This window comes from Pristiophorus japonicus, chromosome 4 (genome assembly GCF_044704955.1).
Source record: "Pristiophorus japonicus isolate sPriJap1 chromosome 4, sPriJap1.hap1, whole genome shotgun sequence".
NCBI lineage: Eukaryota > Metazoa > Chordata > Chondrichthyes > Pristiophoridae > Pristiophorus > Pristiophorus japonicus.
In genome coordinates this window covers 100738612-101026969 of record NC_091980.1, presented here as the reverse complement: position 1 = coordinate 101026969, position 288358 = coordinate 100738612, and the positions used below count along the sequence as shown (strand labels likewise).

The 288358-nt window shown below is 45.3% G+C and overlaps 1 long non-coding RNA gene across 1 annotated transcript; it reads left to right on the top strand.

Annotated features, from left to right (window-relative positions):
- Positions 1–71043: 71043 nt before the first annotated feature.
- On the top strand, positions 71044–231844 carry LOC139262128 (uncharacterized). The gene is made up of 4 exons (XR_011592908.1): positions 71044–71128; positions 82215–82349; positions 90372–90446; positions 231700–231844. It is a non-coding gene; the product is annotated as an uncharacterized lncRNA (long non-coding RNA).
- Positions 231845–288358: the final 56514 nt, after the last annotated feature.

Genomic DNA, 288358 nt, shown 5'->3' with positions numbered 1-288358 from the left:
ATTTAACCCTTCCAGCATCCCTTGGGAGCACGGTATATAAGCAGGCCACCCACGAGGTACCTGCACTCTGGAGTCTTATTAAAGGATCTAAGGTCACACTTGCTCATTGTACACAGTACTCAGTTTCATACTTTATTATGAGCTTATCAATTGGCGACAAGGTAACGAACAACCGCGCGAAAATGCAAAGAACAGTTGGTATCCTGGAGAAGTTCTCAGAAGGGGACGATTGGAAGGCCTTCATGGAGAGACTCGACCAATACTTTGTGGCCAACGAGCTGGAAGGGGAGGAGAACGCTGCCAAACGAAGGGTGATCCTCCGAACTATCTGTGGGGCAACAACCTATGGCCTCATGAAGAATCTCCTAGCTCCGGCGAAACCAACAGTTAAATCCTATGAAGAATTGTGTACACTGGTCCAGTCGCACCTAAATCCTCAGGAAAGCATTTTGATGGTGAGATATCGGTTCTACACGTGTCAAAGGTTGGAGGGCCAGGAAGTGGCGAGCTATGTCGCCGAAATAAGGTGCCTCGCAGTACATTGCGAATTTGAGGGATTCCTAGAACAAATGCTCAGAGACTTTTTTGTACTGGGCATTGGCCATGAGGCAATCCTTCACAAACTGTTAACAGTTGAAACTCCGAATCTAGGTAAAGCCATAACGATAGCCCGGGCATTTATGTCCACCAGCGACAACACCAAACAGATTTCACAGAGTAAAGAAGTTTTGGCCAGTACTGTGCACAAAGTAATGTTATTTTCGAGCAGAAATATACATGGCAGAAATTACACGCCAGCTGCTACTGCCCGACCTCAGATGACCCAGAGTCCGCCATTAATCATTGTATGAGGCAGTTAACACCTTGTTGGCGCTGTGGAGGTGATCATCAGCCCCATTAATGCCGCTTCAAGCACTATGCATTCAACGGTTGCAGAACAATGGGACACCTCCAGCGAGTGTGCAGGCGAGCTGCAAAACCTGCAAACCCTGCAAACCACCACATTGCAGAGGAAGATCGATCCACTGTGGATCAGACTGAATTGGAGAATCGAACCGAGGAGGCAGAAGTGTACGGGGTACACACATTCACCACGAAATGTCCACCAATAATGTTGAAAGTTGAACTGAACGGAATTGCAGTATTGATGGAACTGGACATGGGGGCAAGTCAGTCCATAATGAGTAAAAAGGCTTTCGTCAGACTGTGGTGCAACAAGGCATACAGGCCCAAGCTCAGCCCCATTCACACCAAACTAAGGACTTACACCAAGGAACTAATCCCCGTAATTGCCAGTGCAGAATTCAACGTCTCCTATGACAGAGCAGTACACGAACTCCCGCTGTGAATTGTGCCAGGGGATGGCCCTACATTGTTTGGCAGAAGCTGGCTGGGAAAAATCCACTGGAACTGGGACGACATCTGAGCGCTTTCGTCTGTCGACAATGCCTCATGTGCCCAGGTTCTGAGCAATTTTCCATCATTGTTCGAGCCAGGCATTGGAAGCTTCTCGGGGGCGAAAGTGCAGATCCATTTGGTTCCCGGTATGTGACCCATCCACCACAAGGCACGGGTGGTACCGTATATGATGCATGAGAAAGTGGAAATTGAGCTGGACAGGCTGCAGTGAGAAGGCATCATTGTGCCGGTGAAATTCAATGAGTGGGCCAATCCAAATGCCCGTGTACTTAAAGAGGTCGGCATGGTCAGAATTTGTGGGGACTATAAAGTAACGATTAACCGTTTTTCGTTACAGGACCAGCACCCGCTACCTAAGGCAGATGACCTATTTGCAACCCTGGCTGGAGGGAAGACATTCACCAAGCTGGACCGGACCTCAGCCTACATGACACAAGAGCTGGAGGAGTCTTAGAAAGGCCTCACCTGCATCAACACGCACGAAGGTCTGTTCATCTATAACAGATGCCCGTTCGGGATTCGGTTGGCCGTGGCAATCTTCCAACGGAACATGGAGAGCTTGCTAAAGTCGGTTCCTCGCACCATGTTTTCCAGGACGACATACTGGTTACAGGTCGGGTCACCATCGACACTTGCAGAACCTGGAACAGGTTCTTAGTCGGTTGGATCACGTGGGGTCAGGTTGAAACACTCGAAGTGTGTTTTCCTAGTGCAAGAGGTCGAGTTCTTGGGAAGAAGAATCGCAGCAGGCGGCATCAGATCCACCGACGCCAAGACGGCGGCCATCGAGAACGCGCCGAGACCACAGAAAGTGATGGAGCTGTGGTCGTTCCTGGGACTCCTTAATTATTTCGGTAATTTCCTACCTGGGTTAAGCACCCTGCTAGAACCCCTACATGCGCTACTGTGCAAGTGAGATGACTGATCATGGGGGAATTCACAAGAGGCTGCCTTTAAGAAAGCTAGAAATCTGTTGTGTTCAAACAAACTGCTTGAACTGTATAACCCTTGTAAAAAATTAATGCTAGTTTGCGATGCATCGTCATACGGGGTCGGGTGTGTGTTACAACAAGCTAACGAATCGGGGATTTTGCAACCGGTCGCTTATGCATCCAGGAGTTTGTCCAAGGCTGAAAGGGCCTACAGCATGATTGAAAAAGAGGCTCTGGTGTGTGTTTATGGGCTAGAAAAAATGCACCAGTACTTATTTGGCCTCACATTTGAGATTGAAAATTACCATAAGCCGCTCATATCGCTATTCTCGGAGAGCAAAGGGATTAACACCAATGCCTCTGCCCGCATCCACAGATGGGCGCTCACGCTGTGTAATCCACCACAGACCGGGCACAGAGAACTGCGCAGATGCTCTCAGTTGGCTGCCATTGCCCACCACCGGGGTGGAAATGGCACAGCCAGTGGACTTGCTCATGGTAATGGAGGCATTCAAGAACAAAAATTGCCCCGTCACGGCCCGCCAGATCAGGACCTGGACCAGCCAGGATCCTTTACTGTCCTTGGTAAAAAAACTGTGTCCTCCATGGGAGCTGGTCCAGCATCCCAGCGGAGATGCAGGAGGCGACCAAGCCGTTCCACAGGCGCAAAGATGAAATGTCACTGCAGGCAGACAGTGTTGTGAGGCAATCGCGTGGTCTTGCCCAAGAAAGGCAGAGATACGGTCATTTGTGAACTGCACAGCACTCACCCAGGCATTGTAATGATGAAAGCCATAGCCAGATCCCATGTGTGGTGGGCCAGCATCGACTCAGATTTAGAGTCATGCGTGCGCCAGTGCAACACTTGCTCTCAGCTGAGCAATGCACCCAGAGAGGCACCGCTAAGTTTGTGGTCATGGCCCTCCAAACCGTGGTCGAGGATCCACGTGGACTATGTGGGCTCATTTCTAGGCAAAATGTTTTTGGTTGTCGTGGACGCTTACTCAAAATGGATTGACTGTGCAATAATGTCTGTAAGCACGCCCACATCCACTATTGAAAGCCTATGAGCCATGTTTGCCATGCACAGTCTGCCTGATGTCTTGGTCAGCGACAATGGGCCGTGTTTCACCAGTGCTGAATTCAAGGAATTCATGACCCGCAATGGGATCAATCATGTCACGTCTTCCCCGTTCAAGCTCGTATCCAACGGCCAGGCAGAACGGGCAGTTCAGACCATCAAGCAAAGCTTGAAACATATGTCGGAAGGCTCCCTGCAGACCCGGCTGCTCAGCTACTGTACTAGACCCCACTCACTCACCGGAGTTTCCCCAGCAGAGCTGCTCATGAAAAGGGCACTCAAAACAAGGCTCTCTCTTGTCCACCCTGATCTCCATGATCACGTGGAAGGCAGGCGGCATCAACAAAGTGTGTACCATGACCACCCAAATTTGTCATGTGATATTGAGATCAATGATCCTGTGTTCGTGCTCAATTATGGAAATGGTCCCAAATGGCTCGCTGGCACGGTCACAGCCAAAGAGGGGAGTAGAGTGTTTCAGGTCAAATTAGTCAATGGACTAACGTACAGAAAACATTTGGACCAAATCAAATTGCGGTTCACCAACAGCTACGAACAACCCGAAGAAGACACCACCAACTTTGACCCTCCAACACATGCACAAGTGGCAACTGACATCATGGTTGACCACGAAGCAGAACTCACCATCCCCAGCAGCCCGGCAAGGCTGACTGCCCACCAGCCCAGTGAAGAAATAATCAACTCACCCACACCTGCATTTGTACCGAGATGATCGACAAGGGAGAAAAAAACCCCAGATCATCTTACCTTGTAAATAAGTGTACTATTGACTTCACGGGGGAGTGATGTTATGTATTTAACCCCTTGTAACCTGTATTACACTACCAATAGGGCTTACCTATTGGAGTCCCAAGGGATCCCAGCATCCCTTGGGAGCACAGTGTATAAGCAGGCCACCCACGAGGTACCTGCACTCTAGAGTCTTATTAAAGGAGCTAAGATCACACTTGCTCATTGCACAGTACTCAGTTTCATCCTTTGTTATGAGATTATCAGTTTTCTTTGCTCAGGTACTGTCCCCCTTCCTTTCAAAAAAGTCGTCATCAATCACCTCCTCAAAAAGCCACCCTTGACCACTGTGACCTTGCAAACTACTGCCTCATCTCCAAACTCCTTTTCCTCTTCAAAGGCCTTGAACATGTTGTTAGCTCCCAAATCTGTGGCCATCTTAGGAAAAAAGGACATAGGAACATAGAAACAGGAATGGGTCATTGAGCCTCTTGAGCCTGTTCCGCCATTCAATGAGACAATGGCCCGTATACCCACCTTTTCCCCATATCCTTTTATACCTTAAATGTTTAACGGAACTCTGTTGTATATGCAGATTATGGATATACTCTCTTGTGTAGTCACTGTGTGGTTGCATAAGATGGAGACTTGTTTAACTGATGTACTATCAATAAGGTTTACACTGTGTATATACATGCTGGCACCACTAGAGGGTGCAACTGGTGGAGACCGGGGGTTTCCTGTCCTGGTGGCAGGGTCCAGTTTAAAAGGCTGCACACCATGCTTGTGCCTCACTTTGGAGTTATGAATAAAGAACCAAGGTCACTACAGTTTGAGTACAACACATTGCCTTGTAGAGTCATTCATAAGTACATCAGAGACATAATAAAATCTATCAATCTCAGGTTTAAAATGTAATTGATATTAAGACGTTCAGCAGAATGTCCAGTCACGTGGCTTTGGACATACTAGTGTCACATGCCATGGTTTATGAATGTGTCAGCTGTAGATTCTAGCTCCATATCTGAATAAAAACTGCAGCAAACAAATAAGTTAATGCTTAATGGCATTTCTAGGCACAAAGTAGAGCTGCTGTAAACCCTGGGATGTCAGTACTTTGAGCAGTATGCATATAAGCTTCCAACAAGCAGCACACTTTCAGAGAATAATAAACTTAAAAGGCAAGAAGGTAGAAATAAAAACAGGAAATGCTGGAAATACTCAGCAGGTCAGGCGATATCTGTGGAGAGAGAAACAGAGTTAATGTTGCAGGTCAATTACCTTTGATCAGAACTGGAAAAAGTTAGCAATGTAACAGGTTTTAAACAAGTACTGAGGCAGGAAAGGGGGGAAGTGAAGCAAAGAATAAAAGGGAAGGTCTGTGATAGGGTGGAAGGCAGGAGAGATTAAATGATAAAAGGGATGATGGTGCAAGGTGAAAGGGAATGGTAACGGTACAAGTAAAGAAACAAAAGATATGTCTAGAGGAGGTGTAAATGGCAACAGCAGAATTACTACCAACAGCCGGTGTCTGCAAAAATAGGAGCAGTGGTTATGATCTGAAATTGTTGAACTCAATGTTGAATCTGGAAGGCTGTAAAGTGCCTAATCGAAAGATGAGGTGCTGTTCCTCAAGCCTACATTAAGCTTCATTAGAACAGAAGTCAGTGAGAGTGGGGCGGAACATTAAAATGACAAGCGACCGGAAGCTCAGGGTCACACTTGTGGACTGAATTGAGGTGTTCCGCAAAGCAATCGCCCAGTTTGAGTTTGGTCTCCCCAATGTAGAGGAGATTGCATCGTGTGCAGCGAATACAGTATAATAAATTGAAAGAAATACAAGTAAATCACTGTTTCACCTGGAAAGAATGTTTGGGGCCCTGGACAGTGGGAAGGGAGGAGGTAAAAGGACAGGTGTTGCATCTCCTGCACTTGCACAGGAAGGTGCCATGGGAAGGGGAGGTGATTGAAGTGTGGTCCAAGGAGTCACGGAGGAAATGGTGCCTTCAGAATGCTGAAAGTGGAGGGGAGTGGAAGATATGATTGATGGTAGCATCTCACTGGAGATGGTGAAAATTGCGAAGGATGATCCGTTGAATGTGGAGGCTAGTCGGGTGGAAGGTTTGAACAAGGAGAACCCTATCATGGTTTTGGGAGGGGGAGGAAGGGGTGAGAGCAGAAGTGCGGGAAATGGGACAGACACAAACGAGGACCCTGTCAACCACGGTGATGGGGAATCCTTGGTTGAGGAAAAAAGGAAGACATATCGGAAGTGCTGATTTGGAAGGTGGCATTGTTAGAACAGAGGCGACGGAAATGGAGAAACTGGGAGAATTAAATAGAGTCCTAACTGGAAGTGGAGTGGGAGGAAGTGTAATCAGGGTAGCTGTGGGAGTCAGTGGGCTTATAGTAGATATTGGTCAACAGCTCAACTATGGAAATGGAGATGGGGAAGTCAAGTAAGGGAAGGGAAGAGTTGGCGATGGACCATGTGAGGGAAAGATGGAAATTAAAAACAAAGTTGACATTTTCCAGTTCGGAGTGAGGGCAGGAACCTGCACCGATACATTCATCAATGTATCGGAAAAAGAGATGACAGAGAGTACCTGAGTAGGACTGGAACAAAGAATGTTCCACATGTCCCATGAAAATGCAGGCTTAGCTAGGACCCATGCAGGTTCCAATAGCAACACCCTTTATTTGGAAGAAGTGAGAGAAGTCAATGGAGAAGTTGTTCAATATAAGAACAAGTTCAGCCAGGCAAAGGAGGATGGTGGTGGATGGGGACTGGTTGGGCCTCTATTTAAGGAAGAAGCGGAGGGCCTTCTGTCTGTCCTGGTTGGGGATGGAGGTGTAGAGGGATTAAAAAAATATAAAAAGATATTTAAGACAGAACATTTCAAAGGTTATGAAGCAACATTGTAGTTTTTACCAGTAGACAGTGATCTTGCCTATATAGTTCAAGTTCGGATATCCTCTCCTTCATGGTGTTAATATGTGTAATGGAAAAATAAACACATTTAATCACTAAATAATACAATGTACTTGTATTTATTTAATCCAATAATCAAACTGTGGAAACTGCAGGTCAATCCTCTCACTCCTTAACTATGAGGCAAATCAGTGTCCTTGCTCTTAGATGTTTATCTGTTTCGATCTTATGGTTGGGAATAAGAGCACAAAAGGTATTCTGGAATCTGAGACAGAATGCTGGGCAAGTTAGGAGAATTTAAGGTTACAGGTTTTGATAGCGAAAAGAAAGTTCTAAAAGACCTTTTGATTGGGTTATCAAAAAGAGAGATAATGGTGATGGAATATACAATCTCTGTTAATCATCGAGGATCGGTTTAACAGCCGATGTTTTATGATGATGTTTCATTGTTCAGTTTGTTGTGTTTTGAATAAACATTACGCTAAATAAATTCCACATAATAAAGATCTTGCACATTTTGTAACTGTACAAATCTTACGGAATTGTTTTCATGGTAAAATCGTTCAGTTGAATTAGTACTTGATTGCAGAACCCAGCAGTCGCACATGCTAATTAGCATAAATACTCTTTTTTTAATAAGGCAATTCACACCTTGTTGGCGTTGTGGAGGCTTCCATTCAGCCTATTCATGCCGCTTCAAAGAGCATGTTTGCAAGAGTTGTGGAACAATGGGGCACCTCCAACGAGATTGCAGACGAGCTGCAAGCTCTGCAAAACCTGCTAACCACCACGTGGCAGAGGAAGATCGGTCCATGGTGGATCAAAACAATTTCGAGCCTCAGAGCGAGGAGGCAGATGCTGAAGTACATGGGGTACACACATTTCCAACGAAATGTCCACTTATAATGCTAAAAGTAAAATTGAATGGCTTACCTGTAGCCGTGGAACTAGACACTGGCACTAGCCAAACCACCACGAGTAAAAAGATGTTTCAGAGACTATGGTGCTACAAAGCATTCAGACTAGCCCTGAGCCCCATCCACACAAAACTGAGAACAGACACCAAAGAGCTTATCACTGTCCTGGGTAGCGCCATGGTCAAGGTCACCTACGAGGGCACGGTGCATGAACTGCCACTCTGGATTGTCCCGGGTGATGGCCCCACACTGCTTGGAAGGAGCTGGCTGGGCAACATCTGCTGGAACTGGGATGACATCCGAGCGCTATCACATGTCGATGAGGCCTCATGTACCCAGGTTCTTAACAAATTTCCTTCCCTTTTTGAGCCAGGCATTGGAAACTTTTCCGGGGCAAAGGTGCGGATCCACTTGGTCGCAGAGGCACGACCCATTCACCACAAGGCGCGAGCGGTACCTCACATGATGAGGGAGAGAGTGGAAATTGAGCTGGACAGGCTGCAACGCGAGGGCATCATCTCCCCAGTGGAATTCAGCGAGTGGGCCAGCCCGATTGTTCCAGTACTCAAAAGTGATGGCACGGTCAGGATTTGCGGCGATTATAAAGTAACTATTAATCGTTTCTCGCTACAGGACCAATACCCGCTACCTAAGGCAGACGGCCTATTTGCGACGCTGGCAGGAGGCAAGACGTTCACCAAGCTCAACCTGACTTTGGCCTACATGACACAGGAGCTGAAGGAGTCTTCGAAGGGCCTCACCTGCATCAACACGCACAAGAGACTGTTCATCTACAACAGATGCCCGTTTGGAATTCGGTCGGCTGCAGCGATCTTCCAGAGAAACATGGAGAGCCTACTCAAGTCGGTACCATGCACGGTGGTTTTTCAGGACGATATATTAGTCATGGGTCGGGATACCATCGGGCACCTACAAAACCTGGAGGAGGTCCTCCAGCGACTGGATCGCGTAGGGCTGCAGTTGAAGATGTTGAAATTCATCTTTATGGCAGCAGAAGTGGAGTTTTTGGGGAGAAAGATTGCGGCGGATGGCATTCGGCCCACAGACGCCAAGATGAGGCTATCAGGAACACGCCCAGGCCACAGACGTCATGGAGCTGCGGTCGTTCCTGGGACTCCTCAACTATTTTGGTAACTTCCTACCGGGGTTAAGCACCCTCTTAGAGCCCCTACATGTGTTATTGCGTAAAGGTGAGAACTAGGTATGGGGAAAAAAAACAAGTAATTGCTTTTGAGAAAGCCAGAAACATTTTATGCTCCAACAAGCTGCTTGTATTCTATAACCCTTGTAAAAGACTTGTGCTTGCATGTGATGCATCGTCATGCGGAGTCGGGTGTGTATTACAACAAGCTAACATTGTGGGGAAGTTGCAACCTGTCGCCTATGCCTCCAGGACTTTGTCTAAGGCTGAGAGGGCCTACAGCATGATTGAGAAAGAGGCATTAGCGCGTGTGTTCAGGGTAAAGTAAATGCATCAGTACCTGTTTGGCCTCAAATTTGAGCTGGAAACCGATCACAAGCCCCTCACATCACTGTTCGCTGAAAACAAGGGGATAAATACTAATTCCTCAGCCTGCATACAAAGGTGGGCACTCGCGCTATCAGCGTATAACTATACCATCCGCCACAAACCAGGCACCAAGAACTGCGCGGCTGCTCTCAGTCGGCTACCATTGTCCGCCACGGAGTGGAAATGGCACAGCCAGCAAACTTGTTGATGGTGGCGCAGCCCGCAGACTTGTTGATGGTCATGGAAACGTTTGAAAATGATAAATCACCTGTCACAGCCCGCCAGATTAGAACTTGGACCAGCCAAGATCCTCTGCTGTCCTAGTAGAGTAAAAAACTGTGTACTGCATGGGAGCTGGACCAGCAGCCCCGTTGAAATGCAAGAGCTAATTAAGCCGTTCCAGCGGCGAAAGGATGAGCTATCCATTCAGGCAGACTGCCTGTTATGGGATAACCGCGTAGTGCTACCCAAAAAGGGTGGGAGACGTTCATCACACACCCGGGTATAGTAATGATGAAAGCGATAGCCAGATCCCACGTGTGGTGACCCGGTATCGACTCTGACTTAGAGTCCTGTGTACGGCAATGCCATTGTGTGCTCAGTTAAGCAACGCGCCCAGAGAGGCAGCACTAAGTTTGTGGTCCTGGCCCTCCAGACCATGGTCGAGGATCCATGTCGACTATGCGGGCCCATTTCTCGGTAAAATGTTCCTGGTGGTGGTGGATGCTTTTTCAAAATGGATTGAATGTGAAATAATGTCGGGAAGCACCACCATTGAAAGCCGGAGGGCCATGTTTGCCACCTACGGCCTGCCTGACATGCTGGTCAGTGACAATGAGCCATGTTTCACCGGTGCCGAATTTAAAGAATTCATAACCCACAATGGGATCAAACATGTCACCTCGGCCCCATTTAAACCAGCCTCCAATGGACAGGCAGAGCGGGCAGTACAAACAATCAGAGCCTTAAATGAGTCACAGAAAGCTCACTCCAAACCGGCTTGTCCCGAGTACTGCTCAGCTACCGCATGAGACCCCACTCGCTCACAGGGGTGCCCCCGGCTGAGCTACTCATGAAAAGGACACTAAAAACCAGACTCTCGCTGATCCACTCCAACCTGCATGATCAGGTAGAGAGCAGGCGGCAGCAACAAAATGTCAACGATGGTCGCGCCACTGTGTCACAGGAAATTGATCTGAATGACCCTGTGCATGTGCTAAACTATGGACATGGTCCCAAGTGGAGCGAGGGCACGGTGATAGCTAAAGAAGGGAATAGGGTATTTGTAGTCAAACTAGACAATGGACAAGTTTGCAGAAAGCACCTGGACCAAACGAGGCTGCGGTTCACAGACTGCCCTGAACAATCCACAGCAGACACCACCTTTCTCGAGCCCGCAACACACACCCAAAGGATCAACGACACCACCCCGGACCATGAAATCGAATCCATCACGCCCAACAGCCCAGCAAGGCCAGGCTCACCAAGCAGCCCTGCAGGGCCAACAACACGCCAGCCCAGCGAGGGTACAGCCAACACACCAGAACAGACATTTGTACCGAGGTGGTCCACCAAGGAAAGAAAGGCTCCCGACTGCCTCACCTTGTAAATAGTTTTCACTTTGACTTTGCGGGGGGAGTGATGTTGTGTATCTGTAAAGCATGCACTCCCATGTTCCGCCACCAGGGAGCTTATCCTCTGAAGTCCCAAGGGATCCCAGCATCCCTTGGGAGCACAGTATATAAGCCGGCCCCTAAGGCCTGTTCCTCACTCTGGAGTGTCTTGATAAAGACTGAGGTCACTGTTACTTTAACCTCCCTGTGTACAGTTTCATCTGTGTTAGGAACACAATAGCTAGTACACCACTGAGTGAAGTAATTGGGTTCTATGTTTTATATGTTATTCTGTAGCTCTGTATATTTCTTGAATTAAAGCCCTCTTAACAATAAGCAATCTGAGGGATCCATGCTAACTAGTCAGTGTTGGAATGAAATTTATTAAATATCTCTGCCATTCCATCTCTCTCCAATACAGGCTTGTCTGTACCATCTCTTAGCAGCCCGACCATTACCTTTACGATCCTCTTACTATTAATGTGCCTATTGAAAACCTTTTTATTGCCCTTTATATTGTTTTGCTAGTTTTGCTCTCATATTCCCTTTTAACCTTTACTAATCTTCCTTTGTATATCTTTCCTATATCCTTTATGTCCTGGCTTCCATTTTTTATTATCTGCCTTGTAAGCACTAATTTTGATTTAATCTTCCTATTCACCCATGAGACCTTAGCTCTCGTTACACCCTATTTTCTCCTTAATGGAATATACTTGATTTATATCCTCTCCTGTTTAAACATTTTTCATTGCTTATCTGTGGTTCTATTTGCCAATTTTTCTCCTTCCATTTAATCTAGGCAAGGTTCCTTTTATCTCACTTTAATTTGCTGTTTTATTTTCCAGACAAGTACCTTTTTTTCTTTTTTCTATTCATGCGCTGAATCAAATGTTATTTTGATCAATTTATCCCAAATGTTCCCCAACTTTTAGGTCACCTACTTGCTCTACTTCACTACCCAGAAACAAGCCAAATACTGTTTCCATTCATGTTGGAATAAAAGAGAAAAATTTGAACACCTCTTTTTCATCATAATTTTCTTATCTTTAGGAAATTGTAGCTTTTCCTCTAGATTCTAATGGTAGCTAAGACCGGGAGGGGCTTTTGGACCCCTTTCAATCACTTTAGGGAGGGTCAATGAAAGTGAAGTCATGTTACGGGAGACATGAAGACATCTTTCCTACATTCAGGCACCAGAGCAGTGTGCAACTCTGCTGGGTTTGAACATAAAAGCATAAGAATTGGGAGCAGGAGTAGGCTATGCGACCCCTCGACCCTGCTTTGCCATTCAATAAGATCATGGCTGATCATCATCCTCAACTCCACTTTCCTGCGTGATCTGCATATCCCTTGATTTCCCTAGAGTCTAAAAATCTATTTATCTCTGTCCTGAATATACTCAAAGACTCAACATCCATAGCCCTCTGGGGCAGAGAATTCCAAAGATTCACAATCCTTTGAGTGAAGAAATTCCTCCTTATCTCGGTCTTAAAAGACCTACCCCTTACCTGAGACTATGGGCTAGACTTTCCAAAAGTGTTGCAATGCTACCGCCCACTTAACATCCATTTTAACGCTGAGATGAGGTATACCGCACAGATATCGCCCATTTAGCAACAAAATGGAAACTGACGCCCATTTATCGTTCACTTATCACCCAGTGTTACTTTCGGCATTTACTTAATGCCGAGAATGAATAATACTGCCCGCCTATTTTTGCCGTAAAGATCACAATAGCCGAAATTAACGGCCATAATATCGCCGAGCGTTACTTTCAGCACCTCGTCCACATATCGCCGAAAATATCGCTTGCCGAAAAAAACACTGAGAAAAGTTGCTCTCACCTGAACTAAACCCAGCGGTATGGACGCCATTTTGTAAATCGTAGGTCGTTTCATATAAAAGGCTGCTTCAACTTCTGGAGAGTTTTGATGTACTCTGGAGTTACTTTAAGGTGATTTGAAAATCTGAATAAACATCTTACTCTGTGTACGATTTGAATTTATTTTAAATGTTTTAGTAGGGAAACGTATTGTTTGTGAACAATAGGTATAATACTGATTGTTATTGAATGGGGCCTGTAATTTCTCAGCCTGTCTTGAAAACTACGCACATGCTGCAGACTAGAGATGGCAGAAGGTATATTGAAGAGCATTATGTGCCCAAAAAGAGATGGCAGACTTCTGAGGAGGAGGAGACCTTACACCCCACGCACCTACAGGGAGAAGCGGTCTTACCTGAACTTGTCTGATAACACGTGCCTTAAGAAACTGCGCTTCTGGAAAGAGGTTATTAATGAGATATGCTAGCTTATTAGGGTAGATCTGCAGCCTGCCAGCACCATCAGGACTGTACTGTCCGTTGAGGTCAAGGCAACTGCGGCACTTTCCTTCTATGCATTGCATTCCTTTCAGGCCTCAGCTGCTGACATATCTCAGCATGCCACACATAGCTGCATTCAATAGGTGACTGAAGCCCTTTACGCATGCAGGATGGACTTTTTCAGCTTCCCTCTGAGCACGGAGGCCCAGACTGAGAGGGCTCTAGGATTTTCCAGAATAGCAAACTTCCCCAAGGTACAGGGAGCAATACATTGTATACACATCGCCATGTGGGCACCTTTTCAGGATGCAGAGATTTTTCAGAACCGAAAGGGATTTCACTTCCTGAATGTGCAACTTGTAGTCAACCACAAGGAAATTCTAATGGCAGTAAATGCAAAATTTCCAGGCAGCATCCATGATGCTCACATCCTGCGTGAGAGCGCTGTTTACCAGTCAGCCACAAGGTCAATGCTGGTGCTTGATGACAAAGGATATGGCCTCGCCACCTGGCTGATGACCACCCCTGCGTAACACTCAGACAGAAGCCGAGAAGCAATACAACGAGAGCCACATAGCCACACGCAATATCGTCGAGAAGACCATTGGAGTGCTTAAGCAGTGCTTTAGAGGCCTGGACCACTCAGGAAGCAAGTTACAATACTACCCTCAGCAGGTAACTCAATTTGTGGTGGTGTGCTACATGCTGCACAACTTGGCTATCAGGAGGGGACAAGAATTGCCAGAAGGAACTGCAGGTGCACCTCAGGAGAGAGAGGAAGAGGAGGATGAGGAGGTGGATAATGAGCTCGGGGTAGACAACCAGGCTGATGATGAAACCATGTCCCCGCCCCTCTGGACCGGCTGAAAGGGCCCATGGTGGCTACATAGCTGCAAGACTCTTATGTCATCAGCTCATAAATGAGCGCTTTGCTTGAAATAATGTTGGTGGTATTTACAAAGCTGCAAGATTGCTGTGTCTGTAGCTCATACATGAATGGTGTGCATTACCTTGGTGACAGTTAATGTTTAAGTTGATTCAATTTACGTTGAATTATTCCTTTCATGTTAAGGAATCACCAGTGTGTAACGGTACAGCTATCTGAGAAAATGCACAACAATGTTATGTGAAATAAAAAATATTTAATGAGAACCTTTGTATAAAATCAAAATGATAACTCTAAAAAACACCCCACCCCCCCAAAAAATGTATAACATTTATATAATTTATTACATTTTAACATTTCCAATAAGACTACTAACACAAATAACACAAATGCAAAAAAACAAGGTATCCCCCTCCCCCTCCCCCCTTCCCCCAAACCTCCCAACATTTCTTCAATAGCAACAACAACAACATTAATAATCTCACAACTACAACTCCTGCGGCCATGCACCTCACTTTCCTTTCCCCCCCCCCGCACTTCTCCCCACCTCTAGCCTTCCCCTCCCGGACTCCAAGCCGCCTTGCAGCACTGCTCCTGAGGCGCTGCTTCATTGGGGGAATTGTTGGCAGATCCGCTGGTTGGCCAGATGCTGGAGAGGACAGTCCCAAGGAGGGAACGTCCTCCGAGCCAGAATCAAGAGCTTACTCCTGGCTCACATGTGTCGTTGACAATGGGGTTGTGGTACCTTGGGATGCAATGCCGCATTCCGGGAAAACTGATAGGTAGCCCTGTGGCACCAGTGTTCCCAGCTATCACCTCCAGAGCCACTGCCATCTGCGGCACGAACTCTGTCATGGTCGCGGATATGGTGGCCAGCTGTTGGGATATGCCCCCCATTGTTTGGAGGATCTGCTGACCTATGTCAACACTCCTCCTGGACAAATGAACTATGTCCCCGCTTAGATCTGCTGCTCGTGGAGCAGTCCTGCTGCTTTGAACCAACCTCCGCGGGGTCGGCGCCAGCATGGAGACACTTGGGGTGCCCTGCGGCAAAGTGCTTGGACCCGTTACCTCCACTGTGGAGGAGGACATAAGAACATAAGAAATAGGAACAGGAGTAGGCCACACTCCGTCATTCAATAGATCATGGACTCAGCTCCACTTCCCCGCCTACTCTCCATAACCCCTTATCTCCTTATCGTTTAAGAAACTGTCTATTTCTCTCTTAAATTTCTGTCTTTAAATTAAAGTTGAAATAGCCTTTTAAATGAAGCGACCTGAGATTTACAAAATGGCGTCCACACCGCTGTGATTAGTTGAGAAGAGTTCAACTTTTTCAGAGCAGTGTTTTCGGCGAGCAATATTGTGGGCGAGATGTGTGCGAGATGCTGAAAGTGACGTTGGACGATATACTGGGCACTAGTTTCGACAAATGTGATCTTTACAACAAAAATAGTGGGCGGTCGGTATTATTGAATCCCGGCATTAATTACGTGCCCAAAGTAACGCTGGCCGATATTATGGGTGTTGGGATCGCCCATTCTGATGATTCTGCCCAAAAAATGTGGGCGGGTGGTATTATGTTTTCCCAGCATTATGTACATGTCAAAAGTAACGCTCAGCGATAAATGTCTGAGAAATGGGCCAGTTTCCATTTTGTAGCTAAATGGGCGTTTTCTGGGCATTACACCTCATTTCAGCGTTAAAATGGACGTTAAGTGGGCGTTATGCATGCAAAAACTAATGGAAAATCTAGACTATAATGTTGTGAAGACTAGTAGTAAGCCTGAGGATTGGGAGAGTTTCAGAAACCAGCAAAGGATACCTAAAAATTGATAAAAAGGGAAAAACTAGAATATGAGAGAAAACTAGAAAGAAATATTAAAACAGATTATAAGAGCTTCTATGCGTATGTAAAAAGAAAGAGAGTAGTAAATTGAGTGTATAAGGGATGGTTTTCTGGACCAATATGTTGAGGAACCAACTAGAGGGCTCGCCATCCTAGACTGGGTGATGTGTAATGAGAAAAGATTAATTAGCAATCTTATTGTGTGAGGCCCCTTGCGAGTGACCATAATATGGTAGAATTTCTTATTAAGATGGAGAGTGACACAGTTAATTCAGAGACTAGGGTCCTGAACTTAAGGAAAGGTAACTTCGATGATATGAGACGTGAATAAGCTAGAATAGACTGGCAAATGATACTTAGTGGGTTGACGGTGGATAGGCAATGTCAAACATTTAAAGATCACATGGATGAACTTCAACAATTGTAATCCCTGTCTGGAGTAAAAATAAAACAGGGAAGGTGGCTCAACAGTGGCTAACAAGGGAAATTAAGGATAGTGTTAAATCCAAGGAAGAGGCATATAAATTGGCCAGGAAAAGCAGCAAACCTGAGGACTGGGAGAAATTTAGAATTCAGCAGAGAAGGACAAAGGGTTGAATTAGGAGGGAGAAAATAAAGTATAAGAGGAAACTTGCCGGGAACATAAAAACTGACTGCAAAAGCTTCTATAGATATGTGAAGTGAAAAAGATTAGTGCAGTTAGATTCAGTGAATTTATAATGAGGAACAAAAACATGCAGACCAGTTGAACAAATACTTTGGTTCTGTCTTCACAAAGGAAGACACAAATAACCTTCCGGAAGTACTAGGGGACCGAGGGTCTAGTGAGAAGGAGGAACTGAAGGATATCCTTATTAGGCGGGAAATTGTGTTCGGGAAATTGATGGGATTGAAGGCCAATAAATCCCCAGGGTGTGATAGTCTGCATCCCAGAGTACTTAAGGAAGTGGCCCTAGAAATAGTGGATGCATTGGTGATCATTGTCCAACACTCTATCGACATTGGATCAGTTCCTATGGACTGGAGGATAGCTAATGTAACACCACTTTTTAAAAAAGGAGGGAGAGAGAAAATGGGTAATTATAGACCAGTTAGCCTGACATCAATAGTGGGGAAAATATTGGAATCAATTATTAAAGATGAAATAACAACGCATTTGGAAAGCAGTGACAGGATCGGTCCAAGTCAACATGGATTTATGAAAGGGAAATCATGCTTGACAAATCGTCTGGAATTTTTTGAAGATGTAACTAGTAGAGTGGACAAGGGAGAACCAGTGGATGTGGTGTATTTGGACTTTCAAAAGGCTTTTGACAAGGTCCCACACAAGAAATTGGTGCACAAAATTAAAGCACATGGTATTGGGGGTAATGTACTGACGTGGATAAAGAATTGGTTGGCAGACAGGAAGCAGAGAGTCGGGATAAACGTGTCCTTTTAAGAATGGCAGACAGTGACTAGTGGGGTGCCGCAGGGCTCAGTGCTGAGGCCCCAGCTATTTACCATATACATTAATGATTTAGATTAAGGAATTGAGTGGAATATCTCCAAGTTTGCAGATGACACTAAACTGGGTGGCGTTGTGAGCTGTGAGGAGGACACTAAGAGGCTGCAGGGTGATTTGGATAGGTTAGGTGAGTGGGCAAATGCATGGCAGGTGCAGTATAATGTGGATAAATGTGAGGTTATCCACTTTGGGGGAAAAAACATGAAGGCAGAATATTATCTGAATGGCGGCAGATTAGGAAAAGTGAAGGTGCAATGAGACCTGGGTGTCATGGTACATCGTCATTGAAAGTTGGCATGCAGGTACAGCAGGCGGTGAAGAAGGCAAATGGTATGTTGGCCTTCATAGCTAGGGGTTTTGAGTATAGGAGCAGGGAGGTCTTACTGCAGTTGTACAGGGCCTTGGTGAGGCCTCACCTGAAATATTGTGTTCAGTTTTGTTCTCCTAATCTGAGGAAGGACATTCTTGCTATTGAAGGAGTGCAGCGAAGGTTCGCCAGATTGATTCCCGGGATGGCTGGTCTGACATATGAGGAGAGACTGGATCAACTGGGCCTTTATTCACTGGAGTTTGGAAGGATGAGAGAGGATCTCATAGAAACATAAAATTCTGACGGGACTGCACAGGTTAGATGCAGGAAGAATGTTCCCGATGCTGGGGAAGTCCAGAACCAGGGGACATAGTCTAAGGATAAGGGGTAGGCCATTTAGGACTGAGATGAGGAGAAACTTCTTCACTCAGAGAGTTGTTAACCTGTGGAATTCCTACCGCAGAGAGTTGTTGATGCCAATTCGTTGGATATATTCAAGAGGAAGTTAGATGTGGCCCTTATGGCTAAAGGGATCAAGGGGTATGGAGCGAAAGCAGGAAAGTGGTACTGAGGTGAAAGATCCACCATGATCTTATTGAATGGTGGTGTTGGCTCGAAGGGCCGAATGGCCTTCTCCTGCATCTGTTTTCTATGTTTCTATGGTTCTAAAAGTAAATGTTGGTCCCTTAGAGGCTGAAACAAGAGAAATTATTATCGGGAATAAGGAAATGGAAGAAACGTTAAACAAATATTTTGTATCTGTCTTCACAGTAGAAAACACAAAAAGCAGGTACATAAAAAGGAAAAGAGTGGCTAAAGTAACTGTTGTTCCCCTAGAGGATGAGATTGGGGAATTAATAATGGAGAACGAGGAAAGGGCAGAGACGTTGAACAAATATTTTGTAAGGACTATACCGTAGAAGACACTAAAAACATCCCAATAGTGAATAATCATGGGGCTATAGGGAGGGAAGAACTTAATCCAGTCACTATCACTAATGAAGTAATCCTCGGTAAAATAATGGTGGACAAGTCCCCTGGACCAGATGGCTTACATCCTAGGGTCTTAAAAGAAGTGGCTGCAGAGATAATGGATGATTTGGTTGTAATCTACCAAAATTCCCTGGATTCTGGGGCAGTCCCAGCAGATTGGAAAACTGCAAATGTAATACCCCTGTTTAAAAAAGGAGGCAGACAAAAAGTAGGAAACTATAGACCAGTTAGCCTAACATCTATCGTTGGGAAATTGCTGGAGTACATTATCAAGGAAGCAGTAGCGGGACATTTGGAAAAGCATAATTCAATCAAGCAGAGTCAGCAAGGTTTTATAAAAGGGAAATCATGTTTGACAAATTTGCTGGAGTTCTTTGAGGATGTAACGAGCAGGGTGGATATGGGGGAACCAGTGGATGTGGTGTATTTGGATTTCCAGAAGGCATTCGATAAGGGCCACATAAAAGGTTACTGCACAAGATAGAAGTTCACAGGGTTGGGGGTAATATATTAGCATGGATAGAGGATTGGCTAACTAACAGAAAACAGAGAGTCGGGATAAGTGGATTATTTTCTGGTTGGCAAACAGTAACTAGTGGGGTGTCGCAGGGATCGGTGCTGGGTCCTCAACTATTTACAACCTATATTAATGACTTGGAGGAAGGAACCAAGTGTAATGTAACCAAGTTTTCTGATGATACGAAGGTGGGTAGGAAAGCAAATTTTCAGGAGGACTCAAAAAATCTGCAAAGTGATATAGACAGGCTAAGTGAGTGACAAAAAATTGATAGATGGAGTATAATGTGGGAAAATGTGAAGTTATCCACTTTGGCAGAAAAAATAGAAAAGCAAATTAAAACTTAAATGGAGAAAAATTGCGAAGTGCTGCAGTACAGAGCGACCTGGGGGTTCTTGTGCATGAAACAAAAAAGTTAGCATGCAAGTACAGCAAGTAATCAGGAAGGCAAATGGAATATTGGCCTTTATTGCAAGGGGGATAGAGTATAAAAACAGAGAAGTCCTGCGACAACTTTAGGGTATTGGTGAGGCCACATCTAGAGTACTGCGTACAGTTTTGGTCTCCATATTTACGCTGTTCAGAGAAGGTTCACTAGGTTGATTCCTGAGATGAGGGGGTTGACTTATGAAGATAGGTTGAGTAGGTTGGACCTATACACATTGGAGTTCAGAAGATTGAGAGCTGATCTTATCGAAACATATAAGATAATGAGGGGGCTCGATAAGGTAGATGCAGGGAGGATATTTCCACATAGAGGAAACTAAAACCAGGGAACATAGTCTAAGAATAAGGGCCGTCCATTTAAAACTGAGAGGTGGAGGAATTTCTTCTCTCAGATGTTGTAAATCTATGGATTTCTCTGCCCCAGAGAGCTGTGGCAGCTGGGTCATTGAATATATTTAAGGCGGAGATAGACAGATTTTTGAGCAATAAGGGAATAAAGGGTTATGGGGAGCAGGCAGAGGAGGGGAGCTGAGTCCATGATCAGATCAGTCATGATCTTACTAAATGGCAGAGCAGGCTGAAGGGCCTGGTGGCTTACAGCTGCTCCTAAGTCTTATGTTCTTATGTTCTTATACCAAAAATGAAGAGAAACCAAGGGTCTAATGAGGGTGAGGAATTTAACGTAATTAATATAAGTAGAGAAAAAGTACTAGAGAATCTAATGGGACTAAAAGCTGACAAATCCCCTGGACCTGAGGGCCTACATGCTAGGGTTCTAAAAGAGATGGCTGCAGAGATAGTGAATGCATTGGTTTTGAGCTTCCAAAATTCTCCAGATTCTAGAACGGTCCCAGCAGATTGGAAGGTAGCAAATGTAACACTGCTATTCAAAAAGGGAGGGAGAGAGAAAGCAGGGAACTACAGGCTAGTTAATCTGACATCAGTCATTGGGAAAATGCTGGAATCCATTGTTAAGCAAGTGGTATCAGGGTGCTTAGAAAATCATAACATGTTTAGGCAGAGTCAACATGGTTTTATGAAAGGGAAATCGCGTTTGACAAATTTATTAGAGTTTTTTGAGGATGTAACTGGCAGGGTAGATAAAGGGGAACCAGTGGCTGTAAAAGGCATTTGATAAGGTGCCACATAAAAGATTAGTACACAAGATATGGGCTAATGAGATTGGAGGTAATGTATAAGCATGGACAGAAAGCAGAGAGTCGGGATAAATGGGTCATTTTCAGGTTGGCAGGGTGCAACTAGTGGCAGGGTGCAGCAAGGATCCGTGCTGGGCCTCAGCTATTTACAATCTATATTAGTGACCTAGATGACAGAACTAAGTGTATTGTACCCATATTTGCCGATGATACAAAGCTAGGTGGGACAGTCTTCTTCTTCTTCTGAGGGAGTCCCCCGGAGTTGAGGATGACTTGCTTCAGATCAGCCATGATCTTATTGAACGGCAGAGCAGGCTCGAGGGGTCAAATGGCCTACTCTTGCTCCTATTTCTTATGTTATGTTCCACACTAAAATGAGTTCTAAGTTGACTGATGAGGCCAATGCGGGATCTACAGTCTCTGTCTCAGGTTGGACAGACGGTGGTTGGAGGGACAGGTGGATGGGGTGCGTGATTTGTCGTACGCTCCTTCCGCTTTTTGTCCTTGTCTTCCGCATGTCCCCGGCGAAGAGACTCGAAGTGCTCGCTGCCTTCTCGGATGCTCCTCCTCCAATTTGAGTAGTCATGGGCCAAGGATTCTCAAGAGTCGGTGGGGATGTTTCATTTTTTTCAAAGAAGTTTTGAGGCCGTTTTCACTGCCCTCCTGGGGCTTGCCTGCGTGACGTAGCTCGGATCAGAGTGCTTGTTTCGGGAGTCTAGCATCGGGCATGCAGACAATGTGGCCCGCCCACCGGAGCTGGTCAAGCGCGATCAAGGCTGATTTGTCCTTACTATACAGTATAAATGCACACGAGGCCCATGCTTGAGAGAAGGTCAGTCTGTGACCTGTCCTTTATTCCTTAGCACTCAAGTGATGAAAGTGGGTGGAGCTTCCACTTTTATACCTGAAGGTCCAGCTTAGGAGTGTTTCCCACAAGTTCACCACCTAGTGGTCATTGTTCTCACAGTGTACAACTTAGGTCAGATTATACATGGGTTACAATGCTGGTTGAATACATGACATCACCTCCCCCCCAAAGTCTTATTGGGATCACAGGTTGAGTCTCTCTGGTGGTTTACGCTCTCTTGTAGAGCGCCTGAGTTGGGGCTCCGGTTGTTGGGCACTGGCCTGAGTGTCTGCTATTTGCGGTGCCTCAGGCCTATCCGGACTCCCCTCAGTGACTGGGCTCTCCTCCCTTTGGTTCCGGTGTTCGGTCACCTGTGGTGGAGTAAACTCTACGTCATGTTCTTCCTCTGCTTCTTCTATGGGGTTGCTGAACCTCCTTTTTGTTTGATCCACGTGTTTGCGGCAGATTTGTCCATTGGTAAGTTTAACTACCAGAATCCTATTTCCCTCTTTGGCAATCACAGTGCCTGCGAACCATTTGGGCCCTGCAGCGTAGTTGAGGACATAAACAGGGTCATTTACATCAATACATCGCGCCCTCGCATTCCTGTCATGGTTGTCATATTGTGACTGGCGTCTGCTCTCGACAATTTCTTTCATGGTGGGGTGTATAAGGGATAACCGGGTTTTGAGCGTCCTTTTCATTTGCAGCTCTGCGAGTGGAACCCCTGTGAGCGAGTGTGGTCGGGATCTGTAGGCCAACAGGAAGCGTGATAAGCGGTTTTGTAGGGAACCTCCGTGGATTCTGAGCATCCCCTGTTTGATTATCTGCACTGCTTGTTCTGCCTGGTCATTTGAGGCCGGCTTGAACGGTGCCATTCTGACATGGTTAATTCCATTGCCTGCCACGAAGTCCTGGAATTCAGTGCTTGTGAAGCACGGGCCATTGTCGCTGACCAAGATGTCCGGTAGACCGTGGGCGACGAACATTGCCCGTAGACTTTCTACCATGGCAGAGGATGTGCTTGAATTTAAAATGTCACACTCGATCCATTTGGAGTCGGTGTCTACTACAACCAAAAACATTTTTCCCATGAAAGGACCTGCGTAGTCCACATGGATGCATGACCAAGGCTTGGCGGGCCATGGCCAGGGGCTAAGGGGGAGGCTTCCCTGGGCACATTGCCCAGCTGGGCACACGTGTTGCACGTGCGAACACAAAGTTCCAGATCTGCGTCTATCCCTGGCCACCAAACGAGTGACCTGGCAATTGCCTTCATCATGACAATGCCCGGGTGCCCATTGTGGAGTTCTTTGATGAACATCTCTCTGCCCATCTGGGGAATGACTACGCGGTTTCCCCACAGTAGGCAATCGGCCTGAATCAAGAGTTCATCCCTGCGCCTGTAAAATGGTTTAAATTCCTCAGGGCATGCCCCGCACGTGGCTGCCCAGTCCCCATTCAGGACACATTTCTTGACTCGAGCCAATAGCGGGTCTCTATTTGTCCAGACTTTAATCTGACGGGCTGTCACGGGTGAGTCTTCGCTTCTGAAAGCTTCAACAGCCATGACCATCTCAGCAGCATGCTCGGTAGCCCCCTCAGTGGTGGCTAGTGGGAGCCTGCTGAGTGCATCGACGCAGTTTTCGGTGCCCAGTCTGTGCCGAATTGTATAGTCATAGGCGGCTAACGTGAATGCCCACCTCTGTATGCGGGCCGATGCGTTTGCATTGATGGCCTTGTTGTCGGCCAAAAGGGAAGTTAGGGGTTTGTGATCTGTCTCCAGCTCAAATTTCCTGCCAAACAGGTACTGGTGCATTTTCTTTACCGCATCTACACATGCGAGCACCTCCTTTTCTACCATCCCGTAGCCCCTTTCTGCCTGGGACAGACTTCTGGAGGCATAAGCTACCGGCTGTAACTGACCCTTGGCATTGACTTGCTGCAACACATACCCGACACCATAGGACGACGCATCGCACGTTAAGACAAGTTTCTTACATGGGTCATATAACGTTAACAGATTGTTGGAACATAACAAATTGCGTGCTCTATTAAAAGCCCTTTCCTGGCTGTCCCCCCAGACCCATTCGCGACCTTTGCATAGGAGCACTTGTAGCGGCTCTAGCAGCGTGCTGAATTTGTGAAGAAAGTTACCAAAATAGTTCAGGAGCCCCAGGAACGAACGCAGCTCCGTCGTGTTACGGGGTCTCGGTGCTCTCTGGATCGCTTCCGTCTTGGACGCAGTAGGGCTGATCCCGTCTGCTGCTACCCTCATCCCCAGGAATTCTACCTCTGGAGCTAGGAAGACGCACTTCGCCTTTTTCAGTCGCAGCCCTACCCTGTCTAGTCTGCATAGCAGCTCCTCCAGGTTGTGGAGGTGTTCTTCAGTATCGTAACCCGTGATGAGGATGTCGTCCTGAAAAACCACCGTCCCTGGAATCGACTTGAGGAGGCTTTCCATATTTCGTTGGAAGATCGCGGCGGCCGAGCAAATCCCGAATGGACATCTGTTGTACTCAAACAACCCCTTGTGTGTCATAATGGTGGTCAGCTTCTTCGACTCACTCGCCAGCTCCTGGGTCATGTAAGCTGAGGTCAGGTCCAATTTTGAAAAAAGTTTGCCACCGGATAGTGCCGCAAAGAGGTCCTCCGCTCTCGGTAGTGGGTACTGGTCTTGGAGTGACACTCGATTGATGGTGGCCTTGTAATCACCACATATCCTGACCGATCCATCCGCCTTGAGCACTGGCATAATCGGGCATGCCCAGTCACTGAATTCGACTGGCGAGATGATGCCTTCCCTCAGCAGGCGGTTCAATTCGCCTTCTATCTTTTCTCGCGTCACATACGTCACCGCTCTGGCCTTGTAGTGTACTGGCCTGGCGTCCGGGTTTATGTGAATCACTACCTTGGCCCCCATGAAAGTGCCAATGCCGGGTTGAAATAATGAGTCAAATTTGTCCAGGTTCTGTGAGCATGATACCCGCTCCACAGAGGAAATTGCATTGACATCGCCCCATTTCCAGTTCATGACAGCAAGCCAACTCCTCCCCAGTAGTGCGGGACCGTCCCCCGGGACAACCCAAAGAAGCAGCTTGTTCTCCGAATCTTTGTGGGTCATGACTACCGTGGCGCTGCCTAGCACCGGAATGATTTCCTTTGTGTATGTCCGTAGCTGTGCGTCAATCGCCGATAATTTTGGCCTCCTGGCCTTGGACGTCCACAACTTTTCGAACTGCTTGATACCCATCAGGGATTGGCTGGCCCCCGTGTCTAGCTCCATTGATACTGAGATGGCATTGAGGAGCACTTTCATCATTATCGGTGACGTCCTGGTGTATGAACTGTATACGTGCTCCACATGAACTCGCTGAACTTCAGCTTCCAGCGATTTCCCCCAGCGTTCATTTCTGCAATTTCTGCAGGTATTTTGCTCATCTCTGCAAACTCCGGCTGAGTGTGTGCCTCCACGCCTCCAACATGAGCTGTTGTTGGAAACAAAAGATCCCTTGCCAGTCGATCGTCCCTGACTGCCCCTGTGACTGCCCTTGAGTGCGCCATTAACAGGTGTTGGTGGCCCCATTACTGGCCGCATTGTCCCTTTCAATGGTGTGAATCGCCATTCAGCTTGCCATTGTCTCTGTCGAACTCCCCTCTGGGTTCGACTACATGTTGGGGCATGCCCGATTGCCCTTGTCTGCCTGGAGAACTGTGTGCTGCTTTAACAATGTTGAATCTCTGTCCCAACCATTCCTTAACACAGTACCTCTCGTCTGTTCTGCTAGTGGCATGTTCGCATGGTTTAAATCTCAGTTTCTCGTTGCCATTGATACGTCCTTACTATATAGTATAAATGTACACGAGGACCATGCTTAAGAGAAGCTCAGTCTGTGACCTGTCCTTTATTCCTTAGCACTCAATTGATGAAAGTGGGTGGAGCTTTCCCTTTTATACCTCAAGGTCCAGGTTCGGAGTGTCTCCCACAAGTTCACCACCTAGTGGTCATTGTGCTCACAGTGTACAACTTAGGTCAGATTATACATGGGTTACAATGCTGGTTGAATACATGACAAATGCCATGATGCTGGGGATGTTGGCCTGAGAGAGAACGCTGACGTTGGTGTACCTATCCTGCCAATGAATTTTCAGGATTTTGCGGTGGCAGCGTTGGTGGTGTTTCTCCAGTGCTTTGAGGTGCCTACTGTACATGGTCCATGTCTCTAAAGCATATAGGGACAGTAAGCTGTGAGGAGAACACAAAGAGTCTGCAAAGGGATATCGATAGACTAAATGAGTAGGCAGTAAAGTGGCAGATGAAGTATAACATGGGGAAATGTGAGGTTATTCACTTTGGTAGGAAGAAAAACAACCAGAATATTTTTAAATGGTGAGAAACTTTTAAATGTTGGTTTTGAGAGAGACTTGGGTGTCCCCGTGAAAGAAACAGAGAAATCTAGCATGCAGGTACAGCAAGCAATAAGGAAGGCAAATGGCATATTGGCCTTTATTGCACAGGGGTTGGGGTATAAGAGTAAGGAAGTCTTGCTATAATTGTACAGGGCCTTGGTGAGACCACACCTGGAGTATTGTGCACAGTTTTGGTCTCCTTATCTAAGGAAGGATATACTTGCCTTGGAGGCAGTGCAACGAAGGTTCACTAGATAGATTCCTGGGATGAGAAGGCAGTCCTATGATGAAAGATTGCGTAGAATGGACATATACTCTCTGGAGTGTAGAATAATGAGAGATTATCTCATTGAAACATACAAGAGTCAGAAGGGGATTGACAGGGTAGATGCTGAGAGGTTGTTTCCGCTAGATGGAGTGTCTCGAACTAGGGGACATTGGGCTAGAGTTTCCATTATTGTGCAGATCGCCCAAAAATGGGTGGTTATTTCCAGCGTTGGCATTTATTATGGGTTTTGAGATCACCAGATTATCACCCATTTTTAAAACTCCTAATTTCCATTTTATAAAATGGATATTATCGGGAGCGATGTGAAATGGGCGTTAGCGGTAATTTTTTTTTTCTTCTGCCGTAACATGTCGGCATCCTTAACAACGCCATAGCAATGGTCTTTTCCCGTATTTTAAGAGGTTAGGGGTCATCAATACATGCGCAGAAGAGGAGAGAGAGAGAGAGAGAGAGAGAGCAGAAGGCATGCGTGGGTTTCTTGTCTGGTTCTTTGTTGTTTGTTTGGCTGTTCTGGGAGGTAGTAAAGATTTTTGTGAGGAGTGAGAAAAAATTAGAGCACTATTTAGTTTGGTGACACGGAAATATTGGCAAAAAAATATATAATAATATGGAAGGCATGGAGGAGGCGATACAGCACGATGTAGATGGGGAGGAGGCTGGTGACAGCAGTGAGGTTGGAGAGGATTTGGAGTTGGGAGGTCAAAGATGAGCGAGGAGATTCTCCAACGAGGCAAATGCTGCCCTCCTACAGCAGGAGGAGTCACGTTGGGGTCAATTGATCCGGGGTGGATGTGGGAAGCCCAGCCCAAAGGTTAGTATGCAGGTACAGCAAGTGATCAGGAAGGCCAATGATAGCTTGGCCTTTATTGCAAAGGGGATGGAGTATAAAAGCAGGGAGTCTTGCTACAACTATACAGGGTATTGGTGAGGCCACACCTGGAATACTGCGTGCAGTTTTGGTTTCCATATTTACAAAAGGATATACTTGCTTTGGAGGCAGTTCAGAGAAGGTTCACTAGGTTGATTCCGGGGATGAGGGGGTTGACTTATGAGGAAAGGTTAAGTAGGTTGGACCTCTACTCATTGGAATTCAGAAGAATGAGAGGTGATCTTATCAAAACGTATAAGATTATGAGGAGGCTTGACAAGGTGGATGCAGAAAAGATGTTTCCATTGATGGGGGAGTCTAGAACTAGAGAGCATGATCTTAGAATATGGGGTCGCCCATTTAAAACAGAGATGAGGAGAAATGTCTTCTCTCAGAGGGTTGTGAATCTGTGGAATTCGCTGCCTCAGAGAGCTGTGGAAGCTGGGACATTGAATAAATTTAAGACATAAATAGACAGTTTCTTAAACGATATGGGGATAAGGGGTTATGGGGAGCAGGTGGGGAAGTGGAGCTGAGTCCATGATCAGATCAGCCATGATCTTATTGAATGGCGGAACAGGCTCGAGGGGCTGTATGACCTACTCCTGTTCCTATTTCTTATGTTCTTATGTTTACCAGAAAATTTGGACCGAGGTAGCTGAGGTGGTCTCGTCGGTGATGCACGAGGTGCGTGAGGGCAACTAGTGCCGCAAACGCTGAAACAACGTCGACGGCTCCGGCAGAGTACGTATTACATTTATTTACATTTATTTATATATTTATATAATTTGAATTGTAAGTGTGATGAATGAATAAATTCAGATCTGATGTATTGCAGTTCGACCGGGAATGTTTTTCCTCAAAGCCTAAATTTACGTTGTACGTCTTTAGGTTAATAATGATAATATTAATAATAATAATAACATCTGTCGGTTATGTGTTGTATCAATATCTGTGACAGTCCCTAGCAATGATCTTACGCAATGATCTTATGCCATATCGTGCTGTTATTACCTTTTGCAACAGAAGCTTTTGAGGAATAGGGCCGAGCAGCGACGCACAGGTGGTGGCCCACTAGTCATGTGTGAGCTGAAAGACCTTGAGGAGCGGGCGCTGGCACTCGTGGGGATCTACCCCCGGTTGGCCATGCATGCAGGAACAGAACCAGTTGTGATGCCACGTAATAAAATATACACCATTGCCTGATGTAAAGTCAATAGATGCCACACCCACTCATATCCGAACAATATATGATAGAAGATTGATGAAAGTGTTATCTAATTTATGATTGGCTCATGAAAATCATTGTAATGCAGAATTTGGTTATGTTCATTAAATGTGATGTCTGTGATTATTTTTATAGTGGTAGTGCTGTTCTCGTGCATATGCTGTGTGTAGTGTTTGAATCACCCTGTCACCCTAGCACCCTCTTCTCCTCTAATAATCTAATTTATGTTTTGTAGCTCAGCCAACAGCGCAGTCACAGGCAACACCACTGAGGCAAGGTGCGGATCCGGCTTTGGGATCGGCAGGGGATCATCATTCTGGTGGTGAGGAGCCCCAGATCTCGCCCGTGGAGCTGCAGGGTGCCCTCTCCACTGACGACAGTGCGGAGTTTGAGGTGCCTGCTGCAACAAACTCCATCATGTCAACTACACCCATGACATTTAGTACTCCTGTGGATTACTCCCAGTGCCACGTGCTAGTGAGTACAGAAATAGGAGGATAGAGCAGATGAATACGTGGCTGGAGAGATGGTGCAGGCGGGAGGGCTTTAGTTTCCTGAGGCATTGGGACCGCTTCTGGGGGAGGCGGGACCTGTACACGCCGGACGGGTTGCACCTCAACAGCGCCAGGACCAATATTCTTGTGGGGGGGGGGGGGCAGGTTTGCTAGTGCTGTTGGGGAAGGTTTAAACTAGCTTGGCAGGGGGTTGGGAACCTGAAAATAGATTCAGTAGGGAGGAGAGTAAAGCGGGAATTAGAAAACAAAAATAAAGAAAGTGAGTTTAAAGGAGAGAGGAAACAAGCAGGAAAAAAGGGTAAAAAAACAAACTTAAAGGCACTGTGTCTAAATGCACATAGCATTTGTAACAAAATAGATGAATTGCCGGCACAAATTGAAACAAATGGGTATGATCTGATAGTCATTACAGAGACATGGTTGCAAGGTGACCCGGACTGGGAATTAAAAATTCTGGGGTAATCCAAATCAAATAACGCTCAGGTAAGCGAGTCAGTTGTTCCCTGTGCACTGCTAGACAACTGCTCCTCAGGGAGCAGCAGCGATCTGGGGTGCAAGGAGAGGACAGGGAGGTCACAGGCATCTGTGAACCTGCCTGATTCTAGGAGCAACAGCAAAAGCCCTGAGAGCAGGCAACTTGAGCCAACCGGGTTCCCACTGCCAGCACTGGGCAGCGTGCTACTACCAGACTACTTGGACACCATCCAGCAGTTCTGGCACTAGTTCGTGCTCACTCACCAGTGCTGACCCCAGCACTGACTCCAAGTATACTCCAAGTATGTACCTCACCATTCAAATGTACCTGCCTCACTACGGTACCACGAATGTAATACTATAAATGCAATTTTTTTTTGGACTTGAATGTATATGAATGTAATGAGCCAATGGCACAATTTGTATGTGGCGGGGGTGGGGGGGTGGGTGGGCGGAGAGAATGGAGTGGTCGTGGACGCACAAAGAGAAAACACCACCTACTCACCCAAGATGGAAACGACCCTCCAAGGGTCAACCAGATAGAGCTAAGCCCAGAGCACAGTCAATGCAAAGGCGATTTGCACTAAAGACTTGGGGGAGAGTGATGTCATGTATCCTACATGATTACTGCTTGTACTATTATAAGGTGTGCCACCAGAGGGCACTGCAATGGGAGACTTGTAGGTTACCGGTACAGGTGTGCCAGGCCTAGTATAAAAGGCAGGCCACCATGTGTGATTTTCACTCTGGAGTTAGGTCCTAAGTCACTACAGTTCAAGTACAACACATTGTCTCGTGGAGTCATTATCAGAGCATCTGAAGACATAACACTCACATCTGATGATTGTCACTCATGACTCTTACAAATCAAATTATATAAATACGTAAATACATGTAAGTAAATGTAATACTTACTCTCGCAGATCCGACAAGGTCGTTCCATTGCTTGCGGCATTGGTTGCCCTCGCGCACCTCGTTGGTCGCTGATGAGACCACCTCTGCTATCTCGGTCCATATCCTCTGGTAGGCCGTTGGGGTGGGCTTCCCACGCCCCCCCTGTGTCAAATCATCCCAACGTGACGCGACCTCTTGCATGAGGCAGGCTTCCGTCTGAGAACCTCCTGGCTCTTTTGCATCCTCCAATGTGCTCCTCTCCCAGCTGACTGCTGTCACCAGTGTCAGTCTCCACAGTGTGCTGTGTCGCCTCCTCCACTCCCTCCATTATAGGCACCAAATTTGGGAAAATATCTGGCTGGTAACAGCGAAGTTTTTTGTCACAATTTGCTATAAAGCTCGAAACTCTCCCTCCTTTCTCCTAAAACAGCCACACCACACCCACACACGCCTTCACTCTCTCTCAGCTCCCTCTCTCTCTGTCTCCTCTTATGCGCATGTAATGATGACCCTTGACCTCCTGAATTGCAGGAATCGAGTGTTGCCATGCCGTTGCTAAGGACGGCGACACTTTACGGCAGAAGGTCAGCAAAATTTAATGTTAACATCCATTTCAGATCGCTCGCGGGTAATGCCCAATTTTTAAAATGGAGACTAGAGGCTTTGAAAATGGGCAGTGATCTGAAAACCCATTTTTACCGCCCACATTGGAAATAACACCCATGTTTGGGCGATCTGCACAAAAGTGTAAAATCTAGCCCAACAAGCTTCTTCTTTCAATCTAATGCTATTCTTAATTTCTTTAGTTAGCCATGGATGGATCACTTTTCCCGTCAAATTTTTGTTTCTCAATGGAATATATTTTGGTTGAAAATTATGAAATACTTCTTTAAATGCTGGTCACTGCTTATCTTCCGCCATACCTTTTAGTCTATTTTTTCAATTTACCTTAGCAAATTCGTCCCTCATACCTATGTAATTGGCTTTATTTTAGTTTAAGATTCTAGTTTCAGACTTAGGCAAGTCACTCTCAAACTTAATTTGAAATTCCATCATATTATGATCACTCTGCCCCAGAGGAGCCTTTACTATTTTGGTTGCTAATTAGCCTGTCTCATTACGCAATATAAGATCTAAAATAAAATTGCTCACTGAAGCGCTCGGAAACTTTTAAAATATCCAAAAGTCTGTTTTTTTTCAGAAGCAGAATTTGAAGAAAACCCATATTCTACACAATTACCTTAGAGATGGGTTGCTAGGTTAGTAATAGCTAAGTTTGGGAAGATCAGCGCTTTCCCTCCAACTTGGCGAGCTGCAGCACTTTCTGGGTTACTTGCCAGATCAGATGAATTTGGAGAGGCATTTATTTAGGTTCTTGAAATGTTGCACTGTTACGAGAGGGAACCTAATGGAAATGGAAGAGGGTCAAAACTATAATCATCTTTACTGTGCTTACTAGTCAGAGCAGAAAAAAATGGACTGTTATTTATGTGTAAATCAGACAGAAAATTCTGGCGACCACACATATGCAGTAAAATGCAGAAATTAAGAAGTTGTTCTCCAAGTTGCCCTGCTCCTCCAAAAGCTTCACTACACTGGCATCTCGCCCAGAGACTCGCCATTCAAATACATGGAATGGTGAGAATTTGCTGTACTTACCAGAAAAAGTCTGGGCTTGTCCATGGCATGATAAGTCTTAATTACTACCAAACAACCTCTCTGGCATTGAAAATTTACTTTTGCCTGTGTGGAGTCCCATTCCTTCAGATTGTAATTATTGTTAGAGATTTTAAAAGAGTTAAAAAAGTAAATAAAACTTTTTCTTTATTTTTCTATCTGTCTCGTTTATCTCTCTTAATGCAATCTGTTTTTCCCTCTTTTATTTTACTTTCTGTACCTGATTTGGCATTGAATTAAATAGTCGAACTACACTTCCTGGTTCAGTCGCTCATTAACGATTCTTCAATCTGATTGGTTAAGGAGATACACTGTGGTTTGTCCCGTTCACACAGGTCCCAGAATCCCTGTAGAGGGCGCCACGCCGAAATGGATTTTCGGTGCAAAGTCCCATAGAAAGTATGTGGGCTGGCACCATTGGTTCACCACTGAGAGCGATATCCGGCCCATTGTTATCAAACAGGACATGAAACAAAAGTAAACTGATACATTGAAGCACTTAAATTAAAAGGAATTATGTAACAAAATTTATTTAAAATTAATTCAGCTTAATTGAATATAGTTTGCCTGCAGCTAATCAATTTAATTTAAGTAGTCTACATTCTATTAGATTTCAATGGCTTTAAAATGCATTTTATATATGTACATTCTGTTATTTGTATAATCCCTGTTGCAATCCTAATTTAAGCCATTTCTCTGATTGAAGGATAATTAATTGCGGTGATTATATATCTGTCAGCTTGGCTCAGTAGTAGTACTCTTGCCTCTGAGTCAGAAGATTGTAGGTTTAAGCGCCCTCCCCACCCCCGAGTATTGTAAATGAGGTAGTTCTGCGTTATTGGAGATGCCTTCCTGGTGGATGTAACAGATCCCATGACACTATCGGGTCTAGCTAACATTCACCCTTCAACCAGCCCCACCCAAATAGGTGATCTCATTGCTGTTTGTGGGATGCTGCTGTGCACAACTTGGCTGCTATGTTTTCCTACATAACAACACACTTGAATATAATCACTTTAGATCTACTTACTTAAAGTAACTTACTTAAAGCACAAAAAAAAATCAAGGCTGACACTTCAGTGCAGTGCTGAGGGAGTGCTGCACTGTCAGAGGTGCCGTCTTTTGGATGAGATATTAAACCGAAGCCCCACCTGCTCTCTCAGCTGGATGTAAAAGATCCCATGGTGCTATTTCGAAGAAGAGCAGGGGAGTTATCCCCGGTGTCTTGGCCAATATTTATCCCTCCATGAACATAACATAAAATAGATTATCTGGTCATTATCACATTGCTGTTTGTGGGAGCTTACTTGTGCGTAAGTAAGAGGCGAGGGTTCAGGGCCCAGAAGAGGCGAGGGCCCAGGGGCAGCACGGACCAGCCTATACTGCGATCTATGGACAGTAGGGGCATGTGAGCGTACTAGATCCGTGCAGCAGAGCTTAGTCTCCAGTCGTCTTGGTTAACCCTTGCCACTGGATCAAGACCTAGCTCTGTCAAACCCGTGTCGTGGCCGGTGTGCAACGGCCACCCCACGTTAAAAGAATCCACGCACATACATCTTCCACCCTTCAGTATGTAGTTCGGGACCTAGATTGTCAGGTCCCTTTTTGAAACACCTGTGAACTCATCTATTTTTGGTGTGGAAGCAGGTCATCCTCGATACGAGGGACTGCCTAATACTACTAATACTTGTGCGCAAATTAACTACCGCGTTCCCACATTACAACAGTAACTACACTTTTTTTAAAGTAATTCATTGGCTGTAAAGTGCTTTGAGATGTCCGGTGGTCATGAAAGGCACTATATAAATCTAAGTCTTTCTTTTTCCATATGCCTTTGCATTTATTATCAGTAAAAAGCACTTTCAAGCTGCGGCTGGTTAAATTTTCTTTCTGTTGCACTTTATTTAATTGTATATTTCTTACTGTGTACCAATAGCCTCAAAATTATCCTGTGCAGCATAAACATAGAAACACTTAACACATTCATATCAACCTCCTCTGCTCACTACTTTAACAGAGATGCTGTTTTATTTTAAATGTGTTAATTTAAAATTGAAATAGCTGAGAAAAGTATTTCACACAAACATGTTAAGCATTTGTATGAGAATATAAGCCTGGAAATTATACTGTCAAAAATAATTCTACAATTACTAAAGACCATGATAGAAACATTTGAATACAACTACACATTGTTTAAACCTCCATGGTGCAGAGTATACTATTGAGATCCTGCAAAAGCCTCTCAGCTTACGTTAGCAATGCATGAAATTCTTTTTTTCTTTCATCTTTTCCCAACGAAAAAGCTTCAACCACTAGAAATATCACAGCCCTGTCTCCACAGCTCATGCTTCTGTTTGAATGTAATCAATTATAAATGGGCTACAAGTACTCCATGTTAGCATAACATGTAGAGGAAAATGTCTGGAACATTTTTTTACTACATTTTGTAGTACTTGTCTGATTAGTTTGTCTTTTCTATAATCACCAAATGTGGCTAATATGTCACTGCCTTAAATTTTAATTGAAGAACAATGACTGTTGAGCAAAAGATCAACTGGGTTGTCTCGAATTGACTCGTTCATGGGGACTTTAAACGGTGTTCAAATTTATGCAGACAAGACTGTGTAATGCATGAATTCCATCAATTTCCACTTTTTGAGCAGATTTCCTACAGCAGTGGAAGAACATGAGTTTGTGAGATAGACAAGTCTATGCGATCTTACAAAACTGAAAATCCTTCCCCTCAAATATTAACTCCATATTTTGATCTTCAAATGGGAACAAATATCAGTGTCATTACACATGTTGGGTAAAATAGCTGCTGTCAAACATAGAACCGTATCTAATTCCCTCTTGAATATATCCAATGAACTGGCATCAACAACTCTCTGCAGTAGGGAATTCCACAGGTTAACAACTCATGAGTGAAGAAGTTCCTCCTCATCTCAGTCCTAAATGGCTTACCCCTTATCCTTAGACTGTGTCCCCTGGTTCTGGACTTCCCCAACATCAGGAACATTCTTCCAGCATCTAACCTGTTCAGTCCCATCAGAATTTTATATGTTTCTATGAGATCCCCTCTCATCCTTCTAAACTCCAGTGAATAAAGGCCCAGTCAATCCAATCTCTCCTCATATGTCCGTCCAGCCATCCCAGGAATCAGTCTGGTGAATCTTCGCTGCACTCCCTCAATAGCAATAACGTCCTTCCTCAGATTAGGAGACCAAAACTGAACACAATATTCCAGGTGAGGCCTCACCAAGGCCCTATACAACTGCAGTAAGACCTCCCTGCTCCTATACTCAAATCCCCTAGCTATGAAGGTCAATATACCATTTGTCTTCTTCACCGCCTGCTGTACCTGCATGCCAACTTTCAATGACTGATGTACCATGACACCCAGGTCTCGTTGCACCTCCCCTTTTCCTAATCTGCCGCTATTCAGATAATATTCTGCCTTCGTGTTTTTGCCATCAAAGTGAATAACCTCACATTTATCCACATCATACTGCATCTGCCATGCATTTGCCCACTCACCTAACCTGTCCAAGTCAACCTGCAGCCTCTTAACGTCCTCCTCACAGCTCACACCGCCACTCAGTTTAGTGTCATCTGCAAACCTGGAGATATTACACTCAATTCCTTCATGTAAATCATTAATGTATATTGTAAATAGCTGGGGTCCCAGCACTGAGCCCTGCGGCACCCCACTAGTCACTGCCCGCCATTCTGAACATTCCTCACCAAAGGACCAGATTCTGAGGGGTGACCCAACACAGTAAACAGGCAGGATAAACCTTCAGCCCCACATCAGGTATATAAAGTTGGAGGAAATGGGAAGACTATCAATATGAATGCCGAAGGTGTGGCACAGCATGGATACTACCACTGATTTTGGTACTTGTAGGATGCTAAACACACAATTGGAATTATGCAGCATGAACATTTCCATTACAGATGTTCCATTAATTCTTTGTTTAAAATTAGATGAATAATTATCGAAAAATTATTGAGGTGCTGAATAAGAAATTCCACTTTATTCTTAAACGCTTATGCTCTAATTTACTCATTCTAAACACCGTCATACAATATGAAACTGTTTGCATTAAAATTATTTAGTTGCCAACTGAAACAGTGTTTAAAATAAAAGTACAAATAAAAGGTAAAATAAAATTGCTTAACTTTAATTAATTGATTTGATTTTTATTCGTACTAAGTTCCCACTTTGCTGTATTATTTACATTGCTTAATTTGAATTATTGGATAATAACAATAAATTCAACAACAATTTGTATTTATATAGCACCGTTAATGTAGTATAAAGTATTCCAAGGTGCTCCATAGGTGTATTATGAGACAAAAAAATTTGATACAGAGCCATGTAAAGAGATATTATGGCAGGTGACCAAAAGCTTGGTCAAAGAGGTAGGTTTTAAGGAGCGTCCTGAAGGAGGAAAGAGAGGTAAAGAGGAGGAGAGGTTGAGGCAGGGAATTCCAGAGCTTAAGGCCTAGGCAACAAAAGGCACGGCCACACATGGTTGAGCGATTATAATCAGGGATGCTCAAAGGGGCAGAATTAGAAGAGCGCAGATATCTCGGTGGGGTGGGTGGTTGTGGGGATGAAGGAGATTACAGGGATAGGGAGGGGTGAGGCCATGGAGGGATTTGAAAACAAGGATGAGAAATTTGAAATTGAGGCATTGCTTAACCGGGAGCTAATGTAGGTCAGCGAGCACAGAGGTGATGGGTGACCACCGGACGTCTCAAAGTGCTTTATAGCCAATGAATTGGTATGAGTTACGACATGGGCAGCTGAGTTTTACATCACCTATTGTTTACATAGGGTAGAATGTGGGAGGCCAGCCAGGAGTGCTTTGGAATAGTCAAGTCTAGAGGCAACAAAGGCAAGCATGAGGGTTTCAACAGCGGATGAGCTGAGGCAAGGGCGGAGATGGGCGATGTTACGGAGGTGGAAACAAGCGGTCTTAGTTATGCTGTGGATATGTGGTCGAAAGCTCATTTTAGGGTCAAATATAACACTGAGGTTGCAAACAATGTGGTTCAGCCTCAGACAGAAGTTGGGTGAGGAATGGTGTCAGTGGCTAGGGAACAGAATTTGTGGATTTGACCAAAAACAATGGCTTCAATCTTTCCAATATTGGAGAAAATGTCTGACAACTTAGAGATCGTTGGGGGGTCGAGAGAAGTTGTAGTGAGGTAGAGCTGGGTGTCATCAGCGTACATATGCAAATTGATGTGTTTTTGGATGATGTCGCCAAGGGGCAACATGTTGATGAGAAATAGGAGGGGGCCAAAGATAGATCCTTGGGGGACACCAGACATAACGATGCGGGAGCAGGAAGAGAAGCCATTGCAGGTGATTCCCTGGTTATAAGTAGATAGATAAGATGGAACCAGGCGAGTGCAGTCCCACCCAGCTGGATGCTGGTGGAGAGGCGTTGAAGAAGGATAGAGTGGACAACAGTGTCAAAGGCTGCAGACAATCAAGAAGGGAGGATAGTTTACCTTTGTCACAGTCACAAAGGATGTCATTTGTAATTTTGATGAGAGCTGTTTTGGTACTGTGGCAGGCACGGAAACTGGATCGGAGGGATTCAAACATAGAATTGCGGGAAAGATGGACAATAATTTGGGAGGCGACAACCCATTCAAGGACTTTGGAGAGGAAAGGGAGGTTGGAGATGGGGCGGTAGTTTGCAAGGACGAAGGGGTCAAGGGTTTTTTTAAGGCGAGGGGAAATGACGGCAGATTTGAGGGAGAGGGGGACAGTACCTGAGGATTCAGTACCTGAGAATAATTCAATTTTTGTAGTGCAAAGCTAACTTTGAATCATCAGAAGTAGACTGTATATAACCCTACAATAGCTGAACAATTATACCTTGTCAAGAACTCTAAAATATAACAATTTGGGATTATTTGATACCTATTTCTCTCTATCAACTATGGTAATTGCCCCAACTATGACTGACTATGACTATGTTTGAAATATTACACAGTTTTAGAAACCATGCATTTTCATATAATGTTTCATCTCTTATATAAATCATCTCAATGTATAGGGCAAACATTTCAAAAAAATCCACCAGCGCCCAATTGCCACCTAGAATACCGTTAAGATTCTCACATTATCGCTGGCAAAAAATTCCATTAAAAAAAGAAAAAATTCCGCCCGGTGAAAAAAAATGGAACTTACACCCCGATTCTCAGCGGAAAATGGAATCTTGAGCGATTGGGCGGTTCTTAAAAAAAATGGGCGATAGTGACTAACATTTACACCGAGGCAGGGCCTCGGAGAAGAAAAACACACAAAATATATTTTCAAAGAACGTAAAATAAAAAATCAGAACAACATTCTCAGGACCCTTTTCACCTTAATCACTGTAAGAGAATTTAAAAATAATTAGTAAAAATCCATTAACTTACCTTTTTTTGCAGGGCTACCACGTACCGCCCAGCTCCTCTACTTCTCGTGGGCGTTTTTCTTTCAACTTGACGCTGAGTCAAAAATCGGACGATGGCGGTCTATGAATGGGGCACGCTGGTGGTCCACTCCCCAGCGGTACTTCAAAACCACCAGCGGAACTCAGTTGTGGAAATTTTCGCTGACCCGGTTCTCGCCCAAAACGACCAATACCGTCGAGAAACCGGGCGGTGATGGAATGGAAATTCCAGCCCATAGAATCTCATCTCAATTATGTTGCAATTTTATAATTTAAAAAAAATATACTTGAATAAAGTTTATGCTTTTTCCCAGCAAATTCATTAAACTAGTTGAATAGCATAAAATGTCCATGTTTGTCATATTGGTTAATCTTTTAAATAAACCACGTACAATAAAACAATGTGATAGTTTTAACGATTGTGTAAAATCCTAAACCTTCTCTGATATTATATCCAAGTAAATTATGAATACCAAAAATTCTCTGATTCATAATAATTTCTTGTGTATCATTATATATGTAAAGTTGATTTGTAATCTCTCTTGCAGAGTTGTTAAATCCTACTTCAAGTATGAAATGTGTGCCTGGTTATTTTAATTTAATCTACTTCGTCTTTTAATGATTAATGTTTTAATCTTTGTACAGTAAGTAACAGAACCTGTGATTATTTAACAATGGAAAATGGAAGTTTGCATTAATTAGATCAAAAATAGGTCAATGGCAAAATAAGTATTCCAACAGATATTTTAAACAGGTGCTCTTATGTAAGAATGATTCCACCCTATATTGTTTCAGCATATAATGGGGAGAGCAATTAGTGGAAGGAACTCTGTTCCTGACAAGTGATAAAATACATTTGCTGTACTCTCTTGTGGGAAAAGGAAATAGTAAAATTAAGCTTGTAATCAATTTTCATTTTCATAATAATAAACTGAATGGTCTGGGCTAAAGTTAAAATCACATCCTAGAGGTGAAATAATGGTGTAAAAGATATTGGGGGAAAATTTTTACTCCCAAGAACAGGTGGGTTTAGGGTGGGTGTGGGGCTAAAATAAATGAATTCTCAATCGTGACTGCAACCTGACTCCAATTTGCCCACTTCCAGGTTTAATGGCGGCACGTTTGGAGTCTGGCGAGTAACCTATGTGCTAAAGTTTGAGATTTAACTATTGCAGGTGGGCGGGCAGTTATTGGTGCAATTAACATCCTTAGGAGAGGTTCATGAGGTCTTTGTAAATAAATGTTAACTCTGAATTTAACATGTGCTGCACAGGTTTCCCGGGGCTCGGGAAAGTGACCAGTGAAATGGAGGCGAGCTCGGGATGCAGTTCAGTTGGGTATTTAAGTTTGTCATTGCTCCATCTGAATAATAGCTCGCCTCATACAGCTGGTGTCTCAGTTCTCATTAGCAAAAATTTGGCGAGAGTTCTTGTGTAGATACAGCCTTTTTTCAACCTCAGAGGCTTTCAAATTGCCAACATCAGGATGGGAGGCGCATTGAATGTGTTTGACAGCACATCATAAGAGGAAGGCCATCACTCTCCATGGCAGCAACATGGTGGGATCAGCATGTGTACAGGAAAGAGGTGCACATGAGAGGGGCTGAGGTCACAGATGGCATTACCCACATCACAGGGTTTACAGACAGAAGCTCAGCTTCCTTGATCTTTCAGAAGAGCAATGCTTCTCAGGCTGAGGTTGTCACGTCAGCTGGTGGCAACATCTGCAGCCTCCTAGAGGAAGACTTGCTCCCTGCTGGACCTGATGGCCACACATTACCACTGGTTGTGAAAGTGGCCACTGCCTTCAACGTTTTTGCCTTCGGATCCTTCGAGGGCACCACCGGAGAAACTTCCAGGATCTCCCAGTTGGCTGTACATAAATGCATAAGGCAGGTCACTGATGGATTGTTTGCCAGGGCAGACAATTATGTAAATTTTCCCTGTGATTATAATAGCCAGAATGAGCGGGCACTCAGATTCACCTCTCTGGCTGGATTCCCACAGGTACAGGATGCCATCGACTGCACACACATGGCAATCGGAGCAGCACCACAGCAACCAGGAGTTTTTATAAACTGCAAAGGATAGTCATTCATCAACAGGAAGCTCTGCATAAGAAGAGCTTCATGCAGAGGAGAGCCAGATTCCCTGGGAGCTGTCATGATGCATCCATACGGCGGTAGTCCAATATTTCAGATCTGTTTGTTCCAGGAAGCAGACTTAAGGGCTGGCTCACTTGTCTGATGACACCTTCGAGGAACCCCCGCAGTGAAAACCACAGAACCACATGACCCCAAGATGTGTTCTAGAGCAAGCCTTCATAATATTGAAGATGAGCTTCAGGTGCCTAGATAGGTCTGCAGGCGCCATTTCATACTTGCCAGTGAGTGTCTCCAGAATAATAATGGTGTGCTGTGCCCTGCACAACATGGTGTAGTAGAGAGGACTGCAGATGGAGGAGGACGAAGGGGCTCATCAGGCATCTTTGGATGGGGAGTACATGGAAGAGGAAGAATATGAAGATGGGGAACCTATCACCATACTAGCCACTTATATTGCTGCCTGAGTTGCCAGGGATACCGTAATATCAGGAAGGTTCACATAGTGTAAAACATCAGAAATTAAATCCATCAGTCCACTCCTACTATCCCCCACATTTCCACTAAACAATCCTTCAACCACTCATCCACCCATTGCACAGATGTCCAATGGGTCTCCTCATGTATTGACATTCATCATGAACCAAATGAAAAGGCGAGTTGACACTCGGGACGCAATAGTGGGCGAGACATGGAAATGATTGTAATCAATAAATTTTATGTGGCGTTATCAAAAAAGGAAACTTAACAACACAACATTTTGTCAACATTTTGTGCATATCTTTGGAGAATTACAAATTGTTGAACTTATGCTTCCTACCACTTCTACGTGGAACATCCATGTGGCTTCAGCAGAGATAGAGGCAGGCTGCTCAGATCCATGCCCTGACTGCTGAGATGCTTTTGGCCAATTGGTTTTTGGAGTTCTTGAAGGCACTACCAAAGACTGCTTCACCTGCACCTGTGCAGGGGCAGACACGGCCATCGGGGGATAAGGCAACATGTCAGGGTAATGGCTGAGTGGGGAACGGGTGAGAAGTTAGAGCACTTTGAGTGGAGTTCCCACTTCCATGCCCCCTTTCGCCATCATCCCTCTCCTGGGCCAGCACTACATCACAACTCTCTGCTGAAGACCAGATTGGTGATGATCAATGACGCGTTGTAAGCCCACGGTTACGAACAATGAACAATGACGGAAAGGTAAAGACCATCTGGTCCATCGAGCCTGTCCCACACAATTGCGATACCATGTGTATCACAACATATACACGCCACCCCACCAGAAACCATGTGATCTCCTGGGAGAGGCAAAAAAATGATTTAAAAGACCCAGGCCAATTTGGGAAAAAAAATCTGGGAAATTCCTCTCCGACCCATCTAGGCAATCAAAACTAGTCCAGGAGCTCACTCTGGCAATTAAATTCCCTGTAGTACCTACCTTCTATAAGAGGCCAGAAACAAATCCAGCTTTTGCTTGAAGGAGTTCAGCGAGTCTGCATCCACCACATGAAAGGGCAGCTTGTTCCAGTTATGGTATCTGTCATCCTATTTAAGGCAACAAACAAATTGGCGTCCAAAGACTGCACGGCTGTAGTCGTGGCCTGGATGGACTCAGTTGAGAGCCATGCTTGAAGCTCAATGGAGGTGGCCACTCTCTCTGCGGAAGTCATTTTCACAATTCCCTGCGCCACCAGTCCACGAGCGATCAAGATGGACCTTTCCGCTATTAGAAACATAGAAACATAGAAAATAGGTGCAGGAGTAGGCCATTCGGCCCTTCTAGCCTGCACCACCATTCAATGAGTTCATGGCTGAACATGTAACTTCAGTACCCCATTCCTGCTTTCTCACCATACCCCTTGATCCCCTTAGTAGTAACGACTACATCTAACTCTTTTTTGACTATATTTAGTGAATTGGCCGCAACAACTTTCTGTGGTAGAGAATTCCACAGGTTCACCACTCTCTGGGTGAAGAAGTTCCTCCTCATCTCGGTCCTAAATGGCTTACGCCTTATCCTTAGACTGTGACCCCTGGTTCTGGACTTCCCCAACATTGGGAACATTCTTCCTGCATCTAACCTGTCTAAACCGGTCAGAATTTTAAACGTTTCTATGAGGTCCTCTCTCATTCTTCTGAACTCCAGTGAATATAAGCCCAGTTGATCCAGTCTTTCTTGATAGGTCAGTCCCGCCATCCGGGGAATCAGTCTGGTGAACCTTCGCTGCACTCCCTCAATAGCAAGAATGTCCTTCCTCAGGTTAGGAGACCAAAACTGTACACAATACTCCAGGTGTGGCCTCACCAAGGCCCTGTACAACTGTAGCACCATCTCCCTGCCCCTATACTCAAATCCCCTTGCTATGAAGGCCAACATGCCATTTGCTTTCTTAACCGCCTGCTGTACCTGCATGCCAACCTTCAATGACTGATGTACCATGACACCCAGGTCTCGTTGCACCTCCCCTTTTCCTAATCTGTCACCATTCAGATAATAGTCTGTCTCTCTGTTTTTACCACCAAAGTGGATAACCTCACATTTATCCACATTATACTTCATCTGCCATGCATTTGCCCACTCACCTAACCTATCCAAGTCGCTCTGCAGCCTCATAGCATCCTCCTCGCAGCTCACACTGCCACCTAACTTAGTGTCATCTGCAAATTTGGAGATACTACATTTAATCCCCTCGTCTAAATCATTAATATACAGTGTAAACAGCTGGGGCCCCAGCACAGAACCTTGCGGTACCCCACTAGTCACCGCCTGCCATTCTGAAAAGTCCCCATTTACTCCTACTCTTTGCTTCCTGTCTGACAACCAGTTCTCAATCCATGTCAGCACACTACCCCCAATCCCATGTGCTTTAACTTTGCACATTAATCTCTTGTGTGGGACCTTGTCGAAAGCCTTCTGAAAGTCCAAATATACCACATCAACTGGTTCTCCCTTGTCCACTCTACTGGAAACATCGTCAAAAAATTCTAGAAGATTTGTCAAGCATGATTTCCCTTTCACAAATCCATGTTGACTTGGACCTATCATGTCACCTCTTTCCAAATGCGCTGCTATGACATCCTTAATAATTGATTCTATCATCTTACCCACTACCGATGTCAGGCTTACCGGTCTATAATTCCCTGTTTTCTCTCTCCCTCCTTTTTTTGAAAAGTGGGGTTACATTGGCTACCCTCCACTCGATAGGAACTGATCCAGAGTCAATGGAATGTTGGAAAATGACTGTCAATGCATCCGCTATTTCCAAGGCCACCTCCTTAAGTACTCTGGGATGCAGTCCATCAGGCCCTGAGGATTTATCGGCCTTCAATCCCATTAATTTCCCCAATACAATTTCCCGATTAATAAGGATTTCCCTCAGTTCCTCCTTCTTACTAGACCCTCTGACCTGCGGTAAGACCAACTCGGTACACGTGCTACTCACATCATTCTCAGCATCGTGGATGCTCCAGAGTGAATCCACCCTCAGCTCCAACTCCGCAACGCGGTCCGTCAGGAGCTGGAGGCGGATACACTTCCCGCACACGTAGTCGTCAGGAACACTGGAGTCGTCCCTGAGTTCCCACATGGTACAGGAGGAGCATAACACACGACCGAGCTGTCCTGTCATGACTTAACCCTTAGATAGGCAACAACAATGCTAAAGTTTACTCACTGTTATAGAAAAGAAGAAAGAAAAACTACTCACCAATCACCAGCCAATCACTTACCCTCTTGGCTGTGACATCACCTTTCTGTTTCTTTCTACTTCTTTTTTGCCTTCTCCCTGTAGCTGCACAAGTACGCCTCTCGCTGCCACTGGGCCTTTTATAGGCCTCCGACCCCGGACTCGCGCCTCACCAACTGCCGCCCCCTCTCGCTGCCGCTGGGCCTTTTATAGGCCTCCGACCCCGGACTCGCGCCTCACCAACTGCCGCCGCCTCTCGCTGCTGCTGGGCCTTTTATAGGCCTCCGACCCCGGACTCGCGCCTCACCAACTGCCGAGTATGGCGAGTGTGCGTGACACAGCTGTCAGTATCTGGCTAAGTTGCTGATGCACCTCTAGAATTCTCAATCTCAATGATGGCCTGCGGAATTCAATGTCAGTGTCCAGATGAGCAGAGCTTGGAGAAGATTGTGCCCCTTGACATGGACTCTCAGCAGCTGTCCCTGCCACCAGTGTCAGTTTGTGCTCTCTTGTGAAGTTGAATCACAAGGTGAAAACCCAACTAACTGTCTAAGTGGACCCACCAATCTGCAACTATTTGTGCTGGTGCTTGGCTGTACTTCCTGTGATGGTGCACCCTCAGAAGGAATGAGGCTCTGTGAGGAATCGCCCTCATGGATGTCCTGTGACACTTGCTGTACGCATGTAGACCCTGGAAGACAAAAGAAAGGGATATGATTTAATCATGGCAAAGTCACAATCTTGGTAATAGCCATACTCAGTCTTCTCATAGTTCAGTCATTGATGAAATAGAAGTCAGAATATGTGTAAGAGCTTCCCGTCTCTTCATCTCTGACTGAGAGTGAACCAGATGTGTCACTTACATCCAGGAACTCCTTTTGCATCTGTGAGTTGGATTATTTGTAGCAGCCCACCTAAAGTCCTCCCCCTCTCACTTGCATTTTGCTCCCTCTACTACATGGGGTGAAAAAACAGACCTGTGAGTGAGTGAAGGTCGGGTATTCACCCGACGGATGCAGTGCATTCGGTGAGGGTGATTATGGGACAGATTCATCACATTACACAAGGATTGGCAACAGGGGGTGGATAAATGGGGAAGGTGTAGAAGTGCATAGAAAGTGAAGTCTCAGTGCTGTGGGTGTGAGGAGTGAACAAGACAAAGTGAAAGGGGGCAAGGGCTTAAACCACAGGATGTACTTGCGTCAGCAAATGCACTCACTTTTCCTGACCGGGTTAGCTCATTTCCGATTTGAGCACAACACTCCTGCTGCTCACCTCCTCAGCCACCTCTAACCATGCCTTCTTAGTGAGAGCTGCAGGTTTCTTCCTCCCATTGCTGGGGAAATCTATATACACCCAGAAGTAATTCCAGTGCATTCCCTTCCCTTTTTGACTTCTCTATCTCCATTTCTGGGGAAAGGCTATCAACTACTATTAGCCATGGACTTCCACAGCCACCTTAACTACACATGCTCCCAACCCACTTCCTTTAAGGACTCTATTTCATTGTCCAGTTTCTCAGTCTCCATTGCATCTGTTCTGACGATGCCACCTTTTATAGCAATGCTTCCAATATGTCTTCCTTTTTCTTCAAGTGTGAGGTCATGCACTTTGGCAGAAAAAAGTCAAAGTGCAAGTTATTATTTAAATGGAGAAAGATTGCAAAATGCCGCAGTACAGTGGGACCTGGGGGTATTTGTGCATGAAACACAAAAGGATAGTATGCAGGTACAGCAAGTGATCAGGAAGGCCAATGGTATCTTGGCATTTATTGCAAAGGGGATGGAGTATAAAAGCAGGGAAATCTTGCTACAGCTATATAAGGTATTGGTGAGGCCACACCTGGAATACTGCGTGCAGTTTTGGTTTCCATATTTACGAAATGATATACTTGCTTTGAAGGCAGTTCAGAGAAGGTTCACTAAGTTGATTCCGGGGATGAGGGGGTTGACTTATGAGGAAAGGTTGAGTAGGTTGGACCTCTACTCATTGGAATTCAGAAGAATGAGAGGTGATCATCGAAACGTATAAGATTATGAGGGGGCTTGACAAGGTGGATGCAGAGCGGATATTTCCACTGATAGGGGAGACTAGAACTAGAGGGCATGATCTTAGAATATGGGGCCGCCCATTTAAAACAGAGATGAGGAGAAATTTCTTCTCTCAGCGGGTTGTACATCTGTGGAATTTGCTGCCTCAGAGAGCTGTGGAAGCTGGGACATTGAATACATTTAAGTGAGAAATAGACAGTTTCTTAAACGATATGGGGATAAGGAGTTATGGGGAGCGGGCGGGGAAGTGGAGCTGAGTCCATGATCAGATCAGCCATGATCTTATTGAATGGCGGAGCAGGCTCAAGGAGCCGTATGGCCTACTCCTGCTCCTATTTCTTATGTTCTTATGTTCTTATGTTCAACCAAAGATTCTGCTCCACTATGGTGCATCCCATTTCTTGCATCTCTTCTCTCACCCGTTCCTGTCCTTCCCCTTGTAATCACCTTCCAATCCTATAGCATCCATATTCAACAGATTATCGTCCGCCACTACCACCTCCTCCAGTGTGATCCCACCAGCAAATACACCTTCCCCTCCCCTCCCCTTTCAGCATCCCGAAAAAGAGCGTTCCCTCACAACACCCTGGTCAACTCTTGAAACATCCCCAACAACCGCTCCCTTTCCCACAGCATCTTCCCATGCAAGTGTAGAAGATTTGCACCTGCCCTTTTCCCTCCTCTCTTCCCATCATCTAGGGCCCCAAACACTCCTTCCAGGTGAAACAGCGATCTACTTCTACTTCTTTCCATTTAGTTTATTGTGTTCGCTGCTCATGATGCTGCCTCTCTACATTGGGGAAATTGGGTGATCGCTTTGCAGAACACTTCCGTTCAGTCCGCAAGCATGACCCTGAGCTTCCGATTGCCTGTCATTTTAATCCTCCATGCCACTCTCACTCTGACCTCTCTGTCCTTGACCTCCTACACTGTTCTAATGAAGCTCAATGTAAGCTCAAGGATTAGCACCTCATGTTTCGATTAGGCACTTTACAACCTACCAGACTCAACATCGAATTCAATCATTTTCGATCATAACCACTGCCCGCATTTCTTCGGGCAGCTGCTGGTAATGATTCTGCTGTTGCCATTTACACCTCCTCTAGACATATCTTTTGTTTCCTTACTTGTCCCATTACCTTCCGCTTTTTCCTCGCACCGTCCCTTTTGTCATTTCATCACTCCTGCCTTCTCTCTTTTGTTCTTTCCTCATGACCCTCTTTCCCTGCCACTGTACTTGCTTAAAATCCATTATATCTCCAACTTTTTAGAGTTTTGATGAAAGGTCATCGACCAGAAACGTTAACTTTGTTTCTCTCTCCACAGATGTTGCTTAACCTGTTGATTATTTCCAGCATTTTCTCATTTTATTTCAGATTCCACCATCCGCAGTATATTGCTTTTGGGCCAGTTAATCTTTTTTGGTGGTGATTATTGAGGGATAACTGTTAGCCAAGACACTAGGAGAACTTCCCTGCTGTTCCCCACATAGTGCTGTGGGATCTTTTACATGGGACATTGTTTTAACATCTATCTCGTCTGAATGATGCTCCTCCGTCTCCAACAGCACTTCCTCAGTATTGCAGTGAATTATCAGCATAGATTATGTGCATAAGTCCTGTTTGCTACTAATGTGTTTGCTAACATTGGGCCTAAAAGGCGGTCAAAGGCTTCCTGCGAGTGGATGTCTCCGACCTGCAAAAGATCTACGCACTTACCTATTGGTCCCGAAGGTTTAGACATTTGCGCTGTCGGGCGTCTTCGGGTACACGCAAGCACCCCTCGGATCATGTGGGCCGGCCCAACTCATGAAAGAAGGTGCAACCCCATTCATACTTATGGTGATTCCATGTGTACGGAATCACCATTAGTCTGAATGGGACTACCACCAAAAATGCACGTACACTTAAAATACATTTTAAAAAACCATCACATATTTAAAATTAACCAAAATGGCATTTAATCAAATATTTAAAATAAAAATTTAACATTTGAAAAATAAATTTACATATTTTAAAGGGTCTGAAAATAAACTTACCTTATTTTACAGGTTTTTAAATATAGAAATTATTGAAAAGTATTATTCTGATAAAAGCAGGCCTTATGCTTGCTTTTAACAGGCGTAAGAATTTCACGGGCATTCGCTGGGCAAAAGTTGGGTAAATAGCCCGACACTCCACCCGCAGAGGCCCTTTTCCCAGGAATGCATGCGATCTGTCAAGAAGGTTCTTGACAGATCCCAAGTTCCGGGTTTTAGCGCATGCACTTTACATACCTAAAGCCGGAACTTGCGTGGCCCCTACAGGCGCATGCGCACCTCATACGCAAATTAAGGCCCATTGTGTATCATGGCAAAAACAGGTGGCAATTTTAATACTCCTCCAAAATCATTACTCCCGCTTTTAAAAAACCCAGCATGGACCCTTTGTAAATTACCACCCTCTCTCTAACTTCATTTTCCCCTCCAAAGTTCTTGAATATGATGCTATCTCCCAAATCTGTATCCACCTTTCCTGCAATTCTATGGCCGCGATTTCTCCACACGTGGTGGGATCGATATGACCAGGGTTGGTGGCGTGTGGAAATCTCGCTCCCGAATCGAGCCCGCGATCTCTCCTGAATCCTCCGACGATTGGGCTTGGTCCTGGCCAATTAAGAGGAAGCCGGTCTGATGACATCATTTGCTGATGTGTCATCAGCCGGTTTCCTTAAAGAGACCATGGCCACAATGGTTTTGACAGTTCTTCTGTCACTGTTCTGCAGCATTGAGGTTCTGCAAACACTGAAAAGCACTGCAGAGATGCACAGCTGCACTCAAACTCTCCCATGATTCCCTCTAGATGCTTATGGAGGGAGTCACAGCACATAGGGCGGTCCTCTTCCCTTCCCATGGGTGGAAGGGACCTCCTCAGAACACCAACGCAGCCTGGTTGCACATTGCACAGGAGGGCATAAGCAGGAATGTCGTCAGTAGGAGCAGGCTGCAGTGGCACAAACCTTTCAATGATCTCAGTAGATCACGAAACGTTACTGCAAAGACACACTCAACTTCATCCTGCTGTGCCACTCATCGCATCCCCATCACTCTGCCTTCTCTACCCTACCCCTGCACATCCTTACTCACACCAACTTACCTTGCACCTCCAACCATCCCTCTCTCCCTCTATCTACATTATCAGTTCCCCATCTCACTAGCCACCCCTCACACTCACCCTCATCCCAGTCCAATCATACCAACTAACAACACACAAGGATAGGCACTTGGGTCCTTTAGCCAATGTTCATGTATAGTTAATGTTGATGTATTGTCAAACATTGAAATCTTTATTTTCAGCACTTTGCATTTTTGGACAGATTTTTGGGCATCTTTGGAAGTGGCTCAGTGAGTTGTAGTGAATGGTGCGACATAAGGCTACCCCCACAATGGTGATGAATGTGAAAGGAATGGGTTGGTCATTGTAGGGATGCTTTATGGAGCTGGTGTGGGGTGGTGCCAAACTGGCGCATCATGTGGCAGTCAGGGGGCACAGCATGAAGTGACGTAAATGTGGCCATGGTGAGGCCAGCCGTGACCTCCCGGGCAGCAATGTGGTTGGGTGCTGATGCATTGTGTCCTGTGCAGCCTCAGGTGATTGTAGAGAAGGTTTATGTTGCTGTTGGTGATGCTGGTGTGTTTAGTGATGTTGGTGTTGGGGCTGATCGTAGTGGGATTCTAAGGACCAAGGTGAGATTTTTTAAGGGCACCGATGCTGCTGGAATAGATGGCAGATGAGGTTGAGATGACCGAAGCGCTCTGTCACTGGTGAGAGAGGTTGCTCCAAGGAGGTGATAGTGAATAGAGAGTTCACTGCAAACACTTCCAACCTGCATACAGCTCAAAAGTCTCTTCCAAATCCTGAAGGCTTCAGCTTCTGACATTGGCTAAAGTGAACAGCAGTGAAATGGTAGCTTTTATACCACTTCTGCAGCTGTCAATTAGCAAAAGTGATGGAGAGTCACTGAGAACCTGACTCCACTTACCTGGCATGAAACCCGAGGCATGGTAAACCCGTCAAAATTGTAATTGCCTGTGCAAATTGGCTGCCGCGTTGCCTACATTACATCAGTGACTACACTCCACTTAATTGGCTGTAAAACGCTTTGAGACGTCCAGTGGTCATGAAAGTCGCACTATAAATCCAAGTCTTTCTTTATTTTAACCATCTTAACTACCATTTAAGTAGCTCCTAATTATGTAAATTACATGTCCCGCCGCTTGCTGTCGGGTTTGCGATCGAACACAGATATGACAGATCAGAAACTCACAGAGAGGCGGGTTTAGAGCGGGATCCCAACCCGCTGTCAATCAGGGCCGTTTTTACAGCGTGCCTGGCTCCAAATCCTCACTCGCAGGGCTGGGAAGATTACGATCTATGTGTGAATCTCTCCAATCAGCTATCTGTCCCTTCCACAGCACTGAATTGGCTCCAATCAAAGTCACAAATGAGAGTAAATGCAACTGTGACCTTGGTGCATTGTCCTTCTTCATCCTTCTTCACTTCTCTGCAGCCTTGGACACAGTCAACCACACCATCCTCATCCAGTGCCTCTCCTCCATTGTCCAGCTCAGTGGGACTACCCTCGCCTTTTCCACTCTTACTTACCCAACTGTAGCCAGACCATCTCCATCAATGACTTGTCTTCCAGCACATGCACTATTATCTCAGGAGTCCCCAAGGATCTAACCTTAGCCCCCTCTTCCTTATCTACATGCTGCCCCTTGGTGGTGTGGATATCTGAACAGAATATATGGAATTAAGGACAGTAAGGTAAACGGGATATATGAAAATGTATAAGCCATGGAAGAATAGCTGGGAGAATGTCAGACTGCAAATAGTGCAACATCAGCATAGCTAACAGTCTTTCTCAAGGTTTCAAGTCACTAATCCTGCCAATAATATATAATTGTAACATGAAATACATCTGCAGAATTGCAAGGTCTCAGTTAATAGTCACACCATTAGATTGAAACATTTAGAGGCAATGCTTGAGCTTTCAAGAAGAACATCTCATATAGATTGACTAATGAGTGGCTGAGTTAGACTGTCAATCCATTTGTATTTTGTTATCTGATTTCAAAACTGTATAACTGTTAACGCTTTACGATGTAACTTCACCTATCCGTAGGGAGTGTGTACGCTCTATCCAGAGAGTATATCTTCTGTCTGATAGGTCTTACTGGCCGGTAATAAAGACTGCTTTGTTCAAAGCACAAGAGGTATTCGACTCAGTAATTTTACTGAACCAAATTGAAGTAAAAGAATCCGGGAATTTACATTTGGTGTCAGAAGTGGGATCTCAACGGACAACTGCCGAAAACCTGCGAACTAAGAGCCAGACTAGCCTTGGACGAGACAGGGGGAAAGTGGCCACTGGAGTGAGTATGATTTCAATACTGTTCCAGTTTCCCCCAGTTTCATAAGTCTGAGAAAAGTTTAGCCACTCGCTGGTTCTCGGGTAGTGTCTGAACGAGATTCATAACAATTTGGCGAATACCTTCTAAAATTAGAAATAGGTGTTCATCTGATTGAATTAGAAATAGGTGTTCATCTGATTGAATTTAAACTGCGCAGTAACGTGAAAGGATAGGGAAATTTGGAAACTGAAAGAAATTAATTGAGGCTCATAAGAAATCAAAATTAGAAAATTAGGCTCACAGGGAATAAAATGGGGATTTAAATAGAGGATAGGTGTTCAACTCAGGTACGACGTCGACCTTGTATATCACTTGGCCCGTCTAGGCTCTGATTGAATTTAAAAAAAAACCCCCGCAGCAACTCGGAAGGTAGGGCCGACGCGAACGCGCAGCGGCGCAGATGCACAAACAACGCGAGACACGCAGCGGTGCGAGCGTGCGGCTGAGAGGAGAAGGGCCGAAGCGAACGCGCAGGGAAGCGAATGCGCAGTGAAGCGAACGCGCAGTGACATAAACGCGCAATGACGTAGACGCGCAGTGATGTAAACGCGCAGTGACGCCGACGCGTAGTGACGCAGAGGCGCAGCAACGCGAATCGCGAAAGTCAGTGCTAATGGCAGTAAGTCTTTGTAAGTCTTAAGTGTTTAGAGTTTTAAGTAAAGTTTTAAGTATTGAAATCGCGCGGCGATGCGAACCGCGCGGCGACGCGGGTAAGTGTTAGAAGTCTTTGTCTATTTTGTATTGAAATCGCGCGGCGACGCAAACCGCGCGGCGACGCAGGTAAGTGTTAGAAGTCCTTGTTTATCTTTTAAAGTTTAAGTATCTTAACTCGCGCGGTGACGCGAGTCACGGGTCGACGCGGATTGCGCGGCGACGTGAACTGCGAGGCAACGCGGATTGTGCGGTGACGTGAACTGCGAGGCGACGTGGTAGTTTAGTATTGAAATCGCGCGGCGACGTGAACCGCGCGGCGACGCGGGTAAGTGTTAGCATTAGTAAAGTTTGGTTATTTGGAGTTAGTTAAAGTCAGTGTTAGTTTCTGTAAAGTCTGTGTCTATTTTTAAGTTTGTTTAAATTGCATGACGACATGAACGCGTAGCGACACAGTAATACGAGGGGCAGTGTGAAAATGGGTAATCAGTTAGATAAAACCACGGATGCGGATAGTCCGCTAGAAAAGCTATGTGAGGAATTCCCTGAAAGAGCTGAAGACTTTAGAAAATTATCAGGAGCCCTGAATAAATTATTAGGGGATGACCAGTGGCCTCTAGGTGGCACTAGAAGTGTAGAGGTAGCAAAAAAAGCACAGGGATTAATTTGGAGAAGGGGACGAGGAAAAGGGGATAAAAATTTAATTGCAACCTGGCGACATTATTGTCAGAAATTAAAAGATGCATCACTTCTGTCAAGTTGGCAAACAAATGCTATTAAATTAAGACTTTCATTGACAGATGGAACACATGTTAAAACTGTAGACGTCTTAAAGAAAGAATGTGCGCACGAGAAACTTGCTAAGAGATCCTCTGGGACCTCTGAGAAAGGTATTGATCAACTACGAGTTAAAATGGCTGGCATTGTGTTAGCCGAGGCTGATGATGAAATTGATGAGTGGCCACTGACTCAGCGCCCAACGGCGCCTCCCGCACCCCCTGGCCTCTTGCTCCAGTCCTCTTCCCAACATCCTCCACCTAACACTCCGAAAAAAAGAGGAGTTAAAAATAACCCCATACCACCAAAGCAAGAAACCCGAACTGACTCCTCATCCTCCCATAGCGATTCGGATCCCCAGTTTACAAGCAATATAGCCGAAAGGACCAGATCTCACACTCGAAAGGGCAGAACTGAATCTCAACATTACAAACAGTCCCGTAAATCTTCTAGTCAATCTACTAGTCCAAGTTGTGAAAGACATAGTAAACCCCCCCGCCGATTAAGACGCAAAACTGTCAAGCAGTCAGACAGCTCTGAAACATCCTCCGACCTAGAAATTTCCAAGATTCCAAAGTCCCGGCACCAATTCCCTGTCAGACCGATGCCAAACCCTGATGCACAACAAGCTGCAGATCACCCCACTATAGATGTCTATGTGCCTTGGAAACCGAATGAAATTATGGCCCTTATGGCCAACATACCTGATCGAAAAAAAGAACCTATGAAGTTTATAGATTACCTTCGAACAACTATTTCAGTTTATAATGCAGAATCAAGGGACCTGTGGTCTTTAGTAAAGCAAACCTTGAGCCCAACTGAACACACCCGATTTCTAACTCACCTAGGACGTGCTACTCATGATGCATTATTGATTGCTCACCCTAACGATGTCCAGGATCGCCTAAACGATATCTTTAATGCTCTCACCACAACCCTTCAGAAGCCCATCAGTATGGCCACAGTATTAGAAACTAAACCCAAGCGTGAAGAAACTCCCGATGAATTTATGGAAAGATTCATTGAAATATACGGGAGTCAATCCGGAGATAATGCCTTCAGGGCAGGAGAGGATTCTCCTCAATTCTGCGCCATCCTACTTCAGTGCTTGCCCTATTCGATTGCTCATGCTATTCGGACAAATAATATGAATTGGGCAGATAACAGTAAAGCCCAGATGGAGAGGGCAGTTAGATATTATTGGCAGGAAAAGAAAGGGGAGGGGGGAGGTGCGCCCCCAACCCGAGTCAAGACTGAATACGTGACTAGAAGGGAAGAGCCGCCTCAGGAGGAAGGACCAAAACCCGACCCAAGGGGATACCAGATGGAACCGCAGTATTGCGTGCCTGGTTGGGTGAATAAACAGGGATACAGTTATATCGAACACCCAAATGGCCCGGGCCCTGCTAATTACGGACCACCCTACTGTCCCCGGCCTGGTATGGGAAAAGGTCGGGGCTGGGAAAGGAGAAATGGATGTTTTAACTGTGGGCAGGAAGGACACTGGATTAAAAATTGCCCCTACTATCAGCGTGGAAGAGGAAGAGGAGGGAAAGGGGGGGGGCAAGGGGGGAGAGGAGGATTTTACACTAACTTCTCCCAGAACAACCCCTTTGGTCACTTGTCCCCCAATTGACTACACAGCTTGATTGTACAGGGATCCTCCCCGGACGACGAACCAATGATATCGTTAAAAATTCTGAATGAATGGCAACCCTTTTTGATAGATACGGGAGCCTTCATGTCTTCTGTACAATCAAAGCTTAAACTCCCTGCCTCCACTGAAACACAGGAACTTTCGGGATTCTTGGGACAAATCTCGACATTCCCGGTGTCAGAACTAGTTAAAGTGGGTTACCAAGAAGAATTGGTAGAACATCGATTTGTCATCACTACCAATCTGGACTGTAACTTGATGGCTAGAGACCTCCTCTGCAAATTCCAGTTGCATTTGGAGTGTGGAGATGATGGGATTATTGTAAAACAGGAAACCCTTAAGCGGCAGTATTATACCACTAGAACCCCTCAGTGGTGGTCTCTGGACCTGCCGCAGGCACCCTATCACGTGACCCTAGCATATGATCCTAGTGGAAAGAATCGGGACCTATAGAACTTTTATCAGGATCACGAAGGGGAAGTGAAGGAAATTCTATTAAGGGCTAGAGTGACTGGACCGGAAGGAGAGGCAGATTTTGTGGAAGTGGATAAGAATCTGTGGAAACAGCCCCTAACAGTGGCACCGCATATTGCTCGTGAAGTATTAGCCCCTCACCATGCTAAAGATTTGGGAGTTATGGTACGCAAGGCCATAGATGAGGCTGACCCTACCAGCCAGGATGTGCAAATCGTAAAATATGGCCGAACCGTCCAATTTCATGGGGACCCCGAGAAAGAATTAACAACTCTACGGCATCATACTGGCTCGGACATACCTGATTATGTGGATCCTCATGTGTGGGCAGAGGACCCCTCCCAAGTGGGTTATACTCCCATTGATCCGATTGAAATTCCAGTGAAGGGCAATGTGGACTGGCCCTCTATCCGACAGTACCCACTGAAATCACAGGCAATACCAAGTATCCACCGATTGATTAAGGGACTAATGAAACAGGGGATTTTGGTCCGATGTCAGTCCCCATGTAATACTCCTATACTGGCAATGCCTAAGCCAGGCAGACCAAACGAATACCGTTTGGTCCAAGACCTCCGAGCTATCAATACTATCGTCCAGCCCCTGCATGCTCTAGTTCCTAACCCAGCACAGATACTGTCTTTAATCCCAGCAGACGCCAAGATCTTCACAATAATAGACCTCCAACATGCCTTCTTCGCTTTACCGCTAGCCCAGGCGAGTCAGTACCTATTTGCCTTCACTTACCAGGGACAGCAATATACCTGGACAAGACTTCCCCAAGGGTTCATCCACTCCCCAACCTTATTCTCAAGGTGCCTGCAGAAACAGTTACAGTCTCTCACGCTGAATAAGGGATCTACTTTAATTCAGTATATGGACGATTTACTGGTATCCAGTGTAGATGAACCAAGTAATAGAGAGGATGCTAATCAGTTATTGAATCACTTGTCCTCCCTGGGATACATAGTATCCCCGTCGAAGGTCAAAATTGGCCAGTCACAAGTAAAATTTCTTGGGATCATTTTAACAGGCACCCACCGAGCCTTGGAGGCATGTCGAATCAAACCTATCTGCCAGTTTTCAGTCCCTGGCACGGCTAGACAAATGCGGCAGTGGTTGGGGATGATAAATTACTGTAGATCCTGGATTCCTAATGCTGCCCTGATGACCAAACAGCTCACACCGTACACTACGAAGGAAGGCAACTTTAAATTAGAATCTACAGACATCCAAGCCTTTAAGGAACTAAAAACAGCCCTGCTGCAAGCTTCGGCTTTGGGACGGCCCCTCTACGACCGTCCCTTTCAATTGTATTGCACAATCATGGAAGATTGTGCTACTGCTGTTTTAACTCAGAAACACGGGGATAAACACAGGCCTGTTGCTTACTACTCTTCTAAGATAGATCCCGTTGCCTTGGGACACCCCGTATGTACTCAAATATTAACTGCTATCTACAATAGCCTACAATCTGCCGCCAACCTTACCCTTCAGCAAGATATTGTTGTATATACTTCTCACTCCGTAGCTGCCCTTTTGGGCCAACTGCAAACTCAACATCTTACCATGGCTAGGCAAAGTAGATATGAGATCTACCTACTAAATAATCCAAGGCTGACCTTTCGGTACTGTACTGCTATCAATCCGGCTTGTTTTCTTATCGAGCCACCCCAAGATGAGGAAGAACCCAGTCATGATTGTTTATCCTTAATTCAGGAGACCACATCGGTCAGGGAGGATTTAGTTGATGTACCAATGAAGGATCCAGACTGTATTATGTATGTAGATGGAAGTTCCTCCATTGACCCAGAAGGTAGACGAAATTCTGGATACGCCATAGTAAACCAGGAGAATCAGATCGTGGAATCTGCCGCCTTTGAGACCGCTTATTCTGCCCAACAAGCTGAACTATTTGCCCTTACCAGAGCCTGTATCCTGGCTAAAGACCTCAAGGTTAATATCTATACCGACTCTGGGTATGCCTTTGGGGTAGCCCATGATTTCGGACAATTATGGAAAAATAGAGGATTCCTAACCTCACAGGGGAGTGGGATATCTCATAAACAGTTAGTATCTGATTTGTTGCAAGCCCTCATGTTCCCCAAACGCATTGCCATTGTCAAATGTACTGCCCACACTACCGGAAAATCTCTGGTTGATAAAGGGAATCGTTGTGCTGACCAAGAGGCCAAACAGGCCTCTTGGGAACAACGGATGGTAGTGCCCAGAATGATGAGTCAGACTAAAAACCTGATAAGGATAAGTTAGCCTCGGAAAAACCAATGCCAACCATCCAAGATGTTATACAAGCACAGGAGGACGCTCCTGAAAAAGATAAACTGTTGTGGAAAGATTATGGATGTACCTATGACCATGTCTCTAAACTCTGGACCACTCCCGCGGAACAGACTTGCATGTCTGACGAGTTGGCCTCATGGGTTATAGAATGTTTGCATTTTGCTACTCATTGTGGAGCAAGGGCAACAAGTGATACGCTTTTGGCTACTTGGTGGCACCCAAGACTTCAGGCGTTGGCCCAGAAAACTAGTAGTCGTTGCCTTGTTTGCCAACAGCATAATCCAGGGAAGGGAGTCCCCTGTGATTGGGGTAAGACGCCCCTACCAGAAGGTCCCTTTGAGACCTTGCAGTTGGACTACATTGAGTTGCAAAGGGTGCAGTATTATAAATATGTGTTAGTAATAGTGGATGTATTCAGCAAATGGATTGAAGCTTATCCTACCCTAGACAATAAAGCTCAAACTGTTGTTAAAGTGTTAATGAGGGAAATTGTTCCTAGATATGGTATCCCTGCGCGACTGAGTTCCGATAATGGCCCTCACTTTATTGGCCAAGTTAACAAAGAATTCTGCTCCCAGATGCACATCAACCAGCAACTACATTGCGCCTACCGACCCCAAGCTGCAGGACTGGTTGAGCGTGCTAATCAAACTCTGAAAAACAAACTTGCAAAACTAGTAGCATCAACTGGACTAAACTGGCTTAAACTCCTTCCCATAGCCCTATTCCAGATACGCACTAACCCAACTGGTAAAACTAAACTCACCCCCGCTGAAGTCATTTATGGTAAGCCCTTAAGGACCCCTTGGAAGCAAAATGTCCCCTCCACTGTCCAATTCCACCACATGACTGAGGAGATGACCACATACATTCTTTCCTTAACTCAGGCTCTGCGAGAAGCCCACAACCAGGTTCGAGGGGCTCACCTTGACCTCCCAGTTTTACCTGAATCATCCCTTGTGGTTCCAGGAAAGTATGTTCTGATTAAGAAATGGGTTCGAAAAGGATTGGAGCCGAGATGGGAGGGCCCTTTTCAGGTGTTACTCACTACCCCTACTGCAGCTAAGGTAGAAGGGAAAAGTGCCTGGGTTCACCTGCACCACTGCAAGCTCATCACCATTTAAACAAATTTTGCTGGTTAGTCTAATTCTTGTTTCTGTTCCAGATCTCCTCCTCCCTATAGCTGAACAAGGCAGTTGAAGGAGGATCAGTTTGAACTCTTACCTGTCAGACAGCCAAATACACTGACGGAGACCTGAAGGGAAACGTGAAAACAGAACTCTTTTTATCAGCTAAATAATTGGACTATTTATAAGATGAGACTGTGTCTGTATGCTACTGTCTGCATAATAGTGTTGATATATGACAGTTTTAGTGCACGGGAAGGAAGACAAAGGCGAGAGCTCCATGTAAACACCTTTTTGTATATGTCTTACGTTTATGCGGAAAAAGGGCACTTCTCTAAATGCTGGGTGTGTTCACATATCCCTATACATTCCAAAGGGGGAATTCCTTTACACACCATTCCACTGACCCTAACTGAGACTGTTAGATGGATTCAAAGCTAAACCATAATAAAAGGAGGGGGACCAATACTAGTACGAATGATGAAAGGCGGGTCAAAAGAGGGATCACGGAGACCAGGAGGGGTAACATACCGTTACCACCTGAACGAACACGGTGAGGTCACCAAGTGGGAGAGTATTGGAGATCCCAGTAGTCAGACATTCCAGGGATGGTACCAACCAACCTACAACCGGGAAAAGGAACCCCCATTCATAGCTCTGATCAACATCTCAGGGATTGGGAGGCCAACAGGGGGCATATGTCTAATTCGAAATGATACCAGTACAAGGGGACATGTCGTAGGGTATAGCAATTGCCCACAAAGTCTCAACCTCACCACAGGTACACGGGTTACCCTTCACTCTTATGATCCAAATAGCACAGACGGGAGGGTATGGGCCCAGTCCTGGGATCCAGAAGCAATATACCAGAAAGCAGCCTTTAACGGCACGTATTTCGTGTGCGGTCATAAGGCATATCCTTGGTTGCCCAGGCGATGGACAGGGTCCTGCTATATGGCATATGTGGTGCCATTTATGCGACAAGTACGTACCTTGGCGGAAGTACATGCCTCCGTACGAGTTAAGCGAGCCATCACCCCCGCCGACAAGTTCTTTGGGGTCCTGGTATTCCCAGTGGGGATAAAACGTCTCATGGATGAAGTACAGAACTTAGAAACGATATTGGAACAGGTAGCTAACCGCACTGCTGAGGCTCTGGAGGGCATCACAGCTGAAATGGTAGCGATAAGGACCGTAGCATTACAAAATCGAATGGCCCTCGATTACCTGTTAGCTGAGAAAGGGGGAACGTGTGCCCTGATAGGATCTGAATGTTGCACTTACATTCCTGATAGTTCAGAAAACATAACCCACCTTGCCGATCACATAAGGAGGGAGGTGAAGAAGTTATCCACACCAACAAAAGAACTTAGCAGGTTTGATTGGTTTCTGGGTGGATCTTGGAGATCCTATCTAATACATGGGGCAATTATTCTCATCGTAGTAATAATTACCTGCTGTTTGATTGTTGGTTGCCTTAACCTCTGCTGTAAAGTAATGATGACAAGGTTAGCAGACCCTCTTGTGGTCAAGGCTTCCCGGGTTATGATCCAACAAACTAGAGAACTACTCAACAATAATATGATTCTGGAAAGTGAGTGCGAACGGATGAATGCAATACTCATAGAATGATCCTAAATGTTATCATAGAATGATAAAAGGGGGGATGTGGATATCTGAACGGAATATATGGAATTAAGGACAGTAAGATAAATGGGATATATGAAAATGTATAAGCCATGGAAGAATAGCTGGGAGAATGTCAGATTGCAAATAGTGCAACATCAGTATAGCTAACAGTCTTTCTCAAGGTTTCAAGTCACTAATCCTGCTAATAATATATAATTGTAACATGAAATACATCTGCAGAATTGCAAGGTCTCAGTTAATAGTCACACCATTAGATTGAAACATTTAGAGGCAATGCTTGAGCTTTCAAGAAGAACATCTCATATAGATTGACTAATGAGTGGCTGAGTTAGACTGTCAATCCATTTGTATTTTGTTATCTGATTTCAAAACTGTATAACTGTTAACGCTTTACGATGTAACTTCACCTATCCGTAGGGAGTGTGTACGCTCTATCCAGAGAGTACATCTTCTGTCTGATAGGTCTTACTGGCCGGTAATAAAGACTGCTTTGTTCAAAGCACAAGAGGTATTCGACTCAGTAATTTTACTGAACCAAATTGAAGTAAAAGAATCCGGGAATTTACATTGGCATCATCTGAAGAGGTCAGGTTCCACATGTATAAGTGTAGAATAGTGACAGTGAGTTTGAAATCTGTAATTTATTTAGAAGATTCAAGTGAACTCAGTAGGACTTGTGGGACATGGATAAAAGGATATTAAGTTGATTGTGATGTTATGCCGTAATGTTTGAGGCACTCTTGTATTATGACTTTTTCAGAATCAAATTTCCAGTTAATTAGCTGCTCAGTATGTATTCTAAATAAATATGAGCTTTTTTAATATTAATTTTCACTTCTAATTTAAAGTGCATGAAGAAGATGAAAGTGAAGCATCGGATGTGTTTAGCTAATCATTTAAATTTGAATGAACTTAAAGTTCAAGTACCCTTCCTTCATATCCTTTTAAAATGTCATTTACTTTCGTTTAACCAATCCATATATGGTGTTATTATTCAACTGTAATACAGGTTTCTCCAATGAATGCTACCAGCTAACTTGTGTAGCTTAAAGGTATGCATGTATTTATCAGTGAAACTCTTCAGTACTGGAAACACAGCAAAAACACTCAAAAGTCTTGTCCTTTTTCATTAAAATATTAATCATTTGCAAATTATTAAAATAATTCTGGGCCTTTGCTGTGTTTGATAATTTTTTTTCACTGGATAAAGTACTTAAACTTAGTATATAAAAGTGAAACATGCATTGTAATCTGTTGCCTAAAACAAAAAAAAGAGAGAGAAAATTGATTAGTAAAGCAACATATATCATCCAATAGGGTTCAAATAAAGTTGCCTGCTGATGTATGTGGGTAAGGCTGGGCAGGAAGAACAGACTAGTAAAACCAAGAGAATAGCATGTTCCTGCAGAAATCAGTGAACTCTTAGGGATGTGACATTCATTGTGGTGTAGAAATGACTGGACTGGCTTATTTCCCTCTTTATAAGAACATAAGAACATAAGAAATAGGAGCAGGAGTAGGCCATATGGCCTCTCGAGCCTGCTCTGCCATTCATGGACTCAGGTCCACTTCACTGTCTGCTCCCCACAACCTCTTATCCTCTTATCGGTTAAGAAACTGTCTATCTCTGTCTTAAATTTCTTCAATGACCTAGCTTCCACAGCTCTCTGAGGCAGCGAATTTCACAGATTCACAAACCTCTGAGAGATGAAATTCCTCCTCATGTCAGTTTTAAATGGGCGGCCCCTTATTCTAAGATCATGCCCCCGAGTTCAGTCTCCCCCTATCAGTTGAAACATCCTCTCTGCATCCACCTTGTCAAGCCCCCTCATAATCTTAGACGTTTCGATAAGATCACCTCTCATTCTTCTGAATTCCAATGAGTAGAGGCCCAACCTACTCAACCTTTTCTTATAAGTTAACCCCCTCACCTCTTGAATCAACCTCATGAACCATCTCTGAACTGCCTCCAAAGCAAGTATATCCTTTCTTAAAGATGGAAAACAAAACTGCACGCAGTATTCTAGGTGTGGCCTCACCAATACCCTGTATAACTGTAGCAAGACTTCTCTGCTTTTATACTCCATCACCTTTGCAATAAAGGCCAAGATACCATTGGCCTTCCTGTTCACTTGCTGTACCTGCATACTATCCTTTTGTGTTTCGTGCACCAGGACCCCCAGGTCCCGCTGTACTCCAGCACTTTGCAATTGTTCTCCATTTAAATAATAACTTGCTCTTCGATGTTTTGCTGCCAAAGTGCATGACCTCACACTTTTCAACATTATACACCATCTGCCAAATTTTACCCACTCACTTAGCTTGTCTATGTCCTTTTGCGGGTTTTTTGTGTCCTCCTCACACATTGCTTTTCCTCCCATCTTTGTATTGTCAGCAAACTTGGCTACATTACACTCAGTCCCTTCATCCAAGTCGTTAATATAGATTGTAAATAGTTGGGGTCCCAGCACTGATCCCTGTGGCACTCCATTAGTTACTGATTGCCAAACCCAAGAATGAACCATTTATCCCAACTCTCTGTTTTCTATTAGTTAGCCAATCCTCTATCCATGCTAATATATAACGCCCAACCTCGTGAACTTTTATCTTGTGCAGTCACCTTTTATGTGGCACCTTGTCAATTGCCTTCTGGAAGTTCAAATACACCACATCCACTGGTTCCCCTTTATCCACCCTGTTTGTTACATCCTCAAAGACTTCCAGCAAATTTGTCAAACATGACTTCCCCTTCATAAATCCATGCTGACTCTGCCTGACTGAATTATGCTTTTTCAAATGCACTGCTACTGCTTCTTTAATAATGGACTCAAAAATTTTCCCAACCACAGACGTCAGGCTAACTGGTCTATAGTTTCCTGCTTTTTGTCTGCCTCCTTTTTTAAATAGAGGCATTACATTTGCAGTTTTCCAATCTGCTGGGACCTCCCCAGAATCCAGGGAATTTTGGTAAATTACAACCAATACATCCACAATCCCTGCAGCTACTTCTCTTAAGACCCTAGAATGCAAGCCATCAGGTCCAGGGGATTTATCAGCCTTTAGTCCCATTATCTTACTGAGTATCACCTCCTTAGTGATTGTGATTGTGTTAAGTTCCTCCCCCGCCCCCCCCATAGCCCCTTGACTATCCACTGTTGGGATATTGTTCGTGTCCTCTCCCGTAAAGACTGATACAAAATATTTGTTCAGAGTTACTGCCATCTCCATGTTCCCCATTACTAACTCCCCGGTCTCGTCCTCTAAGGGACCAACATTTACTTTAGCTATTCTTTTCCTTTTTATATACCTATAGAAACTCTTGCTATCTGTTTTTATATTTCGGCTAGTTTATTTTCATAGTCTATCTTCCCTTTCTTAATCATTGTTTTAGTCATTCTTTGCTGGCTTTTAAAAGCTTCCCAATCTTCTGTCCTCCCCCTAGTTTTGGCCATTTTGTATGCCCTTGTTTTTAATTGAATACCATTCTTTGTTTCTTTAGTTAGCCACGGATGGCTATCTTTTCTTTTACACCCTTTCCTCCTCACTGGTATGTATTTTTCTTGAGCGTTATGAAATATCTCCTTAAATGTACACCACTGTTCATCAACTGTCCTACACTTTTATCTATTTTCCCAGTCCACTTTAACCAACTCTGCCCTCTTACCTTTGTAGTCTCCTTTATTTACACTTACGACCCTGGTTTGAGATCCAACTTTCTCACCCTCCATCTGAATTTGAAATTCAATCATGCTATGATCACTCATTCCAAGGGGATCCATTACTAGGAGATTGTTTATTAATCCTGTCTCATTACACAGGACCAGATCTAAGATAGCCTGCCCCCTGGTTGATTCCGTTACATACTGCTCAAGGAACCCATCCCTTATGCAATCTATGAACTCTTCCTCAAGGCTACCCTGACCACTTTGATTTGTCCAATCAATATGGAGATTAAAATCACCAATGATTATTGCTGTTCCCTTTTTACAAGCCCTCACTATTTCTTGGCTTATACTCTGACCAACAGAGTTGCTACTGTTAGGGGGCCGAAAGACTATGCCCACCAATGACTTTTTCCTCTTATTATTCCTTGTCTCCACCCAAACTGTTTCAACATCCTGATCATTTGAGCCAATATCGTTTCTCACTATTGCAGTGAAGTCTATCCTTTATCAACAGAGCTACCCCACCTCCTTTTCCTTTCTGTCTGTCCTTCCGAATTGTCAAGTACCCTTGAATGTTTAGTTCCAATCTTATTCACCTTGCAAACAGGTCTCTGTTATGGCTACCAGATCATACCCATTTGTTCGAGCAGCGTGAGTCTGGGGTGCATGGAGAGGCCGATAAAAGGCCCAACATCGGAGGAGGAGTGGCAGTTCGAGCAGCACAAGTCCGGGTGCGTGGAGAGGCCAATAAAAGGCCCAACATTGGAGGAGGAGCGGCAGTTCGAGCAGCGCGAGTCCAGGGTGCGTGGAGAGACCTATAAAAGGCATGCTTGTGCAGCTGCAGCAGGGACAAAAGGCAAAAAAGAAGTAGAAAGAAATCGAAAGGTGATGGCACAGCCAAAGGGGTAAGAGATTGGCTGGTGATTGGTATGTAGCTTTTCTTTTTCTTTTCTATTTCAGTAAGTAACCTTTAGCATTGTGGTTGCCAAATTAAGTTAATCTAGGGGTTAAGTCATGGCAGGAGAACTCGGACATGTGTTATGCTCCTCCTGTACTATGTGGGAAATCAGGGACTACGAGTGCGGGAAATGTATCTACCTCCAGCTCCTGATGAACTGCGTTGTGGAACTGGAGCTGCAAATGGATGAACTCTGGAGCATGCACAATGCAGAGAATGATGTGAACAGCACATTTAGTGAGTTGGTCTTACCGCAGGTAAAGGGTACACAGCCAGATAGGGAATGGAAGACCAACAAGAAGAGCAGTGCAAGGAAGGTAGTGCAGGGGCCCCCTGCGGTCATTCCCCTGCAAAACAGATACACCGCTTTGGGGACTGTTGAGGGGGATGACTCATCAGGGGAGAGCAGCAGCATCCAGGTTCATGGCACCATGGCAGGCTATGCTGCACAGGAGGGCAGGAAAAAGAGTGAGAGAGCAATAGTGATAGGGGATTCGATTGTAAGGGGAGTAGATAGGCGTTTCTGTGGCCGCAACCGAGACTCCAGGATGGTATGTTGCCTCCCTGGTGCAAGGGTCAAGGATGTCACGGAGCAGGTGCAGGACATTCTGAAAAGGGAGGGTGAACAGTCAGTTGTCGTGGTGCATATAGGTAACAACGACATAGGTAAAAAATGGGATGAGGTCCTACAAGACGAATTTAGGGAGCAAGGAGTTAAATTAAAAAGTAGGACCTCAAAAGTAGCAATCTCAGGATTGCTACCAGTGCCACGTGCTAGTCAGAGTAGAAATCGCAGGATAGCTCAGATGAATACGTGGCTTGAGCAGTGGTGCAGCAGGGAGGGATTCAAATTCCTGGGGCATTGAAATTGGTTCTGGGGGAGGTGGGACCAGTACAAACCGGACGGTCTGCACCTGGGCAGGACCGGAACCAATGTCCTATGGGGAGTGTTTGCTTGTGCTGTTGGGGAGGAGTTAAAATAATATGGCAGGGGGATGGGAACCAATGCAGGGAGACAGAGGGAAACAAAATGGAGACAGAAGAAAAAGACTAAAAGGAGAAGAGTAAAAGTGGAGGGCAGAGAAACCCAAGGCAAAAAACAAAAAGGGCCACTTTACAGCAAAATTCTAAAGGTTCAAAGTGTGTTAAAAAGGCAAGCCTGAAGGCTCTGTGCCTCAATGTGAGGAGTATTCGGAATAAGGTGGACGAATTAACTGTGCAGATAGCAGTTAACGGATACGATACGGTTGGCATCACGGAGATATGGCTCCAGGGTGACCAAGACTGGGAACTCAACATCCAAGGGTATTCAACATTTAGGAAGGATAGACAGAAAGGAAAAGGAGGCGGGGTATCGTTGCTGGTTAAAGAGGATATTAATGCAATTGTAAGGAAAGACATTAGCTTGGATGATGTGGAATCGGTATGGGTGGAGCTACGGAATACCAAAGGGCAGAAAACGCTAGTGGGAGTTGTGTACAGACCTCCAAACAGTAGTAATGATGTTGGGGAGGGCATCAAACTGGAAATTAGGGGTGCATGCAATAAAGGTGCAGCAGTTATCATGGGTGACTTTAATATGCATATAGATTGGGCTAACCAAACTGGAAACAATACGGTGGAGGAGGATTTCCTGGAGTGCATAAGGGATGGTTTTCTAGACCAATATGTCGAGGAACCAACTAGGGGGGAGGCCATCTTAGACTGGGTGTTGTATAATGAGAGAGGATTAATTAACAATCTCGTTGTGCGAGGCCCCTTGGGGAAGAGTGACCATAATATGGTGGAATTCTACATTAGGATGGAGAATGAAACAATTAATTCAGAGACCATGGTCCAGAACTTAAAGAAGGGTAACTTTGAAGGTATGAGGCGTGAATTGGCTGGGATAGATTGGCGAATGATACTTAAGAGGTTGACTGTGGATGGGCAATGGCAGACATTTAGAGACCGCATGGATGAACTACAAGAATTGTACATTCCTGTCTGGTATAAAAATAAAAAAGGGAAGGTGGATCAACTGTGGTTATTAAGGGAAATTAGGGATAGTATTAAAGCCAAGGAAGTGGCATACAAATTGGCCAGAAATAGCAGCGAACCTGGTGACTGGGAGAAATTTAGAACTCAGCAGAGGAGGACAAAGGGTTTGATTAGGGCAGGGAAAATAGAGTATGAGAGGAAGCTTGCAGGGTACATTAAAATGGACTGCAAAAGCTTCGATAGATATGTAAAGAGAAAAAGGTTAGTAAAGACAAACGTAGGTCCCCTGCAGTCAGAATCAGGGGAAGTCATAACGGGGAACAAAGAAATGGCAGACCAATTGAACAAGTACTTTGGTTTGGTATTCACTAAGGAGGACACAGACAACCTTCCGGATATAAAATGGGTCAGAGGGTCTAGTAAGAAGGAGGAACTGAGGGAAATCCTTATTAGTTGGGCAATTGTGTTGGGGAAATTGATGGGATTGAAGGCCGATAAATCCCCAGGGCCTGATGGTATGCATCCCAGAGTACTTAAGGAGGTGGCCTTGGAAATAGCGGATGCATTGACAGTCATTTTCCAACATTCCATAAACTCTGGATCAGTTCGTATGGATTGGAGGGTAGCCAATGTAACACCACTTTTTAAAAAAGGAGAGAGCGAGAAAACAGGGAATTATAGACCGGTAAGCCTGACATCGGGAGTGGGTAAAATGATGGAATCAATTATTAAGGATGTTATAGCAGCGCATTTGGAAAGAGGTGACATGATAGGTCCAAGTCAACATGGATTTGTGAAAGGGAAATCATACTTGACAAATCTTCTGGAATTTTTTGAGGATGTTTCCAGTAGAGTGGACAAGGGGGAACCAGTTGATGTGGTGTATTTCGACTTTCAGAAGGCTTTCGACAAGGTCCCACACAAGAGAGTAATGTGCAAAGTTAAAGCACATGGGATTGGGGGTAGTGTGCTGATGTGGATTGAGAACTGGTTGGCAGACAGGAAGAAAAGAGTAGGAGTAAATGGGTACTTTTCAGAATGGCAGGCAGTGACTAATGGTGTACCGCAAGGTTCTGTGCTGGGGCCCCAGCTGTTTACATTGTACATTAATGATTTAGACGAGGGGATTAAATGCAGTATCTCCAAATTTGCGGATGACACTAAATTGGGTGGCAGTGTGAGGAGGATGCTATGAGGCTGCAGAGTGACTTGGATAGGTTAGGTGAATGGGCAAATGCATGGCAGATGAAGTATAATATGGATAAATGTGAGGTTATCCACTTTGGTGGTAAAAACAGAGAGACAGACTATTATCTGAATGGTGACAGATTAGGAAAAGGGGAGGTGCAACGAGACCTGGGTGTCATGGTACATCAGTCATTGAAGGTTGGCATGCAGGTACAGCAGGTGGTTAAGAAAGCAAATGGCATGTTGGCCATCATAGCGAGGGGATTTGAGTACATGGGCAGGGAGGTGTTACTACAGTTGTACAGGGCCTTGGTGAGGCCACACCTGGAATATTGTGTACAGTTTTGATCTCCTAACTTGAGGAAGGACATTCTTGCTATTGAGGGAGTGCAGCGAAGGTTCACCAGACTGATTCCCGGGATGGCGGGACTGACATATCAAAAAAGACTGAATCAACTGGGCTTGTATTCACTGGAGTTCAGAAGAATGAGAGGGGATCTCATAGAAACGTTTAAAATTCTGACCGGTTTAGACAGGTTAGATGCAGGAAGAATGTTCCCAATGTTGGGGAAGTCCAGAACCAGTGGTCACATTCTAAGGATAAGGGGTAAGCCATTTAGGACCGAGATGAGGAGAAACTTCTTCACCCAGAGAGTGGTGAACCTGTGGAATTCCCTATCACAGAAAGTTGTTGAGGCCAATTCACTAAATATATTCAAAAAGGAGTTAGATGTAGTCCTTACTACTAGGGGGATCAAGGGGTATGGCGAGAAAGCAGGAATGGTGTACTGAAGTTGCATGTTCAGCCATGAACTCATTGAATGACGGTGCAGGCTCGAAGGGCCGAATGGCCTAATCCTGCACCTATTTTCTATGTTTCCATGTTTCCATGTAACTATTTGTGCCGACAGCTCATCTAATGTTGTACAAATGCTGCGTGCATTTAAATAAAGAACTTTGAAATGTGTTTTCTCACCATTTTCTCTTGCTATGGCTCCAGTTTCTGATACACTCTTATATTCATAGATTCTGTCCCTTCCTGTCACGCTCTGGTTTTCATTTCCCCCAATGCTGCTCTGCTCTATTGCCTTCACCTTGTTATCAAAGAGATGCATAGTGTAATTGGGGAAGCAACATATCCTTAAATTTAGGACATAATTGAAGTTTAATGAGTGTAGACTCTGAAGACAATATTTCTGGTGCTGAAGAGATCGTAAGAAACAGTTAGGAGGAGTGTCAGGGCTTCACTGAGGAATTCCTCCCCCTGCATCCTTGACGAGCCTCAGCAGAACTCAAGCAAGTGGATGCCTGACATAAGTTCCTTTGAGACTTCCGTAGTAAAGAAAGGGATACACACTTGCAGACATTCGCAGCCGCCCGGCTATGCAAATGACCCAACCCCGGAATGACGGATAGGGTCATTGACCTTGTGTGAGTGCGAGCAAGAATTCCACTCCATCAAATTTTCCCGTGGGAGGAATGCCCCAGGAATGTCCAGGCCTCTGTGTTTAAGTATAGCTATATTATCCACATCATCTTCAAATGCCAGAGCACTGTGAAAATCGGAGCAAGATCCAGAAGAGAGAATGAGTGAATAAGTATGCAAATTTAAACAAAATGCAAATTAAGGTAATAACTTTAATAAGAAAAAAATATTACGATGTGCTTAGGCCTACACATGTGGTTTTGTGAGAAATGTCTTTAGGTACTGATACAAAGGAATTGCAGAAATTTGCATAAGGCATTTTAGTTACTAAGGTGGTACGTCCAGTATATTTTTCCCACGAATAAACTAATTTTGGTACCATGTGGTTGATAAATTTGCACTGAGTGTCGTAACAACAATCATTCAAGCTGATTAATTACTTTTAAAAAAGTATTTTCCTTCTTTTGGGCATCAACAAAAAGCTTGCATTTTTTAAAGAAATATAAATATACTTTAATTGATAACGCTGTCGCAGCTGGTTTTCAGGGCACGATGCACATGCGCCGAAAACCGGCTTTTCCGATCTGTCAAGATTTCTCTAGACAGATCCTCTGCATCCCCAGGAGAAGGACATCCACGCAGGAGAGATTGGGCTATTTGCCCAACCCATGCCCAACAAATGTCCTTCAAACTTTTAAGCCTGGTAAAATCAGGCGCTTTGCTTACTTTTGCCAGAGTAACACTTTTAAAACATATAAAAATTAAATTTAAACACTAATTTTTATATTAAAAACCCTGTCCATTAATGTAAGTTTATTTTTAACCTTATTAAAACATATTTAAAAACATTCCAAAAAGTATTTCTTTTTTCTAAAACATTTAATTATTTTTAATTTCAAATAATTTTAAATATATGAGGGTGTTTTATTTATTTATTATGCTGTGTTTTGGTGTTTTAGGAGACTATTCTCATTGATGGTAATGGGAACTCGTATAAACGGAGTTCCTATTTTTATCAATGAGAATACTGCATGGTGATTGGTGGTCCAGGCCCACGTGACTCCAGCATGTACGTACCTGAAAGACATCTTCCCATGCGCTGCGCAGTGAATCTAGGCCTCCGACCGGGATCCTACATTCCTCCGGGACCACCAGGTACTTTCGTAGATTTTTTTCGGGTCAGAGGCTTTCAAATGAAGGTCGCCTCTGACTGCAATTTTCCCCCCAATATCAACAGGTTTCTGATAACGCATTATGGTTCAGCAATGAAAATCAGCTGCACAGAAATGTTGCACACTTCCCTTTTTATCTGGTTATTTATTAACCATGCAGTGTTCATTTTATGATACAGCCACAATTCCTAAGAGCTGGATAGCATGCATCACTCACATAGGTTTTAATGCAAGCAATCATTTAATTATTGTTCTTTAATCAATTGAAATTAAAGTTGTCTCAGAGCACACAGGGAATAAGATGATTAATAAAGCATGTGATACACAAATAGAAGTATTATGAATGATTGCGTGCATTTTTTTGTACAATTGTCACCAAGATGTTGTGGAGCGAATTGTGAAACATATATACTGGATTAATAACTGATAAATGATGCATCACTCAGAGCCTTTCGCAAAGGATTTGCTTTACATCTAATTGAATCGTGGGCTGAATTATCATGTAATGAGCTTCTGAGTACTGGACCCTCCCACACACCTGGTCATGGTGCATAAAAGTAACATTTCTAATTTCTCACACAGCTGCAAACCCAGTTGTGAGCACACAGAAAAGAAGTAGATTGTTTTTGTTTATTTTTTAAATAAGATCTCCAGTGTAGCTTTTATAATCATATTCTATTCCTTATATTCCATTAGCAGGGCAGCAGCAATGGTGAACATGTGATAAGATGAGAGCTCTTTCCAAAAATATACAATATGATTTGAATACGGATTTCTAAAAAGAAATATCAATCCTGTTAAAGATGTTTAACTTTGACCTTTATCATCAGCAATTCTTTCATGTCAGTACCTAGTTACGAATGCGGGATAACTATTTGTAAGTCTCCCTTCTGCTCATGTGCAGAAGCAAGGGTTAGGACAAATATCACCGACTCTGCCCCCCCACCAGCGCAATTCTCACTAACCCTTTTCTGCGCAATCCTCCGATCCATCCAGAAGCAGCCCGAGGCCTGAGCAGTCGAACACATCCACCAAGCCTCCGAGCCACCCACAGCGCCGAGCTCTGAGCCTCCGACCGGGCCCTGAGCTACCCACAGCGCTACAAGCCCCGAGCAGGCCGCGGGCCCTGAGCCACCTAGGGGAGAGAGAGCCTGGGGGGGTGGGGAGGGGGGTACGGTCATGCACTTTGTGCCTTGCGCTTGGGTAAGGGTCTTTAGCTGGGGGAGGGATGCACTTGCGCTGGGATAAGGGACTACGGCTGGAGCTTGGCTGAGGGAGTCTGCACATGTGCTGGGGTAAGGGACTTTAGCTGGCGGAGGCACTTTGGCTGAGGGGAGGGATGCACTTGTGCTGGGGTAAGGGACATTGGCTGGAACTTGGTGGCTTTTAGGGGGATCTATCCTCTCTGGCTTCTGAAGTCAAAATGGATCGAATTACAAATTGGAAAGTCAGCCAGAACTTGGGCTGGGCAGTTCCAGTTACACATTCCAGAGGAACTTCAGGCTTATCCTCCAAGGGGACCAATTGGCAATAGAGCATGTGATAATGGAGAGCCAATCAGAGAAATGGCTGCTTTTCAGTTAGTACAAATAAGCACATCTTTACTAATGTCCCTACTTCTAAATCGACTCTAGTTGTATAGAATGCACGTATTCCACTTCTCAGATTAGGGAGACAACTGATGCTTACCCTCCCAAAAGCTTTGTGGGGGAGGGGGGAACTCCTACAATTTCTGCCATGCTGTTATCTGTCCTCACTCTTAACAGTATTTTGACCTTCAATAGTTTCATTTAAAAAAATAGATTTTGTCCACTATAAACCTAAAGAATAAAATGTCCTACCTTTTTACTGTCAATTTGTTTCTATTTTTAAATTTTCATCCTGGATCATTCTTCTAGCATCCCTCTTTCTATCGCTCTTTCTCTCTTTCTTCATTTGACCATCTATTAATTCTATATTAATTGGCTATTTCTTTATGAAGTAAAGTCTATTTGCCCCCTCTGCAAAATCTGTTCTTCAGTAGATTCAGTTTTTGTTTAGTACTCTCTTTTCCAGTATTAGTTGCACATTTCCCTCCCATGTGGATCTTTGTGGCTTTTGTACCATTACTGTTGAAGCCTGGTAATTTGTTTTATTACCCTGTGTTTTAATACCACAGTGTCTGTGCCTCAATATCAAAGATAATAACATTATAATTACAGGCAGTTAAATGTTTCCTCGCTTCCAAATTTTCTACAGATTCAACCTCACTGTTAAATATTGGATCTTGAACTCCCATTTCTTCTTTTGACATGCTGTCTCAAGAAGTAGCTTTGCATGAGTTCCAGTAAGTTAGATAGTTCCCCACTGTCATCCTCTTTAATGCATACTTCTACTATCCCAGATGCATATCATGCCCAATCAAATAATTCAGCTTCCATTTTCTTCTGTCTTACTTATAGCAATTCAAATTATCACCTGATAATTAAGTTACAATCCTCCCCTTGTACTGCGTATGATAAAAGATGCGTCTATTTGTACTAACTGAAATGCAGCCGTTTCTCTGATTGGCTCTCCAGACCTATTGCTGATTGGTCCCCTTGGAGGATAAGCCACACCCTGAAGTTCCTCTGGAATGTGTAACTGGAACCGCCCAACCCAAGTTCTGAGTGAATTTCCAATTTTTAATTCGATCCATTTTGCCTTCAGAAGCCACAGAGGATAGATCTCCCCAAAAGCCACCAAGTTCCAACCGAAGTCCATTACCCCAGTATAAGTCCATCCCTCCCTCAGCTGAAGTCCATTACCACAGCAATCCCTCCGCCAGCTGAAGACCCTTACCCAAGAGCAAGACATTACCTCCCCCCTCCCACCTTCCCCCCCCTCTCCACCACCATAGATGGAGCATTATGTGTGGATTGATAACATGTTTATTGGGTATGAAGTGAATAGTGAGTGTCGTGACTTCTGGATTTTATCAACACAAACGATGCTTGCATGCACCAGGGGATAGGAAGAACATGATCTATCTTCTCCGAGTTCCCTCTCTCGCCTCCGATCCCCCTCCACCTGTGTCTCTCTCTTCTCTTCCCCCCCCCCAACCCCCTCGCGTCAAGGCTCTCTCTCTCTTCCCTCCCCCACAAAAGCTCTCTCCCCCCCCAAGCTCTCTTCCCTCCTCCCCCAAGCTCTCTTTCTCCCCCCCCAAAATTCTCTCTCCCCCCCCACAAGTTCTCTCTCTCCCCTCCCCCCAGCTCTCTCTCTCCCCTCCCCGCCCCAACTCTCTCCCCCAAAAGTTCTCTCTCCCTCAAGCTCTCTCCCCCACAAGTTCTCTCTCCCCTCAAGCTCTCTCCCCCACAAGTTCTCTCTCCCCTCAAGCTCTCTCCCCCACAAGTTCTCTCTCCCCTCAAGCTCTCTCCCCCATCCCCTCCACCGCCCCGCCCCCCAAAGCTCACGCTCTCCCCGCCCGCTGTCCTCGGGGCTGTGGGAGGCTCGAGGCCCGCTCGGTGCTTCGGGGGATGCGTTTGGCCACTCAGTGTGGTGTTGGACACATGCGCAGAAAAGGGTTAGTGGGAATTTCGCTGGGTGGGCGGAGTCGGTGATATTTGTCCTAACTCTCGCTTCTGCGCCTGCGGGAGGCGTAGTACAAATAGTTACTCGGTATAATAAATGTGCACGAACAAATTGCCAACTAAAATCATCCCAAAGATTTTGAACATAACAGTGCATTAACACTGTGCTATTAAATTGCAATGGTGTTAAATGTTGAAAGTTTTAATCCATGGATGGTACATTTGTGCACTGTAATAGATATCAGCAGGCAGCCTGAGATAAAGCTGTGTTTTGGTCTGTCAATTCAAATGATACCTGAATAAGGACTGCTAAATATATCTCAAGTGCTTTATGTGTCATTGCTTGCTTCCTGTTTCTTATTCACATCAGCTGAACAGTGAAACTTATGCAGTCAGCATTAATTCAGTGCTGTTTACAATATTCATCAATGATTTAGATGAAGGAATTGAGTGTAATATCTCCAAGTTTGCAGATGACACTAAGCTGGGTGGCGGATTTGAGTATAGAAGCAGGGAGGTCTTACTGCAGTTGTACAGGGCCTTGATCAGGCCTCACCTGGAATATTGTGTTCAATTTTGGTCTCCTAATCTGAGCAAGGATGTTCTTGCTATTGAGGGAGTGCAGCGAAGGTTCACCAGACTGATTCCCGGGATGGCTGAACTGACATATGAGAAGAGACTGGATCGACTGAGCCTGTATTCACTGGAGTTTAGAAGGATGAGAGGGGATCTCATAGAAACATATAAAATTCTGACAGGCCTGGACAGGTTAGATGCAGGAAGAATGTTCCCGATGTTGGGGATGTCCAGAACCAGGGAACATAGTCTTAAGATAAGGGATAGGCCATTTAGGACTGAAATGAGGAGGAACTTCTTCACTCAGAGAGTTGTTAACCTGTGGAATTCTCGACTGCAGAGAGTTGTTGATGCCAGTTCGTTGGATATATTCAAGAGGGGGTTAAATATGGTCCTTACAGCTAAAGGGATCAAGGGGTATGGAGAGAAAGCAGGAAAGTGGTACTGAGGTGATGATCAGGCATGATCTTATTGAATGGTGGTGCAGGCTCGAAGGGCCGAATGGCCTACTCCTGCACCTATTTTCTATGTTTCTATGTTTAGAAACAAGAATGCTTCTGCCTCTTTACTTTAGATGTTATTTACTGTAATGTAATTGCATAGTGTATTTCCTGTACATAGAAAGCAAGCACTGTACCAAAAACATATTAGTTTTTCTCATCTACATGTTGCTCATTGACGACGTCATTCGGAAACACAGTATTAGTTTCCACATGTATGCTGATGACACTCAGCTCTACCTCACTACCCACTTAGCTCGACGCCTCTACAGTCTCTAAATTGCCAAACTGCGTGTCCGACATCCAGTTCTGGATGAGCAGAAATTTTCTCCAATTGAATGTCGGGAAAACCGAAGCCAACGGAGCTGATCGAGCGTGGTCAATGCTTTGATGCTGGGGAGGTTGGCCTTCTATTGTGATGACTGCAGATGGCCTTGGAGTGCTGCAGATTGCACCATCGCAGTGTGGGCTGGCTGGCTGACAGGTAACATCAAGGGCACTATGGTGTGGCAGGGGTGAAACATAGAAACATAGAAATTTACAGTGCAGAAGGAGATAATTTTGGCCCATCGTGTCCATGCCGGTCGACAAAGAGCCGCACGGCTCTTGGTCAGCAGCCCCAAAGGTTACATATAAACCTATGAACAATGACGGAAAGGCAAAGAGCACCCAGCCCAACTAGTCCGCCTCACACAACTGCGACAACCCTTAAACTGAAACATTCTACACTCGACCCCAACCGCAGCCATGTGATCTCTTGGGAGGGGCAAAAACCAGATAAAAACCCAGGCAATTTTAGGGAGAAAAAATCTGGAAAAATTCCTCTCTGCCCCATCCAAGCGATCGAAACTAGTCCAGGAGATCACCCGGGCCGTATTCTATTCCCTGCAGTGTTTACCATTATATCTGCGCCCTTCCAGCTTAATCCCAATTACCAGCTCTAGGTCTGTAACTGTGCAGGTTACTCTTAAAAGTGGTGAGGGTTTCTGCATCCACCACTCTTCCATTCAGCGAGTTCCAGATCCTCACAACCCTCTGTGTAAAGAAGCCCCCCTCAAATCCCCTCCAAACCTTCCACCAACCACCTTAAAGCTATGCCCCCTCGTAATAGACCCTTCCACCAATGGAAATAGACCCTTACAATCCACTATGTCCAGGCCCCTCAATATTTTGTACACCTCAATGGGGTCTCCTCTCAACCTCCTCTGTTCCAATGAGAACAAACCCACCCGATCCAATCTGTCCTGATAACTAAGATTTTCCATTCCAGGCAGCATCCTAGTAAATCTCCTCTGCACCCTCTCTAGTGCAATCACGTCCTTCCTATAATACAGCAACCAGAACTGCACGCAGTACTCCAGCTGTGACCTAACCAAAGTATTATACAATTTAAGCATAACCTCCCTGTTGTTATATTCTATGCCTCGGCCAATAAAGGCAAGCATTCCGTATGCCTTCTTAACCACTTTATCACCCTGGCCTGCTACTTTCAGGGATCTGTGGACAAGCACTCCCTTTGTTCATCTATGCTACACCCTTTCCTTATTAGCCTTCCCAAAGTGCATCACATCACACTTCTCTGAATTAAATTCCATTTGCCACTGCTCTGCTCACCTGACCAGTAGATTGATATCCTCCTGCAGCCCATGACTTTCCTCTTCATTGTCAACCACACAGCCAATTTTAGTGTCGTCTGCAAACTTCTTAATCATACTCCCTATATTCAAATCTAAATCGTTGATATATACCACAAAAAGCAAGGGACCCAGTACTGAGCCCTGCGGAACCCCACTGGAAACATCCTAACATCCTTTCAGTCACAAAAACATCCATCAATCATTACCCTTTGCTTCCTACCTCCAAGCCAATTTTGGATCCAACTTGCCACTTTGCCCTGTATCCCATGGGCTTTAACCTTCAAGACCAATCTACCATGTGGGACCTTATCTAAAGCCTTGATCAAGTCCATATATACTACATCGTATGCACTACCCTCATTGACCCTCTTGGTTACCATCTCAAAAAATTCAATCAGGTTAGTCAAACACGATCTTCCCTTAACAAATCCGTGCTAACTGTCCCTAATTAATCCTTGCCTTTCCAAATGTAGATTTATCCTGTCTTTCAGGATTTTTTCTAATAATTTTCCCATCACTGAGGTTAGGCTGACAGGCTTGTAATTACTCAGCCTATCTCTTTCTCCCTTCTTAAACAAGGATACTACATTAGCAGTCCTCCAATCCTCCGGCACCATGCCCAGATCCAAAGAGTACTGGAAAATGATGGTCAAGGCCTCTGCTATTTCCTCTTTTACTTTTCTCATCCGGGAATGGGGACTTATCTACTTTCAAAGCTGCTAAACCCCTTAATACTTCCTCTCTCACTATATTTATTTCATCCAGAATATCACACTCCTCCTCAATAGCAGTATCTGCATTGTCCCTTTCCTTTGTGAAAACAGATGCAAAGTATTCGTTAAGAACCCTACCAACATCTTCCGCCTCCACACAAAGATTATCCTCATGGTCTCTAACAGGCCCTACCCTTTCTTTAGTTACCCTCTTACTCTTAATATATTTATAGAACATCTTTGGATTTCCCTTAATTTTACTAGCCAAGAATTTTTTATGCTCTCTCATAGCATTCCTAATATCCTTTTTAATTTTGTCTCTTAACTTTCTATATTCCTCTAAAGATTCTATAGTATTTAGCCGTTGGTATATGACATAAGCGTCCCTTATTTCTTTATCCTTCCCGTAAGTCCCTAGACATCCAGGGGGCTCTAGAATTATTATTCCTAACCTTTTTCTTTAAGGGCACATGTTTGGCCGGAGCCTTCCGGATCTCCTCCTTGAATGCCTCCCACTGTTCCGACACTGATTTACCCACAAGTAGCTGCTTCCAGTCCACTGTGGCCAAATCACTCCTTAACTTAGCAAAATTAGCTTTTCCCCAATTCAGAAGTTTTATTCCAGGCCTATCCTTGTCCTTATCCATAACCAACTTGAATCTGACTGAATTATGGTCACTGGCACCCAAGTGTTCTCCCACTAATACCCCTTCAACCTGCCCAGTTTCATTACCCAAAACTAAATCCAAGACCGCCCCCTCTCGTGTTGCTCCCAGTCCTGCGGGCTCTAGTCGCAGTCCCCCTCAGAATAAGGGGCCGCACATTTAAAACTGAGATGAGGAGGAATTTCTTCTCTCAGAGGGTTGTAAATCTGTGGAATTCTCTGCACCAGAGAGCTGTGGAGGCTGGGTCATTGAATATAATTAAGGCAGAGAGAGATAGATTTTTGAGCGATAAGGTAATAAAGGGTTATGGGGAGCGGGCAGGGAAGCGGAGCTGAGTCCATGATCAGATCAGCCATGATCTTATTAAATGACGGAGCAGGCTCGAGGGACCAAATGGCCTACTCCTGCTCCTATTTCTTATGTTCTTATGTTCTTAACATCACATGGGCATGAAGCAGAGGCAGCTAAGGGGACAAGTTTCTCACAGAGGGAGGAGGAAGCAGAAGAGAAAAAAACAGAAGAGGAGGAAGTGGGTGGAAGGAAGCTTTCTGGCCGGGATATCCAGAATCGAATAATTCGCCTGCGGTACCTGTACAATCCCAATTCCCCTTTCATCATTTGTTCCACACCTTACCTTCCCTCTGTTACTGACCATCACAACGTCCTATTGGCCACAATACTGAAATAAAATGCACCACAAAGAAAACTTTCCAATACAATGTTATCTATATATGCATCCAATATTATATCAACATGGTCTTGCAGGATCACCTTGAGGAGTTGATGGGCTGGGAGTAAGAAATCAAGTGATGGTGTTTCTTTTACTTCTTCACTCTCCTCTCCCTTTTCATGGTCAGCCACTGGTTGGGCCAGCTGGATTTCTTGGGTGTTTGAATTGAGGAAGGCACAAGAGTAGGTTTGGGTGAGGGAAAGAGCTAAAGCAAGAGCTGCATGCTTACACTATGTGCAGCTTGTAAATCAGAAGATTTTGTGGGGTGAAGGGGAAGGGGGATGTGAGAAACATAGAAACATAGAAAATAGGTGCAGGAGTAGGCCATTCAGCCCTTCTAGCCTGCACCGCCATTCAATGAGTTCATGGCTGAACATGAAACTTCAGTACCCCCTTCCTGCTTTCTCGCCATAACCCTTGATCCCCCGAGTAGTAAGGACTTCATCTAACTCCCTTTTGAATATATTTAGTGAATTGGCCTCAACTACTTTCTGTGGTAGAGAATTCCACAGGTTCACCACTCTCTGGGTGAAGAAGTTTCTCCTCATCTCGGTCCTAAATGGCTTACCCCTTATCCTCAGACTGTGACCCCTGGTTCTGGACTTCCCCAACATTGGGAACATTCTTTCTGCATCTAACCTGTCTAAACCCGTCAGAATTTTAAACGTTTCTATGAGATCCCCTCTCATTCTTCTGAACTCCAGTGAATACAAGCCCAGTTGATCCAATCTTTCTTGATAGGTCAGTCCCGCCATCCCGGGAATCAGTCTGGTGAACCTTCGCTGCACTCCCTCAATAGCAAGAATGTCCTTCCTCAAGTTAGGAGACCAAAACTGTACACAATACTCCAGGTGTGGCCTCACCAAGGCCCTGTACAACTGTAGCAACACCTCCCTGCCCCTGTATTCAAATCCCCTCGCTATGAAGGCCAACATGCCATTTGCTTTCTTAACCGCCTGCTGTACCTGCATGCCAACCTTCAATGACTGATGTACCGTGACACCCAGGTCTCGTTGCACCTTCCCTTTTCCTAATCTGTCACCATTCAGATAATAGTCTGTCTCTCTGTTTTTACCACCAAAGTGGATAACCTCACATTTATCCACATTATACTTCATCTGCCATGCATTTGCCCACTCACCTAACCTATCCAAGTCACTCTGCAGCCTAATAGCATCCTCCTCGCAGCTCACACTGCCACCCAACTTAGTATCATCTGCAAATTTGGAGATACTGCATTTAATCCCCTCGTCTAAGTCATTAATGTACAATGTAAACAGCTGGGGCCCCAGCACAGAACCTTGCGGCACTCCACTAGTCACTGCCTGCCATTCTGAAAAGTACCCGTTTACTCCTACTCTTTGCTTCCTGTCTGACAACCAGTTCTCAATCCACATCAGCACACTACCCCCAATCCCATGTGCTTTAACTTTGCACATTAATCTCTTGTGTGGGACCTTGTCGAAAGCCTTCTGAAAGTCCAAATATACCACATCAACTGGTTCTCCTTTGTCCACTTTACTGGAAACATCCTCAAAAAATTCCAGAAGATTTGTCAAGCATGATTTCCCTTTCACAAATCCATGCTGACTTGGACCTATCATGTCACCATTTTCCAGATGCACTGCTATGACATCCTTAATAATTGATTCCATCATTTTACCCACTACTGAGGTCAGGCTGACCAGTCTATAATTCCCTGTTTTCTCTCTCCCTCCTTTTTTAAAAAGTGGGGTTACATTGGCTACCCTCCACTCCATAGGAACTGATCCAGAGTCAATGGAATGTTGGAAAATGACTGTCAATGCATCCGCTATTTCCAAGGCCACCTCCTTAAGTACTCTAGGATGCAATCCATCAGGCCCTGGGGATTTATCGGCCTTCAATCCCATCAATTTCCCCAAAACAATTTCCCGACTAATAAAGATTTCCCTCAGTTCCCCCTCCTTACTAGACCCTCTGACCCCTTTTATATCCGGAAGGAGGATAAGATATGAGGGTACCAGTATCTTGTATTCTTTCAGCCCCGCCGCTGGCCAAGGGCTCAGCCATGCCTCTGCCAACAATGGTCAGTGCTGTCTCCTCCAAGGGGGTGAGGTGAAGCTAGGAATGTGAGGTGTGCCTCATATTTGGTAGAGATTATTGGTAGGTGAGTGATGTGGGGCGGAGGGGTTGGGGGGAGATTGAGCAGTGTATGAGGCTAGTGGTGCAGTTGGTAGGAGATGGCTTTTGAAGATGCATTCACTGACCTTGACCAGTCGTCTGAGGTCATGAAACTTCCTTGGGCACTAGAGCCAGGTCCTCGGGGCGACATTGCTGGCAGCGACAGCCTTGGCGATCTGGGCATACATCCTTTTTTCTGGAGTGCCTCCTGGCCCCCTATGGGTAGAAGACCTCCTTCATAAAGCTGGAGTGTTGCATGCGAGACCTTGGGTGTGCTTTCCCTAGACTGTTGCGCCATTTGTGTTCGTGCTGAAGCACTTTTAGTATTTTTTATGTATAGACTGCTTAGCCGTGAAATTCAGAGGTGTAGCATCAGTCGTTAAGGCCAATTTTGCTGAAAAAATGCCGGTTGCCTTGCTTCTACCAGCTTCCGGGGCAGAAAGCGGCGGTCGCCATTTTATCATTGCCGTGCTCGCCGCCCACATTAAAATGATGCAGATAGGGACATTAATCAGTGTGCAATATCTGAATTAACAGATGATCTGTGATTTTGGACATCGCCGCTCTTGATACCACTGTCTCCAAACCACACACGGAAGAACGTGTGGGTGTGGGCAGCAGTACAACAGAGACACTGCCAGCACTTCTTAAAGGGACACACACATCTTTCCGGTAAGTTTAGATTTTTGCTTTGAACATTTTTTTACATTTTATTGGAGTAATGGCTTGATGCAATACATTTAAACAGTTGTTAAAGTGTGCAGGGACTGCTGCTGGACTGCTGCAAAGCCTCTGAGAACACCACTTAGAAATATAGAAACATAGAAATTTACAGCGCAGAAGGAGACCATTTCGGCCCATCGTGTCCACGCTGGCTGACAAAGAGCCGTACGGCCCTCAGTCAGCAGCCCTGGTTAAATATAAAACTATGAACAATGACGGAAAGGCAAAGAGCACCCAGCCCAACCAGTCCACCTCACACAACTGCGACACCCCTTAAACTGAAACATTCTACACTCCACCCCAACCGGAGCCATGTGATCTCCTGGGAGGGGCAAAAACCAGATAAAAACCCGGGCTAATTTAGGGAGAAAAAAATCTGGGAAAATTCCTATCCGACCCATCCAGGCGATCGAAACTAGTCCAGGAGATCAACCTGGCCAAATTCGATTCCCTGCAGTACTTACCATTATATCTGCACCGGCCAACAAATGGTCATCTAGTCTATTCCCAATTACCAGCTCTCGGTCTGTAACCCTGCAGGTTACGACAATTTAAGTGCCCGCAACCATCTCTTAAAAGTGATGAGGGTTTCTGCATCCACCACTCTTCCAGGCAGCGAGTTCCAGATCCCCACAATGCTCTGCGTAAACAAACCACCCCTCAAATCCCCTCTAAACATTCCACCAACCAGTTTAAAACCATGCCTCCTCATAATAGACCCCTCCACCAATGGAAAAAGGCTCTTACTATCCACTAAGTCCAGGCCTCTCAATATTTTGTACACCTCAATGAGATCTCCTCTTAATCTCTTCTGTTCCAATGAGAACAAACCCAGCCTATCCAATCTGTCCTCATAACTAAGATTCTCTATTCAAGGCAGCATCCTAGTAAATCTCCTCTGCACCCACTCTAGTGCAATCACGTCCTTCCTATAATACAGCGACCAGAACTGCACGCAGTGCTCCAGCTGTGGCCTAACCAAAGTATTATACAATTTAAGCATAACCTCCCTGCTCTTATATTCTATGCCTCGGCCAAGGCAAGCATTCCGTATGCCTTCTTAACCACCTTATCAACCTGGCCTGCTACTTTCAGGGATCTGTGGACAAGCACTCCAAGGTTCCTTTGTTCATCTATACTATTAAGTGGCCTACCACTTAATACACCCTTTCCTTTTTAGCCCTCCCAAAGTGCATCACCTCACACTTCTCTGAATTAAATTTCACTTGCCACTGCTCTGCCCACCTCACCGGTAGATTGATATCCTCCTGCAGCCCATGACTTTCCTCTTCATTATCAACCACACAGCCAATTCTACTGTCATCTGCAAACTTCTTAATCATACTCCCTATATTCAAATCTAAATCGTTGATATATACCACAAAAAGCAAGGGACCCAGTACTGAGCCCTGCGGAACCCCACTGGAAACATCTTTCCAGTCACAAAAACATCCATCAATCATTACCCTTTGCTTCCTACCTCCAAGCCAATTTTGGATCCAACTTGCCACTTTGCCTTGGATCCCGTGGGCTTTAACCTTCGTGACCGTGACGATGTGGAACCTTATCAAAAGCTTTGCTAAAGTCTATATACACTACATCATACGCACTACCCTCATCGACCCTCTTGGTTACCACCTCAAAAAATTCAATCAGTTTAGTCAAACACAACCTTCCCTTAACAAATCCGTGCTGACTGTCCCTAGTTAATCCTTGCCTTTCCAAATGTAGATTTATCCTGTCTTTCAGGATTTTTTCCAATAATTTTCCCACTACTGAGGTTAGGCTGACAGGCCTGTAATTACTTGGCTTATCCCTTTCTCCCTTCTAAAACAAGGATTATACATGAGCAATCCTCCAATCCTCTGGCACCATGCCCAAATCCAAAGAGGACTGGAAAATGATGGTCAAGGCCTCTGCTTTTTCCTCTGTTACGTCGCTCAACAGCCTGGGATGCATTTCATCCGGGAATGGGAAGTTATCTACTTTCAAAACTGCTAACCCCCTTAATACTTCTTCTCTCACTATATTTATTTCATCCAGAATATCACACTCCTCCTCAATAGCAGTATCTGCATTGCCCCTTTCCTTTGTGAAAACAGATGCAAAGTATTCATTAAGAACCCTACCAACATCTTCCGCCTCCACACAAAGATTACCCTCATGGTCTCTAATAGGCCCTACCCTTTCTTTAGTTACCCTCTTACTCTTAATATATTTATAGAACATCTTTGGGTTTTCCTTAATTTTACTGGCCAAGAATTTCTCGTGCTCTCTCTTAGAATTTCTAATATCCTTTTTAATTTTGTCTCTTAACTTTCTATATTTCTCTAAAGATTCTATATATTTAGCCGTTGGTATATGGCATAAGCGTCCCTTTTTTTCTTTATCCTTCCCTGTGAGTCCCTAGACATCCAAGGGGCCCTAGAATTATTTTCCCAGCCTTTTTCTTTATGGGCAAATGTTTGGCCGGAGCCTTCCGGATATCCTCTTTGAATGCCTCCCACTGTTCCGACACTGATTTACCCACAAGTAGCTGTTTCCAGTCCACCAAGGCCAAATCACTCCTTAACTTAGCAAAATTAGCTTTTCCCCAATTTGGAAGTTTTATTCCAGGCCTATTCTTGTCCTTATCCATAACCAACTTGAATCTGACTGAATTATGGTCACTGACACCCAAGTGCTCTCCCACTAATACCCCTTCAACCTGCCATTCCCCAAAATTAAATCCAAGACCGCTCCCTCTCATGTTGGGCTTGCTACATACTGACTAAAAAAGTTCTCTTGAATGCATATCAAGAATTCCGCACCCTCTATACCTTCACACTAAATTTGTCCCAATCAATATTTGGATAGTTAAAATCCCCTACTATTACTACCCTATGGTTTTTGGACTTCACAGCAATTTGCCTACATATTTGCTCCTCTATCTCCCTCCCACTGTTTGGGGGTCTATAATACACGCCCAGAAGTGTGATTGCCCCTTTTTTATTTTTCAATTCGACCCGTATCGCCTCATTTGATGATCCCTCTAATATATCATCCTTCCTCACTGCTGTAATAGTTTCTTTAATCAGTAACCGTGATACCCCCCCCCCCTTTTACCCCCTCTCTATCTTGTCTAAAAATCCTTCAGCCAGGAATATTGATCTGCCAAACCTGCCCCTCTTTCAGCCATGTTTCTGTAATGGCTATATTGTCAAACTCCCAAGTTTCTATCTGTGCACTTTGCTCATCCGCCTTATTCTCTATGCTCCTTGCATTAAATTATGTACCATTCAGCACAGGAAGAGCTCCTTGCTTACTACATACTAAGCCCTGTTTCCTCTGCCTTACATGAAAGCATGAATTCTTTCATCTTGAGAGGATAGCAGATTTGTACTCCATGGAGCCGCAGCCACTCTCCCAAGGCAGTGCCTCAGCAATCCTAGTAATCTGTTGAAGAACAGATTGTTGGAGTGCTGTGTCGCACTAGAAGCCCCTTTGAAGACTGGTAGCCAGAGTCATGATGGCAGCAGTCTGAGCTTGCATGGCAGTAGACTGAGCTTGCATGGCAGTAGTCTGAGCTTGCATGGCAGTAGTCTGAGCTTGCATGGCAGTAGACTGAGCTTGCATGGCAGTAGTCTGAGCTTGCATGGCAGCATTCTGAGCTTGCATGGCAGTAGTCTGAGCTTGCATGGCAGCAGTCTGAGCTTGCATGGCAGTAGACTGAGCTTGCATGGCAGTAGTCTGAGCTTGCATGGCAGCATTCTAAGCTTGCATGGCAGCATTCTGAGCTTGCATGACAACTGTTTGTGATTGTCTGAGCTTCCACTGCAGCACTCAGACTTTAGACGGAAGCTACTTATGCTGCAATGCAAACTGAGACATTGGCCATCAAATGTTGCATCATGGTGGGTTCCATAATTGTGCTGATGGAGGTGACCACCTGTTCTGCTGGAAAGGATGAGCTCCAAGCTCTGCGCAAAGCGCTGTGCCATGTTGTTGCTGGACTTCTCCATGCAGCTTGACATTGAGCACAAGCTTTCTGACAGGGTTTCCAGTGCACCAAGCATTTGGATGTGTACACCCATCAGCCTTCTTCTGTAGCCTGGCCCATTGATGTCCTCATCTGCGTCCTCTGCTGCAGAGCTAGTGTGCGACCACGCCCTCCAGCGAGTTGGCACCCACGTTATCCTTTCCACCCGACCTGGCTCCTGCACAGTTCTACCTAGTATCTCAGCACGTGCAGATCCCTCCTTTATCCTACCTTGTAAAATAATCGCAGGGTCAGTAGCTGAGCTGACGGCTGCGATTGGGAGATTGAGTGTCGGTATCTCTTCATCTTCACTTTCTCCTTCCTCTTCCTCCACTGCCTGGGCAGGTTCCAGTTCTTGAGTATCAGAAATGAAAACGGGGCAGGGGTTGGGTTGTGGTGATAGGGAAGGAGAAAGTAAAATAATACACACCTACACCACCTGCAGCTTCTCAGTTCGAAGAGATTGAAGGATGAGGGAGAAGTGAGATGAGAGAAGGAGGATTAGGTATGTGAATACCCTCATCATCAAACACTTGAGCCCATCGTGACCACGGTCTCAGTGATGCCCCATCCTGTGATGGCCAGCACTTACTCCTCCATGGGGTTAAAACATGCAGGAGCGCTTATCCTCCTTCAGTTCATTCTTGCTGCCTCCTGTTATGAGTCACTTTCTCCTGCAAAAAAGAGGGAAGTTTGTCAGTGAGTGTTATGCAATATGTGGTGATGTGGCTGTCATGGTTGAATAACTGCCAGGGTGTGCAAGCTGTAAGTGTGAGGCTTGCAACATTGCTAAGTGTGTGAGGGTCAGGTAAAGCATATGAATGGTAGGGTTGAGTCCTGATTGATAGAGATTGTTGGTAGATGGGTGATGGGGTGTAGAGAATTGAGCAGTGGATAAGGCTAGTGGTGCAGTTGGTAGGATGTGGCATTGGAAGATAAACTTACTGAGCTTGACAACTCGTGTGAGATCAGTAAACAAATTCCTGTACTGCAACCAGGATCTTGCAGCTATACTCCTGCATTGACCTCCGCCTCTATCTCTTCCCACTGCCTCCTGAGAATATGTCTGGAATGCCTCCTGCCCCCCCTGAGGATACAGGAGACCTTTCCTCCATTCCACCTCTTCCATCAAGAGCTCCAATGCAGTGTTTGAACATACACTCACCACCTCGGCATATCGAGCACCCTGCCGATGCATGAAGCCAATGAAGTGCGCAGGGAGTGCTGGCTGCATACAGCAATCATGAAAATCCAACAGGCAGCACCAAGTCGACGTGCTGCCTGCATTGCAATTAACCAGCGCAGGTTAATCACGCATCGCGATCCCTGTGCCTATTTTTCAAGCCTTATCCAATTTATCCCCCATAGACTTCAAAAAGATTTGATTGAGGTTGTTAAAATAATGAAAGGATTAGATTCAGTCCATATGGATAGTCGATTTGAGTTAGATAGGTTAGGGGGGAACCAAGGGATATAAGTCTAAGTTGTGTAAGCATGAAACTAGATGAGGTGTGAGGGGTTACTTCTTTTGACAGAGACTTATTGATTTATGGAACAAGCTTGTGCAGTGAGAGCAGATTCATTGCAAACATTAAAACAGAGCTGGACAAATTTCTGAGTGTGGATATCTTACCTATATGTAGAAGGTTGGTGGGTATTAAGAGATGTGACTCCCAGATCCTGTGGTCAATTAGAACCTTTGGGGATCAGAGAGGAATTTCACAGAGGCTTTTCTTTTCCTAAATTGGCCTAAGATTTTTTTTGCCTCTCCCAGGAGGATGCGAGGCCAAAATCGCCCCCTTTTTTAATTAAGTTAATTGTCTAGTTTTACTAATAAAAAATAAGTTCATAAAACTGAATTCATTCATTTCAGACGTTGTACAGCAAATGTTCATATCTCATGAAAAGTAAAAGCTAATTCTAATATTGCTAGTTGTTGAGTTAAAGTTAAATATTTGACCTCACAGTTCAATACAATCCATTATGTCTACCTAACTGCCATTGCATAGCTATTATAATTGCCTTTAATGTTTGTGGAAAATTAAACCCTATTCTGATAATACTGCATTTATAATAACTAATATAAGATAAGAGCTGTGTGAGAAATTATCTACCTTAATTCTTTCACTTTTAACCAAACATTAATTGTTTATCTTGATAAAGAGTCAATAACACTGAACTGAAGCAAAGAGCATTAAAAGCACTATCTGTAAGAATAATAAACAGGGAAATAACTCTTTTTGTTTCTTCGATAGTCTAAAATAAAGTGTATGGTGTAATCGAGGTGAATTTTTACTTTGGCAGGGTGCAAATTGGCCGGGTTACATTTATCCTACTTTTTATAAATTAGATGTACATGGACAATTTGCCACATTATCAGTAGATGCGAGTGTCATAGCTGCCTTGAAATAGCTTAGCTAGAGGTACGGCTAATTCAGATGCACAGGTCTTCCGCACTCCAGCCTCTTCATATCAACCCAATGGGCTTCATGAACTGTAAGTGTTTCCAGTCACTCGCTGTGTAGGTGGTGTCTGACCACATTAATGTCATTATGCATGTTCAGGAAGTAGTTATGTTGGGTTCATTGACCACGTTATTTAAAAAAGAATAAACACTGGATTAATGGTTCAAAGGAGAAGAAGGCTATCTTTTGCATCTGTGGTTGCTGAACCCACTGAGAAATCCCCTAACTAGAGAAGCATCTTGACCTGAACACCTCAGTATCTGTTTGCTGTTCATTAGCTGTACCTCTACTTTGAAGAAAAGTGTACCATGTAACTTAGGCACAACGAAAGATTGACTACGAAATGCACAACTATTGTGCATTTAAAGTGGTACAGAGGCAGTTCCCAACTTAGTTTATGCCACTTCTTGCACCTCTGCTCTCACCCCTCCCCCTCTGAGAACCACGATAGGGTTCCCCTTGTCCTCACCTTTCACCCCATCAGCTTCCACATTCAACAGATCATCCTCCGCCATTTCTGCCACCTCCACTGTGATCCCACCTCCAAACACATCTTCTGCTCCCCTCCCCTTTCAGCATTCTGAAGGGACCGCTCCCTCCGTGAACCCTAGTCCATTTCTCAATCACTCCCAACAGCCATTCCCCTCCCCATGGCACCTTCCCATGCAAGCAACACCTGCCCTTTTACCTCCTCCCTTCCCACTATCCAGGGCCCCAAACACTCCTTCCAAGTGAACCAGCGATTTACTTGTACTTCTTGCAATTTAGTATACTGCATTCGCTGCTCACGATGTAGTCTCCTCTACATTGGGAGACCAAACACAGATTGGGTGACCACTTTGCGGAGCACCTCCATTCAGTCCGTAATGGTGACCCCGAGCTTACGATTGCCTGTCACTTTAATTCTCCGCTCCACTCCCACTCTGATCTCTCCATCCTCGGCCTCACACACTGTTCCAACGAAGCTCAACGTAAGCTCTAGGTACAGCACCTCATCTTTCGATTAGGCACTTTATAATCTTCTGGACTCAACATCGACTTCAACAATTTCAGACCATAACTTCTGTCCCTATTTTTTCAGGCGGCAACTGTTTTATGATTCTGCCATCCCCATTTGCAACATTTAATCACTCCTACCTTCCACCCTATCACAGACCATCCCTCTTGTTCTTTCCTCCCCTTCCCCCTTTCCCTGCCTCTGCACCTGCTTAAAATCTGGTACACCTCTAACTTGTCCAGTTCCGACGAAGGGACTCAGACCTGAAACGATAACTGTTTCTTCTCTCCATGAATGCTGCCTGGCCTGCTCAGTGTTTCCAGCATTTTCTGTTTTATTTGTGTTAGTTTATGCCATGTTTGAAGGGTCACACAATAAAATATGTGCAGAATAAGAACCACAATTACCTTTACCTTGCTCCTGATAGCAGCAAATTTATTCTAAGGAAAGGTCATCGACCCGAAACGTTAAATCTATTTCTCTTTCCACAGATGCTGCCTGACCTGCTGAGTGTTTCCAGCATTTTCTGTTTTTATATCAGCAAGTGTATTCCTCATTGCAGTCAGGTATGAGAACACAGGGTCAATGCATTGATTTGGTCAGTGGCCTCCCTTGCTGCAGCATGCACCTGCAGTTTTACGGAGTTTGGCTTCCAGCTCCAAAAGGAACTATGGTTCTTTGACTCAGCTTTTGCAGCAGAACCTCCAGATCTTAAACATCAAAGGGTGCAATAGTGCCCATCATATGTCTCTGTTCTGCCATTGTAAACAATTAGTCCATTATCACTGCCATAACTTCCCCTTTTACAGTGAACTACAGTCTTTAAGGTTTCGCTGGATTTTGTAGTCTCCAGCCAAGTATGCTAGAGGACCAGCTCTTTGGCTAAGCTTTTAATGTGCTTGCAACCTATTCAAATTAGGAGAGAGCCAGTCCATCCCCTGAACTTCTGGTACAGACAAACCTCTGCCATGGGCCACCACAATTTTGGACTTGCTTGCAAAATCAGGGGTCAGATGTACACTACTGTCATTGGTAACATGAATTAATCTATGTAGAATATCCACCTTCAAGCTCAACATTTATGTAATAGGTTTGTAAAAGAGCTGGAGCGGCGGGCCTGGGACATCGTGGCCCCCCGACCTGTAAGAGAACAGCTCCGCAGGTCAGGCTATAAAAGAGCCGGAGCAGCATACCACCTCAACCTCCAGCGCGAGCTGCTCCAAGGATTTTGAGATGGTCGACTGGTGACGTCATCAAAACCCCGGTCGCCGTTTTGGAGCATGGGCAGGAACATCAGCAGGGCTGAGGTACAGAGGAGTGGGAAGGTCGGGGCAGAGGAGTGGCGAGTGTTTGTGGCGGAAGTGCGACAGATGAGGGTATGGGGCCCAGAAGAACCGAGGGCCAGGGGCAGCACGGGCCAGCCCACACTGCGATATGTGTGCGCGCTAGGTCCGTGTAGCTGAGCAGGTCTCCAGTCGTCTTGGTTAACACTTGCTTCTGGACCAAGACCTAGCTCTGTCAAGCCCGTGTGGTGGCTGGTATGCAACGGTCACCACACGCTAAAAAAATCCACGCACAGGCATCTTCCACCCCCTCAATTGGAGTTCAGGACTGGAACATCGAGTCCTTCATCGAAGCATCTGTAAACTCGTGGAAGCAAGTCATCCTCGTTCGAGGGACCGCCTATGATGATGATGAATAGGTTTGTTATTTTGATTTTAATGCGTGCATGGCTAATATATTACAATCACAAAATATAAAATTTGATCCAAATCATGACATGTCAATATCACTTGAATCTTTGAAATTAGAATAAGTTAGATACATGGCTGATTGTGTAATGTGAAGAGAGATTATGTTATGTGTCTAGAGACCCCATGTGATTAATTTAAATACCTTATTGCCTTTTTCTGATGGTAAGCAGAGAATTTCTATTGGAATCAGCAGCAAGAAATTTTGATTCTAAATTCTAAACCTGCGTGCATCACCCAATCTTACATCCATCCAGATTCTGAGTTTAGTTTACTGCATACCCCTATTTTCCATCAGTCAACTGTTATGTACCCCATAAAACTGCTTCAGTAATAATGTGAGAAATGCAGTGACTAGCCTAGATTTTCCGATATGGGTGTAGTTAAACATACAAACATAGAAACATAGAAAATAGGTGCAGGAGTAGGCTATTCGGCCTTTCGAGCCTGCACCACCATTCAATATGATCATGGTTGATCATGCAACTTCAGTACCCCATTCCTGCTTTCTCTCCATACCCCTTGATCCCTTTAGCCGGAAGGGCCACATCTAACTCCGTCTTGAATATATCCAATGAACTGGCATCAACAACTTTCTGTGGTAGAGAATTCCACAGGTTCACAATTCTTTGAGTGAAGAGGTTTCTCCTCATCTTGGTCCTAAATGGCTTACCCCTTATCCTTACACTGTGACCCCTGGTTCTGGACTTCCCCAACATCGGGAACATTCTTCCTGCATCTAACCTGTCCAATCCCTTCAGAATTTTATATGTTTCTATGAGATCCCCTCCCATTCTTCTAAATTCCAGTGAATATAAGCCTAGTCGTTCCAGTCTTTCTTCATATGTCAGTCCTGCCATCCCAGGAATCAGTCTGGTGAACCTTCGCTGCACTCCCTCAATAGCAAGAATGTCCTTCCTCAGATTAGGAGACCAGAACTGTACACAATATTCCAGGTGTGGCCTCACCAAGGCTCTGTACAACTACAGTAAGACCTCCCTGCTCCTAGACTCAAGTCCTCTCGCTATGAAGGCCAACATGCCATTTGCCTTCTTCACCGCCTGCTCTACCTGCATGCCAACTTTCAATGACTGATGTACCTTGACACCCAGGTCTCGTTGCACCTCCCCTTTTCCTAATCTGTCACCATTCAGATAATATTCTGCCTTCATGTTTTTGCCACCAAAGTGGATAACCTCACATTTATCTATCTTATACTGCACCTACCATGCATTTGCCCACTCACCTAACCTGTCCAAGTCATCCTGCAGCCTCTTGGCATCCTCCTCACAGCTCACACTGCCACCCAGCTTAGTGTCATCTGCAAACTTGGAGATATTACATTCAATTCCTTCATCTAAATCATTAATGTACATTGTAAATATCTGGGATCCCAGTACTGAACCGGGTCCCAGCTGTACCCCACTAGTCACTGCCTGCCATTCTGAAAAGGACTCGTTTATTCCTACTCTTTGCTTCCTGTCTGCCAACCAATTCTCTATCCACGTCAATACATTACCCCCAATACCATGTGCTTCAATTTTGCACACTTGTGTGGATCTCTTGTGTGGGACCTTGTCAAAAGCCTTTTGAAAGTCCAAATACACCACATCCACTGGTTCTCCCTTGTCCACTCTACTAGTTACATCCTCAAAAAATTCTAGAAGATTTGTCAAGCATGATTTCCCTTTCATAAATCATTGCTGCCTTGGACCGATCCTGTCACTGCTTTCCAAATGCGCTGCTATTAGATCTTTAATAATTGATTCCAACATTTTCCCCACTACCGATGTCAGGCTAACCGGTCTATAATTCCATTTTCTCTCTCCCTCCTTTTTTAAAAAGTGGTGTTACATTAGCTACCCTCCAGTCCATAGGAACTGATCCAGAGTTGATAGAATGATTAACAGGAAGGGACCAAGAAGCAACAAGCAAATAAAAGGAAAGGAAACCAAGGTGCAGTCAGGAGTCTATAGTAAAGTGACTGAGCAAAGCACCACCCAATCCCATGTTTGATCCTGCCAAAACAGAGATGGTGCTACATGAGGTAGTTGCAATGAGGTTGACCTTCTGTGATACTTCCCGTTTCAGTATGTCTTGTAAGACTTATCTTTTATAAGAATAGGTTTTAGCCTGTAAGATTTGTTTATTTCTTTCCACTAAACAGAGTCAAGACTTATCTTAATAAAACAGGTTTTATTCTGTAAGTTCTTGTCTTAACATAGAAACATAGAAAATAGGTGCAGGATTAGGCCATTCGGCCCTTCTAGCCTGCACCGCCATTCAATGAGTTCATGGCTAAACATTCAACTTCAGTACCCCATTCCTGCTTTCTCGCCATACCCCTTGATCCCCCTAGTAGTAAGGACCTCATCTAACTCCTTTTTGAATATATTTAGTGAATTGGCCTCAACAACTTTCTGTGGTAGAGAATTCCACAGGTTCACCACTCTCTGGGTGAAGAAGTTCCTCCGCATCTCGGTCCTAAATGGCTTACCCCTTATCCTTAGACTGTGACCTCTGGTTCTGGACTTCCCCAACATTGGGAACATTCTTCCTGCATCTAACCTGGCCAACCCCGTCAGAATTTTAAATGTTTCTATGAGGTCCCCTCTCATTCTTCTGAACTCCAGTGAATACAAGCCCAGTTGATCCAGTCTTTCTTGATAGGTCAGTCCCGCCATCCCGGGAATCAGTCTAGTGAACCTTCGCTGCACTCCCTCAATAGCAAGAATGTCCTTCCTCAGGTTAGGAGACCAAAACTGTACACAATACTCCAGGTGTGGCCTCACCAATGCCCTGTACAACTGTAGCAACACCTCCCTGCCCCTGTACTCAAATCCCCTTGCTATGAAGGCCAACATGCCATTTGCTTTTTTAACCGCCTGCCGTACCTGCATGCCAACCTTCAATGACTGATGTACCATGACACCCAGGTCTCTTTGCACCTCCCCTTTTCCTAATCTGTCACCATTCAGATAATAGTCTGTCTCTCTGTTTTTACCACCAAAGTGGATAATCTCACATTTATCCACATTATACTTCATCTGCCATGCATTTGCCCACTCACCTAACCTATCCAAGTCGCTCTGCAGCTTCACAGCATCCTCCTCGCAGCTCACACTGCCACCCAACTTAGTGTCATCCGCAAATTTGGAGATACTACATTTAATCCCCTCATCTAAATCATTAATGTACAGTGTAAACAGCTGGGGCCCCAGCACAGAACCTTGCGGTACCCCACTAGTCACTGCCTGCCATTCTGAAAAGTACCCATTTACTCCTACTCTTTGCTTCCTGTCTGACAACCAGTTCTCAATCCATGTCAGTACACTACCCCCAATCCCATGTGCTCTAACTTTGCACATTAATCTCTTGTGTGGGACCTTGTCGAACGCCTTCTGAAAGTCCAAATATACCACATCAACTGGTTCTCCCTTGTCCACTCTACTGGAAACATCCTCAAAAAATTCCAGAAGATTTGTCAAGCATGATTTCCCTTTCACAAATCCATGCTGACTTGGACCTATCATGTCACCTCTTTCCAAATGCACTGCTATGACATCCTTAATAATTGATTCCATCATTTTACCCAGTACCGATGTCAGGCTGACCGGTCTATAATTCCCTGTTTTCTCTCTCCCTCCTTTTTTAAAAAGTGGGGTTACATTGGCTACCCTCCACTCCATACTAACTGATCCAGAGTCTATGGAATGTTGGAAAATGACTGTCAATGCATCCACTATTTCCAAGGCCACCTCCTTAAGTACTCTGGGATGCAGTCCATCAGGCCCTGGGGATTTATCGGCCTTCAATCCCATCAATTTCCCCAACACAATTTCCCGGCTAATAAGGATTTCCCTCAGTTCCTCCTCCTTACTAGACCCCCCGACCCCTTTTATAACCGGAAGGTTGTTTGTGTCCTCCTTCGTGAATACCGAACCAAAGTACTTGTTCAATTGGTCAGCCATTTCTTTGCTCCCCGTTATGACTTCCCCTGATTCTGACTGCAGGGGACCTACGTTTGTCTTTACTAACCTTTTTCTCTTTACATATCTATAGAAACTTTTGCAATCCGTCTTAATGTTCCCTGCAAGCTTCTTCTCATACTCCATTTTCCCTGCCCTAATCAAACCCTTTGTCCTCCTCTGCTGAGTTCTAAATTTCTTCCAGTCCCCAGGTTCGCTGCTATTTCTGGCCAATTTGTATGCCACTTCCTTGGCTTTAATACTATCCCTGATTTCCCTTGATAGCCACGGTTGAGCCACCTTCCCTTTTTTATTTTTATGCCAGACAGGAATGTACAATTGTTGTAGTTCATCCATGCGGTCTCTAAATGTCTGCCATTGCCCATCCACAGTCAACCCCTTAAGTATCATTCGCCAATCCATCCCAGCCAATTCACGCCTCATACCTTCAAAGTTAGCCTTCTTTAAGTTCTGGACCATGGTCTCTGAATTAAATGTTTCATTCTCCATCCCAATGCAGAATTCCACCATATTATGGTCACTCTTCCCCAAGGGGCCTCGCACAACGAGATTGCTAATTAATCCTTTCTCATTACATAACACCCAGTCTAAGATGGCCTCCCCCCTAGTTGGTTCCTCGACATATTGGTCTAGAAAACCATCCCTTATGCACTCCAGGAAATCCTCCTCCACAGTATTGCTTCCAGTTTGGTTAGCCCAATCTATGTGCATATTAAAGTCACCCATTATAACTGCCGCACCTTTATTGCACGCACCCCTAATTTCCTGTTTGATGCCCTCCCCAACATCAGTACTACTGTTTGGAGGTCTGTACACAACTCCCACTAACGTTTTTTGCCCTTTGGTGTTCTGCAGCTCTACACATATAGATTCCACATCATCCAAGCTAATGTCCTTCCTAACTATTGCCTTAATCTCCTCCTTAACCAGCAATGCTACCCCACCTCCTTTTCCTTTTATTCTATCCTTCCTGAATGTTGAATACCCCTGGATGTTGAGTTCCCAGCCCTGATCATCCTGGAGCCACGTCTCCGTAATCCCAATCACATCATATTTGTCTTGACCCTACACTGAGCAGGGTTTGAACTTGTGAGACAGAACAACACAGACACAGGCTGCTTCTTTACCACCCCAATCCAAGCATTTTCTTTACTTAGAATAATCCAAAAAAATACAAGCAATTTATGATAGCATTAAGTGCATAATCAACCGCACCAACCTATCCCATTAAGGTACCTTATAACAGTTAAAAATGCTTATTACCTATGTGATTAATACAAAGCAAAGACTCTCACATAGGGTTAATTCCAACAGTGGTTAGCGATTGGAAATTAACTCCCTGATTCCCTTAATAACTGACCAGGTTACCAATCTCTTGACTGCAGCAGCGGACGAGAGACTTCGCACTGTAATTATAGTTAGAAAATTGGCTATTGGCCTACTGCGTGCATGTTCCAAACTATCCAGACTATCAAAAAGGTCTGCAGTTTGTTATTCTTTAATGTTATGTTCCAATCCAATGTAACTTCTGTGAGCTCGGTTGATTTTCCTATCAATCCGTGGGACAGTTACTTAGGCAGGGATTGTTCTCTTACAGTCTTATCAATCTGTGGGACAGTTACTTCACCTGTCTGCTTTTCTTAAAGTTCAACAGAACAGTCTCTTGTCCTGCAAGGTATACTTGGTTGTAAGGATTTAGTCAATATGTAGGTTAGGCCTTCTTAAAAGCAGAAAATTGTGTATTCTTACAGCCTGCAGGAAAGTGGATCCAAATTTCACTGTTTTCAGCCTTCTGCTGCATGATCACTGTAAATGTCAATTCCCCAAATGATACAGTTCTGCATCTAGCTTTTTGACAATTATCTCCTTAAAGACCATTCTCCATGGTTGTCACCAGGTAAATGTATGAAGAGCCTGAAGTAGCTAATCCCAATGTCTGTTTATTACCTTGGCATGGTTTCTTTCACGGTATTACTGAGACCGTGGCATCATGTGAGGAAGCGTCAGTATTATGTCAATCAGGTATTCACACAGTGGTGCCTTCGAAAATAGGCACCTCCCAAGACTTTTTCCAAAGTAGGTTGGGACAGCCGTCACACTGATCATCTACCAAACAAAGATATATTTACCTTTTTTATAAAGATGTAGGTATTCAGGCACCAGTGGATGGGCACACAGCTCCTTTCAGGCAACCTGAACTGCCAGGCATTCCTCCATTGGCCGTCTTCTTCTTCCTAACAGCTCAGGTAGAGGGATTCTCATTCATAAGCCCATTCGCATTGTACTGGGGCAAAAATATTACTACTATCAGCATAAAGAACAAAATTGTTAATGTAAAAAAGCAGGTAAAATTATTCAGGCTGGAGATCAGCGAATGTTTACACTTTTGAATATATCTCTTTGTAGCTTGTGATTCAATCTTAAAAACATTGAGCCACAATTTCCTATAAATATAACGGTGAGACTAGCGGTGTCACCATTATTTATGCGCAAATTGGACAGCAACCTCCGGTGAGCGCAGATGGTCAGTTAAACGTGAAAATCCGGAAGTTGCTGTCCGAGATGCACCCTCCACCGTTAGCTAAAATGAATACACTTACATTTGCAATGGGTGAGACTAGGGGCAAAAGAACAGCAAAACTACATGCTTAAAATACATACAACAGGTTGCTTTAGAAAACAACGCTGTATGTAATGAGACAATATGAACTGTGGGAGTTTATTTTCGGAGACTCTGGAAACAATTATTTTTGAGCAAACTTTTTAATTAGATAACATACAGGTAGGAGAGAAATACAAAATACTTAAATAAAATGGTTATATTGGAAGAAAGATTGTCTCTGGGTTAATGGCCCACCCTGCAGACTTTGACACTGACTGCAGTCAAGTCTCAAATCATTGTCCTCTTTACTAATTTAATTAGAGGAATTAATGTAACTGTGTCCGATAAAAGCTATGAAATTAAATGTAGTTTTTAAAAATTCATTCCTGGGATGTGGGTGTCACTGGCAAGGCCAGTAATTATTGCCCATCCCTAATTGCCCTTGAGAAGGTGGTGGTGAGCTGCCTTCTTGAACTGCTGGTGAAGATACTCCTATAGTACTGTTAGGGAGGGAGTTCAAATATGTTGACCCAGCGACGATGAAGGAACAGCGATATATTTCCAAGTCAGTGTGCTGTGTGACTTGAAGGGAAACTTACAGTTAATAATGTTCCCATGCACCTGCTGCCCTTCTCCTTCTAGGTGGTAGAGATTGCAGGTTTTGGAGGTGCTGTCGAAGAAGCCTAGGCGAGTTTCTGCAGTGCATCTTGTAGATGGTACACACTGCAGCCACAGTACGCCAGTGGTGGAGGGAGTGAATGTTTAAGGTGGTGGATGGGGTGCCGATCAAGCAGGCTACTTTGTCCTGAATGGTGTCGAGCTTCTTGAGTGTTGTTGGAGTTGCACTCATCCAGGCAAGTGGAGAGTATTCTATCACACTCCTGACATGTCTTGTAGATAGTGGAAAGACTTTGGGAGTAGAGTGTTGATGTTGATTGTACGGATTTTGCGATGCCATTGAATGTCAAGGGGCAATTGTTAGACTCTTTTGTTGGAGATAGTCATTGCCTGGCACTTGTGTGGTGTAAATGTTACTTGCCACTTATCAACTCCAGTCTGAATGTTGTCCAGGTCTTTCTGCATGCGGGCATGGACTGCTTCATTATCTGGGGAGTTGTGAATGGAACTGAACACTGCAATCATCAGCAAACATCCTTACAGTATGATGGAGGAAAGATCATTAATGAAACAACTGAAGCTGGTTGGGCCGAGGACACTGTCATGAGGCACTTCTACAGCGATTCCTGGGGCTGAAATGATTGACCTCCAACAACCACAACCAATAGGAAGAAGAGTTAGGAATAGGTAAAGACCAAGATCTCAAACCTGGCACCAAGCTCATGGTCTACAGAGCAGTAGTGATTCATGCTCTCCTTTATGCTTCAGAGACATGGACAACATACAGTAGGCACCTCAAAGCAGTGGAGAAGTATCACCATCGTTGCCTCCACAAAATCCTGCAAATTCATTGGCAGGATAGGCGTACCAACATCAGCATTCTCTCTCTGGCCAACATTCCCAGTATCGAAGTATTGACCACGCTCAATCAGCTCCGATGGGCGGGCCACGTCGTCTGCATTCTTGATACAAGACTCCCAAAAAAGGCACTTTACTCTGAGCTCCATCACGGCAAGTGAGTCGCAGGAGGGCAGAGAAAACGCTTCAAGGACATCCTCAAAGCCTCCTTGAAAAATTGTAAGATCCCCACCGACTCTTGCGAATCCCTGGCCCATGACCGCTCAAAGTGGAGAAGAAGCATGCGGGAAGGCGCTGAACACTTTGCGTCTCTTCATTTGGAACATGCGGAAGTCAAGTAAAAACAGCGGAAGGAGCGTACGTCACACCAAGCACCCCACCCACCCATCCCTTTAACCACCACCTGCCCCAACTGTGACAGAGACTGTAGATCCCGCATTGGACTCATCAGATATCTATATACAGTATTACTAAAATAGTGAAGCAATACAGCACCGATTGCAGTTTCTGGGAGTCTGCACCATTAGTTTTCTATACTGTGGAAAAAAAATACCCTTCAAGTTAATTATCTACCAATGTCCTTGTTACAGTTCATTTTTTTGCCCACAGTAAACAACTTGATGACAGTTTCAGAAATTGTCCCCTACAAACTGAAACTTGAGTCTTTATTCTTTACTGCACTGATTTGCAGTGATCCTGGTGTAACTATTAACCCCAGTCATGGCTGATTGTTCACTGAAGATCAAAGTGCCCACTGTGTATTTAGGACAATGGAAACTATTCCATTATCAGACCACTTTGTACAGACCAAAGCACTGTCCAGATTTATGATTTGCCGAAGCAAAAAAGGCAAGATTCTACACAGCACAATCAGTAATATACAACTGCAATTATTTTTTTTTAAATAACTTTAATTTATAATGTCCCTTATTATTTTCTCACAGACAATGAATTACTTCTGAAGTTCAGTCACTATAGGCAATTTTTGATAAGCAAGATCTCACAAAAAGCAAATAAGAAACCAGTTCATCTGTTTTGGTGGTGTTGGTTGGGGAAGGGATCTTAGCCAGGAAACCTGGATAGCTCCCTGATCATCCTTGAAAAATGTCATGGGGCTTGAAAGTCTATAAGGCCTGAAAATGGGCGCAGGTGCCACGGTGTGAGATATGCCGCCACCCGTTTCGAAACCGCAGGCAGCACGTCAGTTTGTTGCTGCTAATGATCATGATTGTAGCGCACAACGCAGTGATTAATGTGCTGCTGACAGGATGCGTTCAGCAGGGGGCCAAACCGTGCATCGCTGGAGTAAGACCAGCTTTACTTAAACCTAGCCTGCTCCTTTTCAAGGCAGTCTTTAGCTCTTAAAGCTGAACTGCCTTCTGCAAAAAAAAATTAATTCCTTCAGCACTAGGCAGTCTACAGCTCTGAAAGCTGAACTGCCTTCTGCAAAAAAAATCCTTCAGAACGAAGCAGTCTATACATAAAAAATACTAAAAGTGCTTCAGCACGAACACAAATGGCGCAACAGGCTAGGGAAAGCGCACCCAAGGTCTCGCATGCAACACTCCAGCTTTATGAAGGAGGTCTTCTACCCATCGGGGGCCAGGAGGCACTCCAGAAAAAAGGATGTATGCCCAGATCGCCAAGGCTGTCGCTGCCAGCAATGTCGCCCCGAGGACCTGGCTCTAGTGCCCAAGGAAGTTTCATGACCTCAGACGACTGGTCAAGGTCAGTGAATGCATCTTCAAAAGCCGTCTCCTACCAACTGCACCAATAGCCTCATACATTGCTCAATCTCCCCCCGGCCCCTCCGCCCCACATCACTCACCTACCAATAATCTCTACCAAATATGAGGCACACCTCACATTCCTAGCTTCACCACACCCCCTTGGAGGAGACAGCACTGACCATTCTTGGCAGAGGCATGGCTGAGCCCTTGGCCAGCGGCGGGGCTGAAAGAATACAAGATACTGGTACCCTCATATCTTATCCTCCTTCTCACATCCCCCTTCCCCTTCACCCCACAAAATCTTCTGATTTACAAGCTGCACATAGTGTAAGCATGCAGCTCTTGCTTTAGCTCTTTCCCTCACCCAAACCTACTCTTGTGCCTTCCTCAATTCAAACACCCAAGAAATCCAGCTGGCCCAACCAGTGGCTGACCATGAAAAGGGAGAGGAGAGTGAAGAAGTAAAAGAAACACCATCACTTGATTTCTTACTCCCAGCCCAACAACTCCTCGAGGTCATCCTGCAAGACCATGTTGATATAATATTGGTTGCATATATGGATAATGTTGTATTGGAAAATTTTCTTTGTGGTGCATTTTATTTCAGTATTGTGGCCAATAGGACATTGTGATGGTCAGTAACAGAGGGAAGGTAAGGTGTGGAACAAATGTTGAAAGGGGAATTGGAATTGTACAGGTACCGCAGGCGAATTATTCGATTCTGGATATCCCGGCCAGAAAGCTTCCTTCCACCCACTTCCTCCTCTTCTGTTTTTTTCTCTTCTGCTTCCTCCTTCCTCTGCGAGAAACTTGTCCCCTTAGCTGCCTCTGCTTCATCTCCATGTGATGTTAAGGACATAAGAACATAAGAAATAGGAGCAGGAGTAGGCCATTTGGTCCCTCGAGCCTGCTCCGTCATTTAATAAGATCATGGCTGATCTGATCATGGACTCAGCTCCGCTTCCCTGCCCGCTCCTCATAACCCTTTATTACCTTATCGCTCAAAAATCTATCTCTCTCTGCCTTAATTATATTCAATGACCCAGCCTCCACAGCTCTCTGGTGCAGAGAATTCCACAGATTTACAACCCTCTGAGAGAAGAAATTCCTCCTCATCTCAGTTTTAAATGTGCGGCCCCTTATTCTGAGGGGGACTGCGACTAAAGCCCGCAGGACTGGGAGCAACACGAGAGGGGGCGGTCTTGGATTTAGTTTTGGGTAATGAAACTGGGCAGGTTGAAGGGGTATTAGTGGGAAAACACTTGGGTGCCAGTGACCATAATTCAGTCAGATTCAAGTTGGTTATGGATAAGGACAAGGATAGGCCTGGAATAAAACTTCCGAATTGGGGAAAAGCTAATTTTGCTAAGTTAAGGAGTGATTTGGCCACAGTGGACTGGAAGCAGCTACTTGTGGGTAAATCAGTGTCGGAACAGTGGGAGGCATTCAAGGAGGAGATCTGGAAGGCTCCGGCCAAACATGTGCCCTTAAAGAAAAAGGTTAGGAATAATAATTCTAGAGCCCCCTGGATGTCTAGGGACTTACGGGAAGGATAAAGAAAAAAAGGGACGCTTATGTCATATACCAACGGCTAAATACTATAGAATCTTTAGAAGAATATAGAAAGTTAAGTGCCATTGAATTTCTAGGACTATGAGCTCACAGGCCTTAACAGATGATCTTGTACCATTTGGCATTTTGGAATGGTGTATTAATAGGAATCTAAAGAAAGGAGGGAAAGCAACTAACTCACAAAATACCAATCCGGCTTTGTATATTCAACAGAAGCACCTGGCCAGCTGCATTCAGGAAAATACGGTCTACATACAGCCTAACCAGCAGTCCTTAAAAGGACCGTGGAAACCACCACCAAAAAGATATGTTTCTTTTAAAATCCTTTGCAGATATGGAGCTGAGAGGTGCAAGAGTGCTCCTCCCAGCTCCAGTGGCTAAGACCATTGCCGGCCCCCACTCAGCGTCTTCCTGATCGTCCTTCTCCATCTCCCAGTCACCCTCCCTCCCTCTCTACCCATTTCCCCACTGCCCTCTGCCAGAACCGAGATAATAGCCACTGCTGAAAACGCAATAATAAAAAATTGAAATCCTTTGTTTTATTAGGGAAATGTGTGCTTTTATTATTTGATTCTTGTGGTAAAAATGTCATTTTTACAGAACTCACCAGTGTTATAGCCAAACACTTCATTGGTTTTTGCTCACTAATGTTCTATGCACAGTAACACAGCCTCATGTTTAAAATTACTACTTATTATTGAGCATCATTCTTCATGATTTTCTTTCATCTTTATCTGAAGTTTTGCTATGCACAAAGATGATTTGCAGGAGTATACTTTTGTTACCATGGCAACTTTATGATATTCCCAGGTTGAACACAATTTTAGTAAAGTAACCATAACAACAGCTTTTGTCAAAGGATGAAGCACATCTTTCAGTGATTGATAGTCTGATCTAAACAGATTTGTAATCCACTGAATAATGGCTCAGACAAAATGCAAGTCCAAAAAAAATCCAAGTGGTTTCTCCTGGTCTTTTCTGTTGGAAAATGCATTAGCAGTTCTCTACTCAAGTTCAAATGTGCCTGCACAGAGTTCTGCTTTTATTTTTATCTTTCCTCCTTTTCTGAAGTGATCTTATGTTGAGGTAGGGTGCCAAAGGTACTAGCAGCTCGCCAAAGTGGCCATTTGTCACATGTGGTCACAGTGAGTGTCAGCAGGCTATTTGACTGGAAAAATAAATTGAAGCTGAACCCTAACATTGTATTCACCCAACATCAACACAAAAGCACTTTGCAGCAAGGGTTGCTGGATAGCAATCATGAGTGTGAATCATAGCTGACCTTTCTACTCCCTCGCCCAGGAACATGGATACCAATTATGAAGCCCTATTACTATACCGGCTGTGATCATCTAGTTCGATACAGGAATTGAAACTGGTACCTTCTAAGCTACATAGCTCAATATTAGAAAAAAGTTGCAATTTGTCATTGAACTATCAAATGTGCTACTGTGTTCATTGTAACAGATTTTAGAGTCTTTGAACTTCATTGGTATTCAAATCAGCACTTGGCATTATACGTGATAGATAAAGGACGAAGCGAATGAGAATGTTTCATATCTATTCTTGTTATACGCATCAAATAGTTTAATCTCACAAACTTTATCTTGGGGTTTATTTAAATAGTTTTCAGCAATGGCATGTACTCAGATCCAGGAATTTTAATACATTTCATTAATTCCATCTAGATATAACAATTGTTACTGCCATTTCAAGACATTGTAGCAGAACCCTTAAAACAAAGAAATACTGGAGAAAAATATGATGAATAAATTGAATATTTTAGCAATATAGATAAATAAGATACCCAGAATTATTTAATAATTATAGATAAATTGTTTCAATTTTAATTGCAAGAGAGGATGGGGTTAAAATTGGACTTCGGCGACAGTGGGAAACGAGCGATAATGAATTGCCAGGCTGTTTGACACCAGCCTGAATTTCGTTACCATTATGGAAAAGAAAATCGGGTAGATTGTAGAATGAGCTGTCAATTCACTATCGCCTGTTTTGCACTGCCATTACAGGTCAATGTCATCCTCATTTAATTTAAAAAATGGCCTAAGCAAGAATCAGTTAGTCGTGCATAACTTTATAAATGCAACTACAATCAAATCCTCTAGGAATGAGTGACCATAACATGGTTGAATTTCAAATTCAGTTGGAGGGTGAGAAAGTTGGATCTCAAACCAGGGTACTAAGCTTAAATAAAGGAGACTACAAAGGTATGAGGGCAGAGTTGGCTAAAGTAGACCGAGAAAACAGACTGAGTCGGCGAGAGGTGCGTGGAGAGGCGTCGGGAGTTCGTTGGTGAGGCCTATAAAAGGCATACTTGTGCAGCTAGAGGGAGAAGGCAAAAAAGAAGTAGAAAGAAACAGAAAGGTGATGTCACAGCCAAGGGGGTAAGTGATTGGCTGGATTGGTGAGTAGTTTTTCTTTTTTCTCTTCTATAACAGTGAGTAAACTTTAGCATTGTTGTTGCCTATCTAAGGGTTAAGTCATGGCAGGACAGCTCGGTCACGTGTTATGCTCCTCCTGTACCATGTGGGAACTCAGGGATGACTCCAGTGTCCCTGACGATGACATGTGCGGGAAGTGTATCCGCCTCCAGCTCCTGACAGACCGCGTTGCGGAGTTGGAGCTGAGGGTGGATTCAGTCTGGAGCATCCACGATGCTGAGAATGACGTGAGTAGCACGTGTAGCGAGTTGGTCTTATCGCAGGTGAATGGTCCATAGCCAGATAGGGAATGGAAGACCAGCAGGAAGAGTAGTGAAAGGAAGGTAGTGCAGGGGTCCCCTGTGGTCATCACCCTGCAAAACAGATACACTGCTTTGAGTACTGTTGAGGGGGATGACTCATCAGGGGAGGGCAGCAGCAGCGAAGTTCATGGCACCGTGGCTGGCTCTGTTGCACAGGTGGGCAGGAAAAAGAGTGGGAGAGCAATAGTGATAGGGGATTCGATTGTAAGGGGAATAGATAGGCGTTTCTGTGGCTGCAACCGAGACTCCAGGATGGTATGTTGCCTCCCTGGTGCAAGGGTCAAGGATATCTCGGAGCGGGTGCAGGACATTCTAAAAAGGGAGGGAGAATAGCCAGTTGTCGTGGTGCACATTGGTACCAACGACACAGGTAAAAAAAGGGATGAGGTCCTACGAAACGAATTTAAGGAGCTAGGAGCTAAATTAAAAAGTAGGACCTCAAAAGTAGTAATCTCGGGATTGCTACCAGTGCCACGTGCTAGTCAGAGTAGGAATCGCAGGATAGCGCAAATGAATACGTGGCTTGAGCAGTGGTGCAGCAGGGAGGGATTCAAATTCCTGGGGCATTGGAACCGGTTCTGGGGGAGGTGGGACCAGTACAAACCAGATGGTCTGCACCTGGGCAGGACTGGAACTAATGTTTGCTAGTGCTGTTGGGGAGCAGTTAAACTAATATGGCAGGGGAACGGGAACCAATGCAGGGAGACAGAGGGAAACAAAAAGGAGACAAAAGCAAAAGGCAGAAAGGAGATGAGGAAAAGTGGAGGGCAGAGAAACCCAAGGCAAAGAACAAAAAGGGCCACTGTACAGCAAAATTCTAAAAGGACAAAGGGTGTTAAAAAAACAAGCCTGAAGGCTTTGTGTCTTAATGCAAGGAGTATCTGTAATAAGGTGGATGAATTAACTGTGCAAATAGATGTTAACAAATATGATGTGATTGGGATTACGGAGACGTGGCTCCAGGATGATCAGAGCTGGGAACTCAACATCCAGGGGTATTCAACATTCAGGAAGGATAGAATAAAAGGAAAAGGAGGTGGGGTAGCATTGCTGGTTAAAGAGGAGATTAATGCAATAGTTAGGAAGGACATTAGCTTGGATGATGTGGAATCTATATGGGTAGAGCTGCAGAACACCAAAGGGCAAAAAACGTTAGTGGGAGTTGTGTACAGACCTCCAAACAGTAGTAGTGATGTTGGGGAGGGCATCAAACAGGAAATTAGGGGTGCATGCAATAAAGGTGCAGCAGTTATAATGGGTGGCTTTAATATGCACATAGATTGGGCTAACCAAACTGGAAACAATACGGTGGAGGAGGATTTCCTGGAGTGCATAAGGGATGGTTTTTTAGACCAATATGTCGAGGAACCAACTAGGGGGGAGGCCATCTTAGACTGGGTGTTGTGTAATGAGAGAGGATTAATTAGCAATCTCATTGTGCGAGGCCCCTTGGGGAAGAGTGACCATAATATGGTGGAATTCTGCATTGGGATGGAGAATGAAACAGTTAATTCAGAGACCATGGTCCAGAACTTAAAGAAGGGTAACTTTGAAGGTATGAGGCGTGAATTGGCTAGGATAGATTGGCGAATGATACTTAAGGGATTGACTGTGGATGGGCAATGGCAGACATTTAGAGACCGCATGGATGAACTACAACAATTGTACATCCCTGTCTGGCGTAAAAATAAAAAAGGGAAGGTGGCTCAACCGTGGCTATCAAGGGAAATCAGGGATAGTATTAAAGCCAAGGAAGTGGCATACAAATTGGCCAGAAATAGCAGCGAACCTGGAGACTGGGAGAAATTTAGAACTCAGCAGAGGAGGACAAAGGGTTTGATTAGGGCAGGGAAAATGGAGTATGAGAAGAAGCTTGCAGGGAACATTAAGACGGATTGCAAAAGTTTCTATAGATATGTAAAGAGAAAAAGGTTAGTAAAGACAAACATAGGTCCCCTGCAGTCAGAATCAGGGGAAGTCATAATGGGGAACAAAGAAATGGCGGACCAATTGAACAAGTACTTTGGTTCGGTATTCACTAAGGAGGACACTAACAACCTTCCGGATATAAAAGGGGTCAGAGGGTCTAGTAAGGAGGAGGAACTGAGGGAAATCCTTATTAGTCGGGAAATTGTGTTGGGGAAATTGATGGGATTGAAGGCCAATAAATCCCCAGAGCCTGATGGACTGCATCCCAGAGTACTTAAGGAGGTGGCCTTGGAAATAGCGGATGCATTGACAGTCATTTTCCAACATTCCATTGACTCTGGATCAGTTCCGATTGAGTGGAGGGTAGCCAATGTAACACCACTTTTTAAAAAAGGAGGGAGAGAGAAAACAGGGAATTATAGACCGGTCAGCCTGACCTCAGTAGTGGGTAAAATGATGGAATCAATTATTAAGGATGTCATAGCAGTGCATCTGGAAAACGGTGACATGATAGGTCCAAGTCAGCATGGATTTGTGAAAGGGAAATCATGCTTGACAAATCTTCTGGAATTTTTTGAGGATGTTTCCAGTAGAGTGGACAAGGGAGAACCAGTTGATGTGGTATATTTGGACTTTCAGAAGGCTTTCGACAAGGTCCCACACAAGAGATTAATGTGCAAAGTTATTGGCTAAATTAAATGTTAGTCCCCCAGAGGATGAGACTGAAGAACAGGGAAATGGCAGAGATGTTGAACAAATATTTTGTATCGACCTTCACGGTAGAAGACACTAAAAACATCCCAATAGTGGATAATCAAGCGGCTATAGGGAGGGAGGAACTAAATACAATCACTATCGCTAATGAAGCAGTACTCGGTAAAATAATGGGACTAAAGGCGGACAAGTCCCCTGGATCTGATGGCTTACATCCTCGGGTCTGAAAAGAAGTAGCTGCAGAGATAGTGGATGCATTGGTTGTAATCTACCAAAATTCCCTGGATTCTGGGGTGGTCCCAGCAGATTGGAAAACTGCAAATGTAACGGCCCTATTTAAAAAAGGAGGCAGACAGAAAACACGAAATTATAGACCAGTTAGCCTAACATCTGTCGTTGGGAAAATGCTGGTGTCCATTATTAAGGAAGCAGTAGTGGGACATTTGGAAAAGCAGAGTCAGCATAGTTTTATGAAAGGGAAATCATGTTTGAGAAATTTGCTGGAGTTCTTTGAGGATGTAATGAGCAAAGTGGATAAGGGGGAACCAGTGAATGTGGTATATTTGGATTTCCAGAAGGCATTCGATAAGGTGCCACATAAGAGGTTACTGCACAAGATAAAAGTTCCCAGGGTTGGGGATAATATATTAGCATGGATAGAGGATTGGCTAACTAACAGAAAACAGAGCGTCGGGATAAATGGATCATTTTCCAGTTGGAAAACAGTGACTAGTGGGGTGCTGCAGTCCTCAACTATTTACAATCTATATTAATGACTTGGATGAAGGGACCGAGTGTAATGTAGCCAAATTTGCTAATGATACAAAGATGAGTGGGAAAGCAAATTGTGAGGACGACACAAAAAATCTGCAAAGGGATTTGGGGCTAGATTTTCCATTAATTTTGCATGCATAATGCCCACTTAACGTCCACTTTAATGCTGAAATGACCTGTAACGCCCAGATATCGCCCATTTAGCCACAAAATGGAAACTAGCGCCCATTTCTCGGCCACTTATCGCCGAGCGTCACTTTCCGCATGTGTGTAACGGCGGGAAAAAATAATACCGCCCGCCCACTTTTTTGGGGCGGAATCATTAGAATGGGCGAACCCAACACCCATAATATCGCCCAGCGTTACTTCTGGCATGTAATTAACGCCGAGATTTAATAATACTGCCCGGCCACTATTTTTTGTAACAAAGATCACATTTGTCAAAACTAACGTCCAGTATATCACCCATCCTTCCTTTCGGCACCTCGCACACATCTCGCCCACAATATCGCTCGTTGAAAAAAATGCCGGGAAAAAGTGGAACGAACTGGAACTACTCACAGTGGTATGGAGGCCATGTTCTAAATCACATGTCGCATCATTTAAAAGGCTGCTCTGCTTCAACCTCGGGGGAGTTCGGATGTATTCTGGAGGTCTTTGGAGGTGATTGAACATCTGAACAAACATCTTATCATACTGTGGACGATTGGAATTTACTAGGTGTCTTAGTGGGGACATTCATTCTTTGTGACCAATCAGTGGAAAACAGATAGCTATTGGAATGGGGCCTGTCCTTTCTCACCCTCTCTTGATGACCACTTCCATGCTGCAGACTCGAGATGGCAGAAGGTATGCTCCACAGCATCTTGTGCCCAATGTAAGACGTGACAGAATGATGAGGAGGACCAGATGTTACACCCGCCCCCCGCCCCAGCAAGAACAGGGAGAAGCAGTCTTATCTCAACTTGCCACCTGCCTTCGGAGACTGCGCTTCCACAAAGAGGTTATCAGTGTGATATGCCAGCTCATCAGGGAAGATCTGCAGCCTGCCAGCACCATCAGGACCGCACTGTCCATCGAGGTCAAAGTCACCGCGGCACTGTTGTTCTACGCGTCGGGTTCTTTTCAGGCCTCAGCTGGCAACATTTGCGGTAGGTCACAGCATACCACATATTGCTGCATTAGACAGGTCACTGAAGCCCTGTGCGCATGCAGGATGGCAGCATGGATTCATGAAGGGGAAATCATGTTTAACTAATTTACTGGAATTCTTTGAGGATATAACAAGCATGGTGGATAGAGGTGTACCGATGGATGTGGTGTATTTAGATTTTCAAAAGGCATTCGATAAGGTGCCACACAAAAGGTTACTGCAGAAGATAAGGGTACGCGGAGTCAGTGGAAATGTATTAGCATGGATAGAGAATTGGCTGGCGAACAGAAAGCAGAGAGTCGGGATAAATGGGTCCTTTTCGGGTAGGAAATCGGTGGTTAGTGGTGTGCCACAGGGATCGGTGCTGGGACCACAACTGTTTACAATATACATAGATGACCTGGAAGAGGGGACAGAGTGTAGTGTAACAAAATTTGCAGATGACACAAAGATTACTGGGAAAGCGGGTTGTGTAGAGGACACAGAAAGACTGCAAAGAGATTTAGGCGAATGGGCTAAGGTTTGGCAGATGGAATACAATGTCGGAAAGTGTGAGGTCATCCACCTTGGGAAAAAAAACAGTAAAAGGGAATATTATTTGAAAGGGGAGAAATTACAACATGCTGCAGTGCAGAGGGACCTGGGGGTCCTTGTGCATGAATCCCAAAAAGTTAGTTTGCAGGTGCAGCAGGTAATCAGGAAGGCGAATGGAATGTTGGCCTTCATTGCGAGAGGGATGGAGTACAAAAGCAGGGAGGTCCTGCTGCAACTGTATAGGGTATTGGTGAGGCCGCACCTGGAGTACTGCGTGCAGTTTTGGTCACCTTACTTAAGGAAGGATATACTAGCTTTGGAGGGGGTTCAGAGACGATTCACTCGGCTGATTCCGGAGATGAGGGGGTTACCTTATGATGATAGATTGAGTAGACTGGGTCTTTACTCGTTGGAGTTCAGAAAGATGAGGGGTGATCTTATAGAAACATTTAAAATAATGAAAGGGATAGACAAGATAGAGGCAGAGAGGTTGTTTCCACTGGTCGGGGAGACTAGAACTAGGGGCACAACCTCAAAATACGGGGGAGCCAATTTAAAACGGAGTTGAGAAGGAATTTCTTCTCCCAGAGGATTGTGAATCTGTGGAATTCTCTGCCCAAGGAAGCAGTTGAGGCTAGCTCATTGAATGTATTCAAGTCACAGATAGATAGATTTTTAACCAATGAGGGAATTAAGGGTTACGGGGAGCGGGCGGGTAAGTGGAGCTGAGTCCACGGCCAGATCAGCCATGATCTTGTTGAATGGCGGAGCAGGCTCGAGGGGCTAGATGGCCTACTCCTGTTCCTAATTCTTATGTTCTTATGTTCTTATCAGCTTCCCTATGATCAGAGAGGCTCAGACTGAGAGGGCTTTAGAATTCTACCAAATTGCTAACCAACCCAAGGTGCAGGGAGCAATAAACTGTATGTACATCGCAATGTGGGCACCTTTTCAGGATGCAGAGATTTTCAGGAACCGCAAGGGATTCCACTCTCTGAATGTGCAACTCATTGTCAACGACCAGCAAATTATTATTGCAGTGAATGCTAAATTACCGGGCAGCATCCATGATGCTCACATCCAGCGTCAGAGTACTGTATCTGACGTGTTTAACAATCAACCACAAGGTCAATGCTGGATGCTTGGTGACAAAGGACATGGCTTCGCCACCTGGCTGATGACCCCCCCTGCGTGACGCCCACACCGAAGCCGAGAAGCGATACAATGAGAGCCACAGAGCCACTCGCAATATCGTGGAGAAAACCATTTGAGTGCTTAATGTAAGCGGTTTTGATCCTAGCCCAATTGCTAGACGGACAGTTTGAATCGCCCCCGCCTTATGAAAGTTCTAGACCCGGGAATTATTATTCAGAGTGTAAATGAAAAGAGTCATGGACAGGAATGCTTTGGTGAAAACTCATACTTATATTTATTTGGTCTAACATACGCTGGCTAAAACATGCACTGCTAAACGAAATCACTGTCTCGGTGGAGAATTAAATCCAGGTTACAAACAACATACATACAGTACAGAAATGAGACCTAGTAACATGCAGTAATTCCCTGGTGGATTCTAACTCCACCCCTACCAACAAATTACCCAGTCGAAGCTTCCTCCCCAGAATAGCCCTGAAAAGCTTTACTTCTGAGAAAACTGAGCCATTTTCACCCCACACAGCTCGCCTGGCTCCCTGGTTACCGACTTGGGACACTCATGATCATGTTTACCACGATACCCACAGTTGGTTTTCTTGTTCAGCTCAGCTGTGGGAAATCACTGCCACTGCCCACTGGTTTTCAGTCTCGGTGGCTTCGTCGGTGGAACTGCTGCTTCTTCCTCTGGTACATCGATTTGGTGGAGCGAGAGCGAGAGGGAGAGAGAGCTTTCTCTCGATACAAACTGCAACCTCCAAGCTTCACTACAAGCTAAAAATAAAGTGGAAAGAGCCTGTCTTAATGGGAGTCTTGCTACCCCTACCTTTCCCACCAATCTTTAAAATCTTTTTTGTTTCTAAGCACGGGTACTTAGTCAGTGATGGGCCATTCAACCAATGTGTTTTTGGCTGATGGCCCTTAATCTGGACATCTCTCTCAGTCTTTGTGTTGGGAAAGACCTGGCTCCTCTTTGGCTGGCCAGGCTAGTGGGTTCATTGTTCTGCTTTCCTTCTGAGATGGAGGTGAGAAGTGCTTTTGCATATTAGAGTGGCTTTGTCAGTGGCCCCCCTTCCTGGCCGACAGCTCTTTTGTCAATATTCATGGCCCCCTTCCTTTAGCTGGGACTGGTGGGCAAACCCGTTCTGGATGACTGACAGTTCTTTTGTCACAGCTAACTGCCATGCGGTCTCTGGAGTTTTAACAAAAACCAGCACAGGGAAAATACCGTCAGAAAAATAAAATCTACGAAATATTCTCGACTGAGTCCATTCTTTAAAACCAAAACTTTGTGATCTCTTCAATCCCCCGTTTGATACCTTTTCTTTCCATAAAGCATCACTCGACGAGAGAGCAAAGGCCAAAGTCTCTCACAAGTGAAGCTGTTCTCCTGATTTTACGTTTTAAAACCCCAGAACTGTACCCTTTACTGCATGTCACAGTTCCCTTCTGCAGAGTCAAGATATCAGTGAAAACAGCTTCTTAACACATGATTGGGTTCCACTCCACGAGACATTACAAAAAAAAAACGCGCACATCGCAGCATTCCGCATTGACAGGTGGCAACACATTACAAAAATAACAACAGCGAACATCGCACAATACAGAGTGTGAACCTCTATCCAGAATATACAATACACTTGCTTACAGAGCTTTGCTACATTACAAACTTTAGCAGAGAGAAACCATCATCAACATACATCAATTACACCTCTCCGAGTCGATCTAACACACCTTGCCATTGTGCTCAGAGCACCTGGCTCCGTCGCCTGCAGCTGGTGTAAAACAAATAGCCTACAAGCAACAATTGTATGATAACAAATGCATGGGCACAGACACAGATCCAGGGAGGTATCTCTACACTCAGACCGATGTCCCACCACGGTGGCGAGGCAATCCCCTTGATCTCCTCTCCCAATTCTACTGTCTTTTGCTCTAAAGTGCAAAAATGTTTCTGGGAGAGCTCGGCGGCCTTTAGTAACTCAATGAGGTGTTCCGGCAGAAAAGGGATCGATTTCCCGAAATGCTCCACATAGTCCTGGAGATGAGTGAAGGTGTGGGTTACAGTGAGGTGAATGGTTGAGGGTTCAGGGATGGGAGTAATTCGCTCTTGTGCCACTTGAACCTCAGCCTTGGGCTTGAAACAAAAATTGCTGTCGCTCACCGGACACCACATGTCCTGGCTGTACCGGTAGCGGAGCACACTTATGGTGACACAGTACGTCCCACTCCCCACGTATGCTATCTGTGGAGGTACGTGACCTGGTGCCATCACTTCCATGGTGCAATTGATAGGTTCCGAGCCTGCAGAAGCAAACCCACATTCTGATCGAGCAAAAGCATGCAAGTGCTGGGGACACAGTATTACGTGTGCAGCCCGGTTCTGACATCCGGAGAGGTCAGTGCCTGTCATAGCATGCTCCCACTTTATGACATACGGCGGGACCGCTTTAAAACAAATATGCATTCCTCCACGAATGACCCTGATATTCTCAACCCGGTGTACTGGTGCTGGCTGGGGTGACCCACCCATTACCGCACCCTCATTACAATTCCCATCATTGTTTGGTTGGACTGTCCACAATCTACAGTGACAGGGTAGGCTTCAGAGGCTAAACGAAGCTGGCACGGGTTCAACGAATTGCTATGCAGATGCAGTGCAGCACGATGCTTGTTGCTTATCCATGAAGGGACGCGATCTTGCCTCAGGTCCTCCAGGCACTTGTCCAGCAACTATGCTCCATACAACACACACACACCTCATTCCTTGCAGGCTGCTCCGAGGCGTTCCTGTCCTCCCGTATCAAATCATTAACAGTTTTAGCATACCTCTCCAGCTCCACAATGACCTCCTTTAAATGAACGGTCATTGCCTGGTGCTCATGAAGCTCTGAACCCACCACTGTGTTCTCTTCCCCTAGAATCTTACGCAGTTGGTTCTTTAACCCAGTGATCTGAATCTGGAGTTGTACATCATCCATACTATTAACAATACCTGGTCCTGTACTGAATGCTGTGGCTACATCGTTCCAAGTCCCTCTTCTCTGCCTCCTGGATCCCAGACTATTCCCAACATTCAGATCATAAAGCTGTTCTTTATCTACATTTCCATAGTCCAGTTCATAAAATTCCTGAAACATCACTTTTAACAGAGCTTCATAAAGCTTCTCCATCTTCTTCGGGCACCACACAGGCAGGTGGACTTCAGTCAGGTTCAGGATCACGGATGCCACGGAGTAGTGAACATTCTGAAACAAAACTTTGTCAGTGGGATTAACACCAACCCATTCCCTGGACCCCTGGTGGTGGTGTGACACCTATCTACAGTCGTCTGTACCATCGGGGCTCTGGGCGGGAGCTTCCTGGTGTATGAGATGAGCTCTGTGGCGTTGATGGTGTTCGGGGGATTTGGGATCACACAGACATTGGACCTCAAACCCACACAGATGCTGGGCCTCAAACCCATGCAGACAAGACATGACATGGATCCCTTGTTTCTCCTTCCACCACTTTTCCGAACACAATCTCGTATCTTTGGCTCGATTTGCTCCTATTCAGACAAAAAATGAAAGAAAAAATATTTTGCTCTGTTGGGGCTGCCCCTCACAGGTCCTTTTCCAGTTATTCACATTTTTTTCATCTTTAAATCAATTTAGCTTGTCAAATGTGCAGCTTTTGTGATCGAAATTATTGGAGTTCACACAGCACTGTCCCATACAGGTTCAAGTTCAGCTACACCTTGAGGTCATAGAAACATAGAAAAATAGAAACATAGAAAATAGGTGCAGGAGTAGGCCATTCAGCCTGCACTGCCATTCAATGAGTTCATGGCTGAACATGCACTTCAGTACCCACTTCCTGCTTTCTCGCCATACCCCTTGATCCCCCGAGTAGTAAGGACTTCATCTAACTCCCTTTTGAATATATTTAGTGAATTGGCCTCAACTACTTTCTGTGGTAGAGAATTCCACAGGTTCACAACTCTCTGGGTGAAGAAGCTTCTCCTCATCTCGGTCCTAAATGGCTTACCCCTTATCCTTAGACTGTGACCCCTGGTTCTGGACTTCCCGAACATTGGGAACATTCTTCCTGCATCTAACCTGTCTAAACCCGTCAGAATTTTAAACATTTCTATGAGGTCCCCTCTCATTCTTCTGAACTCCAGTGAATACAAGCCCAGTTGATCCAGTCTTTCTTGATAGGTCAGTCCCACCATCCCGGGAATCAGTCTGGTGAATCTTCGCTGCACTCCCTCAATAGCAAGAATGTCCTTCCTCAAGTTAGGAGACCAAAACTGTACACAATACTCCAGGTGTGGCCTCACCAAGGCCCTGTACAACTGTAGCAACACCTCCCTGCCCCTGTACTCAAATCCCCTCGCTATGAAGGCCAACATGCCATTTGCTTTCTTAAACGCCTGCTGTACCTGCATGCCAACCTTCAATGACTGATGTACCATTGCACCCAGGTCTCGTTGCATCTCCCCTTTTCCTAATCTGTCACCATTCAGATAATAGTCTGTCTCTCTGTTTTTACCACCAAAGTGGATAACCTCACATTTATCCACATTATAATTCATCTGCCATGCATTTGCCCACTCACCTAACCTATCCAAGTCACTCTGCAGCCTCATAGCATCCTCCTCGCAGCTCACACTGCTACCCAACTTAGTGTCATCCGCAAATTTGGAGATACTACATTTAATCCCCTCGTCCAAATCATTAATGTACAATGTAAACAGCTGGGGCCCCAGCACAGAACCTTGCGGTACCCCACTAGTCACTGCCTGCCATTCTGAAAAGTACCCATTTACTCCTACTCTTTGCTTCCTGTCTGACAACCAGTTCTCAATCCACGTCAGCACACTACCCCCAATCCCATGTGCTTTAACTTTGCACATTAATCTCTTGTGTGGGACCTTGTCGAAAGCCTTCTGAAAGTCCAAATATACCACATCAACTGATTCTCCATTGTCCACTTTACTGGAAACATCCTCAAAAAATTCCAGAAGGTTTGTCAAGCATGATTTCCCTTTCACAAATCCATGCTGACTTGGACCTGTCATGTTACCATTTTCCAAATGCACTGCTATGATATCCTTAATAATTGATTCCATCATTTTACCCACTACTGAGGTCAGGCTGACCGGTCTATAATTCCCTGTTTTCTCTCTCCCTCCTTTTTTAAAAAGTGGGGTTTCATTGGCTACCCTCCACTCGATAGGAACTGATCCAGAGTCAATGGAATGTTGGAAAATGACTGTCAATGCATCCATTATTTCCAAGGCCACCTCCTTAAGTACTCTGGGATGCACTCCATCAGGCCCTGGGGATTTATTGGCCTTCAATCCCATCAATTTCCCCAACACAATTTCCCGACTAATAAAGATTTCCCTCAGTTCCTCCTCCTTACTAGACCCTCTGACCCCTTTTATATCCGGAAGGTTGTTTGTGTCCTCCTTAGTGAATACCGAACCAAAGTATTTGTTCAATTGGTCTGCCATTTCTTTGTTCCCAGTTATGACTTCCCCTGATTCTGGCTGCAGGGGACCTACATTTGTCTTTACTAACCTTTTTCTCTTTCCATACGTATAGAAACTTTTGCAATCCGCCTTAATGTTCCCTGCAAGCTTCTTCTCGTACTCCATTTTCCCTGCCCTAATCAAACCCTTTGTCCTCCTCTGCTGAGTTCTAAATTTCTCCCAGTCCCCGGGTTCACTGCTATTTCTGGCCAATTTGTATGCCACTTCCTTGGCTTTAATACTATCCCTAATTTCCCTTGATAGCCACGGTTGAGCCACCTTCCCTTTTTTATTTTTACGCCAGACAGGAATGTACAATTGTTGTCGTTCATCCATGCGGTCTCTAAATGTCTGCCATTGCCCATCCACAATCAACCCCTTAAGTATCATTCGCCAATCTATCCTAGCCAATTCACGTCTCATACCTTCAAAGTTACCCTTCTTTAAGTTTTGGACCATGGTCTCTGAATTAACTGTTTCATTCTCCATCCTAATGCAGAATTCCAACCATATTATGGTCACTCTTCCCAAAAGGGCCTCGCACAATGAGATTGCTAATTAATCCTCTCTCATTACACAAAACCCAGTCTAAGATGGCCTCCCCCCTAGTTGGTTCCTCGACATATTGGTCTAAAAAACCATCCCTTATGCACTCCAGGAAATCCTCCTCCACCGTATTGCTTCCAGTTTGGCTCGCCCAATCTATGTGCATATTAAAGCCACCCATTATAACTGCTGCACCTTTATTGCATGCACCCCTAATTTCCTGTTTGATACCCTCCCCAACATCACTACTACTGTTTGGAGGTCTGTACACAACTCCCACTAACGTTTTTTGCCCTTTGGTGTTCTGCAGCTCTACCCATATAGATTCCACATCATCCAAGCTAATGTCCTTCCTAACTATTGCATTAATCTCCTCTTTAACCAGCAATGCTACCCCACCTCATTTTCCTTTTATTTTATCCTTCCTGAATGTTGAATACCCTTGGATGTTGAGTTCCCAACCCTGATCATCCTGGAGCCACGTCTCCGTAATCCCAATCACATCATATTTGTTAACATCTATTTGCACAGTTAATTCATCCACCTTATTGCGGATACTCCTTGCATTAAGACACAAAGCCTTCAGGCTTGTTTTTTTAACACCCTTTGTCCTTTTAGAATTTTGCTGTACAGTGGCCCTTTTTGTTCTTTGCCTTGGGTTTCTCTGCCCTCCACTTTTCCTCATCTCCTTTCTGTCTCTTGCTTTTGCCTCCTTTTTGTCTCCCTCTGTCTCCCTGCATTGGTTCCCATCCCCCTGCCATATTAGTTTAACTCCTCCCAACAGCACTAGCAAACACTCCCCCTCGGACATTGGTTCCGGTCCTGCCCAGGTGCAGACCGTCCGGTTTGTACTGGTCCCATCTCCCCCAGAACCGGTTCCAATGCCCCAGGAATTTGAATCCCTCCCTGCTGCACCACTGCTCAAGCCACGTATTCATCTGCGCTATCCTGCGATTCCTACTCTGACTGGCAAATGGCACTGGTAGCAATCCTGAGATTGCTACTTTTGAGGTCCTACGTTTTAATTTAGCTCCTAGCTCCTTAAATTCGTTTCGTAGGACCTCATCCTTTTTTTTCCCTGTGTCGTTGGTACCAATGTGCACCACGACAACTGGCTGTTCTCCCTCCCTTTTCAGAATGTCCTGCACCCGCTCCGAGATATCCTTGACCCTTGCACCAGGGAGGCAACATACCATCCTGGAGACTCGGTTGCGGCCGCAGAAACACCTATCTATTCCCCTCACCATTGAATCCCCTATCACTATTGCTCTCCCACTCTTTTTCCTGCCCTTCTGTGCAACAGAGCCAGCCACGGTGCCATGAACTTGGCAGCTGCTGCCCTCCCCTGATGAGTCATCCCCCCCAACAGTACTCAAAGCGGTGTATCTGTTTTGCAGGGGGATGACCACAGGGGACCCCTGCACTACCTTCCTTGCACTACTCTTTCTGCTGGTCTTCCATTCCCTATCTGGCTGTGGACCCTTCTCCTGCGGTAAGACCAACTCGCTACACGTGCTACTCACATCATTCTCAGCATCGTGGATGCTCCAGAGTGAATCCACCCTCAGCTCCAACTCCGCAACGCGGACCGTCAGGAGCTCGAGGCGGGTACACTTCCCGCACACGTAGTCGTCAGGGACACCGGAAGTGTCCCTGAGTTCCCACATGGTACAGGAGGAGCATAACACCCGACCGAGCTCTCCTGCCATGACTTAACCCTTAGATACACTTAAATTGGCAACAACAATGTTAAAAGTTACTGACTAATATAAAAAGAAAAAGAAAAACTACTCACCAATCACCAGCCAATAACTTACCCCCTAGGCTGTGACGTCACCTTTCTGTTTCTTTCTACTTCTTTTTTGCCTTCTCCCTGTAGCTGCACAAGTACACCTCACCAACGAACTCCCGACGCCTCTCGCGGCCTTTTATAGGCCTCCGACCCCGGACTCACGCCTCACCAATGAACTCCCGACGCCTCTCGCGGCCTTTTATAGGCCTCCGACCCCGGACTCACGCCTCACCAACGAACTCCCGACGCCTCTCGCGGCCTTTTATAGGCCTCCGACCCCGGACTCACGCCTCACCAACGAACTCCCGATGCCTCTCGCGGCCTTTTATAGGCCTCCGACCCCGGACTCACGCCTCACCAACGAACTCCCGACGCCTCTCGCGGCCTTTTATAGGCCTCCGACCCCGGACTCACGCCTCACCAACGAACTCCTGACGCCTCTCGCGGCCTTTTATAGGCCCTTCCGACCCCGGACTCACGCCTCACCAACGAACACCTGACGCCTCTCGCGGCCTTTTATAGGCCCTTCCGACCCCGGACTCACGCCTCACCAACGAACTCCTGACGCCTCTCGCGGCCTTTTATAGGCCTCCGACCCCGGACTCACGCCTCACCAACGAACTCCCGACGCCTCTCGCGGCCTTTTATAGGCCTCCAACCCCGGACTCACGCCTCACCAACGAACTCCCAACGCCTCTCGCGGCCTTTTCCATATCAATCAATTACACCTCTCCGATAATTGTCTGCTTGAAAGAAAAAGAAAAGAACATCCATTGTGGCCTTTCTGTCTGCCCAATGGGTTAATTCATCAAGCTGATTTTCCCTTACTATTACTGAGGGAAAACATCCACTCAAACATAACTTAAAATATAACTTCAACATTTTACAATAGCTCGGAATAATTATTTCACCCTTGACAAGGTGTTGCTTTCTGCTTGTACAGAATGTCACCTTTTTTTTTAAAGTTCAACAAACACCCACACTAATGCTTGGTACCACGCATACCAATAGCTTACACATTGCAATGGTTCTCTCTTTCATACATAATAGCAGCACACAGCCTTTTCTCCACTGGTCACATTCATGAATTGGTCGGAAAATTTTTATTTTAAAATACCAAATATATGTGATTGCCTCATGTCCGGAACTAGAGGTTTTTTCACTCAATTTAAACCAACCAAAATCGCACTATGGCCATAATGAAAGTTTGGTTTTCCCAGGTTAATTAACCTCAATAATTCCAAATTAATGCAAACCAATTTCAATCTAACCAACGCCAGTTGAAAAAACTATACAGACACACACACACTTAAAGACAAATTACAAACCATCCACATGCTTTTAACTTTACCATTCACACCGAAACATCAGAGGTTTTTAGTCCAGCATTCCTCCACCTGTGCCCATAACTTGCTGTAATGCGGCCACTAAAATTTGTACTGGGTCATCGGCTGCCTTCCTGTGGCTCTGTTTTGCCTCAGCACCCTCGTAACCTGGCTTCTCTCCTGTCGGGAGCCTAAAATTCCTGCTCCAGTGTCCCAAATTCCCACAGTTATAACACTCTTGGGATTGACCCGTATTACCTTCCTCTTGTCTCCATTACTTCTTTTGCCTAATGTGGAAATGTATTTTTAAAGTTGCATTACACTGTTTTTTGTCCCCTTTTTGCAATAAAACAAAATGGAGTCCCGGTCCTGCCAGAAGTTTCTGCAGCAAACAGTCTGTTTGCATAAACATGCTAACCTTGACTGAAACTGCTGATAGCTGATTAATAGCCACCAGACAACATTAAGACTGTCCTGCTGAGATAAGTACCACCCATTGTGCTCCCCTGTATTATCAATAGTTTGTCGCTATGCCAGACATTAGAAGGGCTAGATAAAGGTTGTAAAGATGCAGCACCAATTGACCCCCTAAGAGATAATCAAATTATCAGCCATTATCTCTTGTACAGAACTCATCCATAATATGCAAGAAGCCAATTACCCAATCAACTACTATGGAAATCATGGGCCCAAATAGATGGCCAGGATCCTAAAGCAATGCAAAACCGGTGACAGCACATTATCACACCTTCATCGAGTTACTGCTGTCTCGCCCACCAAAAACACTGACAAAGGAGACATATGAAAAAATGTAAAGACAAGAATGTTCTAATCATTAACTGATTGGAGAACTCTTTATCTGTTTTCGCTGACTGCAAAGGCGGAACCAATACACAGGATGGAACCATAACTTGTTTGTTCTACTGTATAAAGACATTGTGAATCTGTACCATATTGGGAATCCCTGCTTAGCCTTTGACTGAGTGAGACTCTTTCTTGCTGCAAGTAAAACTTTTTAAAGGAACATCTACCGGAGCTGATTGAGTCTTATATTGAGAGTTGAGATTTCGACAGTTACTTCTTGGAGATTCCACCGAGATCGCTTACTCTCTACTCTGTGAGTGAACAGATGCCGGCATAGTGCCTCTTCAGTGAAGGACTTAACTGGCCAGAATAAGGTGAGCCTTTTGCTCACAAGAGGTCTCTTTGCTGTTGAATCGCATATGTAATCTGTTGTCCACAGTGGAGGTACTGCGATCTACGAGACTCGAAATTTAAGAGCTAAGGTTATTTTTGTAATCATTTCCTTCTCAGCTTGTAGGCAGAAGGAATCTGATCCTGAAAATATCCGATCTTGAAACAGCCCGGGGAGATTTTCATTAGTAAAAGGTAAGAAGAGCGCTATCGATCGATGATCCTTGTGTAATAGGATCAGGGTCCTTGTGTGATAGAACCATAAAGGGAATTATCCTTGTTTGATAGGATAATACAAATCCCTAAAGGAAAGTTCCTTGTATGATAGGACTGCCTTAGAACGGACAGGGTCCTTGTGTGATAGGATCCGGGCCCTTGTGTGATAGGACCATAAATTTTATTAAGATAAGCTAAGGACTCGGTCTGTAGTGCCATACAACGCAGACTGAGAATTAGCTATTTGTTTAGTTGGAGTTTAAGGCTATGATTTGGATACCCGCGAGAATGTTGATTGTCCTAGTTGTCCTTGTTGTACTGTTGTGTTCAATACTTTTGTGTGACATTGCAATTAGAGAAACGGGAAGAGTCACTAGGGAAAATTGTGATTTGGAAAAACAAGGATTGATTGAGAAAAGAAACAGTAACTGATTGATCAACTACTGTTGGTTCGTGTCAACATATCTCACACATCCAGACTGAGCCCGAATTAAGAGCCTTTTGAGGCCACGTGACAGCCAGGAGAAGTGGGAATAGAGAACTCGGTTGACTGAAAGGATTGTGAGATCAGAAACTGTGAAAAATCTTAATCATCCAGAATGGGTTCCGGAGCAAGTAAAACACCATCATAGGGCACACCAGCCTATTTTATGCTCCAGATTTGAGGTCAGTCTTCAATTGACCACCTAAAAAAATGGATAAAATGGACTAAGGGTGAAAACAGGCCATTTCCACCCGATGGGTCATTTAATTTAGAAAAAATAACATGTCTAGAGGAGTGCCTTATAGACAGAGACCCAGGTAGAAGAGGTAAAAAGAAAGTAAATTGGTCGGCATTTGGAGATTGGAAAAGGGAAGCTGAGGAATGATATGAAAAGAGCCTAAGGATTAGCAAGCAGTGTACTAGAGGGAGAAAGCAGGTGGATGAACGAATAGAGCAGGTGAATCGCCCCAGACATGGTAAAAATCCATCTGTTATGGTTGCTAAATAAACAAAAGCACACCCGCCAAATGCCCTAAGGGTTGGGAAAAAGATGAGGATGAGGATTGGGACGAGGATTGGACTACCTATGGCCATCGACCAACGCCATATATTCCAGGCCAACAGGGAAGAGGCGATCCTTGGGCTGGAGCACAGGGAGACGGGGTAACACCCGTTCCCAACAATGCAGGTGTGGCTACAGGAGGAGTAGATCTGTCACAAGGAAATCAATACCGTGATGGTATTACGCAGGTAGTACGCGAAGTCATATTCATGGACAAGGGTCCAGTGCCCGAGAGTCATCCGCATCCCCATTAAGACTTTTCCCCAATCCAACTCCTGATGGAGCTCTGATTCCTATTTATCGACCATGGTCACCAAATGAGTTAAGAACAATTGTGGAAGGATTGGTGGACCCTAAAACCATATTGAAAAGGCCATAGACCAATTAAAAGTGATCATCTTGTGCCACAAACCCAGTATATTAGATGGTCAAATTTTGCTAAAAGCATGATTAAAGGATACTAAATTTGCCGAATTCGAGACAAAATTCACAGATTTTAAAACCCATCGAGAGGCTCCCAATGCAGATCCTGGCACGAAGCCAGGAGAGGGGTTCTGGGGAAGATGTTGGGAGGCCTTACATCAAGTGTTCCCAAGGAAAACGAATTGGTCCAAAATTATGGAAACTACACAAAGAAAGGATAAGGATGTTGAGGATTACATTGGTTCATAATTTTTCGCACTCTTTCAATGTTCAGGCATGAAAATAGAGGATGTAAAATCTCCCATGATTAGCGCCGTTGTAAATGGACTACGACCCGAATTTAGAGATCCCTTTAAATTAGTTTGTCTTGGATGGCGACAGGAATCGCTATCCAAGGTTGCATCTATGTTAAAAAACATACAAGAGCGAAATAGAGAATATAAAGCAAGGTCACCATGTTTATGGAACAAGCAGCTCCAACAACACCTGCCCCAGCAACACCTTCCTACTGCCCTCCACAGGGTAGAGGAAGAGGACGAGGCAGAGGAAGAAATTTTAGGGGAAGAGGAGGAGGAGATGTAGGGCAAAGACAATATAGCACCTGTTACAATTGTGGTCAGACTGGACACTGGGCTAGAAATTGCCCGTCAAAACAGCAACAACCAAATTATGATTGGACTCAACAGGCTGGTAATAGACTACCTCCTCCACCTCCAGAACCCAACCCGTATGCGACCCAAGTCCAGGTACATGCTAGACCTCAGACTAATTTCTCTATTCAAAATCCATTTGGACCACAGAATCAAATCAATTCGGCCAACGATCAAATTATCCATATAATGACCAATGACGCCCAATCCCAGATCCAAGTCCTACGAGCAAACAGCTACCCATTGTTTCGTTAAATGCCATAGGAGAACCTGAAGTAAATATACGAATACAAGGAAGGGATATTCCATTCCTAGTGGATACTGGCGCCACCTATTCGGTCCTTTCGAGAGAAGATACAAAGGGAATTCCCACTTCCACTAATCAAACCTCAGTGATTGGACTCTCTGGACACGCTCATCAAATGTTTTTCTCCAACCCTATCAATGTACAATTAGAAGATTATAAAGATAGTCATTCATTCCTACTTTCTAATGAAGTTCCAGTAAATCTGTGAGGATGTGACCTATTATTTAAAGTGAATGCCACTATCCTCTGTTCTCCAACCGGTATGGGAAGTTCGAGTCCCCATGGATAAATGTGGTGCATACCCACCACTTCAACGCACAACACCCATATTGTATGCCTGGAAAAGTTTGGACCCGACACTAAGCAAAACCCTATCCTATTTGGTTGGTTCATATTGGTGTGTGACAAGGTTAATCACAGACTACCTCAAATCTCAAAACTTGGGAAATTGGCACGAAACGTTACACTGTACAGCGTATTATGACAAAACTGGATCAGACGCTACAGCACAAATCTTTTATCAACCATTCCTGCACCGTAAACATCGATTGATGATTGAACAAATTTTTATCGGACCTGAAGGAATAGCGGCAGGGGTTGAATTATCCTCCCACAATCAGACCTTGTTTAGGGTTAAAGGTAGCATTCCACACTGCACCCTTGCGGTTGCAGACACATATAAACCCCAGGATGAATGCTGAAGAGAATGCAAGGATCTCCAGTACTTAATGGAACTCTGGGGCAACATGAGGGAGGGGAAGACTATTCTGTCAAGTTGAATGGGAAAATATATTTCGATACTTTCGGTCACTAGCTTTCCATTGCAACAAGGAACAGTAGAACTTCTTGCTTAGGTCGCAGAGCAACTTTGGTCTACACACTCTAATGAAGTAGGAACGATGCTTACCGCACAACCAGATAAGGTAGCAATCAATTCGACCGTATCACTTCCTAAGAAACCCCAATATCCCTTGTCTCCAGCTGCAGAATAAGGTATCGAGCCAGTCATTACATCTCTGCTGGCACAGGGAATAATAGTTCCAACTAGAAGTCCGTGTAACACACCAATTTTTCCGGTTCAGAGCCCAATAGTGACAAATGGAGGTTTGTCCAAGACCTACGAGCCGTGAATGAATCTGTATTCCCAACTTATCCGGTGGTGCCCAATCCTGTGACTATACTTACCAGTGTTCCAGCAAACTCAACATATTATATGGTGATTGATCTATGTTCGGCATTTTTCTCAATACCCATTCACCCAGAGTCCCAATTCCTGTTTGCTTTCACTTATAAAGGACGCCAATATACGTGGACAAGACTCCCGCAGGGATTTACCGAAAGCCCTACCATATTTTCACAATGCTTAAAGAAGGATCTGGAAGATGTAATTTTACCAGCAGGTTCTACAATTGTGCAGTATGTTGATGCCATATTGCTCACCTCACCCTCCAAATTAGCCTGCGAAGCAGATTCTCTTCTGTTATTAAAAGTCTTGGCCTCGAAAGGACACAAAGTCAAAGGCGAAGTTACAATTTGTCTCAGAAAGAGTTTGGTATCTAGGACACGAATTGGTCAGAGATACGAGACAATTGACACAAGACCGAGTAAAAGCAATCTGCTCTGCTCCATTACCAATAACCAAGAGAGAAATGAAACATTTCCTCGGCATGTCAGGATATTGCAGGCAATGGATTATGAATTATTCCGAGATCGTTAGACCATTGTTAGACATGTCCATGCCCTCACTACCAAAACAGTTGATTTGGAATGAAGTATCCCGGAATGCTTTCCAGAATCTTAAGCAGTCCCTCACTTCAGCACCAGCCTTGGGATTACCAGTTGACACTAAGCCATTCAACTTATTTGTTCATCACAAGTCAGGTTTTGCACGATCTGTTTTGACTCAGTTACATGGAGACAGGCAGCGACCGATAGCGTGCCCAACTAGATCCAGTGGCACGCAGACTACCAGGATGTCTTCCTTCTTTGGCAGCAGATTATTATGCTGCTCAGACAATAACTCTAAATCATCAAACCGTTTTATATGTCTCACACTCTGTCGAGATTTTACTTACTAAATGTGCCACTCAACACCTAACTTCTGCAAGAACCACTAAATATGAAGTTGAACTTTTATCAAATCCGAACCTTATCATTAAAAGATGTACTACCTTAAATCCAGCCACTCTACTGCCCACGGAAGAAGACGGCAAACCCCATTCATGTGAAATGGTAACCGAATTAGTGACTAAACCACGTATCAATTTGACAGATGTACCAATGTGTAACCCTGATCTAGTGTACTATGTTGACGGATCAGCCTTACGAAATGATAGGGGCCAACCTAAAGCGGCTTATGCAATTGTAATCCAGTTTAATGTTGTCAAAACAGCCTCTCTCCCAGATTCCTTTTCAGCCCAACAAGCCGAATTATTTGCATTAACTCGAGCCTGTATTCTGGCTGAAGGACAAACAGTTAATATCTACACTGACTCCAGGTATGCTTTTGGAGTACCGCATGACTATGGACAAATTTGGAAAATTCGCGGGTACCTGACTTCTTCAGGAACCACTATCAAGAATACAGAACAAGTGGAAAATCTTCTACGAGCCATTCAATGCCCCTTAAAACTTGCCATTATCAAATGCCAAGCACAAACAGGCCAGTTGAATGAGGTAGCACTTGGAAACGCCAGAGCTGATAATGCAGCTAAGTCAGCAGCTCTGACAAAAGGGGAATGCAGTTGTCATTGTTTCCACTAAGGAAAAATAATTGCTCAGATCCGCCACCCATTATTAATGATACGCTGGCCTTCCAAACACAGGCCGGAATGGAGCAGGTGTTGACCTGGATGAAGGATTAATGTTATAAAAATCCAGAAGGAATATGGGTTCACCATGACGGCCATGTGGTGGCACCCAAATCCTTATTTCCATGGATTGCCCGATGTGTTTATACATTCACACATGCGGGCAAAGGGGGGATGGCAGATTATATTTTGGCAACTTGGTATGCACCAGGTATTTCGCCAATTGCAAAACAAATCTGTGAAAATTGTGTTACCTGTCAGATAATGAATCCAGGTAAGACGGAAAAAGTAGAATCTGCCTCCCATCCAAATCCAATGGGGCCTTTTGTAGATTTACAAATGGATTTTATTGAATTACCTATGTGTATGGGATTCAAGTATGTATTAGTTATTGTAGATGTGTTCTCGAGATGGATTGAAGTCTTTCCATGTAAAAAGGCCGATGCCACTACTGTTGCTAAATTTTTGTTAAAAGAAATCATACCGCACTTCGGAATCCCTGCTAAGCTTTCTAGTGATAATGGGTCACATTTCACGGGAACTGTTATAAAAGAAATGTGTAAAGCTTTACAGATTAACCAACGTTTTCATTGCAGTTATCATCCACAATCAGCTGAACTTGTTGAAAGATATAATAGAATGCTTAAAAATAAGTTGGCAAAATTATGTAATGACACTGGACTAAAATGTGTAGAACTGCTGCCCTTAGCCTTGATGGTAATGCGATCTGCAATCAACAGAACAACAGGCCTGTCGCCACATGAGATAGTTATGGGACATCCCCAACGACTACCTTTTACAGCACCGTTTACTGCAAAACAAATGGACATCCACAAAATGGAAGAAAATATGTTGAATTATTGTATTGCACTAACCAAATGTATGTCCAGCTTTCATTCTCAGGTAAAAGAAGCTCAAATCAAGCCAGCGGAAGGGAAGTTTCATAATCTGGAGCCCAGAGAATTCGTTTACATCAAAATCTTTAAAAGAAAAAGCAGTCTACAACCAAGATTTGAGGGACCATACCAGGTCTTGCTGGCGACTAATACTGCAATCAAGATAAAGGAAAGACTGACATGGATCCATGCATCCCATTGCAAAAGGACACCCAACGAGGAGGAAGGGTAGAAGGAACCAGAGGAACAGAAAAAGGAATACCGAATAAGGAACTGTACGGACTATGGGGACTGATAGTGCTATGCTTAACAGGTTTGTGCTTTGCGTTGTTGATAATACCAGGGCGACAGTTATTGATAATACCAGGGGTACAGAAACGCGAACAAAGGGAACTGCAGGTAAATGTATTTATGGCGCTGAGTTATAAGTATGCTCAAGAAAAAAACTTGTCTAGTTGTTGGATATGTTCCCAGGTACCTGCCCACTCCAAAGGGGGTATTCCCCTAAGATCCGTCCCCTTTAATGGCCCCAAATTTTGTGCCGCGGCGAAAACGGCGCATCTCCGAGCTGGGCGTCTGTTTTTCGTGCCGAAAACTGCGCCTAAAAAAAAGTCGGATATTCTCGAGCTCCTTGGAGCTCGATGTCTGCTTGGCGCGGCGTGCTCTTCGCAGCAGGGGGCGAAGCCTAACATTCGCGCCGATTTTCTAAGTAGCAGTTTAAATTAGCCTTCGTGGTGCCGGCAACCCTGCGCGTGCGCGTTGGAGCGTTCGCGCACGCGCAGTCTCACACAAACATTGGCACTCGGCCATTTTTTTAAATACTGCAGAAAAAGTGAAGATTTGTTTCTTGGACCCCTGCAAAGGCTTGTAATTAAATCACCTGCTGAAATCAGTGAGTTCAGCTTGTCACTGCTAAACTTGCAGAACCAGTGCTGCATTGGTGCATGCAAATTAAGGACTGTGTGTTTGTAGAAATAAGAGCGGCAATTCAACTTTGCAATAATACGTGGTGTTGACAATGCAGCACCCATTCTGCAAATTTAAATATAAAACTGTCGATGTGGCTGCCTCTCCCTGTCCAAATGGCCTCAGTCCCCCTCACAGCTCGAAGGCTGCTGCTGTATCTTCGGCTGCCGGCCAGCCACTGACGCCGCTGATATCCTATGGCCGAATGGCCTCACGTCCGTCCGCTGCTGATTCTTTGGCTGCCGGCCAGCCACTGACGCCGCCCCTAAAGCGTGGCCGAATGGCCTCAAGAACCTTAATGAGCTGCGTGTGTCCTGCGTTGATTCTTCGGCTGCCGGCCAGCCACTGACGCCGCTGCTATCTCATGGCCGAATGACCTCACATCGGTCCGCTGATTCTTCGGCTGCCGGCCAGCCACTGACGCCGCTGATACCTAATGGCCGATTGGCCTCGGATCCGTCCGGTGCTGCTTCTTCGTGGCCAGCCACGAAGAGAATGAAGGCCTGCCTCAAGCACTGCAGCTCAGCTCGAAGCTTGCTGCCACTGCCGTCGAGACACTGACGCCATACCCCTGCCTGTCTCCAACATGAAAGGCCTGCCTGAAGCACTTTCACACAGGTAGGAACATGGTTTATTTAATCTTTTCTTTGCTTATAAATTTTTATTCAGGTTGGATTTATTTGTATAATATTTGTATAAGTATAACTAAGGATTGATTGTAGAATTTAATGACTTCCCTTCCCCCCCTCCCCCCACCTCGTTCCCTACGCCTAATTTGTAACCTATGCCTGATTTTCTAAAGTGTAGACAAGGTTTTTTCGAGCGTACAAAAATCTTCACTTATTCCATTCTAAGTTAGTTTGGAGTAAGTTTTCACTCACGAAACTTTGAAATCAGGCGTAAGTGGCCGGACACGCCCCCTTTTGAAAAAAAAATTCTGTTCCAAAGTGAAACTGTTCTAACTGACTAGAACTGGAGCAAACTAAATGTGGAGAATTCCGATTTCTAAGATACTCCGTTCTACACCAGTTGCTCCTAAAAAATCAGGAGCAAATCATGTGGAAACTTGGGGCCAATGACTCAGAAATGGCAGAATGGTTAATAGTTGGACTTGTCTTTGTAGACAGGTTGGTAAGTTAGAGGCAGAGCTCAGGGAGTCCGAGGCACAGTCAGATGCAGGGGCAGTAGTAGGGAACAGAGTGCACGAAGTTAAAGGAGAGGTTAGTGTCGAAATCTCGACTCTCAATATAAGACTCTAATACAATCAGCTCTGGTAGATGTTCCTTTAATAAGTTTTACTTGCAGCAAGGAAGAGTCTCACTCAGTCAAAGGCTAAGCGGGGACTCCCAATATCGTACAGATTCACAATGTATTTATACAGTAGAACAAACAAGTTATGGTTCCATCCTGTGAATTGGTTCTGCCTTTGCAGTCAGCGAAAACAGATAAAGAGTTCTCCAATCAGTTAATGATTAGAACATTCTTGTCTTTACATTTTTTCATATGTCTCCTTTGTCAGTGTTTTTGGTGGGCTAGACAGCAGTAACTCGATTAGGGTGTGATAATGTGCCATCACCGGTTTTGCATTGTTTTAGGATTGTCCAGTTTCCTGGCCATCTATTTGGGCCCATGATTTCCACAGTGGTTGATTGGGTAGTTGGCTTTTTGCATATTATGGATGAGTTCTGTACAAGAGATAATGGCTAGTAATTTGATTATCTCTTAGGGGGTCAATTGGTGCTGCATCTTTACAACTTTTATCTAGCCCTTCTAAGGTCTGGCATAGCGACAGACTATTGATAATACAGGGGAGCACAATGGGTGGTACTTATTTCAGCAGGACAGTCTTAATGTTGTCTGGTGGCTATTAATCAGCTATCAGCAGTTTCAGTCAAGGTTAGCATGTTTATGCAAACAGACTGTTGGCTGCAGATGCTTCTGGCAGGACTGGGACTCCATTTTGTTTTATTGCAAAAAGGGGACAAAAACAGTGCAATGCAACTTTAAAAATACATTTCCACATTCCCCCCTTTTGTCCTTCCCAAGGACAACTTAGTCCATTCTAGTCTGTGCATTTCCCTTCCCCTCCTGACTGCAAGTCGCCTGACCAAGGAGTTCCTCAGGCGCTGCTTCATTGGGGGGGGCGGGGAATGACGGCCGAACCGCTGCTTGGACGGATACGGGAGAGGATGGTCCCGAGGTGGGAACGTGTTCTAAGCCAGAAACAAGGTGTTGCTCCTGGCTCTCGTGACATTGGCAATGGGGATGTAGTACCTTGGGGTGCAGTGCCACACTCCGGGACCACTGGGAGCCCTCGCCCACCAGTGTTCCTCGCTAACAGCTCCAGGGCCTCCTCCATCCCTTCCATATTATATATTATTTGTTGGACAAAAACTCGGTGCCAACTACGTTCTTGGTGCTTTGTAGGCTTTTTGCTGCTGGTGAATCTCCCTCGTGCCTTCCACAACAGCCAAACAAGCACACACTACACCCACACACACTTTTACTCCCTCTCTGGGTTTTCAGATCGCCGGCTTGTCGCCCATTTTCAAAGCCCCAAGCTTCCATTTTAAAAATTGGGTATTACCACGAGTGATCTGAAATGGGCATTAGCATTAAATCTCTCTGACCTTCTGCCATAAAGTGTCACTGCCCTTAGCAACGGCATGGCAACGCTTGTTTCCCGCGATTCAGGAGGTCAGGGGCTATCATTACCTGTGTAGAAGAGGAGACAGAGAGAGTAGTTTAGAGACAATCAGAAGCATCCATTTCTCCCAAATACAATCCAATCAGAAATAGAGAAAGAATAGGTTGCAGCTGGGCTAAAAGGCAAGTGTTAACTTATAGCCATGTCCCCAAAGTATTGTTTGGTATCCATTTTATTACTTTCATTCATGAACCCAAAATCTTAGAGGAAGTGATAGTAATGTTTAATCATAAATTTTTAGATGGATTGTAGTGATGTAATAATAGACCTATACCATTGTTGTTGGTGTAAATCTGCTACAGTAAATGGAGCTTCTGCACAAGTTTCTGTCTCATATTCAAACCAGTCACATTTTACAAAATAAACAGCTAAACTTTTAAAAACAAAATGATCAACAAGTTATTACTCTCTCAGTTGATTTCGTAATAATATGTTTTTTTGTATTAGATTTTGAACATTTTGTTTTTCTCTTCTATCTTGAATCAAAGCAATTGCTGTGGTTAAATATTGATATACTTTATATTTTTATTTATATTATAAACCCTTCATTTGTAATTAAGTTGTATTGTTTCTTATTTTGAAAATTTATACGAGAAGAAGATATCTGCTTCTTTCATAACTATAATATCTGGCTTTCATCTTTTAAGACGAGCACTCAGACAAATTATAGGCTGAATGGGGATTAAATATGTTGAAGTGGTGCTATTAGATAAAGCAGCGCATTAGATGATAGCATAGAATGAAAGACAATGCAACCATCAGATTTCAGCCCATCATGTATGAAAAGGAATAGTCCACCTGGAAAAGGGATAGTTAAATAGTTCCCCGTAAATGATGGGAATACATGATCAACATTCTCGGATGGTTCTATTTGTTCCTTATTACAGGTGACTGCTTCATGGCAAAATGTATGAGCCTATTCATGATGAAGAGTTTTGCTTCCTGTACAGATTTATGCATTTGTCATTAAATTTCATGAAATTCACTTAAAAGCAAACTTTTGCTTTGCTGAATTACGACGCTCATGGTTTAAGGATACCTTGTAGCTTGTCTGCCTCTGTCCACCCCATCATTGATGAATTGGAAACATAGATGTTGAAAGAAACGTGTAATTTAATATGAATAAAGAAAACCTTGTTAAAATTATGCCTGGAGTGAAAAAAAACCCAGGTATAAAACCTAGAGAAAGGGCAAAGCAAGTGATGGAGTGGCAATGTCAGTAATATCGATAAAAATAAATTGTGCAAATGTCTTGTCTGAAACCATGTGGATTGAGGTCAGCAATAATAAAGGAAAGATAAGAAATGCTGGAGTCACTGTCTTACTGTAACTGAAAATAGTTACATTCTGATTTGCAATGTCAGATTTTGATGTTTTGAGGATGGCATTCCTGATGCCACCAGTTTATAATTAGGTCCACTGATTTATTTGATTGAATAAGTAAAATTCCAATTTTCATTTGATGGAATTTTCTGAAAATGGTGCTGACGTTTTGGAGATTGTACTCTGCAATTTCATAATTTTTCCACGAAAACCAGGGGCCTAATTGTTTTTCATATGATAGACCTTCTGGGTAGAAGAGAGCATGGAATTGTTTTTGTAGATTAGTAAGCCTATAAAAAACCCAAATATTAATCATGGTGGGGTTTCACTTACAAAGCTGGTACCTGCAAAACAGCTGAGAAAAATGTAAGAGGATCATTTGTCTCTAAAGGTGCTGTACATAAGGTACAAGTAACGGAACAGGATGGCTTAGTGATCATATCATTAAAATATTAATGAGGATCTGCAAAAAGCATGACACAAACATATTGGATTTTAAAAAAGCAGATTTCAAGGTAATTGCAAATAAACTAAAACAGTTAAAGACATTTGGGGGTCAAGTATCGGGTCGCGCCTAGAACGGCGCAGCCCCGCGAGCCATGCCTGATTTCCGCGCTCAAAACCACGCCTAAAACTTACCTTGGTATTCTCCCCGCTGCTGGAATGCTCCAGGCCCTTGGCGCAGCGCAGCACAAGCTGTGGGGGGGGCAGAGCCAGGTCCTGAGGCTGAAAACAGTGCCGGGACCTCTGCACATTCGTGCTAGAGTGTGCGCGCATGTGCAGTAGCTCCAGGCCCCCGAGGCTGTGTGGGAGGGGCCCGAAGCACGCCGCCCCTAGCCCTGGCCGAATGGGCTCACTGGGGCGGTGAAGATCGGACTCGGGCTTCTCTCCTCTCGAGCTGCAGCTCCCGCTCTGGCTCCCCCCTGTAAGGGGTGGTCTCAATGAGGGGGTCAGGTTCCATTTTGACCAACTTGAGTGGTTCGAATCGCTCCCACTCCCTTGGGTTCTAGACTCTGGATTTATTTAGGGGATGTGACAAAGTGCAAAGGACACTGGTTTGATGCAAAAGAACTTTGATTTTATTGCAGTCAAGGAAATTACAAACTTATAATTACTCTGATAAGAAAGTACAATGTCAAAACTTATTCAAACTTATTAAAGAACAATACTTTACACACTCAGAGTGGGTTACAATAGCTTATAATGACTCTAATAGAGAACAACACATTATATTCAAAAGGGGTTGCAGTAAAATTACACCTCACACCTCCCAATACCTAATTCTCGCTAAGTTGGACTCCAGGACAGGCAAGGACTATGCTTACCAACCCTTTTGATAGTTAACGGATGATCGCAGTTTCAGGGTTCGCTGGATGTGGTAGGGTCTGCTTGCCGTACCCCGAATGTCGGAGAAGATTTCTAGCTGCGCAATCTTCAGTTGGGTTGAGTCCGCTGATGCGGTAAGCTGCGTTTTGGATCTGTGGGGTAAGTACCCGTTTTCCTTGGTTAGAAATAGGTTTCTACAGTCTTTTAGGTAATGTTTTACTCGTTGGTAGGTCAGGATCAGATTGTAGAGTGGAAACTTTTCGTTCTTCGTTTTTTTCCCGTTAGAGTTTTGTTTCGAGTTTGGTTGATCGCGGTGGTTTTCCGTTGATACCATGTTGGTTGTGGTCGGTGGCTGCCGCGATGGTGATGTTCTTCCTTCCTTCAGGACTTCAAGGCTGGAGAAGTTAATTTACATCTGTTGCGTTGGTTTCTCTCCTTGCCTTGATGGCATACTCGCAGTATAGCACCTGGTGTCGTATGGCATACCCTTTGTTGGAACAGGGGGCCAGTTATATGGTTTGAGTGGTTCTAATCTTGGCGCCAAATCTGTTCAGAATTCTTTGTTTAAATTTGGTGGGCTTGGGTCTTCTTTGAAATATTTTGGCGGGCTCGTTAAAAGTTGATATGTCTTGGGAGGGTTGATGTTCAAAAACTGTTTCCTGATGGAAATATTAGTTTGGTAATTACAATGTCCTTTTGTGTTTAGTTTTTCGCATACAGGCTGGATTGGGCTTCTTTGTGATGTATATGCTGAAATGGTTTTCCAGATCCATGTAGATGGGTAGCTATCCCTGGGTGATTTTGTAATGTTAATGTCTCTTGTGGAGAAGGATTCTCGAATACCCATTTCTCCAGACAGATTACTTAGTCCCAACACCCAGACAATTCCAATAATCAAGTTGTCTCCTGTCAGTTCTTTAGGGCCACCCACAGCCTTGAATTTGTCTTTTAAAATTCAAAATTCGATTAAAGTTCGTAGTTTCTTCCATAAGCACTTTAGGGTTCCAAACTTTCCGGTAGATAGTTCGAAATTAAATTTCCTTTCGAATGAGCCCTAACACTGGTGGGGGGGGGGGTCCTTGTGAACTTTTCACCCCCCTTCACCCCCCCCATCCTGTTCAGGTCTGCTGCCTGCCACTCGCCCCCCGTTCAGCTCCAGCTCTCTCCCGCCCCCCAACCCCCCCCCCCGTTCAGCTCCAGCTCTCTCCCGCAGCCCCCCCTCCCCTCCATTCAGCTCTCGCTCTCTCCCGCCCACCCCCACCCCCACCCATCCGTTTAGCTCCCGCACCGTTCCGGCTTACCCCCCCCCTTCAGGGTCCAGTCGGTCCACTTCCCCCCTCCTGCCCTCCCATTCAGCCGTTCCCCTCCCTCCACGTCCTCAGCGGGGCCTGCTCGCCTGGCATCTTGCTGGGGGCGGGCAACACCCAAAGTCTTCGGCTCGGCTTCCTCTCGTCGGCCGGGCCCGTTCAGCCTCCTACCGCCCCTCCCCCTTCCTCCTCTCATCCCCCACTCCCTCCTCTCCCCCCTCCCCCTTCCTCCCCCCACCCCCCCTCATCCCTCGCTGTCAGAAACTCAGAGAGACGCTGACAGACAGAGAGAGAGACACTGACAGAGAGAGAGAGAGACACTGACAGAGAGAGAGAGAGACACTGACAGAGACAGAGAGAGAGACATTGGGGGGGCCAGTCCCAGCAAGCTGTTGGAGGGCTCCCAGTGCGGCAGTCGGTGAGTAGAAACCTAATTTTTTATTTATTTTTTTTTTAATTATTTTTTTTTTATTTTTTATTTTTTTATTTTTTTTGATTGATTTATTGGTTGATTTATTTATTTATTTATTATTTATGATGGCTCTTTATTTGTAAATGTGATGTGTTTCATGTTTGTAAACTTTCCTTCTCCCCCAACCCCCCATCTCTTGTTTCTTACGCCTGATTTTCTAAGTGTAAGAGTTGGGATAAATGAGTCCTTTTCAGGTTGGAAATCGGTGGTTAGTGGTGTGCCACAGGGATCGGTGCTGGGACTACAACTGTTTACAATATACATAGATGACCTGGAAGAGGGGACAGAGTGTAGTGTAACAAAATATGCAGATTACACAAAGATTAGTGGGAAAGCGGGTTGTGTAGAGGACACAGAGAGGCTGCAAAGAGATTTAGATAGGTTAAGCAAATGGGCTAAGGTTTGGCAGATGGAATACAATGTCGGAAAGTGTGAGGTCATCCACCTTGGGAAAAAAAAACAGTAAAAGGGAATATTATTTGAATGGGGAGAAATTACAACATGCTGCGGGGCAGAGGGACCTGGGGGTCCTTGTGCATGAATCCCAAAAAGTTAGTTTGCAGGTGCAGCAGGTAATCATGAAGGCGAATGGAATGTTGGCCTTCATTGCGGGAGGGATGGAGTACAAAAGCAGGGAGGTCCTGCTGCAACTGTATAGGGTATTGGTGAGGCCGCACCTGGAGTACACTGCGTGCAGTTTTGGTCACCTTACTTAAGGAAGGATATACTAGCTTTGGAGGGGGTACAGAGACGATTCACTCGGCTGATTCCGGAGATGAGGGGGTTACCTTATGATGATAGATTGAGTAGACTGGGTCTTTACTCGTTGGAGTTCAGAAGGATGAGGGGTGATCTTATAGAAACATTTAAAATAATGAAAGGGATAGACAAGATAGAGGCAGAGAGGTTGTTTCCACTGGTCGGGGAGACTAGAACTAGGGGGCACAACCTCAAAATATGGGGGAACCAATTTAATACCGAGTTGAGAAAGAATTTCTTCTCCCAGAGGGTTGTGAATCTGTGGAATTCTCTGCCCAAGGAAGCAGTTGAGGCTAGCTCAGTGAATGTATTCAAGTCACAGATAGGTAGATTTTTAACCAATAAGGGAATTAAGGGTTACGGGGAGCGGGCGGGTAAGTGGAGCTGAGTCCACGGCCAGATCAGCCATGATCTTGTTGAATGGCGGAGCAGGCTCGAGGGGCTAGATGGCCTACTCCTGTTCCTAATTCTTATGTTCTTATGTTCCAGGCAAGGTTTTTCTGAGCGTACAAAAATCTACATTTACTCCATTCTAAGTTAGTTTGGAGTAAGATTTTGCTGCCTAAACTTGCAAAACAGGCGTAAGTGGCCGGACACGCCCCCTTTTGAAAAAAAAATCTGTTCTAAAATGAAACTGTTCTAACTCACTGGAACTGGAGCAAACTAAATGCTGAGAATTGCAATTTCTAAGATACTCCATTCTAAACTAGTTGCTCCAAAATAATAGGAGCAACTCAGACCGAAGGAACTATATAAGGAACTATCGACCCCGTAGGAACTATATAAGGAAATGTTGGTGAAGTTAAAACCAGAATTCATTCCAGCCAAACCTTGTAGATTAAAGTACAACACTGCTCAAAATGGTTAAATTGGGATGCAAAGAGTGATAGTGTGTATAAGCAGGTTTTCAAACTCTGCATCAATTTTCCAGATTTTTTGCCATAACTTTGGCAGAATATCAGTGGAAATCCTGCAAAAAATATCCATGAATGGCCATTTCCACCATTTCTCCAAAAGTTTCTGCTGATCTTCCCCATGGGAATTCTACCCCAGGATTTCCACCGATCTTCCACCAAAGTTATGGCAGAAGATTGAGAGAATTACTATGGAAATTCTGTGCCAAAATTCCAAAGGAAAGATGGGAGTATGCAGTTAAAAACTGCTCTCACTCTCTACAGCTGATGTCAGCCCTGTGGAAAACATCTTTGAAAGTCATTGCCTCCACCTAGGGTATCAATATTTATGAAGAATGTATGCACTAATTAAATCTGTTCATGAAAATAATACGGTGTAGATTTTCAATTTCACTGCAATGACAGAGGGGGAATTGTTTAATTACCAAATCTTGTGGCAAAATTCTAATTTGATTAAGGGATCATGTTCCTTAGATCCAGAGGGTACTTATATGGGAAAGGGCTTATTGCAGAATGACATTAGTTTAAAAAAAACTGGATCGTGACCTGATTATTGTAATTTATTTTTAAATTGGGTTAAATTATATCATTATCCTTTAGCCATGTTAAATCAGAGAAATACCCTCAGCTGATCTGCAGTTAGAATGAGTGTCTGCTTGCAATGTAAAGCAGATTGTTGAATATTCTTATCAGACCTTAAATTCTGGATACTTACCATAAGAGGGATTGAAAAGACAAGGTTAGAAATGAAACTCAGTTAATTTTTAAAGCTCTCAAATGAGAATAGTTCATATTTTTTCTATTTTTTCACTATTTTATCATTTTGTTTCCCTTTTCAAATAATTCTGTAATGCTCTTGAAAAACAAAGATTAGATTGAAGGCGCTCATATTTCTAAATGGAATAATGGCACAGTTTGGAGGGACATCAAAGAGTTGAAGTGCAATTTTAATTGTTCACATTTCTGATCTCTAATTATACATGTTAAAAATTGCTAATGTTGTAATCTTGTTGTTGTTAATGTTGTAATCTTATTGTTGTTAATGTTGTTGATCTTGCCATCATCAACTTTGGCAAGCCTGAATGGAAATTTAATTTGAACTTTGTAATGGCCATCAATTTTTGACCACACAAATAGCCAAGATTATTTACCTATAAGTGCATGTTGGTCATCCAGTTCTAACCCTACCTGTATTAGGGCCAGATGCAAGATCAACTGAATTCATTTAGTTTATGCTAATCCTTATCCTCAAAACTGATATGTGAAGGTGAAGGGGGGAGTTGGGGGTCAGAGCGTTAACTTGAAGATCATTTATCACCACACAGTTTTTACCTATATCAAACTGTCACAGAAACAATCTTATATGTATTTGTTCTTTGTAGTTCCTTCTTTTATCAACGAAAGACTTTTAAAGCACAGAATAATAAATTTTTTTCAATAATTTAAACATTTAAAATCCTATTAAATAAGGTAAGTTTATTTTTAGACCCTTTAAAATATATAAATTTATTTTTCAAAAAATTAAATTTTTGTTTTAAATAATTAATTAAATTCCATTTTGATTAATTTTAAATATGTGATGTTTTTTTATTTGTGTTCAGTGTTTATGTGTTTCTGGGGATATCCCCATTCATACTTCTGGTGATTCCATATATCGGAACTCATCATTAAGTATGAATGGAGATCTCCCTACTCTGATAGATTGGGCCAGCCCACGTGATCCCAGTGATGCGTACGAAGCCCATACGCTCCTGGTATACGTGCGCCCCTATGAAAATCTTAGCATAGAGGCCCAGGACCGCAAGTCTCTGGGACCACCCGGTATTTTTGTAGAAATCTTTGTGGTCGGAAGAATCCGCCCGCGGGAAGCCACCAACCGCAAATTCTGGGCCATTATTCATAGTGCAGCACTAAAGTCCTCCACAGTAAACCTTTGAAGTAGAACATGGCTAATACATAGGTGAACATCTTGATTTTGACTGCATACTGCTCGGAAAGAACCAACTCACAAGAAGATTGTCCGATTAGTTAGTGATCCTCGACAATGAAGGGGCCCATGCCAGTTTGCAGCAGAACCTGGCAAATATCCAGGCATGGGCTGGCAAGGTAACAGTCACGCCATATAGTTAATGATCATCACAAACAAGAGAAAGCCCAGCCATTTCTCCTCGATCAATGACATCACAAATCACCTTCCTTTGTGTCATGTATGATTCTCGCCACTGGAGAATTTTCTCCTTAACCCCCATTGACCTGACTTTTGCAAGGGCTCCTTGGTTCAATACTTGGCTAAATTCTGCCTTGATTTCGAGAGCACTGACTCCCACCTCTCTTTTGCCATTCAGTTCGTGCATCCATATCTAGATCAACGCTGTATTGAGGATAGGTTCCTTATTGAACAGAAGTAAAGAGATATAAGGGGATAGAAATTGACCTCCGCCCAAAACAGGGCGCATCCTCCATCTTTTAAAGTGCGGCAGAGATGCCATCAATATTCAACACTTTGAATTTTTTTTTGGTTCGGGGCGGAAGTCGTGGTAGCTGAAGGGTGGAAGTGCCCTGGCAGTGGGTCTGCCGCCCGACCAGTCATGAACACCGCACTAACACATCTCAATGTCTCTCCCCTTCAGTTAAAGGGGAGAACTGCTGTGAACTCTGCAGCCATATCAGTAGCAAACACTGGGCCACCAGGGAGAGTTTCAGCCAGGCCAGCGGCCTGGAACCCAGGAGGGAGTGCCAGATTACCTGTTGGCGGCCCAGCCGAACCCTGGGGCATTATTATCAGGCTGACCTGGCAGTCGGCCGACAAAAAAAAATAACATGCCGGCCATGGCAGTGCGCCCTCCCCTTTAAGGGCTATTGGTGCCGCCATGCTATAGGGAGTGTACTGACATAAAAAGCTGCCAGTGGCACCGACCATTGGTGGGGCCACTCCCACGGGGCAATACCAGGAAAAGGGCCATTTCCCAATGGGCAATTTCGCGAGAGGCAATTTAGCTAAGGGGTCCCCGCCAGTTGGTAAGGGGTCGCTGCGTGCACGCCATGCTGGGAAAATGGGCGGAGCGATCCCGGGCACCGCTCCAAATTTCCAAATTTACAAAATGGCAGCCCCTCTGCAGAGACTCGGCGACTATTCTGCACCACCCTGTGGTCTTATCGTGACAGGCAATTTAGGCCCCATAGACTTATCATTAACTAAAATGTTTTGTATAGATCTTGAATGAGGAATGATTATACTGGATAAGTTGAATGGCCTTACCTTGCTACAGCAATCTTAAAATGGATGTACAGGAGGCCGGAGATGCACTGCATGTGCTTCATCACATGGTTGCAGTGACCATGTTAAATTGGTGATGGCAGCTCAATATCATGAAATAAAACATTTCAAGCTAATCTCAACTTGAAGGGTGAATTAGAAAAAATAAGGACCTAGAAATTCGATTAAGCCCAAAAACCTGTGGTGCCACCGCGGGCCAAGGTCAACAGCCGCCCGCAAAATGAATGCAGGAAGCACCGATATTTTAGTGCTGCCTGCTGATTTAAATGAGCACAGCTCAGTATCTCTTGTGTAACGCACTCTTTCCAGTGGTAACATGAGCAGGAGGCCAAAGGTCCCGTCTAAAGAATTGGTGCGGCGTTCTCGGGCAATGTGCTGTTTGGGAAAATTTGGTGACGGCTCTTGGGCTTTGCTGGGTCAGGTGGTATCGAGTCTGCTGATGGCCCTTGTAGGGTTGGAGTATTGTTAATTGTGGCACATCAGGGCACATTTGTTTGTCCATGGCTCCCCTCTTACTCTCAGACATTTGTGGGGTCCACAAACCAGTACCAGACTGCCTGGTACTCCCACCTTTGTTGGCTGCCATGGGTCCACAGATGTTTCACCCAGATGTTTGCTGTGTGGAGGTTTGTGCTCCATCATGGTGCTGGAGGAGAAGGGAGATGGGGATGCACTGTCTTGCAGCTAGCAGTGGCAGTGCACGAGCCTGCAGGCCACACAGGGGATCCACTCCCTGGTAAGTAGGTCTTAAAGCACAGTTCAAATCTGGAGGGACTCTGACTGTACACACCACATAAAGATGGTGGCATAAATGTTGTTAAATTGTTGCATGAGAATTCAATTGAAATGTTTTAAAAAAGGGAAGCACAAACCTCTTGGTCATTAATTTACTGATGTAAATTGTGCAGAAGAGAGTTCAATTAAATGTTTAACAACAACAGACTTCTGAAGAACTTCCTTAATTCTTGGCCTTTTAAAAACAGACTTCAAAACTTTGCATATTATTTTATCAAATCCTAAACTAGAAAACCCAATGTTTAAAATTGAAGGAAATGCAGCATTGATTTTTTTCCTAATTATTACAACTGCAGTACAGTATTGTTAATTTTTAAAGTATTTCTGATACATTCTTATGACATCACTGACAAACACACTATACAAGATGGCACTTAACAATGAGAACCTGTCGTTTGAGAAACAACTCTACTGATGTTCTACCAGTAGTTGTATGAGGAGTATTACGATAAGTAATTAGAAAATTTGACAATTTGTGGTCCAACGACAACTATCGTTTCTTTGGATTTGAATCAAATATTTGCTTGATGAGGGCACATTTTACAATATATGTTGTGCACTCTGCTGCACAATTTGAAGCAGGGTGGTATGGTGGAACTTTGGTATGTTTCACCATTTTTACTCGTGAACTGTGCAAATTCTTCTGCACAAAATGATGGCCCATTATCAGACACAGTTTCTTCTGGGAGGCCATATGAAGTAACGTTTGACTGACCGGGGCAAATTTGATGCATCTCATTGGAAGCAGTTTTCAATTACATAGTCTGAGCTCTCCATAGTTATCAGTTAAACCAGCAGTTGTTTACTGTACAGTTTATAGCTCACCGACACTTTCTCCCAACTCTATGCGCTGTTAATGGCTGCAAGCAAGGGCGTACTTTGGAGAGGAGCGGCGACCGCCAAAGTTGCTGAGCGATCATCAATTTGACATTGCACGCCAATTGACGTCATGCACCTGGTAGTTAAAATACTTTCGGAGAGCGCAGGCAACATCTGTTATTTATACTTTGTGATGTCACTCCATAAATTAACAGATCTTAGTATGCATTTAATTTTGCCAACTTAGCATTATGCCTTACAAAATGAAATACTAGGCGACAATTCCCCTTTAAGATTGTTATAATTATTTTGGACATTCTCTGTGAAAATAATAACATTCTGGATTGACTAATTTTGTAGCCCTGCCCAATAGGGCGGCCACCACTTCCCACGCTGCAATTGGGCGGAAGTGGCAACCACCATTTTCTTTACAAAATCGTCCTTAACGGCCAGCGTTAAAGCATTACATTTCTAGGCCATGTAATTTAGCAAAGTATATTGTATCTATTGAGATTACTAAATGTACAATAAAATAAAAATCAAGTATCTTAACAATTTTTCTTATGGCTCTGTTATGAAACGCAGAACCATATCTATAAGCACTGCTGTTAAAATCCTCTAATTTCGCAAGAGTTTAATTAAAATACAGTTTTACCTTTACAATTATACCTTGATGATTGTATAATATTTATAATAATTATCTTTTCCTTCTCCACAAGCTGTATCCCAGCAACAGTAAAGCCTTGCACTTTCACAAATGTGATTTTCCTCTTCATCAATTGTTCTGATATGTTTTCTTCCAGTTTTGAAACAAATTATTGGAGAATATAAATCAACATATTTCAATCTATTCCACCACCAGTGTACTATCTACAAAAAGGGTCAATCTAGAGAGTGTTATTATTTTCACAGAGAATATAAAATAATTATAACAACCTTAAAGGGGAATTGTCGCCTAGTACTTCATTTTGTAAGGCATGATGCCACGTTGGCAAAATCCAATGCATACTAAAGCCTGTTAATTTATGGAGTGACATCACAAAGTACAAATTAGGGAGCCTATATGGTTCATCTAATCTCATCCTTCTGTAGAAACCTCATAGGCTCCCAAATGATTCCATAGTTTTTTCTCCATTACCCTACCTAGTATGTCATCAGTTCTGAGCTTAACTTTTATTAGTTTGTCCTTCTGTTCTTTTGATCTACAGTCACAATTTAACTTGAAGTACTGATCCCGGTTGCTCTTTTTCAATCCACTTAATATCTTTATAGAATTACAGAATGTTGCCCCACAGAAACAAGCCATTAAGTCTGCACCAATGTCTTTCTTCACATGAGCCACCAGCCTAATTCCACTCTTCTAGATGCTCTCTATTTTTCTTTAATATTCCTAACTTTCAAGCATCTATCTAATCCTTTCAAAATGAATTTATAGACTCTGCTTCAACACGCATACTATAAGAAGAGGCACATATAGGTTATTAAATAGAATATGCTAGTTGGCATTATTGTAGAATTATATAATGTAGGGTTGTTAAGTAAACACACTTCAGAAAGTCACACATTCCGATGTAATGAAACATAAAATATAGACCACACTGGAGCACCTGGGAACTTTTGATCTAGTCTTGCTGGCTTCAAGTGTCGGGCCGCGCCTAGAACGGCGCAACTCCGAGAGCCACGCCTGTTTTCGGCGCTGAAAAGCACAACAAAAACTTACCGAGCAATTCTCCGATTCACAGCTGCTCCTTTCCAGCTCGGTGCGGCGTGGAGAGGTCTGCGGGGGCTTTGGCGCCGATTCTGTGACTGCAGGGGGGCGGGGCTAGGTTGGAGAAGAAGACGTTGTGCCGGCAGCTCTGCGCATTCGCACTGGAGCATGCGCACATGCACAGTGTGAAACAAACATAGGTGCTCGGCCATTTTTAAAGGTAAATGAGGAAAAATGCTGATTTGTTTTGTGGAGCTGTGGAAAGGCTTGTGAGTGAATTTTGGTGACTTTTTGGGCCTGAAGGAGTGCTTTTAACAGCACTGTTGAAGAAATCACCTGCTGAAATCAGTGAGTGCTGCTTTTTGCTGTTAAACTTCCAGAACAAGTGCTGCATAGGTGCATGCAAAATAAGGACTGTCTGTTTTGAAAAATAAGAGTGTCAATTCAATACAGCAATAGAACAACGTCCATCAAGAACAAAGAATTCCTTGCATGAGGAAGTGGAGACATTAGTTAACGTCATTGAGCAGAGATGGCAGGAGCTGGATACCAGCAACAGAGGTCGCATAAAAGTGCCACCCAAAGAAATGAAGAAACGCTGGAACCAAGTTGCAGAAGATTACTGCGCGGTGGTGCATACCATGAGATGTGAAAGCCAGTGTAAAAAGAAATGGCACGACCTTGGTCAAGTAGTAAGTGTAAGTAATATTTTCATTTATTAATGGAATCGTAATTGTAAATGTGACTGTCTGTATGTCCCACCTTGCAGAACTCATTGAATGGCGGTGCAGGCTCGAAGGACCGAATGGCCTGCTCCTGCACCTATTTTCTATGTTTCTATGTTTCTAAAGACACACTCTGTAAAAAGTTATATTTTAATCTTTGCAGAAGAAATTGGTCCACAACAAAAGGGAAAAAACTCGAACAGGAGGAGGCACATCAAATCTGCATCCACTGACACCCTTGGGTGCTGCTATGATGAGTCGTATATGGAGAAAAGCAATCAGTACAGCACAAGCTGGGCCCACACTCGAGGAAGAGGGTAAGTCCTGAAAATGCATCGTGGCCCTTCAAATCAACCTGCTACCTGGCCTGCTATGTGTGAGGGTACTCATGCCACCCATCCTGCCCCCTCCTCTGCTGCTAAACATTTGACTGTTCTGATATATTTTGCAGAAGATGATGATGATGATGCCAACCCTGAAGATCCTGAAGATCCAGAACAAAACCAGAAGAACCAGATGCGGGCGATCCAGACTGGCTGCAGGCGGCGATGACTGAAATATCATGAGGGGAGACCTTCCAAATTAAACCCACATTAGCGGGCATCAGAGTTTCAACCCCTTGCATAGGTTCTGGTTCCACCTTCCATGGCTTTGATTCCGATGTTGCGGTCCCAGTGGTGCTGCTGATGTAATGCAGCAGTTTACAACCAGTGCCCCACCGTCCGAGCCTGCGCCTCCCACTTCCATAGGTTCTGGTTCCACCTTCCATAGTTTTGATTCCGACGTTGCGGGTCCCAATGGTGCTGGTGATATAGTGGAGCAGTTTACACCCACTGACCCACCATCCCAGCCCACGGCTCGCACTCGAGTGCTGCCGGATGCAAGACCAAGGGCTGCACCATCCCAGCCCGCGCCTCCCACTCTAGTGCTACCGTTTGGAACACCGAGCGTCCCACCGTCCTAGCCCGTGGCTCCCACTCTAGTGCTACCGTTTGGAACACCGAGCGTCCCACCGTCCCAGCCCGCAGCTCCTAGTGTAGTGGTGCCATAAGACAGACCCAGGCAGAGGAGAAGGAGATTGGAGACACGCTCTCCTGAGATGCAGCGTGCAACAGATGCGGCTCAGGTTGTGGCATTGGGTATGGAGACCAATGAGCTTACCCGATCACTCATCGGTCACGTCAGTGCAGTGGGTGAAGAGATAACGGTACCGATGGGAAAGATAGCAGTAATGACACAGGAAATGAGGGCGGGAATGTCCAAGGGAGTGCAGTCGACGGCACAGGCTCTCATGGAGATAGCTGCTGCAATAAGGGCACACAGCCCCGCCAATCAAATGACACCCCCATGAAGATGTGAACATTCACCGAGATGTGGATGAGAGATGATTGCAGCCTTTCTTTGCTGCTTTTGTTCTCGTTCTTGATGTAACTGTCGTAGCGTTTTTCAAATTGAAATTGTTTTGTAAGTTTTGTAACTTTACAACTTATAAGTGATCTTAGGGTTTTTAAGTGATCTTATAGTGTAAATGCTCTCACATGTAACATTTAGTTTTGCACCTAAAAAGTGATCTTGAAGTTTAAGTGATCTTAAGAGTGTAAGATTTTTCACCTTGAAATTGTTTTGTAACTTTTGTAACTTTACAAGTTTATAAGTGATCTTAAAGTTTTTAAATGATCTTAAAGAGTCATATTAAAAAGTAGAGTTTGATACAACAAATATTTTATCACACTAACATTAACTTTTCAATAAAATATTTTTTCATTAAAACTGAATCATGTTCCATTGACACAACACAACGTAGAAACAACTCCAAAAAATAAACATGTCCATGCGCAACAGTTGTCGCAGAGCCCTCAGGCATCAGTAATTGAAGCGTTCACGGATGAGCTGCTGGTGCAGGGCTCGAGCAATCGTTAAAGAAGCACGATGGACGGCCCTCCTCTGACTTTGTGCTCCGGCATCAGTCACTTGCATACTTTCCTGATCGTCGTCATCATCCTCATCCTGCTCTTCCAAATTACTATCATCAGGCACTCGCCCCTCATGTAGGTCTTCTGGTTCCACTACCAGCTCCTGCTGCCTCATGATGACTAAGTTATTGAAGCATGCAGCACGCAACAGTGAAGTGACCGACAATCTGAGGAGAGTATTGCAAGTGGCCTCTGGAATGATCTAGGCATCGGAAACGTTGTTTCAAGATGCCAATGGTCCTCTCTATGATGCTGTGCATCGCAATGTGCGCCATGTTATATTGATGGTCAGCTTCCGTCCATGTTACGCATAGGGGCATCATGAGCCAGGTGGCCAGGCCATACCCTTTGACCCCCAGTAGCCACCTCTGCCCTTCTGGCTGTTGCTCAAACATGCCAGATATACGCTGTCGCGTAGGATGAATGCACCATGGGTGCTGCCAGGGTATCTCGCATCAACTGACATGATGCGCTGCTTGTCGTCACACACAAGCTGCACATTAATGGAGTGGAAACCTTTTCTATTCCTGTATTGCTCAGAATCCTCCACAGGTACTCGCAAGGCGATGTGGGTACAATCAATACAACCCTGTTCTTTTGGGAAGCCAGCAATCCTGGAGAAGCCCACAGTCCTGTCATGCATTGCTTGTGCAGTCATTGGGAACTTGATGAAGTCATTCCTCCACGCATACAGTGCAGCCGTGACCTGGTAAACGCAGACATGTATTGCACGTTGAGAGATGACGCACACATCTCCAGTTGTAGCTTGAAACGATCCAGAGGCATAGAAGGCAAGTACAGCTGTTACCTTCACTTCAACAGACAAGGCAGTCGGCATTCTGCTTCTGGGCTGCAAATCTGCTCTCAGCATATCACAGATCTCAACGACAACTTCTTTGTGGAAACACAGCCTTTTGAGACAATCAGCCTCGCTCATGTCCAGGTTCGAACGCCTGGCTCGATATTGCCGACGTGGGTAAGGTCTCCTGCCCATCAGCCTACGGGCTATGATGTTCCTTGTGCGGTGAGCTCTAATCAATTCTCTCCTGTGCAGTGAATTGATGGTGAACCATTGCATATGTTGATAATGCAGCACCCATACTTGAATTACAAATTAAACTTTTAAACTTGCTGGCTGGCTGGCTCTCCCTCTCGGTGCTTTGTACGTCTCCCCTGTCTCCTGGCCGAACGGCCTGGCAGCCTTTAAATAACTTCGCAGCTCATAGGCTGCTGTGCTGCCAGCGTCTGTCTCTGTGGCCCGCCTGATGAACGTGTCCCGCCCCTGTCTCCTGGCCGAATGGCCTGCAGCCTATGAAAATAACTTCGCAGTTTGGGAGCCTGTTGTGCTGCTGCTGCTTTAGACAGGTAAGACAATTCAATTTTTTTATTATTTGCTTTATTTATCATTTATTATTCAGGATTACTCTCTATTTGTAGAAGTGAGACTGTTGAATGCTTGTAAAATGTAATGACTTCCCTTCCCCCACCCCCCCATCTCTCATTCCCTATGTCTGATTTGTAACCTACGCCTGTTTTTCTGGGTGTACAAAAATCTACACTTACTCCATTGTAAGTTAGTTTGGAGTAAGTTTTCACTACCTAAACTTGCAAAACAGGCGTAAGTGGCTGGACACGCCCCCTTTCGAAAAAAAAATCTGTTCTACAATGAAACTGTTTTAACTCACTAGAACTGGAGCAAACTAAATGCCGAGAATTGCAATTTTTAAGATGCTCCATCCTAAACTAGTTGCTCCAAAAAAATAGGAGCAACTTAGGCCGAAAATTGCCCCCACTGAGTCTATCATCAGCAGTTAAGACGACTCGCTTGCAATCTCCTGAAGGGAGTCCTCGGTATGTGAGTATAATTGGTACCTATATCTCATATATACATGTAAGGTATCGTGATTTATTATCGAATTGCCTTGATTTTAATAAAGAGTATTAGCCAGTTGTTTTCAGTGTTTCCTAGTCTTCAAACTTGTATTGGAGGTAAATGATGTATGACAATATTCTATAATATCTATACTGAGGGCAATAGGAATATATGACCATATCCTATTCAAACCCAACTGATACCTCTATAATGTTCCTTCTCACTTGTCTTCTTAAAAGGCTGAAGAGTCTGAGTTTTTCTTACTTTTCCTCACGATTCACCGCTTACAATTGGTCTTACCAACCCATGACCCTTTGCTGTATCACATCCATTGCATTTCAGTGACCAGAACTGAACACAGGACTCAATGTACAGCCTGACCAGAGTATGATACAGCTCTGGCATGATGGTCTTGGATATATTGGCCTAAAAATTGATCTCCTTAGCGCCTCCTGTTATCACCTCCGGGAGCGATAATGGGACGCTAACCACTTACCAACTGGGCGTGGTGAGATGAACGACTCCCGCTAACTTCGGCAGGAGGTTTGCGGCGGCAGTAAGACTTTGCATCCCAATCACCTCTGCCCAGAGATCGTGACGTCATCGCCGTGTGCATCGCCCTGGTAGCACCCCGGACCCGAACTTCGGTACCGCCTCTGTAGCATCACTGGGTGAAAACATTAGCAGCTGCAGGAGGCGTTGATCAGGAGGACGGGCGCTTCAGGGGTGAAAGTTAAAGGCGAAGTGGCCAAGGTAAGTAAAACATTTTCAAAAATGGTGTTTCTCATTTTTTTAGATTCCTCTTCGGCCACGATCGATCAGCCCGGCACTCTGCTGCAGTGAATCAGGCTGATTGGGCCGGATCGCGGCTGCTGTCAGGGACCAGATAAGTGGTTCCAATGCAGAGCCCGCAGCGATGGCCCTTCCCTTTAAGGGAGGAAGGAGCCTCCGAACGCGGCAGCACTGCACGGCCCAAGTACCGCCCCGCCTGTGTCCTGTTCCGCTCCAGCCACTTCCTTTCTGGCACGCAAATGCAGAATTTTTTAAACGTTGAAATTTATTAGTGCCTGGACCTAATTTTTTCCATTTGTAAACGGTCGCGCCCCAAATGGGTGCTCCCAAATTTCTCCCCCATTGTGTACGGAGTTGGTAGTATGGTTCAACATTCTGTTTACTTTGTTGATTGCTGCTTTGTAATGAGTGGGTATGACAAATCTTGAACATACTATCGCTCCCAGTTCTCTTGCAGTCTCTTGATTTCAAGAGGAGTATGTAAATAATAATGTAGAAGGTGTTTATTCCATCCTTTGTATCAAATGTATAATTTTTTAAAGCATTATTCATTAATAATAAACATGCATGTTTTGGCCCTTAATTTCTACATAAGTGTGCAATAGTATCTCAACTTTGTATCATAAAGCAGCTTACAGAAATAGCTTAGATATTTATTATGATAGGAACTACTTGACACCTCTTACAAATGTGGATTTCACCTTATCAAAAGATTTTCATGCATTTTGCATTAATTATATCACATCAGACTACATCACATCAGACAGAGTTATAAAATTTATAGCCCAATTTTAACCTTAGTCGCCCAGCTGGAATGGAGTAACAACACTTTCTCTATTGCCTTCATTGGAACAATCTCTAATGATTCAGGACTTCTGCTTGAAGACAAAACCATTACATTGCTCATAGGTTTAAATCAATGAACTAGGAAATGTATTTTATATAAAGTAAGAATATGTAGTCAGTATACTTTCATAACTGGGTGCATAGCACCACCACACAAAACACTCCAGGCACACAACAACCCCCTTCTCACTATTAGGTTTAGATAGCATTCTGGACGTGGTTGACTAAGACAAAAAGAGGGGCAATTTTCAACTGCTGCTTGCCCTGGTTACGAGGAATCCGACAGTTGAAAATGTCAGAGATACTTGGATGCCTGTAAATGAAGGCCCAAGACGCCTGCCTAAAACAGATCGGTGGCTGCTTGCTTGTACAAATCTGAGCATATGCTCACTCAGACCATTTGTACCAGGCGGAGTCCGGCCTAACCAACAGTCCTTAAAGGAACCACTGCAGGCTACTCCAAAATACGGCCTGGAACATATTTAGGACGGATTTATTGTGGGGCCAGGAGGTGTATGCTCCTGTGGGGTGTTTTCAGAATGTGCCTGTCATGATCGGATAGTTTATATGTTCTGTGTAGGATGTAAGGTTTGAGAATGTGAGGGTTGCAATAGTGTGTCTGTCATAGTCAAATAGTTCATATGATGTGGGGATGTGATGAATGTAATAGTGAAGAAAGTAGCAAGTATGAAGTGTGTGAGTAGTAAGAGAACGAGGTGGACTGAAGTGCAGTAATTGTAGGAGAGTGAGGGGAATATTGTGAGTACTAAGTCTGCAGTTGGTGCAGGTGTGAGGAGAGAATAGTTGAGGTGAGATAAGAATCTAACTTTGACAAGTCTGGCGAGGTCATTGAACTTAATTTGGCATTTCAAATGTGTCCTGGAAGCTAAGCTCGTGCCATTATTCTCCTCAGTGATATCTTCCTACTAGCGGCAAAAGTATTGATCTGATGGCCCTTTGTCCACCACAGAAAACAGATCTCCAGCCTGCTGTTGTCCACCTGGACCAAGGTCCCCAACTCTGCATCAGAGAACCTGGGTGCCCCATCTGGGCCTCTTGCAGCCACTTCTCTCCACACAAACATTCCCTGTTGTCTGCAGCCAGAGTGCACCTACATAAGAACATAAGAGCATTAGAAATAGGAACAGGAGTAGGCCACCTGGCCCCTCGAGCCTGCTCCGCCATTTAATAAGATCATGGCTGATCTGATCATAGACTCAGCTCCACTTCCCTGCCCGCTCCCCATAACCCTTTATTCCCTTATCGTTCATAAATCTGTCTATCTCCACCTTAAATATATTCAATGACCCAGCCTCCATGGCTCTCTGGAGCAGAGAATTCCAAAGATTTACAACCCTCTGAGAGAAGAAATTCCTCATCATCTCAGTTTTAAATGGGCGGCCCCTTATTCTGAGACTATGTCCCCTAGTTTTAGTTTCCCCTATGAGTAGAAATATCCTCTCTGCATCCACTTTGTCGAGCCCCCTCATTATCTTATACATTTCAATAAGATCACTCTCATTCTTCTGAATTCCAATGTGTATAGGCCCAACCTGCTCAACCTATCTTCATAAATCAACCCCCTCATCTCCGGAATAGTGAACCTTCTCTGAACAGCCTCCAATGCAAGTATATCCTTCCTTAAATAAGGAGACCAAAACTGTACGCAGTACTCTAGGTGTGGCCTCACCAATAGCCTGTACAGTTGTAACAGGACTTCTCTGCTTTTATATTCTATCCCTCTTGTAATAAAGGCCAACATTCCATTTGCCTTCCTGATTACTTGCTGTACCTGCATACTAACTTTTTGTGTTTCATGCACAAGGACCCCCAGGTCCCTCTGTACTTTGCAATTTTTCTCCATTTAAATTATAATTTGCTTTTCTATTATTTCTGCCAAAGTGGATAACCTCACATTTTCCTACATTATACTCCATCTGCCAAATTTTTGCCCATTCACTTAGCCTGTCTATATCTCTTTGCAGATTTTTTGTGCCCTCCTCACAATTTGCTGTCCCACCCATCTTTGTATCATCAGCAAACTTAGCTATATTACACTCGGTCCCTTCATCCAAGTCATTAATATAGATTCTAAATAGTAACCTTTTATGTGGCACCTTATCGCATGCCTTCTGGAAATCCAAATACACCACATCCACTGGTTCCCCCTTATCCATCGTGCTCGTTACATTCTCAAAAAACTCCAGAAAATTTGTCAAACATGGTTTCCCTTTCATAAAACCATGCTGACTCTGCATGATTAAATCATGCTTTTCCAAATGTCTCACTACTGCTTCCTTAATAATGGACTCCAGCATTTTCCCATCTCCCCTTTAAGAGGTGTTAACTGCCTTTAAGTGGCGTCAGAGACATTCGCTCTCTTGCATCTCCTCCTCCCCACCCCAAATAGGTGTGCAGCCAATGAATAGCGCAGGTAGTACTGGCTGCACATTTGGCTCATGATAATGACCTACCAGCATCCAATTTAACATGGTCCCTGTAGCCATATGATGTAACACATGCTACCTACTCCTGCATGCCTGTTTTCGGATGTGATCAAATTTCTAGTCCTTTTTTTATTAATCAGAAACTTGAGTTTTACTTTGCCTGTGTAGTAAGTCTGGATATAGGAATAGAGTGAGGAATACAGAGGCATGGTGATAAATTTTTCTGATTTAGTAACATTACAGGTTGAACCTCTCTTTTCCGTGATTCCCTTATCTGGGACCTCCCCTCGTCCGGCACTATTCCCGGCAGTGGGTCAGGTCTCTGTGTGAAAGCAGCAGGAGCTGCTGCAGCGTCGAACGTGGGATGGCTGGTGGTCCGGAGAATCAGTTCCAGCCTCCCCCCTCCCTCACCGATCCCCACACCCACAGCCCCCGAGAGAGAGAGAGAGAAACAGCCCGACACTCACACAGACAACTGCAGCTGCACAGCGCCTGCCATTTTGCAGCGTTCTGGTGTTGGCAGACCCGACCTGGGTGGAAGCAGCCAGGTCTCTTGGTGCGAGGTCGAGCCCAGCGGCGGGGTCAGGGCCCAGAAGAGGTCAGTGGGAGGTGAGGAGGTCAGTGAGCAGTGAGAGGTGAGGAGGTTGGGGAGCAGCGGGAGGTGAGGAGGTCGGTGAGCAGTGAGAGGTGAGGAGGTCGGTGAGCAGTGAGAGGTGAGGAGGTTGGGGAGCAGCGGGAGGTGAGGAGGTCGGTGAGCAGTGAGAGGTGAGGAGGTTGGGGAGCAGCGGGAGGTGAGGAGGTTGGGGAGCAGTGAGAGGTGAGGAGGTTGGGGAGCAGCGGGAGGTGAGGAGGTTGGGGAGCAGTGAGAGGTGAGGAGGTTGGGGAGCAGCGGGAGGTGAGGAGGTCGGTGAGCAGTGAGAGGTGAGGAGGTTGGGGAGCAGCGGGAGGTGAGGAGGTTGGGGAGCAGTGAGTGGTGAGGAGGTTGGGGAGCAGCTGGAGGTGAGGAGGTTGGGGAGCAGTGAGAGGTGAGGAGGTTGGGGAGCAGCGGGAGGTGAGGAGGTTGGGGAGCAGCGGGAGGTGAGGAGGTTGGGGAGCAGCGGGAGGTGAGGAGGTCGGTGAGCAGTGAGAGGTGAGGAGGTTGGGGAGCAGCGGGAGGTGAGGAGGTTGGGGAGCAGTGAGAGGTGAGGAGGTTGGGGAGCAGCGGGAGGTGAGGAGGTTGGGGAGCAGCGAGAGGTGAGGAGGTTGGGGAGCAGCGGGAGGTGAGGAGGTCGGTGAGCAGTGAGAGGTGAGGAGGTTGGGGAGCAGCGGGAGGTGAGGAGGTTGGGGAGCAGCGGGAGGTGAGGAGGTTGGGGAGCAGCGGGAGGTGAGGAGGTTGGGGAGCAGCGAGAGGTGAGGAGGTTGGGGAGCAGCGGGAGGTGAGGAGGTTGGGGAGCAGCGGGAGGTGAGGAGGTTGGGGAGCAGCGGGAGGTGAGGAGGTTGGGGAGCAGCGGGAGGTGAGGAGGTTGGGGAGCAGCGGGAGGTGAGGAGGTTGGGGAGCAGAGGGAGGTGAGGAGGTTGGGGAGCAGCGGGAGGTGAGGAGGTTGGGGAGCAGCGGGAGGTGAGGAGGTTGGGGAGCAGCGAGAGGTGAGGATGTTGGGGAGCAGCGGGAGGTGAGGAGGTTGGGGAGCAGCTGGAGGTGAGGAGGTTGGGGAGCAGCGGGAGGTGAGGAGGTTGGGGAGCAGCAGGAGGTGAGGAGGTTGGGGAGCAGCTGGAGGTGAGGAGGTTGGGGAGCAGCGGGAGGTGAGGAGGCCGGTGAGCAGCGGGAGGTGAGGAGGTCGGCCCGAGGACACAGCATGAGTGTTGTTGGTGCCCCAGGTCAGTGGTACCCGAAAAGTCTAGTGTGGGTCGGCGTGACCTCCAGCCGTCCGGCAAAATCTCTTATTTGGCACAGGCCAGGTTGCGAGGGTGCAGGATAAGGAAGGTTCAATCTGTATTGAATTAGTTTGATTATACAATAAAATATCTGTAAAATCACATTTCTGACATGTAGGTATGATGCTGTTATTGCATTAATTGGGGCAGGACAAATCAAGCTGGACTTCTATTCAAAGGATCTGGGATTGTATTGCTAGATTTGACACTTTTAGTTTGCATAGATAAGCTGAGCTATTTGTTAACAGGGCCTCCTCATAGACCATGCTGATTGCGGTGGACAAAATACAAGGGGGTCTGGTTCAGCCCCACAAAGCTTGCCTTCTTTCACTGTAATGTATGCACCTGCGGTTTTAGGTGGCAGGCGGATGAGAGGGCTGTGGCTGGTGAGGTGACCAGGATCAGGGACCTACTCGATGGCGGAGGAGCAGGCTGGATGGCACCAGACATGCTGGCACAGCGCCTAAACTGGGCTGACATCCAGCGCGTGGCCAATGCCATTGAGTCGCTAAAAACAGCGCTGGGCCCCGACTCCGTTAGGTGTGTCGAGGAGGCTCAAGCATGTGGGGAGATCCCATCCAAACTGACCCCCGTCCGGATGGAATTTCCATCGGCGCCAAGCCCCGAAACCTCCCTCGGGAACCGGCGCCTCACAACTTGAGCCTCCTTGGGGAAATCCCCTTCGTGCCTTTCAGTTCTGCGCGGAGGGGTTTCCTGTACGGGCTGCTCCTGCACACTTTCCACCTTGCCATCCTCGTCTACCGTCCGGACACGCCATGGCGCAACATCTTGCCGTCCGGAGGAGGCGGGGGTCCCCGATGGAGTGCACTCTACGCGGGAGTCCTCCCACTATTTATCGGGGACTTGGCCTGGAGGGTGGTGCACGGAACAGTCCCGTGCAATAAGTTTTTAAGTCGGTTCATGGGCTCCCAGGCCGCCTGCAATTTCTGCGGCCTGGAGCAGTCCGTGTTCCACGTTTTTATGGAATGTGCGAGGTTCCAACCCCTATTCCATTATTTGAAGGGGCTGCTCCTCAAATTCTGGTTGCACTTCAGTCCCACACTCCTGATCTTTGGGCATCCTGTGCGGCGTGAGCAGACAGGTCAGAAGGCCTCCTCATAGGACTGCCCCTGGGCATGACCAAGGGGGCCATCAGCCGATCCAGGCAGCGGACGGTTGAGGGGGTCGTTCAGCCTGACTGCCTGCCTCTCTTCCGCGGTTACATCCGAGCCAGGATGTCCGTGGAGATGGAGCCTTCTGCGAGAGGTGAGCGCCGAAGGGACTGGAGTGCATCATCACCCCCGGCAACCAAATTTAAATTTGAATATTATTGTTTAAAGTTTAATTTGTTTAATTGCCAGATTAAGTGCCCCCCCCCCACCCCCCGCCCCCCTTTTAGCCAGGGGGCACTTGTATAATTTCTGTTTTTTAATGCCCTAAAAAAAAACTAAAAGAAAGGGGCACTTGTTTGAAAATGTTTGGTGTGTGTGTCCCTTTAATCAGGGTGCACTTTATTATTAGTTTACAACAAAATAGTTGTAGAGCTGTTGCGCGGTTTTAGGTGGTAGGCGGATGAGAGGTTGTGTTTGGCAAGGTAACCAGGGTCAGGTACCTGCTCGATGGCGGAGGAGCGGGCTGGATGGCGCCAGAGGAGCTGGCACGGCGCCTATTCGGGGCTGACGTCCGGCGGCCGGCCAATGCCATCGAGTCGCTAAAAACAGCACTGGGCCCTGACTCCGTTAGGTGTGTCGAGGATGCTCAAGCACATGGGGCAAACCCCTCCGAACTGAACCCTATCCGGATGGAATTCCTCATCAGCGCCAAACCCCGAATTCCTCATCAGCGCCAAACCCCGAAACCTCCCTCGGGAGACGGCATCTCACAACTTGAGCCTCCTCCGGGAAATCTCCTCTGTGCCTTTCAGTTCTGCGCAGAGGGGATTCCTGTATGGGCTGCTCTTGCACACTCTCCCCTTTGCCATCCTCATCTGACATCCGGACACGCCATGGCGCACCATATTGCCGTCCGGAGAAGGCAGGGGTCCCCAATGGAGTGCTTTCTACTTGGGAGTCCTCCCTTTATTTATTGGAGACTAGGCCTGGAGGGTGTTGCACGGAGCAGTCCCATGCAATCGGTTTTTAAGTCGGTTCACGGACTCCCAGGCCGCCTGTAATTTCTGCGGTCTAGAGGAGACCGTGTTCCATGTTTGTGTGGAATGTGTGAGGTTGCAGCCCCTCTTCCACTATTTGAAGGGGCTGCTCCTCAAATTCTGGGTGCACTTCAGTCCCACACTCCTGATCTTTGGGCACCCTGTGCGGAGGGGAGTGGGCAGGTCGGAAGGCCTCCTCGTAGGACTGCTCCTGGGCATGGCCAAGGGGGCCATCAGCCGGTCCAGGCAGCGGGCGTTCGAGGGGGGCGTTCAGCCCGACTGCCTGCTCTCTTCCATGGTTACATCCGAGCCAAGGTGTCCCTGGAGATGGAGCACACGGTGTCCATTGGTACGAACGCCGCCTTCCGCGAGAGGTGGGTGTGGAGGGATTGGAGTGCATCATCACCCCCGGCAACCAAATTTTAATTAGATTTTTTTTTTTGTCTAAAGCTTAATTTGTTTATTGTTCCGGTTTTAGTGCCCCCGCCCCCACTTTTAGCCAGGGGGCAATTGTATAATTTGTCAAAAAGAACCAAATAAAACAAAAAAAACAAGGGGGCACTTGAAAAGTTTTTTTTGGATTGTGTCCCCCACCCCCCGCTTTAATCAGAGGGCACATGATTACTGATCACAACTTTAAATAGTTGTAGAGCTGTTGCACGGTTTTAGGTGGCAGGTGGACGAGAGAGCTCTATTGGCAAGGTGACCAGGGTCGGGGGTCTGCTCGATGGCGGAGGAGCGAGCTGGATGGTGCCAGTGGAGCAGGCATGGCACCTATCCTGGGCTGACGCTAAAAACAGCATGGGTCCCTGACTCCGTTAGGTGTGTCGAGGATGCTCAGGCACATGGGGTGATCCCGTTCGAACTGACCCCTGTCCGGACGGAATTCCTCATTGGCGCCAAGCCTCAAAACCTCCCTCGGGAGCCGGTGCCTCACAACTTGAGCCTCCTCGGGGAAATCCCCTCCGTGCCTTTCAGGGCGGTGCAGGCTCAAAGGGCCGAATGGCCTACTCCTGCACCTATTTTCTATGTTTCTATGTTCCGCATGGAGAGGTTTCCTGTATGGGCTGCTCTTGCACATTCTCCACGTTGTCATCCTCGTCTGCTGTCCGAACACGCCATGGCACACCATCTTGCTGTCCCGAGGAGGCGGAGGTCCCCAATTGAGTGCTCTCTACACGGGAGTCCTCCCCTTATTTATTGGGGACTTGGCCTGGAGGGTGTTGCACGGAGTAGTCCCGTGCAAAAAGTTTTTGAGTCGGTTCACGGGCTCCCAGGCCGCCTGCAATTTCTGCGGTCTGGAAGAGTCCGTGTTCCACGTTTTTATTGAATGTGTGAGGTTGCAGCCCCTCTTCCAATAATTGAAGTGGCTGCTCCTCAAATTCTGGTTGCACTTCAGTCCCTCACTCCTGATCTTTGGGAACCCTGTGCGGAGGGGAGCGGGCAGGTCAGAAGTCCTCCTCATAGGACTGCTCCTGGGCATGGCCAAGGTGGCCATCAGCCAGTCCAGGCAGCGGGCGGTCGAGGGGGTCATTCAGCCCGACTGCCTGCCTCTCTTCCGCGGTTACATCCAAGCCTGGGAGTCCCTGGAGAAGGAGCACATGGTGTCCACCAGTATGCTCGTGGCCTTCCGTGAGAGGTGGGCACCAGAGGGACTGGAGTGCATCATCACCCCCGTCAACCAAATTTTAATTTTAACCTTTAGTGTCTAAAGTTTAATTTGTTTAAGTTTGTCGGTTGTAATGCCCGCCCCCTCTTTTTAGTGAGGGGGCACTTGTATAATTTGTGTTCTTAGTGCCCTCCCCAAAAAAATACAAGGGGACACTTGAAAAGTATTTTGAGAGTGCCCACCCCCCACCCCTTTAATCAGGGTGCAGTTGATTATTAGTTTACAACAAAATAGTTGTAGAGCTGTTGCGCGGTTTTAGGTGATAGGCGGATGAGAGGGCTGTGTTTGGCAAGGTGATCAGGGTCGGGACCTGCTCGATGGCGGAGAAGCGGGCTGGATGGCGCCAGAGGAGCTGGCACGGCGCCTATTCGGGGCCGACGTCCGGCGTGCGGCCAATGCCATCGAGTCGCTAAAAACAGCACTGGGCTCGCACTCTGTTAGGTGTGTTGAGGATGCTCAAGTGCATGGGGCAAACCCGTCCAAACTGACCCCTGTCTGGATGGAATTCCTCATCAGCACCAAGCCCCGAAACCTTCCTCGGGAGACGGCGCCTCACAACTTGAGCCTCCTCTGGGAAATCCCCTCCGTGCCTTTCAGTTCTGCGCAGAGGGGATTCCTGCATGGGTTGCTCTTGCACACTCTCCCCTTTGCCATCCTTGTCTGACGTCTGGACACGCCATGGCGCACCATATTGCCATCTGGAGGAGGTGGGTGTCCCCAATGGAGTGCTCTCTATGCGGGAGTCCTTCCTTTATTTATTTGAGACTTGGCCTGGAGGGTGTTGCACGGAGCAGTCCCATGCAATCGGTTTTTAAGTTGGTTCACGGACTCCTAGGCCGCCTGTAATTTCTGTGGTCTAGAGGAAATCGTGATCCATGTTTATGTTGAATGTGTGAGGTTGCAGCCCCTCTTCCACTATTTGGAGGGGATGCTCCTCAAATTCTGGTTGCACTTCAGTCCCACGCTCCTGATCTTTGCGGAGGGGAACGGGCAGGTCGGAAGGCCTCCTCGTAGGACTGCTCCTGGGCATGACCAAGGGGGCCATCAGTCGGTCCAGGCAGCGGGTGGTCGAGGGGTCATTCAGCCCGACTGCCTATCTATCTTCTGTGGTTACGTCCGAGCCAGAGTATCCCTGGAGATGGATCACGCGGTGTCCATCGGTATGATCGCCGCCTTCCGCAAGTGGTGGGTGCCGGAGGGACTGGAGTCATCATCATCATAGGCAGTCCCTCGGGATCGAGGAAGGCTTGCTTCCACTCTTAGCATGAGTTCTTAGGTGGCTGTACAGTCCAATACGAGAACCACAGTCTCTGTCACAGGTGGGACAGATAGTCGTTGAGAGAGAGTGCATCATCACACGCCGGCAACCAAATTTTGATTTGATTTAAGTCACAGGTAAAGATTAAATTGTTAATTTGTGGGTTCCAATGCCCTTGCCAAAAGGGGGCATTTGATTTTACGTTCTACCAAAATAGTTGTAGAGCTGTTGCATTATGAGTGGCTTAGCCAGTCATGTGATCTTCACAAGACTCAATAAAACCCCAGTCAGTTGGGTCCAGGTCATCCATGATGAGGTATGCAGTTGTGAGCTTAATGGATGAACTGGTAGTGTGATTGTTAAACCATTTTTAATAAACCAACTAGTTCTTAATAGCAATGTGTTTCCATGAATTCTTAAGCAAAGAACCCGTGAAATAAATAAATTACATTCCCCTCTATTGGAGAATTACAGTCATGTGCCTTTCAGCAGCTCTATTTCTTCCTAGCAGAAAAGCAGTGAATGAAGAAATAATGAGAGTATAAATGCTTTTTAAAAAAAACCTTGTGTTTATTCTCTGCTGAGATGAAGCAAAAACATGATTTTCCTCAAAGAGGAATATGGCTAATGCACAATGTAGCAGGAAGACTTTATGGGCTAGAAATTGCGTAGTGCCCCGTTTTGGGGCAATAACTTTTCAGGGAGTACAAAAGTATCGCTGGGTGAAAAAGATTTGCTGCTGCCAGGAACTTCTGCTTTAGCGCTCCAGGAGGGAAGTGGATCGCTAAATCAAGCGCTACCACTTTCCTTAGAGCGCTAAAGTGAGTGAGAGGGGCGGTATCGGCAGAGCGCTGAACAATGTTCAATGCATGTTTTAGACAGCTATTTTCAACTCAAATAATGCAATGGATCATCCATGAGTCCAGTTACATCTGTACAGGCATCCTCCCTCGCTTAAAGGGAAGGGCCAATACTGGGGTGAATCAATCTTCATGCTGTTTGTGTTGGGCCACGGCACTTGCACTATGCGCATAGCAGTTCCAAACACTCTAAGAGAGTGCAGGGCTGAGCAATCGCAGGGGCAAAATAAAGCAGGAGGCACCAGAATGAGAAGATAAATACATTTTGCCCTACTTGACCATCACTGCCTTTAAATATCGCTCCCCAAGCAGCCGGCAGAGGTGACAACACTTCCTGCAGCTACCATTGTTGATGCTGCAGGGGGCGGGAGCGAATACTGCATCCGGGGTGGTAACGGGACGCTGCGCACCGGATGATATCACGATCTACGGGGCGCATGAGATTGAGGCAGTAACTGTTAGCGCCTGCGCAAAACTGCCAAGGAAGTTCATGGGCGTCAGTGGTTTCACCACCCGGTCAGTAATCCCTTAACGCCCCGTTATCGCCCCCACAGGCGCTAACGGGAGGTGCAAACCTGGCCAATTTCTCCTCCCATCTGTATTAAGTCATGAATTCTTCATATTGCTGATTATTGCTTATTCATCCCAAAATTGTATAATGTGTATGTACAATCTAGTTGTGTTGAATATGCATATCATATGCCACTCATAGACAACAAAATGAATGGTACTCGTTGCAATAACAGAAAGCCACATGAATTAAATATAAAGAAAAATGAAAGGATGAAAAAATAAGTTGAAATGTATTCACTTAACACGTTTGCTTAGCCCTCTGATAATATGAATCATTTCCTGTTGTTCACTGGTTAGTAATACATTATTAATTCTCCATAATAACAAGAAGCCTGTATATTTTAACTTTAGTGAATTGATGAAGATTGTATTGAAAACCAAGATCAATAATGACATCAAATTTTCAATTGTACGTCACACGAAGCGCCCAATATTTAGAATATTTGTGATTCTGTGACTGCCATTTGTGAGATTTTGATTTTCTTTTACCTTAAATGATGGTTTCAACTGAAACTTATTTTTAAACTGTGTGGTACATGGATATTGTTTGTCGTGGTCTTGTACCTGACCTGGGTCTCAGATTTTAGATACTGTAACTTCAATTTTTATTCTTAAAGATACTGAATTAAGATTTCTAACATGTTTTAGACAGCTATTTTCAAATCAAATAATGCAATGGATCATCCATAAGTACAGTTACATCATTACACTTGTAGAACAACATCTCCTGCGCATGCTATTTAGTAATATTCTCTGACTGGGTATATCTAGGAAGGACTAACTGGTTGTGTAGTTAAATGGAATTTCTTATTACTGTAGTTAAAAGGTTAACTTCTAACCTCAGAGAGATGGAGATGGTGTGAAATCAAGATTCATTGTTCCAATCAACCAATTCGCCATTTAATAAGTGGTTTATGTGCAAAATTTGTGAGAATTTATCATTAGAGTCAAGCATATTAGGCAAACTTGAATGCAGGTTCTGGTCAACAGCTGTCTTTACTTGGTCAAAAATAATTTCAAGCGGTTTTCTCAAAAGTAGCAAAGCCACAAGTTACATCAGATTCCCCACGTTTACGATTAAAGTGGTGAGCTTATGATGACAATATTAAAATATTAAGTAATGAAAAATACATAGAAAATCTTTTAGAATTAATTTCAACGGCTTTAAATTCAATGGCATCTTAATACAGGTACATGGAATTTTACTCAACAAGGAAAATTGGATGTTGGACAAACCGTCTGACAGTACGGACGCAGTTGAGAGCTCAAGAGTAATGGTGAAGTAGAAGAGCAAGGAGTCATCGGTATGCTTCTTCTTCTTCTTAGGCAGTCCCCTGGAGTCAAGGATGACTTGCTTCCACACTAAAATGAGTTCTAAAGGTGACTGATGAGACCAATGTGGGATCTACAGTCTCTGTCACAGGTGGGACAGATGGTGGTTGGAGGGACAGGTGGGTACTCGATATGTCGTACGCTCCTTCCGCTGTTTGTACTTGGCTTCCACGTGCTCCTGGCGAAGAGACTCGAAGGTTCTGCGCCTTCTCGGATGCTTCTCCTCCACTTTGAGCGGTTTGGGCCAGCAATTCCCAAGAGTCGGTGGGGATGTTGCATTTTTTCAAGGAGTCTTTGAGGGTATCCTTGAAGCGTTTTCTCTGCCATCCTGGGGCTCACCTGCCGTGACATAGTTCAGAATAGAGTGCTTGTTTTGGGAATCTAGTATCAGGCATGCAGACAATGTGGTCCGTCCATCGGAGCTGTCGAGCGTGGTCAATGCTTCGTTCCTGGGGATGTTGGCCTGAGAAAGAACGCTGACGTTGGTGCACCTATCCTGCCAATTAATTTGCAGGATTTTGCGGAGGCAGCATTGGTGGTATTTCTATAATGCTTTGAGGTGCCTACTGTACATAGTCCATGTCTCTGAAGCAGATAGGAGAGCGGGTATCACTACTGCTCTGCAGACCATACACGTGGAAGCTGACTCCATGTCCGCAGATGATGTCACCAAGGAAGAGGAGTAGGTCAAGCATGTATCCTTTGATAATTCCTAAGACAATAGTGTCATGGAGAAGGGAGAAAGGCAAGCCATTCGTAGAAATGGTCTAGTTAAAATCAGAGAGGTAAGAGTGAAAACAAGCAAGGGCAGTCCCACTGAGCTGGACAATGGAGGTGAAGCATTGGAGGACAATGGTATGGCTGTCCATATCAAAGGTTGCAGAGAGGTCAAAGAGGGATACTGCACCCATGGTCACAGTCATAGAAAATATTGACAGTGAATTTGGTTAGGGCTATTTTAGTTATGTGGAAGGGGTAGAAACCTGATTGGCAGAATTCAAACAGGGAGTTGTAGGAGAGAAGGGCACAGAGCTGGGAGGTGACAACATGTCAATAAAACATCTAGTTTTAAAAATAACTTTTAGGAAGAGTAGTGATGTTGCTAACATGCCAGGCCTGCCGCTTTGCCTGTAGGTGATCTGAGCAGAAAATATAGTCTTGCGGAGATATAATCTGCAGCTTCCTAAATGCAGTGTTAGAAAATATAGGACTTATACTTGACCATTTGAGTATTGAGTCATCACACCTATAGCAGTGTGGAATACTTGTTGATTTTTGAAGGATGTACCTTTATAAATGTGTTGTATACATTTAATGTGTCCTTATTCTTTGAAAGTACAGTTTTGTTTACAAATAAAATCAATTTATTAAGGTTATGTTGTACTAATTAGGCTGCTTATTCCTTTATCTGGTCATCACCATCTTCATTTACTCTATCTCTTTATCAGTTGGAAGGACAGATATGATCGGAAGCTTACTACCTGTAAAATGTTGTGTGTAGACAGGAACTTGCAGAGCCGGTAGCAAACTCTGGCAAATAGCTGGTGACAGAATGACAATGTTAGAGATTCTACCACTGTGACATAAATTTCAGGTGTATAACCCCCTCAAATATACATCAATTAGGTGGCTGTATTTGACATTTGAATAATTTATTTGAAGGACTCTTTGTCTGTCGACAAGTTGCAGTATAGTTTTGTTCCCAAATCCAGTTAAACTGTACTGATGAATTAAAGCGCTGAATCAATTGTTCTGTAAATTGTTGCTCACTAGGGATATTAATGCTCTTCTCCATTATCTAGCGGATTATAGCATCTTCAATTCTGTAAGATGTGGGTTTATTGCAACAATACCAACTCACTCATGATTGCATTTGCCGAAGATGGTGGTGTGGCAACTGTTCAACTCATATAATATTAATCTACAATTATTGAAAAAGGCCAAACCTGAAAAGTCTAATTTATTTAGTGTGATTCATTTAATCTGAACAAATGCAATCTGTTTCTGTGGAGGTGATTTTAACCCTATGTGCCCAGCAGAAGCCCGGCAGTTCAGCAGTTAAAATGCCCCGAGTCACTCAGCCATCCTGAAGTTGCCAGGATTCTGCCATCCACGATTTTAACCTGCTCTCCTGAACAGGCAGCATGGACACCTGGCCAAAGCTGGCAGGTTCCTTTCTTACATGCAGTTATTTATTTCCATGCATAGTGGTATCAATATATAACGAATGCTGGCAAACCCTGGGTGTACTCTAATGTGAATAGATGCTCCTGGGCTTTCTGTGCATGCACATCAATGTATCTTGGAAATTAATGATTTTAGAGAAAACAGTGTGAGGGTAAGATGTGAATAGACAAATATGTAGGGCACAATCAAGATATGTGACAGAAGTTAAAGTCAAATTTGTTAAGCACCCCCAGTTCTGCATGACCTTTGACTGTTCCCCACACACACCCTTTAGTACTGTCCTTCTTCATACACTGATGCAACCTCTACCACTTTTTTCTGTCTTTCCCATCCTTTTTGCTACATCCTCATTATCTTCATTACTTTATATTTTATATCCCCATTTCTCTCTTTCCCCCCTTATTTGCCCATCTCATATTGGGTCCAATTTTGGCCATGACTTGCATCAATTTTTTTGGAGTAAGTTGTTTTTTCTGGCATAAATTAAAAAATGTCATTTTCCCCAAGGTAAGTCAGTTAGGTACGATTTTTTTTAGCTCGTTTTTTTTTCAAAAGGGGGCGTTCCCAGTCACTTACGCCAGTTTTGGCCATTTATGCCACTTTGGCCAGCAAAAACTTACTCCAAATCGAATTAGGTCAGCGAATGTGGCCAGCTCTGAAAAGCCTTGCGGGCAGTTAAGAAATCAGCGCAGGTAAGTAAGTAAGGACCTGCACCCAAGCACCAAACATTCCAAATAAAAGTTAAAATAACTAAATATAAACAAAGAACTCAGGTAAACAATTGATTAACAATTAAATATTTGAAGTAAATCCTACCTTGGGCCGGGGAAGGCAGCGGCTGGCCTGTATGGGAGGCCATTCGTCGTGGGATAGAGGCGGCCGGCAACGATGCATCGGGAGGCTGGGTGGGGGGGAGGGGCGAGGCGGGGGAGGGGGGAAGGGAAGGAGGGAAGGGGGGGAAGGGAAGGGGAGGAAAGAGGGGGGAGGGAGGGAGGGAGGGAGAGGAAAGGCAGGGCTCCCCTGCATCGGGAGGGGTGGGGGAGGGAAGGAAAGGAAAGTCTGGTCCGACGGCATCGGGAGGGAGGGAAGGGAAAGGCTGGGCTCGATGGCATCTTGGGTAGGGTTCTGACAGCCTGGGCTGCACTCAGTCGCGGGCGACTATTCTGCCACAGCTAGGGGCGGCGAACATCGGGTCCTGCTGACAGCTTGCAGGATATGCTGGGAGGGCGAGGAGCATGCATGCGGACAGCTGCCGACTGTGTTTTCAGTGCAGGGTTGTAGCTCTGCCGCCCCCCCCCCCATCACCACCCCACTCCACTCCACCATGGACACTGCGCCAGGACCCGGGACACTCGGCAGAGGGGCCAGGATACTAATAACATTTTTTACTGCCCTTTCCAGTGCACAAAGTCAGCACATAAAGGGTCAGTGCGCCAAAAAAATGGGTTGGCCAAAATTGGGCCCCATATTTCTTCCCAATCAATCTCACCTTTTTGTATTTGTCTCTTCCTTCCCATCTGCCTCTCTTTTCCCTCTCCCTAACTTCACCCATTTTCTTTCTATCCTGGTCTATCTTGCTCCTGCCTTTCTTTTTATTCCTTCCTGAATTCAACTCCAAGTGTAACTTGAGCATATAACCTAGGCTGACAGTGAGGTCCATAGAATTCTAGATATTTACAGCACAAAAAGAGGCCGAACAGTCCTAGTATCGCAAGTCCCTCCTCATAACTATCATCCTGGTAAATCTATGCTGTATGCTCACTATAGCATTAATGTCCTTTTTATTCTGGGGTGCCCAGAACTGCACACAGTACTCTAACTGTGGTCCAACAAAGTTTTGCATAAGTGTATTTATTTCTTTATTCTGGTGCTCTATCCCTCTATTTATAAAACTCCAAATTCTATTAGCAGGGAGTTCTCTTATTGTCCTGGCCAACATTACTCCTTCAGCCAACACTACCAAAAACAGGTTATATGCTCGGTTATTCGTTTGTTGTGAGTAGAACATTGCAGCATACAAATTGGCTGACATGTTTGCCTATGTAACAACTGGCCTCCCAGCTGAGAGATCGATTTTGTATCACAGCCGACTAGATATTTGCACTGTCACTTCCCCTGAAAGTGAGCATAACATTCTCAATCAAAAATTTATGTGGGAAAAAAGGGGAGAACTGGTGAAAAGGAAAAAAACTTGCTTTTATATAGCGTCTTTCATGACCTCAGAATTTCCCAAAATGCTTTACATTGAATTAAGTACATATGAAGATTAGTCACTGCTGTAATGTAGGAAATGCAGCAGGCAATTTGTGCACAGTAAAGTCCCACAAGTAGCAATCAGATAATGACGAGATAATCTGACTTAATTATGTTGTTTGAAGAATAAATATTGGCCAGAACACCGGGGAAAACTCCCCTTCTCCTTTCGATAGTACCTTGGAATCGTTTATGTCCAACAAAGATGGCAGATGGGCGTTGAATTTAATGCCTCATGCAAAACACGGCAACTCCAACAGTGCAATAATCCTTCAATACTGCACTGCAGTGTCAGCCGAGATTTTATGCTCAATTCTCTGGTATGCATTTTAAGTCAAAATCTTTCTTTCAAATGTTTCTTTTAGAACGTACCAGTAATTATTCATTTACTGTAAACCAAGTTTTAGAACAGATCCTTTATTTTAACTTTCATTGCTAATTAAACAGTCATGCCGATGCTTAAACATACTCCATCATCGTCAGTCGAGGTTTCATCAGTCCTCCTCTTGATCTCCTTTCTTTTATTTGAGATGGTGGTTGCATATTATACTCTCTTGAACACACTTGAACAATCTTAGTTCAACTTAACTCTATTTATTTGGGAGATCTCAGACAGCCATGTGGAGCTTAAAATGGCATTCCTTCACAGACCCTCTCTCTCAATACAGCTCCCTATACCTCCTAGCTAGAGGGCGTTATACATTATATTAATACCTCCAAGCAAGAGGGTGCTATACATTATCTTGTTACACCTTTCCTTTCAGCAGAAATAAAAATCAATGAAAGTTAGCTTCAATATAAAGTGGTAATTAACCTCTTCTGATTACATGTAGTAAACAACTAAAAGTTTAACAAACAAAAAAAAACTTTGTCTTGTTGGTTCTGTTGTGTATCTGTAAAGCATGCACTCCCATGTTCCGCCACCAGGGAGTGCATCACCTGAAGCCCCAAGGGATCTCAGCATCCCTTGGGAGCACTGTATATAAGCCGCCCCTAAGGCCTGTTCCTCACTCTGGAGTGTCTTAATAAAGACTGAGGTCACTGTTACTTTAACCTTCCTGTGTGCAGTCTGATCTGTGTTAGGAACACAATAACTGGCGACGAGTATACGAATCCAACGCAAACATGAAGCAAACTGTGGGCATCTGGAGAAGTTCTCGGAGGGTGAGGACTGGGAAGCCTATGTCGAATGGCTAAACCAGTACTTTGTAGCCAACGAGCTGGATGGAGAAGGAAGCGCTGCAAAAAGGAGAGCGGTCCTCCTCACGGTCTGCGGGGCACCGACCTACAGCCCCATGAAGAATCTTCTGGCACCGGTGAAACCCACAGATAAGTAACATGAGGAGTGTGTACACTGGTTCGGGAGCATCTTAACCCGAGGGAGAGCATGCTGATGGCGAGGTATTGGTTCTACATGTGCCAGCGATCTGAAGGTCAGGAAGTGGCAAGCTACGTCGCCGAGCTAAGGCAACTTGCAGGACAATGTGAGTTTGATGGCTACCTACAGCAAATGCTCAGAGACTTTTTTGTACTGGGCATTGGCCACGAGACTATCCTATGAAAACTTTTCACTGCAGAGACACCGACCCTCAGTAAGGCCATTGTGATAGCACAGGCGTTTATGTCCACCAGTGATAACACCAAGCAAATCTCTCAGCACACACGTGCTAGCAATGTTCATAAACTAATTGGAACTGTGTTTGCGAGCAGAAATGTACAGGGCAGAAACCACGAGTCTGCAACTGCCAGCAGGCCTCAGGTGACCCAGGTGACCCAGATGATTCAGAGTCCGCAACAAAGGATGAATGCAAGGCAATTCACACCTTGTTGGCGTTGTGGAGGCTTCCATTCAGCCTATTCATGCCGCTTCAAAGGGTATGTTTGCAAGAGCTGTGGAACAATGGGGCACCTCCAACGAGCTTGCAGACGAGCTGCAAGCTTTGCAAGACCTGCCAACCACCACGTGGCAGAGGAAGATCGGTCCATGGTGGATCAAAGCAATTTCGAGCCTCAGAGAGAGGAGGCAGATGCTGAAGTACACGGGGGTGCACACATTTTTGACGAAATGTCCACCTATAATGCTAAATGTAAAATTGAATGGCTTACCCGTAGCCATGGAACTGGACACTGGTGCTAGCCAATCCATCATGAGTAAAAAGATGTTTGAGAGATTGTGGTGCAACAAGGCACTCAGACCAGCCCTGAGCCCCATCCACATGAAACTGAGAACAGTCACCAAAGAGCTTATCACTGTCCTGGGCAGCGCCATGGTCAAGGGCACCCACGAGGGCACGGTGCACGAACTGCCACTCTGGATTGTCCCGCACGATGGCCCCACACTGCTTGGAAGGAGCTGGCTGGGCAAAATCCGCTGGAACTGGGATGACATCCAAGCGCTATCACATGTCGATGAGGCCTCATGTACGCAAGTTCTCAACAAATTTCCTTCCCTTTTTGAGCCAGGCATTGGAAACTTTTCCGGGGCGAAGGTGCAGATCCACTTGGTCCCAGAGGCACGACCCATTCACCACAAGGCACGAGCGGTACCTCACATGATGAGGGAGAGAGTGGAAATCGAGCTGGACAGGCTGCAACACGAGGGCATCATCTCCCCAGTGGAATTCAGCGAGTGGGCCAGCCCGATTGTTCCAGTACTCAAAAGTGATGGCACGGACAGGATTTGCAGCGATTATAAAGTAACTATTAATCGTTTCTCGCTACAGGACCAATACCCGCTACCTGAGGCAGTCGACCTATTTACGACACTGGCAGGAGGCAAGACGTTCGCCAAGCTCGACCTGACTTTGGCCTACATGACGTAGGAGTTGGGGGAGTCTTCGAAGGGCCTCACCTGCATCAACACGCACAAGGGACTGTTCATCTACAACAGATGCCTGTTTGGAATTAGGTCGGCTGCAGCGATCTTCCAGAAAAACATAGGAGCCTACTCAAGTCGGTACCACGCACGGTGGTTTTTGAGGACGACATATTGGTCACGGGTCGGGACACCGTCGAGCACCTACAAAATTTGGAGGAGGTCCTCCAGCGACTGGATCACATAGGGCTGCGGCTGAAGAGGTCGAAATGCATCTTCATGGCAACAGAGGTGGAGTTTTTTGGGTAGAAAGATCGCGGCGGACGGCATTCGGCCCACAGACGCCACAACAGAGGCTATCAGGAATGCGCCCAGGCCACAGAATGTCACGGAGCTGCGGTCGTTCCTGGGACTCCTCAACTATTTTGGTAACTTCCTACTGGGGTTAAGTACCCTCTTCGAGCCACTACATATGTTATTGCATAAAGGTGAAAATTGGGTATGGGGAGAAAAAACAAGTAATTGCTTTTGAGAAAGCCAGAAACATTTTATGCTCCAACAAGCTGCTTGTATTGTATAACCCGTGTAAAAGACTTGTGCTAGCATGTGATGCATCATCGTACGGAGTCGGGTGTGTATTCCAACAAGCTAACGTTGCGGGGAAGTTGCAACCTGTCGCCTATGCCTCCAGGCGCTTGTCTAAGGCCGAGAGGACCTACAGCATGATTGAGAAAGAGGCATTAGCGTGTGTGTTTGGGGTAAAGAAAATGCATCAGTACCTGTCTGGCCTCAAATTTGAGCTGGAAATCGATCACAAGCCCCTCATATCCCGGTTCGCTGAAAACAAGGGGACAAATACTAATGCCTCAGCCTGCATACAAAGGTGGGCACTCATGCTATCAGCGTATAACTATACCATCTGCCACAGGCCAGGCACTGAGAACTGTGCGGATGCTCTCAGTCGGCTACCATTGCCCACCACGGGAGTGGAAATGGCGCAGCCTGCAAACTTGTTGATGGTGGCATAGCCCGCAGACTTGTTGATGGTCATGGAATCATTTGAAAATGATAAATCACCTGTATGGCCCGCCAGATTAGGACTTGGACCAGCCAAGATCCTCTGCTGTCCCGAGTAAAAAACTGTGTACTGCATGGGAGCTGGGCCAGCATCCCCGTTGAAATGCAAGAGCTAATCAAGCCGTTCCAGCGGTGAAAGGACGAGCTGTCCATTCAGGCAGACTGCATGTTGTGGGGTAACCGCATAGTGCTGCCAAAAAGGGCAGGGAGACTTTCATCTCGGATCTCCACAGCACACACCCGGGTATAATAATGATGAAAGCGATAGCCAGATCCCAAGTGTGGTGGCCCGGTAATGACTCTGACTTAGTCTTGTGTACGGCAATGCAGCATGTGTGCTCAGTTGAGCAACGCACCCAGAGAGGCACCACTAAGTTTGTGGTCTTGGCCCTCCAGACCATGGTCAAGGATCCATGTCGACTATGCGGGCCCGTTTCTCGGTAAAATGTTCCTGGTGGTGGTGGATGCTTTTTCAAAATGGATTGAATGTGAAATAATGTCGGGAAGCACCGCCACCGCCACCATTGAAAGCCTGACGGCCATGTTTGCCACCCACGGCCTGCCTGACATACTGGTCAGTGACAACGGGCCATGTTTCACCAGTGCCGAATTTAAAGAATTCATGACCTGCAATGGGATCAAACATGTCACCTCGGCCCCGTTTAAACCAGCCTCCAATGGGCGGGCAGTACAAACAATCAAACAGAGCCTTAAACGAGTCACAGAAGGCTCACTCCAAACCCGCCTGTTCCGAGTACTGCTCAGCTACCGCACGAGACCACACTCGCTCACAGGGGTGCCCCCGGCTGAGTTACTCATGAAAAGGACACTTAAAGCCAGACTCTCGCTGGTTCACCCCAACCTGCATGATCAGGTCGAGAGCAGGCGGCAGCAACAAAATGTAAACGATGGTCGCGCCACTGTGACACGGGAAATTGATCTGAATGACCCTGTGTATGTGCTAAACTATGGACAGGGTCCCAAGTGGATCGTGGGCTTGGTGATAGCTAAAGAAGGGAGTAGGGTGTTTGTAGTCAAACTAGACAATGGACAAATTTGCAGAAAGCATCTGGACCAAACGAGGCTGCGGTTCACAGACGGCCCTGAACAACCCACAGCAGACACCACCTTTTTCGAGCCCACAACACACACCTAAACAATCAACGACACCACCCCAGACCATGAAATCGAACCCATCACGCCCAACAGCCCAGCAAGGCCAAGCTCATCCAGCAGCCCTGCAGGGCCGACAACACGCCAGCCCAGTGAGGGCACAGCCAACACACCAGAACAGACATTTGTACCGAGGCGGTCCACCAGGGAAAGAAAGACTCCCGACCGCCTCACCTTATAAATAGTTCTCACTTTGACTTTGGGCGGGGAGTGATGTTATGTATCTGTAAAGCATGCACCCCCATGTTCCGCCACCAGCGAGTGCATCCCCTGAAGCCCCAAGGGATCCCAGCATCCCTTGGGAGCACTGTATATAAGCCGGCCCCTAAGGCCTGTTCCTCACTCTGGAGTGTCTTAATAAAGACTGAGGTCACTGTCACTTTAACCTCCCTGTGTGCAGTCTCAGCTGTGTTCGGAACACTATAGGTTCTTTAGCCAAGTATTGCATGTTTCACACTTTGAAACATAGTCTTTTATGTCACTGTTCAGTCCTGGCCAGTAAACGGATTCTCTCAATGCCATTGTGAACAGCATGAAGTCATTGATGAATGTCGGATCTCAAGGATTTTGGTATGATAGAGCGATAGTCTTTGAAGACTATGCCATCCTGTGCTGTGAATTCGTCACAAGCTTTGAAGAATGCATGCATTTCAGGCAGGCATTCATATGTCGTTTCTGGCCATCCTGTTGTGATTTGTTGTATGACAAGTTGTAGTGTGGAGTCGCTTGCAGTTGCATGTTGTATGTTAGTTAGTCCTTGTTTGGAGAGTGGGAGAAAGTCCACCATGTGGATGCATTCCACTGCAATTTCTGTCGGTGATCTCTCCCTGTTTTCGAGGTATGCGCGCGAGAGAGTGTCTGCTAGGTACAGTTTTTTTCCTGGTTGATATTTTATTTCAACTTCATATTGGTTGAGCCAAATGAGCAGACATTGCAGTCGCTTAGGTACTGCAGATAATGGCTTGCGTCATATCGCAACCAAAGGCTTATGGTCTGTCCATAGCGTGATCTTGTGACCATATACATATTGATAGTTTTGTTCCATTCCGAAGACTTGAGCAAGCAGCTCCTTTTCGATTTGAGAGTATCGCGTTTCTGCTGGAGTGAGCGCTCGGCTGGCATATGCAATTGGTTGTCCCTGTTGCAGAAGGACGTACCAAGACCCTTGCTCGAAGCATCTCCTTGACCTTCGGTTGCAGGTTTGTGGTCAAAGTACCTAAGCACCGGAGAATCGGTCACGCGTTGTTTGATAGCTTCAACCGTTTGTCTTGTACTTCAGTCCATTTCCAGACCATGTCTTCATGAGGCTCACGGAGGTCTAAAAGATCTGGCAAGAATTTTGCGAGCTGCTTTGTCATGTCAACAAATCGCTGTACACCTGCGACATCCTGCGGTTTCTGCATTTCGTTGATGGCAACCACTTTGCTTGGGTCGGCTTTGAGTTCAATACTCGACAGTATGTGTCCCATGTATTTCACTTAGGAGCTCTTGTATTCGAACTTTTCGAAGTTAAGTTTGATGTTTCGTTCTTTGCTTCTCTGCATGAATTTGTGTAAGTTTGTATCATTACTGTGATTGGTCTCTTTAAGTGTCTCACCGCATCCAATGATCAAGATATCATCTGCAATCTTGTAGACTCCATCGAGATCCTCGAGGTTCTAGTCTAGCTTCTGCTGGAAGATTTCCGGGACAAGACTGATGCCAAATGGCATTCTATTATATCGATATCATCCCCATGGAGTCTGGAAGGTCGTGAGGTAGGAGGAATCTGTGTCTAGTTCACATTGCAAGAAATCCTCCTTGCAGTCTGCTTTAGTGAAGACCTTTACATTTGATATCTTTGGCAAGATGTCATTGATCACAGGAAGTGGATAGTGTCCACGTTTCAGGGCATTGTTCAGATGTTGAGGGTCAATACATACTTGTATCTTTCCATAACCCAGTCCATCGGTTCAACTACTTTCATGATGATTTGTCATTTTTCCAATTGATCGAGGTCCTCTTATAGGGCCCAAGTTTCCACATGATTTGCGCCTGATTTTTAGGAGCAACTGGTGGAGAACGGACTATCTTAGAAATCGCAATTCTCCACATTTTTTTTTCTGCAGTTCTAGTCAGGTAGAACAGTTCTACTTTGGAACAGAATTTTTTCTTCAAAAGGGGGCATGTCCGGCCACTGACGCCTGATTTCAAAGTTTCCACAGTGAAAACGTACTCCAAACTAAAGTAGAATGGAGCAAGTGAAGATTTTTGTAGAACTGAAAAAACCTGTTCTACACATTAAAAAATCAGGCGCAGGTTACAAATTAGGCGTCCAGAACGAGGTGGGGGGGGAGGGCGGGGGGGAAGGGAAGTCATTAAATTCTATAATAAATCCTTATTTATACTTCTACAAATATTATACAAATAAATCCAACCTGTATAAACATTTATAAGCAAAGAAAAGATTAAATAAACCATCTTCCTACCTGTGTGAAAGTGCTTCAGGCAGGCCTTTCGGGACCAAAGGCTGAACGGGCCGGCCCGAGACTTCGGGCAGGGCCCGTCCCCAGCACCAGATTTACAGGTAGGTGGCGTTGGGTTGGGTCGGGTCGAGGAGGTTCAGTTCGGTTCGGGTCGGGGGGGGAGGGAGGGAGAGAGAGAGGGGGGTGGGGGGGAGGGAGGGAGAGAGAGGGAGGGGGGGGAGGTCAGGTCGGATCCAGTCCGGGAGCGGGAGTCAGGTCGGGTCGGGTCTAGTGGGGGGGGGTCGGGTCGGGTCGGGGGGCGGGAGCGCGGGTCGGGTCGGGTCCAGTCGGGGGGGCAGGGAGCGGGAACAGGAGCGCGGGTCGGGTCGGGTCCAGTCGGGGGGGGGGGGCGGGGAGCGGGTGTCGGGTCTGGTCCGGAGGCAGGGGGGGGGCGGGGAGCGGGTGTCGGGTCTGGTCGGGGGGGCGAAGCAGGAGCTGGCCGTGGGAGGAGCCTTATTCACGCAGCCCCAGTGAGGCCATTCGGCCAGGGCTAGGGGCTGTGTGCTTCGGGCCCCTCCCACACAGTTCGGCGCCTGGAGCTACTGCACTTGCGTGCCCACTGTAGCGCACATGTGCAGAGGTCCCGGCACTGTTTTCAGCGCAGGGACCTGGCTCCGCCCCCCTACAGCTCGTGCTGCCTGCGCCGAGGGCCAGAGGACCTGCAGGGAGGTGGAGAATACCGACGATTTTTTTAGGCGCACTTTGTGGCGCGAAAAACGGGCGTCCAGGTCAGGACTGCGCCGTTCTAGGCGCGTGTGGAAACTTGGGCCCTTAGTGTTTGTTTAATCGCTATTGGCACCCGTCTGAGTGGCATTACAGCTGGTGTTGCTGATTCATTAAGTTCAAGGTGAACTGTCACTGGCATGTGTCCAAGTCCCTTAAACACATCCGAATGCGCATTGTTGATATCAATTTTTGATGCTAGAAAAATGTTTGTCTTGTTCATAGTTTGCGATTCGCGTGGGTCATTTACCACCGCAATATTTTGATGCGGCACTTTTATCAGTTTTAGCTGTGTGTGAGCCAATCAGTGGTGCACTGTGGCCCTCAATGTTCACAAAGGACAAAATGTACTTTTGCTTGTTCTTTGTATTTTCCAGTGGCACATTACAAATCTCTACCACTGGAATGGTTGCATGGTTGTCATTTAGTGACAGTATTGTCTTAGATTCTTTTATCTTTAAGCCTTTAGGTATGTATCTAAGAAGTATCTAAGAGTATGTAAGAGGTTGCACATTGCATGTGGCCCCACAATCGATTTGCATTTTTACCATTTGACCTTTAATGCAGAAGGTAGCCATTATTTGATAGGATACTTTCTGTCATCTTTGTCCTTGATTGTGCGATCAACTTTATCAAGCATCTTTACAGTCATGACTTCAAAATCAGAATCATAACTCTCTTCATATAGTGCATGAACTTTTGGCTTGCACTTATATTTAGGGTTATATGTAGACTTCTGCCTCGATCCACTCTGTCTGCACTTTTGAGAAAAGTGATTTAGCTTGCCACAACTTGTATAGGTCTTCCCATATGCTGGGCATTTAGTTTTTGACAGCTCATATCTTTTGCTACAATATCTGCAATTGTTTGTGAACTCTTTGTCTATGAATTCTTTCTTTGTGGGTCGGAGTTTCTGTTTGACTGCTTTGACATCTTCAGAGTCTGTTTTAGTGAGCTTCATGGATTTCATTTGCACAACTGTGGCCTCTATAGCTTTACAGAGCATCACACATTTATTGAGTGTTAGGCTTGATTCTTGCAACAGCCTCTTATGCAGAGTGTTATCAGATATTCCGCAGACTATGCAGCCTCTGATGAAATCATTCCTCAAATTGCCGAAATCACATGATGATGCTAGCTCTCTCACTTTCACAAGATATCTGTCAAACCGCTCGTCCCCTTGTACAGTTATTAAACTGGTACCGTTCATAGATTATGTTGGTTTTACCTTTATATTTTGAAGCTCTTCCCAGAGCTTCAAAATAATCTCAATTTCCTGCTTGTCTTCCTCTGATTTGTAGGGAAGATTATTGTGGATATCTAGGTTATCGCTGCCAATGAAAGTGATATACATTGAAACCCTAACTCTATCTGCTATTTCCACAATATTCGTGATAATTTCAAAGCTGTACCACAGCTGTTTGAATTTTTTCCAGTTGGCTTTTAAATTGGCAGTCACCTGCAATGGAGGTGGGAGAGGAATGTACGCGGGAGTTGGCACCTTGGTGGTCATGATAGCTCGCTACAGTTTAGGACTTTGAGTTTTTTACATACATGTATACAGTTCAAATACCCAGAGGACTAGAACAAGTCTAATAGTAAAATATTGTGGCCATGCAATTGTAGAAATACTTTTTCAATCGAGGCTCTACAATAGCTTATGCCAATTTAAGTTTACTTTACTAATGCCTCTAGATTATTTTACAAACTTATGATTATTTATCACCCTTCACGGATCCACGCATGATGTGTAGGAAGCAGGCAGTGGATGCACTGCTTAACATCAATTTCGATCGGCTCGAATAAGTCTTACAATTCCAATATTTCGGTTGTAGATGCGTTTGACGAAAGATCGGAAGTCTCCACTTCTGATACCATGTATTTTATAGTCTCTTGAACACTCATAGTTCAACTAATTCTATTTATTTGATAGATCTCAGACAGCCATGTGGAGCTTAAAATGGCATTCCTTCACAGAACCTCTCTCTCAATACAACTCCCTATACCTCCTAGCTAGCGGGCACTATACATTATATCGATATCTCCTAGCTATGGTTATGTTGTGGTGCAGGCTCGAAGGGCCGAATGGCCTACTCCTGCACTTATTTTCTATGTTTCTAGAGGGCGCTATACATTATCTCGTTACCATGGTGGGTCTGATTCAGAGTTTAGTTGACTTCTAAGTTTGAGAGTCATTGTTATTCCCTTTTTGATCTCTGCTCTAGTGTGGGTTTATTCTCAACACCAGCACCTCCTGAAGCAGCTTTCAGTAATATACAATTTATGCTTCACTCTAAATCTAAATCCATCTTGTAAATTGATTTGGAGATTTCTCTGTTTTCACAAGTCTCCTGTTGAAGTACAGTTGGTGTGGGACTGGAGTCACATGTAGGCCAAATCGGGTAAGGGCGGCAGATTTCCTGCTAAATGACATTAGTGAACAGTTGGGCTTTTACCACAATCTTCATGATACTGACACCAGATTTTTGTTAACTGAGTTAATATTCTCAAACTGCCGTAGTGGGATTTGACATCTTGGGGCTGGATTTTCCTGGATCCCACCCGCATGGTGTGGGGGATGCATACAAGACAGCAGGAAACCCAGAAGGTCAGGTTTCCCGGCGCGCTGTGAAGTTTTAACACCACAGCGTACGTTCAACGTCAGGAGCAGCTTTCCTGACCAGAAGTCAGCCTGATTGACATGCCGGCATCCAGTCGTGCGGGCAACTCGGAGACGGAGGCCGCAACAACGGGTAAGTTCTGGGCTCAGGATAGTGTGAGTAGTCCAAGCTCAAGGGGTTCCAATCCCGGTGGTCGGGGGGGGGGAGGTTGATTCCAGGCCCAAATGGAGTTGGGGTCTGATTCCTGTTCACTGTTCCTGCCCCCACTCTTTAACCCAGCTCAGCAATTTACAGACTGATTCTTGGGGACAAGGACTATCGACTTTACACCTGGTTCATGACACCTCTGTGAAACCCACTCTCAGCCGCTGAATGAAGATACAACCTGAACCAATGGACCACTAGAGCCATCATCAAGCAGACCATTGTATTGCACAACAATGCTTTCACTGCTTAGATAGGTCTGAGGGCTTTCTGTAGTACAGCCCACAGAGAGCCTCCCAGATTGTGGTCATCTGTTGCACTCTGCACAACATCGCTGTGCAACAGAGACAGCACATGGGGTCTGCAAAACCTTCCACAATCTAACGAGAAAGATCGTAACGACAGCAAGGCTGGAGCTGAAACAGGAGGTGACAGCGCCAGTGCAGATCACTCCACCCCAATATTTATCTCATCCATTGGCAGTGCTATGTAGCACAAGGCTGCCATGCTGCGAAGCTACTCAGGAGACAACATTCCTATGGTAGGTCGTATCACCGTACCGGTGAAATACAAGGATCAATTTCAGAGCTTGCCTCTCTTAGTAGTGGCAGGAGACAAGCCTGCCTTACTGGGATCATTGAAGCTGGATTGGAGTGAGGTTTTTTGTGTTGAAACGAGATTTGCATTGAAGGATGATGTCATCAAGAACTATCCAAAGGTATTCTGTGAAACAGGCAGTCCAATCCAAGGCTGCAAGGCAAGTGTCCGGGTACAGAAGGACGCTAGACCATTTTACTGCAAGCCATGTCCCGTACCATATGCATTCGAGGAGAAAGCTAAGCAAGAACTCAAAAGACTGGAGACTGAGAACATTATCTCTAAAGGATCTCTGTAATTGGGCTACACCCATTGTTGTGTACCCAAGTCCGATGGTAAGGTAAGGTTGTGTGGCGATTATAAAGTAACCGTAAACCAGGTTCTAGAGGGTAATTTCCCCAATACATTGCCAAATGTAGAAGATTTGTTCACAACATTGACAGCTGGTCAGATCTTCTCAAAGTTGGATCTTCCAATACCTACTTACAACTTGAACTAGATGAGGAGTCCAAGTCCTGCTTGACTATAAATACTCATCTACACCTATATCAATTTAATTGGCTACTACCACCCCTGCCATATTTCAAAGAGTGATGAACCAGATTTTGTAAGGCATTGAAGGGGCAGTATGTTATTTAGATGACATACTAATTTCAGCAACAAACAGGCAAATTCATAATAACATATTGAATGAAATCCTCAAAGGGCTAGAGAAGCACAGAGTACGAGTGACTGCTCGCAAGTGTGAGTTATTTCAAAACTCAGTGGAATACTTAGGGCACAGAGTAGACAAAGATGGTTTACATCCAACCAAGGGAAAGCTGGATGCAATCAGAAATGCACCCTCTCCCAAGAATGTCACTGAACTTTGATAATTTTTAGGTCTTTTGAACTATTATCGGAAGTTCCTACCAAATTTGGCTACAGTGTTACATCCACTGAATGAACTGTTGAAAAAACATGTCCATTGGAAGTGGTCAGAAGAATGCAATGCAGCATTCAAGGAGTGTAAAAGCCAATTGGTAGAGAGCACCATGTTAGTTCACTATGACGTATCTAAGGAAATTATCATCATAGGCAGTTCCTCGGAATCGAAGAAGACTTGCTTCCACTCCTTAGCATGAGTTCTTAGGTGGCTGTACAGTCCAATACGAGAACCACAGTCTCTGTCACGGGTGGGACAAATGGTCGTTGAGGGAAAGGGTGGGCAGGGAGCCTGGTTTGCCGCACGCTCCTTCCACTGCCTGCGCTTGATTTCTGCAAGCTCTCGGCGATGATACTCGAGGAGCTCAGCGGCCTCCCGAATGCACTTCCTCCACTTAGGGCGGTCTATGCCAGGGACTCGCAGGTGTCAGTGGAAGATCAAGCTAGCATGTGTCACCTCTCCATATGGAGTTGGAGCAGTGATCTCTCATGTACTACATAGTGGGGAGGAGAGACTAGTTGCTTTTGCTTCACGCACTCTCAGTGCCAGTGAGTGTAATTATGCACAAATCAAAAAGGAAGCTTTGGCATTAATTTTGGGGGTCAAGAAGTTCCACAAATACTTGTATAGTCGTAAGTTTACCATGGTTACGGACCATAAGCCCTGACAGCAATCCTCCATCTAAAATCCCCAGTTCCAACATTAGCTGCAACCTGAATGCAGAGATGGGCTTTGATTTTTGTCAGTGTATACATATGATATTGAATATAGATGATCAGCTGATCACATTAATGCTGATGCTATGTCTAGATTGTCTTCCCCATCACAAGTTACACCCGATAGTGAAGAAGTGTTCTATTTTTCATACATTGATGAACACACAGCTGAAGAGATTGGTAGAGCAACCAAACGTGACCCAGTTATGTTAAAGGTGTATGATTACATAGCAAATGGCTAGGCAAACCAGGTATCAGAGAAAGGTATTCATCCATTCTTCATTCATAGGAATGAATTATCAGTCGATAAAGATTGCATCATGTTGGATGCAAGAGTGGCTTTACTAAATAAATTCAAGTCCAAATTATTAGGAGATCTTCATGATCAGCACCTGGAATGTGCTTGACTAGGAGTTTTGTGCACAGTTACTTATGGTGGCCAGGTCTCGATAAAGATATAGAGTACATCGTTAGTCAGTGTACTGCATGTCAATCGGTAAGCAAGAAACCATCATCGGTACTATTACAGCCATGGAAATGGCCTCCCAAGGTGTGGCAAAGGTTACATATCGATTTTGCTGAGCCAGTAGGACAGCAATTGTTCATTGTGATTAATAGTCATTTGAAATGGATCGAGGCGTTTCCAATGCGGAAAATAACAAGTAAAACATTAGACATTTTGAGAAGATTATTTTCTTCATATGGCCTCCCAGAAGAAATTGCATCTGATAATGGACCACAATTTTGTTCAGAAGAATTTGCACAGTTCACAAGAAAAAATGGTGTGAAACATACCAAGGTTCTACCATACCACCCTGCTTCAAATGGTGCAGCTGAGCGCACAGTACAAATTGTAAAACGTGCCCTCATCAAACAGATGTTAGATCCAAATCCAAAGAACTGGCAGTTGTCATTGGACCACAATTTGGCTAATTTTCTAATTACATATCATAATACTCCTCATAAAACTACTGGTAGAACACCAGCAGAGTTGTTTCTCAAATAACAGCCACGAACCAGATTCTTGTTGTTAAAACCAAACTTGGCACAGTCCGTCGAAGAGAAACAATTAAGACAGAAAGAGAATCATGGTAGAGTAAAAGAAAGAAGTGTGACATTAAATCAGAAGGTGAGAGTGAAGAACCATCACCATTAATGGTTATAGTGGTTACCAGGAAGAGTGGCGAAGATATTTGGTCAAGATGTTTAATCATGGACAGGTTAAGTTTGTTCACATTGATCATATTTTACCCACAGATGTGAAAGGAGTTGAAGGTTGGAATTTTTCGATTATTTCTGACTCATCAGATAGTTCTGATACAAGTAGAGTACCAGTAGCAAATCTTACATCAAATGTACTGGATACAAGTCCAAGAGAAAGTCAGAATTTAAGTCTGAGTCCGAGTCAGGCAGACAAACAGTCTGAAGTTGTAGAGAGTTCAAATGTAAATCAAGGGCATCCCTTGGAGGAAAACCTTCCTCACGATCAGCCTAGAATGAGTCTAAGTTTGTTCTATTCGAGAGCGAAGGTATCCTTCAAAAAAAAAGTGGTTAAGCTTGATTTGTAAATATGGCAAAATAATTCCATATCCCTTTGTTATGTATAACCTTGCAAGTTATGTATGATGATTATTGTTATAATTAATTCTTCATTAAGGAGGGAGAATATATAGAGTTCCACCCAGTAGACTACTGTGGTAATGCAGCCATTGCTGTTTACCAGAGTAAAGAGGGAACAGGTCGCCTGACAGGTTCCTGAAGTTGTCAGCCACCTTAAAGCCTGTGTGTTTGTGAGGTCATACAGAAGATATCACATGTGGAGAAGGAGAAGCAGCAAATTTTGATCAGGATGGGGAGGTGCTAGTTTGCGAGAAAATGACTCTAGTGTGAAACGTGAAAGCAGTCAGCAGAGGAGTGACATGCTTTGCAGTTGCTACCTGTTTGTGCCTGATGGTAAGGGTATTATTGGTATGAAAAGTAGGATTGCTAGAGCATCCCTTGTGATTGAAGAAGAAGCACATGGAGCAAAGATTTAAACTATTTGGATTGTCTGTCACCTCCCTCCAGGCCTGCTGCAATGTCCTCTTGGGCTCTTCCCTGCCATCCAAGGGGAACAAAAGTTGTCTGCATGTCCTCATAAGCACCTCCACTACTGTGTCAGAAAATCGAGGTGCTGTTGTCTGCAGCATGCTGCTCTCCAAAAGCATCCAATTGGACAGGTTGCCCATCACCACTGAAAATATGTGGGCAGTCCACCAATGAAATGTAACAAAGGCCCAACCATCAAAATGGTTTGGATCTCAGATTGAGAACATCGGACCAGAGTGCAGATCTACTCATAGTTCAAATATTTCTCCAGTCAAGCAGGGCTACATAAGGTTCTCAATAAACTACCTTCATTTTCTTTGCAAGCCTTTTTGTTGACTGTTCTGCATTTTCTACTTTGCCATTAGAATGTCCATAATTTGGACATGATGTTCCAATCTGTTGTAAATTTCTTAATAAATCTTAAGATCTGAGGTATATTATCAGTGTACAGTCAGTCTAGTATACTAAGATAAGCAATGTGTAAATTAAGCCTTGTAAACACCGGGAAATTCTGAACCTTGAATTTCTGCTGGAGTTTTGCTGCCCCACTGGGTATTTCCTCAAAAGCGGCTCTGCCAGCTCCCTGCTTGATCCTGCTTACTTCAGGATTTTCTTCCTGGAAGTGATGTACAGCAAACATTGGGCGGTAATTTGTGGCCCCTACGGGCGTGTACGAGGTGCGCACGTGACCATAGGGGCCGCGCAAGTTCCAGGTTTAGGCATGTGTTGCGCATGCGCTAAAACCTCTTCTCTTAACAGATTCTCCGCATCCCCGGGAAAAGGGCCTCCACGGGCAGAAAGTTGAGCTATTTACCCAACTTCTGTCCAGCGAATGCCCGTGAAATTCTTACTCCTGGTAAAAGCAGGCATAAGGCTTACTTTTATCAGCGAAAGAGTTTTAAAAAAACATTAAAATAAAATGTTATCAATCATTTATACATTAAAAATCCTGTGCAATAAGGTAAGTTTATTTTTAGCCCTGTTAAAACATGTAAATTTATTTTTTAATGTTTAATTATATTGTATTTTAATTCATTTTAAATATAAAGACTTGAAAGAAAAACTTGGATTTATATAGCACCTTTCACGACCACCAGACGTCTCAAAGACTTTATAGCTAATGAAGTACATTTGGATTATAGTCACTGTTGTAATGTCGGAAACACGGCCGCCAATTTACGCACAGCATGCTCCCACAAACAGCAACGTGATAATGATCAGATTTTTTGTTATGTTGATTGAGGAATAAATATTGGCCAGAACACTGGGGAGAACTCCCCTGTTCTTCTTCGAAATAGTGCCATGGGGTCGTTTAGGTCCACCTGAGAGAGCAGACGGGGCCACAGTTTTACGTCTCATCTGAAAGATGGCACCTCTGACAGTGCAGTTCTCTCTCAGCACTGCACTGGAGTGTCAGCCTAGATTTTCTTCTGCTCAAGTCCCTGGAGTGGGACTTGAACCCACAACCTTCTGACTCCGAGGCATGTGTGCTACCCACTGAATCACAGCTGACAGCTGTAATTAAAAAAAAATGTATTTGTTATGTTAAATGTATGATTTATGTGATCCCCATTCATGCTTATGGGGCTTCCATATGGAATCCCCATAAGCATGAATGAAGATTCCCTTCTTTAATTGGTTGTGCCGGCCTACGTGATCCCAGGGGCGCTTGCAAACTGCATTTGCTCCTGGGATACATGGGCCTTTAAGCAGACCTATGCGTAGAAGCCCAGGACTGCAATCTCCATGGATCCTGAGGTAGAAGGTAAGTATGTAGATTTTTTGATGGTCACGGCATCCTCCGACCACAAATTTAGCCCCCATTATATCTGGCCAAATATGAGAAGGAAATAATGGAAATACATCTTCTGATAGATTCTCCATTGTTTGAGCTATCGGTCTGTAATAGTGAGTTTCCACCCTTCCTGAGGTGGGCTCCATGAAGGAGGCAGAAATCCAACTAGAAACCAGCCCAAATTATACAAATGACCCTAATGCTGGAAAATCGTCCTCTATCTAGGTTGGACCATTGGATGAGCTAAACTCCTACCCTGACTAAGATATGCTGAGACTTTGTTGAAATAGAAAATCCTGTCCCTAATATCTTGTAGTACTTTAAATTCCAAAAAGTTTAAATCATAGTCTACACCTGCATTTAATAATTCTCTGTCGAGGACATTATGTGACACCCAAGGTTCTTTGGCCTGTGATTTGGTATATGTGTTACAAATTCCACACTAAGATATCTGGACCCAATATTCTTCTTTATGTGCCGAGGGAACATATTCTGGGTTTTCTTGGGCTTTCCCTGAGAAGGGAACAAAGTGCCTGTGCCTGCACTGAGCACAGGCAAAGGGCAGGGGAGGGGGAGAGAAATACTGGGGCTGTAAGGTATGATTTCAGAATTCATGTTGGGCCTAAATATAATTTCTCTGGCTTGGGTGCAGGTATTCTTCAATCCCAGTTTAATCACTGGAAAAGAAATCGGGTGGAGAGCAAAACGGGCTGCCAATTCGCTCTCGCCCATTTCGCCCGAGTTCAATTTATACCCCATTGTCTTTCTTTAGCTTTTCCTGTCCCGGCAAACTTGGCTCTATTTTGAAGTATGGCAGTAGATTTATATACAAATTCAATAGATTGATGCAGATATCTTTGGTTAAATTTCCTCATGCAATACGAATGCCAAACTAAATGTAACTGAATAATAATGGAAAAATGCTGCTATCTCCTATCATTGACCAATTCTTATCTTCTACTTAGTGAGCTTGAATAAAACAGATACATTTGGCTCGCTTTATATGGAGCCAGATGCAGCAAACCCCAAAGCTTTTGAATCTAGCTTTTCTTTTTCTCTATTGAGAACTAATTATCCATTAGGTGGGATGGTGACAGCAGTTCTTATGTATCATTCTTTAATTCCTGCTTGTCATATAATGAGAGCACATGACCTTCCCATGGCTATGTTGTATGGGTTAAGGACACAGTATTGTGAAAAAAGCAGCCAGGCATCTTGCCAAATATGATTTAGCCTAAAGTGCATTGTATTGTTTTACTTTAAATAACAATAATGTCACAAGGTTATTAAAATAGATCTTTGCTCAATATGGTGCCAGAATGTCTGTTGTAGACTTTTTGAAACAAAGATGAAATGCACAATTTAGACCAGCTGCTTAGAGACAATAAGACTACAATATGTAGTCTAATCAAATGTCTCAGGTCACGATTTCCCCTACCTCGGCGGGTCCATTGCAGCTGGACTCCTGAACTTGCTGCTGGTTCCATTCCCTTTCACTGAGCGGAAAAGACCTCCCCAGGAGATCGACGCAGCCTGGTTGCATATTACATAGGAGGACACCAACAGGGATGTCATCAGGAGGACCAGGCTGCAGGGGCGCAAACCTATCAATGATCGCAGTAGATCACGAAATGTTACAGCAAAGCCACACTCAACCTCATCCTGCTGTGCCACTCATCACATCCCCATCATCCTGCCTTCCCTACCCTACTGCTGCACAACAACGTATCTTGCACCTCCAGCCATCCCTCTCTATCTACATTATCGCTTCCCCATCTCACTAGCCAAACCTCACACTCATTCTCATCCTAGTCCAATCATACCAACTAACAACACACAAGGGTAGGTACTTCGGTGTTTTAGCCAATGTTCATGTAAAGTTTCTATATTTTTTATTCATTCCGGGTTGTGGGCGTTGCTGGCAATGCCAGCATTTATTGCCCATCCCTAATTGCCCTTGAGAAGATGGAGGTGAGCCGCCTTCTTGAACCGCTGCATTCCTTGTGGTGAAGGTACTCCCACAGTGTTGTTAGGGAGCGAGTTCCAGGATTTTGAACCAGCAACGATGAAGGAATGACAATATATTTCCAAGTCAGGATGGTGTGTGACTTAGAGGGGAAATTGCAGGTTATGGTGTTCCTATGCACGTGCTGCCCTTGTCCTTCTAAGTGGTAGATGTCGCCAAAGTGGGAGGTGCTGCCAAAGAAGCCTTGTCGAGTTGCTGCAGTGCATCTTGTAGATCATACACACTGCAACCACGGTGCACCGGTGGTAGAGGGAGTGAATGTTGGAGGTGGTAGATGGGGTGACAATCAAGTGGGCTGCTTTGTCCTGAATGGTGTCGAGCTTTTTGAGTGTTGTTGGAGCTGCACTCATCAGGCAAGTGGAGAGTACTCCATCACACTCTTGACTTGTGCCCTCTAGATGGTGGAAAGGCTTTGGGGAGTCAGGAGGTGAGACACTCACCGCAGAATACCCAGCCTCTGACCCGCTATAATTGCCATGGTATTTAGCTGGCCAGATAAGTTTCTGGTCAATGGTAACCACCAGGATGTTGATGGTGGGGGATTCGGTGATGGTAATGCCGTTGAATATAAAGGGGAGTTGGAGATGGTCATTGCCTGGCACTTGCGTGTCACGAAGGTTACTTGCTACTTATCAAGCCAAGCCTGAATGTCGTTCAGATTTTGCTGCATGCTGACATGGACTGCTTCATTTTCTGAGGAGTTGCAAATGGAACTGAACCCTGTGCAATCATCAGCGGACAACCCCATGTCTGACCTTATGATGGAGGAAAGGTAATTGATGAAGCAGCTGGAGATGGTTGGGCCGAGGGCACTGCCCTGAGGAACTCCTGGAGCGATGTCCTGGGGCTGAGATGATTGACCTCCAACAACCACAACCATCTTCCTTTGGGCTCGGTATGACTCTAGCCAGTGGAGAGTTTTTGTCCTGATTCGCATTGACTTCAATTTTACTAAGGCTCCTTGATACTTACACTCACTCAAATGCTGCTGTGATGTCACGGGCATTCACTCTCATCTCACCTCTGGAATTCAGCTCTTTTGTCCATGTTTGGACCAAGGCTTTAATGAGGTCTGGAACTGAGTGATCCTAGCGGAATCCAAACTGAGCATCTGTGAGCAGGTTATTGTTGAGTAAGTGCCACTTGATAGCACTGTCGACGATAACTTCCATTACTTTGCTGATGTTTGAGAGTAGACTGATAGGGCAGTAATTGGCTGGATTGGATTTGTCCTGCTTTTTGTGGACAGGATATACCTGGGCAGTTTTCCACATTGTCAGATAGATGTCAGTGTTGTCGCTGTATTGGAACAGCTTGGCTAAAGACACGGCTAGTTCTGGAGCACAAGTCTTCAGAACAACAGCCGGGATGTTGTCAGGGCCCATAGCCTTCGCTGTATCCAGTGCGCTCAGCCGCTTCTTGATATCATGTGGAGTGAATCGAATTGGCTGAAGACTGGCTTCTGCGATGGTAAGGGTCTGAGGAGGAGGCTGATCTGGAGCATTCACTTTACACTTCTGGCTGAAGATAGTTGCAAATGCTTCAACCTTGTGTGCTGGGCTGTGCCATCATTGAGGATGGGGATGTTCATGGAGCCTCCTCCTCCCGTTAGTTGTCCACCACCATTCACGACTGGATGTGGCAGGACTGCAAAGTTTTGATCTGATCCATTGATTGTGGGATCGATTAGCTCTGTTTATAGCATACTGCTTCTGCTGGTTAGCATGCATGTTGCAGCTTCCACAGGTTGGCACCTCATTTTTGGGCATGCCTGGTTCTGCTCCTGGCATACTCTTCTTCACACCTCATGGAACCAGAGTTGGTCCCCTGGCTTGATAATAATGGTAACGTGAGGGATATACTGAGTCATGAGGTTACAGATTGTGGTGGAATACAATTCTGCTGCTGCTGATGGCCCACAGCGCCTCATTGATGCCCAGTTTTGAGCTGCTAGATCTGCTCTGAATCTATCTCATTTAGCATGGTGGAAGGTGTCTTCAGTGTGAAGACAAGACTTCGTCTCCACAAGGACTGTGCGGTGATCACTGCTACCAATGTTGTCATGGACAGATACATCTGTGATGGGTAGATTGATGAGAACGAGATCAAGTAGGTTTTTCCCTCGTGTTGGTTCTCTTACCAACTGTTGCAGGCCCAGTCTGGCAGCTATGTTCTTCAGGACTCAGCCAGCTCGGTCAGTAGTGGTGCTACCGAGCCACTCTTGGTGATGGACATTAAAGTCCCCACCCAGAATATATTCTGTGCCTTTGCTACCCTCAGTGCTTCTTCCAATTGGTATTCAACATGGAGGATACTGATTCATCAGCTGAGGGAGGGCGATAGGTGGTAATCAGCAGGAGGTTTCCTTGCCCAAGTTTGGCTTGAATCCATGAGACTTCATGGGGTTCGGAGTCAATGTTGAGGACTCCCAGGGCCATTCCATCCTGAACGTATACTACTGTGCTGCCAACTCTGGTGGGTCTGTCCTTCTGGTGGGACAGGACATATCCAGGGATGGTGATGGAGGAGTCTTGGACATTGGTGGAAAGATAGGAATCTGTGAGTATGACTATGTCACGCTGTTGCTTGACTAGTGTGTGGGTCAGCTCTCTCAATTTTGGCACAAGTCCCCAGATGTTAGTGAGGAGGACTTTACAGAGTCAATTGGGCTGAGTATCCCATGTTGTGTCCGGAGCTGATGCAGGGTGGACCGTTTAGTGTTATTCTAATTATTGTTTCTTGTAGCAGTTTGTTTTAGTGGTTTGTTACAATGGAGTGGTTTGCTTGGCCATTTTAGAGGGCAGTTAAGAGTTAACCACATTGCCTTGCTTCTGGAGTGACATATAGGCAAGATCAAGGAAGGACGGCAGATTTCCTTCCCTAAAGGTCATTAATAAACCAGATGGGTTTTTACAACAATGTGGTAATTTCATGGATACCATTACTGACACTAGCTCTTTAGTGAACTGAATTTAAATTCCCCAGCTGCCGTGGTGGGATTTTAACCCACATCTACGGATTATTAGTTCAGGCCTCTGGTTTATGAGTCCCGCAAATTAACTACTATGCTACCGTTCTGTTAATGTGCTGTCAAACATTGAAATCTTTATTTTCAACACTTTGCATTTTTGGAAAGATTTATGTGACCTTTGTAAGTGGTTTAGTGAGATGCAGTGAACATAAGAACATAAGAAATAGGAGCAGGAGTAGGCCATTAGGCCCCTCGAGCCTGCTCCACCATTTAATAAGATCATAGCTGATCTGATCATGGGCTCAGCTCCACTTCCCTGCATGCTCCCCATAACCCTTTATTCCCTTATCTCTCAAAAATCTGTCTATCTCCGCCTCAGATATATGGGGCTGAGAATTCCATTGATTAACAACCCTCTGAGAGAAGAAATTCCTCCTCATCTCAGTTTTAAATGGGCAACCTCTTATTCTGAGATAAACTATTTCCCTTAGTTTTAGTTTCCCCTATGAGTGGAACTATCCTCCCTGCATCCACCTTGTTGAGCCCCGTCATTACCTTATACGTTTCGATAAGATCACCTCCCATTCTTTTGAACTCTAATGAATATAACCCATCTTCATACGTCAACCCCACATCTCCGGAATCAACCTAGTGTACCTTCTCTGAATAGCTTCCAATGAAAGTATATCCTTCCTTAAATAAGGAGACCAAAACTGTATGCAGTACTCCAGGTGTGGCCTCATCAATACCCTGCACAGTTGTCGCAGGACTTCTCTGCTTTTATACTCTAACCCCCTTGCAATAAAGGCCAACATTCCATTTGCTTTCCTGATTACTTGCTGTACCTGCATACTAACCTTTTTGTGTTTCATGCACAAGGACCCCCAGATCTCCCTGTATTGCAGCACTTGGCAATTTTTCTCCATTTAAATTATAATTTGCTTTCTATTTTTTCTGCCAGAGTGGATAACCTCACATTTTCCCACATTATACTCCACCTGCCAAATTTTTTCCCACTCCCTTAGCCTGTCTATATCGCTTTGCAGATTTTTTGTGTCCTCAATTTGCTGTCCCATCTATCTTTGTATCATCAGCAAACTTGATTACATTACACTTGGTCCCTTCATCCAAGTCATTACTATAGATTGTAAATAGTTGAGGCCCTAGCACCGATCTCTGCGGCACCCCACTAGTTACTCTTTGCCAACAATTTATTCCAACTCTCTGTTTTCTGTTAGTTAGCCAATGCTCTATCCATGCTAATATATTACCTCCAAATCCGTGAACTTTTATCTTATGTGGCACCTTTTCGAATGCCTTCTGGAAATCAAAATTTGGTTTCCACTGGTTCCCCCTTATCCACCCTGCTCGTTACATCCTCAAAGAACTCCAGCAAATTTGTCAAACATGATTTCCCTTTCATAAAACCATGCTGATTCTGCAAGATTGAATTATGCTTTTCCAAATGTTCAACTACTGCTTCCTTAATAATGAACTCCAGCATTTTCCCAATGACAGATGTAGGGCTAACTGGTCTACAGTTTCCTGCTTTTTGTCTGCCTCCTTTTTTAAATAGGGGCTCTCCATTTGCAGTTTTCCAATCTGCTGGGTCCTCCCCAGAATCAAGTGACTTTTAGTAGATTACAACCAATGCATCCACTATCTCTGCAGCCACTTATTTTAAGACCCTAGGTTGTAAGCCATCAGGTCCAGGGGCTTGTCTGCCTTTAGTCCCATTATTTTACCGAGTACTACTTCTTTAGTGATAGTGAGTGTATTAAGTTTCTCCCTCCCTATAGCCCCTTGATTATCCACTGTTGGGATGTTTTTAGTGTCTTCTACCATGAAGACCAACACAAAATATTTGTTAAATGTCTCTGCCATTTCCCTGTCATCATCATCATCATAGGCAGCCCCTTGACATCGAGGAAGAATTGCTTCTACTTTAGAATGAGTCCTTAGGTGGCTGAACAGTCCAATACGACAGCCACAGTCCCTGCCACAGATGGGACAGACAGTCGTTGAGGGCAAGGGAGGGTGGGACAGCTTTGCCGCGCGTTCCTTCCGCCGCCTGCGCTTGTTTTCTGCATGCTCTCGGTGATGAGACTCGAGGTGCTCAGCGCCCTCCCAGATGCACTTCCTCCACTTAGGGCGGTCTTTGATCAGGGACTCTCAGGTGTCGGTGGGGATGTCGCACTTTGTCAGGGAGGCTTTGAGGGTGTCCTTGTAATGTTTCCTCTGTCCACCCTTGGCTCATTTGCCATGAAGGAGTTCCGAGTAGAGCGCTTGCTTTGGGAGTCTCGTGTCTGGTATGCAGACAATGTGGCCTGCCCAGTGGAGCTGATCAAGTATGGTCAGTGCGTCAATGCTGGGGATGTTGGCCTGGTCGAGGATGCTAATGTTGATGCGTCTGTTCTGTCAGGGGATTTGTAGGATCTTGCGACTTGAGCTGTCTACTGTACATGGTCCATGCCTCTGAGCCATACAGGAGGGCACGTATTATTACAGTGCTGTAGACCATGAGCTTGGTGGTAGATTTGAGGGCCTGGTCTTCGAACACTCTTTTCCTCAGACAGCCGAAGGCTGCGCTGGCGCACTGGAGGCAGTGTTGCATCTCCTTATCAATGTCTGCTTTTGTTGATAAGAGGCCCCCGAGGTTTGGGAAATGATCCATGTTGTCCAGGGCCGCGCCGTGGAACATGATGATTGGGGGGGCAGTGCTGTGCAGCGATGACAGGCTGGTGGAGGAGCTTTGTCTTACGAATGTTTAGCGTCAGGCCCATGCTTTCGTATGCCTCAGTAAATATGTCGACTATATCCTGGATTTCAGCCTCTGAATGTGCGCAGATGCGGGGTTGTCCACGTACTGTAGCTCGACGACAGAGGTTGGGGTGGTCTTGGACCTGGTCTGGAGGTGGCGAAGGTTAAACAGCTTCCCACTGGTTCTGTAGTTTAGTTCCACTCCAGCGGAGAGCTTGTTGACTGTGAGGTGGAGCATGGCAGCGATGAAGATTGAGAAGAGGGTTGGGGCGATGACGCAGCCCTGTTTGACCTCGGTCTGGACGTGGATTGGGTCTGTAATGGATCCGTTGTTAAGGATCACGGCCTGCATGTCGTCGTGGAGCAGGCGAAGGCTGTTGATGAACTTTTGGGGGCATCCGAACCGGAGGAGAATGCTCCATAGACCCTCGCGGTTGACAGTGTCAAAGGCTTTTGTAAGGTCGAAGAAGGCCATGTATAAGGGCTGGCGTTGCTCCCTGCATTTTTACTGTAGCTGTCGTGCTGCAAAGATCATGTCCGTTGTGGCCCGTAGGGGACGAAATTCGCACTGTGACTCGGTCACAGGAAGAAGGCGGTTGAGGAGGACTCAACCGACAACTTTCCCAGTGCCTGATAGCAGAGAGATTTCTCTGTAGTTGCTGCAGTCGGACACCGCCTTTTTTAAAGATGGTCATGATTACTGCATCTCTGAGATCTTCTGGTATGCTCTCCTCCCTCCAGATGAGAGAGATGAGGTCATGTATCTGCGCCACCAGCGCCTCTCCGCCATACTTTAGCGCCTCAGCAGGGATTCCATCCGCTACCGTAGCCTTGTTGTTCTTGAGCTGTCTTATGGCTTTTCCTACCTCGTGCAATGTTGGGGTTTCACTGAGGTGATGGCGGGTCACCTGCTGCGGGATGGAGTCGAGAACACTCGAGTCAAAGGCAGAGTCTCGATTGAGGAGATCTTCGAAGTGCTCCTTCCAGCAGGCCCTGACTGCCTCAGTGTCCTTAATAAGTGTTTCACCATTCTTGGCCAGCAGTGGGATGGGGCCTTGGGAGTTTGGACCGTAGATGGCCTTGACTGCGATGAAGAATCCTCGCACATCATGGTTGTCGGCCAGCTGCTGTATCTCCTGTGCTTTCTCCATCCACCACCTATTCTTTAAGTCTCGGGTTTTTTGTTGGACCTCAGCCTTGAGCCAACTTTAATGTTGCTTTGCTGTTCCCGAGTTGAGTTGTTGCTTAAGGTTCCGAAATGCTCTACGCTTGTGATCTATTAGTTCTTGGATCTCCTGATCATTCTCATCAAACCAGTCCTGGTGTTTTCTGGTTGAGTGACCAAGTGTCTCTTCCCAGGCACTGGTTATGGACGCCTGGAGGGCAGACCAAGCGCTGTGGGTATTCTGCATCTCAGGGTCATCAAGGCACGGCAGTTTAGCTGTGAGACACTGGCTGTATAGGACTCTCTTAGTTGGGTCTTTAAGTGCCCTGGCATTGACTTTTTTGCGGCACTGCTTCTGCCGTCTCCTCCACTTTGGGCCTATGTTGATGTCGATGATGGATCGGATTAGGCGATGGTCCGTCCAGCAGTCGTCAGCTCCTGTCATGGCGCGGGTGATGCGCACAACCTTGCGATCCCTGGCTCAGAGATGACATAGTCGAGCAGGTGCCAGTGTTTGGAGCGAGGATGTTGCCATGGTGCCTTGTATTTGTCCCTCTGGCGGAACAAGGTGTTGGTAATGAGAAGTTCATGATCTAGACATTTTGTCGGGAGTTGGGTATCGCTGGAGTTGGCTTTCTCTACCTCCTCTCTGCCAATCACGCCTTCCCAGAGGGCTGTGCCCTTGCCGACCGTGGCGTTGAAGTCACCTAGGAGGGTCAGTTTGTCACCCGATGGGATGTGGGACAGGGATTTTTCAAGGTTGGAATAAAAACCCTCTTTGGTCTCATCCGTTGCATCGAGTGTTGGGGCATACGCACTGATGACTGCGGCACATGGGTTCCGGGATAGGGTGAGTCAAAGAGTCATGAGGCGTTCGTTAACCCCACAGGGGGAGTCTTTGAGGCAGTCGACCAGCTCGTTTTTGATGGTGAAGCCGACTCCGTGAAGGCGGCGTTCTTCTTCTGGTTTCCCTTTCCAGAAAAAGATATAACCTCCACCTTGTTCCTTAAGCTGGCCTTCCCCTGCCTGCCAGGTCTCGCTTAGGGCAGCGATGTCGATGTCAAAGCTTCTAAGTTCCCGGGCAACTATGGCAGTGCGGCGTTCCAGCCTGTCGCTGTTGGAGTTGTCCATGAGGGTCCGGACGTCCCAGGTCCCGAATTTCATGTTAACGGAGTGGAAGATGCCTGTGCGTGAGTTCTTTTAACATGGGGAGGCCGTTGCACACCGGCCACCACACGGGCTTAGCTGAGCAAGGTCTTGGTCCAATGGCAAGGGGGTCCAAGATGACAGGAGACCAGGCACCGCTGTAAGAGCCTAATTGCCTGTGGCGAGATGTTGGCGGCAAGCTCGGTGCCGAGTAGCGCCCTTGATGGTCGGTGGTCCGAGGCTTGGTTGGGGGCAGGCATTAGGAGGGTCAGTTGTCCACTGGAATTCCTGTGGGAGGTCAGCAAGGAGTGTTAGAGTGGAAGAGTCACAGCTGTGATGCTCACCAGTTAGAAGAGGCCAGGTCACCAGTGGGGAAGGAGAGACAACTTAGGAAAACTTTTAAAACTTTGGGAGAAACTTTCAAAACTTCTGGAGAAACTTTTAAACAACATGGAGGAACTTTCAACAATTGTTTTCTTTTAAAAAATTTTATGAAGGAATTGAATACTGTACCCCAATCGTACTAGAAAATAGTTTGGTGTGTTTTATTAGCCTCATTTTCAGACATTTGAAACCGGGTTACTCACAACATCGCCAGGCGACCGGGACATTACCTCCTCCCCCTCCTGCGGCGGACCTACATCCCTCCAGCGGTGGGCTTTCATCCCTCCAGCGATAGGCCTTCATTCCCCTAGCGACGGGCTTTCATCCATCTAGTGACAGGGCTTCATCTTTCCAGCGGCGGGCCTACATCCCTCCAGCGGTGGGCTTACATCCCTCCAGCGGCGGGCTTACATCCCTCCAGCGGCGGGCCTACATCCTTCCAGCGGTGGGCTTACATCCCTCCAGCGGCGGGCCTACATCCTTCCAGCGGCGGGCCTACATCCTTCCAGCGGTGGGCTTACATCCCTCCAGCGGTGGGCTTACATCCCTCCAGCGGCGGGCCTACATCCTTCCAGCGGTGGGCTTACATCCCTCCAGCGGCGGGCCTACATCCTTCCAGCGGCGGGCCTACATCCTTCCAGCGGTGGGCTTACATCCCTCCAGCGGCGGGCTTACATCCCTCCAGCGGTGGGCTTACATCCCTCCAGCGGTGGGCTTACATCCCTCCAGCGGTGGGCTTACATCCCTCCAGCGGCGGGCTTACATCCCTCCAGCGGTGGGCTTACATCCCTCCAGTGGTGATCGGGCCTCTCCTCGTCCACGGCTGGACCTCTCCTTCCCCACTGGTGACCATTTCCCTGTTATCCATTATTAATTCCCCAGTCTCATCCTCTAGGGGACCAACATTTACTGTAGCCACTCTTTTCCTTTTTATGTACCTGTAGAAACTCTTACTATCTGTTTTTATATTTCATGCTAGTTTACTTTCATAATCGATCTTCTCTCTCTTTATTATTTTTTTAGTCGTTCTTTGCTGGCTTTTAAAAGTTTCCCAATCCTCTGGTCTCCCACTATTCTTGGCCATATTGTATGTCCTTGTTTTCAATTTGATACCATCCCTTATTTCCTGAGTTAGCCATGGATGGTTATCCCTTCTCTTACAGTCTTTCCTTCTCATTGAGATATATTTTTGTTGTGAGTTATGAAATATCTCCTTAAATGTCTGCCATTGCTCAACAACCGTCCCATTCTTTAGTCTATTTTCCCAGTCCACTTTAGCCAACTCTGCCCTCATACCTTTGTAGCCTCCTTTATTTAAGCTTAGGACCCTGGTTTGAGAACCAACTTTCTCACCCTCCAACTGAATTTGAAATTCAACCATATTATGGTCACTCATTCCTAGAGGATCTTTTATACGAGATCATTTATTAATCATGGCTCATTACACAGTACCGGATCTAAGATAGCCTGCTCCCTGGTTGGTTCCGCAATGTACTGTTCAAGGAAACTATCCCGGATGCACTCTATGAACTCTTCCTGAAGGCTACCCTGGCCAATTTGCTTTGTCCAATCAATATGAAGGTTAAAATCGCCCATGATTATTGCCATTCCTTTTTTACAAGCCTGCCTTATTTCTTGATTTATACTCTGTTCAACAGTGTAGCTACTGTTAGGGGGCTTATAGACAACACCCACCAGCGACTTTTCCCCCTTATTATTCCTTATCTCCAACCAAACTGATTCAACATCTTGATCTTTTGAGCCAATATCGTTTCTCACGAACGCACATATCTGTATCCCTGCAATGGTGATGAGTCTGAATGGAATGGCTTGGGCATTGTCGGGATGCTTTATTTTGTTGGTGTGGGGTGGTGCCAACCTGGTGCATCATGTGGTAGCCAGGGTGTACAGCGTCAAGTGAAGTAAATCTGGCCATGGTCCGGTCCTCCCTGGCGTCCTGGACAACAATGTGGTCAGGTGCTGATGCCCTGTGTCCTGTGCAACAGCAGTTGGTTGCCGAGAAGGTTGGTGTTATAGTTGGTGCTGCTGGTGTGCCTGGTGCTGCTGGTTTGCGGATGATCTTAATGGTATTCTGAGGACCAAGGTGAGATAGTTTCAAGGGCACCATTGCTAATGCAATAGATGGCAGGTGAACTTGAGATGACAGAATTGATCTGTCAATGGTAAGAGAGGTTGTTCCAATGAGCTGACACTGGATAGAGAATTTGCTCCAAACACTTACAACCTGCATAAAGCTCAATGTGCTTTCCAAAGGCAGTAAGCAAGAGCTTTTGACCCTGACAAGTGAAACAGCTGTGAGATGGGAGTTTTTATAGCAGAATTGAAGCTGTCGAGTAAAGAAATGATTCCATGGTCGCATAACTCCCGACATCCTTACCTGACGAGATCCCTGAGCAACATATACCCCGTGGACAACCTGGTAAAAATGGATCAGCTCTGACAGACCCAACATTTGGGAAAGTAACGTGGTGGCAGCTTGTCAGCGGGGTTCTGCTGTCAGAAAAAAAAAATCCCACCCGATATGCCACCGAGCACACCCACTGAACCCTTTCAAAATCACGGCCTCCGTGTTCCTTTCCAAATGCAAACACATCGAAGAAGATTGCAATAGGCTTCCATTATAATTAAGCAATTCAAGACAGGACGATCAGATCATACATACCTTTTCAAGCTACAAAATTTAAGATCTTAAAAATACTACACTGCTGGGCTGAGATTGATAACTCTAGAATGTGATGTGTAGCCAGCAAGTTATAAGTTATACTACAGCCTGCAACTCAAACTCTACTATCAGGAGACAGCTCTACTCATATACTTGCAGACCTCCGATCAGCCAGTAGCTATTTTTTAACGTTAGTAGAGAGTAGGCAGCAACATTTACTTTCACACAACATTAAAATGACTGAATTGAGCTTATAAGTTTCCAGTATAGCCAAAGAACTGATTGGGCACTATTCGAATCGAGCTTAAAACTGGACCAGAATTATGCTTTATCCAGAGCAAGGCCGAAGTGGTGTGAGATGACCTCTGAGTGCTTGGTTTAGTGCACTTGGTAGTTGAATAGGGACTTGACTCTCATGTTATTCTACCAATGTTGTATTGTTATACACTCAAAAGTGCTTCACATTAAAGCAACAATGGCAGTATAATTACAGTCTTAAGGCCAGATTGTGTAAAGCATGTTACATTCTGTTTTTTAATAATCTGATATGGCATTACAAAAGAAGACAACTATATTTCAACAAAAATAAGTTTTTCCACTGATTTCAAAGGATCCACTACCTTCTGTTTTGCTCCATCACTGAATCTGAACTCCCCCCTCTCCCCATCCCTGTCAGAAGGGTTAATGGCTCAATTAAATCCTTTTATACACTTAAATCCTTTCACTATTTATGTTCATTTTAGTTACATTCAGGCATAGAAAGCAGATAACACTGTTCAATTGACTTATAGCTGCTTGAGTTCTCCCATTTAATATTATTATAAACATTTGCTTTGCTAACTAAATCCATGGCTAAATCTGTAACTCGTCTGTTTGCCACAGATTTCCTTCCACACAAATATATAGTTGGCTGCAGATTGTGTCATGGTGCATTATGTGCTGTTTAAACAGTTGACGACAAGAGATAACCCTCAAAAGCAGGTACCTTTTCATATATTAAATACAATAATCCTTCACTTTTTTATTGGAAATGTATGTATGTCAAATATCAAGAATATTTAATGAGTCATTATTATGAAAAGTGCAGGCAACAGGGAGCTGTACACCAGAGTCTTTTGGATAATTCAGCATGACATTTCCTAAATACAGAAACAGTTTACCAAGAAATATTATGACGGAAAGCTTTTTAAATAATATGACTAAATAGGAATAACATATTAAAATACCGCATGATGCGTCAGGTTGGCACCACCTCGCACCAGCACCATAAAGCATCCCTGCAATGTCCAAGCCATTCTTTTCATGCTCATCACCATTGTGGGAGGGGGGCGGGGGGGGGGGGGGGTACCCTTATGTCTCACCATGCACTACATCTCACTAAGCCCATAAATCTGTCCATGAACGCAAAGTGTTGAAAATAAAGATTTCAATGTTTGACAACACATCAATGTTAACTCTACATGAACATTGACTAAAGGACCCAAATGCCTACCCTTGTGTATTGTTAGTTCATTTGATTGGACAAGGATGAGGGTGCATGTGAGGAGTAGTTAGTGAGATGGGGATATGATAATGTAGACAGAGAGAGGAGGATGAGTTGAGATGCAAGGTAAGTTGGTATGAATAAGGCAGTGCAGGGATAGCATAGGGAAGGATGTGATGAGTGGCAAGCAGGATGAGGTTGAGTGTGGCTTTGCAGTAATGTTTTGTGATCTACTGAGATCATTGATAGGTTTGCGCCCTGCAGCCTATCCTCCTGACGACATCCCTGGTTATGCCCTTCTGTGCAACGTGCAATCAGGCTGCACTGGTGTCCTGGGGAAGTCTCTTCCACTCATTGGAAAGGAAGAGGACCTCCCTGTGAACTGTAACACCCTCCATAATCATCTGAAGGGAGTGATGGGAGAGCCTGGGTGCAGCCGTGCACCTCTGTGCAGTGGTTGTCAGTGTTTGCAGCACCTCACTGCTACATAACACTAACAAACCAACTGTCAAAATGAATGTGGGCATGCTCCCTTTAAAGAAACTGGCTGATGACATTTCATCAAATTATGTCATCAGACCCACTTCCTGGTAATTGGCTGGGAACCTCGCAGGACAGGCTTAAGAAGCCCAATCTATAGAATATTGTTTTGAGATGGCGGGTTGCAGAGAGGAGTGGGTTCCTCACATGCAATCGATGCCGGCTGCACCGGTTTTGCCATGGTTGGCGAAATCACGGCCTATGTGTGTACACTGTGGGCTAAATGGTGCAATAGTGCCACTGCACTGTCAGGAGTGAGGCAGGAGAGGTCAAGGCTTCTGACTATCATTATGTTCTGCGGATGACCCCAAAATGACAAGGTCAAATATTTAGCATTCTGAGAGGCATGCAGTCTATACAAAGAACCGATGAGGGGGAGAAGAGCAAATAACCCTGGCAGTGGCAGGAGTTAGAAGTATGCCCTGAATGATTACCAAATTGTGTGGGGGGGGGGGGGCGGTGTTGATATATTCTTATGACATCACTAACATAGCACACGACACAAGATGGCCTTAAACTCATCATGTGACTTTGCCACATGACACTTTTATTATTTACATCAGTAGTTGCATTACCACAGTAGTCCACTAGATGGAGCTCTATTACACTTTTGCCTCCTTATTGAAGAAGCAATCATAACAAAATAATGATCATACATAACTTGCATGGTATACACAACAACTGATATGGACTTCTTTTGCCATATTTACAAATCAAACTTAACCACTAGTTTTCTGTTTCAAAGAGGATACCTTCACTCTTGAACAAAACTTTTCAAACTTGTTGTAGAACTTAGACTCATTCTAGGCTGGGCCTGAGGAGAGTTTTTCTTCAAGGGTAACCCTTGATCTACATTTGGACTCTTTACAACTTCAGACTAATTGTCTGCCTCACTTGGACTCAGACTTAAATTCTGACTTTCTTGTACTAGTTTATAGTATCTGATATTGGATTTGCTACTGGTATTCTACTTGTAACAAAACTATCAGACTCATCAGAAATAATCGAATTCTTCCAATTTCAACTCCTTCCACATCTGTAGGTAAAATATGATCAATGTGAACACACCTAAATCAAAAGTCAAGTTGGAGTTGTCAACAATTTTCTTCTAATTGCTTCATTTTTCATCCCACAAACAAAGCGGTCACGCAATGCTCGGTCCTGAAAATTTCTGAAATGACAATGAATAGATAGCTTTTTAAAAGCTACAATGTACTCACTGATACCCTAGCCAATTAATTGATCTTGTATTCCAAAATGATAACTTTCAGCAATTTCCAGGGGCTCAGGACTCGAATCCCTACCAGTGGTGTGCCCTTTGGCCTGATGGGAACAAGCACATTTTTCAGGGTTTCATACACCTCGGGGCTTGTTTCAGTCAAGAAAATAGCCTGTTTCCTTTCTAAAACCACCCGGTTACGGTTTTCATCATCGGGGACTTTGATGATACTATTCACAGTGAAAAATATTTCTGGTCGCTCCACATAAGAACATAAGAACATAAGAAATAGGAACAGGAGTAGGCCATACGGCCCCTCGAGCCTGCTCCGCCATTCAATAAGATCATGGCTGATCTGATAATGCACTCAACTCCACTTCCCTGCCCGATCCCCATAACCCCTTATCTCCTTATCGTTTAAGAAACTGTCTATTTCTGTCTTAAATTTATTCAATGTCCCAGCTCTGAAAGTCTCTCGGTCATGATGGAACTCACCCAAGCCCCCTATTATTCCCAAAGGTGCGGCCATTTGGACTCTGACAGTTCAGCCAAGTGTGCTTGTAATTTACATTGGATTTTTAGCTGTTCTGCAAAACAAAGAACCTCTCAAAGTCTCTCTGTCAGTAGGCAGGATTATCCACCAACAAAAATTTCAGCTAGGGCATCCAGAAATCCTATCCTCATTCACCAATGTGATATACTCTTACGACATCACTATGACAGGACGCTACTCAAGATGGCTCGAAACTATTATCATGTGACTTTGCCACATGACCATTTTATTATTTACATCAGCAGTTGCATTATCACAGTAGTCCACTAGGTGATGCTCTAATACAGGGGGTCCAGTCAAAAATAGCTAGAAGAGAGGCAGCTCATATGACCTTTCTAGTCAGCCCTCTCAGGTGCTTGCTCATGTTGGTGCCATGATGCATGAGAAGTGCCCTAAAAAGGCCTTGAAATGCCCAAAAAGTGATGTTTGCAATACTCTTGCTGAACCAGGTACACAGGTTATTAAAATGTCATGAATAGGTACAGAAAATAATCAAAAGGTCTAATGGAATTCTGGCCTTTATATCTAGAGGACTAGAATACAAGGGAGTAGAAGTTATGCTCATCATCATCATCATCATAGGCAGTCCCTCGAAATCAAGGAAGACTTTCTACAGCTCTAAAAGTGAGATTGCAGGTAGCTGTACAGTCCAATACGGGAATTACAGTCGCTGTCACAGGTGGGACAGACAGTCGTTGGAGCAAAGGGTGGGTGGGGAGTCTGGTTTACCGCACGCTCCTTCCGCTGCCTGCACTTGTTTTCTGCATGCTCTCGGCGACAAGACTCGAGGTGCTCAGCGCCCTCCCAGATACTCTTCCTCCACTTTGGGCGGTCTTTGGCCAGAGACTTCCAGGTGTTGGTGGGGCTGTTGCACTTTATCAAGGAGGCTTTGAGGGTCTCCTTGAAACGTTTCCTCTGCCCACCTGGGCCTTGCTTGCCGTGTAGGAGTTCCGAGTAGAGCGCTTGCTTTGGGAGTCTTGTATCGGGCATGCAAACAATGTGGCCCGCCCAACGGAGCTGGTCAAGTGTGGTCAGTGCTTCGATGCTGGGTACGTTGGTGCGTCTGTCCTCCCAGTGGATTTGCAGGATTTTGCGGAGACATCGCTGGTGGTATTTCTCCAGCGATTTGAGGTGACTACTGTATATGGTCCACGCCTCTGAGCCATGCAGGAGGGTGGGTATCACTACAACCCTGTAGACCATAAGCTTGGTGCTAGATTTGAGGCCTGATCTTCAAACACTCTGTTCCTCAGGCGGTCAAAGGCTGCACTAGCGCACTGGAGGCGGTGTTGAACCTTGTCGTCGATGTCTGCCCTTGCTGATAATAGGCTCCCAAGGTAAGGAAAGTGGTCCACGTTGTCCAGGGCCGCGCCGTGGATCTTGATGAATGGGGAGCAGTGCTGTGTGGCAGGGTCAGATTGGTGGAGGACCTTTGTCTTATGGATGTTCAGTGTAAGGCCCATGCTTTCGTATGCCTCGGTGAAGATGTTGATGATGACTTGGAGTTCAGCCTCTGAATGCGCGCAGCCGCAAGCGTCATTCGCGTACTGTAGTTCGACGACAGAGGAATGGATGGTCTTGGATCTGGCCTGGAGATGATGAAGGGTGAACAGGTTTCCACTGGTTCTACAGTTTAGTTCCACTCCAGCGGGGAGCTTGTTGAGTGTGAGGTGAAGCATTGCAGCGAGGAAGATCGAGAAGAGCGTTTGCGCGATGATGCAGCCCTGCTTCCGGATGTTGATTGGGTCTGTGGTGGATCCGTTGGTCAGCATCATGGCTTTCATGTCGTCGTGGAGCAGGCGGAGGATGGCAACAAACTTTTGGGAGCAGCCGAAACGGAAGATGACGCTCCATAATCTCTCGTGGTTAACAGTGTCAAAGGCCTTTGTAAGGTCAAAGAAGGCCATATACAAGGGTTGGTGTTCCCTGCATTTTTCTTGCAGTTGTCATGCCATAGTGGATGGAATCCGTACTGTGACTCTGGGAGGATCTCCTCAGCCACAGGGAGAAGACAGTTGAGGAGGATTCTAGTGATGACTTTCCCAGTGGCCGACAACAGGGAGATTCATCTGTAGTTGCCGCAGTCGGACTTGTCCCCTTTTTTAAAGATGGTCACGATTACTGCATCTCTGAGATCTCCCGACATGCTCTCCTCCTTCCAGATGAGAGAAATTAGGTCATGTATTCATGCCAATAGTGCTTCTCTGCCATACTTTAGTGCCTCAGCGGAGATGGATGGCCTTTTCTACCTCGTGTAGGACTGGGGTTTTTCTGAGATGGAGTCGAGGAGACTCGTGTCAAAGGCAGAGTCTCAATTAAGGAGATCTTCGAAGTGACTGCCTCAGTGTCCTTGATGAGTGTCTCCCTATTCTTGGCTAGCAGTGGGGTGGGGCCTTTGGTGCTTGGGCCATAGGTGGACTTGACTGTGGTGAAGAATCCTTGCATAACATGGCTGTCGGCCAACTGCTGAATCTCCTGTGCTTTCTCCATCCACCATCTATTCTTCAGGTCACGAGTTTTTTGTTGGACCTCAGCCATAAGCCGTCTGTAAAGCTGCTTTGCTGCTCCCAAATTGGGTTGTTGTTTTAGGTTCAGAAATGCCATATTCTGTACAAAGCCCTGGTTAAACATAGAAACATAGAAATTAGGTGCAGGAGTAGGCCATTTGGCCCCTCGAGCCTGCACCGCCATGCAATAAGATCATGGCTGATCATTCAACCTCAGTACCCCTTTCCTGCTCTCTCTCCATACTCCTTGATCCTTTTGGCCGTTTGGGCCATATCTAACTCCATTTTGAATATATCTAATGAACTGGCCTCAACAACTTTCTGCGGTGGATAATTCCACAGGTTAACCACTCTCTGAGTGAAGAAGTTTCTCCTCATTTCGGTCCTAAATGGCTTACCCCTTATTCTTAGACTGTGACTCCTGGCTCTGGAACTCCCCAGCAGCGGGAACATTCTTCCTGCCTCTAACCTGTCCAATCCCGTCAGAATTTTATATGTTTCTATGAGATCCACTCTCATTCTTCTAAACTCCAGTGGATATAAGCCCAATAGATCCAGTCTCTCCTCATATGTCAGTCCTGCCATCCCAGGAATCAATCTGATGAACCTTCGCTGCACTCCCTCAATAGCAAGAACGTCCTTTCTCAGATTAGGAGACCAAAACTCAACACAATATTTCACGTGCGGCCTCACCAAGGCTCTGTACAACTGCAGTAAGACCTCCCTGCTCCTATAATCAAATCCTCTAGCTATGAAGGCCAACATGTAATTTGCCTTTTTCACCGCCTGCTGTACCTACATGCCAAACTTCAATGACTGATGTACCATGACACGCAGGTCCCATTGCACCTCCCCTTTTCCTAACCTGTCACCATTCAAATAATATTCTGTCTTCCTGTTTTTGCCACCAAAGTGGATAACCTCACATTTATCCACATTATACTGCATCTGCCATGCATTTGCCCACTCACCTAACCTGTCCAAGTCACTCTGCAGTCTCTTAGCATCCTCCTCACAGCTCACACCGCCACCCAGCTTAGTGTCATCTGCAAACTTGGAGATATTACATTCAATTCCTTCATCTAAATCATTGATGTATATTGTAAATAGCTGAGGTCCCAGCACTGAGCCCTGCGACACCCCACTGGTCACTGTCTGCCATTCTGAAAAGGACCCGTTTATTCCGACTCTTTGCTTCCTGTCTCTATTTCTATCCTGGAGTACTGTGAGCAGTTCTGGGGACCAAACCTTCGGAAGGATATATTGGCCTTGGAGGGACTGCAGCATAGATTTACGAGAATAATACTCAGACTTGAGGGGTCAAGTTACAAGGAGAGATGTTATTTTATTCGTTCCTGGGATATGGGCATTGCTGGCAAGGCCAGCATTTATTACCCATCCCTAATTGCCCTTGATAAGCTGGTGGTGAGCCCCCTTCTTGAACTGCTGCAGTTCTTATGCTGAAGCTACTCCCATAGTGCTGTTAGGGAGGGAGTTCCAGGATTTTGACCCAGCGATGATAAAGGAATGGCAATATATTTCCAAGTCAGGATGGTATGTAACTTAGAGGGGAACTTTCAGGTGATGGTGTTCCCATGCGCCTGCTACCCTTGTCCTTCTAAATGGTAGAGGTTGCGGATTTGGGAGATGCTGCCAAAGAAGCTGTGGCAATTTGCTGCAGTGTATCTTGAAGATGGTACACACTGCAGCCATGGTGCACTGGTGGTGGAGGGAGTGAATGCTTAAGGTGGTGATGGGGTGCCAATCAAGTGGGCTGCTTTGTCCTGGATGGTTTCAAACGAGGGCTCCATGGAATTTAGAAGGTTAAGGGGTGATTTGATCGAAGTTTTCAAGATATCAATGTGAACAGATGAGGTAGATAGAGAGTAAGTATTTCCTCTCATTGGGGAGTCTAGGACTAAGGAGCATAGTCTAAAAATTAGAGCCAGACCTTTCAGAAGTGAAATTAAGAAACACTTCTACGCACAAAGGGTGGTAGAAGTTTGGAAATCTCTTCCGGCAATTGATGCTAGGTCAATTATTAATTTTAAATCTGAGTTTGTTAGATTTTTGTTAACCAAAGGTATTAAGGGAGTACATAGGATTACATAGGATATACAGCACAGCAACAGGCCATTCGGCCCAACCAATCCATGCCAGTGTTTATGCTCCACTCGCGTCTCCTCCCATCTTTCCTCATCTAACTCTATCAGCATAACCCTCTATTGCCTTCTCCTTCATATGCTTATCTAGCCTCCCCTTAAATACATCTACATTATTTGCCTCAGCTACTCCCAGCGGTAGCGAGTTCCACATTCTCACCACCCTTTGGGTAAAGAAGTTTCTTCTGAATTCCCTATTTAATTATTGGTGACTATCTTATATTGATAGTTTCTTGTTATGTTCTTCCCCACAAGTGAAAACACTCTCTCTGTATCTATTCTATCAAAACCTTTCATAATTTTAAAGACCTCAATTAGGTCAACCCTAGCCTTCTCTTTTCAACCGAAAAGAGACCCAGCCTGTTCATCCTTTCCTAATAGGTATACCCTCATATTTCTGGTATCATCATTATTAATCTTCTCTACACCCTCTCCTCTATATCCTGGATATGGGACAGTGCTGTGCGGCGAGGACAGGCTGGTGGAGGATCTTTGTCTTATGGATGTTAAGCGTAAGGTCCATGCTTTCATATGCCTCGGTGAATACATCGACTATATCCTGGAGTTCAGCCTCCGAATGTGCGCAGACACAGGCGACGTCCGCATACTGTAGCTCAACGGTAGAGGTTGGGGTGATCTTGGACCTGGCCTGGAGGCAGCATAGGTTAAACAGCTTCCCACTGGTTCTGTAGTTTAGTTCCACTCCAGCGGAGAGCTTATTGACTGTGAGGTGGTGCATGGCTGCGAGGAAGATTGAGAAGAGGGTTGGAATGATGACGCAGCCCTGTTTGACCCCGTTCCGGATGTGGATTGGGTCTGTAATGGATTGGCTGGTAAGGTATCATGGCCTGCATGTCGTCGTGGAGCAGGCGAAGGATGTTGACAAACTTTTGGGGCATCCAAAACGGAGGAGGACGCTCCATAAGCCCTCAGTGTTGACAGTGTCAAAGGCCTTTGTAAGATCAAAAAAGGCCATGTATAAGGGCTGGTGCTGCTCCCTGCATTTTTCCTGCAGCTGTCGCGCTGCAAAGAACTCTTCCTAAACCTCGGGAGCCTCTTATCAACAAAGGCAGACATTGATGCGGAGATTCAACAACGCCTTCAGTGCACCAGTGCAGCCTTCGGCCGCCTGAGGAAAAGAGTGTTCGAAGATCAGGCCCACAAATCTACCATCATGGTCTACAGGGTTGTAGTAATATCTGCCCTCCTGTATGGATCAGAGACATGGACGATGTACAGAAGACACCTTAAGTCGCTGGAGATATATCACCAACGATGTCTCTGCAAGATCCTGCAAATCCCCTGGGAGGACAGGTGCACCAACATCATTGTCCTTGCCCAGGCTAACATCCCCAGCATTGAAGCACTGACCACACTTGATCAGCAAGGCAGGGCAGGCCACATAGTTCGCATGCCAGACACGAGACTCCCTAAGCAATTACGTAGAAACATAGAAAATAGGTGCAGGAGTAGGCCATTCGGCCTTTCATTCAATAAGATCATGGCTGATCATTCACCTCAGTACCCCTTTCCTGCTTTCCATACCCCTTGATCCCCTTAGCCGTAAGGGCCATATCTAACTCCCTCTTGGATATATCCAATGAGCTGGCTTCAACAACTCTCTGCGGCAGGGAATTCCACAGGTTACCAACTCTCTGAGTGAAGAAGTTTCTCCTCATCTCAGTCCTAAATGGCCTACCCCTTATCCTAAGATTGTGTCCCCAGGTTCGAGGCTTCCCCAACATCGGGAACAATCTACCCGCATCTAACCTGTCCCATCCTGTCAGAATCTTGTATGTTTCTATGAGATCCCCTCTCATCCTTCTAAACTCCAATGTATAAAGACCCAGTTGATCCTGTCTCTCCTCATAAGTCAGTCCAGCCATCCCGGGAATCAGTCTGGTGAACCTTCGCTGCACTCCCTCAATAGCAAGAACGACCTTCCTCAGATTAGGAGACCAAAACTCAACACAATATTCCAGGTGAGGCTTCACCAAGGCCCTGTACAACTGCAGTAAGACCTTCCTGCTCCTAGACTCAAATCCCCTAGCATTAAAGGCCAACATACCATTTGCCTTCTTCACCGACTGCTGTACCTGTATGCCAACTTTCAATGACTGATGAACCATGACACCCAGGTCTCATTGTACCTCCCCTTTTCCGAATCTGCCACCATTCAGATAATATTCTGTCTTCGCACTTTTGCCCCCAAAGTGGATAACCTCACATTTATCCACATTATACTACATCTGCCATGTATTTGCCCACTCACCTAACCTGTCCAAATCCCCCTGCAGCCTCTTAGCATCCTTCTCACAGCTCACATCGCCACCCAGTTTAGTGTCATCTGCAAACTTGGAGATATTATACTCAATTCCTTCATCCAAATCATTGATGTATATTATAAAGAGCTGGGGTCCCAGCACTGAGCCCTGCGGCACTCTATTAGTCATGCCTGCCATTTTGAAAAGGACCCGTTTATCCCGACTCTCTGCTTCCTATCTGCCAACTAGTTCTCTATCCACGTCAGTATATTACCCCCAATACCATGTGCTTTGATTTTGCACACCAATCTCTTGTGTGGGACCGTGTCAAAAGCCTTTTGAAAGTCCAAATACACCACATCCACTGGTTATCCCTTGTCCACTCTACTAGTTACATCCTCAAAAAATTCCAGAAGATTTGTCAAGCATGATTTCCCTTCATAAATCCATGCTGACTTGGACCGATCCTGTCACTGCTTTCCAAATGCGTTGCGATTTCATCCTTAATAATTGATTCCAACATTTTCTTCACCAATGATGTCAGGCTAACCGGTCTATAATTACCCGCTTTCTCTCTAACACCCTATTTAAAAAGTGATGTTACATTAACTACCCTCCAGTCCATAGGAACTGATCCTGAGTTGATAGACTGTTGGAAAATGATCACCAATGCATCCACTATTTCTAGGGCCACTTCCTTAAGTGCTCTGGGATGCAGACCATCAGGCCCCGGCGATTTATCGGCCTTCAATCCCATCAATTTCCCTAACACAATTTCCCACCTAATAAGGGTATCCTTCAGTTCCTTCTTCTCACTAGACCTACTGTCCCCGAGTACAATCGGAAGGTTATTTGTGTCTTCCTTCGTGAAGACAGAACCGAAGTATTTGTTCAATTGGTCTGCCGTTTCTTTATTCCCCATTATAAATTTACCTGAAGCCGACTGAAAGGGACCTACGTTTATCTTCACTAATCTTTTTCTCTTCACATATCTATAGAAGCTTTTGCAGTCAGTTTTTATGTTCCCGGCAAGCTTCTTCTCGTATTCTCGTTTCCCCCTCTTAATTAAACCCTTTGTCCTCCTCTGCTGAATTCTAAATTTCTCCCAGTCCTCAGGTTTGCTGCTTTTTCTGGCAATTTATGTCTCTTCCTTGGATTTAACACTATCGTTAATTTTCCTTGTTAGCCATGGTTGATCATCTTCCCCGTTTTATATTTACTCCAGACAGGGATGTACAATTGCTGAAGTTCATCCATGTGATCTTTAAATGTTTGCCATTGCCTATCCACCGTCAACCCTTTAAGTATCATTTGCCAGTCTATTCTAGCCAATTCACGCTCAAACCATCTAAGTTACCTTTCCTTAAGTTCAGGACCTTAGTTTCTGAATTAACTGTGTCACTCTCCATCCTAATAAAGAATTCTACCATGTTATGGTCACTCTTCCCCAAGGGGTCTCGCACAACAAGATTGCTAATTAGTCCTTCCTCATTACACATCACCCAGTCTAGGATGGCCAGCTCCCTGGTTGGTTCCTCGACATATTGGTCAAGAAAACCATTCCTAACACACTCCAGGAAATCCTTCTCCACCGCATTGCTACCAGTTTGGTTAGCCCAATCAATAAGTAGATTAAAGTCGCCCATGATAACTGCTGTAACTTTATTGCAGACATCCCTAATTTCTTGTTTGATGCTGTCCCCAACCTTACTACTACTGTTTGGTGGTCTGTACACAACTCCCACTAGCATTTTCTGCCCCTTGATATTCCGCAGCTCCACCCATACCGATTCCACATCATCCAAGCTAATGTCCTTTCTTACTATTGCATTAATTTCCTCCTTAACCAGCAATGCCACCCCACCTCCTTTTCCTTTCTGTCTATCCTTCCTAAATGTTGTTTGCCCTGGATGTTGAATTCCCAGTCTTGGTCACCCTGGAGCCATGTCTACGTGATGCCAATTACATCATACCCGTTAACTGCTATCTGTGCAGTTAATTTGTCCAGCTTATTCAAAATACTCCTCGCATTGAGGCATAGAGCCTTCAGGCTTGTTTTTCTAACACACTTTGCGGCTTTAGAATTTTGCTGTAATGTGGCCCTTTTTATTTTTTGCCTTAGGTTTCTCTGCCCTGCACTTTTACTTTTCTTCTTTCTATCTTTTACTTCTGCCCCCATTCTACTTCCCTCTGTCTCCCTGCATAGGTTCCCATCCCCCTGCCATATTAGTTTAACTCCTTCCCAACAGCACTAGCAAACATTCCCCCTAGGACATTGGTTCCAGTCCTGCCCAGCTGCAGACCGTCCGCTTTGTACTGGTCCCACCTCCCCCAGAACCGGTTCGAATGTCCCAGGAATTTGAATCCCTCCCTTCAGCACCACTCCTCAAGCCACGTATTGATCTGAGCTATCCTGCGATTCCTACTCTGACTAGCACGTGGCACTGGTAGCAATCCTGAGATTACTACTTTTGAGGTCCTACTTTTTAATTTAGCTCCTAGCTCCCTAAATTCGTCTTATAGGACCTCATCCCGTTTTTTACCTATATCGTTGGTACCTATATGCACCATGACAACTGGCTGTTCACCCTCCCTTTTCAGAATGCCCTGCACCTGCTCCAAGACATCCTTGACCCTTGCACCAGGGAGGCAACATATCATCCTGGAGTCTCGGTTGCGGCCGCAGAAACGTCTATCTATTCCCCTTACAATTGAATCCCCTATTACTGTAGCTCTCCCACTCTTTTTCCTGCCCTCCTGTGCAGCAGAGCCACCCATGGTGCCATGAACTTGGCTGCTGCTGCCCTCCCCTGGTGAGTCATCCCCCCCCCAACAGTACCCAAAGTGGTGTATCTGTTTTGCAGGGGGATGACCGCAGGGGACCCATGCAGTACCTTCCTTGCACTGCTCTTCCTGTTGGTCATACATTACCTATCTGGCTGTGTACCCTTTACCTGCGGTAAGACTAACTCACTAAACGTGCTATTCACGTCATTCTCAGCATTGTGCATGCTCCAGAGTGAATCCACCCGCAGCTCCAGTGCTGCAATGCGGTCCATCAGGAGCTGCAGGCAGATACACTTCCCACACACTTAATCGTCAGGGACACTGGAAGCGTCCCTGAGTTCCCACATAGTACAGGAGGAACATAACACATGTCCGAGCTCTCCTGCCATGACTTACCCCTAGGTAAACTTAATTTGGCAACAATAATGCTAAAGGTTACTTACTGATTAAGAAAAGAAAAAGAAAAACTACTTACCAATCACCAGCCAATCACTTACCCCCTTGGGTGTGACGTCACCTTTCGATTTTTGCCTCCCTGCTGCAGCTGCACCGGCTGGCCTCTCCTCTGAACTGCCCACTCGATGCTATTCCTCCTCCTCACTCTCCCGCTCCCCAACTGCTGCTGATGGGCCTCTCCTCTGAACTGCCCGCTCGACGCTATTCCTCCTCCTCACTCTCCCGTTCCCCAACTGCTGCTGATGGGCCTCTCCTCTGAACTGCCCGCTCGACGCTGCTCCTCCTCCTCGCTCTCCTGCTCCCGACTCTTTGTGGAGCTCCTTCACAGCAAATGAGCTAAAGGTGGGCAGCGGAAACGTTACAAGGACACCCTCAAAGCCTCTCTGGTAAAGTGCGACATCACCACTGACACCTGGGATTCCCTGGCCGAAGACTGCCCTAGGTGGAGAAAGTGCATCTGGGAGGGCGTTGAGCTCTTCGAATCTCAACGCCGCGTGCATGAAGAGGTCAGGCGCAGGCAGCGGAATGAGCGTGCGGCAAATCAGTCCCACCCCTCCCTTCCCCCGACTAATGTTTGTCCCACCTGTGACAGGGTTTGTGGCTCTCGTATTGGACTGTTCAGCCACCAAAGAACTCACTTTAGGAGAGGAAACAAGTCTTCCTCGATTCCGAGTGTAGGGGGTGGTCTCGGGGGTCAGGTTCACCTCTGACCTTCTGAACGGTTCGAATCGCTCCTACTCCCTGGGTTCTAGACTTTTGATTTATTTGGGGATGTGACAAAGTGCAAGAGACAACTGGTTTTGATGCAAAGAACTTCGATTTTATTAAGGACAGGAACGTACAATGTCAAGCTTGTAATTACTAGAATAAAGATCACTTTATCGCACATTCAAAGGGGTTACAGAAAAATAATACACCTCCCACCTCCCAATGCCTAACTCTGACTAGGTTGAACTCCAGGGCAAACAGGGATTATGCTCACCAATCCTTTTATTGTCAGTTGGCGGTGGTTCGCGATTTCGGGGTTGGCTGGACTCTGTAGGTTCTGCTTGCTGCACCCCGAACGTCCTAGAAGACTTCTTACTGCATAGTCTTCAATCGGGTGGTGTCCGCTGATGCAGTAGGGTACATATTGGACTTATGGGGTGAGTATCCACTTTCTTCTGACAGCAGTAGGTTTCAAAGTCTCTTTAGGTAATGTTTCACCTGTTGGTAGCTAGTAACAGATTGTAGAGTGGAAACTTTTGAATCTTCGGTTTCTTCTTGAGTTTTGTTCTTAGAATTTGTCGATCGCGGTGTTTTCAATATTACCATGTTGGCTGTGGTCAGTTGCTGCCGCGGTGATGATGTCCGAAGTTACTGGGAACTGCTTTATCTGCCGTGATGATATTCTTCCTTCTTCTTCGATAGAAGGGCAGTGTGGCCCAGGAGTGTCTGGAGATGTTGATGCTCAGAAGAGCTGCATAGAAGGCTGTGTAGCAAGCTCTCTGGAAGGTTTGTTAAAACTGTTGCAGTGGTCTCTCTCTTTTTTCCCTCCTTCCCCTTCTCCTTTCGTTAAATAAAGAGGGCCCCAGCTACACTTTGGGAGCTGTTCTAATCTGTGTGCCAAATCAGCCCCAATTCTTTGTTTTAATTTTGGCGGGCTTGATATCTCTTTGTTATATTTTGGCGGGCCCATTAATGGTAACCTGTCTCGGATATGTCGATCTTTCGAATTTGTTTCTTGATTGGGAAAATTAACTTTTTGATATTTGCAATGTCTGCCTAGGCCTGGGTTTTCCATGGGGGCTGGATGGGCCATTATCATTATGTATGCACTGGATGGGTTTCCTGCTCAGAATGATGGCTGGCTATCTCTGGGTTGATTGTTGCTATGTTAATGTCTCCCGGGGAGAAGAGTTTTCGAGTTTACACAATTCCCCAGACAATTTGTTTAGCTTCAAAACCCCAGACAGCTTCAATACCCAAAACTGGTTTCCTTGAAGGGTAGTTATCCTTTAGTTCTCAGCCCTTTCCACATGGACCCAATCTGCCTTGTAATATCCCAAATTCAATTAAAACACGTAGTTTATTCCATGTGCACTTTAGGATCCCAAATTTTCTGGTTGATAGTTCCAAATTAAATTTCCTTTCCAATTAGTCCAAACACTGGGGTGGTGGGGGGGGGGGGGGGGGGGGGGGGGTTTCCCCATGAAATTTGCAATCCTACACAAGGGACTGCCTATGATGATGATGATGATGATGATGGGACAAAAGCAGGTATGTGGAGTTAGGTCGCAGATCAGCCATGATCTCATTGAATGGCGGAACAGGCTCAAGGGACTAAATGGCCTAATCCTGTTCCTATGTTCCTAACCCTAGGAAAACAGAAAGGGTTCATGCCATGGGCACTCCAAGACAGGCCTATGAGGACAAAAAAGATCTTTCGTATTTAGTATCTGCTACTCATCCGTCGCTAGAGCTATGCACATGCAGGCTTGTCAAGGTTTAATGCAGAGTTAATTGATCAAGAAAATAATTGCTTAGAATGAGCTAATCCTTATCTTCAACTGTCTTGTGCCATTATTCACAGCCAATGTGAAGTATTTTGCAACTAAAACTGGGAGTAATCCACATTGTCTTACCGGTATTATCAAAGTGAAAGAAATTTTGCAACTAATGAGCAAACCTGGCTTTTCTCAAATATTTTTTTTAAATGTTTATTATAAGTATTTGACATGTGCCATGAAGGGAATTCTTGCAGCAAGATGTATCACATGGCTTGGTTGAAATAGAAAAGAGAATCCAATGAATCTTTTGACACGAAGGTCAGAGAGAAGTCTATCAGAGAAACCAGAGTGAAGATGGATAGACGCTTTTGAGAGTGCGATAATGACAGGGAGGGAAAGCTAACAGGAGTTCAGAGTGCTTTAATAACTCTACTAGCCAGAGATGGTCAATAAATTCAGTGTATCACTTGTGTGCAAGAGTTAGGTTTGTAAGAATATAAGTAAGGTTAGTGCTAGCAACAGAACAGATGTCAGAAGAGTGCTGATCTATTACAATGATAGATATAGATTCATCAAGTTGACATTACTGAGCTGGATTCAAGCATTCTGCAGAAAGCCAAGGCTACCATCGCTGAAGGACATGGTTGTATAAGATCCAAAAATCTTTGCTAAAGCTCAAACCTTTGGACAGTAGGCTGAACTAACTAGACATTTGACAAAGCCAATAGATTTGATATTCAAAGCTGTTAATTTGTCAGTTCTACACAGAGCCTAATCTAAACTTGCCTTGCTGACTGTGTCAATCTTGGACATTGAGCATAATATCAACTTGTAATCAGTAGAACCCAACTGATGCTGAGTTATCATGATACACTTCAACTGCCTTTGTAACCTCAGTTATTAATTCTGTCAGCTAATAATTTCTACCTAGCTACCTGAGTACCTTGAATGCTTTATTCTTTAATATTAAGATGCTGTTAATTGCATTAAAAGTGTGTTACTAAAGAAATGTTAGTTTAGAATTTAATCGGCTGATTTCCTCTTTGATGATTTTTATCAAGAAAAAGTTAACTCATTCAATCAGTAGCTGACACGTGTCCCAGTGAGGATTGGTAGTGTAACTGCTAAGATAATTTGGACAGGTTAATGTAAAACAGTTCAACTGAGCCAAATTTAACTATCTGGTACTTCCCTAGATATGACAGTAAATTTGCAGACTGGAGTAAAGGTGAAGGGTGAAGGATTTGTTTAGTTCCCTTTGCATAATATACCTTACAAGGTTTATTGGCCTACCGATACCAATGTTCTTAGGCTATGCTTCTGTGGGTCATACAACCTCCCAGGACTGATAAGCCCCGAAATGAGGGCCACCCAAGAGGTTCACAATACCACAGCGGAGACAAGTACAGCTGGCGTCACCTGGCCCTCAGGTATCACCATGATAGATTTAATATCAGCACAAAGAGGCACAGGGGTCGACAGAAGCATCGGTTATAAATATGTAAGTCCACAGTAAAATCGCTTTGTCCGTTGTTCCAAAGTATGTCTCTTTAAAAATATGAAATGCTGGAAATCTCAGCGGGTCAGGCAGCACCTGTGGAGAGAAACCAAGTTAACGTTTCGGGTCGATGACCCTTCATCAGAATTGGCGAATGTTTGAAATGAACAAATTCTTAAGGAACACTGTAAGGGAGAGGGAAGGAAGGAATAAAAGGGAAGGTCTGTGATAGGGTGGAAGACAGGAGAGATTAGAGAGACAAAAGGGATGATGGGCCGACTTGAGATGGTAATAGCAGGTTAGAAAAAAATTAATCGAGATAGGGTGTGAATGGCGGAATAATTACCAACTGCCATAGAAAATAAAGAGAGAGAAAAAATTCATCAGAGCAAAATATAGGCAGAGGTTAAAGTTTAAAATTGTTGATCTCGATGTTGAGTCCAGAAAGCTGTAAAGTGCCTAAACGAAAAATGAGGTGCTGTTCTTCGAGCTTGCGTTGAGCTTCATTGAAACAGTGCAGGAGTCCAAGGACAAAGATATCAGAGTGGGACTGGAGTGAAGAATTAAAGTAACAGACGACCGGAAGCTCGGGATCATGCTTACAGAGTTACCGCCCCTCACAGGAAGTGGAGAGCAATGGTGCATGCTCCACCTCTTCTCAAGATGGGCTCAGGGGTGCTACATGGCCTCTCTGCATAGCGTTGACCCGTTTCAATGCCCCTCCCGTTAAAAGGGAGGGATGCTGCGAGCACTGCAGGCCATTTGATGACCTCCATTGGGCCACCAGGGATGCGGGGTTCCATGGTCGCAGCCTGGCACTGAAATGGAGTGCTGGGCTGCACGATCATGGCCCGGACCCCATAAAAGCAATGGATGACAGCCTGATCGATAAGGGGGGTAAAAAATAAAGATGGCGGTGCACACGCATTTCCCCTTTACGTTTGTCCCGCAAACGGTGTGCGGCCTGGTTCACAACCCGCGAGGCTGACGCAAGCATTGCCAGTGGCGGCCTCACGGTGTGCTGCCCAATTTCCGCCATGGGCAGAAACAGATCACTGCATAGAGTCGCAGTGGCCCAGGGTACGGCACTTCTGCATTCGCGCCTTTGCTAACTCCTGCACAATTTCATGGGAGCCGGTAGCGCCTCCTCCCCTCCCTCCCATCCCCCCTCTCCGGGCGAAAATACTTTTGTTCTCCGGAGTCGCTAACAGGAGGCACACAATAGGGGAATTTTGCACCCTAGCAATCCTTGCCGATAGACTCGGCACTGAAAACTGAAGGCAGTGCAATGGCGTAAACTTGAGGAACTTGCCCACTAAAGATGCCAGAAAAAGTTAGGGCTGGTGCATTCAGAAATAAGTTAATTTTTAATGGTGTGATAAGTGATAATTACTGGCAAACAACCTCTCTGGCCCTGAAAATTTAATTTTGTAAATGTGGAGACTCATTCCTTCAGAAGTTAATTGGTGTTTGAGATTTACTTTTTCTGACCGCCTCGTACTTCTATTTGTCTTTTCCAATCTTTATTCTGCTTTCTGTACATGATTTAAAACTAATTTATACTTCCAGGTTTGGAATCTGCGTATCTCAGTGAGGATTCTTCAACATGATTAGTTGAAGAGCTTCGTTGTTCCTTGGCTTGCTCACAGATGCCACAAATCCCCTGTAAAGGGTGCCACACTGGATCAAACATCAGATTTGAGCAAGTCTGTGCTCGAAAGCTCACAAAACTTTGTGGGGAGCTGTCAATGAGATGACCGATCTTTTGTTCTTTTGCCACTGACCTCGTAATTCGGGCCAATATTTCAGACAAAGTTTGTGAACAGTCAAAACTGTGAACTCAACCACTTCCTGGTTTGACATGGTAAATTACATCTCTTTTCTATATGCTTAAGTCAGGTGCAATTCTGTTATAAATGACAAAATTTCTGAGCCCATTTCTGGCGCTCATTATCCTGTCAGTTGCATGCATGCAACAGTTTGGGGGAAACAGGCACATCTTCTGCCAGAGCCTAATTCCACCGAAATTTAGTTTGTATTTTAGATTGGGCGTAACTATTCCATATATAATATGCACTCCAAATTCCAACTTCTGAAGCCAGAACTCCAAAAACTGGAACTTCAGGCCCTGTGTTCTTTAATCCATATCAGGAACCATTTATTTTACAATTCTATCAAAATAGTAATCGCAACAGAATAAATTAAACGCTGCTTCAAAGTTTACACAAGCAAATCCATGCATAAATCATCTCATTTTGCTTATAAAATAGAAATGGTAATTTTCGGAGTTTGATGGTGGCGGGGAGCCTCATCACCTGGTCACACATTTCTGGAAATTCCAGGTATGGCACTGTGGCTCAGTGGGTAGCACACTTGCCTTTGAGTCAGAAGGTTGTGGGTTCAAGTCTCACTCCAGGGACTTTAGCACATAAATCTAGGCCAACACTCCAGTTCAGTGCAAAGGGAGTGCTGCACTGTTGGAGGAGCCATCTTTGGGATGTCACATTAAACCACGTCTGCTCTCTCAGGTAGATGTAAAAGATCCCATGGCACTACTTTGAAGAAGAGCAGAGGAGTTATCTCCTATGTCCTGGCCAATATTTATCCCTCAATCAATATAACAAAAAACAGTTTATCTGGTCATTATCACATTGCTGTTTGTGGGAACATGCTGTGCGCAAATTGGCTGCTGTGTTTTCCACATTACAACAGTGACTGCACTCCAAAAGTACTTCATTGACTGCAAAGCACTTTGAGACCTCTGGTGGTCATGAAAGGTGCTATATAAATGTAAATATGTCTTTCTTTATTGATTTTTCATCCCTTAAAATTAATGAATAATTTCTTCATGTATATTGTTGGTGTTCAAGATTTCCCATCACAGCAAAAACTGAGAAAATTCCCTCAACGTGTATGATACCAGTTATGTTAGGATCATTTTATTTTTCCAGAATCACACATGTTGCTCCTGATTTTAATTGTTCAACATGGCCACTCCTGATTATCTAACGTACAATATCACTCCAATGTTGACTCCATGACGTTCTGTTCCAAACACCAGTCTACACAAATTTCACATTTCACTTTGCATAATGACTCAATGAAAAAAATGAAGGAGGAGTGAAATGACATAAAAAGAGATTAATTAAAAAGAGGGGTAAAAACAAACTCACTCTTTTGGCAATTCCTCAATTCTACTGCGCTATTTTATATCTGTTGCTTGGAAACACAGGCTTCGATATGCATTCTGCAAACGTAAAGTACCCATAGTCAATCAGAACTGGCAGTTGTATCTGGGTCTTCTGAAACTAACCATTAATCCCCTTGTTATACTATTATTTTCATGCTGTAACAAATCTTCAATTCTGCTGCAATAGCTCCCCCCAAAGTCACCTAAGTACATGGTAAGTAACTCTTAAGGAATCGTAACCAGTATTCTACTATAGAAACATAATTTCTCAGTCAGTTCTTTTTTCCATTACCGTACAAGCTTTAGAAAGGTTTTATGGGCTCCATACCAGAAGAGTATAATGTTGTATACCATACCTTGGCGGTTACAGATGCAAGAGCAAAAGCAAGTAGGTCATTATGCAGTCACCTGATGCTTGCTGTTATTTAATAATAACCGTGTGAGAAAGAGTCAACACCCAACTGACCTTCATTGTTGACATTCACAATCATATTGTTGACTGTGACTGTTCATCCAAAGCACTGAGGGAACTGTGTTCCATTTTTAATAAATGTTTTTCCACTGAGATTTTTCCAAGTTTCCGATAGGTATCACAAATTTGCCTCAACCTCTATTGTCTTTCAACAAACCTGTATGTAATTTTAAGTCTGTAGTTTTTGAAAAGATTAGGACATTATCTTCCATAATCCTTATTAATCTGCAGCTCACATGCTAATAACAAGCTCTGATGACAGAAGTACCAATTCTCCAGTCTCCATGGCTGGTGATGCTGGAGGAGACCAAAGACCAAGGCTGGAAAATCAGGCAGAGATTGAAATCATTGCCATTTCTGGGCCATGCACAGTCATCCATTGGCCTTTCAGGCTGGCATTAAGTGCTCTTATTCAAAATATATAAGAGCTTTGCTTAAATATTATTATACATTTAAATTAAGGGAGCACAATTTTCTGTCCACTGAGCAAGGGGTTGCACTTAAAGGATTGCAGCCTACATTTAAAGGGATGTAGCCACTAAAAAGTAAGGGGGTCATTTACAAGACTTTAAGAGCATATAAAGAGCTTCAAAAAAGACAAGGAAAAATATCTTTGAATATAACCTTTCATGACAGCTCAGGAGGCAATAAAACATAAGTGCAAGCTATCGAACCCAAACTGGAGCAGGGATCAGAAATGATAAGCCCAAGATGCCATTATGAGAGGTTACACATAACCCTGTTAGCCTAACATCTGTTGTTGCTAAAATGCTGGAATCCATTATTAAGGAAGCAGTAGCAGGGCATTTGGAAAAGCATAATACAGTCAAGCAGAGTCAGCATGGTTTTATGAAAGGGAAATCATGTTTGACTAATTTGCTGGAGTTCTTTGAGGATGTAATAAGCAGGGTATATATTTGAATTTCCAAAAGGCATTCGAGAAGGTGCCACATTAAAGGTTACTGCACAAGATAAGAGATCAGGGGTTGGCGGTAATATATTAGCATGGATATCATCATAGGCAGTCCCTCAAAACGAGGATGACTTGCTTCCATGCCAAAAAAGGATGAGTTCACAGGTGTTTCATGGAGGACCTTATATTTCAAGTCCTGAACTACATCCTGATGGGTGGAAGATGCCTGTGCATGGATTTTTTTAACGTGTGGTGGCTGTTGCACTCCAGCCACCAAACGAGCCTGACAGAGCTAGGTCTTGGTCCAGTGGCAAGGATTACCCAAGACGACTGGAGACCAGCTCTGCTGCACTGACCTAGTGCACACACATATCGCAGTGTGGGCTGGCCCGTGCTGTCCCTGGGCCTATGCCTCTTCTGGCCCCGAACTCACGCATCTCCTGGGCCCCGATCACCTCCCTCGACAGTCTCTCGCTGCTCCTTCGCCTCGACCTCGCCACTCCTGCTGTACCTGCCCACGCTCCAATCACTGACCTGGACCTTGATGACATCCCTCTTCGCTGCCGTCGCCCTCCTGCACCAGCTCGCGTTGTACCTTGCAGTAGTACGCCGCCACGCTGTCCAGGGGCCGCTCGCCGCTCCTTTTATGGTCCCGACCTGTCGCTGATGATCTCTCGCAGGTCAGGGCCACCACGCTGCTCCAGGGGCCACTCCTTTTAAGGCCCCGGCCTGCCGCTGATGGATAATGGATTGGCTAACTAACAGAAAACAGAGAGTCGGGATAAATGGGTCATTTTCTGGTTGGCGAACAGTAACTAGTGGGATGTCACAGGGATCGACGTTGGGGCCTCAAATGTTTAAAATCTATATTAATGACTTGGATGAAGGGACTGAGTGTAATGTAGCCAAGTTTGCTGATGATTTAAAGATGAGTGGGAAAGCAAGTTGTGAGGAGGATACAAAAAAATCTGCAAAGGGATAGAGACAGGCTATGTGAGTGGGCAAACATTTGGCAGATGGAGTATAATGTGGGAAAGTGAGAGGTTATCCACTTTGACAGGAAAAATAAAAAAGCAAATGATTATTTAAATGGAGAGAAATTACAAAATTCTGCCGTTCAGAGGGACCTGGGGTTCCTTGTGCATGAAACACAAAAGGTTAGTATGCAGGTACAGCAAGTAATCAGGAAGGTAAATGGAATGTTGGCCTTTATTGCAAGGGGGATGGAGTATAAAAGCAGAGAAGTCCTGCTACAATTGTACAGGCTATTGGTGAGGCCACACCCAGAGTACTGCGTACAGTTTTGGTCTCCTTATTTAAGGAAGAATATACTTGCATTGGAGGCAGTTCAGAGCAGAGAAGGTTCACTAGGTTAATTCCGGAGATGTGGGGGTTGACTTATGAAGAACAGATGAATAGGACGGGCCTATACTCATTGGAGGTTAGAAGAATGAGAGGTGATATTATTGAAACATATAAGATAATGAAGAGGCTCGACAAGGTAGATGCAGAGAGGATGTTTCCACTCATGGGGGATTCAAAATGAAGAGGAATAGTTTAAGAATAAGGGGTCGCCCATTTAGAACTGAGATGAGGAGGAATTTCTTCTGTCAAATGGTCGTAAATCTGTGGAATTTTCTGCCCCAAAGAGCTGTGGAGGCTGGGTCATTGAACATATTTAAGGTGGAGATAGACAGATTTCTGATCGACAAGGGAGTGAAGGGTTATGGGGAGCGGGCAGGGAAGTGGAGCTGAGCCCAAGATCAGATCAGCCATGTTCTTACTAAATGGCAGAGCAGCCTCCAGGGTCCTAATGGCCTACTCCTGCTCCTAGTTCTTATGTTCTTATGTTCTTGATGCATTCTTGTAAATCTCCTCTGTACCCTCTCTAGTGCAATCACGTCTTTCCTGTAATGTGGTGACCAGAACTGTACACAGTTCTCTAGCTGTGGCCCTGCTTTTGTGGTAAATATCAATGATTTAGACTTCAATATAGGGGGCATGATTAAGAAGTTTGCAGATGATACACCAATTGACCATGTGGTTGATAGTGAGGAAGATAGCTGGAAGATATCAATCGACTGGTCAGGTGGGCAGAAAAGTGGCAAATGGAATTCAATCCGGAGAAGTGTGAGGTAATGCATTTGGGGAGGGCTAACAAGGCAAGAGAATACACAATAATTGGTAGGGTACAAGCAGAAACCAAGCGTTGACAGCAAAAGGAGCGTGCGTCAACCCCAAGCTCCTCGATCACCCTTTCCTTCAACCACTGTCTGCCCCACCTGTGACAGAGACTGCAGGTCCCGCATTAGACTACTCAATCACCTGAGAACTCACTTTTAGAGTGGAAGCAAATTATCCTCGACTCCGAGGGACTGCCTATGATGATGATGATGATGATGACTGAGAAGTGTAGAGGAAGAGAGGGACCCTGAAAAAGAAAGAAAAAAAAAGACTTACATTTATATAGCACCTTTCACGACCACTGGACATCTGAAATCGCGTTACAGCCAATTAAGTACTTTTGGATTGTAGTTACTGTTGTAATGTGGGAAATGCGGCAGCCATTTTGTGCACAAGCAAGCTCCCACAAACAGATAATCTGTTTTTGTTATGTTGATCGAGGGATAGATATTGGCCAGGACACCGGGGCTTAATTCCCCTGCTCTTCTTCGAAATAATGCCATGGGATCTTTTTCGTCCACTTGTTAGCAGGACAGGTAGATAAGGTGGTTAACCGAGGCATAAAATATAAGAGCAGGGAGATTATGCTAGAACTGTATAAAATACTAGTTAGGCCACTGTGATCTATGTAGCACAAAAATCACTGACTCCACACGGTCTGGTGTTGATCTAACTGCTGTGACCTTGGTCCTTTATTGAACGGCTCCAGAGTGCTCCACAGGTGTGGTGGGCAGCCTTTTATACTGCCTCGTGCAGGTGCTTTCAGGTCTCCCACCACAGCGCCCTCTGTGGTGCACCATTGTACTTATCATACATTTAATGTACCTCGACAATACACAACATCACTTCCCTCCCCAGTTCAAAAAGCCGTTGCTTGAATCCCCTAAATCGAAAAACACATTAGCCCATTGGTATTGTTGGTCACGGATCCACGTCCCTGAATTTAAACACAGTGACCATTCAGCATTGAAATATTAACTCTTGTCGTAATTCGCAATTCATGTCCATTATTTTAAACACAGTGACCACCCAGCATTAAAATATTATTTCTTGTCATAAATCCATCATCCTACATTTACATGGCACACTTAGACTCGCTCTAGCCTTACAAAAGTCCAAGAGTCTTTATGTGGGGACCGCAGTGGTGTGAGGCCCTTTTAAGACGCCCGGGAGCATTTCCCTTTTAAGACGCCATCTTGTGGCTCCCACGAGGCTTCCGTTGGATGCCGCCATCTTAGGTGTTCTGCTGGCCCAGAAAGAAGAAGAAGAAGAAACACGGAAGGAGGGAAAGGGAAACACAGAAGGTGGGGAGAGGGAATTTTTGGGAAAGGTTTCAGGCATTTGTCCAAGATCCTCTTCCTCTGGTGCTGCTGGACATACTCGATGCTGGCCCTCTCAAACTCAGCGCGACATTTCGTTACAGAATGAGGAACAACAAACATCAGCGGCAGCGCCGGTTTGCTTCCCGCCGCGCCCGCCGTGGCCACAGCCTCCATTCCCGCCGTGGCCGCCTCTCCTGCTGCCTCCGTGGCCGCCTCTCCTGCGGCCTCCGTGGCTGCCTCTCCTGCAGCCTCCGTGGCCGCCACCATCGCGGCCGCTGCTGCCGCCTGACTGTTCCGCTGCGTGGATCCCCCGGACATCGATGGACCACAGCGCCCCGCCGGCCCGCACCCCAGCAATGAGCCCGCACCTGTAACCTCGAGTGGAGGCTGAGGCTGCAGGATTGCTTGGGGCCAGGAGTTCTGGGCTGCTGCTGCAGCTCCAGCTCGGTTGGCGCTGCCCTTTGGAAATCTGGGGAGCAGCAGTCTGTGGAGAAGTGAAGAAGTCTTCCCAGCTCCCACGGACCTTTCCCATCCATCTTCTGCCGAGGAGCGTCGGCCCATCGCCTGCAATGAACCATAAAGGTAAACCGTGCGTCTCGCCCCCGTGAGATACCTGCACATCCGTTCTGCCGAGTACAGGTATCAGTTCCTTGGTGTAAGTACGCAGCTTTGCCGTGACCGGGACCAGCTTGGGTCATGCAGCTGGGTTACCCCACAGTTTATCAAAAGTTCTCTGACTCATCAACGACGGACCCGATCCCATATCCACTGCCATACTCACTGGGACTCCGTCAATTTTTACTTCCATTATCACTGGGGGTGAATCGTCGGTGCACGTATACAGTCCCAACACCTCATCTTCTTCTGTCTGCTCCTCGCTGAACAGTGGATCATCCACCATCTCCTCAGCCACATGGTGAGTCCGATTTCTTTTACACATATGCTGAAGGTGGCCTTTAATGTGGCAGGTATTGCACGTATACTCTGCAAACCTGCACCGTGACTTCCTCCGCAGCGCCAGCATGGTGCGGCTTAATTGGCCCCCCTCAGCGGACTCTGAGTTTCAGGACCCCGAGGTCTGTGCTCTCTGCCCCGGGCAGAGCCACGTTCTGCAGTTTTGTCCATGGTGGCCGCTATCCTGTGGACAATGCCTGCTGGGTTTGAGACTGTGTGGATCATCTGCTTGGTGCTGCACGTCGAGGTCATATATGCCCAGCTGATGGTGATGACCTTTGTCAGGGTGACTGGGGGTTCCGTGGCTAGCAGCTTGTGAAGGAGGCTCTCATGGCCAATCCCCATGATGAAAACATCCTGCAGCGCCCCAAAATCACACGGCGCCGCAAGTCTCCTGACGTCCTGGTCCTCGGGTCTGCAGTGATGGTAAAATTTGTATCTGGCCGTGAAGATGCTCTCCTTCGGTTTCAACTGGTCACGAATGAGTTCAGTCAGGACCTCGTATGACTTGTCCCTGGTGCTCCCGGGTGCCAGCAAATCCCTGACGAGACAGTAAACCTCATCGCCACAACTGGAGAGCAATATCGCCTTACGCGTCTCTCTCAGTGCGTTTGTGTCCTCCGTCAGGTCGTTTGCTGTGAAGTAGTACTCGAGCTTTTCCATAAAGGCCTCCCAATCATTGCCCACCGTAAAATCCTTTAGCGAGCCCAGAGTAGCCATGGTTGCGTGGAATTCGTCCGCTTCCTCGTCGCCAATGTGATGTATGTAGCACTCCACACGGTCTGGTGTTGATCTGACTGCTGTGACCTTAGTCCTTTATTGAACAGCTCTAGAGTGCTCCACAGGTGTGGTGGGCAGCCTTTTATACTGCCTCGTGCAGGTACTTTTAGGTCTCCCACCACAGTGCCCTCTGTGGTGCACCATTGTACTTATCATACATTTAATGTACCAACAGCCACAGCTAGCTTACACTGTACAGTTCTGGTCACCACATTACAGGAAAGATGTGATTGCACTAGAGAGTGTGCAGAGGAGATTTATGAGGATGTTGCCAGGACTGGAGAATTTTAACTATGAAGAAAAATCGGATAGGCTGGGGTTGTTTTCTTTGGAACAGAGGAGGCTGAGAGGGGACTTGATTAGGTTTATAAAATTATGAGGGGCCTAGTTAGAGTGTATAGAAGGACCCATTTCCCCGAGCAAAGAGGTCAACAACCAAGGGACATAGATTTAAAGTAATTGGTTGAAGGATTAGAGGAGAGTTGAAGAGAATTTTTTTCACCCAAAGGATGGTGGAGGTCTGGAACTCACTGCCTGAAATGGGACAGCATTAAGCTTTGCAGAAAGTCCAGCAAATTGTCCCCAATGTCTCTAATTGATTACTGAAGACCCTTTCCATAGTTAGTGGGTATGCATGACTTTCTGCATGATATGTAACATTCATATTTTCATTTAATAATGTGCATTGTGAATCACAAAAGAAGTGAATGTAATTAGTAAACGCAAATTATATGCATTTTGTTTATTTATACAATGGTTTGTCTTCCGCTGTTTGGCACAAAGCCTATCCAATGACAGATGGTCCTAATAATATCATGAAGCTAAAGTAATTAGCAGCTGACCTTGTTTTATTTTTACTATTCCCAGTGCACTTTCCAAAGTAAGTTTTATCTAACACAGTAAATTGGAGTTATTTTTATTTGTACCGTTTAACCTAAATGCATAGATAATAAAGTAATTATTAATACTTTAGATGCACTATAGCAGCTAGTTAAATGTTTCTGTCCTCTAGATAGGAACCATAAAACTTGATTAGCATAAACCTAGGAAAATTTCACATCTCCCCACCCACGCCCCGCCCCCCGCCTCCGCCCTCTCCTTGCGCCTGTGGTACCAGCAGTAAAAATTTTCAGGGTAATTAATGCGCAGTGAGTGGCCAATTAGCCCAACCTTTCAGCAGCATGTTGATTTGAATGGGTCGGTGAAACGTGCAGCAAAGCCGATGCAGTCGGAACTTAACAGATCGCAGATCGGGATTTAGTGCATACAAACCTGGGGTCAATTTCAAAGACTATGGTGGTGTACTGAGAGTATGCCATCAAACTGGCTGCAAATTCAGGGCTACTATGTGCTAAGTTAAAGGAGAACGTATATAGAGCCAAGTATGTCTCTAACCTTCATCCTTCCTGTGTGTCAGTACAATAAGTCCTTCGAAGATGCCAACATTTTTAATTGTAAGTTGCAGTGTGAATGTGTGCCCCTCTGGACTATAGGGATGTATGAATAACAAAAGCTGTAAATTTTTCTGAGGTTTTGAGATAGATCAGTAGTAAATGTAGAACAGATTGATAGGAAACACTTAGTGGCATGCATACTGGGGCAATCCACTGGGAAAATGATAATGTTGCATGGTCTTACCTTGAAAATTTTGGCCACATATGTTCCCAGGTCAAGCAGGTAAGAAAGAAAGATCTTTAATTCATATAGCAGCTTTCATGGCTTCAAGGCAATCCAAAGTGCTTTACAGCCAATTAAGTAATTTTGAAATTTTTGTCACTATTGTAATGTAGAGAAACATCGCAACCAATCTACACACAGCAAGATTGCACAAACAGCAATGAGATAAATGATCGGATAATCTATTTGTTTTGTGGTGTTGATTGAGGGATAAATATTGGCCAGGGCACCTTGTTCTTCTTTGAATAGCGCTATGGGATATTTTACCTGAGAAAGCAAACCCAGAATCAGCCATGATCTTGTTGAATGGCGGAGCAGGCTCGAGGGGCTAGATGGCCTACTCCTGTTCCTAATTCTTATGTTCTTATGTTTAACTCATCTAAAAGGTGGCACCTCCAACAGTGCTACGCTACCTCAGTATTGTACTGAAGCATCTGCCTTGATTGTGTGCTCAAGTCTCTGAAATAGTGTCTCATCCTACAAGCTCTGACTGAGAGTTAAGAGTGCTACCACTGAGCCAAGGCTGACACTGAACTGCTGTCTTATGGAAATGGTATCCAACTGTTCGCATTCCCATCTCGTGCAGCAATATGTCACTTTGCTATCCATCAAAGAAAAGGTTTGAATGATGCACTCCTTTATTACTTTTTCTCCTCTTGAATTTTGAGATGCAGAAAACAATTGGATTATCCTCATCACTGCCTCGGCTGACGTGAATTAGCTCAACACAGAAAAGGGAGCAAATCTAGTATCTTCCTCATTTGAATTTCTCAGCACGAGATGATAAATGTATCCGCTGCTAGACTCAGGAACTTAGTCTCATTATTTTTTCTCCTGAAATATTAAGCATAATATAATGGAATTCGCAACAGAACTCAAAATATTTATTCACTCGAGTGGTGACTGGGAATCATTCATTTACATCAAGGCCCATAGATGCCCAATGCAAATTTTGTCCTTTGCCATGCTAGTATTTAGTCGAATAATTACTAGCTTCATTTTCCAAGTACTCCACTATAATTGTCCAGTGTAAATGAAGACCCTTTAGCTTTAAGTAAACTACACTTCAAATTGTTCCATTTACTAGTATAAAGTAGAAGTTGTACCTGCAGGATTTTTAGCCCCATATACAGTATAAATTCAATGGTATTCATCATTCCAAAGATCACTTTGGTCTACAGACTTTTAATTTTCTGTCTCATTGCTCATGGCTGGAATCCTATTGTATAACAAATGCACTATCTACTACAGCAAAATTCCAATAAAACTAAAAACCCATTGACCAGACTAGTCTCTTATAATAGCAAATAGGTTTCAGCGTCAGATTCATACTATATAAGGTAAAGGGCTGGACTACTGACAAGTCTTGCAAATCAAGGTTTTTAAATAACAATAACAAAAGAGACTTTGGTAGGTATGTATTGGTGGTGGTACGTGTCCATTGATTTCTCTTCTTTTAAAGAAGAGGTTCTATTTTGGCAAATTGGGATATTTTTATGACTACTATTGCATAGTAAAATTAAGTTACCAGAGCCCGAGTTTGTTCGACTTACCGTTGGCTGCCGCCAAGTTTTCTCGGCGGTCTCGATTTTTGGGCGCTCTCCCCTCCGAGTGAGTTTCGTCAGGTCCTCCGGCGGGGAGAGAGGACCGTTGGGGACCGCTGGCATGTGCCAGTGTGCAACGCCCACAAGAGTCCTCCGGCTCACTGAGTTCCCAGTTTGGTCTGGGCGGTCCTCCGCTCCAGCAGGGGAAAAGACCGTCACATGGAGGCAGGTCTTACCTAAGTGGTAAGTATGAAGACCTGCAAAAAAAGACTAGTGCACTTATTTTCTTTATTTCTTTTGCAGGGATTTAGGTGGATGAGGCCCTCTGAAGGATTTCTAGTGTTTTTTTAATTGTTTTGATAACTTTTTATTTTATCAGTTCTCCCCTCCCTGGGGCCGACTCTATCCTCGGCGGTACGGCCAAAATCAGCGTGCAAGGCTCATTTTTTCCACCGGGTGGTCTTTCCCACATTTTTTCATGAAACTTCTGCCCAAAGTATCGTCAGGATCTCAGCGATTCTTTGGGCGGTACTTGGGCGGAACTTAGCTTTCACCAAACTCGAGCCCTTTATTTATAAATGAGTTTTGATTAATTGGTCATAACAACTGGTTATTTATAGAGGTAGCAGCCAGTGATGGCATTGACTTGTATTTGTCATTGAATGTAAGTGCTTTAACTGGAACATTTAATTGAAGGTAAATTTGCATTCCATTTCAGTTTAACTGGTCAAGTAGCTCAGGTTAAGGATTTGCAGTGCCATCATGTGGTGCAATAGGCCTGGTCCTACTCCATATGAGCATTGTAAACAGCCAACCCATGTTAGCAGATTACTTTCTTCTGCAGTGTAAACTATTGTCTTACTAAGGAACAATGTGGCTTCAGGATGCAGGCAGAGTTTGTTCAAGAGCAAACTGCAAATTTTCTCAAAATAACACTTTATAATAAAAGTTCTCAATTTACAGGTATATAAACTTGAACAATAAACATAAAAGATATCTTAAACTTCACATTTTCTAGGGTACATTGATTTGTTGATATGCTGTTCAAGTTTTATGCAAAGATATTTCTGAGTAGGGTTCATTGGGCCATTAGAAGTAAACTTGGCTGTAAGCTTGTGAATATCTACATGCTGCAGTCGCTCAGAGACTGTCAACTTTTGGTTCATTTAAAATTTTACTGTTCTATAGTTATAAACAAGAGTTACTACCTTTTTGAATTAAAATTTTAGATTGTTTACAGATGGCATGAAAAAGGAAACTTTAATTTTGAAGTATTTTTGGTTTTACTAAATATATTTAGTGTATATGACATTGAAAAGTGTCAGATGGGGAGTTTGTCCAAACACAGATAGTCTATTAATGGTGCTGTGTTTTAACAACTGTTCATTTTATGAACAAAATTGGGTTTAAATGAATGTATGAGGTAAATGTTTATTTAATGCTAACTTAATACCTGCCAAACTGAAATTTTATGGGCTCAATTTTGCCGGGTCATTTGCGCCATTTTTTTGTGTATTTATTTTTTTCAAAGTTTCCCCCTGCTATCTACGCCGGTGTAACTGAGTTAGTTACGATTTCTCCAGGCGAGTTTTTTTTGACATTCCCTCACTCCCGAGAAACCTTCTGGTGAGTTATCAGAAAGCAGTGCACATTGACAAATCTGAAAGACAACTGTTTTAATCGAAGATTTTGGTGGGAGTCAAGAACAATCAAAAATTCAATAATAATGTTCGACTTTTTTTTTTAACCTGCCAACGTAGTAAATGGAAGTTTTTTGGATTTCGAAAGTTTTCATTTTTTTTCTTACTCACACACTACCATCGAACATCTTCAAGCAGCGCTGGAGCGTCATAGATTTGTCCTTCAGAATCGGCCCCACATCCGGACAGGGGCTTGGGGCTCGGCTGGAAAACAAGCCCGGGGGGAGAGAAGGAGGTGTCGACCAAGATGCTTTCTACACTGACTCCAGGGAGCGAGGTGCAGATCGGAAGGCTTCTGAAGACTGCAATAAGTTTGGGGAAGGGGGCGGGGGGGGCGGGGGAGGGGGAGGTGGGGAGAGAGAAGGGGAGAAGTCAAAAGAGTGCAATTAGTTGGGGGGGGGAAGGGAGGAGAAGTTTTAATAATCAAACAAATAATGGAAATGATTCAGTTTCAATATAAAATATATTTGGTTCAAAAGTTTAACAAACAGTTTGTACTTAAGTTAACTTTAATAAAATTATTCTTGTATGAAACTTTAAAGTTTTCAGTTACAAACACTTACAAACTTGAAGATCACTTACAAACTTGAAGATCACTTAAAAACTTTAAGATCGCTTACTAATAAACGTGTAAATTTACATAACTTACAAAAACCTTTTAATTTCAGAGCAACAGTTACAACAGTAACAATAATAATAACAACAACAGCAGCAGCAAAGAACCCATCGCTCCTCTACCTTATTCTAATACCGCCCGCCGCGCTTGTTTTTGGTGACTCCACCACCTCTGCCCACAGGCGGTGGCGGCGTGTTTCTGAGGTTGGTACCAAGTTTATTCTTTCTAACATCTCAGGTAGTGCGCACCTGTTGGGGGGGGCGGGCGTCAGGCAGCAATGTGGAAGGGCCGGCTTGGAGCTCTTCAGAGGCTGGTGCGGGGATTGGAGTGGGAGTGACAGTTGATTCTGTCACTGGGCACGGGGTCTAGGCATGTTCCCTTATTGCAGCAGCTACTCCAACATGCCGTCCCTCATGAGCCCCGACAGTGCCTAAATGATCTGCAACATTCCCTACCTCATGTTAACATAGAAACATAAAAAATAGGTGCAGGAGTAGGCCATTCGGTCCTTCGAGCCTGCACCACCATTCGATAAGATCATGGCTGATCATTCCCTCAGTACCCCTTTCCTGCTTTCTCTCCATACCCCTTGATCCCTTTAGCCGTAAGGGCCATATCTAACTCCCTCTTGAATATATCCAATGAACTGGCATCAACAACTCTCTGCGGCAGGGAATTCCACAGGTTACTAACTCTCTGAGTGAAGAAGTTTCTCCCCATCTTGGTCCTAAATGGCCCACCCCTTATCCTAAGACTGTATCCCCTGGTTCTGGACTTCCCCAACATCGGGAACAATCTACCCGCATCTAACCTGTCCCGTCCTGTCAGAATCTTGTATGTTTCTATGAGATCCCCTCTCATCCTTCTAAACTCCAATGTATAAAGGCCCATTTGATCCAGTCTCTCCTCATATGTCAGTCCGGCCATCCCAGGAATCAGTCTGGTGAACCTTCGCTGCACTCCCTCAATAGCAAGAATGTCTTTCCTCAGATTAGGAGATCAAAATTGGACACAATATTCCAGGTGGGGCCTCACCAAGGCCCTGTACAACTGCAGTAAGACCTCCCTGCTCCGATACTCAAATCCCCTAGCTATGAAGGCCAACATACCATTTGCCTTCTTTACTGCCTGCTGCACCTGTATGCCAACTTTCAATGACTCATGAACCATGACACCCAGGTATCGTTGCACCTCCCCTTTTCCTAATCTACCACCATTCAGATAATATTCTGTCTTCGTGTTTTTGCCCCCAAAGTGGATAGATAACCTCACATTTATCCACATTATACTGCATCTGCCATGTATTTGCCCACTCACCTAATCTGTCAAAGTCACCCTGCAGCCTCTTAGCGTCCCCCTCACAGCTCACACCGCAACCCAGCTTAGTGTCATCTGCAAACTTGGAGAGATTACACTCAATTCCTTCATCCAAATCATTGATGTATATTGTAAAGAGCTGGGATCTCAGCACTGAGCCCTGCGGCATTCCACTGGTCACTGCCTGCCATTCTGAAAAGGACCCATTTATCCCGACTCTCTGCTTCCTGTCTGCCAACCAGTTCTCTATCCACGTCAGTATATTACCCCCAATACCATGTGCTTTGATTTTGCACACCAATCTCTTGTGTGGGACCTTGTCAAACGCCTTTTTGAAAGTCCAAATACACCACATCCACTGTTTTTCCCTTGTCCACTCTACTAGTTACATCCTCAAAAAATTCCAGAAGATTTGTCAAGCATGGTTTCCCTTTCATAAATCCATGCTGACTTGGACCGATCCTGTCACTACTTTCCAAATGCGCTGCTATTTCATCCTTAATAATTGATTCCAACATTTTCCCCACCACTGATGTCAGGCTAACCGGTCTATAATTACCTGCTTTCTCTCTCCCTCCCTTTTTAAAAAGTGTTGTTACATTAACTACCCTCCAGTCCATAGGAACTGATCCCGAGTCGATAGACTGTTGGAAAATGATCACCAATGCATCCACTATTTCTAGGATCACTTCTTTAAGTACACTGGGATGCAGACTATCAGGCACCGGGGATTTATCGGCCATCAATCCCATCAATTTCCCTAACACAATTTCCTGCCGAATAAGGATATCCTTCAGTTCCTCCTTCTCACTAGACCCTCAGTCCCCTAGTACTTTCGGAAGGTTAATTGTGTCTTCCTTCGTGAAGACAGAACCAAAGTATTTGTTCAATTGGTCTGCCATTTTTTTGTTCCCCATTATAAATTTACCTGAAGCCAACTGCAAGGGACCTACATTTGTCTTCGCTAATCTTTTTCTCTTCACATATCTATAGAAGCTTTTGCAGTCAATTTTTATGTTTCCGGCAAACTTCTTCTCGTATTCTATTTTCCCCTCTTAATTAAACCGTTTGTCCTCCTCTGCTGAATTCTCAACTTCTCCCAGTCCTCAGGTTTGCTGCTTTTTCTGGCCAATTTATATGCCTCTTCCTTGGATTTAACACTATCCTTAATTTCCCTTGTTAGCCATGGTTGAGCCACCTTCCCCATTTTATTTTTACTCCAGACAGGGATGTACAATTGTTGAAGTTCATCCATGTGATCGTTAAATGTTTGCCATTGCTTATCCACCGTCAACCCTTTAAGTATCATTTACCAGTCTACTCTAGCCAATTTACACCTCGAACCATCGAAGTTACCTTTCCTTAAGTTCAGGACCCTAGTTTCTGAATTAACTGTGTCACTCTCTATCCTAATAAAAAATTCTACCATGTTATGGTCATTCTTCCCCAAGGGGTCTCGCACAACAAGATTGCTAATTACTCTTTTCTCATTACACATCACCCAGTCTAGGATGGCCAGCTCCCTGGTTGTTTCCTTGACATATTGGTCTAGAAAACCATCCCTAATACATTCCAGGAAATCCTCCTCCACTGCATTGCTACCAGTTTGGTTTGCCCAATCAATATGTAGATTAAGTCACCCATGATAACTGCTGTACCTTTATTGCATGCATCCCTAATTTCTTGTTTGATGCTGTCCCCAACCTTACTACTACTGTTTGGTGGTCTGTACACAACTCCCATGAGCATTTTCTGCCCCTTAGTATTCCGCAGCTCCACCCATACCGATTCCACATCATCCAAGCTAATGTCCTTTCTTACTATTGCATTAATTTCCTCTTTAACCAGCAATTCCACCCCGCTTCCTTTTCCTTTCTGTCTATCCTTCCTAAATGTTGAATACCCCTGGATGTTGAGTTCCCAGCCTTGGTCACCCTGGAGCCATGTCTCTGTGATGCCAATTACATCATACCTGTTAACTGCTATCTGCACAGTTAATTCGTCCACATTATTGCGAATACTCCTCGCATTGAGGCACAGAACCTTCAGGCTTGTCTTTCTAACACACTTTTCCCCTTTAGAATTTTGCTGTAATGTGGCCCTTTTTACGTTTTGCTTTAGGTTTCTCTGCCCTCCACTTTTACTTTTCTTCTTTCTATCTTTTGCTTCTGCCCCCATTCTACTTCCCTCTGTCTCCCTGCATAGGTTCCCATCCCCCTGCCGTATTAGTTTAACTCCTCCCCAACAGCACTAGCAAACACTCCCCCTAGGACATGGGTTCCGGTCCTGCCCAGGTGCAGACCGTCCGGCTTGTACTGATCCCACCTCCCCCAGAACTGGTTCCAATGTCCCAGGAATTTTAATCCCTCCCTGCTACACCACTCCTCAAGCCACGTGTTCATCTGAGCTATCCTGCGATTCCTACTCTGACTAGCAAGTGGCACTGGTAGCAATCCTGAGATTACTACTTTTGAGGTCCTACTTTTTAATTTAGCTCCCAGCTCCCTAAATTCGTCTTGTAGGACCTCATCCCTTTTTTTACCTATATCGTTGGTACCTGTATGCGCCGCGACAACTGTCTGTTCACCCTTTCTTTTCAGAATGCTCTACACCTGCTCCGAGACATCCTTGACCCTTGCACCAGGGAGGCAACATACCATCCTGGAGTCTCGGTTGCGGCCGCAGAAATGTCTATCTATTCCCCTTAAAATTTAATCCCCTTTCACTATAGCTCTCCCACCCTTTTTCCTGGGCAAAACTGACTCAACTACCTGTGACATTCCCTCCCTCATAGTCACTGACATTGTTCTCATTTCTCATGAGATTGCTGTTACTTCTCCCGACAGTCCAGCAACCTCTTCACCCCACTGATGGTGTCCAGGAGTGATCGTGTGAGGTCAATGCTCTCCCCAATCATTGCCATCATCTGAAGCACATCTGTTAGATCCTGCACCTCAGGAGAGCACAGTACAGCATTCCTTCCCCTCCTCCCCATGGATGGGCCCGCAATCCACAACTGAGTCCTGCAAGCTTAGGATGGTGGGGCCCTGGGTGTGCCTCGCTGCATCTCCCCGCCCCCCCCCCCCCACTGGGATCTGCAGCCTCAGAAGTTGGGGCCCTGCGTGTGCCTCACTGCAATCCACCACTGGATCGGACATTCGGAAACCAAGGAATGTCCCACCAGCACTCAACCCACTAGTCACAGAAGGGGCTGTCACTGCAATGAGCAGCACCTCCTCCAAAGTCAATGAAACAGTGGGGGCTTCATCCAGCTCCATCCATTCCCCCTCCCCCTCATCCCCATGTTCTTGGTCTGGAGGGTTGAATTCAAAGATGTTATCCTGTTTATACTGGTCCTTGTCTGAATTTTCTTCTACATCATTAGGGTCGGCCTCAAGTTCTGCAAAATATAACAGAACACAGACAAATGGTTAGCAGCAGAGGAGGGGGCAGGGTGGGTGGCATGAGAAGGCTCACACAGCGCAGGTCAGGCAGCAGGCGGATTTGAAAGACCACGATGAATGATAACACATTGCATCAACCGAAGTGTAGCTGACGGAGACATCCCCATGAACCGAAGCATGGCTAGCCTGCACAGTACAACAATTAGCAAAGCCAGACTGGAATTTGCAGTACTTACCCTCGCCCTCGAGTGTGGGCCCAGCTTGTGCAGTGGTGGTTACTTTTCTCAAGGCAGGACCCATCAAAGCAGCGACCCTGTCTTCCAAGGGTGTCAGATTTGCCGGGTCTCCTCCTGTTCGGATTCTTTCTCATTTGTTATGTGCCATTTTCCTCTGCAAAGATGAAAACGTAGGGGCTGATTTTGATCAAGGCCTCCTCCCGCCCAAGTGCCGCCCAAAGTGCTGCCGTTGGCCGCCAAGGTACTGGACGATACTTTGGCTGGGATATTCATCGCCGAGATCCCTCGAAGGTCGGCAGGCAGCAAATGGACAATGTACGCTGCCAATCTGGGTGGTAGCGGGCGGGAGGTCTCATTCTCGACGGCAGAGGCGCTTGCCAACCAAGTGTCATTATTAAAGAAGCAGTAGCAGGACATTTGGAAAAGCAAAATTCAGTCAGGCAGTGTCAGCATGGATTTATGAAGGGGAAGTCATGTTTGACAAATTTGCTGGAGTTCTTTGAGGATGCAACGAACAGGGTGGATAAAGGGGAATCAGTGGATGTGGTGTATTTGGACTTCCAGCGATGTCTCCGCAACATCCTACAAATCCCCTGGGAGGACAGGCGCACCAACGTCGGTGTCCTCATTCAGGCTAACATCCCTAGCATTGAAGCACTGACCACAGTTGATCAGCTCCGCTGGGCAGGCCACATAGTCTGCATGCCAGACATGAGATTCCCAAAGCAAGTGCTCTACTCAGAGCTCCCTCATGGAAAATGAGCCAAAGGTGGGCAGCGGAAACGCTATAAGGGCACCCTCAAAGCCTCCCTGATAAAGTGCGACATCCCCACTGACACCTGGGAGTCCCTGGCCCAAAACCGACTTAAGTGGAGGAAGTGCATCCGAGAGGGCACTGAGCACCTCGAGTCTCAACGCCGAGAGCATGCAGAAATCAAGCGCAGATAGTGGAAAGAACGTGCGGCAAACCAGTCCAACCCACCCCTTCCCTCAACGACTATCTGTCCCACCTGTGACAGAGTCTGTGGCTCTCGTATTGGGCTGTTCAGCCAGCAAAGAACTCACTTTAGGAGTGGAAGCAAGTCTTTCTCGATTCCGAGGGACTGCCTATGATGATGATGGTGATGGACTTCCAGAAGGCATTTGACAAGGTGCCACATAAAAGGTTACTGCACAAGATAAAAGTTCCTGGGGTTGGGGGTAATATATTAGCATGGATAGAGCATTGGCTAACTAACAGAAAACAGAGAGTCGGCATAAATGGTTCATTCTCTGGTTGGCAACCAGTAACTAGTAGGGTGCCGCAGGGTCCCCAACTATTTACAATCTATATTAACGACTTGGAAGAAGGGACTGAGTGTAACGTAGCCAAGTTTGATGACGATACAAAGATGGGAGGAGAAACAATGTGTGAGGAGGACACAAAAAATCTGCAAACTGGCTAGGTGAGTGGGCAGAAATTTGGCAGATGAAGTATAATGTTGGAAAGTGTAAAGTCATGCACTTTGGCAGAAAAAATCAAAGAGCAAGTTATTATTTAAATGGTGAAAGATTACAAAGTGCCGCAGTACAGTGGGACCTGGGGGTACTTGTGCATGAAACACAAAATGATAGTATGCAGGTACAGCAAATGATCAGGAAGGCCAATGGTATCTTGACCTTTATTGCAAAGGGGAAGGAATATAAAAGCAAGGTAGTTTTGCTACAGCTATACAAGGTATTGGTGAGGCCACACCCGGAATATTGAGTTCAGTTTTGGTTTCCATATTTACGAAAGGATATAATTGCTTGGGAGGCAGTTCAGAGAAGGTTCACTAAGTTGATTCCGGGGATGAGGGGGTTGACTTATGAGGAAAGGTTGAGTAGGTTGGGCCTCTACTCATTGGAATTCAGAAGAATGACAGGTGATCTTATCTAAACGTATAAGATTATGAGGGGGCTTGACAAGGTGGATGCAGAGAGGATATTTCCACTGATGGGGGAGAGTAGAATTAGAGGGCATGATCTTAGAATAAGGGGCCATTTAAAACAGAGAAGAGGAGAAATTTCTTCTCTCAGAGATTGTAAATCTGTGGAATGTGCTGCCTCGGAGAGCTGTGGAAGCTGGGACATTGAATAAATTTAACACAGAAATACACAGTTTCTTAAACGATCAGGGGATAAGGGGTTATGAGGAGCGGGCAGGGAAGTGGAGCTGAGTCCATGATCAGATCAGCCATGATCTTATTGAATAGCGGAGCAGGCTCGAGGAGCCGTATGGCCTACTCCTGTTCCTATTTCTTATGTTCTTATGTTCTAAGTGCCGCCGAGGATGGAGTCGTTCCCACAGAGGGTCGAATAACTGGAAAAAAAAACATCAGCAAAAATTTTTTTAAACTATCAGAAGATCTTCAGGTACGTCGCCGTGGAAAAAAATATAAAAATGTTCACTAATCTTTTTTCAGGATCTTTATACTTACTGTCGGGGACAGACCAGCCTCCAGCCAGCAGTCCACCCCCATTCTGGCGCCGACTCCTGCCCACATCAATAAGGGAGCTCGGTGGGCGGGAGCTCAGTTGCGCTACTCAGCCGTCCGCAGACGACAGCGGCCGGTTCCCGGTGGCTCTTTCCTCCCTCTTGCTCCAGGTCACCTCGAAAGTGGCACTGGGTGGATCTTCCAGAGGAATGTCGGCGGCAGTTGGCAGCAGTGGGCAGTGAGTTGATGAATTTCGGCCCCATAACATTTTAGCAAGGGTGTCTTTCTGCTGGGTGGGACATATACAGCTGGTCACACTTACAATTGCAATTGCATTGAATTTAAAAAAATATTACTTATACTAACTGCTTGACCAAGGTCCTGCCACTTCTTTTTACACTGGCCTCTAGACCTCGTGGTAGTCACCATTGCACAGTAATCTTCTGCAACTTGGTTTCAGTGTTTCTTCATTTCTTTGGGTGGAACTTTTATGTGACCTCTGCTGGTGTCCAGCTTCTGCCATCTGTTCTCAATCACGGTAACTAGTGCCTCCACTTCATTCTGCAAGAAACTTTTGGTCCTTCAACCGCGTTGCATCTTTTACTGCTGCAGCTCTGATTTTTCCAATGCTCTCACACAGCACTCCTACTCACACACACAACTGGCACTTTAAAAATGGCCGACTGCCAACTCAGATCTGTACTGCGCATGCTCGTCCATTGCAACGATGTCAAAAACGTAACTTTTTTTGTCGTGCATGCGCACAAGGTTCTGCATCATTTTTTTCGGTGCAGACAGCATGCTCCACACCCTCCCCCCACCCACCCCCGGCCCTCCCCAGAGTCGACTGGACACGCTGCGCGGCGCCAAATTTGAATTATAGAGCGGGGAAAATTTGGCAAAATATTTCCGCCGCATTTCTGGCCTAGAAAAATGGGCATAACTCTGACAATACACCAGAAAATGGGCTTGTGCAAAACTGGGCCCATTAATTAGGCTGAACTTGCGGTTGGAGGCTTCCCGAAAGTGGATGCCTCTGACCTACGAAAAATCAACACACTTACCTTCTCCTTGGGATCCACGGAGATTTGTGCTCCTGGGTCTGCAGGCGTAGGCCTGCGTAGAGTCCCACATATGCCTGGGATTATGTGGGCTAGACCAACCAATCAAAGAAGGGAATCCCCATTCATGCTTATGGAGATTCCATATGTACTGAACTCACATTCGTATGAATGGGAATACCCCAAAAAAATACCTCGAGACATCAAATAAAGAAAAAAAAAACATATTTAAAATAAATAATGTTATTAAAGACAAATGTTTTAACGGGGCTAAAAATAAGCTTACCTTATTGCATAGGATTTTAATGTATAAATGATTGATAAAATGTTATTTTATGTTTCTTTAAGCTCTTCGCTGGTAAAAGCAGGCCTTATGCTTTTACCAGGCTTAAGAATTCAACAGGCATTCGCTGAGCAGAATAGCCCAACTCTCCACCTGCGGAGGCTCTTTTCCCGGGGAAGCGTGCGATCTGTCAAGAGAATTCTTGATTGATCGTAAGTTCGGGGTTTTAGCACATGCTGCCTAAATCTGGAACTTGTGCAGCCCCTACGGGCAGATGTGTACCCCGTACGTGCCTGTAAGGGCCGTAAATGATGGCCCAATATTTTCGGTTCTTATCAGAGGCAAGTATTTTCATTTAATGCTTGTACAAAGTCTCATATTCGAAATGAACCATAAATAAAGCAAAATTAATATTGAGTCTTAATATTGAGTATTTTAATTTCCTTGAAATACATCATAAATCAATACTTTCTATTGCATATTTAGAACAAATTGATAGTAAATGGAAAATGTAAGTGTTTTCTTTAGTTAAGGCTTATATCAATAAATACAGTTAGAAATATTTCTCTCACAAATCATATTTTTCCTTTACTCTTTCCAGACTTTTTGATGCTGCTGCAGATTGAATGTACGTTTGTCAGAATTGTTTTGAAATATTCAGCATTGATCTTACACTCAGTGTTATGCAATGCAGTGAATAAGAAATAAAGAGCACACAGTGCACGTCTAACTATTGTACCCTCTAAGATAATCCCTAACATGCATTATACACAGAAATGGACAGTTATGAACTGATTGAATGTTGTTGCTATAGGAACACGTGCTGAGCAGCAATGGTTTCAGAAAAAATAAAACACTGAATGTTGTGTGCCACAGTAATGAATGAATTATGGCAACTTTGATGCAAGCCTCCTTTCAATGTGTGTTCTGGTTTACCGACACATTCGCAGTAGCTTTCATAAAAAGCATATGTTTCACTATTTAATATTAATGGTCCAAAAACTGCGGTCCGCAGCGAATCTACGGAGTACACCGCCGGCTTACAAGAAGAATACAAACTTTTGAGTTGAAAGGACAGAATTGGTCACTGAAATCTGATAGATGCTCACTTTATTTAACTTTCCTATTCAACTTCCCAAATAATTAAAATGAATATTTTCTATCTGTCAATCTGTCTGGCCTTTTGTGTTTCTAAAGGATATTTTTTCATGAGCAATCAATTTAATTTTCAGAATTTAACTGAAAGAAAAATAGAATATGTTAAATAGTGTGTTCACATGCAACTTGTAAAAATAACTAAAAGATTCTTTAACTACTGTTAGATTGTACGGTTTTGATGCATGCTGTCCGTTTAATGATATAAAACTAAAGAATCCGAAACATAGAAACATAGAAAATAGGTGCAGGAGTAGGCCATTCAGCCCTTCGAGCCTGCACCACCATTCAATATGATCATGGCTGATCATGCAACTTCAGTATCCCATTCCTGCTTTCTCCCCATACCCCTTGCTTCCTTTAGCCGTAAGGGCGACATGTAACTCCATTTTGAAAATATCTAACGAACTGGTCTCAACAACTTTCTGTGATAGAGAATTCCACAGGTTCACAATTCTCTGAGTGAAGAAGTTTCTCCTCATCTCGGTTCTAAATGGCTTACCCCTTATCCTTAAATTGTGATCCCTGGTTCTGGACTTCCCCAACATCGGGAACATTCTTCCTGCATCCAATCTGTCCAAACCCGTCAGAATTTTATAAGTTTCTAAGAGATGCCCTCTCATTCTTCTAAATTCCAGTGAATATAAGCCTAGTCAATCCAGTCTTTCTTCATGTCAGTCCTGCCATCCCGGGAATCAGTCAGGTGAACCTTCGCTGCACTCCCTCAATATCAAGAATGTCCTTCCTCAGATTAGGAGACAATATAACTGTACACAATATTCAAGGTGTGGCCACACCAAGGCCCTGTACAACTGCAGTAAGACCTCCTTGCTCCTATACTCAAATCCTCTCGCTGTGAAGGCCAAGCTGGTAGTAATGCGGTGAAGGAGGATTTCCTGGAGTATGGAGTATGGAGTAGGGATGGCTTTCTAGACCAATATGTCGAGGAACCAACTAGAGAGCTGGCCATCCTGCTCTCTGGGTGTTGTGTAATGAAAGAAGACTAATTAGCAATCTTGTTGTGCGAGCCCCCCTGGAGAAGAGTGACCATAATATGATAGAATTCTTTCTTAAGATGGAGAGTGACAGTGTTAATTTAGAGACGAGAGTCCTCAATTTAAAAAAAAGTAACTTCGATGGTATGAGATGTGAATTCGCTAGGATAGACTGGCAAATGATACTTAAAGGGTTGACAGTGGATAGGCTATGGCAGACATTTATAGATCACATGGATGAACTTCAACAATTGTACATCTCTGTCTGGAGTAAAAATAAAACAGGGAAGGTAGCTCAACCATGGCTAACAAGGGAAATTAGGGATAGTGTTAAATCCAAGGAAGAGGCATATAAATTGGCCAGAAAAAGCAGCAAACCGGAGGACTGGGAGAAATTTTGAATTCAGTAGAGGAGGACAAAAGGTCTAATTAGGAGGGGGAAAACAGGGAATTATAGACCAGTTAGCCTGACATCGGTGGTGGGAAAAATGTTGGAATCAATTACTAAAGATGAAATAGCAGCGCATTTGGAAAGCAGTGACAGGATCAGTCCAAGTCAGCATGGATTTATGAAAGGGAAATCATGCTTGACAAATCTTCTAGAATTTTTAGAGGATGTAACTTGTAGAGTGGACAAGAGAGGACCAGTGGATGTGGTGTATTTGGACTTTCAAAATGCTTTTGACAAGGTCCCACACAAGAGATTAGTGTGCAAAATTAAAGCACCTGGTATTGGGGTAATGTATTCACGTGGATAGTGTTGTGTATTTGTAAAGCATGCACTCCCATGTTCCGCCACCAGGGAGATCATCCTCTGAAGTCCCAAGCAACCCTTGGGAGCGCTGTTTATAATCCGGCACCTAAGGCCTGTTCCTCACTTTGGAGTGTCTTATTAAAGACTGAGGTCATGTTACTTTAACCTCCCTGTGTGCAGCCTCATCTGTGTTAGGAACACAATAACTGGCGATGAGAATACGAATCCAACTCAAAGATGCAGCAAAGTGTGGGCATCTTGGAGAAGTTCTCGGAGGGTGAGGACTGGGAAGCCTATGTCGAACGGCTAGTACTTTGTAGCCAACGGGCTGGAAGGAGAAGGAAGCGCTGCAAAAAGGAGAGCGGTCCTCCTCACAGTCTGTGGGACACCGACCTACAGCCTCATGAAGAATCTTCTGGCTCCGGTGAAACCCACAGTTAAGTTGTATGAGGAGCTGTTACACTGGTTCAGGAGCATCTTAACCTGACGGAGAGCGTGCTGATGGCGAGGTATCGGTTCTATACGTGCCAGCGATCTGAAAGTCCAGCAGTGGCGAGCTACGTCGCCGAGCTAAGGCGACTTGCATGACAATGTGAGTTTGATGGCTACCTGGAGCAAATGCTCAGAGACTTTTTTGTACTGGGCATTGGCCACGAGACCATTCTACGAAAACTTTTGACTGTAGAGACACCAACCCTCAGTAAGGCCATTGCGATAGCACAGGCATTTATCTCCATCACTGATAACACTAAACAAATCTCTCAGCACACAAGTGCGAGCAATGTTCATAAATTAACTGAAACTGTGTTTACGAGCAGAAATGTACAGGGCAGAACCCATGATTCTGCAACTGCCAGCAGGCCTCAGTTGACCCAGATGATTCAGAGTTCGCAACAAAGTATGAATGCACACCTTGTTGGCGTTGTGGAGGCTTCCATTCAGCCTATTCATGTCGCTTCAAAGGGTATGTTTGCAAGAGCTGTGGAACAATGGGGCACCTCCAACAAGCTTGCAAATGAGCTGCAAGCTCTGCAAAACCTGCTAACCAGCACGTGGCAGAGGAAGATCGGTCCATGGTGGATCAAAGCAATTTCGAGCCTCAGAGAGAGGAGGCAGATGCTGAAGTACATGGGGTGCACACATTTTTGGCGAAATGTCCACCTATAATGCTAAATGTAAAGTTGAATGGCTTACCCGTAGCCATGGAACTGGACACTGGTGCTAGCCAATCCATCATGAGTAAAAAGATGTTTGAGAGATTGTGGTGCAACAAGGCACTCAGACCAGCCCTGAGCCCCATCCATATGAAACTGAGAACAGACACCAAAGAGCTTATCACTGTCCTGGGCAGCACCATGGTCAAGGTCACCTACGAGGGCAGGGTGCATGAACTGCCACTCTGGATTGCCCCGGGCGATAGCCCCACACTGCTTGGAAGGAGCTGGCTGGGCAAAATCCGCTGGAACTGGGATGACATCCGAGCGCTATCACATGTCGATGAGGCCTCATGTACCCAGGTTCTTAACAAATTTCCTTCCCTTCTGGAACCAGGTATTGGAAACTTTTCCAGGGCGAAGGTCCGGATCCACTTGGTCCCAGAGGCACAACCCATTCACCACAAGGTGTGAGCGGTACCTCACATGATGAGGGAGAGAGTGGAAATCGAGCTGGACAGGCTGCAACGCGAGGGCATCATCTCCCCAGTGGAATTCAGCGAGTGGGCCAGCCCGATTGTTCCAGTACTCAAAAGTGATGGCACAGTCAGGATTTGCGGCGATTATAAAGTAACTATTAATCATTTCTCGCTACAGGACCAATAGCCGCTACCTAAGGCAGACGACCTACTTGCAACTCTGGCAGGAGGCAAGACGTTCACCAAGCTTGACCTGACTTCGGCCTACATGACGCAGGAGCTGGAAGAGTCTTTGAAGTGCCTCACCTGCATCAACATGCACAAGGGACTGTTCATCTGCAACAGATGCCCGTTTGGAATTCGGTTGGCTGCAGCGATCTTCCAGAGAAACATGGAGAGCCTATGCAAGTCGGTACCACACACGGTGGTCTTTCAGGATGACATATTGGTCACGGATCGGGACACCGCCGAGCACCTACAAAACCTGGAGGAGGTCCTCCAGCAACTGGATCGTGTAGGGCTGCAGCTGAAGTGGTCGAAATACATCTTCATGGCAACAGAAGTGGAGTTTTTGGGGAGAAAGATCGCAGCGGATGGCATTCGGCCTACAGACGCCAAGACAGAGGCTGTCAGGAACAGAACGTAACAGAGCTGCGGTCGTTCCTGGGACTCCTCAACTATTTTGGTAACTTCCTACCGGGGTTAAGCACCCTCTTAGAGCCCCTACATGTGTTATTGCGCAAAGGTGAGAACTGGGAATGGGGAAGAAACCAAGCAATTGCTTTTGAGACAGCCAGAAACATTTTATATTCCAACAAGCTGCTTGTATTGTATAACCCGTGTAAAAGCTGTTCCAGCGGCGAAAGGACGAGCTGTCCATTCAGGCAGACTGCATGTTGTGGGGTAACCGCATAGTGCTGCCAAAAAAGGCAGGGAGACTTTCATCTCGGATCTCCACAGCACACACCCGGGTATAATAATGATGAAAGCGATAGCCAGATCCCAAGTGTAGTGGCCCGGTCGGTATTGACTCTGACTTAGTCTTGTGTACGGCAATGCAGCATGTGTGCTCAGTTGAGCAACACGCCCAGAGAGGCACCACTAAGTCTGTGGTCTTGGCCCTCCAGACCATGGTCAAGGATCCATGTCGACTATGCGGGCCCGTTTCTCGATAAAATGTTCCTGGTGGTGGTGGATGCTTTTTCAAAATGGATTGAATGTGAAATAATGTCGGGCAGCACCGCCACCGCCACCATTGAAAGCCTGAGGGCCATGTTTGCCACCCACGGCCTGCCTGACATACTGGTCAGTGACAACGGGCCATGTTTCACCAGTGCCGAATTTAAAGAATTTATGACCCGCAATGGGATCAAACATGTCACCTCGGCCCCGTTTAAGCCAGCCTCCAATGGGCAGGCAGAGCAGGCAGTACAAACCATCAAACAGAGCCTTAAACGAGTCTCAGAAGGCTCACTCCAAACCCGCCTGTCCCGAGTACTGCTCAGCTACCCCACGAGACCCCATGCGCTCACAGGGGTGCCCCCGGCTGAGCTACTCATGAAAGGGACACTTAAAACCAGACTCTCGCTGGTTCACCCCAACCTGCATGATCAGGTAGAGAGCAGGCGGCAGCAACAAAATGTAAACGATGGTCGCGCCACTGTGTCATGGGAAATTGATCTGAATGACCCTGTGTATGTGCTAAACTATGGACATGGTCCCAAGTGGATCGCAGGCACACTTATAGCTAAAGAAGGGAATAGGGTGTTTGTCGTCAAACTAGACAATGGACAAATTTGCAGAAAGCACCTGGACCAAACGAGGCTGTGGTTCACAGACTGCCCTGAACAACCCACAGCAAACACCACCTTTTTCGAGCCCACAACTCACACCCAAAGGATCAACGACACCACCCCGGACCAAGAAATCGAACCCCATCACGTGCAACAGCCCAGCAAGGCCAGGCTCACCTAGCAGCCCTGCAGGGCCAATAACACGCCAGCCCAGCAAGGGCACAGCCAACACACCAGAACAGACATTTGTGCCGAGGCAGTCCACCAGGGAAAGAAAGGCTCCCGACCGCCTCACCTTGTAAATAGTTTTCACTTTGACTTTGACGGGGGGAGTGATGTTGTGTATCTGTAAAGCATGCACTCCCATGTTCCGCCACGAGGGAGCTCATCCCCTGAAGTCCCAAGGGATCCCAGCATCCCTTGGGAGCACTGTATATAAGCCGGCTCCTAAGCCCTGTTCCTCACTCTAGAGTGTCTTATTAAAGACTGAGGTCATTGTTACTTTAACCTTCCTGTGTGCAGCCTCATCTGTTAGGAACGCAATAGATAGAAAACTGGTTGGCAGACACTGTCATGTATTTAACCACAATGTAACACCACTGTATTACTGTATAAACTCAACCTAAATGCTCGCCTTGACCTCAAAGGGTGAACTTGTGGGAGACATTCCTTACCTGATCACACAGGTATTAAAAAGGGAGGTCCCACGCAGGGTCATCACTTGAGGTCCTGTGAATAAAGAGTTAAGGTCACAGAGTGACTTTGTTCCCAGAATGTGCCTCATGTGGTTTCATATCGTAGAGTAAGGACTTTACATTGGCGACAAGAAACGGAAATTCACGACCCACGAGAATGGCCACCGGTAGCACAGAGGAACGGTACTGTGTTGGGGAAGACTGGGACGATTTTGTCGAGAGGCTTCAGCAAAGCTTCGTTACGAAAGAATGGCTGGGGGATGCAGCGGCCGACAAGCGAAGGGCTCATCTTTTGACCAGCTGCGGACCAAAGACTTATGCGCTCATGAAGGACTTACTAGCACCCGAAAAGCCGGTGGACAAAACCTTTAAAGAACTTAGCAAATTGGTCGGGGAGCACATCAAACCGGCGAGTAGCATACATATGGCCGACACAGATTCTACACCCACCGACGTCAGGAAGGACAGAGCATACCGGACTTCGTAGTGGACCTCCGACGTTTGGCCAGCCTCCGTAAGTTCACAGACGCCTGCAGGGGGAGATGTCAAGGGACTTCTTTATCGAGGGCATCAGTCATGCGGGGATTTTTCGCAAATTAATTGAGACCAGGGATTTGGCCTTGGAAGCGGCGGCGTTGCTAGCTCAAACTTTCATGGCGGGGGAGGAAGAAACGTAAATAATATACGCGCGCAATTCTGCCTCTAACGCGGCGAGGGATCAGGGAGTCAACATCATCAATGCGACTCAGAGCCCCGCAGGCAGGCAAGGGCAGTTCGACACCCCCCCAGGCAGCAATAGACCCCAGAGTAGGAATTCAACAGAGACAATGGCAGGCTGAACGGACATTCATGCCATCACAGCGGGCAATGCGGCCCGGGATGGGGCCATTGATACCCACTAATAGGGTACTTAAGAGCAGTCCAAGAGACAGTCAACACGGAATGCCTAGCCATAGTCCCTTTGTTCCCAACAATGGAAACTTTAACTCATGCTGGAGGTGTGGGGGGAAAACACTCAGCTAGATATTGCAAATTTCAACATTTTGTCTGCAGGATCTGCAATCTCAGTGGCCACTTAGCTCGAATGTGCAGGAAATCTGCAACCAGACTAATATATGAGGCGGATGGAGCAGAAGAGGGTTCTGTGAGGCAGGATGACTTTTGGGGCGAATTGATGGACGCCGAGGTTCAGCGGGTCCATGTGGCGAATATTCACAGTTTATACACCAAAACGCCACCCATGATGATGAGGGATTTGTTAAATGTTATCCCTGTATGCATGGAGCTGGACACTGGGGCTAGCCAGTCACTCATGAGCGTTCAGCAATTTGAGAAGCTACGGCCATTTAAAGCCAGTAGACCAAAATTAGCACGTGTTGAGACACAATTACGGACCTACACTAAAGAAATCATTGCTAGGCAGTGCAATGTTGGCTGTCACACACAATGGGTTAGTGAATCGGCTGCCGCTCTGGATTGTCCCGGGCAATGGTCCCGCACTGTTGGGGAGGAGCTGGTTAGCCGAGATGAACTGGAAATGGGGAGATGTTCATGCAATGTCATCTGTGGAGCAAAGTTCATGCTCACAAGTTCTGCAACAATTCGATTCACTATTCTAACCTGACGTTGGGACTTTCAAAGGCACTAAAGTAGTGATACACATCACCCCGGACGCCAGGCCGGTGCACCACAAAGCCAGAGCGGTGCTGTATGTGATGCGGGAAAAGATCGAGAGCGAATTGGACCGGCTGTTGAGAGAGGGCATCATCTCGCCTGTTGAATTCAGCGACTGGGCGAGCCCCATCGTTCCCATCCTAAAAGCGGATGGCTCTGTCAGAATCTGTGTCGACTACAAGGTCACCATCAATAGGGTGTCCCTACAAGATCAATACCCGCTCCCGAGAGCGGAGGACCTTTTCGCCACGCTGGCAGGCGGCAAGCTGTTCACCAAGTTGGACCTCACTTCAGTCTATATGACCCAGGAACTGGCCGACGAATCTAAACTACTGACCACCATCACCACGCACAAGGGACTCTTCGTTTACAACAGGTGCCCATTTGGCATTCGACCAGCGGCCGCGATTTTTCAACGAAACATGGAAAGCCTGCTTAAATCCATTCCTGGAACGATCGTATTCCAGGACGACATCCTCATCACGAGTCGAGACACCGAGGAACACCTCCACAACCTGGAGGAGGTGTTACGCCGACTGGATCGGGTAGGCCTGCGACTCAAGAAGTCTAAATGTATGTTTTTAGCTTCTGAGGTTGAGTTTCTGGGCAGGAGGGTTGCTGCAGATGGGATTCGGCGAGCACCCAGGCCCTGCAACACATCGGAGTTGCGTTCATTCCTGGGACTGTTGAACTATTTCGGAACTTTCTGCCAAATTTGAGCACATTGTTGGAGCCGCTACATGTGCCCCTGCGCAAGGGTTGCGATTGGTTTTGGGGGGACTGTCAGGAATGGGCTTTTGATCGGGCGCGAAACCTACTGTGTTCAAACAAGTTGTTGACCCTGTACGACCCCTGAAAAAAATTGGTTCTGACATGTGATGCATCGTCCTATGGAGTTGAGTGCATGTTGCAGCAGGGCAATGCTGAGAGTCAATTACAACCTGGGCTTATGCCTCCAGGTCGCTCTCTCAAGCAGAACGGGGATTATGGCATGGTCGAGAAGGAAGCGCTTGCATGTGTCTATGGTGTAAAAAAAATGCATCAGTACCTCTTTGGCAGGAAGTTTGAATTAGAGACGGACCATAAGCCATTAACATCCCTGTTATCAGACAGCAAAGCTATCAATGCCAATGCATCAGCTCGCATACAGCGATGGGCTCTCACGCTGGCTGCTTATGACTACTCCATCCAGCACCGGCCTGGCACTGAAAATTGTGCTGACACGCTCAGCAGGCTTCCACTGGCCACCACCGAGGGGGAGCGGAGCAAAGCGTCGAGGTGGTCATGGCTGTCAATGCCTTTAACAGCGCAGGTGTCCCGATCACAGCCCGCCAGATCAAAATCTGGACAAACACAGATCCCCTCCTATCCCTGATTAAGAAATGTGTCCTGATTGGGGATGGGCGCCCGCACACGGAGCATGCCCTGAGGAGGTCAGACCATTCCACAGACGGATGGATGAGCTCTCCATCCAAGACGACTGCCTACTATGGGGAAGCCGGGTAGTTATGCCCCAGAAGGGCAGGGAGGCATTCATCAGGGAACTCCACAGCGAGCACCCAGGCATGTGCTGATGAAGGCCATTGCCCGGTCACACATTTGGTGGCTTGGAATTGATTCAGACCTGGAACACTGTGTTCGCAGGTGCGCAATGTGTGTCCAGCTGGGTAATGCCCGCAGGGAGGCCCCACTCTGCCCGTGGCCCTGGCCCACCAGGCCATGGTCACGCATTCATGTTGACTACGCAGGCCCGTTCATGGGTAAGATGTTCCTTATTGTGGTAGATGCGTACACGAAATGGATCAAGTGCATCGTTGTGAACTCATGCACGTCATCCACCACTGTGGAAAGCCTCCGTGCGATCTTTGCAACCCATGGCTTGCCGGGCGTCCTGGTTAGTGATAATGGCCCATGTTTCACAAGCTATGAATTCCGAGAGTTTATGTCGGGTAATGGCATCAACCACGTCAGGACTGCGCCGTTCAAGCCGGCCTCCAATGGCCAGACGGAACGTACGGTCCAAATCATTAAGCAAGGTATGCTCAGGATTCAAGGACCCTCCCTGCAATGCCACCTATCGCGTCTCCTGCTGGCCTATAGATCCCGAGCACACTCGCTCACGGGGGTCCCGCCCGCAGAGCTACTAATAAAATGGACACTCAAAACTCGGTTGTCTCTCATTCATCCAGTCCTGACCAACATAGTTGAGGGCAAGCGTAAGTCACAAAACGAGTGCCATGACTGCAATGCGAGGAGGAGATGTATAGAAATAAATGATCCTGCATTCGTCCTCAATCACGCTATGGGGCCCAAATGGCTTGAGGGCACTGTAATTGACAAAGAGGGGATTAGGGTCATCGTAGTAAAACTCAACAATGGTCAGATATGCCGTAAGCATCTGGACCAGGTAAAAAAAAGGTTCAGCATCGACACGGAGGAACCTGAAGAAGACCATGAGATGGAGCTCACAATACTGCCAATGAACGAGCAACAAGAGCATTCAGAAGAATGCACAGTCCCTGCGGTCAGCCCGGACAGGCCAGAATCACCACAGATGACAGACACCAGACACTCACGTTAGTGTCCAACAACCAGAGCCCCAACTGCTGCACTGCACGAGGGAGCATAGACCACCTAAAAGGCTAAACCTATGATCCCAATAAGACTTTGGTGGGGGGAAGGTGATGTCATGTATGTAACCACAATGTAACACCACTGTATTACTGTATACACTCAACCTAAATGAACTCGTGGGAGACACTCCTTACCTGATCACACAGGTATTAAAAAGGGAGGTCCCACGCAGGGTCATCACTTGAGGTTCTGTGAATAAAGAGTTGAGTTCACAGAGTGACTTTGTTCCCAGAATGTGCCTCGCATGGTTTCATATTGTAGAGTAAGCACTTTACAGACACAAAGCAGAGAGTCAGAATAAACGGGTCCTTTTCAGAATGGGAGGCAGTGACCAGTGGGGTGACGCAGGGCTCAGTGCTGGGACCCCAGCCATTTACAATATACATCAATGATTCAGATGAAGGAATTGAATATAATATCTCCAAGTTTGCAGATGACACTAAGTTGGGTGGCAGTGTGAGCTGTGAGGAGGAAGCTAAGAGGCTGCAGGGTGACTTGGACAGGTTAGGTGAGTGGGCAAATGCATGGCAGATGCAGTATAATGTGGATAATTGTGTGGTTATCCACTTTGGTGGCAAAAACAAAAAGACAGAATATTATCTGAATAGTGACAGATTAAGAAAAGGGGAGGTGCAACAAGACCTTGTGTCATGGTAGATCAGTCATTGAAGGTTGGCATGCAGGTACAGCAGGCAGTAAAGAAGGCAAATGGCATGTTGGCCATCATAGCTAGAGGATTTGAGTACAGGAGCAGGGAGCTTTTACTGCAGTTGTAGAGAGCCTTGGTGATGCTACACCTAGAATATTGTGTTCAGTTTTGGTCTCCTAATCTAAGGAAGGACATTCTTGCTATTGAGGGAGTACAGCGAAGGTTCACCAGACTGATTCCTGGGATGGCACGACTGACATATGAGGGAGACTGGATCAACTGGGCTTGTAGCCATTGGAGTTTAGAAGAATGAGAGGGGATCGCATAGAAACATATAAAATTCTGACGGGATTGGACAGGTTCGAGGCAGGAAGTATGTTCCCGTTGTTGGAGAGTTCCAGAACCAGGGGTCACAGTCTAAGGAAAAGAGGTAAGCCATTTAGGACCGAGATGAGGAGAAACTTCTTCACTCAGAGAGTGGTTAACCTGTGGAATTCTCTACCGCAGAAGGTTGTGGAGGCCAGTTCTAACATGCCATTTGCCTTCTTCACCGCCTGCTGTACCTGCATGCCAACTTTCAAGTACTGATGTACCATGACACCCAGGTCTCATAGCACCTCCCCTTTTCCTAATCTGTCACCATTCAGATAATATTCTGCCTTCCTGTTTTTTGCCACTAAAGTGGATAACCTCACATTTATCTACATTATACTGCATCTGCCATGCATTTGCTCACTCACCTAACCTGTCCAAGTCACCCTGCAGCCTCTTAGCATCCTCTCCACAGCTCACACTGCCACTCAGCTTAGTGTCTTCTGCAAACTTGGAGATATTACATTCAATTCCTTCGTCTAACTCATTAATGTATATTGTAAATAGCTGGGGTCCCAGCACTGAGCCCTGCGGTACCCCACTAGTCACTGCCTGCCATTCTGAAAAGGACCCGTTTATTCCTACTCTTTGCTTCCTGTCTGCCAACAAGTTCTTTATCCAACTCAATACATTACCCCCATTTGCTTTAATTTTGCACACTAATCTCTTGAGTGGGACCTTGTCAAAAGCCTTTTGAAAGTCCAAATACACCACATCCACTGGTCCTCTCTTGTCCACTCTACGGGCCCAAGTTTCCACATGATTTGCGCCTGATTTTTAGGAGCAACTGGTGGAGAACGGACTATCTTAGAAATCGCAATTCTCCACATTTTTTTTTCTGCAGTTCTAGTCGGGTAGAACAGTTCTACTTTGAAACAGAATTTTTTCTTCAAAAGGGGGCGTGTCCGGCCACTGACGCCTGATTTCAAAGTTTCCACAGTGAAAACGTACTCCAAACTAAGTTAGAATGGAGCAAGTGAAGATTTTTGTAGAACTGAAAAAACCTGTTCTACACATTAAAAAATCAGGCGCAGGTTACAAATTAGGCGTCCAGAACGAGGTGGGGGGGGAGGGGGGGGGAGGGAAGTCATTAAATTCTACAATAAATCCTTATTTATACTTCTACAAATATTATACAAATAAATCCAACCTGAATAAACATTTATAAGCAAAGAAAAGATTAAATAAACCATCTTCCTACCTGTGCGAAAGTGCTTCAGCCAGGGAGAATGCTGCAGTCAGCCTGAGGCGCCCGTTCTTCCTGCGGGGGGGGAGGAGGCGCCCGTTCTTCCTGCGGGGGGGAGGGGTAGGAGGCGCCCGTTCTTTCCCGCCGGGGGGGGAGGTGCCCGTTCTTCCCGCCGGGGGGGGAGGTGCCCGTTCTTCCCGCCGGGGGGGGAGGTGCCCGTTCTTCCCGCGGGGGGGGAGGAGGCGCCCGTTCTTTCCCGCCGGGGGGGGGGAGGTGCCCGTTCTTCCCGCGGGGGGGGGAGGAGGCGCCCGTTCTTCCCGCGGGGGGGGGAGAGGAGGCGCCCGTTCTTCCCACGGGGGGGTAGGAGGCGCCCGTTCTTCCCGCTGGGGGGGTAGGAGGCACACGTTCTTCCCGCGGGGGGGGGGGGGAGAGGAGGCGCCCGTTCTTTCCCGCGGGGGTGGAGGAGGTGCCTGTTCTTCCCGCGGGGGAAGGGGGAAGGAGACAGTGAGAAGGCTGGAAGTGCTGATGTGCTGATGGCAATGTGCTTTTATTAAAAAAATGTTCAAAAATTAAACAGCTACAAAGAACTACAAAAATGGTCGAGTGCCAATGTTTTTTTCACACAGCGCGTGTGCGAACGCTCCAACGCACACGCGCAACATTGCCGGCAGGAAAAAAAACTAATTTAAATAGTACCCGCTCCCTCCCACTTACAAAATCGGTGCGAGTGAAGGCTCCGCCCCCCCGGGTGCCGCGCCAGGCAGACAAGGAGCTGCAGAACGCTCCAGAATCGCAAGTTTTTTATCGTGTGGAAACTTGGGCCCTACAAGTTACATCCTCTAAAAATTCTAGATTTATCAAGCAAGATTTCCCTTTCATAAATCCATACTGACTTGGACCGATCTTGTCACTGCTTTCCAAATGCGCTGCTATTACATCTTATACGAAAGATAACATCCCCTTACTACACACTGTTGAAACAATACTAAAAGTTGTCCTTGAAATCTTTCTGCGGGTACGCACTGTGTTTTGACTTCAGGAGATGTTTTTATCCAGGCTATTTAAATATTTATTTGTGTACGTCTCTCTCACATACACATGCAAAAAGTGTCAATTTATATTCAACATCAAGATAGAAAAACTGATATCGTTTTATTCTAGTTTGACATGTTTCCTGGTTTTGAAGATTGGGTGTACCACATCACTGCACCATGTCAAACTATATATGCTTTAAAATGAAAGGTACGGCCATTTGAACCTTAATCGATCGACAAAAAAAGTTTCCTCCCCAAAACGTACACACAGATCTCCTTTAAAGATGCGAAACTGGCTCCTTTACCTGCTTTCACTAACTGTAAGATTTTCGGACATAATTGCTGGGGAATTGGTGTCCAATTAGCCCAGCTCTATGCCAGCAATTGTGATTTCCAAGGCAGTGCGGATGATCTGTAAAGGCATACTTTACAGATCGGGTCCGATCAACTAGGGTGTCAACCTTTTGGAGGGAAGGCTATGTGTGCTTGCTTTTTTTGAGTACTGAATTCATTGTGAAGCAATTTTAAGCAATGGGGCCAATTCGAACAATGCCAAATCTGCTGCATGCATATTGCATACTTGCTTTTCGAAGGAGAAGGCTAATTAGGCAGCAATATCTGAGGCATCAGAGAGCTCGTAGAATGATGGGGATTAGGCCTTATCCAGATTGTGTGTACAGAGAGAGGCAATCATATCTGCACCTGAGTGAGGCAGAGTGTGTCAGAAGGCTGCGCTTTCGAAAGGAGATGGTCGCAGATATATGCCAGCTTATAAAGGCGGATATACAGCCTAGAAGTGGGAGGAGGACTGCACTGCCTGTAGAGGTGAAGGTGACTGCAGCACTTGCCTTCTATGCCTCCAGCACCTTTCAGGCATCAACTGGGGATGTATTCTGCATCTCACAGCATGCTACACATAGCTGCATTCGCCAGATGGCTATTGCACTGTATGCACGGAGGGACGACTTCATCAAGTTCCCGATGAACAGGGAGGCACAGCATGAAAGGGCTATAGGCTTCTCAAGAATTGCTGGCTTCCCCAAGGTACAGGCCACCATTGGCTGTTCGCATATTGCCCTGCGAGCACCTTTAGATGATTCGGAGGTTTACCGGAACAGAAAGCGTTTGATCATTGTGTCCCACCATGTTGACTATTTGCACCTGTTATTCTTTAAAAAAAATCATGCACATAATATTGTGTTGGTTTACTTGAAGAAATAATGTACATGATTTCAGTTTACTTGAAATAATAATATACATAATGTTGGTTTACTGGAAAAAATAATGTACATGATTCTGGTTTACTTGAAAAAATAATTAAGTTTATTAAACATTTGTACACTTGTACTGCACTTTAATCAAAAGTTTTGTATAAAACTTTAAACTTTTCAATTAAAATCACTTAAATAACAATAAAAGAACAAAAGAACAGCAAAACAACAACAACAACAGCAGCAAACAAACTTTAGCTGCAGCCACCTCTCCCCCCCTTATTCAAACACCGCTGCGCCGCCCGCCCAATGCGCCCTCGTCTCTCTTGCACTTGCCATTACCCCTGGCCATTGGCGCAGCTTTAGCCCTATTGCTGGTGACCCCAAGGTAGTTGTTACTGTCTCGGGTACGGCGCTGCACTTCTTGGTTATCAGGATAGGAGACGGCAATCTGGAAGGCCCGGCTTGGGCCTTTTTGACCTCTTCACCAAGATTGGTCTGGGGATTGGCATCAATTGATGCCGTCAATTGCTGTTGGGCAATGACAGCCTGGGTGTGTTCCCGTATTACACCAGCTATCTCGGATATTCCCTCCCTAATCTCTCCTGACAGTGTTGCAACTCCTGCCAACAGTGTTGCTTCCATTCTTCGCGGCAGTCCTGCTACTTCTGCTGACAGTCCCGCTATTTATTCCCTCATCCCACCCATGGTCTCAATGAGCGATCTGGTTAGTTCAATGCTCTCCCCACTCATTACCATGATCTCTGCCACCTCCAGTGTATCATGCATTTCAGGAGATCGGTGTTGAGCTCTCCTTCCCCTTATCACCCGTAACCCCGGTGTGGTGTGCTGCAACCCACTGGAACCTGCCGCAACATCGGAGGCTGGACAACCATGAAATGTCGCTTCCATCATAGCGTCCTCGAAAGGGGTTGGTACATGCCTGTCAGGCACCACCTCCTCCAAATTCAATGTCACCGTCTCATTAATACCAGCGTCTTCCTGCTCCTCCTGATTCTCCTCCTCCTCCTCGTCCTCGTCCTCATCATGCTGTGGAAGATCTTGCTCATCATCCACTGGTTCTGTTGCCACGGCGAGAGGTTGTCCTTCATTCAGTGATATATGTGCAACATCTTCAAAATATAACAGAACAGATGAATGGTTAACAGCAGGGGAAGGGACAGGGTGACATGAGTAGGCTCACATAGTGCAGGCTCATTTGAAGGACCATGATGAATGATAGCACATTGCATAAACCGAAGCGCAGCCGGCGGAGAGTACATCCCATTTAAATCGAAGCGTAGCCCACACAATACTTAACATTTAGCCAACCCAGACTGTGGAAGTTTCAGGACTTACCCTCTTTCCAGAAGCTGGGCCCAGCTTGTGCAAGGGTGGTTGATCTTCTGGAGCCAGCACCAATCATACCAGTGACCCTCATTTTTAATGGTGTAAGTGGGTGCATATTTGGCACACCCCTGCTGGTCCGCTCCTGATTGTTGTGTGACAACTTCTTCTACAAAGATGAAAATACAACTTGTTAAGAGAGGGCCTTCTGCTGACGTGGCACACACAATTCTAGTAATTGCAGTGCATACATAAAAATCTTACTTGCACTAACTACTTGGCCAAGATCCTGCCACTTCTTGCGGCACTGCTTGCTGTCCCTCTGGATGGACACCACTGCTGAAAACTCCTCTGCCATTTAGTCGCAAGCTTTATTCATTGCTGAGGGTTTCAGCTTGCCGGCACTCTTGTTGCCAATCTGCCGCCATCTCCTTTCAATGGCATCTACCAGGGCACTGTCATCCTCAAATTAGTACATTTCTTGGCCCTTTTCCTTTCAGATTCATTCTCCATTGTTAGAATATATGATGAGTTCTCTGGATCTCTTTTTTAGTTTTACAATTCTCCGATTTCACAGGTACTCACTGTTATGTATTGATGTGTGTATCGTCCTGGTACCTTAAATGTAATGTAAGCACAATGCTACACCACAGAGGGTGCTGTGGTGGGAAACCTGGAAGTGCCTGCAACAGGCGCTATATAAGGCTGACCACCACACCTGAGAGGCACTCTGGAGCTGAACAATAAAGGATGAAGGTCACAGCAGTTAGATTTACACCAGACCGTGTGGAGTCAGTGATTTGTGTGCTACATACACCACACTCACAGATCTGCTGGCTCTTTAAAAATGGCAGATTCATCACATAGGGGTTGTGAAACAGGAGTTTTTTCCCCCGCATGCACAGAGAACTGGCCTCCGTTTTTTGGCACTACGAATTAGCTCCAAGCTTCATAAGCTAAGGCCTTTCTGCGTGGCACCAAATTCAAAAATAAAAATGGTATAACTTTGGATTATTTGGGCGCTACCTCGGCTTAAAAAATTGGCCGTTAATCTTAAATAGCGCCAAAAAAAATAGCGCCATGTGGAATTTTGGGCCCAAGTACCAAAATGTCAAACTAAAGGTGTTATGCTGTAGTCTGAGGGCATCAACTTAATAATGACCAAATTTTGTTTCACATATACTTTTATTTTAAACTTTATTTTAACTTAAATTTTAACTTGACAAGTTACTCACAGATGGTGGATTGACAATATGATTTGAAATGCTTATTTTTGTGATAAATCCATTTTCAGCTGTATTAATTGAACTTTATAAAGTTACCAATCTTAAATATATCAAGGAATATGTTTTCAAGCCACTTTTTAAGAAAAAAATTGTGTTTTAAAATGCTGCCCGATTGCGCTGGTTCATGGCAGATTTTGCATTCGGCAATATGCAAATGAGTCTGAGCAGAAACTCGGGGGGGAGAAAACACTTTTCAAAATGGGTATAATTTTGGGTGCAATTTGCATTGGAATCACCAATTGTGCCCAAAGCAAAAATTCTACCCGCTGGTGTATAATGATTACAGAAACCGTACACGTTGGCCCTGAAATTGTGGTGTCTGTGATGGCGTACTCTCAGAGTACTTGCACATGTGCAAAATACAGAACTTGCGATTGGTCGAGGTACGCCTTGACAGATCATCTGAACCGCCTGAAAACTGAGTATTGCTGGCACAGAGTTGATCTATTTTCCCAACAACTGCCCAGCAATTGCCCATGCAACTCTTACGGCTGGTAAAAGCAGGCTTGGGGCCGGTTGCTTCAGCATAAGGGTATCTCTAGACTTAAATAAAACATTTTAAAATCCAGCATTATGCACATACACTTTAAGTGACTTTATGCAAATATTGGCCCGGATTCCGATTGAAATTATTTATCAAAAAATTAAACTTGGGCGGTGGGAGGATTGATGCAATGAAGGAACATAAATAAAATTGCAATTCTGTACATTGTTTAATTATTAGCATTCTGTACATTGTATAATTATCTGGAGACTCAATTGCATATCATTAGGGGATTCCCTTCATAAAGGATTGCAATGGAATTCTCCTTTCTCATTGGAATACGAGACCCACGTGATCCCAGGTATATTTCCGCACCGACTGCATCCCTGGGATCCCTGGGCCATTAAACTGCCTTCTACCTCAAGGCCTGAGACTGCAACTCTTCGCAGCCTGGCCACCAGCAGTTACTTTCGTAAATGTTTTGCAGGTCAGAGGGGTACTCCAGAGGTACACCGCCGACCACAATTTCTAGGCCATAATGTTGATAGTTAAGTAATATTCGTTACATTTCTGTAATCACGGCACAAATATCTGTTACGTTCCTTAAACAAATTACCCACATGTACTTCTATAAACATCTACTCGTGAGGTAAGTAACAAACTAGATATCAAATTCAACTTTGTGGTATGGAATCATAATTAAGAAAACCAAAATAGTCTTTGAATCAGTCAGACTGGAAAAAAAGCAATGGTACTATTATACAAGTGGCACCCTCAAATTCACTGGTCATAAAAATCTTTGTCTGATCTTATGGTAATTGTTTCTCTTATTCAATTCATAACTTTATCATTGATACAAGTCTAAGTTTAAAAAAAGGAATGGAATTCTATCAAATTATGTTGTAATATCATTTGGAGATTCGTTGTACTAATGTTATTTCGACAAGGTCCCACACAAGAGATTAATGTGCAAAGTTAAAGCACATGGGATTGGGGGTAATGTGCTGACGTGGATTGAGAACTGGTTGGCAGACAGGAAACAAAGAGTAGGAGTAAATGGGTACTTTTCAGAATGGCAGGCAGTGACTAGTGGGGTACCGCAAGGTTCTGTGCTGCAGCCCCAGCTGTTTACATTGTACATTAATGAGTTGGACGAGGGGCTTAAATGTAGTATCTACAAATTTGCGGATGACACTAAGTTGGGTGGCAGTGTGAGCTGCGAGGAGGAGGCTATGAGGCTGCAGAGTGACTTGTATAGGTTAGGTGAGTGGGCAAATGCATGGCAGATGAAGTATAATGTGGATAAATGTGAGATTATCCACTTTGGTGGTAAAAACAGAGAGACACACTATTATCTGAATGGTGACAGATTAGGAAAAGGGGAGGTGCAACGAGACCTGGGTGTCATGGTACATCAGTCATTGAAGGTTGGCATGCAGGTACAGCAGGCGGTTAAGAAAGCAAATGGCATGTTGGCCTTCATAGCGAGGGGATTTGAGTACAGGGGCAGGGAGGTGTTACTACAGTTGTACAGGGCCTTGATGAGGCCACACCTGGAGTATTGTGTACAGTTTTGGTCTCCTAACTTGAGGAAGAACATTCTTGCTATTGAGAGAGTGCAGCGAAGGTTCACCAGACTGATTCCCGGGATGGTGGGACTGACACATCAAGAAAGACTGGATCAACTGTGCTTGTATTCACTGGAGTTCAGAAGAATGAGAGGGGATCTCATAGAAACGTTTAAAATTCTGACGCATTTAGACAGGTTAGATGCAGGAAGAATGTTCCCAATGTTAGGGAAGTCCAGAACCAGGGGTCACAGTCTAAGCATAAGGGGTAAGCCATTTAAGATCGAGATGAGGAGAAACTTCTTCACCCACAGAGTGGTGAACCTGTGGAATTCTCAACCACAGAAAGTTGTTGAGGCCAATTCACTAAATATATTTAAAAAGGAGTTAGATGTAGTCCTTACTACTAGGGGGATCAAGGGGTATGGTGAGAAAACAGGAATGGGGTACTGAAGTTGCATGTTCAGCCATGAACTCATTGAATGGCAGTGCAGGCTCGAAGGGCTGAATGGCCTACTCCTGCACCTATTTTCTATGTTTCTATGTTTCTATTTTTTTTGCTGTTAGACCCATCATCAATTATTAAGGTTCCACTGATATGTGATTAAATTAAATACTCCAGTTTAATGAACTTTCTCCTTCAGTAACATCACATTATTAACATGGATTCTGCAATTAACATTTATTAAAGGTCAAACAAAATAATGAAGATGATTGTTTAGAAAATGAGTTTATTTTGCAAGACTCAACAGTCAGTGAATGTCGACTGCATATCAGTCAATGAAGAATGATAACTGTTTGAAAAAAGATAGATTGTTATAATTGATACCAATTGTATGGTGACTGAGTAAATTAACATTTTTAGTACAATATCACAAAGCAGCACCTGAGGGTTGAAGAAACAAGAAACAGTAATGATTGGCAGTCAAAAGAAAAGGTCAACTTATTTTTGTGTCTTCTTGCCATTTCCTTTGTGGGACAGTGTGAAGTAGTGGAAGGATTTGCAGGCTGATTAACAGTCTGACTGGCTGCATTAACACTCCTTCCATGGCCGAAATCATCTTTATACCAGCCGATTGGGCAGTCAGTCCGACACGGCAGGAGGGTTTCATGGGCTCCCACAACTCATACCACGAGTGAGGGGGGGGGGGTGACAGGGGGCACCCACACTCACCAGACACAAGTATCCCACTGGATATCAACCCAGAAATCAAAACTGACTCCACTCGCCAGGACTAGGGTTCGAACCTCACACCTTCTGGCCCAGAGGAATGCAACCACTGCACAAAGCCTCACCCCTAAGGTCAACAATAATTACTCATAAGATGTGAAGGTGATTTCTGTAAAAGAAAGAATACCTCAGGGGATTGGCTCAGAGCAAAATATGTTTTGTTTTTCTAATATAGATCTTACAGAAACATTTAAAAAATGCAATGAGTATTTTTTTATTTGTCAAGAAACAAACTAATGCTGTGCTGAGCATCAACTGCACAGAAGAGCAAAAGGATTCTTTTAAGCAAAAATGTTATGAAAAACAATGTCCAACCCTTCAGATGACAGCATTGAAAACTATGATCGATACCATGTTGGTTACTATCTTCAGCATTTATCTTGCCTACCATTAACACCTCTAGTTCAAGTTCCAATAATTTTTCAGTTCATCTATTTCTTCCAATCAATTTGTGTTCACTAAAAAAAGTTGAAAAAGATTTAGAGCTTGTTTGTTACGACTCTCCAAACATATCCAATCAATGTGAAGCTATTATCAACCAGGCTAATCAAGTACTGGGACATATGTCAAGGGCATTTCATTCGGTCAAAACTGATTAACCCTCTATAACCCATTGCAGTTCTGCATTTAGAACATTGTAAGCAATTTTAGCCATTTCTCTTTGAAAGTATATAAATGTACTGGAATGACTCGAAAGAACATTGACAAAATGATTCCAGGACTTCAACTTATGGAATGAGACTAATGTACAATCAGATCTTTTTAATCTGTCTTTCATTGGTTTGTTTGAATGAGGATCCAAAGGGCTGGATTTTTGGCTTTTGGAGATTTCACCCATTCCTTTAAACAAATCGGCTGTTCTGTGATTACGCAATTTTTTTTTTTCCCTCGCTTCTGGTCTGCTGTCGGATCGCAAACGCTAATGCAGGGCATGGTCGCGCGCAGGTGCAGTACACCCAGGGCTGAATCAGCCTTTTTATTATTCAATTTTGGTGATGGAGGAGGAGGACAGCAGACAGCGCACCAGACGATTTTCACAAGAAGCTAATGAAGCTCTTGTGTGGGTTGTGGAGAGGAGATGGCAGGAACTACACAGGAGAGGTGGATCTAGACCCCTGCCAGCCATTTATAACAGAATCTGGAGGGAGATTGCTGAGTCGGTCTCTGCCTCAGACACAGTGGCCAGGAGTGGGAAGCAGTGCCGGAAAAATATTAATGATCTTTCGAGGGTCGTTAGAGTGAGTATAATTTTTATTGATGCACTCCTTTATGACTGAAATTATAAATCTGACACACTATTTGTTCTCATGCTGTTGCTGTCTCTCAGCACTCTGTGGGTTGCCTCCTAAGATGCATGACTCATAGGTAAGCTTTGTGTGGCACCCTATTTGCCATGAATGATCCTTATACATTATTAAGGTTGCTTTCTGAGATCGCATAAGATGTTTCCGCACTTGGATGTCCTCCTGATGAACCATATGTAACTTCCAAGACCATTAAACAGAGGACTGTATTACATTCAGACAGTATGGTGTAAGTGCTTTGGTGGCTATCTGTGTGTGCCACAAGAGCAGATGGTCTCTCTGGTAACCATTGCCATTTTCATCTTTGCAGGCAAAGAAATCCCATAACCGCCGCGAACAGATGCGGACAGGCAGTGGTCCATCTCAGACCCTGTCACTTACCCACCCTGGAGGAGTGAGTGACAGCTTTCATCGGCATCTCAGGTCAGGCGACTACCAGTGGGGGCGCTGACCCCCGCTTGCATACTGAGGGTAAGTCCTGCACACTGCCTGGGCTGGGTTGGGGCAATGTGATGCAGTGTCTGTGGACTAGGATTGGGGCAATATGATGCAGTATCTGTGGACTAGGGTTGAGGCAATGTGATGCAGTGTCTGTGGACTAGGGTTGGGGTAATTTGATGCAGTGTCTGTGGACTAGGGTTGGGGTAATGAGATGGAGTGTCTGTCAACTAGGGTTGGGGCAATGCCATGCAGTGTCTGTGGACTAAGGTTGGGGTAATGTGATGGAGTGTTTGTGGACTAAGGTTGGGGTAATGTGATGGAGTGTCTGTGGACTAAGGTTGGGGTAATGTGATGGAGTGTCTGTGGACTAGGGATGGGGTAATGTGATGCAGTGTCTGTCGACTAGGTTTGAGGCAATGTCCTGCAATGTCTGTGGACTAGATATAATGGAGTAGCAGTGGTCCTTCAAATAAGCCTGTGCTATCTGACCTTCCTCATGTCACCCTGCCCCCTTCCCTTCTGCTAACCACTCGTCTGTTGCTTCCTACTTCCAGATGAGCAGGTGCGGCATCCCTCGGATCAACTCTCCACGTCGGGCATCATGTGGAGGAGGAGGAGGAAGAAGAGGAAGAGGAGTTGACAGAGCAGCCGACCACAGCAGAACAGATGCATTCCACACCTCTTTTGCCACTGGCAAACACCTAATCTGAGGATGATCTAACATTCCTGGGCTTTGAGATCTCTGAGGCTCATGGGATTAGTGGCATGCAGCAATGCAGTTCTGGGGTCGAATCCCGTTTGCCATCTCTCCGGAGGGTGAGTCGGCAATGTGGGTCTGCTGACAGACAGGCAGACGTGGAACTAGACATGGTGGGACAGTCCAGGGAGAGCATCAGGCTCACCCGTCAGCTCCTTGATATCCTGGGTAGGATTCCCGCGACCATCGAGAATCTCATGGCCTCCACCAGTCACACTTGAGTCCCGGAGCGTGTGGCAAGCAGCCTTTCCGAGTTCCCCAGTGTGACACCCAGACACACCCCCATGCCACCTGTGACTGGCGATGCCGATGAAGAGGCTCGCCAGTCAGAAGCCGGGCCTTCCACATCACAAGCTCATACAGTGTCTCCCCAGGAGGCATCTCCAATGTTTCTCCCTCCAACACAGCAGCACTCTGACAATGTTGCTGGACATTATCGTGGTGCCACTCTGAATACAAGGGAGAAGGATAAGGGTAAGGGGAGGAAAAAGTCGGTGGAAAAAGTCAGTAGGGCAGGGGTGTTGGTTATAATGTTGTTGTTGTTGTGGTTTAATCACACTGGATGCAGATAATTTATATTATTTGTTAAAATTTCAACGTTTGTTCATTAATTATTTTGTTCATCCTGTGTAGTGTCTCATTTGCAGAATAAGAGGGGGAACAGTCAACATGATGTGATGGGGGTGATGTAGGCATGCATTCCTCGCCAGGCTCCTCTTCCTCATCTTCCTCCTCCTCCACCACCACCCCCCCTCCCCATCTCTCCTGAGTCAGTTGTGCAATCCCCATTGGAAAATCCTGTCCCCTCATGATGGCTCAGTTGTGCAGCTTGCAGCACACTATAATGAACTCAGAGACCTGCTGAGGGGAGTATAGCAGGCAGCCTCCAGAGTGGTCCAGGCATCAGAAGTGCTGCTTGAGCACTCCAATTGTCTGTTCGATGATGTTGTGTGTGGCTGCATTATAGCGATGCTCGGCTTCTGTCTGAGGGTTCCGGAGTGGGGTCATGAGCCAGGTGGCGAGATCCATAACCTTTGTCCCGGAGCATCCAGCTCTGGCCTGGTGGTTGATGCTGGAACAGGCCTGAGACAGTGCTCTCATGCATGATGAAAGCATCATGGATGCTTCCTGGATATTGGGCATTGACTGCTGTGATGCGCTGAGTATGGTTGCAGACAATCTGTACTGTTATGTCTTTAGATGCTCTGATAATGATTCCAAGAGGCAATGTGTTGTACTTGAACTGTAGTGACCTTAGTCCTTTATTGATAACTCCAGAGTGAGGATCACACATGGCGACCTGCCTTTTATACTAGGCCTGGCACAGCTGTACAGGTAACCTACAAGTCTCCCACTGCAGTGCCCTCTGGTGGCACACCTTGTAATAGTACAAGCAGTAACCATGTAGGATACATGACATTACTCTCCCACAAGTTCTTAGTGCAAATCGCCTTTGCATTGACTGTGCTCTGGGCTTAGCTCTATTTGGTTGACCCTTGGAGGGTCGTTTCCATCTTGGGTGAGTAGGTGGTGTTTCGTTGGCAGTAGAGTTGCTGGTGGTTTCTGTTTGTGCATCCATGACCACTCCATTCTCTCCTCCCGCCCCCCCCCCCCCCGCCGACATACAGATTGTGCCGCTGGCTCATTACATTCATATACATTCAAGTCCAAAAAAAAATTGCATTTACAATATTGCATTTGTGGTACCATGGTGAGGTAAGTACATTTGACTGGTGAGGTACATACTTGGAATATATTTGGAGTCAGTGATGGGGTCAGCACCGGTGTGTGAGGACAAGCTAGTGCCAGAACTGCTGGATGGTGTCCAGGTAGTCTGGTGGCAGCGCGGTGCCCAGTGCTGGCAGTGGGAACCCGGTTGGCTCAAGTTGCCTGCTCTCGGGGTTTTTGCCGTTGCTTCTAGTGTCTGGCAAGTTCACAGATGCCTGTCGCTTCCCTGTCCTCTCCTTGCACCCCGGGTCGCTGCTGCTCCCTGAGGAGCAGTCGTCTGGTAGTGCACAGGGAACTGCTGACTCGCTTACCTCGGCGTTGTTTGGTTTTGGATCCTGACTGGTCCCGATCCCATTTGGGAGAACTGTTGCAGGTGACCCTTCGTTCCCGGGTGTAGCCTTGGTGGCGTTAGGGTCTGGGGGCTGCGCCTTCGCACAGTTTGCTCTTTCGGGCTCGTGGCGGTTGGTGCCATCGGGTGCCTGAGAGGTGGAGCCGATCAGGGGCAGGGTATCGATACCGGTGCCGTTGCCCTCCTGAGATCGCTTGCTCTGCAGCTTGTATGTATTGGCTGCTTGTGGCCACAGTCCATGGTGCATAACGCTGGTCCCAGGGATGCAGGCTACTACATAGGGTAGCTCACTGGACCTGTGTGCTCCCGATGGATGTTGCCCGCAGCATTGACTGAATGCAGTTGAAATCCTACATCGCATAATGTTTCATTACTTATTGTAAATAACCTGTAGCTCCGATCGCCATTGCGCGACTTTTCTTTGCTTATTGCATGTACACAACTCTGATCATCAATTGCACATTTTACATCTAGCTCACAGTTGCTCTTACATTGATTGAGAATGTGGAACTGTCCCTTTAAGTGTGGTGGGTTGCAGGCCTCCTTTAAGAGGGCCTTGCTATCTTTACCCCAATCCTCTTCTCCAGTTGGTGCCACGTGTTGCTCCATCAGCGCTGTACCTCGTGGTCTGGCCACCGCCATCTTTTTCTTCAGCGCATTATCTCGTGGTTTGGACGCCATCTTTCCTCCATCTACGATGTCGACTGCGGTGATCCTCTTCTCCCCGGAAGCTGGGAAGTCGCCTTTGGATCCGATTTTCTTCCTCCGGAGTCTTGCCACTGGAGCCTGGAAGGTGCGTTCGGGTCGTCTCAGTTGGATCATTGCCACACAGTCGTACTGGGCGGTCTGTGCCTCGGGTGCTGTGCTGGTCTGCTCTCTGCTGCCGGGTCCACCCTCAGGTGAGGGCTTGCTTTGCCTTTGAGCGCAGAGGACGTCGATCGCTGGAGGGATGAAATCTTCCCAACTCCAATGGATCTTCTCCATCCATCTTCTTCTGAGTAGCGTTGGTCCATCTCCTGCAACAATCCACAGAGGTAACTTTTGCACCACGTCATCATGGAGTACCTTTACATCCGCACTACCAACAACTGAGATAAGTTCATTGGTGTAAGTGCGCAGCTTTGTCTGAACTGGGATCAACTTGGGTCATTCAGTTTGATTGTCCCATAGCCTCTCAAAGGCTTCTTGATTCATTACTGACTGGCTCGCCTCCATGTCCACTTCCATGAAGACTGAAACACCATTTATCTCGACTTCCATCCTCAACAGAGAACACTCAGTGGTGCAGGTAAACATGCCATATACCTCATCGTGGGGCTGAGCTGCATCTCTGACTATCGTTTCATAATTCACGCTGGATTCATGGCCATCTGCAGACTCCTCATCAACACAGTGAGTCATATTTCTTTTACACATTTGCTGGAAGTGGCCCTTTGTGCTGCAGCCTTGACACACACAGTCTTAAAAGCGGCACTGGTGAGCCCTGTGATTCCCTACGAACGTCAGCATGGAGCTACTCGGTTAGCCCCCCTCGGCGGACTCTGAGTTAAGGGACACGGGTACCTGTTCTCTCTTCCCTGAGAGGGTTCACGTTCTACAGTCCAGCCTCTAAAAGGCACCACTCTGTGCACAGTACTTGCCAGGTTTGAATCCTGAGGATGAGTCACCTGCCTAGAGCCGCAGATCGATATCATGAATGCCTGGCTCATGGAGATGGCCTTCTACACTGTGGTATCCGCAGACAGTAGCTTATGAAGAAGGCCCTCATGGCCGATTCCAATGATAAAGATATCCCGCATCGCTTCGGTGAGGTGGTCGCGAAATCACAGGGTGCCGCCAGCCTCCTGAGGTCTGCAGCATATTTCACGATTTCCTGGCCTTCGAGCCGTCGGTGGGTGTAAAACCGATGTCTGGCTGTGAGGATGCTCTCTTTGGGCTTGTTGTTCTTGCTCCTCGTACATCTTGGTCGTTGTCTTCGCCGGAGCCAGCAAATCCCTGACGAGACCCACAATGGGTTAGCAGGATAGCTCTGCGCTTATCAGCCAGTGTGGCCGATTGTCACCTGCCAGGTCATTTGCTGTGAAGAAATGGTCGAGCCTCTCCACAAAGACCTCCCAATCAGCACCGTCGGCGAACTGTTGCAACGTACCAAGGAAAGCCATTTTCGCGGGAAGATACGTAATCTCGTCGTCAATTGTTATTGTTATATATGTAAACTTGTATTTACTCTGTACAGCCATGAGAGGGCTCATCCCCTGGAGTCCCAAGGGATCCCTTAATCCCTTGGGAGCACAGGTATTTAAGGAGGCTTCACGGGTTGGAGAGGCACTCTGGGAACCTGCAATAAAAGACTGTCACACTTTATTTTGAGCTCACAGTGTTCAGTCTGACTCTTTCTCCATACACAAGAGTTATGTCTTTAGATGCTCTGATAATGAATCCATGAGGCAATGTGTTGTACTTGAACTGTAGTGACCTTAGTCGTTTATTGATAACTCCAGAGTGAGGATCACACATGGTGGCCTGCCTTTTATACTAGGCCAGGCACACCTGTACAGGTAACCTACACGTCTCCCACTGCAGTGCCCACTGGTGGCACACTTTGTAATAGTACAAGCAGTAACCATGTAGGATAAATGACATGTACATTCATTCGGTTTCGGTCAACCTTTCGATTCTGTAGGGCGATGTGCATACAGTGAAGTACACCCTTAACCTTGGGGAAGCCAGCAAATTATCCAAAACCTACAACCCTCTCATTTTGGGTCTCCCTGGTTATTGGGAAGTTTATGAAGTCTATCCTGCATGCGTACAGCGCAGTAGTCACCTGGCGAATGCAGCAATGTGTAGCGTGCTGCGAGATGGAGCATATAACCCCCACTAATGCCTGAAAGGAGCCGGAGGCATAGAAGGCAAATGCCACAGTCACCTTCATCTCAATGGGCAGTGCATCCTGATGCCGCTGGTAGGCTGTAGGTCTGTCTGTCTGTAGGTCTGTCTGTACGAGCTGGCAGCTGGTATCTCTGTCAGCACTTCTTTTCGGAAGCGCAGCCTTCCAACGCACTGTGCCTCAGAGAGTTGCAGGTATGAGCGATATTCCCTGTAAAGTCATTGGGGGTACGGCCTCCTCCCCATACATCTGCAATCTATTCGATTACGTTGAAAATGAACATCAATAAGTCTTCTTGCAGCTGGGCACCATATAAATACAGCAGCCAGGAATAATGGCTGACATAGTATAGCCACACCTTTAAAAATGTCCTTAAATGTCCTTTAAAACAAACTATAAACTCACATAAACTTCACAATGAAAGGTATGCAGTAACGCAGCATTCTTCTCCTAATGCTTTTAATCACTCAGAACTCTGACTTTCTCCTCCGTTTCCAAGATGGTGCCGTTAACGCCTGGTGCGCCTTGGGTGCGACTGCTTTTTGCTGGCGGGTTCCCGGGCGGACGCTAAATCGGGTGATATTTACGCCCTGGGCGCTAGCGCAGCGATGCACGACAAGTTACATCATCCAAATGGTGAAAACAGCAGGCGGGCACTAAGTTTTAGCACCGCTGCAAAACCATTGATGAATGTTCCGCCCGACCGCAAAATCTTGTATGCCTCGTTTCACGTCAAAAAAATTGTTTTTGCGTCCCACCCAGGCGCTAAACGGGGCGCAAATTAGCCGAAAATCCAGCCCAAAATATTTATCAATACCAACATTTCCCATTCTTTTAATCCATAGATCTCCACCTTCAAAACTAAGTTGAAGTAAATTAATATCAACAGACCTTTATTATTTCTGCCTTGTTAATCTAAAAAGCAATTAGTGCTTTAAACCCAACCTCTGAAAAGTTAACATTTTACAATAAATAGGCTACAAATAATGGCCATGGTGAATGCTGGTAAATGGAGAGTGCATTCTTTAAAGTAAGTTGGTAGATTCAGGGAGTGAGAGGAGAATATATTGTTGCAGATTACTTGATCACTGAACATTGAACACACTTTCCATTAACTGGCAGAAAGCACAATAATCAGCTGGTCTTCGACAATGCCCTGCCTTTTGCAACCATTCAGACATGGTCAACTAACTTTGGAATATACAATCACAGAGTAATGACTGAATGCCATTGAGGAGATCTTACCCACGTGATATTGCATTGGCTCTTCCTTACTTTCCTCATTAAGAATAGTTTGAAGTGCAGCACAAATAAAGATGTTAATGTTTGACACTATTTGCAGTTTTTACAGAGCATTCTGATCAGACTATGTTAATATCCTATAGAATCTATGTAATTCTATGTAATTTATTTTTGAATATTTTTTTTAAGTTGTATGATTTATTTTCTGGCAAATCAAAAATGCAATATAAAAAACTCTGTATTTTATCTGATCAGCAATGTAAACTGTAGGACATTATGGGGTATAAATTCTGTTTTGGGTGGGGGTGGGAGAGGATGAAGCTGCAGCAAGAGCCCACTGATGTGATTACTATTTGTGGAGGAACCGCAGTATGTTTGGTTTCTACCCCTGGCAAATTGCTCACTGCAGAAAGGGGGGTTGTCACATCTTAGGCTGAGCTCTGTTACAAGCGTGATTGACTTTGCCGCTGTGTCCAGGGGCATGCCCAAGGTTTTGGGGAATTTTGCCCAGATCTCAAAGAGCAAGTTATTATTTAAATGGAGAAAGATTGCAAAGTGCTACAGTATAGCGGGACCTGTGGGTACTTGTGCATGAAACACAAAAGGATAGTATGCAGGTACAGCAAGTGATCATGAAGGCCAATGGTATCTTGGCCTTTATTGCAAAGGGGATGGAGTATAAAAGCAGGGAAGTCTTGCTACAGTTATACAGGGTATTGGTGAGGCCAGACCTGGAATACTGCGTGCAGTTTTGGTTTCCATAGTTACGAAAGGATATACTTGCTTTGGAGGCAGTTCAGAGATGATTCCGGAGATGAGGGGGCTGACTTATGAGGAAAGGTTGAGTCGGTTGGGCCTCTACTCATTGGAATTCAGAAGAATGAGAGGTGATCTTATCAAAACGTATACGATTATGAGGGGGCTTGACAAGGTGGGTGCAGAGAGGATGTTTCCACTGATAGGGGAGACTAGAACTAGAGGGCATAATCTTAGAATAAGGGGCCGCCCATTTAAAACTGAGATGAGGAGAAATGTCTTCTCTCAGAGGGTTGTAAATCTGTGGAATTTGCTACCACAGAGAGCTGTGGAAGCTGAGACATTGAATACATTTAAGACAGAAATAGACAGTTTCTTAAATGATGGCAGGGAAGTGGACCTGAGTCCATGATCAGATCAGCCATGATCATTTTAAATGGTGGAGCAGGCTCGAGGGACAGTATGGCCTACTCCTGCTCCTATTTCTTATGTTCTTATGTTCTTATCACCACTAATATTCCCAGTAGGACTTATGTCGGCTGAGAGTAGACATAGATCAATTCTGCACCTTAAGAAGACACTGTTGCTGCATCAAACAAAGATAATTGATCCCAGAGGATCACATTTCAAAGTATTTACCACCTTTAAATTGTCAAGAATTTTGATGACTGCAAGAATTTATGTACAAGGGAATCCCACCGCTGCCAGCAGATTCCCTTGCCCATTTAAAACTGAGATGAGGAGGAATTTCTTCTCTCAGAGGGTTGTAAATCTGTGGAGGCTGGGTCATTGAATATATTTAAGATGGAGATAGACAGATTTTTGAGTGATAAGGGAGTAAAGGGTTATGGGGAGTGGGCAGGGAAGTGGAGTTGAGACCAAGATAATATCAGCCATGATATTAAATGGTGGAACAGGTGTGAGGGGCCAAATGGCCTACTCCTGCTTCTATTTCTTATGTTCTTATGATGTTTCCATGAAAAAACATTTGCACCCCTACATTTACAGTTCCAATATTCATTTAGCAACAACAACTTACTTTATATTGGGGGGAAATAGCGTAGCGCCCCAGTTGGGGGCGGTATCAGCCGCAAGGTGGAAGTTCCTGCGCCAGGCTCACGATATTGTGGTTACGCCCCTGAGAGCAAGTGGAGCGCAAAATAACCCGCTCCACTTGTGCTGTGAGGCGCGAAAAGGGCGGAAGGAAAAGGAGAGGGCCGTAACGCTGCTGCGTAAAACAGGTCCAACCTTCATTGAAGGGGAGGGCCAAGCTGCCGACTCTGCAGGTCCCTACCTGGACCACTGGGGAGTGGGGTGCCGTGGCATTAGCCCGGCACTCAAGCGAAGTGCCGGGCTGCAAGATCATGGCATGGACCCCGCAGTCCATCATTCAACGGCTGCGACCGGTAAGTCGGCCAATTTTTTTTTTTCCAGAGCCACTTCCCCTTTAAGTGGCGTCCCGCGAGTGGCCTACAGCCCAGTACACGCCCCATGAACTGTTGCTGACATCGCCCAGTGCAGCTTCCAGGGACGCTGATGAATATTTGCTCCGTGGCGAAAACAGGTCACTGCGCACAGTGATGACATTGTCATTGCACAGCGCAGCGGAGAGGACGCTATTGGTTACAGACGCCACTAAACTTCCACGGAATTTAGCGGGAGTCGTTAGCAGCATTGCGCCTGATCGAAAAGTCGTTTGTTTCCCCTTTGCACCCCCCGGGGGCACTAACAGGAGGCGCACATGACCCGTCTTTCTCCCCCTACGTGCCTTTATCAGAAAAAAAGCAGAGACATAAGGAAACTGGATGCTGAGCCAAAGAAGGAAATGATAGGAGTGGTGACCAAAAGCTTGCTGAAAGAGCTGGGTTTTAAGAAAGGTCTTGAAGGTGGAGAGGGAAGTGGAGAGGCAGAGGCATTTAGGGAGACAATTCCAGAGATTCAGGCCTATGCGGTTGAAGGCATGGCCACCAATAATGGAGCAAAGGGAGGGGGTGATATACAAGAGACAAATTCAGCAGAACAGAGAGTTTAGGGGAGGTTCTATTGCAGAAGGAAGTTATAGAGATAGGGAGGGAACACTCCAAGGAAGGACTGAAACACAGGATGACTAATTTTATATTTGAGGTGTTCGAGAACAAGGAGCCAATATTGGTGGTGAGGACAAGGATGATCGGCAAGCAGCATAGGATACTTGATGCAGGGTAAGATATAGGCACCAGTTTTAGATGAGCTTAGGTTTACAGAGCCAAGAGGTCATTGAAATTGTCGAGTCTAGGTGTGACAAAGGTATAAATGAAGGCTTTTGTAGCAGAAGGATGAGAAAGATGAGGCTATAGAGGTGGAATTAGGCAGTCTTTGTGACTATGAGTATATGGGGTTAGAAGTTCAGCTTGAAGTTAATACTCAGTTGGAGATTTAGTGGTTGTAGACTTATCATATTTATGAATTTTTGACATGTTTGACAAACATCTGGTAAATGTGTCCAATGCACTCTTTTTATTTATTGTACAGGGAAACTTTTCCATTAACTTTGAAAGGAAATGAAGCTCAAGTTTCCTACTCTGTCTATCAACTATAATCTGCACATTATCATGTGCAAGGAGACCTCCAACTTCATTAATTAGACCACATGCCTCTATTGACTCTAACAATCTACTCTCCAGATGCAGGAATATTTATTTTGCACTGCTCTCAATTCAACCATCTGTCTCCCCATGAATATAAACATGCCTGCTCAATAACCTAAAACACATCTGATTGGATTTTACAGAATTGAATTCAAAACTTGCTCTTAGCAGAGGCTTGAGTCTATATTCCTCATAAACAAACATTTGAATTTGCAGAGAAATATGAATGCTGGATATAGCAGCAATGAAATTGCTATTGGAATATGCATTGGTCATATTTTTAAAATGTGCACTTTCATATTTGCTCATAATCTCATCAAATGTCTCTGGCAATCCATAGAAACAGTGAATGGGTGACCAAGAAACAAGGCAAGAGCAGGAAGGTAGTGCAGGAGTCCCCTGCGGTCATCTCCCTCCAAAACAGATATACCGTTTTGGATACTGTTGGGGGAGATGACCAGGGGAAGGCACCAGCAGCCAGGTTCACGGCACCATGGGTGGCTCTGCTGCACAGAAGGGTGGGAAAAAGAGTGGGAGAGCTACAGCGATAGGGAACTCTATTGTAAGGGGAATAGATAGGAGTTTCTGCGGCAGTAACCGAGACTCCAGGATGGTATGTTGCCTCCCTGGTGCAAGGGTCAAGAATGTCTCGGAGCAGCTGCAGAACATTCTGGAGAGGGAGGGTGAACAGCCAGTTGTCGTGGTACATGTAGGTACCAACGATATAGGTAAGAAGCGGGAAGAGGTCCTACAAGGTGAATTTAGGGAGCTAGGAGTTAAATTAAAAAGTAGGACCCCAAAGGTAGTAATCTCTGGATTGCTACCAGTGCCACGTGCTAATCAGAGTAGAGGGAGCAGGATAGTTAGAATAAATACGTGGCTTGAGCAGTGGTGCAAGAGGGAGGGATTCAAATTCCTGAGACATTGGAACCAGTTCTGGGGGAAGTGGGACCTGTACAAAAGGGACGGTCCGCACTTGGGCAGGACTGGAACTGATGTCCTAGGGGTAACATTTGCTAATGCAGTTCGGGAGAGTTTAAACTAATATGGCAGGGGGATGGGAACCTATGCAGCGAGATAGGGCAAAGTAATATGGAGTCAGAAACAGATGGTAGAAAGGTAAAAAGCAATAGTGGAAGGCCGAGTAAACAAAGGCAAGAAACAAAAAGGGCCACACTACATCATAATTCTAAAAGGACAAAGGGTGTTAAAAAAACAAGCCTGAAGGCTTTGTGTCTTAATGCAAGGAGTATCCGTAATAAGGTGGATGAATTAACTGTGCAAATAGATGTTAACAGATATGATGTGATTGGGATTACAGAGACATGGCTCCAGGATGATCAGGGCTGGGAAATCAACATCCAGGGGTATTCAACATTCAGGAAGGATAGAATAAAAGGAAAAGGAGGTGGGGTAGCATTGCTGGTTAAGGAGGAGATTAATGCAATAGTTCGGAAGGACATTAGCTTGGATGATGTGGAATCTATATGGGTAGAGCTGCAGAACACCAAAGGGCAAAAAACGTTAATGGGAGTTACAGACCTCCAAACAGTAGTAGTGATGTTGGGGAGGGCATCAAACAGGAAATTAGGGGTGCATGCAATAAAGGTGCAGCAGTTATCATGGGTGACTTTAATATGCATATAGATTGGGCTAACCAAACTGGAAGCAATACGGTGGAGGAGGATTTTCTGGAGTACATAAGGGATGGTTTTCTAGACCAATATGTCGAGGAACCAACTAGGGGGGAGGCCATCTTAGACTGGGTGTTGTGTAATGAGAGAGGATTAATTAGCAATCTCGTTGTGCGAGGCCCCTTGGGAAAGAGTGACCATAATATGGTGGAATTCTACATTAGGATAGAGAATGAAACAGTTAATTCAGAGACCATGGTCCAGAACTTAAAGAAGGGTAACTTTGAAGGTATGAGGCGTGAATTGGCTAAGATAGATTGGCGAATGATACTTAAGGGGTTGACTGTGGATGGGCAATGGCAGACATTTAGAGACCGCATGGATGAACTACAACAATTGTACATCCCTGTCCAGCCCTGTCTAAAAATAAAAAAGGGAAGGTGGCTCAACCGTGGCTATCAAGGGAAATCAGGGATAGTATTAAAGCCAAGGAAGTGGCATACAAATTGGCCAGAAATAGCAGTAAACTCGGGGACTGGGAGAAATTTAGAACTCAGCAAAGGAGGACAAAGGGTTTGATTAGGGCAGGGAAAATACAGTACGAGAGGAAGCTTGCAGGGAACATTAAGACGGACTGCAAAAGTTTCTATAGATATGTAATGAGAAAAAGGTTAGTAAAGACAAACGTAGGTCCTTTGCAGTCAGAATCAGGGGAAGTCATAACGGGGAACAAAGAAATGGCAGACCAATTGAACAAGTACTTTGGTTCGGTATTCACTAAGGAGGATACAAACAACCTTCCGGATATAATAGGGGTCTAGTAAGAAGGAGGAACTGAGGGAAATCCTTATTAGTCGGGAAATTGTGTTGGGGAAATTGATGGGATTGAAGGCCGATTAATCCCCAGGGCCTGATGGTCTGCATCCTAGAGTACTTAAGGAGGTGGCCTTGGAAATAGCGGATGCATTGACAGTCATTTTCCAACATTCCATTGACTCTGGATCAGTTCCTATGGAGTGGAGGGTAGCCAATGTAACACCACTTTTTTAAAAAGGAGCAAGAGAGAAAACAGGGAATTATCGACCGGTCAGCCTGACATTGGTAATGGGTAAAATGATGGAATCAATTATTAAGGATGTCATAGCAGCGCATTTGGAACGAGGTGACATGATAGGTCCAAGTCAGCATGGATTTGTGAAAGGGAAATCATGCTTGACAAATCTTCTAGCATTTTTTGAGGATGTTTCCAGTAGAGTGGACAAGGGAGAACCAGTTGATGTCGTATATTTGGACTTTCAGAAGGCTTTCGACAAGGTCTCACACAAGAGATTAATGTGCAAAGTTAAAGCACATGGGATTGGGGGTAGTGTGCTGACGTGGATTGAAAACTGGTTGGCAGACAGGAAGCAAAGAGTAGGAGTAAATGGGTACTTTTCAGAATGGCAGGCAGTGACTAGTGGGGTACCGCAAGATTCTGTGCTGGGGCCCCAGCTGTTTACATTGTATATTAATGATTTAGACGAGGGGATTAAATGTAGTATCTCCAAACTTGCGGATGACACTAAGTTGGGTGGCAGTGTGAGCTGCGAGGAGGATGCTATGAGGCTGCAGAGTGACTTGGATAGGTTAGGTGAGTGGGCAAATGCATGGCAGATGAAGTATAATGTGGATAAATGTGAGGTTATCCACTTTGGTGGTAAAAACAGAAAGACAGACTATTATCTGAATGGTGACATTAGGAAAAGGGGAGTTGCAACGAGACCTGGGTGTCATGGTACATCAGTCATTGAAGGTTGGCATGCAGGTACAGCAGGCAGTTAAGAAAGCAAATGGCATGTTGGCCTTCATAGCGAGGGGATTTGAGTACAGGGGCAGGGAGGTGCTACTACAGTTGTACAGGGCCTTGGTGAGGCCACACCTGGAGTATTGTGTACAGTTTTGGTCTCCTAACTTGAGGAAGAACATTCTTGCTATTGAGGGAGTGCAGCGAAGGTTCACCAGACTGATTCCCGGGATGGCGGGACTGACATATCAAGAAAGACTGGATCAACTGGGCTTGTATTCACTGGAGTTCAGAAGAATGAGAGGGGATCTCATAGAAACGTTTAAAATTCTGACGGGTTTAGACAGGTTAGATGCAGGAAGAATGTTCCCAATGTTGGGGAAGTCCAGAACCAGGGGTCACAGTCTAAGGATAAGGGGTAAGCCATTTAGGACTGAGATGAGGAGAAACTTCTTCACCCAGAGAGTGGTGAACCTGTGGAATTCTCTATCACAAAAAGTTGTTGAGGCCAATTCACTAAATATATTCAAAAAGGAGTTAGATGTAGTCCTTACTACTAGGGGGATCAAGGGGTATGGCGAGAAAGCAGGAATGGGGTACTGAAGTTGCATGTTCAGCCATGAACTCATTGAATGGCGGTGCAGGCTCGAAGGGCCGAATGGCCTACTCCTGCACCTATTTTCTATGTTTCTATGTTTCTAAACAACATCCATAGATATTCCTCTATCCGCCCTGCTTGTGACCTTCTCAAAAAATTCAACTGGATTAATCAGATATGACCTGACTTCACAAATACATGTGAAGTCAATTCATACTTGCTTTAGTGCTCAGTCAATCTGGCCAGGATTTCGCCAACAGAGGCAAGTTTGATGCGGGCAGCATTGGTGCAGCGTGGGAAACTTGCTCCGAAGTGTAGTCCGCCCTCTCCCTTCAATCTTCCGTGGCTGGGGCTTGTTATTAACTGGAAATTAACTGGAAGCGGGTCTGATGATGTCATCTGATGATGTGTCATCAGCCGGTTTCCTTAAAGGGACCATGCCCAACTTTCCTTTTACAGTTCATCTGTCAGTCTTTTGCAGCATTGGGCTACTGCAAACACTGACAAAGTGCGCAGCTGCATCCAGGCTCTCCCATAGTCACAGCATGCATGGAGGTTCTCTTCCCTTCCAATGGATAGAAAAAGCCTCTCCAGGAGACCAAAGCATACTGGTTTCACATTGTACAGAGGGCACAAGCAGGGATGTCATCAGAAGGAGCTGACTGCAGTGGCGCAAATCTTTCAATGATCACGAAACGTTACTGCAAAGCCACACTCAACCTCATCCTGCTGTGCCACTCATTACATCCCCTTCACTCTGCTTTCTCTACTCTACCCCTACACATCCTTACTCACACCAACTTACCTTGCATCTCCACCCATCCCTCTCTATCTACATTATCACTTCCCCATCTCACGAGCCACCCCTCACACTCACCCTCATCCTTGTCCAATTATATCAACTAACAACACAAAAAGGTAGACACTTGGGTCCTTTAGTCAATGTTCATGTTGATGTGTTGTAACACATTTAAATCTTTATTTTCAGGACTGTGTGTTCTTGGACAGATTTTTGGGTACCTTTGGAAGTGGTTTAGTGAGTTGTAGTAAATGGGGAGACATAAGAGTACCCCGCCACAATGGTGATGAGTGTGAAAGGAATGGGTTGGACATTGTAGGGATGCTTTATGGTGCTGATGTGGGATGGTGTCAACCTGGCGCATCATGCGGCAGTCAGGATGCTCAGCATGAAATGAAGTAAATCTGGCCATGGGGAGGCCATCCCTGGCCTCCCAGGCAGCAATATGGTCAGGTGCTGATTCCATGCGTCCTGTGCAGCATCAGGTGATTGCGGAGAAGGTGGTGTTGCTGTTGGTGATGCTGGTGTGCTCAGTGATGTTGGTATTGTGGTTGATCGTGGTAGGATTCTAAGGACCAAGGTAAGATTTTTTTCAAGCGTACCGATGCTGCTGGAATAGATGGCAGGTGAGGTTGAGATGACAGAGCGTCTGTCAATAGTGAGAGAGGTTGCTCCAAGGAGGTGACAGTGAATAGAGAGTTCACTGCAAACACTTCCAACCTGCATACAGCTCAAAAGTCTCTTCCAAATCCTGAAGGCTTCAGATTCTGAGATTGGAAAGTGAACAGCAGTGAAATGGTAGCTTTTGTAGCACTTCTGTAGCTGTCAAAACAATAGAGAATCACAGAGACCCCGACTCCATTTATCTGGTGTGAAACCCGAGGAACGGCAAACCCGTCAAAAGGTTGGTAAAATTGTAAGTGCTTGCTTTTAAGCCTCTTAACTAACATTAAGTACCTTTTAATGATGTTCATTATGTGTCCCACCGCTTGCTGTCGGGGTAGCTGTCTAAACGCTGATGTGACAGCTGAGAAACTCACATGAAGGTGGGTTTAGAGCGGGATCCCGACCCGTTGTCAATCAGGCACATTTTGACAGTGGGCCCACTTCCAAACCCGCACTCGCAGGGCTGGGAATATTCCAGCCTCTGTGTCTGATGATAGATTCCAATAACTTCCCACAACTAATGTTTAAGTAACAATTTTGTAGTTACCAGATTTCTCCCTCCCTTATTAAATATTTGCAATTTTCCAATCCAAAGGCATAATTCTTGAATTTAGAAAGCTTTGGAAAATTAGGACTACTGCATCTGCAATTGTTTCACCTACTTCTTTTAATAGGGGTGGAAACCATCGGAGATCTGTCTATCTTAAGTCTATTATTTTCTCCATTACCATTTCTTTTACTTATATTACATCCACTTCCTTACCTCTGGCTCCTTCAAGTCTGCAACAGGGCATATCAGCAACATCAGTCGGTTTGGTGCCAGGATGTGCATTAGTTGAGGGCTTAGCAAGGGTGCAGAGAGAGGGCAGCATGTTCAACTCCTTCTGTGGGGCTGCGGCTCAGCACCCCCACTGATCTGCAGATGAATCGACTTTAGGAGATCTGTGATGTGACTGAAACCACTATACTTTCAGTCTCCCAGCCTGACAAAGGTGAAAGTGATGGTACAGCCTCGAGAGATGGTACAGCCCTGAGAGACGATACAGCCTCGAGAGACGGTACAGCCCTGAGAGACGGTACAGTCCTGAGAGATGGTACAGCCAGAGGCCTTCAGGAAAAATGTTGCTACAATCTTCAAAGCGCTCGTGCCTCCTTCAAATCCGATCATTCCTCTTCTGTGTTGCAGCGGGTGTCCTGCTCCTGCACCGCAACATCTTTCTGGCACATCAGGGTTGGCGCCTCCTGATGGCAGAGATCCTGACAGGAGCCCGTCTGGCATAACTAATGGGCTTTGGCCCAGGAACTGTCCCAGTGTTGGAACAATGAGCAGAACTCCCTCCCCACAATTCCACCAGAAGGAGAATTCCAGACCAAGAAGTTTTGTAGCCAGGTAACAAAAGGATTTGGGTTTGATTTTGATGGACACTGCTGACTCTCCAGGAGATAGTCCCTGGGATTGCAGACATACTGGGGCTGAAATTACCCTCCACTCCATTTGGGGTAGGTAATATGAGCAGTGGTGCAGCAGGGAGGGATTCAAATTCCTGGGGCATTGGGACCGGTTCTGGGGGAGGTGGGACCAGTACAAACCGGACGGTCTGCACCTGGGCAGGACTGGAACCAATGTCCTAGGGGGAGTGTTTGCTAGTGCTGTTGGGGAGGATTTAAACTAATATGGCAGGGGGAAGGGAAGCAATGCAGGGAGACAGAGGGAAACAAAAAGGAGCCAAAAGCAAAAGACAGAAAGGAGATGAGGAAAAGTGTAGGGCAGAGAAACCCAAGGCAAAGAACAAAAAGGGCCACTGTACAGCAAAATTCTAAAAGGACAAAGGGTGTTAATAAAACAAGCCTGAAGGCTTTGTGTCTTAATGCAAGGAGTATCCGCAATAAGGTGGATGAATTAATTGTGCAAATAGATGTTAACAAATATGATGTGATTGGGATTACGGAGACGTGGCTCCAGGATGATCAGGGCTGGGAACTCAACATTCAGGGGTATTCAACATTCAGGAAGGATAGAATAAAAGGAAAAGGAGGTGGGGTAGCATTGCTGGTTAAAGAGGAGATTAATGCAATAGTTAGGAAAGACATTAGCTTGGATGATGTGGAATCTATATGGGTAGAGCTGCAGAACACCAAAGGGCAAAAAACGTTAGTAGGAGTTGTGTACAGACCTCCAAACAGTAATAGGGATGTTGGGGAGGGCATCAAACAGGAAATTAGGGGTGCATGCAATAAAGGTGTAGCAGTTATAATGGGTGACTTTAATATGCACATAGATTGGGCTAGCCAAACTGGAAGCAATACGGTGGAGGAGGATTTCCTGGAGTGCATAAGGGATGGTTTTCTAGACCAATATGTTGAGGAACCAACTAGGGGGGAGGCCATCTTAGACTGGGTGTTGTGTAATGAGAGAGGATTAATTAGCAATCTCATTGTGCGAGGCCCCTTGGGGAAGAGTGACCATAATATGGTGGAATTCTGCATTAGGATGGAGAATGAAACAGTAATTTCAGAGACCATGGTCCAGAACTTAAAGAAGGGTAACTTTGAAGGTATGAGGCGTGAATTGGCTAGGATAGATTGGCGAATGATACTTAGGGGGTTGACTGTGGATGGGCAATGGCAGACATTTAGAGACCGCATGGATGAAGTACAACAATTGTACATTCCTGTCTGGCGTAAAAATAAAAAGGGGAAGGTGGCTCAACCGTGGCTATCTAGGGAAATCAGGGATAGTATTGAAGCCAAGGAAGTGGCATACAAATTGGCCAGAAATAGCAGCGAACCTGGGGACTGGGAGAAATTTAGAACTCAGCAGAGGAGGACAAAGGGTTTGATTAGGACAGGGAAAATGGAGTACGAGAAGAAGCTTGCAGGGAACATTAAGGCGGATTGCAAAAGTTTCTATAGGTATGTAAAGAGAAAAAGGTTGGTGAAGACAAACGTAGGTCCCCTGCAGTCAGAATCAGGGGAAGTCATAACAGGGAACAAAGAAATGGCGGATCAATTGAACAAGTACTTTGGTTCGGTATTCACTAAGGAGGATACAAACAACCTTCCGGATATAAAAGGGGTCAGAGGGTCTAGTAAGGAAGAGGAACTGAGGGAAATCTTTATTAGTCGGGAAATTGTGTTGGGGAAATTGATGGGATTGAAGGCAGATAAATCCCCAGGGCCTGATGGCCTGCATCCTAGAGTACTTAAGGAGGTGGCCTTGGAAATAGCGGATGCATTGACAGTCATTTTCCAACATTCCATTGACTCTGGATCAGTTCCTATGGAGTGGAGGGTAGCCAATGTAACCCCACTTTTTAAAAAAGGAGGGAGAGAGAAAACAGGGAATTATAGACCGGTCAGCCTGACCTCAGTAGTGGGTAAAATGATGGAATCAATTATTAAGGATGTCATAGCAGTGCATCTGGAAAATGGTGACATGATAGGTCCAAGTCAGCATGGATTTGTGAAAGGGAAATCATGCTTGACAAATCTTCTGGAATTTTTTGAGGATGTTTCCAGTAAAGTGGACAAAGGAGAACCAGTTGATGTGGTATATTTGGACTTTCAGAAGGCTTTCGACAAGGTCCCACACAAGAGATTAATGTGCAAAGTTAAAGCACATGGGATTGGGGGTAGTGTGCTGACGTGGATTGAGAACTGGTTGTCAGACAGGAAGCAAAGAGTAGGAGTAAACGGGTACTTTTCAGAATGGCAGGCAGTGACTAGTGGAGTGCCGCAAGGTTCTGTGCTGGGGCCCCAGCTGTTTACATTGTACATTAATGATTTAGACGAGGGGATTAAATGCAGTATCTCCAAATTTGCGGATGACACTAAGTTGGGTGGCAGTGTGAGCTGCGAGGAGGATGCTATGAGGCTGCAGAGTGACTTGGATAGGTTAGGTGAGTGGGCAAATGCATGGCAGATGAAGTATAATGTGGATAAATGTGAGGTTATCCACTTTGGTGGTAAAAACAGAGAGACAGACTATTTTCTGAATGGTGACAGATTAGGAAAAGGGAAGGTGCAACGAGACCTGGGTGTCATGGTACATCAGTCATTGAAGGTTGGCATGCAGGTACAGCAGGCGGTTAAGAAAGCAAATGGCATGTTGGCCTTCATAGCGAGGGGATTTGAATACAGGGGCAGGGAGGTGTTGCTACAGTTGTACAGGGCCTTGGTGAGGCCACACCTGGAGTATTGTGTACAGTTTTGGTCTCCTAACTTGAGGAAGGACATTCTTGCTATTGAGGGAGTGCAGCGAAGGTTCACCAGACTGATTCCCGGGATGGCGGGACTGACCTATCAAGAAAGATTGGATCAATTGGGCTTGTATTCACTGGAGTTCAGAAGAATGAGAGGGGACCTCATAGAAACGTTTAAAATTCTGACGGGTTTAGACAGGTTAGATGCAGAAAGAATGTTCCCAATGTTGGGGAAGTCCAGAACCAGGGGTCACAGTCTGAGGATAAGGGGTAAGCCATTTAGGACCGAGATGAGGAGAAACTTCTTCACCCAGAGAGTGGTGAACCTGTGGAATTCTCTACCACAGAAAGTAGTTGAGGCCAATTCACTAAATATATTCAAAAGGGAGTTAGATGAAGTCCTTACTACTCGGGGGATCAAGGGTTATGGCGAGAAAGCAGGAAGGGGGTACTGAAGTTTCATGTTCAGCCATGAACTCATTGAATGGCGGTGCAGGCTAGAAGGGCTGAATGGCCTGCTCCTGCACCTATTTTCTATGTTTCTATGTTTCTATGATCTGAATATTTAGCACCCGTAGAGGTGGGGCGGACAATGGAGTGATATTCGGGACTTTGTTTTTTGGGAAGCCTCACGATGCTCTCTGGCGCTGTTGGAGACGGGAGTGGGTCGGAACAGAGTCGGGAGCAGGGCAGAAGGTGGGCGGTGTCATTTAGCACCACGCTGACACGTCGCAAAGTCCCTACCCTTCACTTAAATGGGAGGGAGGCTGCGAGGCCATGTGAGGCCTCTGTGGCACCCACTGGGTGACCAGGGAGGGGTTTGGTCGGGCCAGAGGCCCGGCACCCAAGAGGGAGTGCCAGGCTACCTGTTGGCGACCCGGCCGAACTAGCAGCCACCATTGTCGGGCCGACTCAGGAGTCGGCTGACAATTAAAACAAAATGACGGCCACCGTGGTACGCCCTCCCCTTTTATGGGCAGCCGCAGCACCCAACCACCGGCAACTTTGTGCCCCGCGAAGCTGTCGGGGGTACCGACCGGCACTGACCGCACTCCCACCGGACAATTCCCCCCACGGGGCGCAAAAGGGGTTGGCGCGCTCGGCGGAGCGGGCAAGACAGGGCGTGGCGGAAAGCTGCTTCCGCCGCCACCTGCCTCCGGGAGGAAAGGCCTTACCACCCCATTACTGCCTTTCTGAGGCGCTAACATGCCTTACAAAATTTTGAGGCGCCATATCTCTAATTATACGTATGATCAGCAATTTTATTTAATTTTGAAATATACATTTCTGCTTTTTGTTTCTTCCTGGTGAAACTTCAAAGGGCATAAAATATACCTCAGGGTTTATGCTCCCAGTTCACCAGTTCTTCTGGTGAAGCAAAGATGATGTCACACATCTTATTTTCCATATTTCAACTATTTGAAATCGGTGTTCAGGTTTACTAAACACGAGGATGATGATGGGAGTGAATTTAAAGAGTTTAGCACTCACTTTGCACTCTTTTTTGGAAGGGTTTTGTTCTGTGTTTTTTTACAGATGTTGCAAACCATCTTTGTGCCATCCTATATAAATCGAAGTTGTGCAAGCCAGGGAGTGGTGCAGCAGATTTAACCCTTATACTGTCAATTAAAAGAAAACAAATCACTTTGATCTTTTCAGAAAATGCAACCAAAAATGTAAACTTTGTTGCACTGGTTAGTATTTGCACTCAGTCACACACGATGAATGGCAAGTTTGATGAGGTAACAACAGCATTTATGGATCCATATCCCAGAGTGAGTCACCACTCACCTCCTTTAAAAGCAGAAGGGTAGAAAAAGATATATTAGCAGACAAATTGGAGAAAAAATTGTTTAAAAAATCTTACAAATCTTACAAATCTTACAAATGCATTTCATAAGTATGAATATCTGCACTTGTGATATTATCATATATGAATTTCTGGTCAAACTCATAGGCCAGGATTTTGCGGAGGGTTAGCGGCAGGATCAGTGGGGCCTTTCTCAATGTCAGGTCTGAGCGGACTCGACCAGCGGCGGCGGAATACCCAATTAAAATCATTAGCATATAGTTGACAGATGCTTAACAAGCTTTTTTAACTTAGCTTTTGACTTTAACTGCAGGACCACGGGAACCACACTGTTTGGGGACCATGGCTGTCAACCTGAGGTGTGAGTTCAGTGGTCATTGCTCCAGCTGATTACTTGACAGCTTCAACTGTACAATAAAAGCTCCTACCTTACAGATAATCACTTTCCTCAGCCACAAGCGGTTTCTCAGTCTATTTCCAGAGCATATTCTGTAGGCTTTCCATTTTCCACTCTCCATCCAGTGTCACCTCAGTGGAAAAACTCTCTCACCATTGACAGAATGCTCCGTCATCTCAACTTCACCTGCCATCTATTCCATCAACATGAGTGCCCTTTATACTGTCTCATCTTGGTCCTCAGCATCTGACCATGATCAGCTCCAATACCAGCAGCAGGCACACCAGCAGCAGCCAACAACATCACCAACCTTCTCCGCAATCACCTGATGCTGCACAGGACACAGGGCATCAGCACCCGAGCATATTGCTGCCCGGGAGGCCAGGGATGGTCTCACCATGGCCAGATTTACTTCATCTGACGCTGTACACCCTGGCTGCCACAAGATGTGCCAGGTTGGCAGCACCCCACACCAGCACCAAAAAGCCATTCATTTCTCACTCACCACCATTGCGGGGGGTACCATTTTGTCTCAACATTCACTGCAACTCATTAATCCACTTCCAAAGCTGCACACACATCTGTCCAAGAACAGAAAGTGTTGAAAACAAAGATTTCAATGTTTGACAGCACATTAACAGAAATTTTAAATGAACATTGGATAAAACACCCAAGTGACTACCCTTGTGTGTTGTTAGTTGGTATGACTGGACAGGGATGAGGGTGTGTGTAAGGGCTGGCAAGTGAGATAGGGAATTAATAATGTAGAGAGAGAGCGAGGTGGGTGGAGGTGCAAAGTAAGCTGGTGTGAGTAAAGATGTGTAGGATTAGAGTAGGGAAAGCAGAATGATGGGAATGTGATGAGTGGCTGGACAGGATGAGGTTGAGTGTAGCTTTGCTGTAACATTTCATGATCTGAGATCATTGAAAGGTTTGCACCACTGCAGCCAAGTCCTCCAGACGACATCCCTGCTTGTGTCCTCCTGTGCAATGTTCAGCCAGGCTGTGTTGGTCTCCTGGGGAGGTCTCTTCTGCCCATTGGAATGGAAGAGGACCTCCCTGCATGCTGTGAGGATATGTAAGAGTATGGAGGGAGTCATGGGAGAACCTGGGTGCAGCCCTGTACCTCTGTGCAGTGATTGTCAGTGTTTGTAGAACACGGACAGTACAAATGTCAAAAGTAAGGTGGTCAGGGTCCCTTTCAGCCATAGAATCATAGATTGTATGGCACAGAAGGAGGCTATTTGGCCCATCGTGTCTGTACCGGCTGAAAAAGAGCTATCCAGCCTAATCCTACTTTCCAGCTCTTAGCCTGTAGCCTGTAGCCAGTAGGTTACAGCACTTCAAGTGCATATCCAAGTACTTCTTAAATGTGATAGGGTTTCTGCTTCTACCATCCTTTCAGGCAGTGAGTTCCGAACCTCCACCACTCTCCGGGTAAAAACATTTCTCCTCAACTCTCCTCTAATCCTTATACCATTTACTTTAAATCTATGGCCCCTGGTTATTGACCTCTCTGCTAAGGGAAATAAGTCCTTCATATCCTCTCCATCTAGGCCCTCAAAATTTTATACAACTCACATCTTATCTATGTTATGGCTGACAATTCCTTTAGTGAGTTAGATGCTGACTTTAGGGGCTGGACTTTCCACTTCACATCGTCCATCTAAGGCCAATCTATCACCCAAAATGGACCTTTATCACCCATTTTCACAAAAAAATGGAAACTAGGCCCAAAACATCGCTGAAAAAATAGACCCACAATTTTCAGCTCACTTCGCCGAAATGTTCGGCAAACAGATCGCCCACACAAGGCCCATCCCAACTTTTGGCACTTCACTGGGCTGATGGTAGGCTGAAAACATTGCTAAGAAATAGTTGCTTTTCCCGGGCTTTACAGAAGGAAATGGGCACTAAGGATGCCATTTTGAAGATCGGAGGAAGGGTGGAGGCAGCTGAAAAAAATGAGCTAGATAGTTGTGAGTTATTTAGAGAGTTATTTATAGATAGATCAACTCAGAATATTATATTATGGTATATATATTCTGTGTACAGGCATTTATTTGTGAAAAGTGCTTTTATAGATAGTGAAAACAATTATTGATATTGTTGGGCCTGTTAGACTGACTGGTATACATGTTAGACTGGGGTTGGTGTAAAGAGAGTAGAGAGTAAAGAGATTAGTTTAATTTAGTGAAAGTAATTATTGACAGTGATGGGGCCTATGCTTTCTCTGCCATTACTTGTAACTACTCACATGCTGGTTTCTG